This window comes from Phascolarctos cinereus, unplaced genomic scaffold (assembly GCF_003287225.1).
Source record: "Phascolarctos cinereus isolate Bilbo 61053 unplaced genomic scaffold, phaCin_HiC Scaffold_726;HRSCAF=1367, whole genome shotgun sequence".
Taxonomy (NCBI): domain Eukaryota; kingdom Metazoa; phylum Chordata; class Mammalia; order Diprotodontia; family Phascolarctidae; genus Phascolarctos; species Phascolarctos cinereus.
The window spans coordinates 353,773,721-353,985,374 of record NW_027556098.1 but is presented as its reverse complement, the minus strand read 5'-3'; the positions used below and the strand labels follow the sequence as shown (position 1 = coordinate 353,985,374).

Below are 211,654 nucleotides of genomic sequence, written 5' to 3'. Positions count from 1 at the left end.
AGGATATTATATTAATAGGAGAGGAAGAAGCCAAGAACATTGTAGATGCTTTAAAAAAAATTGCTTTTGCTTTTACATCAGTCACTTCTGAATATATCCAACTCCCTAACTTCTCTTCATAGCAAAGGGAAGAAAACTGAGCAAAATCACTAGAGCTTCAAACAGTCTGCCAGCATTTCCATCCTTGTACCCCCTTTCCATCAAAAACAAAAAAGCACATCTCCTCATCTCATTGTTTTCATATAAGAAATAATAGCAATTACTTTCATGTACCACATTTTTTTTTGTTTTTCAGTCATGTCTGAATCTTTGTGACCCTATCTGGTGTTTTCTTGGCAGAGATATTGGAATGGCTTGCCCATTTCCTTCTCTAGCTTGTTTTATAGATGAGGAAACCAAGGCAAACAGGGCACACAGCTGGTAAGTGTCTGAGGCCAGATTTGAACTCAGGAAGAGGTCTTCCTGACTCCAGGCCCAGCACTCTATCTGCTGTGCCAGCTGACTGTCCAGTTAGGGGCAATTAGTCTAGCTTCAGACACTAGCTGTGTGACCCTGCACAAGTCACTTAACCCTGTTTGCCTCAATTTCCTTGTTTGTAAAATGAGCTGGAGAAGGAAATAGCAAACCACTCTAGTATCTCTGCCAAGAAAACTCCAAATGAAGTCACAGAGAGTCAGCTGCAACTCAACAGCAAGTACATGTTTTTAGCTATTACCTGATACGTGGATACAGGCAGCTAGGAGGGGCAGTGGATAGAGTACCAGGCCTGCAGTTAGGAAGACCCTCAGATACTTCCTAACTGTACGACCCTGGGCAAGTCAGTTAACCCTGTTTGCCTCAGTTTTCTCATCCATAAAATGAGCTGGAGAAGGAAATGGCAAAACACTCCAATATCTTTGCCAAGAAGATTCCAGAAAGGGTTTATGAAGAGTCAAACATGACTGAAATGACTAAACAGCTATAATCAGTGGGTATACACTTTGGTGTCAGCATTTTGTTATCACAGTAAGTACTGTTAGGAATGTTGTGGCATGTGCGAATCCTTTCTGTCTTTGACTTCCTTGAGATGTATTTCTTGCAGTGGGACCTGTGGGTCAAAGGTATGAGCAGTTGTGCTATTTTGGGGGCGTACTTCAGCATCGTTTTCTACAATGGCTGAACCTGGTCATAACTGCACTGTCAGTTGTGTGCCTGCCTTGCTGCAGCCTCTCCAGTGTTGACTTTCCATCGTTTGTTCCTCTTGCCAGTTGACTGGGTCTGAGGTAAAACCTCAGGGCAGTGTTAATTTGCATTTCTCTTATTAGTAATGGCTTAGAGCATTCTTTCATGTGGCTGTTAGTAGTCGGCATTCTCTCTCTCTACTCAGTGTAGAAGGAGTGGGTAAAGACATGACTGTGGACTTCCTGTCTCTGCTGATGCGATGTTCAGTTCAGTGGTTTTAAAGGAAGCTGTCAAAGAAAGAACTGCCACTTATAGCTTTGCTGCGACCCTGGGGCATCCTCACGTGGTCATGCCAAGGGCAAGTGTTAGTTAGCACTTATCTATGCCCTCCATGTACTGAAGATCAGTTTCTTGAATAATCGGCTCTGATTTGGGCCTTACTATCAATGGTTCCGTTCATTATCCACAGAGATTATGTTGACCCAGTAAACTAAGAATGCACTTGGAGTTTCTAGTGGTGTGAGGAGTTCATTGAGGGATGTTGGAGGTAGAGGACAAGGGGCAGGGAGAAATGGATGCTGTGAAAGGAATGACAGTGATAGATGTGACCTTGGGGGAGCAGGAGTGATGTAGTTGTGCCAATCACCCTTCTTTTAGTTCATTTTCCTCCTGTTTTCTTTGGTGAGCTCCTTGGCCCTTGCTTGATTGTGGACAGCAACTCGGTGGCTTGTCTCTTAATTCTCATGCCTGCTCTGAGGGATGACTAGAGACAGGGATCCCAGCTTATAGGCTCCCCTAGGGTATAGGGAAGGCATTGCTAGCCTGGAGAAGGCTTCTAACAAATCTGCTACCCATAGCTGTAACCATGGAACATTAGAAAGTACAAAAGGACAAATCATTAACTGAGCCATCTTGCAACAGCAAGGTGTAAAGCAGCTGTGGGATAGGCAATGGAATAAAAACTGGGACTCTTAGCCTACCACGGATTAGCCTTCAGTCAATGAATACCTGCTATATGCCAGGCACTGTGCTAAGTGATGGGAATACAAAAAAAGGCAAAAGATAATCCCTCCCCTTAGGGAATTCACAATCAAATATGTATAAACAAGCTATATGCAGGGTAAATAAGAAATATTAGACAGAGGGAAGGTATTAGAATTAAGAGGGGCTAGGAAAGGCTTTCTGTAGACGATAGGATTTTAGTTGAGACTTAAAGGAAGCCAGGGAAACCATTAGGCAGAAATGATAGCATTCTAGGCATGGGGAGGGGAGGGAAGGAAGGGGGCAGCCAGAGAAAATGCACAAAGCCAAGAGATGGAGTATCTTGTTCATGGAACAAAGAGGCCAGTGTCACTTAACTGAAGAGTACATGTTGAGGGGCAGCTAGGTGTCACAGTGGATAGAGCTCTGGCCTTGGAGTCAGGAGGACGTGAGTTCAAATCTGGCCTCAGACACTTGACACTTACCAGCTGTGTGATGCTGGGCAAGTCACTTAACCTCAGTTGCTTCACCAAAAAAAAAAAAAGAGTACATGTTGAGAAGTAAGGTATAAGAAGACTGGAAAGATAGGATAGGGCTAGATTATGAAGAGCTTTAAACACCAAACAGGATTTTGTATTTGATCCTGGAGACAAAAGGGAGCTACTGAAGTTTGTTGAATAAGGGAGTGACATGGTCATACCTGTGCTTTAGGAAAATCACTTTAGTGGCTAAAAGGGAGGATGGATTGGAGTGGGGAGGCAGGTCCTCCAACAGACTATTGTAATAGTCTTTTATAATAGTCCAAGTGTGAGGTGAGAGCCTTTACCATAGTGGTGGCAATGTCAAGGGACAGAAAGAGGAATATTTGAAAGATGTTGCAAGGTGATTTGACAGGCTTTGAGAATGGCTTGGGTATGGGGGAAGAGGGAGAGTGAAAGGTAGTTGAGGAATTGAGGATGACTCTTAGGTTGTGAGTCTAAGTACTGGGAGGATGATGTTGCCCTCTACAGTGACAGGAAGGTAGGAGAAGGGGAGGACTTAGGGGAAAAGATAATGATTTCCTTTCTCATCATGTTGAGTTTAAGATGTCTAATGGACATCCACTTGGAGGTGTCTGGAAGATGATTGCAGATGCAAGATTAGAAATCAACAGAGTTTAGGGCAGGATAGGTAAATTAAAAATCATTGTAGAGATAGTAATTAAATCCATGGCATTTGAAGACATCATCAAGTGAAGTAGTACAGAGGAAGAAGAGAAGATGATGCAGGTCAGAACCCTGAGGACTATCTGTGGATAGAGGACATGATCTGGAAGAGGTTCCAGTGAAGGAGACAGGAGTGGTCAAATAGGAGAACCAGGAGAGAATGTGTCCCAAAAACCTTGAAGGAAGAGAGTTTTAAGGAGAAGAGAGTGAGCAACAGTGCCAAAGGTTGCAGAGAGGTCAAGAAGAATGAGGATTAAGAAAAGGCCACTGGATTTGGCAATTATGAAATCATTGGGTAACTTTGGAGAACAGTTTTGGTGGAATGATGAGAGGTCTGAAGCCAAAATGTAAGGGACTGAGAACGAGGAGAGCAAGTGGAGACATCTATTTGTAGATACAAGAGGGCCTTTTCAAGGAGTTTAGCTTATGAAAGATAGGACAATACTTATCTGGGATCAAGTGAGGGTTTTTTGAGGATAGGGTAGACATGGTCATATTAGTAGACAGTAAGAAGGAAGAGAGTAATAGAGATTGGGAAAGATTGAAAAATAAATTATAGAGGGGATAATAGAGGGGGCAATTTGTTGGAGGAGACAGGATGGAATAAGATCACTTGAGCAGGTAGAGGAGTGTCATGTGAAAAGGGTGGAAGAAATAGTGGCAGAAAGCATATGAGTGATATGAGATAGGAAAGAGTGGAGAAGAGAGAGCGCCTGGCAGATAACCTCAGTTTATTTCTTGCAAGGTTCTCCACTGAGAGGATGAGGGGGGAGACAGCCATTAGAGGTCTGAGAAGAGATGAAAAGGTTTAGAAGAGGTGGGAGTGAGCTGATAAAAGGAAGTATAGTAGGATTGCCTGACGGCAGTGAGGACCTAGTTGAGGTTGTGTAACAAATTTGAAGCGTACCTAACCAGAATGGTTGGGCGATTTTCTCCACCTTCATTCGGCAGCACAGGTGTGGGGTCAAGGCTGCAGAAGGTGGGAGTCATCCAAGGCCAAGTGTTGGCAGGGCATAATCAGTGAAATGCTAAGGAGGCTGGGGACTCAAAAAGAGGATAGTGTAGAGTTGAACTGATTCACCAAGGGAGTATTGGGTATGACTGGCTGTAACACTGTTCATCATTGAGTGGAAGGTGCCACTCCTCTTCCCAAAGAAGGCTGAGACAAGTGCAGCATGAGAGGGAACGCCCATAATCAGATGGTGAAATGGGAGGCCTCATTTCACTACTTTTCCTTTTATAAGCTGGAAATTAGGCAGGAAACGGTACAGTAGATGAAAAATCAAACCTGCACAGCAAGAGAAAGCAGTCCCACTCCCTATCAACTTTCTTTTTCCTCTTCCTTCAAGGGACAGGCACAGCTGGAAATGGAAGGCCTGAGGTCAAAGGAAGGGTCGTTTCTCTTTCCATCAGAAGTTTCCCACATCGTGGAGATCAGGCTGGCCGCAGGAGGTGGGAATTGCTTCATACTGGCACAGATGGAAGTTGGCATGGCCTGTGCAGGCCAGTGGGCTAGATGGTTTGAAGGCCAGAGCCCTACTGTCTGCAGACTCAATAATGAATGATTCTTCTCTTCCCCTTCCCCCAAAGCTGGTCCTCCAGCTTGGTTTACTTAAGAGTTAGCAGGGACCTCAGAGACCATCTGTTCCAACTTAGACCTGAAAAGCAATCTATAGTCCCAACAAGTGGTCATCCAGCTCTGGTCAAACACCCAGTAATGAAGAATCTGCTACCTGGTTCTGCTTTCCAGGGCCAAGCTGAATAATTCTCATCCCTCTACCATAGGACAGCCCTTCTAATGATAGAAATCTGCTATCATATGCCCCTTAATCCTTTTCTGAGAAGATAAAAACCGTTACTTTAACCAGTTCTCATGTTGTGAGGTCTCAGTCTCAGTCCTCTGAATTACAGCTTAACCATTTCATTCCTAAAATATGGCATGCAGAACTGAACACAAATATTAATCTTTTTTGGTTTCCATGTCACACTATTAACCCATGTTGATTATGTGGTCCACTAAAATCCCTAGATCTTTTCCCCAAAACTGGTCTATCCAAACCTCCTCTATTCTGTACTGGTACAGTTGGTTGTTTTATTTTAAATTTGTGTAGCATTATATTTGTAATAATAAATAATAATAAATTGCATCTTTTAGAGAAAATTGGAGTACAATATTAATGAAGAATCGTAAGAAGTAGCATGACGATAGGACCTTAACATAAATTTAAATGACCTTGCTTTGAGTCTTGGTCCAGACACCAATTGTGTGGCGTTGGGCAGACTACTTAACCTAGATTTCTTCAATTGTAAGTGGAGGCTATGATTTTTGTACTGCCTACCTCAAGGTTGTTGGGAAATAGTTTGGTAAACTATTACTAAATGCTATATAAGTATAAGCTGCTTTTAAAAAATTAATTTTACTTTTTTTGTTATATTTTAAATTCTGAGTTGTCCCCTCTTTCCCCACCATGCGTTAGAGGCCATGATTGACAGATATGTGTCACACATATGTCACACATATGTCACAGACCACACTATGTGTACTTCTATTTCTCAGTTCTTTCTCTGGAGGTGCTGCGGAGCACCTTCCTTCATAGGTCCTTTACAGTTAATTTGAGTATTTATAGTACTCAGAATAACTTGGTTGTTCACATTTATTCTTTGAACAATATTGGTTACTGTATACAGTGTTCTTTTGGTTCTGCTCACTTCATACTTCATTATTTCACGCAAGTCTTTTCCATGTTTTTCTAAAATCAGCTTGTTCATAATTTCTTACAGCACCGTAGTGTTCCATCACAATCATATGCCACAACTTGTTTAGCCATCCCCCAATTAATGGACATCTCCTCAATTTCCAGTTCTTTACTACCACAAAATATGCTGCTATAAATAATTTAGAGCATATAGGCTCTTTTCCTTTTTCCCTATAGTAGCATTGCTGAGTCAAAGGATATACACAGTTTTTATAATTCTTTGGGTATAATTCCAGATTGCTCTCTAAAATGGTTGGATCAGTTCACAGTTCCACCAACAATGTATTAGTGTCCCATTTTTCCAAATCCCCTCCAACATTTGTCATTTTCCCCTTCTATCATTTTAGTCAGTCTGATAAGTGTGAGAGTATATCCCAAAGTTGTTTTAGTTTGCATTTCTCTAATCAATATTGATTGAGAGCATTTTTTCACATGACTATATATAGTTTTGATTTCTTTATCGAAAAACTACCCGTTCATATCCTTTGACCATTTATCAATTGGGGAATGACTCATATTCTTATAAATTTGACCAAGTTCTCTATATATTTGAGATATGAGACCTTTATCTGAGCAACTGTCTATAAGATTTTCCCCCTCATTTTCTGCTTTCTTCTAATCTTGGCTACATTGGTTTCATTTGTACAAAAACTTTTAAGTTTAATATAATCAGAATTATCCATTTTGCATCTCAGTGTTCTCTATCTCGTTTATTCATAATTTTTTCTTCTACCCATAAGGCTGATAGGTAATGTGTTCCATGTTCTTCTAATTTAGTTGATATCTCCTTTCTAGCAAGATCATGAATCCGTTTTCACCTTATCTTGGTAAATGGTATAAGATATTGATCTATACCCAATTTCTGTTAGACTGCTTTCCAGTTTTCCCAACAATTTTTTTTTTTTACCAAATAGTGAATTCTTATCCCACAAGCTTAAATATTTACACAAGGTAACTATAATCATTTACTACTGTGTATTGTATGTCTACTCTGTTCATTGATCCACTTTTCTATTTCTTAGCCAGTACCAGATAGTTTTGATAATTACTATCTTACAATACAGTTTAAGATCTGGTACTACTAAAATCTCCTTCCTTTACTTTTTTTTTTTCATTAATTCCTGTGATATTCTTGACCTTTTGTTCTGCCAAATGAATTTTCTCATTTTTTCTAGCTCAGTAAAATAATTTTTTGGTAATTTAATTGGAATGGCATTGAATAAGTAGCTTAGTTTAAGTAGAATTGTCATTTTTATTATATTGGCTCTTCCCACCACAAACAATTAATATTTCTCTACTTAAATCTGACTTTATTTGTATAAAAAGTGTTTTATAATTATATTCATGTAGTTTCAGGATTTGACAGGTGTACTCTCAGATATTTACTGTCTAGAGTCATTTTAAATGGGATGTCTCTTTTTTTTCTTGCTATCTCTTCTTGCAGGGTTTTGTTGGTGATATGTAGAAATGCTGATAATTCATCTGGGTTTATTTTATATCCTGCTACCTTGCCATAATTATTGTTTCAACTAGCTTTTTAGTTGAATCGCTAGGATTTTCCACATATCATATCTGCAAAAAGAAAGTTTTATTACCTCATTGCCCATTCTGATTTCTTCAATTTCTTTTTCTTCCCTTACTGCTATTGCTAACATTTCTAGTACATATTGAATAATACTGGTGATAACAGGCATCCTTGTTTCATTCCTTATCTTTTTGGGAAGACTTCTGACTTATCCCTGTTAGAAATAATGCTTGCTGATGGTTTTAGGTAGATGCTTCTTATCATTTTAAGGAAAAAGCTGTTTACACCTATGCTTTCAAATATTTTTAATAGGAATGTGTTTTTGTCAAAAAGCTTTTTTGACATCTGTTGATATAATCATATGATTGTTACTTTTGTTATTGATATAATTTTGTTAATTTTCCTTAAACTGTCCCTGTATTCATGGTATAAATCCCACTTGGTTACAATACATAAGCTTTGTGATCTATTGTTGTAGCCTCCTAGCTAGTATTTTAATTGGGATTTTCGCATCCATATTCATTAATGAAATTGATCTATGATTTTCTCTGTTTTTGTTTTTCCTGGTTTAGGTATCAGCACCATATTTGTTTCATAAAAGGAGTTTGATAGGACTCCTTCTTTACCTATTATTCCAGATTATTTAATATTGGAATTAGTTGATCTTTAAATGTTTGGTAGAATTCTCTTGTAAATCAGTCTGGTCCTGATGCTTTTCCCTTACAAAGCTTGTTTATGGTTGGTTCGGTTTCTTTTTCTAAATAGGTTTATTCAGATATTTTAGCTCCTCTTCTGTTAATATTGAGAGTTTATATTTTTGTAAGTGTTCTTCGTTTTCACTTAAATTGTTAAATTTGTTGGCATATAATTGGCAAAATAACTTCTAATTGCTTTGATTTTACCTTCATTAGTGGCATATTCACAGTTTCCTTTTTGATACTAGTGATTTGTTTTGGTTTTTTCTTAAAAAAATCATCAACCAGTAGTTTATTGGGTTTTTTTTTTCATGAAACCAACTTCTAGTTTTATTAATGGTTTTCTTAGATTCAGTTTTATTAACATCACCTTCAATTTCTAGGATTTCCAATTTGGTGTTTAACTGTGGGTTTTTAATTTATTCTTTTCCTAGTGTTTTTAATTGTTTATATAATTCATTGGTCTGCTCATTCTCTATGGTGTAAACAATCAGGCCTTTACTCATTTCCCAAGTTTTCAGTGCCAGTCCTCACTGAAATAACTTTGTATTTATTTTGTAAATTTTTTATTTACTTCTCTGTGAATATGCTATACCATCCCAGTAAAACATAAGTTCCTTGAGGACAGAGACCGTTTCATTTTTGTCTTTGTCTTTCCTAGCACCAGGCTTCTCAGTGCCTGGTTCATAGTAGGCAATAAATACTTGTTTCATTAGTATCCAGAGCTATATGTGATCTTGTGCTTAATAATTCTACCATCCAAGTTCTCCAGTAGGTATATGTGCCCCCACCCCCGTCCCTTCCAGTGTGAACAGATGCATAACCTATGATGGGCAAGTAAATGTGGTGTAATCAAACTATTTGGCACGTAGTAAATACTTAATGCTTTTCATCCATTCAAAATGGTCGGTTTTGGGTTTGAATCCCAACTTTGCCACGTGCTTCTTGTGGCCTTGGAGACATCCCTTAACTGGGCCTCAGTTTTATAAACAAAAGCTGTTGTACCAAGTGACATATAAAGTCCCTTCCACATCTGATATGCTGTGTTTTTGAAGCCTACTTACTTCAGGAACATGGAACTGCCTCACTCTCCTCGGCCCCACTTCTCCTCAGGAAAGAACCCTGGACTGGACTCCTAGGTTACTCAAGTCCAAAGTAATGAGCTTCCGTCCAGATAGAGGTTGCAGCAACAATGATCAAAAGGGGCCAGATGTAGGAAAGCTATCATCTCTCAAGATGTCATTCATAAATACGAGTATTTAATCAGAATCAAGAAGCATGCCTTTTTCTGTTGAAATCCTGTGTGCATGTACATCTGTGCATTTCTCAGCTTATATAGAAACCCCTTCTAAGGAGAGGGACCTTGTAGCCAGCTAGTCTACCTTTGAATATTGCAGCAATGCTAAGACCACAGTAGGTGTTCCATAAATCAAAGGACTTTACTTTTTATATTTAAAGGTATAGTTATTGGATTCTTGAGATGCTCGAATTCTATAATCCACACCAGAGAAGTTATCTGAATGATTTGATGCACAGATCCTATCACATACCATCATTTCAAGAAAAGATAATGTATGAAAAAAGTGCTTTGTTGAAAGAGAAGTTGGTTATCAGATTGTGATTTTCTCATATTTTTTTGTGGGAGGGGCCAGTACAGCTATGAACTAGAAAAGTAAGAAATCCTCTAAAGTATACCTGGGACTTTTCCATTTTTAGAGCATGGGTTATACTTGGTTTGTAGTGTATATATAGGCAAAGCTTAAAACTGTATTAGGACTTTTGGGACATTCTGTACTTAGAAGTAAAGGTCCTTTAGTACAGTGCCCTAATTTTACAGATAAAGAATCTGAGGTCCAGGGGCAGCTAGGTGGCACAGTGGATAGAGGACCGACCCTGGATTCAGGAGGACCCGAGTTCAAATGTGACTTCAGACACATAACACTAGCTGTGTGACCCTGGGTAAGTCACTTAACCCCATTGCCTAACCCCCCCCCTAAAAAAAAAGAATCTGAGGTCCAGAGAGGGGTATGGACTTAACAAAGGTCACAGAGCTAGACACACCCTGACTTCTGACTTCACGACCTGACTTCAAATCCAGCACTTATTTTATATGCATTATTCTGTGTCTCATAGGTACACTACAGAGAATATAATGATAGGGACCACATGATGGGGGAATGGGGCAGGAGGTGGTGATGGCTAGATTGCTAAGGCTAATGCCCACTGATAGTCATCATAGATTGGCTATGATATGGTATTTATTGTAGCTTGACCAAAAGACTAAGTCAGATGAATTGAAAAGTAGATAAAGTCTTACTAGACTGTAGACCAGAAGGAAGGCCCATGGGATGATTTTCTGTGTTATGAACTATACTCTTCCCTTGTAAATATAAGGATAGGGACTAGACCTATGATTTCATTAGTATGGGAAATTCCCAAGTGGGAAATAACCCTCTACCAATTCAGGTTAGCAGCTTCTTTGCAACTTATAGTTAGAAGAGAGTTGCTTAGGGCACTGAGGGGTTAGATGACTTATCCAAAGTTATACAGCCAGTGTGTGTCACCTTTGAGGCCTGCTCACTACCTATTATTCGATGCTCTAAGTAAATATGTTCTTCTTGAACTCTAGAGAGCTCCAACTTGATGAAAGGCATTCTAGGAAGAGAGGTGGTGTCAGACCTAGAAGCATACAGTGTAGCAGAAAGTGAAGGACTGAGTAGGATGATCCTTTAGATCCTGCCCCACTATAGTAATGGCAGTGGGTGCTATTGGCCTGGTGTCAATCCCTCACTGTACACCTCACTATTCTTTTATTCCCTCCCCCAGGCTCGCCAAACTCCAGACTTAAAAGACCAAATAGCTGTTACCAGATGAGGGAAAGGGGTTGAATTAATTCCACCTTCTCTCTTTTCCCTCTGTCTCAAAGGCTGCCTGAACATGCATGAGTAGAAAAGCCAACAAGGGAGTATGTGTGTGGTGCACGCACGCGCGCGCACACACACACACACACACACACACACGTGCCTTTTGCCAGCCTCTTTTATTCTGGATATTGGCTCAGATCAGAGGTGGACTACACACATATACCCTGCGTTGAACACAAGTGGCAGGAGACACTTTGGTAGGCAGTGGCAGGTGTAACACAAGGTGGGCACGGTCCAGTCGTGGGGAGCCCAGGACTCCCCCCAAGTAGACAGGACAGAGATAGAGAGGCAGAGAAGAGGGGGGCAATGGTAGATCTTGGTTGATGAAGTGGGGAGTGACACTGACAGGGGGCAGAGGGCTGGGCTTGCCTGAGTGCCCATCTTGCAAGGCTCTGTCCTCGGGATCCCATTCAGCATGATAGAGGACCAGTCCTGTTATTAGAAGGCCACCCTCAGGAGCTAAGGGGTTTGGTCCACATTCCACCTGGGGGCACAATCATCATTGTCAGGACTGAGACATCAAGGAAAGGCATGAAATGAATCAGGGTTAATGCTTATAGCCAGAAGGAGAGGGGACAGGGATAGAGTACCTACCTGAAACTGAAGGTGAATTGCTTCAATCCCTTGTTGAGCTACACCAATGTTGAGATTAGAGACTAAGCCAAAACTAGGGTTAGGGTTACGGCCCATGTTGAACCTGGGGCTGGTGCCAGTGCTAAAGCCATGACTAAGGCCAAGTCGGCTATAGAAGCCAGGACTGAGACCAAGGCTGGATTGAGGGCCATCTTGGGGGCTAGGGCCAGGCCTGGGCTGCGGACCACCGCTATATTGGGGACCATCACTGGGGCTGTGGCGGGCAGGGTCAAGCTTGGGGGTTGGGTTACGAGATGGGGAGATAAAATCGGGGCGAAGCTGGAAGTGAGGGTGTGCACCAGGGACGGAGGCAGGGCAGGTCAGAGGTGGATGGCCAGGGCTAGCTGTCACACTTGATGTTAAATTTGAAGTGGTGTAGCGGTAAACCCAGTTCTGGCTGGCCTCCCAGCGAATAGCCAGCAATAACCCTCTGGGATGACGGAAGGCAGACAGGTGAAATGAGCGATTCTGTTGGTCAGACCCTCCCATATCGAGCTGTCCACATAGACTTAAGTATTTGGTTAGCAACTGGCCCTGGTGCCACAGCTGGTGCAGCCACAGCCAGGGTGGCTGGGGCCCCGCAGACATGTGATGCCGCCAGGGAAGAGGGGGACGGCCAGCCCAAAGGGCAGTGGCTACTTCTTCACATCGTGGAGAGGAGCAGGGAAGGCCCCCTGCCAGCTGGCTCTCCAGGCAGCACAGGTCACTATGAAGTTCTGGCAATAGCATACCTAATGCTGTGCCTTCCTCCTCCAGGAAGCCTTCCAGGGTCTGCAGCCCTTTAGAGGAGTTGCAGCCAAGGGTCTGGCTATGAGAGCTCAAGGCCAGCATGGCCTGCAATGCTTTGAGCCTCTGGATAGCCTGGGACACTCGATGCTTTAGTCGATACTTCACCTGATGAAGGGCCTGGCTTCGGGCACTAGGCAGGCCTGAGGGTCCCCAGGGATCTTGGGCCTTGTGTAGAGAAGCCAAAAGGGCCCGACTCTTTTTCCTTAATAGCCAAGCCTGGGGCCCTTCAGTTACTCCACAGCTGCGAGGCTCAGACAATGCAGAGATCAGGTGTGCTTGGGCCTCTACCTCTAATGATGCCTCTAACTCTGGCTTATCTAGTGGGTTGAGAAGGTGAAGATGGAAAATTAAGAGGAACAAGATACTGCAGGAGAGAGATGTCACCCTCTACACCTACCCAGGCTCTTCCACACAAAAGGGAAGGTTCTCCATACACAGACAAAGATGCATGCAGAGGAAAATTGTATACACACAGATATCCAAACTTGACCTTTTCTACATTCAGGGATGTCCCCACACATATATACACAGAAAGACACTCCCCCCTCACACACACACAGAGGGCCCTCCCTGCCCCTGCCCCTCTCTCCTCTCTCTCTCTCTCTCTGTGTCTCTCTCTGTCTCTCTGTCTCTGTCTCTGTCTCTCTCTCTCTCTCTCACACACACACACACACACACACACAATCTCAAGAGTTGAATGACAACACAGAATAACCACTCCAGGTCAAGGTACTCTGTGAATCTTTATCCATTTAAAATTATGGCTCACAAGCCTCCACTTGTGTGTTTTTCTCTAGTCAGTAAATGCAACTAGTTCAAAGCAAAGACATTTAGTAAGTTACATTTCCTCCACAAATCTGAAGCCTTTACCATAAATAGGTAGAATAGGCACAATAATGATTGTGTATGAGGAACACACTTGGAGGGAACGCACATGGCCAGGGAACATATGTGAAGGGGGTAATCCATGCCTCTGATACTGTAGGACTCCTAAAATCTTCTGGCGATGTCATCAAGCTCTCAAGTGGCTTGCTACCTTCTGGGAGTGGAATCTTTCCTGAGTGCAAAGCTTCATTGGGTCTTATGGTAAATGCTGGGCATGTAGACTTTTCTGCGTATTGTTCCCTCTCCCTGCTTCTAGGTTGCATCTCTTCAAGAGTCCCCTGCTATCCATCTCAGTTCTACTTGGCTAGGGCATAGTGGCTACAGTCTCTCTCTGAGGACAGGCAGGATTCCTTATGATAACAGCTAAGATTTACAGCTCTTTTTGTGGTGTCAAAGAATTGGAAATTGAAGGGATGCCCATCAGTTGGGGAATGGCTGAATAAGTTGTAGTGTATGGCTGGAATGTAATACTATTGTGTTATAAGAAATGACAAGCAGGCAGATCTCAGAAAGACATGGAAAGACTTACAAGAACTGATGCAAAGTGAAGTAAGCAAAACCAGGTGAACATTGTACACAGCAACAGCAACATTATGCAGTGATCAACTATGAGTGACTTAGCTTTCTCAGCAAAACAATGATCCAAGACAATTCCAAAATGATTCATGATGAAAAATGCTATCCATATCCAGAGAAAGAACTGATAGAGTTTGAATGCAAATTGAAGCATACTATTTTCACTTTTTTTGTGTGTTTTTTTTCCTTTGGCTCTGGTTCTTCTTTCACAACATGACTAATATGGAAATATGTTTTACATGATTGCACATATATAACCTATATCAAATTTCTTACCATCTCAGGGAGGGGGGAGGTGAGGGAGGGAGAAAAAAATATTTGGAACTTAAATTTTTTTTTAAATGTTAAAAACAACAGAGTACTGACCCTGGAGTCAGGAGGACCTGAGTTCAAATCCCGCCTCAGACACATAACACTTACTAGTTGTGTGACCCTGAGCAAGTCACTTAACCCCACTGCCTAGCAAAAAACAACAACAAAAATGTTAAAAACTTTCTTTACATGTAATTGGAAAAAATACTATTTTAAAGTAAAAATAACTAAGATTTAAATGGCACTTTAAAGGTTGCAAATACTTTATATATTTTTCTAATTTAACCCTAACAACAACCTTATAAGGTAGATCTGAAGGTCTCCAATCCTGTCTTGGTCCTAGTCCTAATAGAGGCTCCATATATATAGTCACAGCCTCTATCACTGACTTGACTCCAGCATGGGCATTGGCCTTAGTTATGGTTTTAGCATTGCCAACAGCCCCAGGCTCAGCTTGGGCCTTCGCCCTAGCTCCATTTTGGCCTTGGCCGCATCTTGATCCTGGGGTAGTGATTCTATGGGTCCTACATGTGAGCAGGGAACCCAGGTGCTGTGCAGGAATCCTCTCTACATCACTGAGAATCTTCTGCTTAAAGACCTCCAGAGAAAAGGTAGCCCACTGCAATTTGGGACACTGCCAATTGTTAGGAAGGTTTTCTTTACTTCATAACTAATTACATAAGGAACCTCTTCAGAGAGTGGTGCTTCAGGATAAGGGAGATATACTTCTTGGAAGGCTGAGAATAACTGTAAGTGCCAGGATACTTTGAGACCAGAGGATTCAAAACATGGCAGAATCCCAAAGGCTGAAGGAAGCTCAATAGCCATAGGGTCCAACCCATATCTGAAAAGGAATCACTATTATAATATATCCAGTAAGTAGTCATCAAACCTCTGCTTGAAATTTCCAGTGAAGGGAAACCCCCTATCGCCATCACACTTTTGGATAGCTCTAATTTTAAGGAAGTTTTCCCTGACACCAAGCCTAAATTTGGTTCTTTGCAATTTCCACCCATTGTTCCCAATTTTTCCCTTTGAGACTAAAAGGCCAATCTGACTACTTTTCCATGTGACAGCCTTTCCATATGCTTCTCTAATAACTAAGGAGCTTACATACAACTATCATATCCTCCCTAAGTCTTATCTTTTTCAGGCTAAATATCACCAGTTACTTCAACTTATCCTCATATGGCATGAACTCAAGTCCCTTCCCCATTCTGGGTGTCCTTGCCTGGATGTTCTCCAGTTTATCAATATTCTTCTTAAACTGTGTGGCAAACAGTCTGGAACACAATACACTAGATGTGACCTGGCCAGGGCAGAGGACAGCAAAGACTTACTACTTAAAGCTCAGCCTCTCTTAACATAGTCTAAGATCCCATCAGCTCTTTCAGCTGCTGTATCATGCTATTGACCCCTATTAAGTTCTCAGCCCACAAAACTCCCCCAGGCAATATTCAGTCCAGAGAAAGAACTCTTCACCATGTTTTCCCTGTCTTGTACTGGTATAGTTGAAATTTTTTGTTGAGGTAGTCCCTCTTGAGAGTAAAGAAGCACTATAACTGTAATGAACACTGGAAAAGGGAAGGAAGGGAAGGGGAGATGAGAGAGAGACAGAGAAAGATCCTGGGTGGGCCACATGGGAAGCAGAGTTCCCATGTAGTTTCTGAGGCTTCCTGATCCTGTGGCCAGGCCACAGGGCCGAGATAGAATGAACTCATAACTTTTCATCCCCAGAGGGTTGGGAAGAAAAAATGACGTTCACAACTCTACCAACAATGCATTAGTGTCCCAATTTTCCCACATCTTCTCCAACATTTATCATTTTCCTGTTTTGTCATCTTGGCCAATCTGATAGGTGTGATGTGGTACCTCAGAGTTGTTTGGCTTTGCATTTCTCTAACCAATAGTGATTTAGAGCATTTTTTCATATGACTACAGATGGCTTTAATTTCTTCATCTGAGAACTGCCTGTTCATATCCTTTGACCATTTATCAATTGGGGAATGACTTGTAATCTTATAAATTTGACTTAATTCTCTATATATTTTAGAAATGAGGCTCTTATCAGAGACACTGGTTGTAAAAATTCTTTCCCAATTTTCTACTTTCCTTCTAATCTTGGTTGGGTTGGCTTTGTTTGTGCAAAAACTTTTCAATTTAATGTAATCAAAAATTTCCATTTTGTATTTTGTAATGTTCTCTATCTCCTGTTTGGTCATGAATTCTTCTGCTCCATAAATCTGATAGGTAAACTATTCCTTGGCTCTCCCAGTTTGCTTATAGTATTAGCCTTTATATGTAAATCATGAACCCATTTTGACTTTATTTTGGTATATGGTGTGAGATTTTGGTCGATACCTAATTTCTGCCATACTCTTTTCCAGTTTTTCCAGCAGTTTTTGTCAGATAGTGAGTTGTGGAGTTGTGAAATGATCCAACCATTTTGGAGAGCAATTTGGAACTATGTCCAAAGGGGCTATAAAAATGTGTATACCCTTTGACCCAGCAATAGCACTTCTAGGGCTGTATCCCAAAGACATCATAAAAATGGGAAAAGGACCCACATGTACAAATGTATTTATAGCAACTCTTTTTTGTGGTGGCAAAGAATTGGAAATTGAGGGAATGCCCATCAACTGGGGAATGGCTGAACAAGTTGTGGTATATGAATGTAATGGAATACTATTGTGCTATAAGAAATGATGAGCAGGAGGACTTCAGAAAAACCTGGAAAGACTTGTATGGACTGGTGCTGAATGAAGTGAGCAGAACAAGGAGAACGTTGTACACAGTAACAGCCACCTTGTGCAATGACTAACTTTGATACACTTAGCCCTTCTCAGCAGTGCAAGGATCTAAGACATCTGCAAAGGTCTCATGATGGAAAATGCTATCCAAATCCAAAGAACTATGGGGTTTGAATGCAGATTGAAGCATACTATTTGCTATTTTTTTCTTCTGTTTTGTTTTGTTTTCTCTTTCTTGTGGTTCCTCCAACAGAAGTCAGTGGGGAGTCATATTGCGAGAGCTTTAAATGCTAGGGTGAAGGGTTTGTATTTTATCTTAGAGGTAATAAGGAGCCACACAGGAGAGTTTTCTAGTAAAGGAGTGGAGAATGAATTAGAGAGGGAAGAGATGGGGAGAAGGGAGACTAATCAGGAGGATATTGCATTAATCCAGGCAAGAACTGATGAGGACTTAACCTGGGATTGGGATATGAGTAGAGAGAGAGTGATGGGTACAAGAGATGTAGAAGCAGAAGTGACGATTTGACAACTAATTGGATATGGGATATGAAAGAGAGGAAAAGAATCAGGAATGACTCCAACATTTCAAGCCTGAGTAACTAGAATTCTGGTCCTTTGATGGAAATAAGCAGTTTGAAAAGGAGTGGGTTTTAGAGAAAATATTAGTTCCATTTTACACATGTTATAGTGACTTTGTAATTTCTACAGGATATCTTATTAAAGATTGGACTTCTGGAGAGACATTAGGGTTGGGAGATTAGATTTGGGAGTCCTTTGCATGGAGAGCATAATTTAACCCATGAGAGCTGATGTTCACTAAGGGAGTATAGAAGGAAAAAAAAAAAAGAGGGCCCATGACAGAGTCTTGGGGAATACCCGGGTAATAGATAGAAGAAGGGTTGTGATCTTAGGTTGTAATACCCCATGGGAAATTACCAAGGAGTTGGTGTTGACACTGGAGATAGTTGCTTGATGGAGAAGATAAAAATCCACAATGTGCCTTTACTCACTGACTGAGTGAATCAAGACAGTGTCTCAAACACTGATCTCTCCTGAGGACAGCAGGAGAGCAGAAGATTCTAAGAGGTAGCCCTCTGGCTTTCCCCAGGCCTCAAATGCATTCCTTCCTTGTCTTTGTCTTTTAGAATCCCTTCAAAACTGAACTCAAATAGCATCTTCTATAAGAAGTCTCTATTTCTCCAGTGGCTAATGCCTTCCCCCTCTAAATTGTCTTATATTTATGTATCCACTCATACATATTTCCTATGACAGAATATAAGGTCCTTGAGGGCAGACTTTCATTTTTGTCTTTCTCTGGCATATAGTAGGTTATAAGGAATGGCTACTGGGGGTTGGGTGACGGAAGAAGATGGATATATTCTGAAGTGAAGGTCATGTAAAAATATATCAGTAACATTTTTTTAAGAGAAATATGGGTTGGAGGATGGGCAAAGTAAGATTGGTTCGGAGATGAAAGATGAGTAGAGAACCTTGCTGCTCCCTTAACAGCAGATGGCAAATAGACTGCGTAAAACTCCTGTGAATGGCTGACACAAGTGGGCTGGGCAGCCACCTCCCCCAAAAGTCATCCTGGATTCCTCTCCTTCACATCATGTACCTGACTGCTGGCATGCACCTGACAACTAGGCTGGTCAAAAACAGAAGCAGAATATGTTGCCACAAATGTGTGGTCAGTTTGACAGCCAAGTCCATCTGGACCATCTTAAGTAGGTAGAGCCAAGCCTTCTAAAAACTGATGTTCTCAAGCAGAAATATTTCATATGAGGTCTGATTTAGGGTCCATAGGAAACTAGCATATTCTATTATCATCTGTTGCTGGTGGAATCAATCTGATTAATCACCTTGACTTTAAGAAAGGCACTCGTTCCTGAAATAAGGATCAAAGATCCTTTGGACTCCAGGGGAAACAGTTTAGGAGAAAATCCAGAAGATGCTGTCTACTAATTGTCAAAGGTCTAATATGTGAAAGAGATTGCTTTCTTTGTCTACAAAAAGCAGAACTGGGAGCAATGGGGCAGAGGAAAAGAGTTAACGTTTTGCAGCATTCAACATCTCAAATATTCTCTAAAGTGTGACAATTTTTGTAGAAGTCTGAGACAGCAGATGTTACCACTGTATGGCCTTTGGAGCTCACTCCACTTCCAACTGGCGGGGTAGCAGTGTTAAAGCCAGCCTCTTTTGTAAGTTACTGCAGTACTGTTGAACTTAGTCTATGATGGAATGGGCATAAGCAGTAAATAATGTAAATTCCTACATATGAGGAAAGGTAATCCTTCTTGATGGCAAAAGAAGTGAGGCTTCTTCCAGGCAGACGAAAACCAAAGGTTGGGTTGAATTTCTTATCAGAATGACTCTGGTGATACTCATAGGTGAACCAGTATTGGTCAGAGATAAAAGCTGAGAGATTCTGATGAAGTTTAAAGAGCTAAAAATTCAGGAAGACACATGGACTTGATGCTTTCTCTAAATTTAATTGCTCTGAGAAAATAAGTCTTTTATTCCAGAAACTTATGCGGCCTCCTTGGCAATGAGGCTTTGCATAGTTCTTGAAAGGTCCCATTGCCTCCTGCTGCCTCAACCATCACTGCCAAACTGTGGGCTTGGACAAGGGGTTTAACTCAATTACTCTCTGGCCCATCCCCAAAAGGCTGTGCCCATTTATCTAGGTGACACTAGTTTTGACTGTGGACATAGTATTGGTAGAGAAAGGAGAAACTGACCCAAAGCTATGTGTGAGGCTATAGTTATCTGCATAACCCAACCTCAGCTTAAATGTTTCACATCTAAGCAGCTCATAATTAATGTCTGGAAAAATCACTTTTTAATAGAGGAGTATAGGCCTTTGACAATTTGAAGACAGAGTCATTACTTCCATACCTCAAAGTGATTTGACTCTTGAGGTTTCAAAGGAGGCAACAGGGAGAGTATCAAGGAAGGGGCTCAGAATAGCTATAGTATGTGTTTCCAGTGGACATATTTCCAGAGCTAGATAGATGTAGAACTTTTGACTGGCAGAGCCATCAGAAGTTCTGAACCCCATGACTGGATGGGAACTCAAGCTGGTTACAAAACAGAAACATATCACTGTGGTTTGGGAAGATAAGTCAGTCTAATTTTTCCACCAAAATTCCCCAATATAAGCTGAAAGAAATCCTGGCTGCTAACACAGAGCCAGAGGAAGAGATTTTGGGGAGAAATACAGAGAATACATGTGAATCACATCTTGATCCAAAGAATCAAGATAAAACACACACACACACACACACACACACACACACACACACACACACACCCACCACCACCAGCAACAACAACCCTTTGCTAAGGATAACCAGTAGAGAGAAAGGACAACCTGATGCTCTGAGCTATGATGGACACAAAATGTGAATCCAAAGAGCCTCCAGAACTACAAGATGAGGCCAATGATACCCCTCCTCCCCTTTCCCTGTGGAGTACCTTCTCACACACAAATCTTCTATCTACCCTAACTTGAATCTCTCTCCCATCCTATTCCCTGCACTGGTCCCCTGTCCCTGTCCAGCCTCACACACATGACATACATTGTGACATAATATAATCCCTTTCATATACACATACAGAGAGAGAGAGAGAGAGAGAGAGAGAAAGCATTCCCTCCCCTATATCTTGAGCATACGCATGGATTTGGCTTCCCACATATAGGGACACCATAACTACCAAGCACACACACATACAAGGACAGAGCCTTGATCTATACACACACACACACCACACACACACACACACACACACACCAGAACATATATATATACACACACATACCCCCCCCACACACACCCCAGAACATACAAACAGACAGGGTCTCACATACACAAGACCGGAATATCCCCACAGTAAGACGTGCATCAGGGATAGGACCTCTTCTCACCTATGCTGATTCAGGCTCATACATACACATATAGAAATAGGACACCTTACATACACACACATAGAGACACAGAATCACACATATACACCAAGTCCTACTCACTTCATCCCCAAATACAGATAACCAATGCCTCTATCCACAGATGGGAGCCCACCCCTCATCTATGAGTTTCGATCCTTCACACACATATCTCCCCAATAGGGTTGGGGATCATACTTGGCCATCTCTCACTCTGCCCAGAGCCCTACCTGGGTATGGTATAAGGCTAGCCAGCAGATTCTGTGGCGTAAAACTGTAGGGTCTCAGTTCATTGTTGGGTTTCAGACAGGCCTGGACAAGACCGAGTATGGCAGCCTGGTCTTCGGGATCAGCCACATGTCCTCCATAAAAAATTGTTCCTAGAGGACAAGAACCACAGGCACTTTCAAATCCTTGTACTCCAACCACATCTACCCCCTGCCTGGCCTTTGGACTCTGCACCAGGAAGAAGATACTCAGGTTGCAGGTCCCTTTCCTGAGAATGGATGAGGGATGTAGAAATCAAGAATGCGGAAAACAAAGAAAACTAAAAGATGGGTGGGATGGGAGCCAGAAAAAGAAGAGAGGAAAAAGGGAAACAGAAATGGAGGGGACTCAGAGGAAGCCAAAGATTGGGGAGAGATAGAAGAAAGATAGGAGAAAACAAAGCTAGCCAAAGGGCAAGGAAGGGAAGACAAATGATTAGTGGAATGATGACAGGAACCTCATGAGAGGCTATATATGAAGCTGCAAGGAAGGGGCAGGGGCAGGGTCTTGCCAGTCAGCTCTTGCAGGGCCACCCAGTGATTGCTGAACTTCTTCCATATCCATTCCTGTGTTTTTAGAGTCTGTTCCAGGATAATCTGATTCCTGTTGGGATGGGGGTGGAGAGGAAATAGAGGGTCAAGAGGATGGTGGCAGGAGGTATGAGATCCAATGGGAACTGACTGATGGGACTAAGATAAGGCTTAAAAAAAGCAAGAGAAAGCCTTTTCCAGATGGGGTCTCCCTAGTCAGGCGATGGGCAGAAGGAAAGCTTGGCTTGGCTTGGGGGCATGTCAAACCATCAATGGCCCTAGGCCTGGGGAAAAGGGCCTTCAGGTATGGGTGACTTACCATTGGCCACACTTGGCCTGAAGCCAGGGCCCATAGAGCTGGCGGTGCAGCAGAAGGCTGTGCAGGAACATCACTGGCACAGACAGGGTTAGGGACACTGAGGGTTTAGGATTTTCCAGGGAATTCTGTCTTTCATGTAGGCTGCATATCAAGATGTGGCCCAGTTCTAGTGAATGCTCCCAGAATATAGGAACTGAGTGCTGTACCACTGCCACTAGTAAGAAAGAAAGAAAGGGGAGAGGGCATGACTCAGAGCATAACTCTGGCCAATCAACTTTCAAAGGGAAATCTTCATGCTTACTCTGGAAAGAAGCCTGGACAGCAGCCTATGATCCTCTACTGCCACCAAATGATATCCCTTAGACAGCAGTCCTTTCTTCTGCTCAGTGCAGTGCCTTAGACAGTCCCCACCATCTATCCTCCATTGAGGCTAGCACCTGGGCAACACCCTACTCTTCTCTTCCTCCCCCCATTCAATTAGGATTCTGGTTAAGGGGCTTTCATCCTCACCTGGAAGGGAGCCAATTGCATTAACTGAGGAAATAAGCCATAGCCGGAACTTCTCATTTATAATTAGGTTTTGTCTAGACATGGATTGGTGCAAGACCTGTGGCAAAACTTCTGATGTCACTGTGGAGACATGGAATACAGGAACATGTGGAATGGCCAAAGCATGGGGAACACACAGACCCAGGAAGGGGGCTATAGATTTTTATATCAGACATGAAGGAGACATAGACATGGTTAGTCACAGTTATGGGGGAACATACACATAAGTGGGGAACACTGGCATGAGGCTAATATATACGTGAAAGGGAAACAAAGTCATGAGTACATAGCACAAATACACAGAATTCTGCACACAAACATAAGGGCATAGATATGAAGGCGGATGTTTGCATAGCGGGAGCTCAGACACTAGGGGGCCACAGGAATGAGGGCAGGGGCACAGACATGAGTGAGACACAGACACAAAGGGGAGGGACAAAGACATGAGGTGGACAGAAAAGTGGGGACACTGATAGAAGATCAAAGATACATATGGAAGGAAAACAGCTTTGAGGGGTGCACCAACATGAGAGACACAGACATGAGGGAGACACAAACACAAGGGAAGGGAAACAGTGAAGGACATAAAAGGGGCATGTATTCACAGGGACAGGCACAGTAGGAGAAACAAAAACATGAAGGGGATAGAAGCATGAGGGGACACAGACACAAAGGGAGGGACACAAGCATGAAGCAAGAGAAAAAGAAATGAAGGGATCCTGACTCTGGAGCCCTGGACTTTAGAAGCCACCTAGTCCAACACTCACATTGGACATGGAGGCTAAGTGACTCGCCAGAGGTCACACAATCGATAAATGCCTACAAGGGGATTGCCACTTAGACTGTCTCGCTGATTTCTGCCCCTTTTTGTATCCCCAGTTCTCACTTGCACAGGGCCTGGCCCACAGGGCTACTGCAGATATGGGCTGGCTGGAGCCTCTGGAGGCAAGAGTTCTTCCTTCTCTCTGCTTTTGCCACTTTGCCAACACAAAGAAAAGGGCCACAGACGCTGAAGGGAGAGACAGACCTTGAGGAGGAGAAGGCATAGGCATGAGGAGGCCCAGATATGTAGGGGCCACATGTAAGGCAGAAATACAGATAAGACAAAGACTCAGACAAAGCAGAGAGAATAATGAAATGAAGAGAGGCAGAAGCGGGAAACACATTCTGGGGACACAGATAAGGGAGAGAAAGCTATAGGAAGGGAGGGGCCTCGATGTGAGAGAGAAAAATATAAATGAAGACACAGAAACAAGGGGAGGGCTACAGACATAAGGAGGGAACAAAGATATAAGAGGACAAAGACATGAGGAAATGGAAATACACTTGTGGGAAACACAGTCAGGAGATTGGCTAGATATGGAAAACACTACTAGGAGGGAGACACACAGAAATGTGGAGAACACAATCAAGAAAAAAAAAGATATAAAGGGAGGGACCTAGACATTACATGCGAGAGAAGGGGGAGATCATGGCACAAAGCAAGCCATGAACATGACATTAGGGACTGAGGCATTGTGAAGCAATGAGATGGAGACAAACATGAGGGCTAACACAGACACACACAAGGAGCCACAGAGATGCAGAAAAGGGGAGGCATGGACATAAGGAAGGAACAAAGATACAATGGAGGCAGACATAAGAACAGAAGCACATGAGGGTGGGTGGCTAACATAAATGAAGGGAGGTACTCAAACATGAAAAGGGGAACAAACATGACAGGAATACAGAACACTAGGGAGGCACAAACAGAAGGAATAGACAGAAGGGCAACAAGATAGAGGAGACACATTCCTGAAGAGGCAAAAGACACAAAGTGGGACACAGACAGAGATTATATTCATGAGCTAAATGTAGTCAGAAGGAAGGCACAGCCAAGGACAAACACACAGACGAGAAGGGCGTACAGATGCCAGGGGAGCACAGACACAAGGTGGGGTACAGATACGGGGCAGCAGGCTCACCTACCCTGAGCCCCATCTAACATTCCCAACAAGGATTCCAGGAGCTCAGATGGCCAACAAGACATCAGATGGCAGTTGTCCAACACTATCCAGTGGCCCTTCCGCATGGCTTCAGTCAGGGCTGTGGTCACAGCCTGAGCAGAGTCCCATAGAGAGGAACCCAGTCCAATGACCTGCAGATGCTTTTGCCCCAAGAGAGATAGGCATGCTTTGAGTAGCTTCTAGGGGTCCCGTAACTCCAGGTAACCACAAGGTGGCCCCCACTACCTTTACTGAGGAAACAAATTACAATCCCTCCCTTGCTACTTTGAAGGTTATGTAAAAGAAACGATTCTCTCCTACCCAGCCTTTGCCTTTCAGAGAGCAATGAGAGAGAACCAGGGTCTGGTGGATAATGTCACCTGATCACCATCTGTCTGCAAAGGCTCAGAGCCAGGTATGGACTTCTCTGGACTCAACCCCCACCCCCATTTGCTACTGAAAGGGTTCTGTGGTGCCTTTAACCCTGGAACTTCACAGGGTCATACCACAGTCCTTGGCTCGGCCGCCTCTGAAAGAGCCCTACAGCCACATGATGGATGTCTATAGGAGTGTCAGTGGAGAGAGTGAGCTGACTGTAGCTCTCTGCAAGGGTTGACACCTGAGCTGGTGAGCAAGATGGGTAAGAGAAGCTCTTTGGTTGGGAGAATGAGTGTGTGGGAGAGGTGGTCAGAAGTCATGCTCAGCCAGTGCCTGCTTGGGGCTGGACTTCTCTGGAGTGTGCTGTGCACAGATTTAGAGTGATAAGGAGCCTTCATTTAATTGGCTAGAAGAAATACAGAGTCAGTGAAGGTGCAAGAGGGCAAATGGAGAAAAGGCTGCTACAGGAGTGAACTACCTCAATTTAGGGTGAAATGTACAGGGGAAATGGGGAGAGTTGGGCCCTTACTGGTTGTGAAGGAGCTTTTCAAGCTGATACAGTGGGGAGAAGGGGGATGACTGAAACCCATGCTGCCATAGAAACAGGCAGGGAGCACTCGTTTCTCACAGCTTGGAAAAGGGAAGAATGGCATGACTCAGTCCCTCACTCACTCCTGAGTGTCAGTCAATCCGAGTCTCACGTTGCTGGACCAGTTGATGTTAGTAAGGCTCTTAGCTCAGACTGTGCCCTGCTTGGAGTCTGGGAAATTGGGGAAAGAACCTCTGGCTGGGAGTTAAGAGATCTAGGTTCTACTTCCTTCCCATCTGCTTTATCTTGGTCAAGTCACACTCTCTGGGCCTCAGTGTACTTCTCTGTAAAATGTGGACACTGACTAGGTGAGATGTTACAGCTCTACCATAAAACATTCTAACTAACTTGGTGGTAGCAACCATGAGTTGTCTAGGAGTCACCTAAGATGAAAAGGAGTCAGGAAGGAGGGGCACCCAGTCCTGGGTTGTACATCTAGTGCTAAAAGGGTAGTTTCAGGTATCCCTACCCAGATCTCCAGCCTCACCTCCTGCTTCTGGTGGTGTGCCAGCTTCCAGATGAAGGGTAAAGGGTACGAGGTGGCAGTGGGGCGGCCCGGTGGGGGCACCAACAGGATCAGGGGCCGGTTTGGGCAGCTCAGCTTGTAGGGGTTCATAGCTGGATCCTTATCCTCAGTCAGCGGCCGTCCCAGGAGGCAGGTGGTAAAGTCAGCCAGGGCACCAACCAGCCGCTCTGGTCGTAGCACCCGCCATAGCACCAGTTTCTGAAGTAAGCTCAGGGGCATGGCACCAATGCCCGGTGTTCGGCCCAGCACCGTGGAGGGTGATCTCAGGTACTCCTGCCAAGCACGTGAGTGGGCAGCCAGGGAAGCCCGCAGGCCTATGAAAGGGGGCAGCAGCTCCAGCAATCCACACTCCTGCCAGGTCTTGGGCCGTAGCCAGGCAGGGCAGGTGACATTTGAGCTCAGCACATTCTTGTTCACCACTGGGGGAGGCTGTGAGTCCCGGGCAGAGTGCCAGCCTCTCCAAGGCAGATGCCTGTCCAGCTAGCTGTAGCAGGGCTAGAGCACCAAAGACCCCTACTAGGGGTGCATGATGGGGCTGCAAGGAGGTCAGGGTATTACTTAGCAGCCGGCGTGTTAGCCGATTTCCTAGCCCTTGAAGGTGGCAGTCCGGGTCTTCACCATGCTGCGGAGGTAGCTGGGGGTCAGTGCTGGCCAGAGTACGGTATGTCACAGTCAGACAGTTGTCTAAGGCCGTGGGGTAGAGGGGGTGTAAATTCTGCAGAGGGGATGTGGCCTGGGAGAGGGTGGTGCCGAGATGAGCCACATGCCAGTAATTTATACGAGACTCTAACTCTTGGGCCTCCATCTCCTTCAACTCTTCCAGGTAAGCATTCTGCTGGTAGAGCTTTGCCTGGTAGCACACCACTTCCCGCAGGAAACAGGTTTGGCCTAGTTGGTCCACTTCTGTGTTTAACACGAGCCCCAGGAGCTTTTCCTGTATGAGGTCCTCCTGGTCAAAGCCTGGTCTGCTGCCTCTGTTACCCACCCCCTTCATTCCCCCCAAACATGCTTTTTCCCATCCCCTGTAGATCACAGTTCTCATATTTCCCCTTGTCCTTTCCAAGACCCTTGACCCTGTTTTTCCCTGGACAGCTATCTCATCTCAAATGCAGTGGTTCTTAACCTGGTGTCTGTGAATTTGTTTTTCAAAAAACATTTGGATGATTTTATTTCCATATAATTGGCTTCCTCTATGATTCTATATGTCATTTATTTTTTGCATTTAAAAACATTATTCTAAGAAGAAGTCCACAGGCCTCACCGGACTGACAAAGGGGATCATAATCCCAAAAAAGGTTAAGAACCTCTGCCTTACTAGGTCCCTGTCTCTTCTCTCCTAGTGCTCTTTCCTCATTTCTATTCTTCCTACTCTTCTTCCCCTGATTCCTCCCTATTTGCTGTTTCCCAGGCCCAGGCCCAAACTCACCTTAGTAGCCTGAACCTGATCATAAGCATCCAGTATGTTAAGCTCCAGGCTATGCCATCTTGTTTCCAACTCTGGCCTCTCAGCTTTTATGATCTCCTGTAAAAGCTGTTCCTCTACCACCTCCTGAATCATATGCATATCTATTATATTCATACCCTTCAGTGTCTCTGAGTTCAGACCTGGAGATAGGCCCCATTCAGCTTTACCCACAAACATGCTCTCCGTACCCAAGCCCCAAAACCATCCCTCCCCTGCCTCTGCCAAACCCCTTCCCTATCATCCACCTCTATCGGCCTTTATTTTCCCTCCTCCTCTGCCTTTGGCTTCAACCCCTGACTTATCCCTGTCTACCCTCACCCCACACTCCCATTTCTCTGTAGCCACTGTTCCCAGCCCCTAGCTCAGCCACTGCTCCCTATGTCTCTGTTCATCTTCTAACTTCCATCTAGCCTGTGAATCTCATGCTTCATATTATAACACTTTGGGGCATATATGCAACCTTGTTGTGGAGTGGGTTGAACCTTGTAGCAAGGGGCTGGGGAAGATGGAGCAGAAGAGTCCTTGAGTGGTGGCAGCAAATAATCCTGGAAAAATGGGGAAGGTCACCCCACACCAACCTCCATGTCTAGGCCTCACCTGTTAGCAAAGCATCAAGGCGCAGCTTGGTGCTCAGGTAGAGGCAGAAGTTGGGATGCACTGCAGGAAGGCATAGATGCTCCCTCTGAAGGAGCCACTGCAACTCAGGACACCACAGACCCAGCTCCACATTGCTCAGCAGCACTGGCAGACCTGCCAAGAAATGCCCAGAGCCTCATCTCAGCCTCTAACAAACCCAGACACAGACCTCAGGGAATGCTCCCACCTGGACATTCTCCCAGGTTATAGATCATAGGAAGGGACTTCAAAGGTCATCTAGTCCAACCCTCTCACTTCGCAGATGAAAAAACTGAAGCCAAGAGATGGAGATGACCTCTTCATGTTACGAATGTCGTTCAGTAGCAGAGTCTAGGCCTTCAGATCACAAATCCAGTGCTCACACCTGCCATGGCCACACCTACTCTCATCAGACTCCCAGCTCCAGCTCCACTAGCTCTGTCCACCTTAGGGCCTAGCTATGTTGCATTCCAGCCCCAGGTCACCTAGGGAAATCTTTCTTCTACACCCCTGCTATGACCTCTCATTCAGTTGACAAAAAGGACTGTTAAGAAGTTAGTTTCTGGAAAGGTGGAAGCGTCTGGGGACTGATACTGGGATATGTGACTGTGGGAAAAGGGTGAAAGGAGGCTGAAAAAATAGTGGGCAAGGGGGTCATAGAGACAGCCCCAAGGGGGCAGTGGTCAAGAGGTCAGTTCTCACCACTGGCAGCTGCTTCTAGCAGTTCCGTTCCAAGATTCGGGTCACTGGCTGAAAGCATTCTGAAGACAGTTGCAGAACTGGTCATGCTTGGAGTGGATATGTTGTCATCATCTTCCTCCTCCTCACATGCCTTGTCCTCCTTTATCTCTTCCTTTTTACCTTTTCTGTCCTTCTCAGTGGTGTTCCCTAAGAGATAGGGCCAGAGGTGCTTTCTCATTAAGAACCTCAACTCTGGCCTTCAGGGCAACCAAGAGGTCCAGTCTCATAAGGATGTCTCTGAAAGGGAGACATTTTTGAGAGAGAGGTGCCCATGAAGGAAAGGATAGGATGTTTCTGGAAGGGAGATACAAGATCAATGAGAACAACTGTGGAAGAGGTGGAACAAGGTGAAAAAATTGTTTTGGTTTCCTTGTGGACTGAGGCTGCAGAACTTGGAGAAATGGTTAGAATTTGCAAAGAAGTAGATACAGGCTTGATCTAAGAAAACCTTTTCCCTTACATCAGGTTTGTGGAAGGGACAGAGTTTAGGGATGGGGAGGGATGGGAGTAGATGGCCTTCCTGACAAATCTGAAATTCTCTGATTGTTCTTCATCCTCTTGAGAAAGGAGATGAGAATGAAAAAGAGAAGAAAAAGGAGGTAACTGAAGAAGAGTAAAGAGGTCATATACTGGGAGCATGAGGAGCCATAGGCACACGTTACATTCTAATGTATACTAGAGGATTGGCTGGCTGGTTAGCACCTGGGGGAAATTCATATTCAAATTTGATTTAACAAGCATTTTTTAGGTGACAACTGTTTGCAAAGCACTGTGCTAGGTTCTAAAAACAGTTCCTACCTCAAGAAGCCTTCTTTCTTGAAGCCCACCTACTAGTCTACAAATATAATTTGAACAGGAAGAGAGCACTGACAATTAAGGGAACAAGAAAAGGTCTTTTTTAGGATATGGTACCCGAGTTCAGCCTTGAAGAAAGCTAAGGATTCTAAAAGGTATAATGAGTTTGAGGGGCCACAAAAACCTCTGCAGTTTGTCAACTCTGTCTAGTGATTGGACAGACCAGGAATCAGCCAGCTAGCAAACTGATAATAATTGCCCTTTGCTTGTATGTGAGCAGTTTGGCAGGGGCAGGAGGTGAAGTGAATGTACAGACTGGCTCAGCAGTGATACCCAAGAAACTCCCACATGAAAACAAGTAGGTGATGACTAGGTATAGCAAAGAGATAGGAAGTGAGGAAAGATTTTTGGATATTCTGGTTTATGGGTCTTGCTTATTATGTCTAATGATTCTTTATTTCTCATTTTTAAAAATTTCTCTCTCTCTCTCTCTCTCTCTCTCTCTCTCTCTCTCTCTCTCTCTCTCTCTCTCTCTCTCTTCTTTTTTTTTTGTGAGGCAGTTGGGGTTAAGTGACTTGCCCAGAGTCACACAGCTAAGAGTGTTATGTGTCTGAGACTGGATTTGAACTCAGGGCCCGTGCTTTATCCACTGCGCCACTAGCTGCCCCGATATCTAATGATTCTTAAAAGAGACTGCTATAACACTTAAATGAGCAAACTGATGCTGATTACCAATTACTGAGACCTCACTGATTTAGAGAAAGGATAAGACTTATTAAAAGTAGCATCCCATGAGACATCATGCAACCCAGAGTGCAGATGCAAGGTGAAAACTTCCAAGTTTCCTACCAAGAAAACAAAACCAAACAAAACCAAACACCAGGTTGAAGTCTTTGATACATAAATAAGTTCAAGGAAAAACATCAAGTGGTTCCTGGAGAATTCACTTAAGGAGAATACATTTGATAAGCAAATCATATTAATAAAATGTAAAGTCTATGAGAGCAGGGATTATTTTCCTTTTTTGTTTTTGAATCCCAACACCTAGCAAAATGCTTGACACATAGAAAGCACTTAATAAATGTCTATTGCAGGGGCAACTAGGTGGCGAAGTGGACAGAGCACTGGCCTTGGAGTCAGGAGGACCTGAGTTCAAGTCTGACCTCAGACACATAACATTCACTAGCTGTGTGACTCTGGACAAGTCACTTAACCCCAATTGCCTCACAAAAAAAAAATGTTGGGGGCTGCTAGGTGGTAGATAGAGCACCGGCCTTGAAGTCAGGAGGACCTGAGTTCAAATCCGGTCTCAGACCAAACACTTTACACTTATTAGCTGTGTGACTCTGGGCAAGTCAATTAACCCCAATTGCCTTAAATAAACAAACAAATAAATAAATAAATGTCTATTGCAACTTGAAGTCAGAAGTCATTTAGTACAATTCGTACCTGAATAAGAGTCCTCATACAACCTGCCCAACAAATGATTGCTTGAAGACTTTCAATGACAGGGAAGTCCAATGCTTTCCCCTGAAATCCGTTTTCATTTTTAGATATGTCTGATTTTTAGGTCTTCTTTCCTGATATCAAATCTAAATCTAATTCTAGAAAATTGGAACATTAATGCATTGTTGGTGGAGTTGTGAACTGATCCAACCATTCTGGAGAGCAATTTGGAACTATGCCCAAAAGATTACAAAATTGTATATGCCCTCTGATCCAGCAATACTACTCCTAGGTCTGTATCCCAAAGAGATCATAAAAAAGGGAAAAGGACCCACATGTACAAAAATATTTACAGCAGCTCTTTTTGTGGTGGCAAAAAATTAGAGATTGAGGAGATGCCCATCAATTGGGGAATGGCTGAACAAGTTGTGGTATATCAATGTGTAATGGAATATTATTGTGCCATAAGAAAGGATGAGCAGGCAGATTTCAGAAAAACTTGGAAAGACTTACATGAACTGATGCTGAGTAAAGTGAACAAAACCAGGAGAACATTATTCACAATAAGAGCAACATTGTACGATGATCAACTGTGATAGATTTAGCTCTTCTCAGCAATACAATGATCCAAGACAATTCCAAAAGACTCAGGATGGAAAATACTATCCAAGAGCCAAGATGGTGGAATAAAAACAGGGACTTGCTTGAGCTCTCTTCCCAAACCCCTCCAAATACCTGTAAAAATGACTCAAAACAAATTCTAGAGCAGCAGAACCCACAAAATGAGAGAGTGAAACAAATTTCCAGCCCAAGACAACCTGGAAGATCAACAGGAAAGTTCTGTTACACCAGTCTGAGAGAGGATCGTAGTCTAGTGCAAAACATGCCAGCACAGGTTGGGCCCCAGCAAACTCAGAGCAGGCCCTAGAAGATGGAATCACTGGCAGCTGTGGCAGTTTCCAGACTTCTCAACCCACAAATGCCGAAGACAACCTAGAAGGTCAGTAGGAAAGGTCTGTCAGACCTGGATGAGAGAGGAGCATTGTCTGGCCCCTGCACTGGGGTGGTGGCTGTGGCAGTGACTACTTCCAGAGCTCCTGGCCCACAGATGGTGGGGAGATCGAGTGGCTGATCAGAGGGGGATTGCAGGAATCTCTTTCCTGGCACTGAGGCAGGATTCTCTTGCTTTGCGCATGCTTGAATCTGAGTCTCAGTCCTGGATGGCAGTCCTGGGCAAGGAGGAGTGCTGGTGTGGCAGAGCTTATGAGAGCAGGGAGAGAATCCTCCTTACAGTTCCAAGGCAGAAAAGAGTGCTTGTGGTCATTCATAGACCAGAGCACAGACCAGGAGAAGAGTAAACACCTCTAACACTAAACACCTTGGAAGAACTGAAATTTTACAGATCCCTAGAATTATCTCTGAAAACAGCAGCACAAAACCCTTGAAGCTTGAGACAATACACCCTCCATTCTGGAAACAGAGCCCTACCTTAACAAAGAGTTTAAAAGTCAAGTAATTGGCTGTGAAAATGAGCAAACAGCAGAAAAATACTCAGACTATAGACAAAGAAAATCAAAACATACAACCAGAAGAAGACAACAAAATCAAAGCTCCTACATCCAAAGCCTCCAAGAAAAATATGAATTGGTCTCAGACCACAGAAGAGCTCAAAAAGGATTTTGAGAAGCAAGCAAGAAAAGTAAAGGAAAAATTGGGAAGAAAAATGAGAGTGATGCAAGAAAATCATGAAAAATAAGTCAACAGCTTGCTAAAGGAGACCCCAAAAATACTGAAGAAGATAACACCTTAAAAATAGACTAAAATGGCAAAAGAGGTGCAAAAAGCCAATGAGGAAAAGAATACCTTAAAAAGCAGAACTGGCCAAATGGAAAAGGAGGTCCAAAAACTCACTGAAGAAAATAATTCCTTAAAAATTAGAATGCAGCAAATGGAAGCTAATGATTTTATGAGAAATCAAGAAACAATAAAACAAAACCAAAAGAATGAAAAGATAGAAGACAACGTGAAGTATCTCACTGGAAAAACAACTGACCTGGAAAATAGATCCAAGAGAGAGAATTTAAAAATTACTGGAATACCTGAAAGATATGATCAAAAAAAGAGCCTAGACATCATCTTTCAAGAAATTATCCAGGGGGTGGAGCCAAGATGGCCGAGTGAAAGCAGTGACTTGCTTGAGCTCTCCTCCAAACCCCTCCAAATACTCACAAAAAATGGCTCTAAACAAATTCTGAAGCAGCAGAACCCACAAAAAGACAGAGTGAAACAAATTTCCAGCCCAAGACAACCTGGATGATTGATCAGAAAAGTGTATCGCGCCCAGCTGGGAGCGCAGCGTGGGCGCCCGGGCCGCAGCGAACCTGGAGCAGGCCTCAGAGGACTGAATCTTGGGCAGCTGTGAAGGCTTTCCAGACTCCTCAATCCAGGAATGCCAAAGACAACTTAGAAGGTCAGTGGGAAAAGTCTGTTTCTGTCGGTGCTGAGACAGGAAGGTGGGGTTTCAGCTCCATTCCCCAAGAGCGTGGCCCTGGCAGGGGGCAGCTGCTTCCCGAGTTCCGGCCCACAGACTGAGAGGGAATCCAGTGGCTGATCAGAGAGGGATCGCAGGGATCTCTTTGCCAGTGCTGAGGCAGGAATCTCTTGCTTGGCCCGTGTTTGGATCGGGGTCACAGTTCTGGGCGGCAGTGCTGGGGTGAGGAGGAACGCTGGTGTGGTGGAGCTTGGAGCGGCTGTGGAGAGGAACCTTTCCTCACAGTTACAGGACAGAAAGGAGTACTTGTGGTCACAGGCCAGGAAAGGAGTAAACACCTCGCCCCTTATCATACCACCTTGGAAGAACTGAAAATTTACAGGTCCCTACAAGTATCTCTGAAAACAGCTGTACAAACCCCTGAAGCTTGGGACAGTACATTCTCCACATTGGAAGCAGACTCTTACCTTAACAAAGAGTTTAAAACTCAAGTAATTGGCTGGGATCATGAGCAAGCAGTGCAAAAAGAGTCAGACTATATTATCTTACTTTGGTGAAAAAGAAGATCAAAATATACAACCAGAAGAAGACAACAAAGTCAAAGCTCCTACATCCAAAGCCTCCAAGAAAAATATGAATCAGTCCCAGGCCTTGGAAGAGCTCAAAAGGGATTTTGAGAAGCAAGTAAGGGAAGTAGAGGAAAAACTGAGAGTGATGCAAGAAAATCATGAAAAACAAGTCAACAGCTTGCTAAAGGAGACCCAAAAAATACTGAAGAAAATAACACCTTAAAAAATAGCCTAACCCAAATGGCAAAAGAGGTCCAAAAAGCCAATGAGGAGAAAATGCCCTAAAAAGAAAAATTGGCCAAATGGAAAAGGAAGTCCAAAAGATTACTGAAGAAAATACTTCCTTAAAAATTAGAATAGAGCAATTGGAAGATAGTGACTTTATGAGAAATCAGACACAGTAAACAAATCCAAAAGAATGAAAAATTAGAAAACAATGTGAAATATCTCATTGGAAAAACAACTGACCTGGAAAATAGATCCAGGAGAGAGAATTTAAAAATTATTGGACTATCTGAAAGCCATGATCAAAAAAAGAGCCTAGACATCATCTTTCAAGAAATTATCAAGGAAAACTGCCCTGATATATTAGAACCAGAGGGCAAAATAGAAATTGAAAGAATCCACAGATCTCCTCCTGAAAGAGATCCCCAAAGGAAAACTCCTAGGAATATTATAGCCAAATTCCAGAGTTCCCAGGTCAAGGAGAAAATATTACAAGCTGCCAGAAGGAAACAATTCAAGTACTGTGGAAACACAATCAGGATAACATAAGATTTAGCAGCTTCTACATTAAAGGACCACAGGGCATGGAATATAATATTCAGGGCAAAGGAGATAGGATTACAACCAAGAATCACCTACCCAGCAAAACTGAGTATAATCCTTCAGGGGAAAAAATGGTCATTCAGTGAAATAGAGGACTTTCAAGCATTCCTGATGAAAAGACCAGAGCTGAATAGAAAATTTGACTTTCAAATACAGGACTCAAGTGGAACATGAAGAGGTAAACAGGAAAGAGAAATCATAAGAGACTTATTAAGATTGAACTGTTTACATTCCTGCATGGAAAGATGATATTTATAACTCATGAGACCTTTGTCAGTATTAGGGTAGTTGGAGGAAAAAAATTATATGTATATATAGTATAGATAGATAGAGGGCACAGGGTGAGTTGAAGATTAAGGGGTCATATCTGGAGAATAAAATTAAGGGATGAGAGAGGATTATACTCGAGAGAAGAAAAGGGAGAGGTAGAATGGGGTAAATTATCTCACAAAAAAAAACAGAAAAGAAAAGTCTCTTACAGTGGAGGGGAAAGGGGAAGGTGAGGGAATGAGTGAATCTTATTCTCATAGGATTTGGCTTAAGGAGGAATAACATACACATTCAATTGGGTATGGAAATCTGTCTTACCCTACAGGAAAATAGGGGGAGAAGGGGACAAGAGAGCAGGGGATGATAGAGAGGAGGCAGATTGGGAAAGGGTAATCAGAAGAAATACTTCTGAGGAGGGACAGGGTCAAAAGAAAGAATAGAATAAATGGGAGGGCAGGATAGGATTAAGGGAAATAGAGTTAGTTTTTCACAACATGTCTACTAGGAAGTGTTTTGCATAACTGCACATGTACAACCTATATTGAGTTGCTTGCCTTTTCAGTAAGGGTGGGTGGGAAGGGAGGAAGAGAGAAAATTTCAAACCTAAAGTTTTAAGAACATATGTTTAAAAAAAATGTTTTCACATGCTACTGGGAAATAAGAAATACAGGAAATGGGGTACGGAAGTCTATCCTGCCCTACAGGAAAATAGAAGGGGAAGGGAATAAGAGAAGAGGAGAGAGATAGAAGAGAGGACAGACTAGAGGAAGGGATATTCAGAATGCATGCCATCTTGGGGTGTGGGGAGGGGGGAGATGGGGTGAAAATTTGGAATTCAAAAACTTGTGGGAGTGAATGTTGAAAACTAAAAATAAATAAATTTATATATATAAAAAAAGAAATTATCAAGGAAAACTGCCCTGATATTCTAGAACCAGAGGGTAAAATAGAAATTGAAAGAATCCATCAATCACCTCCTGAAAGAGATCCCCAAAGGAAAACTCCTAGGAATATTATAGCCAAATTCCAGAGTTCCCAGGTCAAGGAGAAAAATATTTCAAGCAGCCAGAAAGAAACAATTTGAGTATTGTGGAAATACAATCAAGATAACACATGATTTAGCAGCTACTACATTAAGGGATTGGAGGGCTTAGAATATAATATTCTGGAGGTCAAAGGAGCTAGGATTAAAACCAAGAATCACCTACCCAGCAAAATTTTTTCAGGAGAAAAAATAGATACTCAATGAAATAGAGGACTTTCAAGCATTCTTGATGAAAAGACCAGAGCTCAATAAAAAATTTGACTTTCAAATACAAGCCTCAAGAGAAACATGAAAAGGCAAACAGGAAAGTGAACGCATAAGGGACTTATTAAAGTTGAGCTGTTTACATTCCTACATGGAAAGATGACATTTATATTTACATGTATATATAATGATATATATATGAAGGGATGATATCTAAAAAATAAAATTAAGGGATGAAAGAGGAATGTACTGGGAGAAGGAAAAAGGGAAAAGTAGAATGGAGTAAATTATGTCACATAAAAGAAGCAAGAAAAAGCTTTTACAGTGGAGGGGAAGAGGGGGAAGATGAGAGGGCATGAGTGAACCTTACTCTCATTGGATTTGGCTTAAGGAGTCAATAACATACACACTCAATTGGGTATGGAAATCTGTCTGGCCCTAAAGGAAAGTAGGGTGGGGAAAGGGGATAAGAGAGGTGGGGATGATAGAAGGGAGGGCAGATTGGAAGAACGGGCAATCAGAAGCAAACACTTTTCAGGAGGGACGGGGTAAAAGGAGAGAATAGAATAAATGGGGGCAGGATATGACGGAGGGAAATATAGTCTTACACAAGATGACTATTATGAAAGTGTTTTGCATGACTACATATGTATAACCTGTATTGAATTGCTTGCCTTCTCAATAAGGGTGGGTGGGGAGAGAGGCAGGTAGAGCATTTGGAACTCAAAAGTTTTAAAAACAAATATTAAAAATTGTTTTTACATGCAACTGGGTAATAACATATACAGGCAATGGGGTATAGAAATCTATATTGCCCTACAGGAAAATAGAAGAGAAAGAGGATAAAACAAGGGGGAGGTGTGATAGAAGGGAGGCCAGATTGGGGGAAGGGGTTATCAGAATATACGCTGTCTTGGGTTCAGGGAAGGGGAGAGATGGGGAGAAAATTTGGAACTCAAAATCTTGTGGAAGTCAATGTTGAAAACTAAAAATAAATTAATTATTTAATTTAAAAAAATACCATCCAGATCCAGAGAAAGAACTATGGAGTCTAAATGCAGATCTAGGCATACTATTTTCACTTTTCTTTTGTATTTTTTTTCTTTCTTGTGGTTTTTCCCTTCTGTTCTAATTCTTCTTTCACAATATGACTAATGTGGAAATATGATTAATATGACTGTACATGTATAACCTGTATCAGATTGCTTGCTGTCTTGGGGGGAGGGGAGGGAGGGAAGGAGGAAGAAAGGGAGGGAGAAATATCTGCAACTCAAGTGATCAAGTGAAAGTTTTTCTCAAGGACAGGAAAACCCAAGTCAGTTTATAGAAAGGAGAAAAGGAACCAGTGGATAAGGAGAAATTACAGACTGGAGAGGGAGGTGGCAGGAATGGTAGAAGGGGACAAGCTCCAGGAAGAAATGAGAAGCAATGGGGTCAAGTAGAGGGGTTGTCCTTGGTAAGGAGAATGGATGTTTTATTAAGAGCCTAGAACAATAGAGAATAAAATGAGGAACAAGCATATCAAGGGGTTTCAAGACATTGAACAGTAGAGAAGTGAGAGCTCAAGATGAATGAATACAATTTTCTCAGTAAAGTTGGAGGCAAGGTTTTCTTCTGAGGAGGGCATAGGGTGATATAAGAGGCTTAAGAGAGAGGGTGTGTATATATATATATATATATATATATATATATATACATATATATGTATATATATGTATATATGTGTATATATATATGTATACATATATATACACACATATACACATACATACACACACACACAGAGAACAGCAGGTGCGGTGTGAAAGAGAATCAATTAAAGAAGAAGAAAGGGAATGCTCTGCAGCTGTGAAGACCCAGTAGCTATTAGATAAAATAAATGTGCAGAGGATCCAGTCAACCTTTAGGATATGTTTAGCCCCAAAGCAGCAACATGGTCAGACACAAGCTTTAGAAATATCAACTTGGCAGCTGTGTGGAGGATGGACTGGAAAAATGAAAGACTCGATTCAGAGGTACCAATGATTGTAGAAGGTTATTGCAACAACCCAAGTGACAAGTGGTGAGGTCCTAAACTGGGGTGGCTGTAGTATGAGTAGAGATAAGGTGATAGATGTGAGAAATGTTGAGTTGATGTAATCAACAAGGCTTAGCAACTGATTATAGGGAGTATGTGGAATGATGGAAAGTAAAGAATCAAAGGTAACTCCTTAATTGCAAAGTTCAGAAGGGGAAAGATGATGGTGATTTAAACAGAAATAGTTAAAGAGAAGTTGCTTAGGGCAAGGTTCTTAACCAGGGGTCCACAGATCCCTAACAGGTTCATGTATAAATTTCAGGGGGTCAATGAACTTGGAAGAGAAAAAAATCCTTATTTACACTAACTTCTAATTTAAATTTAACATTTTCTTCAGTTATTAAAAAAAAAACACAGCACATTATTCTGAGGTGTCCACAGGCTTCACCAGACTGCCAAAGGGATCTGTGACACACAAAAAGAGCAGACTGCTTGCTTAGTAGAAAGATAATGAGTTCAATTTTGGAGATGCTGAGTTTGAGATACTTTTGGAACATCCAGATGGAACTGTCCAGCAGGTAAATGGAGAAGTGGGCCTGGAGTTCAGGAGAGAGAAGAAGGCTGTATACTTAGATTTGGGAGTCACCTGCAAAGAGATAGTAGTTCATGTGACCAGATGAGAATACTACAACTAATAATAATAGCTAGCATTTACACAGTGTTTTAAGATTCATAAAATACTTTTAAAATATTATCTCATTTTGTCTTCATGACAACCCTGGAAGTAGGTACTATTATTTTTCCCCATTTTGCAGATGAGGAAACCAAGGTAAACAGAGGTTACGTGACTGCCCAAGGTCACACAGCTAGCAAATATCTGAGGCCATATTCAAACTTGACTCCAGATCAAGCACTCTATCCACTGCACTAACTAGCAGTCTAGTCCACCAAGAGAGTGAGTAGTAGAGAGTAAGGACATAGGATATACCTATTGACAGGAAGTAAAACATGATAAATGTGCAATGGAAACTATGAAGGAACAGTCAGACAGGTAGGAAAAGAAGCAGAACAAAGAAGGGTCACAAAAACTCAGAGAGGAGACAGTATTTAGAAGAAGAGTTTGATCAGCAGTGTCAAATGTTCAATTTGGTTTGGTTCAGTTGTTTTCAGCCGTGTCTGACTCTTTATGACTCCATTTGGGATTTTCTTGGCAATGGTTTGTCATTTCCTTCTCGAGCTCATTTTACATATGAGGAAACTGAGGGAAACAGGTTAAGTGAGTTGCTTAGGGTTACACAGCTAGTAAGTGTCTGAGGCCAGATTTGAATTCAGTTCTTCCTGACTCTAGGCCTGGCACTCTATCCAATGTGTCACCTAGCTGTGTAGCTGAGGTCAAAAAGGCTAGAAACTGAGGGGGGAAAGTCACTGGATTTGGCAATTAATAGATGATTGAAAAAGCTGGCATTCAAACTCATGTGTTCAGATTCCAAGTCTAGTCATCTGATAGTCAGAGCAGAGGCACACATGATTTAACTTGAGAGAAGACCCCCCCTGCTCTCCTCCTTCATTCCACCTCAGCTACACACAGGGATGGTCACATTCTTGATCTTGCCATCCCCAACAAATGTTCCACTTCCATAGCAATGGAAGATCAAGAGCTATGAAATTCTTTTATCTGAACATATCATTCCTATCATTCCATGACAGGAACAGTGCCTGGAATATAACAGGTGCTTAATAAATGCTTGCTGATTTGATTTGACCAATCCTTCTTAGTCTCCTTTGATGGATCTTCATTCATATCATTTCTACTAACTGTGGGTGTTTCCCAAGGCTCTATATTTGGACTTCTCTCTCTACATTCTCTCTCTTGGTGACCTCAATCAGGTCCCATGGACAGAATCTCTATGTAGATAACTCTGTCCTGTGCTAATCACTCTCCTGAGCTCATCTCACATTACCACCTGCCTATTGAACATTTCAAACTGGATGACCCAGAGGCATCCCAAATTCAACATGTCCAAAACAGAATTATCTTTCCTCCCAAACCCATCCCTCTTCCAATCCTCTTCTATCCCTTTCTGTTATTGTCAAAGATACTACTATCCTTCTAGTCACCCAAGCTTGAAACCCTGGTGCTATGCTCGACTCCTCACTCTCCTTCACTCCACATATCCCAGCACTTGCCAGATCTTATAATTTCTATCGACACATTATATATGTATGTATATATATATACACATACATATACAAACACACACACACACACACACACACACACACACACACACACACACACACAACTCTCACACATACATATACAGATTCATATTGTGTGTGTGTTTAGTCATTTTCAGTTGTGCCCAATTCTTTGTAACCCCATTTGGGGTTTTCCTGGCAAAGACACTGGAGCAGTTTGCCATTTCCTTCTCTGGCTCATTTCACAGATGAAGAAATTGAGGCAAACAGGGTTAAATAGACTTGCCCAGGGTCACATAGCCAGCAAGTGTCTGAGGTTGAATTTGAACTCAGATCTTCCTGACTCCAGGGTTGGCACTCTTATCTACTGTGCCACCTAGCTGCCATACGTTTCTACTCATCCAAGCCCCTATCTCCTTTGGCCTGAATTTTTGTAATGCCCTTCTAATTGGTCCTGCTTTATGTCTCTCTCCACTCTAAAGTGCTTTTCCCAAAGCATAAGTCTGCTTATGTCACCCTCAACCTATTAAATAAAGCTTAAGTTTCCCTAATGTTTCTAGGATAAACTCTTTTGCTTGACATCATAAACTCTTCATGACCTGGCCCCAATATACCTTTCCACCATTTTTACACATAAGTCCTGTCCACGTGCTCTGTGGTCCAGCCACATTAGCTTAACTGTAGTTACTCACACGTAACATTCTATGTCACCTCTCTGTGCCTTTGTAGCTGTATCCCATGCTTGGAATGTTCTTCCTTCTCACCTTCCCCTCTTGGAATCCCTGGTTTCCTGCAAGGGTCAGCTCAATTACCTCTTTCCACACAATGCCTTTCCTGATTCCCTGGCTTCATTTAGTGCCCTCCTCCAAATACACTTTGTATCTGCTCTATGTATGATTGTAGTTACCCATACAAGTGTTCTGTATGCACCTCTATATGCACATATTGTCTCCCCAGTTAGAATGTAAATTTCTTGAAGGCAGGGACTGTTCCCCTTTGTCTTTGTATCCCTGTTGCCTAGCACAGTCCCTGACACAACAGTAGGTGTGTAATAAATGCTTGCTTGATAAGCAATAACTTTTCCCGAAAAGAGAGAGTGCCTAAAGAATTCCAGGCTATTGGAACCTCCCTGCTCACTTGCCTCAGACCAAAAGCTAACTCATCATCATGCCAACAGGCACAGCTACTGGGCCTAGTTTCAAGGCTAAAGAGATCAAACGGTAGAAGTGATCGTGTGCAAATTGAGTAGCGCCCTGGGTCAAGGTAGCCAACTACACTGTACCTTCTTTTAGCACCCTATCTCTGCTACCCCAATTCTAAAATTCTGTGATTCCTGGGAGAAGCAACCCTAGAAATCCTTTCTAGGAAACCAGATACCTTTCTCATGTCTATCAAGATACTGGGATATTTCTAGGATATCTTCATTATCCTGCTGGCTCAGAGGCAGCAGCCAGAGAGAGGCCTGGCCTTCAGGGTCGATAATCAGGGGCCAACGTCGCGTAGATCTGTGAGTGGGGCTGCGAAGGAGGAGGGCAGCCAGGCGTATAGGCACTGCACGAGGCTTCATGTCCCGGTCCCACTGGTGCTGCTCAGTCTCAGAGCTCAGCACTGACAAGAGGCTGAAGGGTGTTAGGGTGGGTATCTGGAAGTCTTCCAAGTCTCTTGGTAGGCCCTGTTCTCGGTCCAGTTCCAAGGCCACATCATCTGGGTCCAGATGGTCCTGGCGACCTGAACACAGTGCCAACCACTTGTCAAGGATCTCCTGGCGCCTTCTGGATGGGAAAGGGCCCAGGTAGTTAATGGCAGCTGCAGAGAGCAGGGCATCTCCAGGTATTGTCTGACAGTTCCCTTTCAGCTTCTGAAAGGGAAGAGATGGAAGAAATGGGAAGTGAGAAAAGCAGACTCATGTTGGGAGAGAGGGAGAAAGGAGGGAAGAAAAAAATAGGGACAAAGGGGAAAAGGAAATGGGGCTAAAGGAAGAAAGTGATTAGGAAAAAAGTTTCTTGGGCAAAGAGAGACAAGAGTGGACAGTTTACCTAGCCTTTTGGGGCATATTATTCTTGTTGTTTACTACTACTACTATGACTACTACTACTTCTACTACAACTACCAATCCCAGCTGATATTTCTATAGCTTCACAACAACCCTATGAGATGGGTATTACAAATCTCATGATTCTCTGGAGGCTAAGGTTTGGAGAAGTTAGGTGGCTGGTTCATGACAGTACATATCTGAGCTGACACTTGAATTCAGATATTCCTCGCAGGGTGGGAGTCTTTCTAAGTCCTTGGGCCTGGTGGAGACAAAGGGTAGACAGTTCCCAGGACTGAGGTTGGGAGAGGGGCAGGAAATTCCTAGATCTCGGCAGGGGCAAAAGTAGTAACAACTCCCTGGGCTGAGCAGAGTGAGGAACAGGGCAGGTGGTTCCCCTGGGCATACTACATACTACACACATACATACTTCATAGGTGAGGGTGCATGACTCATCGAATGGTACAGGGACAGAGGAAGGTGGAAGATTACCTGAATAAGGACAGTCCAATCATTCATGGGGGTGACTATGGCAAAATGCATCTGTCCCTTTGATTCCCGGCCCTGTACCTCCCTAGAGAGCTGTTCGGCCAATAGATTGTGGGCCTGCCGAGCCTGTTCAACCTGGCGAGCCAGAATGTGGTTTTGCTGTAGCAGCTTCTTTGCCTGCATTTGGCAGTGGCCCATGCGCATCTGTTCATGCAGCAGTGTATTCTCCACCTGTTTCAGCAGGGCCAATGTGGGTACCCCTTTGCGCTGTGCCAATCTGAAGCACAACACAGCCCGCAGCCAGGAAGCTAGCCCTGCTGCAGCCCGACTCCCATGCTGCAGGACCTTGTCATTCATCCTGGGGTCTTCCAATATCTTACTCAGGCTCAGCAGCTCTGCCTCTCCTACTGTCTCTTTGTCAAAGAATACGAGGTCCTGTCCCCAAAGGAGAAGGGAGTGAAACACTAGTTCAGGGTCACAACTGCATCCCCTTAGCCCCTACCTATGTTTACTTGGCCCCTTCCCCTATATCCCTCAGCCCCTGTCAGTTCTTCCCACCTCAGTCCCTCCACATTACCTCTCCCCTCCTCCTATCTCTTTCAGCTCCTGTTGCCTCTCCTCTTCTTCTCTCTCTCCCTCCCGGCCCAATCACTGCTCCTTCCTTCAATATGGCTCCTGCCCCATCATGCTTTGTGATGCTCCTCTATTCTAGACCAACTCCCCATCATCCTGTTCCCCTAACCCTCTCTCCTTACAATTCCCATAATCTCAATCATAATCCTACCCTGGTTTTCCCAATAGCCACCTCTGTCACTTTCATTTTGCCCTGTCACCTCATCCTGTCCAATGCTTTATCACTTGAGTTAAGCCGCCTACCTCAAAAAAGCCCTCTTTGCCAAGCAGTTGCTTGGCACTCTCCCATCCTGGGGGGTGGTGGAACAGGGCACAGAGTGCATCAGTCACCATCACCACAGGAGCAGGCGGAGCCCGGTAACTGCGCAGCTCTTCCATATCAGCCATCTTAAGCTGGGCTAGGGGCATGAGAAAAGCCTGGTCCATCTGAGAAAAGGGACCACAAGGGAATAAGAGTAGAAAGGGCTCTAAACAGAACTTCTTGGAGGGCTATTAGTCCCCAGTTATGAATCCCTGACCCCAGATATCTGTTATGAGTAACCCTCTTCCCCTTTTCTGGCACTTTGTCACCAGCATCTCTGTGGCCAAGCATTACAGCAAGATGCTCCTTTCCTTGCCATTTACTGGTGGAACTTATATGTGGCTATTACTTTACAAAGGGGCATTTGTAGTCATGTTGTGAGGGCCTTTGGGTAAAATGCTTCCCTATTTGAGTTATGGAAGCCAGAATTCATCAAATTAAATCTGCTGAGCAAGGCAGAGCCAGAAGTGGAGCTGGGATGCATGTGACACATTTCACTGAATACTGTCAGTGTAAGTCTAACTCAGCCTTGCAAATGGGAAGGAATAATGACTCCAGAAAGAGCTGAGCTGGGGAGATGATGGGAAGAGCTAAAAGGGCATTAATTTCTATGTGGGATAGGAGATCTTGCTAAGAGGGCCACAGGCAAATCTTCTCCAGAGGCAGCCTAGTGGTTACATAGTGGGGCCAGGGCCAGATAGAAGGCAGGAAGAATGGGACTAATGAGCCAGGAAAGCTGGGTTAATCTTCATGATGTAACCAGGGCCATCTTTGGACAAGAATATCAGTTATTTTCAAGTATTTGAAGGGCTTTCATGTGAAATAGGGACTAGATGTTCTGCTTGGCCATGCTGCACATGTCATAACTAGGAGCAATGACTGAAACTTGCAAACAGGCATATCTGACAATGTCAGGAAAAAAAACAATTAGAGCCATCCAAAAGTGGAAGTGGGCTGCCTCTGGAGATAGTGGGTTCCCCCTCACTTGAGGTCTTCCAAAGAAAACTGAAGAACTACTTGTTGGAAATGTGGAGGGAATTCTAGGTTAGATGTGGGTTGGCCTACCTGGTTTCAGAGCTTTCTTCTAATGCTAAGATTTTGTGATATCCTGAGCTAATAAGCAACTAAACAATTCTATATTCTCAGTTTGTTCTATTTTATCTTCTATCTAACAGGCATTAATATCAGTTCCCATTTTGACAGTATATTAAAGGTTACAAAGTGTTTTCCTGATGTAGCACCCCTTGCTACTCCCTTTTATTGTGCTTTTTGGGATAGTCAGTCAGCTAACATACAGCCCAAGACATGGGACAGGCAAGTAGTATTTTTTTCCCTTTTTTTTTTTTTAAACAGATAGGAATCTAAAGTTTAGGGAAGATGTTACTTTCCCAAAGTTTTCTGCAAGGAAATTGTTACTTTCTCCCATCTCATGTCAGCCTCCTGGCTCCCCTGGCTTCCATTAAGTTTCAACTAAAGTCCCACCTTCTGTAAGAAGCCATTCTCAACCCTGCTTAATCGCAATGCCTTCTCTCTGATGCTATTTCCAATTTTTCCTGCATGTATCTTGGTCATCCATAGTTATCTGCATGTTGTTTACCTCATTAGACTGGAAGCTCCTGGAGAACAGGGACTGTTTTTTTGCTTTTCTTTGTATCCTCAGCGTTTAACATAGTACCTGGCACATAGTAAGTACTTAATAGATGTGTGTTGAAAAACTTTCCCAAAGGCACACAGCTAATAAGTATCAGCCAGGACTAGAACTCAGTCCTTTTGACCATAAATCTGGGGTTCTTTCCATCCCATATGCTACTCACTATTTAAATCTTTTAGTAAAACCCATCTTGGCTGAACTGAGAGAGAGGAAAGGGGTAAACTTAAGTAAGATCCAGAATCCCTAAAGGCCAAGTAGAGACTGTTAGCAATGGTAGAGATAAAGCTATCACTAACCCCTAGCAAATCTGGAATAAGTGAGGATAGAGAGAGCCCAGGCAGCCCAAGACTGAGCTAGGATTTTTTTTAAAAGAGTCACCTCCTCTAGGGCTTAGTGAGGGGTCCTGTGACCACCCTGGTATTACCTTGGTTTGATAGGTGGGAGAAGATGAATGGGGGGTGGAAAGAGGGAAGGAGCAGGGGATAACCTCTTCAGTCAGTGACTCCTCCTGACCCTGCAATGCATCTCTCTGCTTGGTAAGACTGCTGATGAGTATTTCCTGTTGCTGACAATCTGACAGGTACTGAAGGTACTGGATCCGGTCTACCTCCAGCTGCTTCTGGCAGGTCACGAGCTCCTGTAGACAGAGAAACCAGGCCTTCCCCAATTCTACCTCCCAGCAGTCCCAGCCCCATAGGTAGAGGAAGGTCAGAAGGAGAAGGTACATCCTAGCCAATTACTCAGGCAACAGTGTGGGGATAGAATACCATACTCCCAGAATACTAAGATTTTAGTTGTCATGGCCCTTAAAGATCACATTTCCTGAAGCATAAATCTCATGGGCTAGGAGAGTAACAACTACCTCGTTGTGACCTTCCTTCCCCTATCACCACTAAACTCAGGCTCAGTTTCCTATGCAGCTCCACACCCCACACCTGGGAATATTCCTACTACCATTACTTCTCATGTCTGACACTCCCTATATCCAACACTCCACTCCACAGGGTAATACGTGGGGGGGGGGGGGCGGGGAACCTGCAGCCTCGAGGCCACATATGGCCTTCTAGGTCCTTGGGTGCAACCTTCCGACTGAGTCTTGAGTTTTACAGAACAAATCCTTTTATTAAGGGATTTGTTCTGTGAAGGACCTAGAAGGCCACATGTGGCCTCGAGGCTGCAGGTTCCCCATACCTGGCCTCTAATCCCTGAGGTGTCCTAATTAGATTGGAAGTTTCTGGAAAGCAGGGACAGTTTTTTGCTTTTCTTTGTATCCTCAGCGTTTGACACAGTGCCTGGCACATAGTAAGTGCTCTTCCCTGAGAACTATCCCATCAAACAGGGCATTTAATGCTTGTTAACTGAAAAGAAAGTTAAAATTAAAAGGTTACCAGTCCTTAAACTCCAACCGGGACCTTCACGGTGAAGTGGCATTCGAAGGTATTAAGGTCCAGTGGGAGAGATACATTTTAGCCAACAAGTTAAGGCTGAAATCATTGTTCTATATATTAAGGTAAGGTGAAGGATTATTGTTGTTGTTTTTTAACAAGGGGTTCTTTGTAAAGTTTATATTTTAAAAGTTAAATTTGGTTGTTAACTTGTTTTGTTTTGTTGTCTAGGCAATGGGGTTAAGTGACTTGCCTAGGGTCACATAGCTAGTAAGTGTCAAGTGTCTGAGGCCAGATTTGAACTCAGGTCTTCCTGACTCCAGGGAAAGTGCTCTATCCACTGAGCCACCTAGCTGCCTCACTGTTAATTTTTTTTTAATTAAGTTTAGTTAATATCCTCAAAATACTGATGTCTTTTCCTTTTCCCTAGGCAATGTGAATAGAGATAGGAGAGAAGGAAGCAGTTTCAGAGGGGCTGGAATAGTTATGGGAATAAGACTAGAAGACACAGGCCAACACAGATCTTCTATCTGCTGGCCTGGCCCACCAACAATCTGTGTTAATTAGTCAAAACCTCAAGGCTGATTGATGCACATGCAATTATCAACTATTCTTCTTTCTACCAAGAGTGAAGAAAATGCTTCAAAATAAACTCTCAGGGAAGGCCACCCAGGAAACCTGGACTCCACTATTCTCCAGGTAGCTTCCCAAAGTGATACTCTTGCACAGGATAATTTTTATTTCTTTCCTGAAATCCACAGACTAAAACAGATAAGTGGTTCACTCTCTCACCATGCTGTAATTTCCTAGGATGCAGATAGGACTAAAATTTTATGATTGATTCCAATAGGAGAGAACTACAACAAACTCACCTTTTTCCTATCCCATCTGGATGCCCCAAGTGTGAGGGCAAAGAGGACCATCCTCTTGACAATGCCAGAGGCATCATGCATCAGTGCTGCTAAGAATGGCTCTCCCAACAGATCTATTGACCAATCTTTCTAATAATCAAAAGCATCAGTGGGCTCTGGACACAGATCTTTCTCCCCACCAGTAATTATCTCAGGGGATAATTATCAGCAATGACTTAAATTTCCTGACATACATTTACCTGCACCCAATTACTAGCTACTTTGATTCTCAGCTCTCTAGTGAGAAGGCAGTTCTTTTTTCTTATGATTACCAATACTTCCATCACCTCAGCAGTTCTCCTATTCCAACCTAGTATCATCTTCTGATGCTGCTCACACCTTTGACAAAACTGCCTTACATCCTGCTTCACCACATTTGATATGGATTGGATCATCCCCTCACCATTCACACCTCATGGGCACATTGCAGTTGGTGCTTCAGGCTGTCCACCAAGCGGTTGTGGGCATTGTTCTCGTCTATCACCGTGGTCAGTTTCCCTACGGCTGTCTGAATCCTGAGAAAAGATGCCAGGGGTTGCAGGAAAGGGTGTTTGGAAAATGGGCAAGAGCAGGAAGGGGGCCTATGTATTCCCTCAGTGGGGCAGGGCAAGGCATGGGCTTAGGGATGATGTGAGAGGAGTGGGTGACAGGGAATAGGGAAATCTGGAGGAAGTATGAAGAGGGGCACGGAATCCCACCGCTTGATCTTGTTCTGGGTGCGATTTGATAGGTGGAAGTACAGCAGCAAGAAGGTATCCAAGAAGTCCAGGAAAGTCTTGGGAGTGGCTAAGGGCAACAGCGGACAGAGGAGCTGATAGTATTTGGTGGCTGACAGGTGGATCAGAGCCATAACTTTGGCCACGTTGGCAACAGAGGCATGCAGAGCTGGGAGCCAGGGATAGTCTGCAAGAAATCCAGCCTTTGAATGTGGGAAAGTAGAGAAGAAAAGGGGGACAGGGAAAGGAACTGAGCATCAAAAAGGGGGAATGAAGGGAAGAGACAGAGACAAAAGGGAGGAGGTGCTTCACTAGGGCTTGGTGAGGAGGGGAAGGGAAGTCTCATCAGGAGAGGGAAGAAAGGAGGTGCTTTATCAGGACTTGGGCAAAGAGGAGAAGCTTCATGAAGGCTGGGGTGGGGAGGGGAGATGAGGAAAGGTGAGGTGAGGCAGGCTTACCAAGTTCTAGGCTTCTGTTAAAGACACTGTCTAGGTAATGCTGGGCCAGGCTGATCAGGGTAGTCTGGTTCCAGGGCTCATAGTAGTCGATGCTGGTGCAAGTAAGATCGAGGAGAGCCAGGAAGGTGGTGGGGCGGATCTGGGGAGGTCTGGAACTATCAGACATCAGGATGAATAGATGGAGGTTTTGGCACACCAGTTGGTAGAACCTATAGGCAGGAGATTGATGGGTGGCCACTTAATCCCCTGAGCAACGCAATCTTAACTCTCTGCAGCCCCCTACAGCCCTCTCTCTCCCTACCCTCCAACAAAAAGGAGAGGCTTCCGAATTCAGAGAACATACCCTTCCTCCATGGCCAAGCTTCTACTATGTGTCAGTAGAGCTATGTGACTTTTTCTCCTCCTCCCCCATTCCCAGGGCCAGCCCCAACAGTCCCCCTCTGTGGTAACCTGCATCATCACACCTCTGCAGCACCCCCTCCTTCTTGGAACTAATCTTGACAGTTGTATTCTCCATGGGCAGCTGCTCGATAATGGTTTTCAGCTCCTCATCTAAGAACAGGCCAGGCAAGTACCCTTCTTGTACAAGGCCTAAGAGGAGGTTCAAAATGGAGGAACCTGCACCGTCTGGTACCATCAAGGCTGCTGGCTTCCCAAGGAACCCTGCATGCCAGCTGGCTTTCTTGAGGCACTGCAGCACAGCCTCCTCAGGCTCCAGGGGTAGCTCAAAGAGGACAGCCTGGCTAAGTCGGGCAGCTAGGTGCAGGGCAGTTCGTCGCCCTGTCCCTCTGGTATGTGATAGCAGAATTCCATGTTGATGTGGACCAGCCAACACCCGGGCCAAGCGGACCACATGCTGGGCAAAGGGGTGACACAAGGAAAGGCGGGGCCCTGGGCCCAATTTGGCAGCACTTCTGCCAGCTTTTTCTCCAAGATCTCCCAGGTTTGCTTCAGGTAGCGTCTAGGTTCCTTGGCAATGGGCACGAGTGACAGCTCCTGTGTGAAGAGCAGCTCAGAGGCCTGTTCCTGGGGCAGCAGTAGCAGAGCAGGCAGCAACAGCGGGGCCCAGAAGTTCAGGCGAGAAGCTTTCTGACCATGGGTGCTAGGCTCTTTCTCTAGGGTTAGAGAGGAGATATTATCATGGGGCAGACTCCTAGAGATGTCTGAAGGAAAGGCCCTGTCATGTTGTAGTGCTGGATAAGATGTCAAGCCCAGGAGTTGGGGCCCAGGGCCCGGTGGAGGCCAAGTCACAGTCAAGGCCAGCAGGTCTCTAGTTGCTGGTTCACCCTCATCTTCACTTCCGCTGCTGCTGTGGTCTTCCCACTGGGCCAACTCCTCCTCGGATTCTACCTCAGGCACCACTTCCTTTTCCTCCTCCTCTTTCACCTCCCCAAGTTCCAAAATGCTCTTGTAACTGGCACTTGTACTAAAAGCACTGGTTGCCACAGCCAGCAGCATCTCGACACAGCGTTCCTGTTCTGTGGTCGTAATAAGGCGGTCAGCGAAGGTGCGTTGGGCCTCATGCAGCCAGAGGTGGGCTATGGTTCTGAGAGCCACCAAAGTGGCCAAGCGGGCACCCCGGAGGCCTGACATGCGACACAGCTGCTCTAGCTGACTCTGTGGCTCAGAAAAGAACACTAGAGGTTGAGGGTGCAACAGCTGCAGGCTGTTGAGCAGATGTGCTATAGTGTGTGAGGAGAAGCGGTAGTGAGGCTGGCATGGGGATGGGGGGAAGTGGGTCCGCATTTCCTCCCAGGCATCCACTGTGGCAGTGACCAGTGCCCTTGCCATGACCTCCTCTCTCTCCAGGGAGGGGAAGCGCTCAAGCCAAGCCTGGACCCCTGCACAATGCCTAGATAAAATGGTCCCCCGGCTTACATTGCCTAGCAACAGCACTGTGAAGAGCCAGGTGAAGCGTGAGCACAAAGGCAGCTCAGAGCAGCAGGCGGTTGTGGCTGTGGCTAGCCAGTTGAAAGTGCTGGGCACTGCTTGCAGCTCCAGTGTGTTATTGGCATACAATGTGTTCTGGCTCAGGACCTGACGCAGTGTCTCCAGCACAGGCTGGTATTTCCTTGTGGGGTCTGTAGGCATCAGGGGAGAAAAGAGACAGACCTTTTGTAGGACAAACTCTCTGGCAACCCCAGGTACCCACAATTCACCAAGGAAAGCGGTAGGAATAGGGTATAAAGTCTGGGAAGAAGGATTTGAGCAGTGGTGTGTGATATAGGAAAGATGAGGGTCCATCAGGTATATGGGTTAAGGATGTGTATTTCTCATACACAGTAGCATCTTTCCTTTGCATGCCTCTGGTTCATACCTGGACCTGTGCCCTGGAGGTAATGAGAATCTCATTTATTGTGCCGAATGGACTTTTAAAAACAGCTGACTGCCCTGGGACTCCAAATCATGCAGTATCATATGATAAAATGACCAATATTGAAGCAGTTGGGGGATTGGAAAAAGGAGTCTGCAAGGACAGCAGATGTAATCTCTTTCCTTTACTTCCTTCTCTCTGGTTTCAACATCCTATCACAGACTACATGTCAGAGCACAAGCAAAGAAAATGGTAGAGATGGCCCAGCAGGGTATTAAGCACAGATTTGAGGGGAAGAATGGTAATGACCAACTTTGGGAGAAGATCAAGATAGCTGTTGATCCTGAATCCTCTAGTAAACTGCTTCAGGATCCACTCAGAGGTGAAAAGCAATATTCCACTACTTATGATTGTGATATTGGGGGTAAGGGAGATTTAACAATAGAGTTCCCCTGCTAAAGGCTTTTACGAACTTTGTTCTCTTGAGAATGATATATGCGTCAATGCTATTAACAGTAACAGTGTAGCAGTAGATGATGGTCACTGAGATAGCTGACTCTACTTGAATGGTATGGTATCACATAGGGTTTTATAACTGTACCTTTTTCATTATAACTGTTTTCAGGATGAACGAATGGAAAAGTATTTAAGTGTTTACTATGGGCCAAACACTGCATGAAACACAGAGAATACAAATACAAAAGCAAAGAACTCACTTTCTAATAGAGGGAGACAATATACATAAAGTAGTGGTGGCCAGTGAAAGCAGAGTGTTTTTGTCTGGGAGATCACTTGAAATAGGGAGCAGAAAATCAGGGCAGTCAACCATTACTCCCTTTCCCTTGATGTGAGGTGGAAAGAGTTGTTGAGGGAAGGGGTATTTGCCTGGGAGTAGAGCAGAAAATGGTTCAGGAATGGTCCTATAGAGTTTAGAGCTGAGTGAATATTCTAAATTAGAATGTGAACATGTGTACTTTTTGGTCACTTTAAGAGTGGAAAGAGGGGCAGCTAGGTGGCACAGTGAATAGAGCTCTGGCCTTGGAGTCAGGAGGACCTGAGTTCAAATCTAGCCTCAGACACTTAACACTTACTAGCTGTGTGACCCTGGGCAAGTCACTTAACCCCAACTGCCTCACCAAAAAGCAAAAAAAAAAAAAAAAGACTGGAAAGAGATAATAATCTTACTGGGAAATGAAGTATGACACATATTTTTGGAGATATTCCAAGAGCTCTAGCTGGGGATAAAATAATGTCTCTAATTTGTGATAGTTTTATAAATATTGTATGTGAATGACTATTTACATTTTAAACCCTAGATTGAGTGGAGAGGAACCTGGGTAGTGGGGAGGTGGGGAGTCAGTTACCTGGCAATTCACACAATTTCATAAATTACCTTTGGCAATAGCATCAGTCCTTTCTCCATGGTGAGCACTGAACCAAACCCCCCCGAGTCCCTGATTTTCCAGATGTGGGATAGTCCACCCTATTATCTTTTACGCCTGGGATCTCAGTCCTCATTTCAGAAGTATATGGGGAGAGGACATAGATTAGGGAAAGGGGAAGTGTGACATGGAATGATGGCTAGAGAATGAAAAATCTAGGAGATGTTGAGTGTCTGATATGGAATTTAGGGAGTGTGTTGGGGAAGAGCTGCAGGTTAAATACATGGTGTCAGTAGGAGATAACAATAGGGAAACAGTTCCTGTGTGCTCCAGAGGCCTGGAAGGTATGTTAGATTAGGTATACTCTGATGTCCCTTCCAATTCAGAGAAGGTTCTATAGTTATAAGATCTAGTGGAGCTGCTTCAGACAGAACAGGAACCTGGGAAGGCTAGACTTGGAGTCAGGATGACCTGAGTTCAAATCCAGTCTCAGACACTTACTTAGCTGTGTGTTCCTGGGCAAGTTACTTAACTTCTGCCTGTCTCAATTTCCTCATCTGTAAAGTGGAGATATAATAGCACTCCTCCCAGTGTCATTGTGAATATAAAATGAGATATTTGTAAAATGCTTCGCAAACCTTAAAGCACTATATACATTCTAGTTTATCATTGTTGTTGTTAGAACCAGCAGGGGATAGCGGTCTCTTCCTATTTGGGCCACTTTGAACAACTCCCTAGTGAACACTCTTCAGAACAGAGAAGAATGGGTCAAGTGTGAAGACAGTAGCAGAACCAGAGGCAGTGAAACCTCTAAGGACGATAAGGAAGTAGACTATAAGGTCAATACCAGACAGCCTGAAATGCAGGTGAAAAGTCTGGTAGCCAAGTAGGAAACTATCTTCCTTATCCAGAGTGCCAGGGATCAGGAAAAATCCACATGGGCCAGGAAGCTGCAAAGTCAGAGCGCAGCCCAATCTGAGAGTCAGGGGAAACTTGAAAATGGTCCATAAAATCACTGTTAGAAATGCAATCAGAAAAACACCAGTTGCTCATGGGTAGGCCGAGCTATGACCTAAGATAATTTATTTATTCAGTGCTATACCAATCAAACTACCAAAAAATTATTTTATAGAGCTAGAAAAAATAATAACAAGATTCATTTCGAACGACAAAATGTCCAGAATATCAAGAGAACTAATGAAAAGAAATGCAGGGGAAGGTGGCCTGGCCGTTCCAGCTCTCAAACTGTATTATAAAGCAGCAAACATCAAAGCTACTTGGTACTGGCTAAGAAACAGAGTGGTAGATCAGTGGAATAGGTTAGGTATGCAAGACGCAGTAGTCAAAGACTATAGTAATCTACTATTTGATAAACCCAAAGACACCAGCTTTTGGGATAAGAACTTACTATTTGACAAAAACTGCTGGGAAAACTGGAAAAGAGTATGGCAGAAACTAGGCATAGATCAAAATCTCATGCCATATGCCAAAATAAAGTCAAAATGGATTCATGATTTAGATATAAAGGCTGATACTATAAGCAAACTGGGAGATCAAGGAATAGTTCACCTGTCAGATTTATGGAGAACAGAAGGATTTATGACCAAACAGGAGATAGAGAACATTATAAAATGCAAAATGGATAATTCTGATTATATTAAATTGAAAAGTTTTTGTACAAACAAAGCCAATGGAACCAAGATTAGGAGGGAAGCAAAAAACTGGGAAAGAATTTTTACAGCCAGTATCTCTAATAAGGGCCTCATTTCTAAAATATATAGACAACTAAGTCAAATTTATAAGAATATAAATCATTCCCCAATTGACAAATGGTCAAAGGATATGAACAGGCAGTTCTCAGATGAGGAAATTGAAGTCATTTGTAGTCATATGAAAAAATGCTCTAAATCACTACTGATTAGAGAAATGCAAATCTAAACAGCTCTGAGGTACCACACCACATTTATTAGATTGGCCAACATGACAAAACAGGAAAATGATAAATGCTGGAGATGTGGGGAAATTGGAACACTAATGCATCGTTATGGAGTTGTGAAATGATCCAACCATTTTGGAGAGCAATTTGGAACTATGCCCAAAGGGCTATAAAAATGTGCAAACCCTTTGACCCAGCAATAGCACTTCTAGGGCTGTATCCCAAAGACATCATACAAATGGGAAAAAGACCCACATGTACAAAAATATTTATAGCAGCTCTTTCTATGATGGCAAAGAATTGGAAATTGAGGGAATGCCCATCAACTGGGAAATGGCTGAACAAGTTGTGGTATATGAATGTAATGGAATAGAAATGATGAACAGGCTGACTTCAGAAAAACCTGGAAAGACCTGTATGGTCTGATGCTGAGTGAAGTGAGCAGAACCAAGAGAATGTTGTACACAATAACAGCCACATTGTGTGATGACTAATATTGATAAACTTAACCCTTCCCAGCAATACAAGTCTCCAAAGGCCTCGTGACGGAAAATGCTATCCACATCCAAAGAAAGAACTATGGAGTCTGAATGCAGATTGAAGCATACTATTTGCTATTTTTTTTTCTTATGTTGAGTTTTGTTTCCTCTTTCTGGTGGTTCCTCCTATTGGTTCTAATTCTTACTTACAACCTCACTAATGTGAAAATATATTTAATAGGAATGTATAGGTATAACCTATATCAGATTGTGCGCCATCTTGGGGAGGGTGATGGGGAGGAAGGGGGAGAAAAATTTCAAACTCAAAAGCATATGGAAGTGATTGTTGATAAATCAAAATAAATTAATTTAAAAAAAAGAAATGATGAGCAGGCAGACTTCAGAAAAACTTGGAAAGACGTGTATGGACTGATGCTGAGTGAAGTGAGCAGAACCAGGAGAACATTGTACACAGTAACAGCCACATTGTGTGATGATTGACTTTGACAGACTTAGCCCTTCTCGGCAATGCAAGGATCTAAGACATCTCCAAAAGTCTCATGATGGAAAATGCTATCCACATCCAGAGAAAGAGCTATGGAGTTTGAATGCAGATTGAAGCATACTATTTGCTCCTTTTTTTTCTTCTGTTTTGTTTTGTTTCCTGTTTCTGGTGGTTCCTCCTATTGGCTCTAATTCTTACTTACATGACTAAGGTGAAAATATGTTTAATAGGAATGTATATGTAGAGCCTATATCAGATTGCATGCTGTTTTGGGAGGGAGGGGGAGAAAACTTAAAACTCAAAAGCTTCTGGAAGTGATTGTTGAAAACTAAAAATAAATTAATGAAAAAAAGAAAGAAACAGGAGCCAGGAAAAAAAAATAAAGAAATGCAATCAAAGAGAACTGAGGAACCAATGGGCCAATGGACAACCTAGCCAGAGGGACCCCAGGAAAAGGAACTGTAAATTGTGAGACATCAAGAATTTGATTGCCTAGTAATGGATCTAATAGTTGTACATGAGGCTAGTTGGAATTTCAGCTCGTTTAATGGTTATGCAGAAATGGAGGAGGGAAGGGGCAGGACCCACCAATTTCCTAGGAGGGTATGATGTGCTAATAACTCACTGTGAAAGCTATATAAAGCAAACAGAGGTGGAGGGCAGGTCAGACCCAGGAAGTCCCAAGGTAATAGTGACAAAAGGAAAAAGCATCCTACTCCCCAAGGTAGTGGTTTTTATCTCAGGAGCTCTTTGTTTTTGGAACCTGTGACATCTGTTCCATCCCATCCCCTAGTTCTGGACCCTCACCAGCTGCTGCCATGTGCAGGTCCTCCAGCAGGAAAAGTAAAGAGCCCTTAGAGTGGATGATTTTCCCTGGCCAAACCTGGCTCTGCTTCTGGATCTCTTGACTCAGAAGGTTTCGTAGATGGGCTGTGGTGAGAGCTAAGTGGATCGGGATGTGCAAGCATGGGTGGTTGGGCTCCACTAGGACTTCTACAAAGGCAGACTTTCCAGAGCCAGCCTCTCCAGTCAGCAACACAGGGTACCCCGCAGCCAAGAGTAGATCCATCACATACAGTATTCGCTCTGCCTGTGAGCAGGAAGTGGAATATCAGCTCTGGCCATTCACATGGCAAAGAAAGCCAATTCCAGACTGCTCACTTCCCACATCACTTTCTTCCCTCTCCACCTATCATCCATACCTGGGGTGAGAGGCTGAAGGTGCCCAAAGGAGCAAGTCCCTTGATCCTGTTGCTCAAGTAAAGGCCTGTGAAGGGGACCAAGGATCCATCCTTAGGGCAAAGATGTAAGTCAAACACAGAGGCTGAAGTGGGCAGCTCAATACGTTTAGGGTGATGCTTCAAAACTCCCCTAACAAAGTTGTCAAAGGCAGACCAAAGCCTGTATAATAAAAGAAGTGAGACATATTCCAACAGAATTCTCATCTGGACTCCGGAGTCTCTGTGCTGAATGCACATAGTCACTACTAGTTACATATACACAAAGTCTCTCACACAGAAATTGTCACACTCACAGTCTTTCAGACACAGAAATAACTATTTGCCGAGTCTGGCATTGCCCTGCTTCCCTAAAGACCAGAAGATGGTCCCCAGAGTATTCATTGTAGAGTTTCCCTGTAGGTACCTGGATGGGAGGTGGGATCCAAAGCCCCAAATAAAGGCCAAGAGGAAGCTACTGATAGCCAGCGAATGGTTTCGATGTTTTCTGTCCCCTTCCACGTCTTGCTGGAGTCCCTCAGCAGAGATGCTGCCCTGACTACGCTCAGAGTCTTGGACCATTGAACTTGAATGGCTCGTGTTCTCTGGAAGTGCTGAAGAGAGGGGGAGCCAGATGGGAGGAGAGAAGGGAGGAAAAGAGAAGAACAAAAGGAAGCTTCTTACCCCAAGAGCTCCCTCTTGTCAGGCCCTGTCATCAACCCCCTCTGTCCTGAGTTCTAGGACATCTTCCTATCCCCAACCCTATGCTATTTACCTCCAATTAGCACCCTAACCTTCTTCCCTTATCCCTCTTCTCCAATTGTATTTGTTCCATTTCTCTTCCTCCCTTTTTTTTTTATCATACCCTGGGCTCTTTCCTTCCCCCCTTCTGCCTCCTTTTCCCTCATGCCAAGTCCATCCTGCTACCTCCCCTTTCCTTTCTCCTTGTCCACCCCTCCTCACCAATGATGCGATATTGCTCCTCTTCTGTGTAGTGCAGGTAGGGGTTAAGTAGCCCTCGAAGGAGGTGGGTCATGCTATTGATCTCTGCCACACCTGGGCTGGATGTTGGCTGTCCATGGACATGGAGCACAGAGTTGGCACCCTGGCGGTTTAGGAAGCGAAGCACTGTGGGCACTAGGCTATCTGCTAGACGTTGCAACTCAACCATGGTTTGGGGGAGCAGATGGTACTCTCGGGGCAGTTCTGTCATTAGAGTTGCAAGCATAGCCTGCCATGTCTGATGCCCTCCACACCATACCAGGGCACAGCTTCCTACTACAAAAGGAGATATACCAGCTGTGTTTACCACCTCTACCAAGAGCCGGGTGTCTGGTGGCCGAGGTATTTGTTGGCCGTTGGGTAGACTAAGCTTAGCAGCATCACTCAGCAAGGAGGCAATGGGATCCAGCCAGGCAGCACTAGGCACTCCATCACAGACCAGCCAGTGCTGAGCTCCCTCTGGGTCTCTCTCACGTTGGCTTACACCAGCCGACAGCTGCTGGGAAAAGACCCCATGGTTCCAACAGTGTCCCTCAAACCAGCCTAGGAACTCCTCTGGGCTGAGGCTGCAGGGGTATAGGGAGGTGACATACACAGGCCTAATATCGCTACAGGCTTTGCGCCTGGATGCCAGCTGGTTCCAGACCTTAGCCAGGCTCTGCCAGCATGTGCTCTTGCCACTGCCGGGTGGACCCATGAGCAGGATCCCAAACACTTGCCTCAAGGCCTCGCTCAACTGCTCCAGAGAGGCCAGGAAATCGGAACCAACGTATAAGCCAATCTGCCATAATTCATCTGCCAGTTTGGGTGGTGTCATGGTCCATGGTGTGGCCAGCACATTGCCTGCCCCTGAGAAAATGCCAGAGAGTAGCTGGCGCAGCATATGGAGACGGGGCCGCTCAGGACCACTGAACAGGGGTGAGTGGAGTAGGGCATAAAGCAGAGCAGCCTCTTCTGCAGCCCCTAGAGTTCGAGGAAGTACAGGGCCCTCTTTACCCTTGGGAGTTTCCAAGAATTGTAGGGTAGTTTCAAGCACCTGTATAAGTAGTGGGAGGCGGCAGGGCTGCATCCCAGGTTCTAGATCCTGCTCCAAGGAGAAGAATGTGGCCAGACAAGATGCCAGGCGCACAGCATCCCGGAGACCAGCACCCACCAGGGTTATTTCAGTCAAGTGCTGTAGATCTGGCAAGGCCATGGCCATAGGGCGAAGCAGGAAGCGCAAGTTGGTGGGTAACGTGGAGCTCAGGTAGGTGAGTGTTAAGAAGCATCCATAGCCAATGCGCACATGAACTCGATGATTTTCAAAGAAGCTGTTGCCTAGGACCTGGGGCAGCATGGGATCTACCTCAGAAATGTCTTGAGCTCCCTGTAGCAGTGGCATATAGAGATGGCGCAGATCACCCAGGCGCTGGCCCAGAGCAGAGAGCAGGCCAGTTGGCAGAGAGCCCGCAGCTTTTAGCAGAAGCCAGGCACCACTCTGCAGGGCTCCAGTCAGGTAGGAACTCAGGCAGCGGGCCTCTATATGCATTACACAGTGTAGTGTCACCAGCTGGCGGCCTAGGGCAGAGGCTAGCCTGGCCACTAAGGCACTCTTGCCCACACCAATAGGGCCTAGTAGGGTCCCACAGGCTACCTCCTTCAGAGCCAACAGCAGCCCCAGAGCAGGCCGTTCAAGCAGTAGGTTGGCTACTCGTCTCTGGCCAGGGCCCACATACTCATAGTTATATAGGAAGGGCTGTCCCAGTACTTCCAGCCAACATGTGGGCTTGCGTTTGTGGGATGAGCAAACTTGCAGTGACTTGTTGGAAAAATCTGGGCTTTGGCTGTTGTTTCGAGGGCCCAAGTAGTACTTCAACTGGCGGGCCCAGTGGAAATCTTCAAACTCACTGACCTGTTGCTGCTGCAGAAGTAATGCCGTGTCCCGGTGGGCTACAGCCCCTGTAAGCAACAGGCTCAACAGGAGGGACAGTCGAGGAGAGGCAGGGGGGTGCCCAACGTGGGTGCTCCGTTGCTCACGGGCAAAGTGGGCTAGGGCCTCCAGCCTTTGGAGTTGCATGAGGCCAAGAAGATGGGTCCTTTGATCCAGCAGTATCTCCTCCACCTGAGTCCGCCAGGCTACCTCCTCAGCTACTAGCACACACTGGACTGGGAAGGCCTGAGCTAACTCTAGCCAATGACGGCCATGAAGATACAGGGGAGGCTGCCCAGGATCTGGGGTTTGTTCAAAGACATTGTCCAAGGAATGACGTAGGGCCAGGCGAGCAGCCACACATTCTGGCAGCCCATGTACCAAGGCTGAACGTATCCATTGTTCAAGGCAGGTTAGCCACTTGGGGACATCATGTTGTAGGAGCAGTGGGGAACGTAAGGTCAATACCTCCCCATATGTGCCTAGGATTGACTGTGCCTCTTGTTTGATCTCCACAGCACTGGGTCCTGAGGTGCAACATGGCCCAAATACCACACCTTGAACATGGGGGAAACAGCGTTGTGCCCACAGCTGGGCCTCAGCTGCGTCCTGAGGGGCTGACATCAGGGCTACCAGTTCCCTGTCACTGAGGAAAAAGAGGCGAGGGAAGCGAGAGCGGACCCCATAGAGCACTGTTTCTAGGGCTATGATGACATGCTCCAGTTCTAGACTGCCTGCCTCTAAAAGCTTTTGCAGCTGTTGGCCTTGGAAATTGGAATTTCGTGAACAGCTAGGCACCATAAGGGATAGCACCAGAGGGTCCTTCATAGAGATCTGCATGAGTTCTCGGTATTGAGAGTCTACCACTTTGAACCTTTTACTCTGTGGAAGGAAAAGGTAGGAAGACTGAAAAAGGTTGTAAGGAAATGAGGCAGAGGAAGCAGAGAACACACCAGTTAAGTAACCTCTACCCAATGTTCCTTTCCTCATTTGTTCTACAACATACCCACCCCACATTCTCACCAGTTCTGGGCTAGGGAAGCTGATCTTCATCTCATGGATAACTTTATTCAGAAAAATCCACTTCTGTTGGAAAACTACCCAAACCTCCATCAAGGCATCTGGAAAGATAAAAAGAAAGCAGATCTGGGCTAGGGTCATTGGAGTACTAAGGGTTAGTAAGGGATAGAGCAGACCCAGGCCTACTGTTCTTATTGAAGACCAATCTCAAGAATAAAAATGTACAGGGTAACCAAGAATGAAGGTGACAACATGGCTATAGAAACACAATGGACCCATTATATCATTAATGTGGGTACTACTCCTACCACTGCAAATTGTAGCCCTTCCACACCTTTTCATCCTGTGTTATTTTTATGCATTTTTTTTCCATAAATCCTACATAGAGGATCCATCCAATAGTCTTCAATATTTCACAACAACAGAATCTCAGAATTGAAAGATCCCTCATTGGTCACGTAATTCCACTCCTAACCATAGCATGAAGCCTAATAAGTAGCCTGCCTCTGAATAAAAGACCATAGAATGATGAATTCACTACGTCCTGATACAAATATCCCTATCTCACTTTTAGAAAGCCCTTTAGGGGCAGCTAGGTGGTACAGTGGATAGAGCACTGGCCCTGGATTCAGGAGGACCTGAGTTCAAATCCAGCCTCAGACACATAACACTTACTAGCTGTGAGACCCTGGGCAAGTCACTTAACCCCATTGTCTAGCCAAATTAAAAAAAAAAAAAAGAAAGCCCTTTTTAACTGGAATCAGGAAGGAACATTTTGCCCATCTTTTCAACCCTGTTATAGCAATAATTAAAATATTTATTTTGGGAGGCCTAAATCTGCCTTTCTGCCGCTTTCCCAAGTTGCTCCAACTTATGCCCTCTGGGACCAGAAGGGCTAATTCTGTTCTCCATATGATGGTATTTCAAGTATTTGAAGGCAATTGTGCTCCCCTTAAGTCTTCTCTTCAACATGCTTAACATGTTATGCTTAACAACATACTCAGTTCCTTCAAATGAACCTGATGTGGCAGAAATGACCTCCTTCATCAACTAGATGCCTCTTTCTAGATGTATAATAATAATAGTAAGCATTTATATAGTGTTTTATATACATTAACTTATTTGAGCCTCACAACAACCCTATGAGGTAGGTGCTTTTATTATCCTCATTTTAAAGATGAGAAAACCGAGGCAGAGAGAGGTTAAGCAACTTGTGCAGGGTCACACAGCTAGAAATTGTCTAAGGCAAGATTTGAACTCAACTTATAGTTAAAACTTTAGAGCTGCTTTAATTTGCATTCCTCTAATTCTTAGTAATTTGGACTATCTTTTTCATATGGTTAACAGTTTGGATTTCTTCCTTTAAAAACTCCCTGTCTTTATGTAGTACCTAGCAATACCACTGCTGGTTTTATACCCCAAAAAGATTAAAGAGGAAAAAGAACTAATACACAAAATATAGCAGCTCTTTTTGTGGTAGCAAAGCACTGAAAACTGACAGGGTGTTCCATCAACTGGGGAATAGCTGAACAGGTTATAGCATATGAATGAGATGGAATGCTGTTGTGATTTAAGAAATGATGAAGGTGTTGGTTTTGGAGAAACCTAGAAAGACACGTATGAACTGATACAAAGTGAAATGAGCAAAACCGGGAGAATAATGTATTCAATAACAACAAAATTGTAAAGACAAACAACCTGGAAAGACTTAGGAATTCTGATCAATGCAACAACCAACTACATTTCCTGGAGCCTTAGGATGAAACATGTTATTCACTTCCGGATGAAGATGTGGTGGACTCAGAGTTCAGATTGAGACTTTTTTTTTTAACATGGCCACTGAGCATATTTGTTTTCCTTGTTTGTAAAGGGTTTTGTTTTTCTTGCTTTCTTGGTGGAGAGGAAAAGGGCAAGTGGGAGGGAAAGAACACAGACCTAAAAATAAAATTGAATTTAAAAAAATCAGGGGGAACCTCACCTGTTTTTATTTCGACCCATTTATTTACTGGGGGATGGCATTTGTTCTTACAAATTTGAATTTGTTATTTCTATATCTATATCCAGACATTTATTACAGAAATTTGCTGCAAAGATTCTTTAAAAAATAATTTCCTGTTTCCTGATTTTAACTGAATTGGTTTTGTTTATGCAAAAACTTTTAAGTTACATGTAATCAAAACTGTTAATTTCATTTTCTAGGATCCTCTCTATCCCTTGCTTGCCCATGAACTCTTCCCACATCCATAGTTGAGAAAAAAGCTATCTTCTTCCTTGCTGCTGTAATTTATTATGTGACCTTTTATATCTATATCATCTACTCATTTGGAGCTTATTGTGGTAACAATAATAATAATGGTGACAGTGACGATGAGAAATTATAACAATTAATAATAATAATATCATTTTATGTAGCATTTTAAGGTTTACAGAGTACTTCACAAATATAATCTCATTTTATCTTCACAACAACAGTGGGAAGTAGGTGTGATCTTATCCCCATTTTACATATGAGGAAACTCAGACAGGCAAAGTTTAAGTTACTTGCCTCAGGTCACATAACTAGTAATATCTGATTGCTTTCCAGTTTTCCAGGAGTTTTCGTCAAAAAGCAAATCCTGACCCAGTAGGTAGGGGTCTTTCGGTTTATTAATAATACTATCATTTGTTTATTTTTATCTTATATTTAAGATAATTATATCTTATCTTTATCCTTAATCTGTTTCAATGATCAACTTTTCTGTTTTTTAACCGGCCAAAATGTTTGATGATTACTCCTATGTAGTATAGTCTGAGTTCTAATATTGCTAAATCCCTTTCCTTCATACTTTAAAAAATTATTTCTCTTCGGGTTCTTGACCTTTTTTCCTTCCAGATGAATTAAAAAATTTTTTTCTAAGTAATATTAATTTGTAAATTAATTCAAGGTAAGGATTTGGTTGGTATGATACCAAATAAGTACATTCATTTAGGTTGCATGATCACTTTTCATTATATTGGTATGACCTAATCATAAAGAGTTAATTTTTCACCAATTATTTAGGTCTGTAATTCAGTAGAGTCTTTTATAGCTTCATTGAAGTAGTTCCTGTGTGTGTCTTGGTACACAGACTCCTCAATATTTTATATATTCTATAATTATTTTGAATTAAATTTCTATTTGAAGGGCTTTGTTTGTATTCAGAAATGCTAAAGATTTATGTTATTTGTTTTAGACTCTATGTTTAAAAAATTGTGTCAATTAATTTCAATTGAATAAGATTCTTTAAACCATCAGAACATCTTTAAAAGGTGATTATTTTGTTTCTCTCTTTGAATATGCTTATTCTCTTGATTTCTTTTCTTGGCTTATTCCTATACATAGCATTTCTAGGATTATATCAAATAATAGTGATGGTAGCGATCATTCTTAACCTTTGATCTTTCTTGAAAGGCCTCCAGTGTTTCTTCACTATATATAATGCTGGCTGTAGGTTTTAGATATACAATTTACTAAGGAACTCAATAACCCAGCGTTCAATAAACCAGAAAACATAAATTACTTAGGAAAGAACTTCCTATTTTATAAAAACTTCCTGGAGGGGCAGCTAGGTGGTATAGAGGATAGAGCACCAGCCCTGGAGTCAGGAGGACCTAAGTTCAAATCCATCCTCAGACACATAACATTCACTAGCTGTGTGACTCTGGGAAAGTGACTTAACCCCAAGTGCCTTGCAAAACAAAACAAACCAAAAAAAAACTGCCTGGAAAACTGGAAAGCAGATATTAAGGTTAGACATTGTACCATATTCCACAATAGGCTGTAAATTAATAAGTTACCTTAATATTAAAGATCATACTATTAAAAAATTAGAAGAGAAGCAGATCATAAACTTCTCACAACCACAGTTATAAGATGTATTCTTTTTCTAAATTTTTATTTTATTTTTAATTTATGAACATGGTAGAATAAAAAAAAGATGAGTACACATAAAACCACAAATCTATTATGTACAACTTGCTATTTCTTTTAAACATATAATGAAGTTACTATATAAATTTTTCTTTTTTCCTTTTTTCTTCTCCCCCCCCAGGTGGCTACCATTAGACACAAATATGTGTGTAATATGTTTCCCATTTATATAAATATATATACTATATATAAATTATTCTATATATACTTCTATTTATCAATTCTTTCTCTGGATGCAGATAGCATCTTCCTTTACAGGTCCTTTATAGTTAATTTGGGCATTTATAATAGTCAAAATGATTTAGTCGCTCAAAGTTGTTTTTTTTTTTAATTTCATTTTTAATTTTATTTTGGTTAGGCAATGGAGTTAAGTAACTTGCAAGTGTTATGTGTCTGAGTCTGGATTTGAACTCAGGTCCTCCTGAATCTAGGGCCGGTGCTCTATCCACTGCGCCACCTAGCTGCCCCTCAAAGTTGTTCTTAAAACAATATTGCTGTTACTGTATGCAAATGTTCTCTTGGTTTTGCTCATTTTGTTCTTCATTATTTCATGTAAGCCTATCCATAATTTTCTAAAATCAATGAACTCATCGTTTCTTACAGCATAGTAGTATTCCATTACAATCACATACCACAAGTCGTTCAGCCGTTCCTCAATTGACAGGCATCCCCACAACTTCCAGTTCTTTGCCACCATAAAGAGAACTGCTATAAATATTTTAGAACATATAGGTTCTTTTCCTTTTTCCTTTATCATCTTTGGAAATAGACCTTGTAGTGGTATTGATAGTTACAGGTAGTTTACCAATAAAGAAATCAAAACAATTTATAGTAACATGAAAATATGCTCAGTCTAAATCATGACTGATTAGAAAAATGCAAATTAAAACAACCTTGAGATATAATTTTACATCTATCAGACTGCCTAAAATTATTGAAGGGGGAAGGCGACAAATGTTGGAGGAGATGTGGAAAAACTGGAACACTAATTCACTGTTGGTGGAATTGTGAACTGATCCAATCATTTTGGAGAACAACATGGAATTATGTCCCAAAAATTACTAAACTGCCTATAAGATATATTCTTAACCAAATAAGGGATAGAGGCAATTAGAAAAGATAAAATAGACAACTGATTACATGAAAATGAAAAGCTTCTGAACAAACAAAATTGATGTACCTATGATAAGAAGGGAAGTAATTGAATGGGAAAAAAAAATCTTTGTATCAAATTTCTTTAGGGTTTGTATCTAAGATAAACAAACTACATACACACACACAAACATATATATACACATAGTATACATATGTACATACATATATAGATATAGATATATAGACTAATAGCCATTCCCCAGTAGACCAGTGAACAGATCTTTAGGGATTTGTAATTCTCAGTATGAGAAGAGAAAAAATTCACTTGAGATCAGCCCACCCTCAGAGGGCAGGAAGGGAAAGATTTTCACAATGAGTGGGAGCCTTAAGGAGAATGAGAAAAAGAAGAGGTTGCTGTTGTCAACTAGGTACAGTGTGACAGAGGCAGCAGGTGGTGTCCACCAAATTTTTTACAGTTCCTTATTTTAATAGGAAGGTAATGAGCTAAGTGCCAAGCACTTTACAAATATTCTCTCATTTTATCTTCACAACCACACTGGAAGGTAGGTACTATTATTATTCTCTTTTTACAGTTGAAGAAACTGAGGTTAACAGAGGTTAAGCGACTTGCCCAAGGTCACACTGTTAAGTGTCAGAGGTCAGATTTGAACTCAGAATTTGTTAACTCCAGACCCAGCACTGTATGTACTACTCTACCAGCTGCCTTCTGTAAGACCATGAGAGATGGGTGTGACCGTGTGTATTTTGTCACAGGTACACATTTGAGAGAAATAAGCCAGTCAAGAGGAAGTGGCAGGCCCTATATTGCCCCAGTCTTACTTCCATTTGTGTTTTTCTTAAATTTATTCTATTATAGAATACATTTACTAGATTTAATGTTATTTCTCACAAACACCTGTAGTCAACTCCATCCTTATGTTGCTGGGTGTCCCTTTATTTGCAGCATAAGGGCACAATGAAAGCCACTTAGGAGGGATTTTCCCCTAGTGCTGAGTTGTTAGAAAGTTGTGCACCGTAACTGGGAGTATAAGCACAAGCCCTTTCATGACTATCCTTTTAAGTGCAGAATTCAAGCACACCTTGTTTTATTGAGCTTTGTTTTATCACACTTTCCAGATATTACAGGGTTTGTTGTTGTTGTTGTTGTTGTTGCTGCTGCTGCTGTTTCTTTTACAAATTGAACATTTATAGCAACTCTTGTGGAGCAAGTCTATTGGAACCATTTTTCCAACCACATGTGCTCATACTGCATTTCTGTCACATTTTGGTAATTTTCACAATATTTCAAACTTGTTCATTATTAGCTTATCTGTTATGGTAATTTGTGATCAGTGATCTTTGATATTACTATTATAATTGTTTTGGGGCACCATGAACCATGCCCACATATAAAATAGCAAATTTAATAAATATTTGTGTTCTGACTGCTCCACTGAGCAGCCATTCCCTTGTCTTTCTCGCTGTCCTTGGGCCTCCCTATTCCCTGAGTCACAACAAGAATTGAAGAATATTACATAAATTTAGTTGATAAAGCAGCCTCAGAGTTTGAGAAGACTGACTCCAATTTTGAAAGAAGTTCTATTATGGGTAAAATGCTATCAAAAAGCATCATACGCTACAGGGAAACCTTGCATGAAAGGAAGAGTCAATCGTTTGCCTCAAATTTCATTGTTGTCTTATTTTAAGAAATTGCCACAACCACCTCAGTTTTCAGCAACCACTACTCTGATCAGTCAGCAGCCATCAACACTGAGGCAAGACCCTCCACCAGCAAAAAGATTACAACTTGCTGAAGGCTCAGATGATGGTTAGCATTTTTTAGCAATAAAATGTTTTTAAATTAAGTATCTACATTGTTTTATTAGACATAATACTATTGCACACTTAATTGGCTACAGTATAATGTAAACATAACTTTTATATGCACTAGGAAACCAAAAAATTTGTGACTCACTTTATTGCAATAGTTTCTTTATTGCAGTGGTCTAGAACTGAACTTGCAATATCTCCAGTACTATGCATGTGGTCCTTATTTTAGAAATCTGCTTTCGACCAGAGTTTAGGTTACATTGTCATCAGAATTATATCATCAATGGCTTCTTCTTCTTCTTCTTCCTCTTCTTCTTCTTCTTCTTCTTCTTCTTCTTCTTTTTGCTTTTTGGTGAGGCATTCAAGGTTAAGTGACTTGCCCAGGGTCACACATCTAATAAGTGTTATGTGTCTGAGACCAGATTTGAACTCAGGTCTTCCTGACTCCAAGGCCCAAGCTCTATCCACTGCGCCACCTAGCTGTCCCTGGCCTATTCTTCTTGATTTGATTTTACCTGTAGAATACTGTGTTGTGACATAACTATCTTTTTAATTAACTTGGTAAAATCTCTCCAAGATCTAGAGTTCATTTCAGACTGACTGGAATTTCCCATCACAAACATAGATTGCATAGTCACTTCCCTCTGAAGTTCTTATTCTTTCTGTTTCACCAACCAATTTGTCACTTTTCAGAATCAGGCAGTGAATAATATCTCTTCTTGTTATCTATTCTACCTCTGAAAGAAGAAATCGCCAAGTCAAAACTTTATCAGACAATTCCCCCAACACTAAACTATATCTGGTCTCTGTGCCAACTTCATGGTTTACGTTAGGGACCCTTCATGCATTCAGACAGACATACCTACTTTGGCCTTGGTAACAGAATCCTCACCAAAATATTATCTGTTTCTTCCATCCTTTGACTATCACCCAAATGTTCTCATTTATGTTTTTTTCACTCTGGTTTGTAGATTTCCTTACCAGTAAATAGTTTTATGACATGAAATGCCACCCCTATCCGACCCTATCTTGATCCAATCCTGCTAAACAAAGGTATATTTTTCCACTGTTATTCTCGTCATGATAAGCATCCCACCAAATTTCAGGGTATTAACTAAAGGGGCACATTTACTACCAAGGTATTAATCTTATGTCAAGAGCTCTAACTCATCCTGCTTATTACTCATACTCTCTTCATTTTTATATAGATTTTTATATAGCTGAGTCCATGGATACCATTTCTGCCCCTATTCCCCATCATTGCTTTCTGTGAATATTTTTGCTTCTGGTTTTTCTTTTCATGTCCTCTACCTGGTGCAGTGGATAGAGTCAAGAAGACCTGAGTTCAAATCTAACCTCAGACACTTACTAACTGCAGGGCCCTGGGCAAGTCACTTAACCTCTAATTGCCTCAATTTTCTCAACTATAAAATGGGGGTAATACTAGCACCTGGGTTATTATGAGGATCATATGAGATAATATTTGTAAAGTGTTTAGCACCGTGTTGGGCACATAGTAAGTTACATATACTATCTATGTACTATATAGGTATATATGTGTATGTATATATATTAGTTATTATTATGTCACAACTGCTGCTCTTTGTGGAATCTAGTTTATCTGCTACATCTGAGTATTTTCCTCCCATCTCCCTTCCATTTTTAAAGCTTAAAGCCCTCTTGATTAGGCAGATAGTTTCTAGACAAATACATTCTTTCTGGTCCTCCTCTAATGTACTTAAGCTCTGGCCAAGAGCCCATTATTCTGTCTTTTACATTGACTCAGAAAGCAAAATCCCCTTCTCTGAAACCAACTTCTTATCCAGGTTTTTCCTTACCATATACCCTTCTTTCCTTTCATTTGGCAGTAGTGATGAAAATAAGACATACCCTTCTCTTTAATGGTTGATGGAACCAAAAACTGAAGCTGATAGATCAGTCCCTGGGGTCTGTAACATGGGAGCTGTGTCCACAGAACCTCATCTCTCACAGCCTCAGATATCTTTCTAGGCCTCTTACTCCCTTACATCCTCCTCCTTCCCTCAAGGGCTCTTACTCTCTCATCTTACCCCCAATCCCCTTACACGAGCACGCACACACACACACATACACACACACACACATACCCCTTTTCATTCCCTTAGACCTCTTAATGCCCCTCCCTCCTTGTGGACCCCTCAGTACTCACGTAGGCCCCGAAAGATGGCCACCCATTCCTGGGCTTGATTCTGGATATTCGCAGCATAATGGGAGTTCAAGATTTTGAGTAGTATCTGCAAGTTTTCTTGAATTCCATCTTGCAGGCTACTGATATCTAGAAATAAAATAAGGTACAGAAGTTTGGGCAAAGGACAGTTAAGGTCCCCATTCTCCTCAGAGCCACCCCTTCCTCTAACTTGTCCTCTGGAGGAATATGGGAGACGTTGGGCTACTGGAAAGTGGGGATGAAGAATGGGTTTGGAAAGGAAACCCAGATCTCAAGTGCATAGAAAATTCACCCTCACCCAGGAGCAGTATCAATTATACCATCTGTGGCTAGGTTTTTGATGAAGTGGATGGAAGGATGGGAAACTGAGAACCTTTGGGGCCTCATATTCCATAAAATCTACTCTCTATTATTTTTACATTTTTTTTAAATTTGTATTCCCTAAGTTTCTTCAGTCTTTTTCAAGTTTCAATGATGTGTGTGACTGACGGAAAAAAAAGAGTTTCAAGTGCTGGGCTATAACTGATGGAATTGAGGGGATTAGGACAGCAAGTGATTAATTGTGGGAATGAGTTAACCACATTAACTCCATCTTGTGACTCAGTCCTGGAGGGGAGATGGCTCAGTTCCTTTTCTGTTCAATTATGAGTCTAGTCCGAATTCTATCTTATGAGAAAACTATTCAATTGTGAGAACTGCACAGCTTGTACTGTTTGAACCTAGGCCTTTGTGCGTGGGAAACTGGATCACCTCTACCTACTGCTTAGAGATCCTTAAGTAAGGACTTAGGTTATGCTGACCAGAACTTAGTCATACCCAAAGACTGATGCAGAGTTTTCTTACAATTGTACATCTCAAGCAACCCATATATCTTATCTGAAAACTGGCCCTGTACTGATCCATCAGTTATTGTTTCCATGTCCCTTTGATTGTTTACAGACATTTAGGGAGAATCCCAAAGGGACACCTCCTTTTCTGATTTCAGATAATTGCACCTGTTCATTTTCCCCCTCCCAATTTGGACAGTCCCTAATCTTTCATTTGAAATCAGATTACCTAATGTTGCATTGTTTCCTTTTAATTAATTGGTCTCATCTGATAGTTTTTAACGTATAAAAAAGTCTATCTCCCCCTGTATTTGGGGTCTAAGCCTAAGCTGCGGCAATGCCATGCATTGCTTAATAAATCAATATGCACAGAAGATCGAACCTTTATTTCCTCAGTCATTTCATCTTTCACTTGCTTTCTCTCACTCATAGAAACAATCTGAGACATAAATGGTTAATGATACTTTCATGAGCCAAAAGGTGAAAAAAGACAAACCAAACACGAGGGATAGCCTGTGCAAGAGAATGGAAACAGGAGATGGAAATGATATGTGTGAAGAACAGCAAATCAGTTGGTTGAACTGTAGAGTACATGCATGAAGGGGAGAAATATAAGTCTGAAAAGAGAGGCTTAAACTAGATTGTGAAGGGCTTTAAATGTCAACTATGGAGGTTGAATATTCTATCCTAGAAGCAGAAGAGGTTCTGGAGCTTATTGAATTAGAAAGTGACATGGTTTGACTTGTGCTTTAGGAACATTACTTATGGTAGAAGGATGGAAACTTGCCAGGACCTAAAGGGGCCTAGACCCCCTACCAACATCCCAGTAAAGCTTTACAATGTACTAGCTTTAAAAGAAATAGGGAGAAATCACTTGTAGGCTCTTCTACACAAGCCAGGGGTACACAGAAGGACCACTGGAATCCTGCAGACTCACTGGGGTGGGTAGAAAGCATGGCACAGAGAAACCTGGAGCCCAAGGATTACAATGAGGGAAGGGATAGCTCTTGAGCACATTAGCAGAACAATGTCCCTAGACAAAAGTTAGCCCTGGAAACCCTTTGGCGGGAGCCCAGCGTAGGTACAACCCCAGAACTCAGCGGTAGTAAGGATGAGCCTCAGCAGAGCCCAAAACAGGGCAGCCCAGAACCCTGAGGCAAGAAGAAAGCCCTGGGAAGAACCTAGCACATGATTAGCCGCTTTTGCCCAACACCAAGAAGGGAGGGCAACAGTGAAATATAAGGTGGTAGGTGGCCAGGGAGCCCTGTGGCAAGAAGTAGGCCCAGTCCTGAGGTAACTTCTAGTCCAGTGGCATGGGGGAAAGGGCCCTGGGAAGAGCCTAACATAAAGGACAATCCCAAGAACTCCTTATGGAGGGAAAGCCTTATGCACAGCCCAGCACTGCAGCACAGTTGGAACACCTTAAAGAGTGGCCTAGTCTTGGCCACCACACTCAAGATTAGTCAGGGCCTGCACACAACATTCACGAGTACAAAGTGGAGCTTGATCCAAGCAAAGGCGCATGAATCCAGATAATGGAATTTATTGTTCCTGACATCCTTATAGAAATGTGTAACGGTTTGGTATTCATTCTCAGTTGACTGCCCTTAAGTCTATCTTATATAAATGGGTTGACACAGGAGAGATCTACATAATTAAGAAGTTTCTTTAATTCTCCCTTTTCTTCTCATTATCATAAATTCCATCTGTGTTACCAGAATTGCATTGATGACAGCGTTCTATCCTTCTGAACTCATTTCCCTTACAGAATCTTATGCCATGGGATCCAACCCAACTTTTCTCTAAACTATCCTAGAGTGTAGTGTACACATCAGACTATAACTGTTGTTTCTCTTCTCATCTGTCAGGAACCATGAGATAGCTTGGTCACTTTCAAGGTGGTATCTATTTTAGCAACAAGTTCCTACTTTTTAAAATATTTTTCTTAGTTATATTCCTTTAGTTTCTTAGTTCTTTTTCAGATTCCAATACTATGTGTGGCTGAGGAAAAAGCAGTTGAAGGAAAGTACTTTGACAAAATCAGATCTAGAATAGCAGTTTCCTTACTCTACTTTATGAAGGATAAATTATCAGCAAGGTAAATCAATAATTTCTTTTTAAAATTAATTTGTTTTGATTTATCAACAATCACTTCCATATGCTTTTGAGTTTAAAATTTTTCTCCCCCTTCCTCCTCACCACCCTCCCCAAAATAGCACACAATCTGATATAGGCTATACATATACATTCCTATTAAACATATTTTCATATTAGTGATGTTGTAAGTAAGAATTAGAGCCAATAGGAGGAACCACCAGAAACAGGAAACAAAACAAAACAGAAGAAAAAACAATAGCAAATAGTATGTTTCGATCTGTATTCAAACTCCATAGTTCTTTCTTTGGATGTGGATAGCATTTTCCATCATGAGGCCTTTGGAGATGTCTTAGATCCTTGTATTGGTGGGAAGCGTTAAATTTATCAATATTAGTCATCACACAATGTGGCTGTTATTGTGTACAACATTCTCTTGGTTCTGCTCACTTCACTCTGCATCAGACCACACATGTCTTTCCAGGTTTTTCTGAAGTCAGCCTGTTCATCATTTCTTATAGCACAATAGTATTCCATTACATTCATGTGCCACAACTTACTCAGCCATTCCCCAATTGATGGGCATCCTCTCAATTTCCAATTCTTAGCCACCACAAAAAGAGTTGCTATGAATATTTTTGTATATGTGGGTCCTTTCCCCATTTGTATGATCTCTTTGGGATACAGCCCTAGAAGTGCTATTGCTGGGTCAAAGGGTATGTACATTTTTATAGTCCTTTGGGCATAGTTCCAAATTGCTCTCCAAAATGGTTGGATCATTTCACAACTCCACCAACAATGCATTAGTGTTCCAATTTTCCCACATCTTCTCCAACATTTCTCATTTTCTTGTTTTGTCATCTTGGCCAATCCGATAGGTGTGATGTAGTACCTCAGAGTTATTTTGATTTGCATTTCTCTAATCAATAATGATTTAGAGCATTTTTTCATATGACTATAGATGGCTTTAATTTCTTCATCTGAGAACTGCCTGTTCATATCCTTTGACCATTTATCAATTGGGGAATGACTTATATTCTTATAAATTTGATTTAATTCTCTATATACATTAGAAATGAGACCCTTATCAGAGAGACTGTTGTAAAAATTATTTCCCAATTTTCTACCTTCCTTCTAATCTTAGTTGCATTGGCTTTGTGCAAAAACTTTTCAATTTAATGTAATCAAAGTTATCCATTTTGCTTTTTGTAATATTCTCTATCTCCTGTTTGGTCATGAATTCTTCTGTTCTTCATAAATCTGACAGGTGAATTATTCCTTGCTCTTCCAGTCTGCTTATAGTATCAGCCTTTTTATCTAAATCATGAACCCATTTTGACTTTATTTTGGTATATGGTGTGAGATTTTGATCAATGCCTAGTTTCTGCCATACTCTTTTCCAGTTTTCCCAGCAGTTTTTTTTGAAAGAGTGGGTTCTTATCCCAGAAGCTGGGGTCTTTGGGTTTATCAAATAATAGATTACTATAGTCATTGGCTACTGTGTCTTGCATATTTAACCTATTCCACTGATCCACCACTCTGTTTCTTTGCCAGTACCAAGCAGTTTTGATGATTGCTGCTTTATAATACAATTTGAGATGTGGAATGGCTAAAATCAGTACTTTCTTGCCTGATTTATTTTTAGCAGATAAAATTCCAGGATAAACACAGTGTCCTATCACTACCATATTCTGCTTCCATGTCAGCTTGGGACGTGTTTTTGAAACTTATCATCCATTTATTTGTTTTACTTTCTACAGGCCAGAAGGCCTGTATCATAATTTCACCAGAATATCACTTCCGTATCCCTCTCCTTTGATCCACATATAAATCCTTTTCACTATTATTCCATGGTCTAGTTCATGGATTTCTACATAGTTTATTATGCTGATAAACAATTTTACTTCACCATGTCTTTTATTTACTCTACTCCTTTTGAATGAAGCATAGCCTTCCATTGCCATATTCTAGGGATGACTAAATATCCCATTTTAATGATACCTAAGACTTTCTTGATCACAATTATCTTGTGTTAAGATCTCAAACTCACTTTATTAGCCATATCCTGCACATTTCTGCACATAATCTTTGTAGAAACATCTAAGACAATGATAATTATTACCACTCCTCTTTCTAGATACTGTTTCTTCCATTCTACTGGACACTTCCACTGCTATTCTTCCTGCTCTCATACTTTATCATACTTGTTGCTGTTCACAGTATGTGGTTTAGGTATTTGGGTAGTTTCTCTTCTGCTTTCAGTTTAAAGCCATCTTTATTTATTTTGATTCTGCAAGTCTTCAGACAACTATATTATCTCAGCCCTCATACACTCCTTCCCTTATTCAAGAGTTCATCTTAAGCCATCATTTAGAAATCCAAATTCTATTCTTGAGCATAATCTTCTTAGCAAGCTGTTCATTTTCCATATCTTCCTTTTTCTTCATATACTCAAATGATGGCAATATAAAAACACCATCTATTATTTTAGGTTCCTGTGTAGAAATTTATAATCCCTGGAGACATTTTTTAGATCCTATCTGGCAATATGATAGTATAATTAAAGGAGTACTAAATTTGGAATCATAAGACCCAGATCTGAATCCTAACCCTGTCACTGTCTAGATGGCCTTGGGAAAGTCATCTAACCTCTCTGAACCTCAATTCCCTCTTCTTTAAAACGAGGAGTTTGATTAGATAACTTCTAAGGTCTGAATTCTAAATATGTTTATTAGATGACCTCTAAGGTAATTTTTAACTCTAAATCAAAGATCCATTCATGAATCACCAGAAGAGGGTGGTAATCATCAGATGTTAAGTCTCAGGAGGCTAGCCATTCCAGATAATAGGTTCTAAGAAAACAGGATACCTCTCAAATTAGTCATACTTATGATTGTTTTTATATCCCTTCTCCAGTAGGAAGTAACTCACTGCCAGAACCTGTCATCTTCTTCTGTCTAGTATTAAATGTCTTTTCACCTGGAAGCCTTTATAATTCCTCCTCATGATTCTATAGTGCATAGCAGCTGCTTCTGCTTCCAAAAGTCAATTTTTGGCTACTGTGGGGAGAACCTTTAACATGTCACATAGCTTCAACTGTGCACTGGGTTTTCTTTTCTTTGTTCACTCTATATTGAATGAAACTTCGCCAGAAGTTCTGAATTGATTTTTAATCAATTAAGTCACAACCTTTTTTGGGTACCGTAGAGAAACATATCCCACTCTTACTAAAAGTACTCACAAAATTTTAATTCCATTTATAACTTATCTCTATGAATCAAGATTCTCAGTTTTTTTCTCAATCAAATACAAAGCCACAGTCAGGATAACACAGGATTTGGCAGCTTCCACATTAAAGAACTAGAAGGCTTGGAATATGATATTCTGGAAGGCAAAGGAGTTAGAATTATAACCAAGAATCACCTACCCAGCAAAACTGAGTATAATCCTTCAAGGGAAAAAATGAATATTTAATGAAAGAGACGACTTTCAAGCACTCCTAATTAAAAGACCAGAGCTGAATAAAAAATCTGATCTTCAAATAAAAGACTCAAGGAAAACCTAAAGAGGTTAAAAAAAAAAAGAAACATGAAAGAGAAAATATAAGAGATGCAGTAAGGTTAAACTGTTTATATTCCTTTTTGGCAAGATAATATTTATAACTCTTAAGGAGTATACATTTTCAGAGGGTGTGGATATAAGGTGACTTTGATGGGATGATACCAAAAAAATGGGTGAGAAAGAAGATTACACTGGGGGAACAAGAGTGGGGAAACAGAATGGGGTAAATTATCTCACATAAAAGAGGCATGAAAGAGCTATTATAATGGAAGGGAAAAGGTGGGGGGAGGTTGGCAAAGTTTGAACCTTACTCTCGTAAGAGTTGATTCAAAGAGGGAATAACATACATAGTCAGTTGGATGCAGAAATCTATATGGCAAAAACCCTATAAAAGAAGTAAAAAGAGGGGAAAGAGAAAAGAGGAGGGGATGATAGAAGGGAAGGCAGATTAGAGGAGGTGGTGGTCAGAAATAAAACACTTGTGAGGAGGGACGGGGTAAAGGTAAGAAAGAGAAAAGGATAAACACGGGAAAAATAGGATAGAAGAAAATACAGTTAGTTATAACATAAATGTGAATTGGATAAACTCACCCATAAAACAGAACTGGAAAGCAGAATGGACTAAAAACCAGAATCCTACAATATGCTGTTCATAAAAACACATCTGAAGCACAGAGATGCACACAGAGTAAAAGTAAATAGTAAAAGCTGCAGCAGAATCTATTATGCTTCAACTGAAGCAAAAAAAAAGCAGGGATGGCAATCATGATTCAGACAAAGCAAAAGCAAAAATGGATCTAATTAAAAAAGATAAAGAAGGAAACTATATCTTACTGAAAGGTACCAGAAACAATGAAATATTATAAATACTAAATATGTATGCATGAAATGGCATAGCATCTAAATTTTTTAAGAAGTTATAGGAGGAAATAATAAAACTATACTAGTGGGAGATCTCAATTTTTCCTTCTTAGAACTAGATTAAAACTAACCAAAAAATAAACAAGAAAGAAGTTAAGGAGGTAAATAGAATTCTGGAAAATTTAGATATGATAGATCTCTGGAAAAAAACTGAATGAGAATAGAAAGGAATATACCTTTTTCTCAGAAGTACATGGCACCTATACAAAAACTGACCATGTATTAGGGCATAAAAACCTCACAACCAAATCCAGAAAAGCAGAAATAGTAAATTTATCCTTTTCAAATCATAATGCAATAAAAATTACATTCAATAATGATCAATATAAAGATTAAAATTAAGTAAAAACTAAATAATCTAATTTTAAAAAATAAGTGGGTCAAAGAACAAATCATAGAAACAATGGATAATTTCATTAAAGAGAATGGCAATGAGACAACATACCAAGATGTATGGGATGCAGCCAAGGAGGTACTTAGGTGAAAATTTCTATCTCTAATATCAATAAAACAGAGAAAAAGCAGAACAATGAATTGGACACGGAACTTAAAAAACTAGAAAAATAACTAACAAAAAATCCCCAATTAAACGACAAATTGTAAATCCTGAAAATCAAAGGAGAGATTAATAAAGTTGAAAGTTGAGAAAATCACTAAACTAATAAATAAAACTAAAAGCTGGTTTTTTTGGGGAAAAAACAATAAAATAGACAAACCATTGGTTAATCTGATTTTTAAAAGGAAAGAAGAAAACCAAATCACCAGTACCAAAAATGAAAAGAGTGAATTCACCATCAATAAAGAGGAAATTTTTTAAAAAATTATTAGGAGTTATTTTTCCCAATTATATGTCAATAAATTTGACAATCTAAATGAAATGGATAAATATATACAAAAATATAAATTACCTAGATTAACAGAAGAAATAGAATACTTAAATAATCCCATCTTAGAAAAAGAAATTGAACAGGCCATCAAGGAACTTCCTAAGAAAAAATCCCCAGGGCCAGATAGATTCACAAGTGAATTCTACTAAACATTTAAAGGACATTTAAACAACTCAAAGGACTCATGATGAAACACGCTATCTGCCTCCAGAGAAAGAACTGATATTGTCTGAATACAGACTGAAACATACTGTTTTCACTTCCTTCCTTTCTTCTTTCTCTCCACCTCTCTTTCTTTCTTTTTTTGTTCAAGTCTTCTTGTACAAAATGACTAATATCAAAATGTTTTACATGACTGCACAGGTATAACCTATAAAGGATTGCTTACTGTCTCAGGGAGGGGGGGAGGGATAAAATTTGGAACTTGAAATTTTATAAAAAATGTAAAAATTGTTTTAATGTGTAATTGGGGGAATTTTTTTTAAAAGTTAAGGGGCAAAAAGAGACCAAAAAAGTTGGGAACCCCTATCCTATAGAAAATCCCTCTTCCTTTTAGACTGTGATGAATATCTTGCAAGACAGTCATAAGCACTTTTTTTAGTATACATTCTCCTATTTTATGCACTGGTTTTTTTTTTATTAATAATGAGAATTATAGAACAAAAGTGTCTCTGTTGTTACATCTTTCAAGGAATCTTGTATGATTTTGACATGTAGTTAAAGGACTTCAAAGAAGTATTTTATTGAAGCAAATAAAATATTTTTTATAGTCAACAAACAATAATAACAGCAAAATTTTGTAATCTCTATGCTAAACTTTCACAAATGATATTTAGTCACATAGCTGAAAGGTACAAAATTCCTATGTTTTAAAGTCCAACTCAAATGCTACCTTCTATGTTAAGTAGTCCCTGATTACCTCCCCTCCCTCGCTCTTTAAAATAATTAAAATAATCTTGCCCTCTTCAAACCGAACAGAATTTGCACCTCTATTACTCTTCTTATGGATTATTTTGTATTATGGCTACTTGTGCATGTGTATTGTATACTCCTTAATTTTTTCCACTGATCCACCACTATTTCTTAGCCAGTACCAGATGGTTTTGATAATTACCACACTTTATAATACAGTTTGAGGTCTGATATGGCTAGACCACCTTCCTTCACTTTTTTTTTCATTGATTTCCTTGACCTCTATTATACTATGAGCATCCTGAGCTGGAATAATGTCTAACTTAGACATTAGATCTCTCCCTAAAACCTAGTACAGTTGGAAAAATGTGTCAAAATTTGGTTGCCCAGAGAACTGTACATCAATTTCATGACAGCATGCTTCCCTGTGTTCTAGATAATGGATAATGCTCTCGTGCTTTTCCAGTCACCAATGGAGTGAGGCAAGGCTGTGTGCTTGCTCCCACACTTTTTAGCAGGATGTTTTTAGCAATGTTGCTAATGCCTTCAATGAGGACGAAAACAGGATTAAGGTCAGCTGCCACACTGATGGTAAATTATTTAACTTGAAAGGGCTACAAGCCAAAAATAAAGTAGAGGGAGTGTTGGTGCACAATTTTTTGTTTGCAGATGACTGTGCACTTATGCAGCCCCTGAAGCTGAGATGCAACAAAGTACAGATTGATTATCTGCTGCTTGTGCTAATTTTGGCTAACAATTAACGCCAAGAAAACTGAGGTTCTCCACCAGCTAGCAGCACAACATTCATATGTAGAACCATAAGTTATAGCAAATGGAGAAGTTTTGAATACTGTGGATAAGTTCACTGACCTTGGCAGTACACTTTACAGGGATGTACATATTGATAAAGAAGCTGAAGCATGCATTGCCTGGGCTAGCTCAGCGTTTGGGAGGCTCTGAAGGAAAGTGTGGGAGAGAAGAGGTATTAGACTGCCTACTAAAGTGAAGATCTACAGAGCCGTTGTGCTGACTTCATTATTGTATGCCTGTGAAACCTGGACAGTATACCAGCACCATGGCAGGAAACTGAATTGTTTCCATTGGATTGTCTTAGGAAGATTCTGAAGACCACCAGGCAAGAGAAGGAAACACATACTGAGTTTCTTTTTTGAGATAAACTGCCAAGCATTCAAACTCTACTGCAGAGAGTGCAACTGCAATGGGTTGGCCACACCATTCAAATGCCAAACATATGTATTCCAAGACGACTATTTATGGAGACCTCAGGCAAGGAAGGCACTCATGTGGTGGTCAGAAGAAATAATGTAACGATACTCTCAAGGTCTCTCTGAAGAAATTTGGAATTGATGGCATGACATGGGAGATGCTGGCAAAGGATCACCCAGTATGGCGTGCCCACATCAAAGAAGATATGTGCTCTATGAGCAAAGCAGAATTGCAGTAGCTCAAAAGAAACACAAGATGTGCAAATTTAGAAACATCTCCACCCCAAATGTTCATATGGACTATTTGTGCCCAACCTGTGGTAGAGCATTCCAAGGTCGTATTGGTCTAATCAGCCCCAGTCAGATACACTGTACCTTAACACCAACATAGTGATGTCATTTTGGTCCTCTTAGAGAGCAAAGAACAACAACCAATCAACACAGTTACCGGCACAAAGTAAGCATTTAATAAATGCTTATTTGAATCAATGAATGAGGCAAATTTGATATCATCTATATCACTGAAACTTGGTGTGATGGAGCCTATGATTGGAATCTGTTTCTTGATGGGTATATATTATTCAATAGGAACAGGACAGGCAAAGGAAATTGGAACAGGAGAGATTTTTTTACACATGCACACACATACATACACACACACACACACACACACGCACATGCACACACACACAGAGGTCCATATGAGGAAATCAAAAACTCAAGGGGCAACAAACTGTGGAGAGTATTTACATGAATACTGTTAAAAAGAAACTGGGAAGCCTTTCTGGGCAAAGAAACTAACCTTTATTAAAAGAAACAAAGGTGGGATCTACAGTCTGCCCAGTACAATCTGAGACCCCAAGATACAAAATTCACAGTTATTTATAGGTCTCTTGATTCATCTATGGTGCAACAGATTCATGCAAGATTGCATTTTGTAGGTCACTATGTCCTAACTTTGTTATTTCCATGATGTCTCAATTAGCTCTGTGAAGAGGATTTCTTCCTTTGTCATTTTAATATAAAGATTAATATACAGGCATGATTATTATGGTCACATGCTTAAGATACACACTTTGTAATGATTTAGTTACACTTCTAATTATTATTATTAATTATCCTAGTGATTATAGCTGATAAAAGATTAGCAAGGCAATATAAAGCAAAGCACTCAAGGCATTGGTTATTGATCTTTTCCCTTTCAATACCAAATGGAAGCAGAAATAGAAGCAACATTGTTATTAGAATATACTAGAGACTGCCTAGACAAAAGAGAAAGAGGTGAGGAGTTAGGAAAAGAGCTCACAAAACTGGAACAGTGGCATGATTACAGTAGTGATGGGCAACTTCAGTTGCCCAGATATCTGCAAAAGATCTCTGTGCCAAAAGCAGAAGTTAATATATATAAACTAATGCATGATAATGAAGTTATCCTTAATGATAATTTTATCCTTCCAGTGTTGGGAGAACCAATGAAGGAATCTCTCATTCTGGGCCTGATTCCAACTAAAAAGGAAGAGTTTTGGCTAAAGTAGAGATGAAAGGAGTATCAGTGAGAAGTAGATGGAAATTACCATTTCATACTAGAATTCATATTCTAGAGGGAAAGGAAAACTGAGTATAGTCTGAAAGGCAGGCTAGATTTTGGGGCAGAAGATTTCAAAGAGTTCAGAGAAAGGATAGATAGGATCCCATAATCTAAAATTCTACTGGGAAAGTCCACCCAAAAGGCATGAGAAGTTCAGAAAGATGAAATTCTGAAGACTCAAATAAAAATGGAGGTGGCGGGGGGAGGGGGGCGAAGAAAAGGTGGAATTGTCCAGCAAGATTGATGTTCATGCACAAGGAAATAATTAGCAAACGTATTTTTAAAAGACACGTCTAGAAGGTGGAAATTAATGTAGAAAATGGAGAATAAAAATGCGTGGCATGGTCCTGTAACAGAACTTCCTAGAATCTTGGAGAAAAGACCCATGCATTGCCACAGCAGGAATGACAGAGAACGAGCAAGAAGGAAATATGTTCTGTTTTTCCTGGAGGGAAAAAAACTAGAAGCAACAGATAGATATGTATCTATCTGTTGCAAATTTCAGTCTTCTTAGGAAGAATTTCCTAACAATTACGGCTGTCTATCCATGGAATGGACTGCTTTATAAGGTAATGAGCTCCCTGTTAAAGGATGTGACAAAGTTGAGACTATGTCCTGGTCAGGACAACTGCAGGGTTAGGGAATGCTAAGCATTACCAGACAAGATATAGGTACCGCTGTCCTTGGCCACCATCTCCAACTGCTGAACTTGGGCCCGGCTGTGCTGTTGCTTGGCGTGCTCTAAGGAAGGAGGCTCATAGGGCACACAAAGGATAAAGTTGAGAAGACGGAGTTTTCGCCTCTCCCAAGTCTGTTGCAGCTTCCGTAGACTCTCCTGAGTTTGGTAGTACTCATTCTCACTCAGGCAGATCTGGAATCATAGGATCTCAGTATTGAAAACGGTCTTAAATCCATCTAGCCCAATCTCATTCCCAATGAAGGACTCTTCTGTACAATACTGACTGTTGTTATTTGAGGCTTTGCTTAGATATATCTGGTAACAGGAAGCTCATTACTTTATAAAACAGCCCTTTCCAACGACAGCCTTGACTATCAGGGAAATTCTTCCTAAAGAAGCTGAAATTTGAATCACTATAACTTCCACCTGTTGCTCTTAGGTCTGTCGTCCTGGACATGCAGAACAAATTTGTCCTGTATTCCCCATTACATCTTTCACAAATTTGAAAAGACCTGGTTTGTCATCTCTAAATATTCTCTTCTTCAAGCCAAACATCTCTAGTTCTTTCAACAGAACTTCCTGTATGTCCCTTCAACTTCCTAGTTGCTCTCATTTGGACATGCTTCAATTTGCCAATGTGCCTCCTAAAAGGTTATACCAAGAAATGAATACAGTATTCCAAATGTGGTCTAATTAGGACAAAATTACCAAAGGATTCCCTTAGGACACTATATGTCTATTAACATAGTCTAAGATTGTATTACACTTTTTGGTAAGCTATATCTATATACAGATCTATATATGTATATCTATCTCTAGCCCTAGTCTGTTTCCTGAGCTTTTGTCCAATATCTCCTACTAGATGTCCCATATTCATCTGAAATTCAACATATTCAAAGCAAATATCATTACTTTTCATATGAAAATGACCTCCATCTTTTACTTCTACAATTTTTTGAATCTACACATATAACTTTATGTTTATCCCTGCTAAAATTTGCCTAGATATTTTTAGATTAGTATTCCAATGGTGGACAGGACACCAGAAGTCAGAAGACCTTGAATAAGTCACCTGTTTGAAGATCTGTCTCCTATTTTACAAAATGTAGATAATAATCCTTGCCCTGACAACATGGGCTACTGTGAGGATAAAATGAGATAATGAGTGGGAAAGTCTTTTAAAAACATTGAGGTGCAATACAAAGCTAACATTTTTATCACCATTATTATTCTGTCATCCAAATCCTCTCAGCTTTATGTCATCTTTAAATTTTTATAAGTAAGCCTTCTTTATCTGGATCTAAGTACTGATAATATGGAGCAGAACAGGGCCAAGGACAGGTCTCCTGTAGACTCACTGAAGATCTCATTTGTGTTGATACTGCACTATTAATCAACATTCCTTGAACGCAATTGTTTAACCAGCTTACATCTCACTATCTGACTATGTTGTCTTCAACCTCTTATTCTGCTATCTTATCCCAGAAGGATAACCAGAAGGCCTTGTAATTAATTTTTTTTCCAAATGAATTAATAGCAAGTGACAATTTATAAATGCTTTGCTGAAATTAACAAACACTGGGACTATGGCATTCCTCTGTTCTACCAAATTAATAACCTTATCAGAAAAGGACATGAGATTAGTGTTCTTATTCTTATTCTTAATAAGCCCATCTTGCTCGGCTCCTAATATACTGCTTTTTTTCCTACCCACATCTTCAAAGGAAAGCCCCAGCAGCCTGCCCTGCACTCATATTTATAGAGCTTTCTATGAACTTAATCATTTGGAGACTTCACATGCTAGCTTTGACTTTCTCCAGCCTAAGCACTGTCCACCTCCACCCCCATCTCTATTCCAAACCTAAACTCAGTACTACCTGAGAGATTCGGTTTCGGTACTCTAGCAGGGGGTAGGAGAGCAGCTGGCCCAAGGTCACAAGTTCAATGTTTTCAGGACAGCCTGCCCCCATGGCTACAGACAGAAAGGAGAAGAGCAGGTCAGAGCTACCACCCAGGCCCTAGCCTGCTCAGCTCTCTCCTACAGGGAGGAAACATGAGGAAAGCTGATCTTTGAGGGATGCCCCATCTACCAGGCAGAGGGGATGTGGGTAGAGATATAAACTTGAAGAAGGAGGGGGAATACCTTAGGATATAATAGGGGAAAGAAAGGGCACTATATCCAGTGGGCAATGAGAAAAGTAAACCAGAGGAGAAGGAAAGGGCTCAAACCCTAGAATTGAAAGAAAACTGAGCAGGCGACCAGGACATCACTGTGCCTCCATCCCCTGACCCTCTGTCGCACCTCGAAAAATGGCCTGCCAGCCACTGCCTTGCAATTGGGGGTTGTCCAACATAGACAGCACTGGCAAATAGCTCCGAAATTCCTCCAGCAGGTGCATACAGGCTTGTATTATAGGATTAGCCACCATGAATAACCTGCTTAGCTTGGCTGCCTCTGTCAACCAGTGATCTGTCTTTTCCCAGGCGAAAGAGGTGCTGAACTAAGGAGGATGATGTGTCGTGTCAGCAGGTCCCACCAGACCTTGACTACTAATAAATCAATCAATCACCCATTGTCTGGGCTGAAACAGGAGTTGGGCCAGGGCAGGGGCAGGGACAGGGGCAGGGCAATGGTGAGAATTGTACTATGAGTGGATGGGGTTGGTTGAGGACATGGATGGAGACTGAATCAGGGGAGGGGTGGAAAACAGAACATTCAAGAATGAAAACTACCCATACCTTACTAAAAGCCAGACACTTCCATTCACCAATTTGCTCACTGACCAGACAAAAGAGACGCCAGACACGCTGTTGAAGTAAAATAGGTTGGAGCCCTCTCTGAGGCACTGGCACTGGCTTCTCATCCCCTGCAGTGGAAGAAAGTACTTCTGGGCTCCTGACTCTCCCCAGGGAAGGGGTGTGTGTGTGTGTGTGTGTGTGTGTGTGTGTGTGTGACAGACAGACAGGCAGGCAGACAGACAGACAAAGACAGAGAGAGAGAGAGAGAGAGAGAGAGAGAGAGAGGAATTACAGTAAAAGGAATGGACTCTGTACCACTTAGGATGACATAGGCATGGTGCAGCTCGGCAAGGCGGGCAGAAATAGAGACATATGTACGCTCCATGTTGAGAAGCTGGCGCTCAGTACTGCGCTGCTCCTGAGTGGGGTCCATGAAGGGGCCTGAGACAGCCTGTATGCTCAGGTCTTCCATTTCTTCCAGGGTAGCTGCTATCATCTCCTTAAGCTGGGGCACCAAGGTGCTCTGCTTGCTGAGTAGGAACTCAGAGGCCTGAATCCGCTCAAAGAGGAAGGTGTCCCACACATCTAGCAGCTACAAGCCCAGAACAGGAGGAAGTGAGGCACAGGGAGCCCTGACGGGAGACAAGGTAGGGAAGGGGAAAGGAAAAAATGGGGAGGGGGGGGAGATGGATGAGGGGGAAGAGAGGACACTGAGGAACCCATATTCTATCCCATGTTTCTCTAAGGAATGGAGGGGACAAGCTCTGGGAAGAGTCCTTGCCCAGCATGTTTCTCACCGCAATCTCCAGTGCCTCATCCTCATAGGTTAATTTGCCAAAGTAGGATCGGACAAGGTTATTGAGAGCACGCACATATTCTACTCGTTCTTCTAGGTCTTCACTTTTGTCTTTGGCCTCTGTCAGCTGCAGGCAACTCAGTATCAGGACCTATGCCCTCTCCAACCAGCTCCAACACCCCACCCTCCCCTCCTCTGTTCCTCTTCTTCAGTAGGAACTCCCTACCTGTTTTCCTAACTGCTACAGAGTAGTACCTTCTAGACCCCAACCCAGGGAACAGTCTCATAGGAGGGTGAGGAACAGGATCTATATCTCCACCACCAAATGAAGAGCTCGCCTTATTCAAGGACACCACTATCGAAGCAAGGTTCCATTTAGCCAGGGACAGAGCCTTTCTCACTAACCTGGAAGGTCCTTGGGTTATGAATCATATCCCCATATGCCCACCTTCTGAGAACACTTGGAAATGGTTTGGATGTCAGCACTGATGTTTTGGAGGACTTGTATAAACTCTGAGAGTTCTTTTATGAGTTCTTGACTTTGACTGTATCTCACACTCTTCAAATGAGCCAGGATGTCCTTCTTGACATCAGCCAACTGTGTCACTGGAGAAAAAAAATCAGGCTGGAAAGCGGCAGGTCTCAGAGAAATGAGTTATTTAGGGAAAGAATGGTGGGGTGGATGGGAGAAGTAGAGAAGTTGAGGAAAAGTGGAGGAGAGGATAGATGGAAGGGAAAGGTGGGAAAAGGAGCAGAAAAATATTGAGGGGAACTTAGGACTTTGGAGGTGAATTAGCTATGAATAGCCTGGACTTAAGCAGATGAGGAGAGGAATGTAGAACCAAATGGTCGTTGGTAAAGCCAGACACAGAGAGCTAGATTTTGCATGCTGGCTCCTCCACTCAGTGGTTTTCAACTTGGATAATGTTAGTGCCTAAGTACTCCTCACACCAAAAGAGGACATTTGTTAGCCTCTGAACCCTGGTCTATAACTGTGTAACTATCAGCACCTTGCTAAATGAGAAACACTTATGTTCCTGAGGCTATAGCCAAGTAAAGGAGACTGAAGCCTCCAGGTCTTAGTAAGGACATTGACACACCTTCCTATGGGGTAGCAGCAGTAGGACCCAACCACTGAGCTGCCAACTGAATCCCAGAATCTACGGGAAGTTGTAAAAGATGCCAAGGATCTAGCTCTGGGTCTCAGGTTTCACTGACCCTCTGTCGGCTTCCCAGGACATGAGGTCTTTTTAGTGTGAGTTCAGAGGGCATTTCATCTTGCACTCTTTATTAAAATGCCCTTAAACCACAAGTTGAAGGATAGACCTTCCTGACCTCATTACTAACCTGGAGCTGGCTCTTTGGGTTCAGAGATCACTGAAAATTTAGCCCCAGAAAGCAGTCCTCTTTTTACTGTTGCCATTCCTGTCTCCAGATTCTTTTTCCTAACACATTCCTTTTCCTCTTCTAGCCCATTTCTCTACACAATTCTATCTATAAGAGTATATTATCTAAAGTTTAGAAGGGCAAGGAGAAAAGAGAAATTCAATCAAAACACATCATGGAAAGGTCATTAGAAGTGTCCATGATCACGATAACTTACATTTATAGAGAATCATAAGATTTGCAAAATGCTTTCCTCACAACAACCCCAGGAGGCAGGGAGTATGGAAACCTATGTTGCTATGATCATGGAGATGAAAGATGCTTCCACAGAATCTACAAGCCATGGCTTCTGGGACATTTTCTAAAGATCTCTGGGGAAAATAGTAGAAAAGGGAAGAAACTAGCTCAACAGGTGGAGTTAACTTGGCACTATGTGGACTTTCCAGAGTTGAACACTCAGCTGGTTTTTCGGATTTATGCTTCTCTACTTTTCACTATAGTCTGAAAGGTATTGCTGCTTCTGCTACTGTTTCAATTAACCATACAGATAATGTTGTACCAAAAGACACTGATCAACTGATACCACACTGATCAGACAGGGGGATGGAGAACCTAAACCACAAGGTAGCAGTATGACTCTGGAAAGGGCTGTTTATCACCCCTGTGGGAGAGAGGAACTTCAGCACCTGGAAAAGCAGGGTCCTACTCTACTAGAAACCCTAAGTTTGGCTCCTATTAGAAATAGAGCAGAGTTGATGAACTAGTCGAGTGCTCTATGTAAGCTCTTTATCTGTCCATTGGCTCCTCTGTGATCCTTCATGTGTTTGGTATTTTTTTTAGTTTTAAGTTATAATATTTTATTAAAATAGCATATTCAACTACTGTCAACCAATAATATAACTTTTTTATTTTTCCCAGAGTATGCAGCATGACACAGTAGTGATTTAAAATATCCTTACCCATGATAATCAATGAAAATATCTCCAATTCAAGTGAACAGCTAAAACTAAAACCTTAAAAATTTTCTGATCCAAAGAAACATAAAGGTTTCAAACAGAATTCTCATATATATTCCTGTAGACTCAAACCCAGCATTTTACTTGCCCTACAATACTGTTAAACTTCTTTTCTTATGCACAGTATAACTATGGGACCTATATTTTATAAATAAAATTGGCATTTTCCATTCAATTTATATTCCTTTTCAGCTTCACAAAGAAACCAGTAAATAAAACTGTCAGTGACAGTCAACAACAAAGGATCTCACAGCAAGATAAAAAACTTGAAAATACTCAAAGAAGTTTCTATTGTATTTGTATATAAAAAGACAGATTTTTTAAAGTGCAAGGCAAGATTTACAGTTTTGTGTGTGTGTGTGTGTGTGTGTGTGTGTGTGTGTGTGTGTGTGTGTGTGTGTGTGTGTGTTAGGGAAGGGTTTAGGTACATCCATTTCCTTAAAGCAAGCTTCAAAATGAAATTCCAGTTTGTTCTTCATGACACCTGTTTAAGTCTTTCTTTAAAAAAAAAAGAAAAGAAAAAAATTACATCCTATCAAATGTAAAAGAGGGAATTCTACTGTCCAGAGAAGCAAATCCTTCCTTCAATTATGTTGTGTTTGTCCTTTTTTATCCTTACAGGTTTCGATTTGGGGATGTATTAATTATTTGCTTGGTACTCAAGTTCTTTATGGAAGTAGTGAATTGCCTTATTTAAGCCTTCTTCCAAAGGGACCACAGGCTCCCACCCCAGCATTAGCTTGGCCTTTTGGATATCCGGCTTTCTTCTCTGTGGGTTATCTTGGGCTTTAACTAACTTGGGTTTCCCAAGTTGACAGGGCTACTAACCTTGCTATTCATTAAGGCCACAAGTCCATTTACTGGATAACTGACATACTGGAATGCTTGAGTCTGAGACTCAGAACCATATAACTGTGAGAGGCTCCCCTTGGACAGCTTGCAAAATGAAGTTACTGACAACTTGGCTGTCATTCATATGGCCCAAAAGTATTGAATATTCTAGCAACTTGCACTTCAACCCCTTCCTGCTTCATGTAGGCATAACACATAGTCTCCGTCACATGCTTTCCTTCATCATAACAGACTCTAGGTCCTACTGGATTTACACGGTCCCAGTAATCTTCACTCTGGGGATGGACTTCTGGATCTCTATATACTTCCAAGGTGGAAGCCAGGAGAAGACACGCTCCAACACGTTTTGCCAACTCCAACATATTTTGGGTCCTGATTGTGTTGGTCTTCACTGTCTTGACAGGATTGTTCATGTAGTTTGAAAGAGAAGCAGGTGATGCTAGATGATAAATCTGGTCCACTTCAATGTAGAGGGGCTCTACAACATCATGGTTAATTAGCTCAAAGTTTTCATGGCCAATTCAATGTTCCACATTTCTTTTCCACAATTCTTTTTTGATCCTTTTCTGATAAAAATTTCACTGGTGGGTACTTCTGGGTAAAGCTTTTTTCCAAGTCTCTGATTTTCTCTCTCAATGGTGCAACAGCCTCTTCTATCTTATTTTCAATTTTCTGTTCTCCATTTTCCTTATAGACCTTATGTTAACAAAGTTGCTCCAGACAGCTCTATTTATCAGTTCTTTCTCTGGAGGTGAATAGCATCTTCTTTCATAGGTCCTTAGTAGTTGATCTGAGCGTTTATAATACTCAGAATAGCTTAGTCATTTAGGCTACGTAGGCAACAAAAGTGATGACCATTAGCAGCTTCATCCTCCTCCAGTTGATGGCAGTCAGCAGGCCTAGCAGCGACCCCTTGCTCACCATCCCTGAGAGCAGCATGAGCCCAGGACCTACAGGGACCGCCTGCTGCACAATGCACATGGCAGGGTGGTGGCGGCCTGAGTAAATTCCTCCCTCTGCCACCCAGCCTTGGAGTCTCTGCTCCTCAGCGCTGTTTGGTATTTTCTACATTGAAAAATAAAGGCTACTACATACCCAACATATATATTATACTTTTAATGCTTGTCCAAGAGCTGGGGGTGCTTTTCCCCACATTTGGGAAAACTCTACTCAATATAAAGGAAATTGTTCGGAAGTTTTTCCTGATAAAAATTCTAAATTTGCCTATTTGTAACTTCTACCCGTTGTTGCTAGTTCTCCCCCCTGGGATAGCACTAACAAATCTGTTTCCTCTTCCATAGGACAATACTTCAAATATATGAAGACAACTATCATACCTCCCTCTGAACCTTTGAGTCTTTTCTAGTCTAAATATCCTCAGTTTCTTCAAATGGCCTTCAGATGGCATAATACTTGAGACTCCTCACCATTCTCGCTGCCCTCCTCTGAGCATACAGCTCTCCAGATTATCAATGCTCCTCAAACTCTGATACCTAGAACCGAATACAACACTCCAGATGTGGTACGACCAAGGCAAAGTAGAAAGGGACTATCCTCTCTTTATTCTGGGAAGCTATGCCTCCCCTCAAGCAGCTTAAGGTCTCAAGAGCTTTTTTGGCTGCCACATCACACTACTGACTCATGTTGAGCTTGTGATCCACCAAAACCTCTAGACCTTTTTCAGACAAATTGCTGCTAGCCATGCCTCCTCTAATCTGTATGTGTGAAGCATATTTTTAAAATCCATGTGTAAGCCCATACATTTATCCCTATTAAATTTTATCTATTAAGACTCAGCCCATCATTCCAGTCTGTCAAGATCTCTTTGGATGTTGGCTGTGTCATCCAATATGCCAGATATTCTCTTGCAACCTGATGTCACCTGCTACTTGACAAGCATGGCATCTATTGATATTGAGCTACTGATAAAATGATCCCCAAATCTAAGTAATAGGCCTTCTTTTTTCTTTGGACCTTTGTCTTGCATCACTTATTGCCTACTAGAGAACTCCACCTGAAGTTCTGCAGGAATATCAAATCTGATGCGCCCAAAATTGAACTCATTATTTTCCCCCTGAAAGTTACTCTTCTTCCTAGCTTCCCTACTTCTGATGAAGATACTACCATCCCACAAATCACCTAGGTTCAAACCTTACAAGTCTCTCCTGACTCTTTGCTCTCCCTCACCTCCCATATCTAATCAGGTGCCAAGTCTTATTGACTAGACTTCCACAACATCTCTCGCTGTCATGGCCCTCTTCATTCACACAGCTACCACTCTAGTTCAGATCTTCCTCACTGGGAATGTTGTAATAATCTTTTAACTGACCTCCTTAAATACAATCTCTCCCCTCTCCAATCTGTCCTCCACACAGCTGCCAAACTGATGCACCTAAAGCCTAAATCTAGGTCACTCCCCTAATCACAGAACTTCAGTAGTTCCCTGATGTCTCTACAATAAAACAGGCATTTTTCTGTGGCATTTAAAATCTTCACAATCTGATTCCAATCTATCTTTCCAAGTAGATTTCACTTTGCTCCTCCTCATACACTAGACTTTGGAGCCTGAACTGGGATATTTTCTGTTTCCCATGCAGAACCTTCTGTCCCCCTAAGGCATCTGGTGGTACTCACTTCAAGAATACATAATCCTGGGGCATAAGCTGTCCCCCATACCTAGAATGCTCTTGTTACCTAACCACCTCTCTCCTGAAATCCTTAGCTCCTTTCAAGCCTCAGCTTACGTACTACCTCCTACATAGGGCGTTTCCTAATCTTCCTAATTATTAGGACTACTTTCCCCCTTCCCCTCAAAAAAAATACTTGGTATTTGTGTTTACTCATGTAACCCAATTCCCTCAGAGACCACAAGGTAGTGTTATTTTGGATCTGGAACTTATGGGAAGATCTTTGTGAAGATTTCTAGGAAGAAGATGATGGAAAGAGTTGAGTTGAGATTTGATATTCAGGTATCATCTTCATTTTGGTAGCCATCTGGACATTCTAAGGTAAAGCACTAAGCTGGATCTGAAGGTTTGGGTTTCTTTGCTCTTCCCTACAAAGACTCTAACAGGCCCCTGCCACTGCTCCTGCTACTACTTTTGTGACTACTGATGTTTGCTCTTGCACAGAGACACTGCCTTACTGAAAGGGATGATTGATAAGGTTTCACCTTCATCCCCCCCCCCACCCCAATGCTCATTGTTCTTTCATTGCTATTACATACTATCCTTTAGAAAGAGGTAGCTAGGTGGTACAGTAGACAGACTGCTGAGATTTGGAGTCAGGAAGACCTGGGTTCAAATCCAGACTCACACACTTCCTAGCTATGTAATCCTGGGCAAGTCACTTTACCTCTATCTGCCATCTGTAGAATGGGGATATAATAGTACCTACCTCCCAGGGTTGTTGTGAGGATCAAATGAAATATTTGTAGTGCTTTGCAAACCTTTAAGCTCTATATAAATGCTAGTTGTTATTATTATTATTATTACTATTAAAGAAAACTGGTAGCCATTTAGTATTATTGCTGATAATCCTTGTTGCATGGTTAATGTTAATAATGCAGATGGAAGTCAGGAGATTTGGGGTAGAACATGAGTTTGGATAGAAAGTGAGAGATTCATTCAGCTTCAGTGAGATAGGAGGTGGTGTAAATAATGATTTCCCTTGAGGGGATAACAAATAATTAGGAGATATTTTATGAAGGTATATCTTCAAGTCACCTCAACTGGGTTTATGGGATTACAAACAGAAAGGGATTAATATTATAAGATGAATCAAAAGCCCATAGTCATATCAAAGATAAGTCCCATCAAGCCAGATGCAAGCCAGATTGGCTAATGTGGGTGTGCTGCACTACCACTACAAGTCCCTTTTCTGGATTCTTTGCTAATGCTTACAAGAGAGTCTTCCTCCCCACCATCCCCACCAAATACTTTAAAATTTACCTGGAGTGAGAATTTACAAGAAAGAGATCTACTTCTGATCCACTACCATCACCAATGATTATTACTTTTCTCTATGTACATGATATTTCCCACCAATAAAATATAAGTTTCTTGAGGTTATAGGCCTGTTAGTCTGCTCTATATTCCCCATATCTAACATGATGCCTCACAAATAGTAGGAGCTTTTAAAATGGTTGCTGAATTGAATTGGATTTGTGGTGTACAGTATGTAGTGGGGACAAAGAAAGGAAAAAGAGACAGAATGCTACTGATCGGCCAAGTAGGTTAGGTGGCAATAGGGAGGAGATCGGGGAGAAGGGAAGAGAAAGAGGAGAAGGAACAGTAGAAGAGATCAAGAATGAAAAGAGGAAGGGAGGGAGACATAAGTGAAAAAGGTAGGGAGGAGAAGGAGGCTAGAAGGGAAAAGGAAAAGAGGAAAAGACTGGAGAAGAATGAGGTACAGCAAAGAGGCCAGGGAAGGGAAGAGGTAAAAATAGAAGAGATGAAGGAATAATACAGTAGAGAAACAAGGGGAGAAGAAAACTCACCAATGTCTGTCTGAACACAGTTACAATTGATATGCAGTAGCATATTTTCAGTGATCAACATGGTGGGCACCTCACTCACTCGGCTCTGCCAGGATTCCAGCTCAGTGATGAGCTTCATATATCTTGCAGCAGGCCAGTTCTGCATGAGCTTCAACTTCTGGGGTCCCCACTTCTTCAGAAACTGATGGATGCTCCTGAGCCATCTGTGATCCTGACAGAACTTGTTCACTTCCAGCAACATATCCTGGACACAATGTAAGCAATGAGAGGTTGTGGGACACAGTCACTTCTATGCCCAATGCACTACCACCGCAGAAATGGGAATAGGAGTAATGGGACCATGTGGATGAAGGAGGTCAGGAGGCAGTATGGGTGGGGCCAAGTGGAAATAGTCTAGGACAGGTAAAGGATAGTGCCAGTGAAGAAGAGGAAGAGGTCATTAAGTGTTACGAAGAAGGTCTGCACCAGTGATATTCAGAAGGGAGAAAAGATAGTCAGATCATAGGGTATGGCACTCAGGAGGACAAGAAAGAGAAGTAAAGGGGAGCTGGGTAAAACAGAATAAGAATGGAGAAGGGGAGGTTAGGGAAGGAGCAGGAATGAAGAGGGGAGATCTCTTACCCCTTACCTCTACTAATGCTTGCTGGATAGCCAAAGCCTTTTGGATTTCATCATTAGTGTCCAAATCATTCTGCAGCTGGATTCGGCTAGGTGGGGCATACTGGGCTCTTATTCTATGCCCAAGCACTGCAAGAGGCCCAGCATTGGGGGCAGCCTGCCTTGAATGCACCATCTCTGTCTCAGGACCACAAAAGATTCTGACAGCTTCACGGGGTTGGGCCCGGAATGCCAAGGAAATAAAAACAGGAGCTAATTCCTCTTCATCCTCTTCCTCTATTGGCACAGTTGTACTGTTTGCTGTGCTTCCTCGTACCTGAGGGTCATCTGGTGCACACAAAACACACCCTGATGTAAACATGAGCCTCTTCCATGTATGCCCATCACACTTACACATCCATTCAAGTCAGCTCCAGCATACACACAAATACAAATTTACACGAGTCACACAAGCCAACCTTGGGAAGCTTCACATCTTGTAGATGAGTGACTCCAAACTGCTGGAGAGCATGCTAAGTGTAATGTAATATGTAAAGGGAGAAGTTGGTGTGAAAACTTTGAAGAGACACTCTTTTTCCTTCTTTGAGAAGATATGCTTCATTCTAGACTCTCTTCAGGGAGAGACATATGGAGAGAAAGACTGGAAATGACAGCCATCTTCTTAAAATTTCCCTGATTACCAACTTACCTCCTCAGACACTTCAGGAATTTTCCCTTTGGCTGAGATCAGGACCTCTCTCTTGGTTGAGCTGAGATCTCATCTCACTAAAGAGCTCATTCACTCTACATATTTTCTACTATATAATTTATATAACTTCTCAGAACACTGTTTGCTATATGTTTCAATAAATAGGTTTAGTCACTATTCAGTATTTGTGATGGTTTTTGTGTAACTAGGATTTAGTAGGAAGGAGTTAAGTCTGTGGGTATAAGTTTGGGGTAATCCTCCCCACTTAAAAGCTATCAAGAAAGTAGCTTTTTGTTTTTAACCCAAAATCACACCCTTAGATAAGCAACATTTAAGGAGGGCAGAAAGACATAGTTTGAGTCTGGTACTCCTCTCTTGGAGAGTGGAGTACAAAGCAGTCAGCCTCAAGTCCCTTCTCTTGCTCCCCTCAAGGGAGAATTTCAGTCTGCAGTCTCCCTTGAAGAGGAGTTGGAAAGAATCCAACGATATCTATATCTGTCTACCCACAAGCTTCACAAAGGTAACCTGTGTGGACATATATGTCTTCCATGGGCAGCATGATTACCTTATACATACATGTATGCATACACCCATAGGTGTTACTTTCAAACAACTCCACAGCCATTTCACTCTGGTTGGCACATACACAGGTATACACTCACAGATGTCCACTCAAACCTACTATATATATATATATATATATATATATATATATATATATATATATATATATTAAGAATTCTCAGGCTCACACAAAAATGTTTACCAGACTCTTCTAGTACACATACAGGCACCATTCTGCTCTCACTGAAATAATGACCTTGCTGGTTTCATATTTGACAGAATGTGTACTGTACTAGGCCACCTCAAGAGAAGTAGTTTCCATAGAATCATCAAATCACTTAGTTTAACCATTAACTGAACAGGATCTTCTCAATAACAATCCCTTATCTAGCCTCGAACTGAATATCTCTAACAAAGGGGAACCCACAACCTCCCCTTCCTGCCCATTCCATTTTCACACAGCTCTTTTCTATTTAAATAGCACTTTCAGGTTCACATAGCACTTTCCTTGTAAGTCTGTGAGGTAGGCAATATGAGCATTAGCTCCATTTTACAGATGAAGACACAACCCACTCTATGTCCAGCTTATTACTACAGCTTCAGTGATTACAAACACAAACATCTACTCAAATCAGATGTCATGTTCATAAAAACAGAGGCATAAACACACTGTTCTCTCAATGATTACCATTGACCTTTTAACTGTTAAATCCAATTATCTTTTTTCACTGTTATCTATCTTAATTACCTACCTTAACTGCACAGTAGCTTTCTACACAGCTGACTAACCCCTCCTACTAGATAAGATAATAAATACAAAAAATAATAATAATAATAATAATTCATCAAACAACCACAGTTTGCAGAGCATTTTGCTAACGGTTGGAAAAGGAGGGGAGTGAAGGAAGGAATTCATAGTTTAGATAACATATGGACCTTTATGTCTTGGAGCTCACAATTCCTGTCTTCCTACCACCATGATCCAAGCCCTCATCACCTCTTGCTTGAATTTTTGCTATAACTTCCTAATTGGTCTCCCTATATCCTTTATCTCCTTTTTCCAAATCATTTTCCAACAGCTGCCCAATTAATATTCCTAGAGTACAGGTCTGACTATATCACTTCCTCTACTTAAGATGCTCCCCTTGCCTTTTGGTTATGATACAAAGTCTTCTAGCATTTCAAACTCATCACAATCTGGCACCAGCCTATCTGTCCAGGCTGATTACATACTACTACTCCCTCCCTTTCATGCATGTTCCAGCTAAACTAGCCAGCTTGTGTTTCTCCCAAAACAATATTCTATCTATTGCCTCCTTGCCTTTGAAAGATTATTTTGCCAAAAATAACCAATATAGATTAGAAGAGAGAAAATAGTCAAGATAATCTGTTAGAAAGCTACTTTAATAGTCCAAGTAGATCTGCTTGTACTAGGACTGTGGCAGTACAAATTCAATTCAATCTGATTCAATGAGAGACAACCTGGTGTAGTGAAGAGGTAACCTTGGAGTTAGGAAGACCTGGATTCAAGTCCTACCTCTGACAAACATGGCTGGGCGACTGCTGGCAAGGTATTTTACCTCTCAGTGCCTCAGGTAACTAAGACTATAAATTGAAGAGATGGTACTATCTGCAGTGGCAGGAAAATTTCTTCACTGAGAGGTCCCTATTTAGATGACATCACAAATCCAGCCCACCCACCCCTAAAATAAACATTAATTAAGCAATTAATTAAACAGAGACTATATTTACACAGCATTGTGCTAGGTTTAAGGTACTTGGAAGCAAAAATATATAATCCCTCAATTAACTTATAAAAAGAACATACACCATGTACAGGGTTAAGAACAAAACAAGTTTTAAAGTACTTTACAAAGTAGCACTAATAACTGGGGTGATCAGGAAAGGCTTCTAATGGTGGGGTGACACCTAAGCTAAACCCTGAAGGGAAGGAGTGACTTTAAGGGGAAAAGCTTCCCAGTGTTTATAACAGGCCAGGCAAACGCATAGAAATGTAAAGGGAGCAAAAAATAGGCAAGTCTGATTAGAATGCTGATTGGGGGGGGGCGGTAATTTAAATGCTTTGAAAGGGGGCCTGAAGCCAGAAGACAAATGGCTTCAAATGCTAAACAGAGTTCCTATCTAGATTCACTATATACCATCTTCAGCAGAGCAGGGACAGTCAGATGATTCTTTAAGAAGATTTTTCTGGAAGTTGTGTCAAGGATGGATTGAAGAAAAAGACTGGAAGCAAAGGTAACAATCAGAGGAGTTTAATGAAATATTCCAAGTTAGAGGTCTTGAGGGCCTGAGCTAGGTAGATAGCCATGTGTGTGAACAGGAGTGGACAAAAGTTAGAGATTCCACAGAGGCAGCATTGACAAGAGTTGTCCACTGACTAGGCATGGAAGTAAGGGCTAAGGAAAAACCTAAGATGACTCAGGTTACAAGCCTGGATGACTAGAATAGAAGTCAGGAGACATGCTTTAGTTTCCTCAACTGTAAAATGAGGATGCTGGACTAGATGTCCTCTAAGATCCCTTCCAGTTCTATATCAATGATACTATGTCCTAGAGAGACTGTAGAAAGTCACACATACAAATACACTATTGATGGCATAACCATTCTGAAAGGCAATTTGGAATTATGCTACAAAAGTGACTAAAATGTCAACCCTACACAAGACCATTCTTGATCCCTCTAGTTGTTAGTTTTCCCTTACCCCAAAATTATTTTGTAATTATCTTGTATATATTTCATATTTAGTGATGTATTTAAATGTTGCTTTCCTAAGTAGAATGTAACCCTTTTGAGGGCAGTATTGTTTCATTTTAGTCTTTATATCTCAACTGCCTAGCATGTAATAGGTGCTTAATAACCACTTATTGATTGAACTGAATTGACAATTCCCTGGATTACCTCTGTCCAAATTGGCATCAACCCTTTAATGACTATTCTTGGAGTCTATTCATTCAATCAGTTCTAAATTCCCATAAATGCACTATCATCTAGCCTACATCTCTCTATCTTATAAACAAGATTCAAGAATAGCAAAGGTACTTTCACTCAGGGCTGTGGGGTTCACTATACAAGTGAACAAATACAGGTTTCAATCCAGCAGGATAGGGTTTCTCATAGTGCTCAAGAATAAGGTTTTCTTCAAGGAGTATCAAGTGAAATTCAAGAGGAAGAATTAAAAACAGAATATGATGCATATAAACCCTTGGTAGTCTACAATATAAATAAGAATATGCAAAAATCCAGGATGATATCTCTATTACTAGAATGCTAAAGTGCACATTCCTGCATAGAACAGGGCGATTGTTCACATATGTTGTGCTCATGAACTGCCAAAGTATAATGCGAAAGATAATCTAGCAAATGATATTGTAATTTATTGCATTGGCTTGCTTAATAAGTTTGATGTGAACAAAGATCCAACAGTTTTGTGACTGGAACTAAGTAACAATGAGGAAAGCATGAACAATCTTATGCCTATATGTGCCACCAGAATATAGGTCTTGCCAGAAAAAAAGTCTCTGGGGCTCTAAAGGGGGTTATGGATTAATTATCCCCTGGTTGTGATTCAGAAAGCACGTAATTTAACCCTGGAGTAATTACATCATAAACCAGAAGGCTGTGAATTGTATTTGTTGTTTAATGGATAATAAAGGTGTTCATAAAAGACAATTTGTCACAGTACATAAAGAACAATCTAAATCCTGAAGTAACAGAGGAAATGTACAAGAAAACTCATGCTATTAATTGTATAGGTGAACTCCGTTTATAAGAAGAATTACAAGAAAGAAATTAAAAAGGTGAAATCATTCCAAAGTATCCTTTGCCCAGAAGGCAAGTTTCTTCAGAGCGAAGTTCTCACAATCTATAACTTTCTATGAAGATTTTCAGACTAAGACAATAAAAATATGGGATCAGCCTTCCTCTCTAAAAGGACTGCATGGAATTTGTCATTTGACTTTGCTAAAATCTAGATATCCTGGGTCTACAATATTCCCCTAATCTACCAAGTCTAGCTGCCCTATCAAAAAAAGGAAATGTGGTTAGTATAATATTACCTTTTCTTAATAATACCATGATGGTTTTCAGTCAGTGATCATCCCTTTGCTTTCTAAACAATGTTTTTAACACTGAGTTCTGGAAATTTCCCAGGGGTTGAAATCAAGCATATATGGCATACATATAGTCAAGCATTGGCATATATTTCAGTTCATAGGCTCACTCTCTTCTCTTCTCTCTCTCTCTCTCTCTCTCTCTCTCTCTCTCTCTCTCTTTGGTGAGGCAATTGGGGTTAAGTGACTTACCCAGGGTCACATGACTAGTAAGTGTCAACTGTCTGAGGCCAGATTTAAACTCAGGTCCTCTTGACTCCAAAGCCGGATCCCTGTCCACTGTACCACCTAGCTGCCCCAACTATCTTCTCTTTAAAAAAAAATGGGCTCCTAACCTTTCTCTAGTACTGTGTCACCTCTCCCACTCTCCACAATCTTTCTAAGACCATGAAGAAAGCAATAATAGATAGATCATCTTTGTCTGATGAGTTGAACTTATCAAGAGAAGCTAGGTTATCTCCTCAGTTAACTTAAGTTTTAACCCCCTGTTAACAAATGTTGTTAACCAATCCAAAGATAATCCTCCTTGGAAGAGAAAACAGAAGCAAAATAAGAGTTGAAGTAGTTCAGCCTTCTCATTGTTGACAGAGGCAACATAGTGTAGATAAAAATGAACTGGCTTTGGAGCCAAAAAGACTTGAATTCAAGTTTCACCTCAGACATGTCCTACCCTGTAATTCTGAGCAAGAAAGCCACTTATGGGGGCAGCTAGGTGGTGCAGTGGATAGAGCACCGGCCCTGAAGTCAGGACCTGAGTTCAAATCTGGCCTCAGACCAAAAGCTTGACACTTACTAGCTGTGTGACCCTGGGCAAATCACTTCACCCCAATTGCCTAAAAAAAAAAAACCACTTACCTTCTCAGTGCTCTAGGAAATTCTCTAGGACTATATATTACAAAGAAGGTGCTGCCCTGAATTTATGGAGTAAGTTTCCTCAACCTGGAGTTCCTTTTATCAGTGAAATTATAGGTCCTTTCCCTATACTATGCATCATGAGCAGAGTCCTACCCCTTTTTCAGTTCTTCTTTTGCCTTGAACATAACTAAATGTAAAGTTTTATATTTGGGCTCAAAAAAGCCAATTCACAAGTATAAGCAGCAGGGAGGCATGGCTAGAGAGGTTCATCTGAAAAAAAAGAGCTTCAGGTTTTAGCAGACTGCAACTTCATCAGGAGTCAATAGCATGATATAGCAACTGTGTGAAGGATAAACTGGAATAAGGAGAGACTGAAGCAGGGAGACCAAAAGACATTTCAATGTCTCAGGCATAGAATAAGGTTAGTGTAAGTAGAGAGAGGGACAGATGTGAGAGATATTATAGAGGTATGAACATTAAGACTTAGAAATTGATTATTTGGAGTGAGGGAGAATAAGAAGTCAAGGACAGTGCTTAGTGTACAAACCTGGGAGACTGGAAGAATGGTAGTACCCTTGACAGAAATTGGGAAGTAATGAAAAGAAGTTGCAAATATGCATATTTAGACTTGGTATAAGGGAAAAACTTGGTAACAGTACTATCCAAAGGTGGCATTGTTGTTGTTTGTCCTTCGTTCTTGAAGGCCATGACATCAGGAAGGTGATGTTGTGATTTGCAAGTGAACTGGATTTTAGTGAGGCAGGCTGTGCAAAGTCACCAGCCTCTCTCTCTCCTCCAGAGCCATCTGGGTCCAGTGGTAAGATAAAGTGGAAATGGCCCCAGATGCAGTGGGAGACCTTGGTCTTTTTAAGCTAAGGTCTTTCCCATGTCTTGGTTTGTGTAAAGCAGTGCCCATTTAGTGATTAAGGCTAGGTAAGAAATATGGAAGAGAATGGCCTCTTTCACCTTATCTAAAAAAAAACAATCTGGGAGGGGAAGATCCTCAGAGTTTCTGGCCAAAACAGAAAACAATTGCTATTTACACTCACTCTGAGCCATCAGAGCCCAAACAATGACCAATGGAGGCTTGGGCTGGGACTTACTGTTGGCCAATCAATGAGAGCCAGAGTGATTTGGACTTAAGGCATGGTCCTTAAAAAAGAAATCTAGCCCATAAAGCCCAATATATCTTGTGAGGTTTCAGTGATCAAAATTTATATTCCTTTGGGCAGGACAGGGAGGGAGGGAAGGAAGGAAGAAAGGAAAGGAGGGAGAAATGAAGGAGCTGTGTTGCCCAAGTGGAACTGGCAAGTTGGGTCCCCAGTGAGGCAGCTACTACTACTCAGATTGTTGATTGTTGTTTGCCCTTCCTTCTCAATAAGACTATCTCAATAGGCGATATCATGATTTGCAAATTAATTGGATTTAAGTGAGGCAGGGGTGTGCAAAGTCACCAGCCTCACTCTTTCCTCCAGAGCCATCTGGGTCCAGTGGCAAGGTACAGATCAGGAAAACTGGAGATGGCTCCCAAAGGTGGCATAAGGGAGGGGCTAAATGGGCAAATCAATCAATTCATCCCATTCCATCTTATTTAAAGTAACCAACAGCTTAACAAGGTGAGAAGTGAAACAAATTAACCAAAATGGCATTTCAACAAAGTGTGAAAAGGCCTTGATCAATTTAGATGTCTCTGATGGGCTATATTGGATGAAATAGAAATGACACTGTCCAGGAAGAGTGTTTGGAATGGCTGAGGAAATATGGTCATATGCTAGAGTTTGTCTAGCAAATAAAATATCAAGCTAGTTTAGGCCCAAAGGGGTTTGGAGTCAAGTGAGCATATGGTAGCAGATCAGAGATTTGTTTCTGAGGAGGAATGACATAGGAAGTAGGGAAGAGATTAGTTTGCCTTCAGCCTTGGCCTAGGTCTCCTTCCTCTGCCCAAACTTAGCCAGAAGGGGACCTTTCAAGCTTTGAAGGATCCAGGGGATTTTGGTAATCTAGCATCATCCCCAGAACAGCAACAGTGTCTGCAGTGCCTGCACTGGGAACATAGAAGAGACTAAATCCACAAGGAGCCTTGCAAAGAAGCTACACTATGCCTAGGGGGAACTTACTGAACATTTCATGAAGGGAAGAAAAGGGCTTCTAGTAACTAGGAACTGTAAGTTACCACCTTGCCACATGTTCTCTCTAAACTTGAGCTTACTTCTCCCTGGACTCAGGATATACTTGTGGGAGAGTGTGTCACAGATTTATGAGGGGATGTTTTGCACCAAATGTTCTTACTATATACCACCAGAGCAAATACCACTTAGTAAAAAGCTAATTAAATCTGGCTAATTAATAATCAACTGACAATCATGGTGGGAAATATACTGGTAGGGGCTCATGAACTACAGAGCACAGACAAATATCCTCAAATCCTGAGGGGCTACCTCTAAATCCCTGAGAGGATATGGATGGATTGAGTTCTGGGGACTCAAACTGATAGCGGAAATAGGGGTTGAGATAGTCATCCCAGAACACATGTTATAAAAGTATAAGCTGCTTCTGGAAATAAAAGTTTCCTCCTCCTTAAAGATCCTTGAACAAAGCCTAGATTACAAATTATTAGGTTATAAAAATTACAACAATCATGTTGTTGTTATTCAGTTGTTTCAATTATGTCCGACTATGCAAGACCCCATTTCAGATGTCATCTTAACAAAGACATGGAGTGGTTTGCCATTTCCTTCTCCAGTTCATTTCTGATGAGGAACGAGGGTAAAAAGGATTAAGTGACTGGCCCAGGGTCATACAACTAGGCCAAATTTGAACTCTGGAAGATTCCAGGCCCACCACTCTATCCACTGCGCCACCTAGCAGCTCTTCCAATAGTCACAACAGACATTTATAGAACATTTTACATATTGCCGTGTTTGATATATTTTATCTTATTTGATCCTATCAATAACTTCATGAAGTAAGCGCTATAATTATCTTAATTTTATAAATAAGGAAGCCAAGGCTCAGAGAGATTAAGGATTTTGTCCAAACTACTAGTATCAAAGACGACTGAATCCATTTTCTCCTGACTCCACATTCAGTGTTCTTTCAACTATATCACATTTCCTGTGATAAATGAAATTCTTGTTCAATTGCTGATTAGAGTGGCTCTGAGGTCCTTTTCAACTCTCGAAGTTCTTGATTTTGTTTAAAAGTCCTTTTTTCATCCTTAACATTCATTGACAATTTGAGCACATTTTGAGGTTTAGTATTCTTTTTTTTTTTTTTTTGGTTAGGCAATGGGGTTAAGCGACTTGCCCAGGGTCACACAGCTAGTAAGTGTTATGTGTCTGAGGCTGGATTTGAACTCAGGTCCTTCTGAATCCAGGGTACATGTTGTATCCACTGCACCACCTAGCTGCCCCAGAGGGGTAGTATTCTTGACACCATTCTTATAGGACTATGCTGCTCTTCTGTATTCAATTCTGGTATCTGCCTTTGTATTTCCATTTTCTAGACATGTCTTTTTAAAATCTGTCCATCAGTATGTTCCCTGGGCAGCCATGGGTCTCTTGAGATAGCTACCCCTTTTCTTCTCTCTTTGAATTGATTCTGCTTAATTTTGTTTCCATTCTCTCTTGGTTGAACTTTCCCTGCAAAACATATATATGAATTCAAAGCTTCAGAAAAATACCCCTCCTAAAATCCAGGGTAGATCAGACACTCCCTAGTTTTCTTTTGCTCCTCTATCATGAATTCTATGGTGGAGCAGTTCCTTGCATCTAAAGATTCCCATCAGTCCAATTCCAACAACTAGTTCCTATTTATTAGTTAGAATAAGGCCTAGAATAGGAATCAAGCCTTTGCTATTTCTTCCATCTTTTTGAGGACAAAACTATCCTCAAATTATTATCAAGACAAATCATAAATTCATTAGTTGCTCTAATTTTGGTAGAGATCTAGCAAATGTGTGGATAAATGTCTCTCAAGTAGGTTTGTGATCTACTTCCCAAATTCTGCATTTAATTCTTTCTTCTCTCCAGGTGTCTGTGATACAGCAGTATCACATGTTTGTCACTCCACTGATGCTCATCTAAATTTTCCACACCATGTCTTTTTTTCTTTCTTTTAAAATTGTACTATTTTATTCTGAATTTAACATCAAATAAGATAAGCATTTCTATATTCATCATAGAAAAGGAGGATTGCACATAAAACTGGGGAGTGTCTATATTGCAGAGCTTGCTTTTAAGCATATGATAAATTAAACATGTAACTTATAAATATGTCCTGCCTGTCTGTCTGTGATTCTTTCTGATCACTTCTCATTGGGTGGGAATGAGAGGAGAGGCATAACTCTATCCTTAGCAACCTTTTTCTCTCGTCTCCCAACCATTCAGGGGAAAAAATACCACATAACAAATATGAATAGATAGGCAAAACAAATGGCTACTTTAAGCATGTCCAAAAATGCATATCTCATTCCGCATCTTGACTGATCACTTCTCTGTCAGGAGGCAAGTAGCAACTTTATCATGGTTTCCTGAAATCACAGTGGGTCACTGCATTAATCAAAGTTGTTAGGTCTTTCAGGGCTGTTTTGTCTTTACAATGTTGCTACTGTATATACCGTTCTACTCACTTCAGTCTGCATCAATTCACACAAGTCTTCCCAGGTTTTTCTGAAACCATCCATTTTATTATTTCTTATGGTACAATATTATTTCATTACATTCAGATACCATAACTTATATAGCCATTGTCCAAATAATGAGAAGCCTCTAGTTTCTAGTTCTTTGCCACTACAAAAAAGAGTTGCTGTAAATATGTTTGTACATTTGGGTCCTTTTCCTTTCTCTTTGATCTCTTTAGGTTATAGGCCAAGTAATGGTATCACTGGGTCAAAAGATTTTACAACTTAGTGACTTTTGGGGCATAATTACAAATTACTTTCCAGAATGGTTAGATCAATTCACAGCTCCACCAATAGTTCATTAATATGTCCATTTTCTGGAAGTCCCTCCAACATGTTATTTTCCCTTTTTGCCATCTTTGACAATCTGACTGATATGACATAGAAGTTTTAATTTGTGTCTAATTTTTAGTGATTTGGAGTATTTTTTTCATATGGCTTTTGGATTTCTTCTTTTAAAAACTAATGTGTTCATAATTCTTTGACCATTTATCTATTGGGATATTACTCTTCTTATAAATTGAATCCAGTTTCTTATAAATCTTGGAAATGAGAACTTTTTAAGAGACCTGCTACAAAATTTTTTTCTATTAATTTTCCTTCAAATTTTAGCCACATTAGTTTAATTGTAATAAAAACATTATATGTTCAAAATTTTTCATTCCATCTTCTGTGATTCTTGTTTGGACTAGAACTTTCCCCCTATTTACAGTTAAGGATAATTTCTTCCTTGCTTCTCTGATTTGCTTATGTTATAACTTTTTATCACTAAGTCACATATTCATGCAGCGATTATTTGGACATGGAGCGTGAGATGTTGGTCTATACCAAATTTATTTCTGCCAACCTTCTTTCTAGATTTCCCAGCAGTTTTTACTAAATAGTGAGTCCTTACTGCAGTAGCAAGGGTGTCTGCATTTATCAAACATGTCACTAGGTTCATTTGTTTCTATATGTAACAAATCATTTTTGTGATTACTGCTGTATAATATAGTTTGAGTTGTGGGACTGTTAGATCCTCTTCCTTCATACTTTTTTCATTATTTCCCTTGAGATCACTGATCTTTTGTTTCTCCAGATGAATTTATTATTTTTTAAAGCTCTATAAAGTAATCCTTTGGTAGCTTGACTGGTACAGCATTGACCAAGTAATTTAATTTAGGTAGTGGTCATTTTTATTATATTGGTTGGCCTACCTATGAAGAACATTCGTTCAGTTATTTAGGTTTGTCTTTATTTCTATTAAGAATATTTTGTAGTTGTATTTATACAGGTTCTGCATCTTGGAAGAAAGGAAGGAAGAAAGGAAACTTTTCAAGTTAAAGTCTTTAAAAGGTCTCATATTTGACTGAGGCGGTGCCCATTCAGAGATTAAGGCTTAATTTTTAAAATGAGGCAAAGAAAGGCCTCTTTAAAAAAAAAAAAAAGATCTGGGAGGGGAAGACCCTCAAGGTATCTGGCCAAAACAGAAACAATTGTTATTTACACTCATTCCAAGCCAATCAGAGCCCAAACAGGGACCAAGTAGGGCTTGGCCTGGATTTAGTGGTTTGGGATTAAGGCTGGTTTTTAAGAGAAAAAAACAAAACAAAAAAAGTTTCAGAGATTAAAAATCTACATTCCCTTTGGGCAGGTGGATTTATGTGAATATATTTTTATCATCTGCTACATAAATTACGATTTAAATTAATTTTTAGTTGACGCTAAGGTTCTCTAAATCATATCATCTGAAAAACGCTATGATTTTGATTTCTTTTTAACCACCTCATTCTAACTTATTTTTGCTTTATTGCTATGGCTAATCTTTCTAGTACAATATCAAATATTAATGGTAATAATGGACACCCTTTCTTTATCCCTAATCTAACTGGAAAGGTCTCTAGTTTAGCCCCATTATATATAACGCTAACTCTGAGTTGTGGATAAATATCATTTATCACATTAAGCAAATCTTTGTTTATTCCTATGTTTTCTATTTTTTTAATAGGAATGGTAAAATCTTGGCAAAAGCTTTCTCTGTATCAATTGCTAACATACAATTATTGCTATTATTATTAATAATAAGGTCAATCATGTTGCTAGTTTTCTTAATACTGAACCAAACCTGTATTCCTGATATAAATCTACTTGGGTCACAGTATATCATTTTTGATATACTTCTGTAATACCCTTTTTATTTTAAGGTTTTTTTCCATCAATATTCATTAGGGATATTTGCAGTTTTCCTTCTCTGTTCTGACATTTTCTGACTTAGTTATCAAGACCATATTTCCATCACAGACCCATTCTGTCCTACTTTTTCAAATAGATAATACAACATTGGAATTGTTCTTAGACTGTCTAATATAATTCATTAAAATCCATCTGGTCTTGGGTCCATTTATGGCTTGTTCAATTTCTTTTTCTAAGTTTCATTGGTATACACATAAGAAAAATTGTTTCTAATAATTTCCTATATATTTTATTCATTTGTTGTGAAGTCTTTTTCATTTTTTGAGACTAGTAGTTTGGTTTTTGCCTTAAAAAAATAAGTTATAGGGGGCAGCTAGGTGGTGCAGTGGATAGAGCTCCAGCCTTGGAGTCAGGAGGATCTGAATTCAAATCCAGCCTCAGACACATAACACTTACTAGATGTGTGACCCTGGGCAAGTCACTTCACCCCATTGCCTAACCAAGGGAAAAAAAATTACCTAATGATTTGTCTTTTTTTTCTTTTTACAACAGTTCCTAATTTTATTCATTAATTAAATAAGTGCTATTGCCTTAAATTTTGTTACTCTGATTTTCAAAATTAATTATTTTGTTTTTAATTACCTTTTACATTTTTTTGGTTTTCTAGGCTTTTTAATTATATGTGAAATTTATTACCCTTGTTCTTTCATTTGTTGATGAAAATGTTTAAAGACACATTTTCTTCTAAGTACTGATTTAGCTGCATTCCACATATCTGGGTTGTCTAGTAATTTTCTTTGATTGAATTATCTATTGCTATTTGACATATAAATTCTTTACAATTATTTAATCTACAATTAATTTTAATTTTTAATCCTCTCTTCAGAGACTGTTTCTGAATATAGTTATATCGGGTTGTAGTCAGTAAAAAAATGTATCTAATATTGATGTATTTTTTGTGAGGTTTTTATACTATAATACTTGGTCAATATTTGTAAAAGTGCTATGCACAGTTAAGAAATATATATTATCCTATCTGTTCACATTAGGAGATTTATAATTCACTTTTCTAAAATTCTGTTCCAGTTTTTAACTTCTAAAAGTTAGATTTTTCTATGTCTGAAAGAGGTATACTGGTAACCTCAATTATTATGATTTTACTGTCTATTTCTCCTTGTAATGTGTTTAACTTAGAGTATTTAGAAGCTATGGCATTTAATGCATATAAGCTAAGTGTTGTTAATTCATTATCTATAGTGATTTTCAACATAATATAGTTTTCCTGTTTATCTTTTTTAATTAAGCCCATTCTTGTTCTTTTCTTATCTGAGACCATGATTGCCACCCCCTGCTTTTTTAAGTTCAACTGAAGAATAAGCTAAAGTTGGATTTTGCTCCAGACCCTAATTTTAACTTGGTGTGAATCTATGATTCTAGTGTGTTTCTTATAAACAATGTATGGTTGGAATCTGCTTTCTAAACCATTCTGCTATCCTCTTCTGTTTTATGGGTGAATTCATCCCATTCATATTCTCAGATGTGATCACTAAGTATTTCCCTTTATCCTTATTCTTCTTCCTCTCTTTCTTCTCTGTTTCCCCCCTTTACCAAGAAAAAAAGGGTAGTGACAGAGGTATGTGCTCAGCAAAACTAATCTATGCTTGATAAATCTGCCTACACTTGCCCCTTTTATTTTCCAAAACCACTCTCAGGTCCTCTGTGTGATTTAACTCCCTCTTTATAATCCTTGGTAATATTAGGGTCCTGAGAGGACACATTTCTTCTTGTTCCATTAGAATGTAAACACTTTAGGGGCAGCTAGGTGGTGTAGTGGATAGAGCACCAGCCCTGGATTCAGGAGGACCTGAGTTCAAATGTGACCTCAGACACATAACACTTACTAGCTGTGTGACCCTAGGCAAGTCACTTAATCCCACTGCCTAGCAAAAACAAACAAACAAACAAACAAAAAAAGAATGTAAACACTTTAGGGGCAGCTAGGTGGCTCAGTGGATAGAGCACTGGCCCTGGAGTCAGAAGGACCCGAGCTGAAATCCGGTCTCAGACCAGACACCTGACACTTACTAGCTGTGTGACCCTGGGCAACTCACTTACCCCCAATTGCCTCGCAAAAAAAAATGTAAACACTCCATCCTTGGATAGTCCTTTCCCATTGTTCACATATTGTTAGTGTTTTCTATTTCTCTTCAATCTTGTGCTTGCATTTCAAAGTTTTTTCTCAGCTCTGGTCTTTTGCATACAACTCTTTCATTTATTAGAGGTTCATTCCCCCCATGTAGGATTATACTTAGTTTTGCTGAGTAAATTATTCTCTGTGGTAAGCCTATATCTAGTTTTTTTTTCAATTACCAAATTCTAAGCTTTCCTCTTTTTTATAGTAATAGCTCTGAATCTTATGTGACCCTGAATGTGGCTCCTGGTTGCTTGAACTCATTCTCTCTAGCTGCTTAAAATATTTTTTCTTTGATTTATCAGCTCTGGATTTTTATTATGATGTTTCTGGGAATTTTTGTTTGGGGGCTTCTTTCAGGAGGTAACTGGTAGATTCTTTTTATTTTCCCTTTGTCCTTGGATTTCAAAACATCTGGGAAGTTTTCTTTTATATTCTCTTGAAGTATGATGTCTTGGCTCTGGTTTTTGCATGGCTTTTCATGATGTTTTCCAAGTCAGTTATTTTTTCTATGAGATACTATACATTTTCTTCTATTTTTTTTTTCAGTTTTGTGACTTTAATATTTCTTGTTGTCTCATCTAATCATTGTCTTCTATTTGAGCCATTCAATTTTCAGGGAGTCTATTGCTTGTTTTGTACTTCTTGTGCCAAGCTGTTAATTCTTCTTCCTAGTCTTTCCACTAGAGCTTTCCTTTCTTTTCTAATCCTTTCCTCTAGAAAGGAGGAAATTATAATTAATCATATAATTAATTTATAAATGTAATTTTTTAATTTTTAATTTCCTTTCTTCCTGAATTTGTAGTTGACCTAGTGGCCAACCTATGTTTATCTTTGAGACTCTGTAGAACTTGAGGAGTTATTTTCTTCTGGGTTTGTGTTTTAAGTGTCCCATGCTTCATAAAAATTAACATTGGTTTCATTTTTGTTTCCTCATTCTTCTAGACTTACATGCTGAATTGAAACTTTGTGTTTGGGCCAAGATCTGTTACGAGAATTCTGGAATGTTGGGGCCTTATTTGGCATATATTTCTATTATCTCAGGTTCTGCTGCTGCTTTTCCTGCATATTAAGTACTATGCATTTTCTGGATCTTAGGGCAGCTAAGTGGTGCAGTGTATAGAGCTCCAGACCTGAGTTCAAATCCAGTCTCAAGACTAAACTGAATCTAAGACACTAGGATTCAGGGTTAGGTCAACACAGCCAACAGTTCACTTATTTTCCTACTCCCTGCCCTATTTACCGGTACAGGTCCCAGTCTAGTCCCCATGCTGAAAGGCTTTTCTTGGGCCTCCTTAGTTGTACCCCCTTTCTCATCACCTACAAGCCTTCAGGGCTTTAAAATTGAACCACTGTGAGTTTCTCCTTGGATTTCCTAACCATCACTCAGTCTGGTGCTCTTCCTCAATCTTTGTTGGCAGAGAGAGAAAGAGCTAGGATATATTGTTTCCTCTTACTCTACTCTGGGCCTGTTTCTCTTCTCCTTCTACAAAGGTGATCTTATCAGATCTCATGGACTTAACTACCATATCTATGATGATGATTCTCAAATCTATCTATCCTACCCTAACCTCTCTGCTGACCTCACATCTCCAACTGCCTGGTAGACATCTCAAACTGGATATCTATCTATCCTACCCTAACCTCTCTGCTGACCTCACATCTCCAACTGCCTGGTAGACATCTCAAACTGGATATCCTGTAGGCATCTTAAACTCAACATGTCCAAAAGTGAACTCATTATCTTTCTGCCCAATTTCTCCTTTCTTTTAATTTCCCTGTTACTGTTAAGGGCACCACAATAGTCCCAGTTACCCAGGTTCACAAATGTCACTATCACTCACATCCCATGTTCAATCTTTTGTCAAGGCCTCTTGATTTCACCTTCGCAACAGCTCTCAAATGCACCTCCTTCCCTCTTCTGATACTGCCACCACCCTGGTCCTCATCTCACACCTGGACTACTGAAATAGCCTGTTGATTGGTCTTCTTGCCACAAGTCTCTCCCCACTCCAATACATCCCCTTGATTTACCTAAAGATCTGACCACATCACCATCCTAGTCAACAAACTCCAGTGTTTTCCTAACACCTCCCAGATCAAATACAGAATTCTCTGTTTGAAATCCAAAGCCCTTCATTACCTAGCCCTCAACTACCTGTCCAATTTTCTTATCTACTCCCACATCACCATGTACACTTCAAACCAGCTACACTGGCCTCCTTTCTCTTCCTTGAATAAGACACTCCATGTCTCAGCTCCAAGTGTGTTCTCTACCTGTCCCTCCTGACTGGAAAGCTCTTCCTTTTTATCTCTACTTCCTGGCTTCTCTGACTTCCTTCAAGTCCCAGCTAAAATCCCACCTTGCTTAGGAAGCTTTTCCTAATCCCTCTTAATTCTAGTGCCTTCCCTCTGCTGATTAAAATAGCAATTGTTCCTGTTCTGGCCAGAAACTCTCAGGGTCTTCCCCTCCCAGACTGATTCTTTTATGAAGGCAAACTAGGCCATCTTTTGCCTCAATTCTTACCTAGATTTTAATTACTGAATGTGTGCTGCCTCAGACAAACTGAGATTTGGGAAAGACCTTATCTCAAAAAGGCCAAGGTCTCCCACTGCATCCAGGGTCATCGCCAGTCATCCTGACTGATGTCTTGCCATTGAACTACGATGACTCTGGAGAAGAGAGTGAGACTGATGACTTTACACAATTTTGCCTCACTTAAATCCAATTCACTTGAAAGTTGAGAGATCATCCTCCTGATGTCATTGGTCCTCTTCGAGAACCAAGGACCAACAACAAGAAGTTCTATTTATCCTTTATATAGCTTGTCTGTATATAGTTTTTGCATGTTATCTCCTTCTAATGAAATAATGATTATGAGCTCTTTAAGGGCAGGGGATGTCTTTTGCCTTTCTTTATATCCCCAGCACTTAGCACAGTTTCTGGCATACAGTAGGCACTTAAATGCCTACTGCCTGACTTATTTCATGTTACACGCTAAGGGGTTTGTACTGATTTGCTGTTTTTCTCTATAAAGGCTGAATGATTAGGACACGTTTTTGTGGTATGCCTTTAACTTTGGTATGAGAATTCAAGAGATATGTTTGGTTGGGCAACACACAAGGTACACAAGTTTAAAGTACCAACTTCCAGACTGGGGCTGAGGGGAACAAACTGTATGTTCTTTGGGGGCTTACCAAGCTATTGTTTAGTTTTGTAAATGATTCTAAAACCTTCTCAACAAATAGAATCTTAAGCTTCTTCATCATTTTTCCCTAGAAGAATAATCTGGTTTTAATCACCAGTCATGAGGGCAGGTTGGAAAGTAAGAGTGAATAATTATTTTGGTTTCACTCCCCAATCTGACTTCCTGATCATTACTATAGAGCTGCACAGTGACATCTAGTGATGACACTTACATACTCTATCAATAATCACCACCTTCATTGTTGTTGTTGTTTGCCCTTCGTTCTCGAAGAGGACCATGGCATCAGGGAGGTGATGCCATGACATGCAAGTGAACTGCATTTAAGTAAGAGAGGACTGTGCAAGGTCACCAGCCTCGCCTTCTCCTCCAGAGCCATCTGGGTCCAGCGACCAGATACAGATCAGGACAACTGGAGATGGCCCAGGATGCAATTCTCAAGAGTCTAATTTTAATAATCTAACCTCAAACAGACCAAAATCCCAGGCCTGGGAATTTGAAATCAGGCATCCCATTCTTGACTCTTCCATGAACACCACTGTAATAGTCTTAAGGGGACATATCATAACTCCATTAGACTGCAAATTCCTTGAAGGCAGGGACTATGACTCCTTCGTCTAGCTCTCTCTATATTATCTAGCCACAAGACTTTGCATACAGGGAAGAAGTGGTATTGACTAGGTGAAAGAGGAGCTGGCTTTAATCATTACCTTCATCAGAGCCAGTGGAACCATGCACTGACTGACTCTTTGTGAAGTAGGTCATAAAAGGAATTTCAGAGTCCTCATATGAACCTTTCTAACTTGCTAAGCAGTAGGTTATTTGCCATAAGATAAAATGTGGCCCACAGAACAGCCTACCCACTCAAATAGGAAACCTGGAAGGCTAACTTGGGTAATCAGTGAAGAATTCCCAGTAGTGACTATCCAATAACAATTTTAGCTGAGCAGTGACTGCTGAGAGATCAGGAACTTGGCTAGCAAATTTCTCTAAGACACTTATCAAGCTCCCAGTTTCCCCAGCAGAGGGGGGCCTCTACCTGGCCTGGCAACCAGATATGTTCCTGTACTTCTCTATTAAGACAGCAACCCTAATCTAGAAGCACATTTTCAATCACTATCTGACCCAGCTTATGCTTAAAGTACAGTATTCCAACTTCAAAATTCTGAAAGCTACTGCTAGAGAGTACACAGCATAGTGATTGGACCCCTGGAACTTAGAGTGGGGAATTTTCATGGAGTTTATGAGACTATGCAATCCTGCCCCCCACTCAGGGATGGTATTAATTGTAGGACAGGGTTTGGACCTTAACAGTCCTTCAGAGGTGGGCTACAGTGCTAGTGAACTAGCCTGGTCAGAAAAATTCCTAGTGGTGATTAAAGTCAGTTCATAAAGTTAGACAGAGAGGAAAAGATTTGTTGAAGGCACAGATTAGAGAAATCTCCAGGAAAGAGACAGCAGAAATAAGCACAAGTTTAATGCAAGCAATCTGAAGCCAGAAAGGAAAATGTATTTCTCCTTCAGGAGCCAAGTAACCAAGGTAGGTCCCAGAGAATAAAAGGTCCAGTTCAACATTAGTCCAGAAGAAACCCTTAAGTTAAAGTTAGGACTGGACTGAAGATATTAACTGAACTGGAACAGATCTATCTAGAGCTAAAAATCTAAAAGCCATAGTTTTTAAAAATCTGTCAAATAAGGGTGTTGAACTTGATGATTTCTAAAGTTTACCCAACTCTGAGAATAAAACATAGTGATCTGGCTTTAGGGCAGGTGATGGGGAAGAAAACAAGGTCCATTGGGAAAGAGTGGGTAGTGACAAGAAAAAGACAATACATGAAGCCCAAGAGCCAAATTGAGGATCATAGTAACTGGCTCCAGATAAGACCAGATTACTAACATCTACTTTTAAGATCTGTTCTCAAAAACATGCCTTCCCCTGCCCTCTCCCCCCACCAATACTTGCTCAATATTTACTATTAGGGCTTTGGATCAGCTCTATCAACACCAAGCACAAATTCCATAAAACTCTTCCCTAGAGTCACAAAGAAGATGCTAAGCTTCTGTGACCTAGGATCAGGGGTCCCCTTCCTATTCTAGGCCATGCCACTTTCCCCCTACCCCTCCAATGCCCTGGTCCCCACCTCCCCTGCTCACTATTTCAAGGCTTGTCAGACCTCAGCCAGGGCCAAAATGATAGTGTTTGCTTTGCCACATACCTGAGGACTGGGAAGGGTTTACAGGAGTCTGGAGATCTGTAGACTTCATCACCTTTCACACCAGGATGTTAGAGAAAATGCAGAAAACAAGAGAAGAGGGGGGAATGAGCATTAGACTGAGGGCAGTGAACACTTTGAAGGGATGGGGAGGCAGTAAATAAGGAGAGGACAGGAGGGAGGAGGGAATCAAGGTGGTCCTTAGGAATATAGTTTAGGTATATAGATGCTAAGGGGGATTGCAGGAGCTAGAGCTGGGACCAGAGTTTGTACCACACAGAATTTGGGTAGGGTATAAAGTCTGGCCACGCTGATGTCTACAACTTCACTGAGGTCTATCCCAACTACTGTGTGTCCCAAAATTATATTCCCTTCTTAGACCCTACTCTTGGTTCAGTTACCATTAGAGCTGAGGTCACCACAGCATTCAACCACCCAGATAAGGTCTGGGCCATCTGCTCTGCACTTGGCACCACGAGCAGCTTTCCATCTTCACCAAAGGCCAACTTTCCTGTTAGCAAGGCAACCCGCCTTGGAGCCTGGAGAAGACAGCCAAGAAAAATCATTGAGAATAGTCTTCTCCAGCCTTTCCTGAACTTTGCACTTACCCCCTACTACTCTGCCTTGCCCTCACCTGTAGGACACAAGTAACAAATGTGACCAGCTCACTCTCCAAAATAGAGACAAGTTTCTGGCAGGTCATATAGTCAACAAGGCGAGCTAGGCGTCCCAAAAGTTGCCACCACAGCTCAGCTCGGTTCAGCTTCTGCATTAGCTGCTGCCGATGAAACCACTTTCGGTACATGGAGCCCTTTGCTGAACTGTACTCAGAGAAGCTCTCTACTCGCTCCTGCAGGCCCTGCCGCATCTGATATGTGTCTTCATGCACCTAGTACAGAAGATGGAAAGACAGTACAGCACAGCCACGCACCCAACACCGACAGCCCAACCCAGTTCTAAGTCCAACATAACCCCAAACCCAGACCATTTATACACAAAGTAGAAAGTACGTGTGTGGTAGAATGAAACTTTAACAGGAGTAGGGGAAAAAAAAGCACTCTGGAAGGATTCCAAACTGTCTACCCCAGGTAGAACCCCTCTACTTATGTCTAGCAATAGAGAAGTAGGAGAACAAACTTTCACTTCAGTCTACCATCCTTCCAAACTTTCAGTCTAAATTTTCCTTCCTTTCCTCAAACTCCTAAAAACAATAAAAAAAAAACCACCTACACTCATTGCCTCTACTTCCTTTCCTTTTACCTACTCCGTAACCCCTTGCAATCTAGTTCCCAATTTCATCATTCAGCTGAAACTTTCTCCTTAAAGGATAGCAATGATCTCTTAATTGCCAAATCTAGTGGCCTTTTCTCATTCCCCCTCATTCATGACTCCTCTCCCCCAACTACTGGGTAGGTGGGGGATTTGAGGGGAGGGTTGTATAAAAGACAGCACTTCAGTTAATTGTTAAAGGAAACTAGAGATTCCAAGAGGCAGAGGTGAAGAAAATATGGGGTGCAGCCTGTATAAAGACATGAAGATGGAAGAAGGAATGCAGTACATGAAGAACAAGGCCAGTTTGACTGAAACATAAAATAGGCAAAGAGAGGCAATACAGATTATGGCTGGAAAGGCAGATAAGAATTCATTGTAAAGGGCTTTAAGTGACAAACATAACAATTAGTATTTAATCCTAGAGGTAATAACTGGAGTTTATGTCAAGGAGCAGGAGGCCGGGAAGGGTGCCATGGTGAGACTTGTTCTTCAGGAATATCATGTTTGCAGCTATGTGGAGCGTGTACTGGAGAGAGATTACACATGCGGTAGGAAAACCAATGAGGAAACTTTACAGCTGATTGTATATCTAGGGTGAGTAATAATGAGGCAATGAAAATGAACCTGAGGTTGCAAACCTGAGTGAACGAAAGGATGATAGTGCCCACAAAAGACAGACAGAAATTCACATGAGTAGGGAGTTGGAGAAGGAGGGGGAATAATGAGTTGTCTTTGACATGCTTAAAAGATATCAACTGGATATGTTCAGTAGGTAGCTGATGATGCAAGAATTGAACTCAGGAAGGAGAAAAGAGCTAGATATTTAGACCTCAGACTTCTGGCCAAGATGGCTTCCCAAGGCAGCTCAGCTCCCCCATATCTACTTAAGCAAAAACCTAAAAAAAAAAAAATCACATCAGACCAAATAATGATTAGGAAATTGATCAAGAAACTATAACAAGTGACTTCTTATACTCTATAGCTACAAAACAGAAGTCATCCAGGCAATAGGAAAGAAGGCTGCCAGCAAAGCCAGTGCCAACATAAGAAAACAATCCAGCAGTCTCTCAACATATCAAGAGATGGGCCAGAGACACAGACTGACAACATGATTCTGTCTCCCCGAGGCAAAGACAATGCAGGACTCCCTTGAGAAATCTCCTGGGTGGCTAGAGACCCACAGAGGGTACCTTGGATGCTACCAGGGCATGGCACTAACCAGTCTAGAAGTATAGCAGCACTCAGCCAGGAACACTCCACACTTAGGTTCTCAGAACTCAGTACTAAGACCATAGAGGACCCTGAAGATGCAACATTCTAAACGTCAAAAATCCAAGGAGGCTTAACCTGGGGAGGTAGAAATTAGAACAGGGAACTCATATTATCCAAACTGAGAACAAAAAGAGTTGGCTGCTTACTCAAAAGTACCACAGAAGGCAGAGTCTGGCCCTGGCACAAAGCCCCAATCAGGAACTAAAAGAGATGAGTAAGTAGAAGGTATAGGCTGCTATAAAGAATTATAATATATCCAAAGATACACAAAAATGCAATCTAAAAGGAGAAAATAACTCTGTAACAACTGAAAGCATAGACTCAAAGAAAAAAGTAGATTTTCCACAAGCACTACATGAATACCTGGAAGAAATTAAGTAAGTGATAAAAAATTAAATAAAAGCTCTGAAGGAAAAAAAAAGTGAATGGAGTATAAATTGCTTAGAAGAGAAATTGCTGGAAAGGATTCTGGGAAGATGGCTGAGTAGCTAGAAAATTTCAAGATTTTCCTCCACAAAAGAGATAAAATAGCACCTCTGGGCAAACATAGAGCCGTGAAAACAAATAAGAGTAGGGGCAGAACAGGGTTCCTTCTGGGACAATTGGAGAAGATCTGAAGAAAAATCCTGGATGAGATTTCTTCCCTGTGAAGAGTAAACACCTCCAAGCGAGGGTCCACTTTAATAATAAGTGGCAAGCCCTAAGGTTAGCTGGGTTGGGAGACTGCCTCAGCCCCTGCCACAATAATTTTTACCCCCAGGACAATGAGGGGAGTTGGGCATCTGACCTGGGGAAGATCGAGGGAACTTCTGCTGACAAGGAATGTCAGACCCGTTGGGGCTACAGAGACAATGTGGTGAGGGCGAGAAAGAACCAGCACACGCCTGTTGAGTACAGAAGCAGTGGAGTAGGGATGCCTTTGCTGTGGGTACTTACAGGAGGCTGGAGGTATTGATTTGAGTTCAGGGTCAGAAGGGAGAACTGAAGAGGATTAAAGGCACCATCCCCCACACCTCAGGACTAGAGGTGATTATAAAAACTAAATTATTAGCCCTCCCCCCAAAAAAAATACACAGGCAAAGGAGAAAGAATCCAACCATACAGAGCTACTATGGGAATAGAGAAGATAAGGGTTTGTCTTCAGAGAAGGATACTCAAGCAAAGAAAGCCTCTTCTACCCCAAAGAATAATGTCAAATGGTCACCTGCCCAAAAAGAATTCATAGAAAAACTTAAAAAAGACTTTAAAAATCAAATGAGAGAGATTGAGGAAAAACTAAAAAGAAAAATAAGAAAAATTCAAGAAAAACAAGATTATGAAAAGAAAGTCAACCAATTAGAAAAGGAGATCCAGAATTTTAAGGAAGAAAATGACTCCTTGAAAATCAGAATTGGGCAAGAGGAAGCCAGCAAAGTTTAAGAGATGAAGAAATAAAAAAAAACATTAAGAATGAAAAAATAGAAGAGAAAGAAAAACAATGGATCTAGAAAACAGATCAAAAAGAGAAAACATAAGAATAATTGGACTACCTAAAAGTTCTAATCAAAAAAAAAGAATCTCGATACAATAATACAAGAAATAATTAAAGAAAATTGTCCTGAAGCATTAGAACAAGAGGGGAAAATAAAAATAGAAAAAATCCACCAATCACCACCTGAAAGAGATCCTATGAGGAAAACTCACAGGAATATTATAGTCAAATTACAAAACCCCCAGATCAAGGACAAAATATTACGAGCAACAAGAAAACAATTTATATATATATACACACATACACACACACACACACACACACACACACACACACACACACACACACACATATATATACCACGATTAGAATCACACAAGACCTAGCAGGGGCAACGCTAAAAGACTGCAGATCTTGGAACACTATATATCGAAAAGCAAAAGAACTGGGTTTCCAGCCAAAAATATCATACCCAGCAAAGCTAAGCATAGTTCTGAATGGAAAAAAAATGGAAATTTGATCAATTGTCAAACTTTCAAGTTTTTGTTTAAAAAAAAAACCCTGAACTTAATAGATTTAATATACAAGAGCCAAGACAAACATAAGGTATATACCAATGACCAATTACAAGGGACTAAATAAAGATAGAATGTTTACCTTTTACGCATGAAAAATGTAAAACCTATGTCTAAGACTGTCACTAGTAATTAGGTAACTTATAAGGAAGATTGGGGTAGGCCTGGGTATGATATGACTTCAAAAAGTAAAACCATTCAACTACAGCTAAAAGAGTAATTAATTACCTTTTACAAATGAGGTGCAAGAGGAAGAACCAATACAGAGGAATTAGATGGGGGAGGGGGCTGTTAGTTATGGAAACCTACTCTCATCAAGAATTGGTTTAAGAGAGGGAAATACATATACATTTAAAACAGTATAAAGGTCTTAAATTTAGAAATAAAACTCTAAGGGGGGAGTGGATAAAGGAGGAATCTTTAGGTGGGAAGGTCTGGGAATAGTTCAAAAGGGGGATATAGAAGAGGATTTAGATTTAGGGGAATGGGAGGATAAGGGAGGGATTGCTGGAGTTTTTTTTTCCTTATTGTATATTCAAGTTTATAATGTTTCTTTTTCTTTTCTTATTATGTATTTAAGTTTTTGCATTTGTCTAAAATTTAAAAAAATTCAAAGAAAAAAAAGAGAGAAATTGGTATAATCAGGCTTCCAAGCATGGTGATACGCTAAACATGTAGAAATACAGATATGAATGGATAAAAAGAACAGAATGGTATAGAGGGGGAATAATTAATAGGCTAATATGGATTTTTATACAGAAATACATTTTTAAGTTTAAGTCAATGCATATGTATAGTTGACCGCTTTTGCTTCTGCTTAAAGTTAAGTGAATAATAAATTGCTTTTTATTTTTTTTTCAGATTTTATTATTTATTTTTAGTTTTCAACATTCACTTACACAAGATTTTGAGTTCCAAATTTTCTCCCCACTTCATCCCTCCCCCTACCCCAAGATGGAATGTATTCTGAATACCCCTTTCCTTAATCTGCCCTCCCTTCTATCTCCCCCACCCCACCTTCTCTTATCCCCTTCCCCTTCTATTTCCTATAGGGCAGGATAGATTTCTATACCCCAATACCTGTATATCTTATTTCCCAGTTGCACGTGAAAACAATTTTAACATTTGTTTTTAAAACTTTGGGTTCCAAATTTTCTCCCTTCCTCCCTCCCCACCCACCCTCATTGAGAAGGCAAGTAATTTGATACAGGTTATACATGTGTAGTCATGCACAACACTTCCATAGTAGTCATGTTGTGAAAAACTAACTATATTTCCCTTCATCTTATCCCGCCCCCTGTTTATTCTATTCTCTCTTTTGACCCTGTCCCTCCTTAGAAGTGTTTGCTTCTGATTACCCCCTCCCTTAATCTGCCCTCCCCTCTATCATCCCCCTGCTCTTATCCCCTTCCTGTAGGGTAAGATAGCTTTCCATACCCAATTGAGTGTATAAATTACTTTTTAAAACAACATCTGCATAATTGAAGAGTAGATGAGAATTTAGAATGATCCAGGGGAAGGGAAGGGGAGATAGAAGGCAGGGGAAGGATATGTGTGTAAACTGGTAAGTGAAGGGATGGAAGGGTAGTGGAAAAGGGGGGAGGGCAATCAGATGTTTTTGGTAGCTCCCTTTTTTCCCCCTAACACTGATGGGGTGCTTGGGTGCTGGTACTGGAACCTCAATTCCATGACTATGTTTCTCCCTAGCCTCAGAAATACTATCCCTGGAAGTTTCTCTCCAGCCCAAGGACACTGTGCCTAGCAATTACTCATGAGTGGGCCCCAGTGATCTCCCTGGTGCAGTTACAAACAGCACCTGAAAGAATTATTAGTTTGAACTGGCTTTGTACTGGGTCATAAAGATATTCTTACCCACTGGACTATCTATACTACCTCCCTACTTCATTATCTACATCCTGGACTCCTCATTATCTGTATTCTAGACCTAAGACATATGTATACTCACTACATCTATCTTGTCAAATGAGACATTGACTGTTGGCAGACTGGACAACTTTCAGTTACCCCTGACCTCTAGTTAACTTAGTGATGTAGCAGGCCTAAAACCACACCTCCCTGTGGCCCCTTTTGTGGGCTTTTCCTAATGAACTCTGGGTAAAATGCCTGCACAGTAGATACAAAAAGTGCATGTTCCTTTAAGAACTGACCACCCTTTAACCACTCCCTAATCCCGCCCTGAATCACCTAATTAGCATATTTGACAGATGTTTTATTATACTTTCTCCTATATAAATTTTAACTGCACCCCTCTAAGGTCACAGGTTCCTTAAGAATCCTTGCCCTCTATATAGCATAACAATAAATCTTTGCCAACTTGACTCAAAGAATGCTTGAGTCTGTGAATTCATTCTAGACGACCTTTCCTGTACTCCAGTCTTTGAGGGGTCTCAACCTCTCAGACTGCAACAACACCAAGTCAAAGCTCTGTCCATGATACGCCCTACATCAAAGTTTCTCCCCAGAAATTTGCCCATGTGTCTGCTCAGCAGGCTGCCTGTTTGCTCACCCATTAAGCCACTTGTATGCCTATTTCACTAGCTGTGCTGATGCTCAGAGCCACCCCAGAGACTAAGCAATAGCAGTGCTGGGGGGAAGGGGCAATATGCTAGGCTTGAACAAGGCTCAGTTTCCTCATCTGTAAAATGGGAATAATAATGGCATTTACCTCCCTGGATTATTATGAAGCTAAAATGAGATATTTGTAAAGCACTTTGCAAACCTTAAATCAGTATATAACTGCTATTGTTATTATTAGTAGTATCTTCAGCCCTGGAGGGCAGAAGACAAATGGTTTTGAGGTATCTGTCTGGGTTTAGAAAGCCTACCAGCTGAAGGACAGCTGCAGAGAGACGAAGACAACGTCTCAATACCCGCAAGGCTCCTCTATTCATCTTCGCCAGGGCCCGCTGCAGCTCAGGAAGTGTGTAGCATCGATTCTCCTCCTGGGGCAGCCAGGAAACAGAGTGTAGCTCTTGCAGGAACCTGGGAAGAAGGGACTACAGAATGTTAGAATCAAAGTTTCTTATGGCCAGACACACAAAGGGACAGGGACCATATGTAGCCTTCCTACATCCCTTCTCTGAATATCTCTATGAAATTGTACCAGTAGGATTTCTGTACCTCTTCCTAAGACTTATTATCTCTTAGGTTTTTGGCCACCTCTGAGAAATCAGGACCACAACTTACAAAATCTTTCTTCTCTTGCTTGATCTGGGTAACTGAACCATCTCCCAAGTAATGTGGTTTATACCGTGAATCTCTCCTATGTGAGTTGTTTGTTTTGTTTTATTTTGTTTTTTGCGGGGAGGAACACAAAAATCACTTTCAAACTTCAAAGGTAGTTTGGTCCTAAAGCCAAGGTTTTGTTAAGTACATTTGTGTTCCATCTCTTCATCCCCTTCCCAATTCTTAGACTTCAGAACTGTTGCCTCAGACAAGGTAAGGTGTCCTTCCAGGTGCTCTTTTCATCTTGTTAGATCTTCCTTGAGCTGCAATGCCAACCCCTATATAGTTTTCAAGATTTGGATGAACCAAGATTCATATGGGGATAGAATAATTCCTGTTTAACTTTCAAGCCCTCTTTCTTTCTTTCTGATGGTACCTGGACTTTTACTGGCCTTCCTAGGCATAACAAAACATTGAAGTCTATCTCTTCAGCAAAAAGTCTATAGTACTTGGGGAAAGGAGATCAGTAAAGATCAAGAAGTGAGGGATGGAGAACAGGGGCTGAGGAAAAGAGGTGCCAGTACCTAGAGCTAAAAAAAACTTTATCTAGGCTAGCATGAGACACTACCATCCTTGGTCTGGGCTAGTCGTACAGGTATAGTAAACTCCCTGAAGTCAACGACCACATATTCTCCTCTCCCTCATAGCTGAACTTAGCACAGGGGTGGCCACATAAGTATCCACTAGAGATTTGCTGATTGGTTAGTTTAGAAGGAACCCCCTTGTGGCATAGAGTACCAACACATAACATTCACTAGCTGTGTGTCTCTGGGCAAGTCACTTAACCCCAAGTGCCTCATAAAAAAAAAAGGAACCCCCCCTCACTCTCTGGCCCCAGAGAAAGAATCTTGGGGGTTGAGATGTACCCTAACTCCTTCCCCTGAAAACCTGAGGGCTGAGACCAGGCTTCCACTCTTAAGACCAGTTGCTTATTAGTGACAAAAATGCTATAAGCCCACTAGACTGGGCCAGACCCTTTTTGACTACTCTATTTTCCTTCAAAGAAAATGTAAGAGGACTGAGAAAAGGAGCCAGAGATCTGCTATTATCGTAGCAGCCCAGCTGGGGAAAAAGAGATAAAAGCAAGGGACGGGAAGATTAGGATGTGAGATGATTTGTGGTAAAAACTCAAGGAGGAAGGAGAATAAAGGCAATAGGAAATCTAGGACAGAAAATCAGAAGAACATGGGTTGGGAAATCAGGGAGAAAGGAAAGAGGAAAAAATTTCCCACTCTGTATATACCCTTCCAGGAAGTCACTATTTGTTTATTTCATGTTAAGTAGCTGTGTGGTGCATGGGAAGGGATGACATGTACTGGGTAAGCCATGAGCCAAGAGAGAAGAACCAAACCAGCTATGAAGGACGGGTAATTGGGTTCCCGAGTAGAGAGAAAATAACAGACTAAAAGATAAGAGATCTGAGTTATAAGAGCCTGCCAGGAAATCTATCACTCATGGTCTCCTCAAGATCTACTAGCCAATCTTTAAGGACCCAGTAGTGAGGCCTGGCCTAGAAAGGCTGAACCACGGTTGGCCATAAAATTAGAGAAAACCCTAAAAAAAAGATAGAAACACAAGGAAAGGAGGAGCTAAAGTGAGAAAGGACTGGTATGAGGGATCTAAGAGTGAAATATGCCTCCTGTCCCTCAGGACATAGCTAGACTTGTCTTCCCTGTTCCTCACACCTTGCCCAGGACATCTGAGTCCTGCTTACAACCAGGAGAAAAGCTGTAGAGAATGTGGCACATTGTCACTTGGGTAGTGAGGGTATAGGGCTGAAGAGAAGGAGAGAGAAAAAGGTTTCAGGGAACAAGAGTCAAAAATCCCACCTGTTAATGTGGAGCAGACAAACCCCAAAGTGGGGTATAGAAAAGAGCAGGTAGTTCCTCAGGAAATCCCGGCGTTTCTTCAGCACCTGCAACTTAACATTCTTCCTCCAGCTGTGGACCAAAGGTCAGTCAGAATTCTCTTTGAACTTCCTCCCCACCCTCTCCCTTCTTTGACTCTTACTCTAACCCCACAACTCCCCTAACACCACTGAAGTCTCCCTTAGCCTGCAGCAATGCTCACAATCTCATCTCCTTATAACCTGCCCCCTCACCCATCTTTTCCATTCCTTCTCCCACCTCCCCCCATCTCTGTACTGCTGCTTCACTCATCCACTCCAAACTCCAAACTCTTACCAAGTCAAGGCCTTCCTCACAAGATAATGCTTAAAGAAAGGGATGCTTTGGAGTTGTTGCCACAGCATGGCATGCCGGTGCCAGACACCCAGTGTTATTAACTCACTGCCTTCCACAGGATGCACATGCAGGACTCCAAAAGGAGAAATGATGTAGTGCTCTGGATTTGCCAGGCTCTGTGGCACCACCGTCAGGCTATATGGTCTAGGAAGAGAGTATTATAACCAATGAACACACAAACATACCCTCAACCCCAATAATTAGGTTGTATTGCCTAGGAAAAGAGGACAGAGAAGGAAGAGGTGGGAGGGTAAAGAGGTAGAAGAAAGTAGGCAAAAAAGAAGATGAGAGGAAGAAAGTAAGAGAAATAGGAGAAAGATATTATAATCTTCAAACAGGAAAGAATAAACAGTTAAAATCAAAATGTAGCCCAAGAGAGATAAGATCATAGTAAGGATCACTTTAAATGAATCTTAGTCTCCAGGCCCATACAAATAATATATAAGGATATGATACTGGAACCATACTGGTAACTGCTGAGAAGTCATGAAGAAAGAAATGTGCCAAAATAACTGGAAAAAGCCAAAGGTTCCCCCTTTATTGGAAACTACAAGCTACTGATGTCGGTAAATTCTTAAAGTGATTTATTAATTAGTAGATCTGTGTGTACTTAGAAGTAGTAATCACAGTCAAGTGGCAAGGATTCACTAAGAACAACTTATGCAAACTAACCTCATCGTGTTACTTGACTAGCAGATTAATCAGGGAAATTAAAAAAAATTAATTTTAGCAAGGCACTTGATAAGGTGTCTCATGACATTCTTGTAAGCAAGAGGTAGTGCTGAAGATGGGAAGATAGTGGATTTGTAGCTTTGTGTAGATTTGTAGAACAACTATATACAAAGAATGGTGATGGATGTCACCATGGAAGAAGGTATCTAGTGGCATGACACATACCTTTGGTCCTATTCCATGCAATATGTTTATTAATTATTTCAATACTTAGAATGCATGTTTGTTAAATTGAGAATGTTGCACTGATGGAAGCAAAAAGTAAATACAGTTGGATGATAGAATCAAAATTGGAATAGATTTCTAGAGCCTAGAATGATTAGCTATATCTAACCAAAGAGCAAGGAAACAGGTGAAGAGAATAAACAATTAAGTGTCTGCTATGTGTCAAGCACTGTGCTAAGTGCCCGTCCTAAGTGTGATCCTCACATCAACTCTAGGAGTTAGATGCTATTACTATCCTCATTTTATGGTAAGGAAAATTTAAGAAGTTAAGTGACTTGCCCAAAATCACATAACTAGTAAATGTCTGGGGCCAGATTTGAACTCAGCTCTCCCTGATTCCAGGCCCAGTTTGCTACCTATTGCACCACCTAGCTGCCTTAATGGGGTTATATAGAAAGGCCTACACTTAACTTAAAAAAAAAACTCCATCAGTAACCGATGTCAGAGGCAAGGCTACAAAATGGTCCTGGGGTTTTACTGAATTATGAGCTTAACAAGTCAACAAGATGATGTGGCAAACAAAAAAAAAATCTAATGATGAATTAATATTATATCTAGAACCAAACAAGAAATGTTACAGTTCTACTTGACTTCACATTGCTCAACACAAATCTGAGTATTACAATCAGCTCTAAGTTTTGTATTTTAGGAAGGGCATTGACAAAGTAAGTAAGTCCAGAGGAAGATGGTGATATGTTGCTTCTCCAGGTCCTATTTTAGAGATATATGAACTAGGTATCTTCCATGGCAAAGACTAAAAGTTTCCTAACTGAGGAATGAGGAAAGACAGGAAGATTCATGTTTGGGAGAGTTCCAAAAAAGCATGAGAAAGGATATACAAAAAGCAAAAATTTGTCTGAAAGTATCGGGTGATGAATGGAAGAGCCACAGGATAGAACTAGGCCCAATAAATGGAAAATTGCAGACAGCAAGTTTTTAGTTCAATGCAAGAAAGAATGTATTAACAATTAAGAGATGTTCAAAAATGGAAGAAGCTGCCTTGGGAAATAAGTTAATGGAATTGTTCAAACAAGCAGAATAAACATTAGCAAAGAGGACTCCTGTACTAGAAAGGAGACTGGACTAAATTACCTCTAGAATAATTTCTAATTCTAGGATTCCAGGCCAAGGAAAGGAAGTCAGATAAGGACAGGATGAAAGATTTGTAGGAAAAGGATAAAGAATGAGAATGAGGAAGGCAGGATTTAGGGCAGGAGCAAAAAGGAAGAGATCAAAGGAAGAGGGTTCCTAGAGGATATGGGCCTGAACTTAGGAGTGCCTGGGAGCTAGATCCTTACCTGAAATGCCTAGTAGCAGCCAAATTGAGGTAGATGAAGTGGATCTGACTTAAGTATTTGTTCTTCCGAAGAATAGAAATGATTTGGTTCTTTAGCAGGATAATCTGAGTTGAGTAGTTAGTGCTTGACCTTTGATAGCTCTTTTCTTCAGTAGCAGTTAATGATGATAACTGACATGTATATCTGTATAATATAATATAGAAAACAGTGCTGAGAAAGAAGAGGAAAAGGAAGGGCAAAAGAAGGGGAGGGAAGAAAGGTAACAGGATCCTTTTGTCTAGCGATACTAAGGAAAGAAAGCCGGTTCAGGCCCGGGATACGTTGACTATTTTCCATTAAGGCAGAGGGAAGCTATATGCTCATCCACTATATACAGATCAACAAGAAGAAGGAACTGATGGAAAAGTCTTCTGAGAGATTTAGTACAAGGTTAATTTGGGTATACATACAGAGATACTGACATTCACATATAACATAAAAATACATACTTTACATGAGGTTATATACACAAGACAACTATCCACCCTTGCCCCAAATATGTAGAATAATAGAGTCTTAGATCTGGAAGGGACCTCAGAAGTCCAACTACTAACCAAAATATGAATCCTATATGAAACATTCTTGACTTCACCTAGGCTTCACATAAATATCTCCAAGTGACACGTAACTCACAGTCCTTTTGAGGTAGCCCATTCTATGTTTGGCCAGTTGCAATAGTTAAGAAGTTTCCCCTTAGGTGAGTCTAAATCTGCCTTCCTCTAATTGTCAGCCATACATGGCATATGATTTAGATGTAAAGAGTGATATCATAAGCAAATTAGGGGAGCATGGAAAATTTTACCAGTCAGATCTATGGATAAGAGAAGAGTTTATGACCAAACAAGAGGTAAAATGGATAATCTTGATTATGTAACATTTAAAAGTTTTTGTGCAAACAAAACCAATGCAGCCAATATTAGAAGGAAACTGAGGGGAGAAATCTATAGCAAGTTTCTCTGATAAAGACCTCATTTCTCGAATACATAGGGAAGTGAGCCAAATTTATAAAACCAAGAGCCATTTCCCAATTGATAAACGGTCAAAACAGGCAGTTTTCCAATGAAGAAATCAAATCTATCAATAGTCACATAAAAAAAAATACTTAAATCACTATTGATTAGAGAAATGCAAATTAAAATAAATCTGACTTACCATCTCACACCTATCAGATTGGCTAACATGGCAGAAAAGCAAAATGCCTAACGTTGGAGGGGATGTGGAAAAATAGATACACTAATGTATTGTTGGTAGAGTCGTGAACTGGTCTAACCATTCTGGAAAACAATTTAGAACTATGCCCAAAGGACTATAAAACTCTGCATGCCCTTTGACCCAGCAATACCACTTCAAAAGATATCAAAGAAAAGGGGAAAAGATATTTATAGCAGCTCTTTTTGCAGTGGCAAAGAATTGGAAATGGAGGGGATGTCCATCAGTTGAGGAATGGCTGAACAAGGTGTGGTACATAATTGTGATAGAATACTATTGTGCTATGAGAAATGATCAGAAGAATGGTTTCAGAAAAACCTGGGTAGACTTATATGAACTGATACAAAGTAAAGTGAGCAGAACCAGGAGAACATTGTACACAGTAAGAGCAATACTGTAATGATGATCCACAATGAAGGACTTATCTACTTTGATCAAAACAATGATCCAAGACAATTCCAAAGAATTGAAAAATGCTATCCAACTCTAGACAGATATCTGATGAACTCTGAGTGTAGATGGAAGCATACTTTTTCCACCTTCATGTTTTTTGCTTTTTATTGTTTGTCTTTTTTTTACAACATGGCTAACATGGAAAAGTTTGACATGACTTCACATGTGTAATTGATTTATTATTTGCCTTCTCAATAGGCAGGAAAGGGGCAGAAAAAAGAATTTAGAACTCAAAAAAATTTAAATGAATGTCAAAAATAAATAGATAAAAGAATAAAACACCCTAGTTTTGCCCACTGAGGCAAAGCAGAATAAATCGAATCCTTCCATACAATAATCCTTCAAATATTTGATGACAGCTGGCATGAATATGTCCTGAAAATGTTACCAAAAACAAAAAGAGCTATTTGTTAAATTATTTTCATAGCAGCTTGATGTGTAATTGCAAAAAACTGGAAGCAATATCCAACAATAAGCTAATAATTAAATTAACTATAGTTCATTAAATTCAATAGGGATAAAAGTAAAGTCTTGCACCTGGGTGCAAAAAAATCAATTCCACAAGTATAAGATTGGGAAAACATTAATAGATAACAGTTGTTCTGAAACAGATCTGGGAATTCTTAGTGGACTGCAAACTCAATATAGATAAGTATTGTGTTATGGTAGCTAAAAAAGCTAACATGATTTTGGGTTGCATTAAGAGGGGTAAAGCTTCCAGAAATTAGGAGGTGATAGTTTCACTGTATTCTGCCCTTGCCAAACCTCATCTAGAATATTGTGTCAAGTTCAAAGGATGTTGATAATCTAGAGAGTGTACAGAGGTAAGCAATCAGGATGGTCAAGGGCCTCAAATTCATGACATACGAGGATTGGATGAAGGAATTTTCATATTCATCCTGGAGAACAGAAAACTCAGGAGGGACGTGATGGATGACAAGCGTTTGAAGGGTTATCATGTAAAAGAGGGGTTTGATTTGTTCTGTTCGACCCTAGAAGGTTAAACCAGTAGCAATTTGTGGAACTTGTAAAGAGATAAATTTAGGCTTGATGTTGGAAAAACTTTCAAACAACTAAAGCTATCCAAAAATGGAATAAGCTGCTTCAAGAAGTAAAAGATTTATCCTCTGTGGAGAGCTTCGGTCAGAGGCTGGATGACCCTTGTTGGGTAAGTTATAGTGGGAATTCTATTCATATACAGATTGGACTAGATGGCCTCAGAAGTCTCTTCCAAATCTGAAATTCTGATGCATTGTCTTTCCCCAACTAAGCATGTCCGTATTCCCTAATTTCTAATTTCTATTAATGATACCACCATCTTCTCAATAACCTAGACTCAAAATCTCCTATTTGGATTTGGGTTAGAGGAAAAAGGAAAAATCAATCAGTTGTCAAGTCTAGGAAATTCTACATTCACAACCTGTCTCATATCTGTCCCCTTTCCTCTATTCACACTGCCAATATCCTAATTCAAGCCCTTATCACCTCTCCTTTGTCCTTATGGGCAAGAGAAATATGATAGAATAGTTTGCTAAATCTGGAATAGGGTAAAATTATGGAAACCAAAGAATAGGCATTAACAGGTCACAAACAGGGAGAACTCTAGTGAGAGTACCCCAGTAATACACCTTCACTATTCATTATTCAACATTTTTATCAATGACTTGGATGAAGTCCTTAGAGGCAGCTAAGTGGCACAGTGAATAAATAGATTGTTCGATCTGGAGTCAAGAAGATCCAAATTCAAATCCTTAGACATTAGCTGTGTGACTCTGGGAAAGTCACTACTATTTGCCTCAGTTTCCTCACCAAATTAGGATAATAACACTACCTACCTCCCATGGTTATTGTGAGAATAAAATGAGATGTCTATAAAGCACTTTGCAAATATTAAAGCACTATATAAATGCTATTATGTAGATATGTGGTAGAAGCTTCATCTTAACTCCCCTCTCCCTTTCCTTATGCAAGTCAGCTCCCCTGAACCAACTCAACTCTTGAGGAAAGTCTTAATAGTTTTTAAGGAAAAACAGCCTAACTAGCCTGGCTCAGGATAAGCATCCCTACTTGGCATACTACCAGATTTGCAAATGACACAAGCTGGGAAATATAGCTAGTATGGTGAATGACTTGTAACAAGTCTAATATTAACTGTAGACATATAAATGTGAAGTTCTATACCTGGGTTCCAAAAAACAACTGCACAAGTACAAAATGGGAGAAGCATAGCTAGAAAACAGTTACTATAGGACAAAAAAACCCAAACAAACCAAAAAACAACCCCAGAAGTTCAAGTGGACTCCAAGCTAGATATGTCAATAGTGAGACACAGAAGACAAAAAAAGCTAATGAATTCATGAATGAATGGGGGAAAAAACACATTCATTAAGTTCCTCTTAAGTACTAACTGCTAAATAATGGGGATTCAAATAAAAGGCAAAAAGTGTCCCTTATCTCAAAGAGCTTATATTCGGATAAGGGAGATAATACTTATACAGGAGAGTATTTTGATTCAGAAAATTACAGTAATAAAACAGTAGACTGACACTCTTTTTAGTAGCAATATTGATATTCATTTGATTAAAGTTCCAGAACTGGAAAGCAGGAGCAGAGATGGGGGAGGACTAGAGAAATATGTTAAGATGGCAACGTGGCTAATAAGAAGATGGGTAAGGAGTAAAGTGAAACAAGGCTGAAGCCAGCCTAGACACTGTGGGCCATGTGAAGCATTCACTAATTAGGATAGTGTGGAAACCTAATGAGGAGTTCCAAAACTGAAAGGATTATAACCGCTAAGGTAAGGTCTCTTGTCTAGGTGTCAAGGTGGTCTGGTATCAGGCAACATGAGACATATTGTCAAAAATCAAGTGATGGTCTGATTCTGCTCTTCCTTGGTCAAGTCACATGTGAAATGCTGTGTTCAGTTTTGAGCATATTTTAGAAAGAACACTGACAAACTGGAGCATGTCTACAGGAGGGTGACTAAGATGGTGAGGAAATCAAGACCTAAAATCATAAAAGGATTGTGAGAAATAATTAATAACCAATAATTTGGACAGAGATTCAGAGCTCTCTCCTTCTTCTAAAGTCCTAAGTTCAGTTCTTAAGGACATTGCTGATGATGAGATTGGACTTACTTTCTTGTTTAAGGCCCCATCCTGGTGGAAGCTATTATGTTCTGCTCTGGCTTGGATGGGTTATATGGTTTTTTTTTAACTGACAGCCTAAACCTGGTATAGAGATACTTTCCTTATCCAAGAGATATTCAGCCCTTCATTTTAGATAGCCCACTTCTAATCACGTTAAGCAATTAGATTTGATTGCTATTTGATGAACCATGCACTGTTTTGAAGGGTATGTAAACTGTGAGTCTTAGACCATGGCTGTCTTTGGTCTAAGAGAGACAGTCAAATGACCATCCTTTCATTAATAACCTGTTAGTCTTATTAATAAAATGATTAAATTACCCAGAAACTATGTCTTAAACCTTTTTGATTATCACAGGATCATAAAATTTATGGTATACAAAAGTGATAGAATACTATTGTGCTGTAAGAAATGAAAAAGGGGATGGTTTCAGAAATATCTGAATAGATGTATGTGAACTGATGCAGAATGAAGGGAGCAGATCCAGGAAAACAATGTACACAGTAACAGCAATATCATGAAGATGAATCAACTGTGAAAGACTTAACAACCGTGATCAAGGCAATCATCCACAATTCCAAAGGACTCATGATAAAAACTGGTATCCACCTCCAGATACAGAATGGATGGACTCAAGAGCGCAGATTGAAGCCTATCTTTTTCTCTTTATTTTTGGTTTTTTTTTTAATATGGCTAATGTGGAAACATGTTTTGCATGACTTCATAAGTATAACCTTGCCTTCTCAATAGGCAAGGATGGGAGTCATGGGAGGGAAGGAATTTTGAACTGAAAATAAAAAATTAAAACAAACAGAAGATCATAAAATTATAAGATGAAGGAATCAAGAACATTTAAATTGGAAAAAAAACTTGGTAGATATGGAAGATGATAACAAGGGCTCACTACCACTATGAACACTACCACTACCACTCCCAATTCACCCTTATACACTTCCTACTTCCATTAATCAGGTTTGTATATAGATCCTGGGTCCTTTGGCTTCTTCCTGAGTACTCTCTTTTCCAACTGGGAGAGCAACAGGCGTTCAGGAAGTGCCACATATACTCATTTGCTAGAACTTTGTTATCACAGCTCCAAAAATATTGGTATCACTCCATGGGGATCAGCACTAGGTCCCCCAATGTCTAGTAACTAGGAACAGTGGTAGAGACTGCAAAGCAGCAGAGTTAGATTTAATATAAGTAAATAATTCCTAATGATTAGAGTTCTCCAAGGGTAGAATGGGTTGTCTTGGGAGGTAGATGGCTACCCCAATTCCAGAGTGCTTCAAGTAAAAGACCACTTGTTGGAGATATTGTAGAGGGAAGTCCTCTTCATGTTCAGGTTGTACTAGATGGCTTTTGAGGTCCCTTCTAGATCTGAAATTCTGGAACCTGTAAATTATAGGGAACTTTTTATAGGGAACTTCCAGCCTGGAAACTCCCTCTGCCAACGTAAACTGGCAATTTCTCTACAACTAATCACCTTAGACATTTGCTGGGGGGGCATTGAAAGATTAAGTCACTAGCACAGCAACACTTAGCTAGCTATTTATCTACAAAGCTAACATTTATTATAGCACTTTAATGTTTACAAAGACCTTTATGTTATATGTCATATATTATCTCATTCAATCTTCACAACAACCCTGAGAGGTTAAGTGCTATTATTATACCCTCTTTATGAATGAGAACATAGAAGCTGAGAAAGGTTAAGTGACTTGCCTAGGGTCACAGAGCTGGTAAGTATCTAAGGCAGTTTTTTAAATCAAGTCTTCCTGACACCAGGGCCAACACTCTATCTACAGGGCTACATGGATTTTTATTACTGGCTCCTTTCTTGGATTTTGTCTCAAATCTTCTGAGCATCATAACTGCTATTATTCTTCCCTGGTGTTAACTACTATTTAAGTAGTTATGTAGGTATGTAGTTTGATGGTTTTACATAGGTAGTTTTCTGCCTCCTCCTTTCTTTACAGTTTAAAGCCCCTTTCAGTAGATTTGTAAACTATCAGGCAAATATGTGCTTACCAATCTTTGTGAGGTAAATTCTATCCCTATGTGAGTCTCTCAATCCTATATTTTACGCTATTTAACCTAATACATTCCTGTGTTTTGTTTTAGAAATTTAAATCCCATACTCATCTACCACCATCTTAACTTCCATTTATCAAATTTCCTTTTCTCTTCTACATCATTTGTCTTCAGTGGGAAGGATTAATGAAAACACTACTTGTACTCTTATAGTTTTCTGTTTCTTGCCCAAGATTTTGTAATTTAGGTTCCTTCTGACAGTATCATTTCTGCCCAAATGAATCACCACAAGTGGGTAGTAGCCATCTGTCTTGACAAATCTTAACAGGTTCTCTGTTACATCTTGGATACATGATTTAGAAAAACAGGAAACCTCTATATTTTGATCAAGTTACTAAATGGCTGTCTCAATAATCCTCACATCAGAGACTCACTGATTTCCATTACTCTTCTCTTCTTCCAAAGACCCTTACTAGATGAACTTTCACCGAACAAACTTAGTTCGTCATTTGGTACAATCTCTAGATGCTTCAGCCCTAACCTAATTTGTCACCCTTTTTGCTTTTTGGCCCTGGGAACAAGGCTATCTCACTTATTTTTTGTCCACTATTACTAGACACTCCTGGCACGTTTTTTTCTCCTTGAGTCACTTGGGCTGAGACTACCAGAGCCACAGGGCTATTCATAGCAAATAGATCCCCTGCTTTCCCCACCTGAAATATTCACACAACCATGGGTACCTGGTTTCATGGAGGACAAGCAATTGCTTTCTCTCAAACCACTAAGTTCCCTTCTCTCTTCAGGAAGAGCCTCAAATTTGCCTCTTAGCTCCAAGTATTCTTTTCAGTGTCTTCCTTCCACGAACTCTACATGACATTCTTCCCGCCACCAACCTTGTAACGCCAGTCACAATTTCCCTCTACCTCTTCATATTCTCTTTTTCACCTCTTTCTTTTTTACAATGAAGTCTATCTTCTAATATTTTAAGACTCACTTCATTGTCTCTAATGGCCTGGAAGAAGAAGCAGCATTCCCTCAAGGCCCCTTCACCTATTTTTCCTTGAAAGAGACCAGCCTGCACCATGCAGACAAGTTTCATTAATACCTATGAAGTAAAATTTTATCTCCTTGCATAAAGTTCTGTAGGTCATCTTGTTTGCTATGTTTAGTTTGTAAATTTCTGCAAAAATAACTAAGACCACTGGTTTTATTTCTGGCTCTGGTCTTAGACTTTGTATCCTATGAATTATGAAGTGTCTCTACTGATTTTCTTCTTCCTCTATAGCTTCTCTTTTCAATTTAAAGTCCTTTTGATTAGATTTTTAAGAGTTCAGACAATTATATAGTTATAATCTCTCATCAGATGCACTCCATCTATAGTATAGAGCTTATCATACCAATAATTTATGCTGTAATCTAAGTTTCATCTTCAGATGGTTCTCTGGTTGATTGTTGTCCTTCATTCTCAAAGAGGACCAAAAAGACATCACTGTGTTGGGGTCAATATGCTAGTGTGTCTGACTGTGGTTGAGCAGACCAGTATGAGCTCAGAAGGCGCTACCATGGGTCAGGCAAAAATAGTTCATATGAACATTTGGCGTAGAGACGTCTCTAAATTTGTGTATCTCATGTTTCTTTTGAACTAAAATCATTTTCAGATACCATCTTTTTAACTAGTTATTCACTTTCTTCTGATAACCTGGAGAATGGAAAGGCATTCCAGAGGTTCTAAAACTTATTTGGCCTACCCCCCCCAAAAAAATTATTCAGTGCTCCCTCACCCCGGAAATCTACTTTCTTTAATCCTTTAACAGTTTGGGTTTTTTTGATTTGTGTCACCCAAGGCTACTACCACCTACCCCTGGACCATTCCAGGGGGTTATCACCCACTTTGGGAACTTATGCTTCTAAGCTCTGTATCTTCCCTTTTAGAAGCAAAACTAGCTTATATTTTGAACAAGCAGGACAGTTATTTGGCCATGCCGGAAAAACAAACATCTCACAGTCTATGCAGGGCACTGAAAACTCCCTGCTCTCCATACCTGCTAGAAAAGAAACCTCAATCTTCCTTGTTGATAGCTCTTGTGGCCAATTGCCACAATGAACTGATGAGGCAAACTGGCTAAATGCCAAGTCTATTTACCTTGACAGGATTTATTTATTTATAGCAGTTTCCTGACTTTTCTCAAGAGGTGAGACTAATTTGCTCAATAATCTTAAATGGACAGTAGCTTCCCACCAAAGGCCCAATGTAATATTTTTCTAGGGGAGGAACAGGGCCACATAGGGGTGTTAATGGTGACATCATACCTCCACAAAAAGGGCCAGGACTTTTTCAGGCAGAACCTGTTATAAACAAATTCTAGCTAAAAGAAGAAGAGTACTCAAATTCCAAATCCACTGAGTCTTTCCTTGATCTTCTGAAGTCCCTTGGAACTATCCTCTTTGTTTCTCCACTTTTGAACCTGCATCTGCTTCATTCCAAGACTGAGCAATAAACATCTCAAGAGATATCTATGGCTGCCTGAATATTTCAGGTGGGGAAAGCAGGGGATCCATTTTCTATGAATACCCCTGTGGGTCTGGTAGTCTCAGCCTAAGTGAGTTGAGGAAGAAAAACCGTGCCAGGAGTATCTAACAATAGTGGACAAAAAATAAGTGAGATAGCCTTGTTCCCAGGGCCTAAAAGCACAAAGGGTGACAAATTAAGTTGGTATAGGGCTGAAGCATCTAGAGATTGTACCAATAAGAAAGCCTGGAACCAGAGCTTCTCCCACCTTTACACAAAGGGCCCATTAAGCCAGAGTGTCTACAATTATGTTGGATAGGGACTGGAAAGGAGAGAGAAGGGAGGAAAAAAGGGGAGAATAAGGAAGAGAACCACAGTTTAGGGTCCTGACTCCTCTTTCTTTCCCCAGGTTCTTGTGTTTGCTCACCTAGCACTGCCACAATACTCCTCCTCCTCTTTATTGCTGATGTACTTCACGGGGATATCTGTGGCCAAGGCCAAAGGCAGAAGACCAAGGCCATTCATCCAGAAAGCTTCATCTTGGACCACATCCACTCCCACAATGCCCAGAGCATATTGTAGCTCAGGGAGGGTCACAGGGTACACCCAGTTTTCATCCTTATCCTCATCTTCCTGTCTCTGCCCTTGTTCAGCCTGGACAAAAGGGCATGGTGGGCTTAAGGCAGGTTGACAGGACAGTGTTTTCAGTTTCTTCTGGTGTCTGCAAAAAATATGGGTGGATGGGGCCATCATAGAGGTGTCTGGTGGAAAGGCCTGTCTCAGCACCTCCAGAAAATCCAGACCAAGCTGGATCTGGATTTGGGGGGCCCAGAGATATAACTGCTCCAAGAAAGGTAGTAGGTCAAGGTGGCCACAAAGCAGGGTCTGGTAAGGTGAGAGAGAGGCCAGCACATTATACAGGTAGTACCAAGCTGCAGAACTGCCATCCTTGAGCACAGCAGTCAGAAGGACCTGAAGTTCAGCTAGAAGGAGCTCCACTGCTGGGGACTGGTCCAGTTCCAGGGGATGCTGCTGCAGCTGGGTATTGAGCTGCTGACGAATAGCTTGAGCCCATAGCTCTGGTTTCGATTGCCAATCCCAGGCTAGGGGAGAGCAGGAAGCGAAAAAGAGATAAGTAAGAGAAGAGCTCCAAAATGGGGATAAGGAAGAAAAGCATCCATAGCCTCCCTGCTTTTCACTCTGTACCTCAACCCAGTTAGATATTAGAGGAATACACCAGGTGAAGGATTGCCTAGTCCTGAGTAACTGGAAGGCATGTGGAATGGATGGGAGCCATCTACCAACCTCTCCACAAAACAAGGTGATTTAGGAAAAGACTTCAAACTGTGAAGAGACAAGGCAACACTTATGGGGAGAGGGGGAACAGGGAAAAGGGAATCAGTGCTGAGGTGGGACAGGGCCTCCCCATGGTTTGCAATAGGTAGAAGATATCACGTCCCCTTACCCCCTGAGTTTCCAAAGTACCATATTACCTCTCTCCAGCCATTCATCCTACAAGACCTGATAAGGAACTGGTTCAATGAGGCTGAAATTATAATGGTGGTACCTTCAGGTTCCAACCTCCCTGCCAATCCCTTCCCCTCTACCTGGTCTAATCTCCTGATTAAAGGGAACAGGGGTGGTTGGAGGGGGTGAAGGTAAACCATGCTTCTTAGGTGAAGATGTCCTAGGGTAGCTCATGGCCTCTGTCACAACGCAGAGTCTGAGCCTATATCCAAGCAACAGCAACCCCCAATCACAGATCTTCCTTTATCACAGCCCCAAGAAACACCACTCCCACACAATGCATCTAAATCACATCTCCACACAGCAAGCAAGTCATACACATTCAGTAGTCTCACAGAAGCTTCTCTGATCAAATCTACTCACATATAGTACCCTACTACACACACTCCTGCCCCAGTCACATACAGAACACATATACAGCCCCCCATCATATTTAGCATACAGCAGGAAGGCAGGAAAGCAGGTAAGCGGTTAGTATGAGCATGTGTGCATGCCATGCACACACACGCACACACACACACACACACACACACACATACACATATATCCCTAGTCTAGTCATACACATTACCTTAGGGAACATGAAGTAGTCTTCTGCTAATTCTGGCCATGGCCTAAGAAAGAAATGAGATAGCTCATTAGTGTAAGGCTAGAGGAGAGAAATTCGTCTCTAATTCTTTTACCTTTCTAATAGGCTTAGGAAGGAACAATGTGTGTATGAGTAGAGGGGGAATAGGGGGAAAAACAGCAAAGTTCTCATAGAATGGAGAGAAGAGATTCAAAGAGGACCTATATTAAGGAGCAAAGAGCTCATACAAGTAGTAGGTGATATGAGAGGGGGAGGGAGGACAGCGTAGTGAGGGAAGGAAGAGAGGTTATCAAGAAATGATACAAGACAACTTTTTCATTTGGTTCTCTATATTCTGTACCTCATCTAGTTTTCCACCTTTAACTCACTCTCACATTACTCTTCTCCATTTACTCTATACTCCATTGAAACCAAAATAAAATTTTTGGTTCTTTTCTATCTCAACTCATTCATCTGCCTAGAATGCTTTCCCCACCAATGCCACTTATTATAATCCTAATACTCTTCAGAGTCTACCTCAAGTGCCATTTCCTTCAGAAAATGCTTCCTGATTTCCCCCAACAAGAAGTAATCTCACTCCCTCCTCTGAATTCCTGCAACACTTGTTCTTTATAGTTCTTATGGCCTTGTATGAAAAGTACTCTCATATAATAGGGATAATCAGGAGAATCCACTTTCCCTACAGTTGAATGTGTATGCCAGTCCCTTCTAGTGGGCAAGTTCTTTAATACTACAGCCAGAGGTTTCTAATTGGTCTCATTCCCCTTCCCACTCTATGAAAGAGTTACTTTGTCAAAAGGCTTCAGTAACTGACCAGCTATAGCTGCCTTCTTAGAAGACTTTAAAGCAGGGTTTCTTAATCTTTTTTTGTGTCATTAACCCCTTTTGGCAGTCTGGTGGAGCCCATGAAAGGACTGCTTCTCAGAATAAATGAAAAACATAGGATTACAAAGGAAACCAATTATACTGAAATGCAGTTATCAAAATAAGAAGAAAAAATTCATTGACCCCAGGTGAAGAATTCCTGCTTTAAAGGGATATGTTACTTGGGACTCTGAAAGGTCTCCCTTGGAATTCTCATGAAAGTGGAAAGCATATCTTCTTCCCTTCTTCGGTAGCAATGGAAACCATTATCTCCCCTCATACCCTGATGGAATCAGCCCAGGACTCTGAACTAAGAGACTTGGGAATGACAAAGCTTCTACCCCAGTGCCCACAGCCATCTTCCTGGGAAGCAATCGCTGTGGAAATTCAACCTGGCAACTACTCTTGCAAGTGCTACAACCTCATCTATTGAAGATGCAGAAAAGAAAGTTCTTATCACCAAAGTCTTTGGCACTGTCAAATGGCTCAATATCAGAAAGCAACAAAATTTTATCAGTGGAAATTAAATTAAAGAAGAGGTATTCCCATGTACTTTGCTGCTGCACCCTAAGAACCATGGGGCTTTTTCATCTGATTTGCGCTAAAATCTTCCATATTATATTGTCTTCTCCCATTAAAAAGTGAGCTCCTTGATACTAGAGACTGTTTTACTTTTCTATTTGTACACCCAGTACTTAGCACAATGCTTTGCACATAGTAAGCACTTAAATAAATGCTTCATCCTTCCTTCCTTCCATTCATTCATCCATTCATGGGGCTATGCTATTAAATATTGTATCAGTCATTTTGTTTATTGGTTTTATTACAAAAAAGGTGAGAATATATCAAGAAATAACTAACAAAAAAATTAGCTGAAAAGTCATCATCCTCTGTCCAAACTGGTTATCAGACTCTCCAAATTTATCTGTATTAGTTCTTAAAGAAGAGGTACAGTACATTACCAGATCTGAAACCAGTCTTTCCAGCTTCAAAAGACCTATCAGAGCTGACAGCAACCTGGAATAGTCTCTAAAATCCAAGATTACCTCTGCAACACAATAAGACATCAGAGTAGGAATTCAGTAGAAGAATGAGAATAGAACATCAAATTTATAATATAATAATAGTCAAATTAATAAAAAAAAAGTTAACAGTATTATAAGAAACAATGGATAAAAAAATCTTGTAATACTGAGAAATTTCAATATTTCATAATGAGAAAAAAGAAAATCAGATAAAGACATAAATAATAAAAGTAAAGCTATAAGTTTATTGAACAAACTTTAATTCACAGTACAATAGATTCAGAGTTGAAAGGAACCTTAGTTAAACCTCCACATTCTACCAGTGATGAAACTGAGGCCCAGGTAGATTATGAAATTTGTTCAAGGCCCCTTTTAATAAGGAGCAGACCTAGGATTTCAACCTAGGTACACTGACTCTAAATCCAGAAATCTTTTCACCATACCAAATATTACAATTGCCTAATGTCACAAGTGTCAGAATTATGATATGACATCAAATCCAGAACTCTTCCCACTACACCATGCTGTGTTTGATTAAATAACTAACCCACCCACTCTCTGTATGTATATGTATATTTACATATATGTATAATTTTAAATGTATATCTAATATACATTATACAACATATGTATATACATACACACAAGACACATTACATACAACCACAAAGAGTAACGAGAGCAAAGGAAGCTAGAACTCTTAGATGAAAGGACTTCAAAAGTAATTGGGGGGGCAGCAAGGTGGCGCAGTGGATAGAGCACCGACCCTGGATTCAGGAGGACCTGAGTTCAAATCCGGCCTCAGACACATAACACTTACTATGTGTGTGACCCTGGGCAAGTCACTTAACCCCACTGCCTAACCAAAAAAAAAAAACAAACAAGAAAAAAAAAAGTAACTGAAGAGTATTCTAGGAAAGTAGTAGAGTAGGTCAGAAAATTCCAGATTCTCCAAATTTCCTCCACAAACAAGACAGAATATCGCCTCAAAATGAACACAGATAACCAAACAGGAGATAAAGAACATTATGAAATGCAAAATGGATAATTTTGATTACATTAAATTGAAAAGGTTTTGCATAAACAAAGCCAATGCAGCCAACATTGGGAGGGAAGCAAAAAACTGGGAAAGAATTTTTACAACCAGTGCCTCATTTCTAAAATATATAGAGAACTGAGTCAATTTTATAAGAATACAAGTCATTCATGAAATGATAAATGGTCAAAGGATATGAGCAGGTAGTTTTCAGATGAAGAAATTAAAGCCATCTACAGTTATATGAAAAATGCTCTAAATCACTATTGATTAGAGAAATGCAAATCAAAACAACTCAGAGGTACCACATCACACCTATCAGATTGGCCAACATGACAAAACAGGAAAATTATAAATGTTGGAGAAGATGTGGGAAAATTGGAACACTAATGGGTTTTTAGTGGAGTTATGAACTCATCCAACCATTTTGGAAAGTAATTTGGAACTGTGCACACACTTTGACCCAGCAATAGCACTTACAGGGCTGTATCCCAAAGAGATAAAAACAGGAAAAGGACCCACATGTACAAAAATATTTATAGCAGTTCTTTCTGTGGTGGCAAAGAATTGGAAATTTAGGGGATGCCCATCAATTGGGAAATGACTAAACAAGCTGTGGTACATGAATGTAATGGAATGCTATTGTGCTATAAAAAATGATGAGCAGGAGGACTTTAGAAAAACCTGGAAACACCTATATGGACTGATGCTGAGTGAAGTGAGCAGAGCCAGAAGAACATTATACACAGTAACAGCCATGTTGTATGATGACTAACTTTGATAGACTTAGCCCTTCTCAGCAATGCAAGGATTTAAGACATCTCCAAAAGTCTCATAATGGAAAATGCTATCCACATCCAGAGAAAGAACTATGGAGTTTGAATGCAAATCAAAGCATACTATTTGCTCTTTTTTTTTCTTCTGTTTATTTTGTTTCCTCTTTCCTGTGGTTCTTCCTATTGGTTCTAATTCTTCCTTACAACATGACTAATGTGAAAAAAAAATGTAGAAGAATTAGGATTGTATTTCCCTTATATAAGAGTTGTTTACTCCTGTCTAAAAAGCAGTATACAATTTGAATCGTGGACACACTCCTACTGCTAATTGCTTTGGTGTACTGTATAATTCCTTTTTAACTTTCAAAAAAATGCCCATCAATTGGGAAATGACTAAACAAGTTGTGGTACATGAATGTAATAGAATACTATTGTACTATAAAAAATGATGAGCAGGAGGACTTTAGAAAAACCTGGAAAGACTTGTATGGACTGATGCTAAGTGAAGTGATTCTTAAAAAAACAAAATTGGGTAGGAAAAGGTAAAAAGGATTAATTATCTCATACAAATGAGGTGTGGAAGGAAGAAATGATACAGAAGAAGCAGGTAGGGATGGAGGGTGTGGTGCTGGAACCTTACTCTCAGCAGATCTGGGTTAAAAAGAGAACAACATATGTATCTAGAAGGGTATAAAAGTTTTCTAAATTTACAAAGAAATAAGAGGGCAAGGGGACAAGATAAGAGAGGGACTGTTAGAAGTGTGTGAAGATTAAGATTTAGGAAGATGAGGGAAGAGGATAAGGGAGGGACTGTTAGAGGGGGTGGGTAGAATATGGATTTGGAGGGTAAGGAGAGAGCATAAGGAAGGGATTTTTTAAAAGGGTGTGGTTTAGGGAGGTAGTGATTAGAAGTAAACTAGGCAGCATGAAAAGGGATAGGGTAAAAACAGGCTGAGGACAACAGTGAGGAAAAATAGGATGGAGGGAAATACACAAATGGTAATTATAACTTTGAATATGAATGGAATGAACTCACCCATAAAACAGAAACAGACAGCAGAATGGATTAAAGCCAACAATATGTTGTTTATGAGAAACACATTTAAAAATGAGAGATACACACAGTTAAAATAAAGAGCTAGAGTAGAATTTATTATGCTTTAGTTGATGTAAAAAAAAAGCAGTGGTAGCAATCACAATCTCAGACAAAATTAAAGCTAAAATAGATTTAATTAAAAAAGATAAACAGGGAAACTATGTTATGATGAAAGGTACCATAGACATTGAATCAACATCAGTACTAGGCTTATATCCACCAAATACCATAGCATCTAAATTTTTCAAAGAAAAATTAAATGAATTACAGGCAGAAATAGACAGTAATACTATAACAGTGGGGGACTTTAATCTTCTCTCAGAACTAGATAAATCTAGCCAAAAAATAAATAAGAAAGAAGTCAAGGAAGTGAATAGAATTTTAGATAAGCTAAATATGATAGATAAATAGAGAGAACTGAATGGGAATAGAAAGGAATATAGAGGTACATGGTACCTTTACAAAGACTGATCATACATTAGGGATAAAAATCTTATAGTTAAAAGCAGAAAAGCAGAACTACTAAATGCATCCTTTTCAGATCACAATACAATAAAAATTATATTTAATAAGGGATCATGGAAACATAGAATAAAAACTAATTGGAGACTAAGAAACCTAATCTGAAAGAATGAGTGGGTTAAAGAACAAATCATAGAAACAATAATGAGTATAATAAGACAATGTATCAGAGCTATGGGATATAGCAAAAGCCATAATCAGAAGAAAATTTATATCTCTAAATGCTTACAACAATAAAACAGAGAAACAGCGGACCAATGAACTCGGTGTGTAATTAAGAAAACTAGAAAAAAACCAAACTAAAAATCCCCAATTAAACATTAAGTTGGAAATCCTAAAAATTAAAGGTGAGATTAATAAAACTGAGTGTTAAGAAAACCATTGAATTAATAAATAAAACTAAAAGTTGGTTTTGTGAAAAAAAATAGAATAAAATTGATAAACCACTGGCTAATGTGATTTTTAAAAAGAGAGAAGAAAACCAAATTGCTAGTATTAAAAATGAAAGAAGTGAATATACCACTAATGAAGATGAAATCAAAACAATTATAAGGAGTTATTTTGCCCAATTATATGCTGATCAATTTAAAAATTTAAGTGAAATGGAAGAACACTTACAAAAATATAAACTGCTTAGATTAGCAGAAGAGGAAACTGAATAACTAAATAGACATTTCAGAATAAGAAATTGAACAGGCCATAAATGAGTTTCCTAAGAAAAAAGAAATAGAAGGAATAAGTTAATAAAACTATCTCTTTTTGCAGATGATAGGATGATATTCTTGGAAAATTCTAAAGACTCAACTAAGAAGCTAGTTGAAATAATAATTTTAGCAAAGTAGCAGATAGAAAGTAAATCCATATAAAAATCATCAGCATTCCTATATATCACCAACAAAACCCTTCAAGAAGAGATAATAAGAATACCCCATTTAAAATAACTCTAGACAGTATATAATATCTGGGATATTATATATAATAATATATAATAATATATATTATATATAATAATATGTAATATAATAAAAGGGACAATTTTACCTAAATTAATCTATACATTCAATGCTATCCCAATTAAATTACCAAGAAATTATTTTACTGAGATAGAAAAAAATAATAAAATTCATTTGGAAGAATAAAAGGTCAAGAATAGCAAAGGAACTAATGGTGAAAAAAAAAAGTAAAGGAAGGAGGTTCAGCAGTACCAGATCTTAAAGGATATTATAAGGCACTAATTATCAAAACCATGTGGTACTGGCTAAGAAATAGAAAGGTTAGAAAGCAATAGAATAGATTAGATTAGATAAACAGAGTAGACATATTAATTTATAGCAGCAAATGACTATAGTAACCTTGTATATGACAAATGTAAAGACTTAAGTTTTGGTGATAAGAATTCATTATTTGGGGGCAGCTAGGTGGTGCAGTGGATAGAGTACCAGTCCTGAAGTCAAGAGGACTTCAGTTCACATCTGGCCTCAGACCAAACACTTGACACTTACTAGCTGTGTGACGCTGGGAAAAGTCACTTAATCCCAATTGCCAAAAAAAAAAAAAGCAATTCATTATTTGGTAAAAAATTGTGGGAAGGCTGGAAAGCACTCTGGCAGAAACTGGACACAGTCCAATATCTTACACCATTTACCAAGATGAGGTCTAAATGGATACATGACCTGGATATGAAGAGTATTTGTATTTGTTATCTCCAGCAACCAAGTGGTGATTTAGGAAGTTTCAGCAAGGTCAGAAAAGCCACCAGAAGTCCAGTGGCCAAGCCTGAAAAAAGAGCCAGGCCTGATGAGACATCTACTTGAACCAGACCATCAGGAAATCTACCTGGCTGCCAAGATACCTGTAGGCAAGGAAGCAATATGTCTAGAAGTTATGCCCCACCACGAAGTAAACTTGGTGCAGTGAGAGTTTAGCAGCAACCACTTCAACCACTTTAAGTTTGAGCTCACTCTCCTCAAGAATGGAGGTGGTAGAGAAAAGAGTATGTGTTAAACAGATATGTTTGTATTTCCATCCTTGCTCTATCATCTCAGCAAATATCTTCTTACAGAATTGCCTAATGTCACACATTAATAAATGTCAGAGTTATGATATGACATTAAGTCCAGAGCTCTTCCCACTATACACTAGCAAACACCCTCTTGCAAAAGCTAACTGATGTTAATTGCTCATCAATGATATCAAGGAAATGATACTGGGAATATATAACTGGCACTAGCAAAGAATAATGGAGCACTCATCACTAGTTATATTGGGAACAACATCCCAGAATTGAGGCTCAAGCCAAAAGTATTAGAAGAACCCAATGTTCTTTCACTATACCCCTAGGCCCAGACCATGAGGGAGAGAGATTGTAACCAGCCACATTCTGGGGACCTGACCTCCTAGTGCAAGTATGGATTGGGAGATTAAGTCTAGATTCTCACTATGGGACTAAAAAAAAATATCCTTGAACTTGGTTCTGCACGTTCAACAGCATAATGCTCAGGTTTGAAAACTAGTGAATCTTTACTTCTACCAGTTTTGACGTTCTGGTTGCAGGTAAGGAAGTGTGGTGAATTCCTCAGAGATACTGTTCTCAATTGTTGTCTTACTAGCTCCAGTACCCTGCCCTTCATTACTGTGCTGACAATTAGAGAGAAAAGGGGGAGTAAACTTGTAACCAAAGGAAAACACATGGGTACACATACACATGTGAATTGAGAGTAGCTGTGAAAGATAGCAAGTATCATATCTGCATGATGAAAAAATAAACAAGTATCAGTATTTAGGAATGTTAAACCGTAGTAGATCCTTGCAATATTGAGGAACAGTGCCAGAAAAGACAGTGTTAACAGAAAGAATTGTCTTCTGTGAGCTTTGGAGACAGAAAGGGGGTCAGGTTAATTCTTTTTTATGAAAGAATGTCTATATAAGACAAAACTATATTCTCTTTTACGAGAGCATTTTTTTCTCCCTCTTCAAAATTGAAGAAGTAGTTACACTGTGAATATGGGTGGATCACTAAGAGCCAACTAGAAATTCACTGACAGTGAACACACACACACACACACACATATACCTGTATACACATACATACATATATACATACACATACATATATATGTGTGTGTACATACATGTATACACACATGTATATATAAATATATGTATAAATAATAATTAAATCCACAAAAGCTATATATAATAATTACATCCACAAAAGCTGATGAGGATACCAATGAATGAATGGAAAAATAAATGAAAATGCATTAAGGACTACAAACCAACTTCTGTACTAAGTACTGGAGATACAAACAAAAAAGTGTAATAGTTCCTGCTCATATTCTAACAAATATAGGAAGGCTGAGCTCCAGGGTGGATGGAAAGACCATAGGATCATCTCTTTGCCAACTAGGAAGTAGACATCGAGGGTGGACATATAGAGGAAAAAGAGCCTAGGACTGAGCCTTAGGATTATAAACTGGATGATAAACCAGCAAAGGAGACAAAGGAGCGGTCAAAGAACTTGATTCAATGAACATTTGTGGGTGTATCCCAAATAGGCAAATGGTGTTCTGGGAGGAGTAACCACTCTTTTTAGGGAGTCACAAAGGAACTAAATGCTGTGGTATGGATTCCCAGCTAGGAGATTCATAAACCAAGCTTGGTCTAAGGACCTTTAGTTAAAGTTTAATTAGTTAAAGCCCAACTAAGTAGAAAGCTTATATGCATGTCTCCTAACCTTGCCCCTGGAATATTATTTCTGAATTAATATTATCTTTTCCCTTTAATATGAATACTCCTGCTTAAAACCAAGATGGTCCAAATACGATAAGAGGAAAAGGAAATGGGTACCATAATAAAACACTAAGTGGCAGGAAAAGAAGATGAGGGACAGGTAATTAGAACTAGTGTTGTCATAATTCTATATCCAGTTTGCCAACCAAGGACCACAAAAATCATCAGCTCAGTGTATCAAGAGATTGTATTGTATTAGAAATACAAGAGAATAATTGTATTAGAGATATAATAGGATAATTTGAAAAATAGTTAAGGAAAAAGTTTTGGATCAGGGGAAAGATCCCAAGCATCAGTCAGAAAAAGGATCCAGAAACTTCAAAATGTTAATAGTGGCTAGCAAAGCCTATGGGTACAAGGCTGAATCCTTCACATAGTGTACAAAAAAAAAAAAGGTACATCTCAGAAAGAGAAACTCAATTCAAGAAAGATTCCATATTGACCTGAAGTTGAACATGTTGCATTCTACTACATCAACTTGGGGATCAGTTATGCAAATCTAACTATTTATGGCAACAACAACAATGAATTATAACATTTAATTGGTGTAGGGAATTCCTAGATGAGGACATACTCCCTCTACCAATGCTGGTGAGCAACTGCTCTGAAATTCTGGAACCAGATTTAAGAGGATTTATCTGGTGTTAAGCAAAATATTACAAACCTATGTCTGCAATAACAAAAAGCCTGACACTGAAATTAGGTTTAATTGCGCAATGATCAACTATGATTCACTTAGCTCTTCTCAACAATACAATGATCTAAGACAATTCCAAAAGATTCATGATAGGAAATGCTATCTATATCCAGAGAAAAAACTATGGAGTCTAATGTAGATTGAAGTACACTATTTTTACTTTTTTGTGGCTTTTCCTTTTTGTTCTGTTTCTTCTTTCACAACACGAATAATGTAGAAATACTTCTACATGATTGAACATGTATAATCTATATCAGCGTGCTTGTTGTCTTGAGGAGTAAAGATGGGAAGGAAGGAGAAAAAATTTTGAAACTCAAAATCTCATAAAAAATAAATGTTGAAAACTGTACATATAATTGGAAAAATACTATTTACAAAAAAAAGAAATTAAGTTTATACATGATTGCCATATTATGTCAAATATCTTCCAAATTGTAACTTATTTCACTAAAATGTTATTTGGAGGAAGCTAGGTGGTGCAATGGATAGAGTACCAGCCCTAGAATCAGGAGGACCTGAGTTCAAATGTGACCTCAGATACTTACTAGCTGTTTAACCCTGGGTAAGTCACTTAACCCCAACTGCTTCACCAAAAAATAAAATAAAATGTCATTTATAGTCAACAACACTTGTAAATAAATCTAATATGAAGTCTTGCAGGTAACGGTAAGCATATACTGTCTTCATGGATTTTTTAATTCTTATAGAATGTCCCAAATAACATATTCACAATTATTTCATAATTTCATATTTAGAGATGCCATAATTATAGGTAAAATAATTTTTCATTTTATAATTATAAAATGTAAGTTTTAATGTAGAGCATTTGAGGGCAAAAATCGTAATTGTAATTATTATAAGCACTTAATGAATAAATCTAAAAGAACATTAAAAGTAGTATATTAAGTTACCCTGGGGTTCGTAACACATTTTTTGTTGTTGTTGAAAGAGGGTTCACATATTTTTTAAAAATTGGGAACTACAGGCCTATAGCACTGAGAGGTTAAATGACTTGCCAAGGGTCACACAACTAATACCAGTTTTAGAGGTGAGACTTAAACTTAGAACTTAAACCAGGGTGTTCTTCCAATATATCACATAACTTCACTAAATTCCTCAGCTATTTATATTCTGGTTCCTACCCCATCCCTCTCCTTACCTCTCCCCTGAAAACGCTCTCCCCAGTATCTCAAATTACCCCCAATCACCAAATCCAAAAACCTTTTTTTCTCTGTTCTCCTTGATCTCTCTGCAGTATCTTGATATTCTCCTCTCTCATGTGACCTTATACTTGGTTCTCCTCCTAACTCTCTTACCACTCACTTTTATCTAATTATAGGGCCATAGATCTAAAGCAGGCTTAAAAGTTAACCATAGAAGTTAACCTTAGAAAATATCCAGCCTAACCCCCTCATTTTATAAATAAAGAAACTGAGGACTAGGAAGGTTAAGGCAATAAACAGAATAACTGGGATTCAAACTTGAGTCCTGTGTCCTCAAAATTCAGTATTTTTTCCATTGCACTCAGATGCCCATCCTTTTTCATCCTTTCTCCTATGTTCTTTAGACAGGCATCTCCTAAAGAATTCCATCTTGTCATAGAACAGCAGAGTTGGAAGGGACCTCAAAGGCCATTTATAGTCCAAACCATAACTGAATAAGAATACCCCTAGAATATGTTAGACAAGTGGCCAATTTCTCTGCACTTAAAGACCTCCAATCATGAGGAATCCCCTACCTCCAAAGGTAGCCCATTTTGTTTTTGGATAGCTCTAAATTTGAGCCAGTTTTTCCTTACAGGCAAAAATTTACCTCTAACTACTTTTACTTGTTGCTCCTAGCTCTAGAGTCAAGCAAAAGAAAAAGGCCCTGTTTCATACAACCTCCACTTACACATATGATAGAATCAAACTGGACTACTTGCCATTTCCTAAACATCTATCTATCCTGGGCTCTCCAGCCTCTGTGCTTCAGACAATGCCTTCCTCCTGCCCCAATCTATGCTTGTGGAAATCCTGCTGAAGCTAAGAAAGACAAAGGAACTAGGGAAGTGGAGCAGAGGGGGAGTGGAAGGAGGGAAGAAGAACCATGGGTTCTCTGATTTAGAGTTGGAAGGGCACTCAGGGGCCCTCTTGTGCAACCCTGAAATGGAGGCCCAGAGAGGTAAAATGACTTGCCAAAAGTCCCCTGCTTTTCTAGAGGGTCATGGATGGAGAGAGAGAAAGGGAGGGAGGGAGGTGGAAGGGAGTAGGAGGAGGAAGAGATGGAAGAGAAGGAGGTGGAAGGGAGTAGGAGGGGGAAGAGATGGAAGAGAAGGAGGTGGAAGGGAGTAGGAGGGGGAAGAGATGGAAGAGAAGGAGGTGGAAGGGAGTAGGAGGAGGAAGAGATGGAAGAGAAGGAGGTGGAAGGGAGTAGGAGGGGGAAGAGATGGAAGAGAAGGAGGTGGAAGGGAGTAGGAGGGGGAGAGATGGAAGAGAAGGAGGTGGAAGGGAGTAGGAGGGGGAAGAGATGGAAGAGAGGGAGGTGGAAGGGAGTAGGAGGGGGAAGAGATGGAAGAGAGGGAGGTGGAAGGGAGTAGGAGGGGGAAGAGATGGAAGAGAGGGAGGTGGAAGGGAGTAGGAGGGGGAAGAGATGGAAGAGAGGGAGGTGGAAGGGAGTAGGAGGGGGAAGAGATGGAAGAGAGGGAGGTGGAAGGGAGTAGGAGGGGGAAGAGATGGAAAAAGGGGCGTTGAGAGGGAAACGGAAGAAAGAAAGGAAGGGGGGAGAAGTGGAGAAAGGGAACGAGGAGGGGGAAAAAGGGAGGTGAGAGAAGGAGGAAGAAGGGAGGAAAGGAAAAGGGAAGTTAGAAGGGAGGGAGCAAGAGGAAGGGGGGGAGGGAAATGGAAAAGGGGAGGGAGGAGGAAGGATTAAAAAGAGGAAGTGCCAGGAAGAGGGAGGTTGAGGAAAGGAGGGAAGACAGATTAGGAGAAGACTGGAGCTTGGTCCCCCAGCCACGGCCCCCCTTCCCACTTTTGGGCCTCCCTCCCCCACTCACACTCCACACCTCAGCTCGTCTCCCCTCCAGCCGTTGGAGGAGTTAAGGAGTAGCCTCCAGAGCTAGGCTGGGGGCGGGGCCAGAGCCTCGGGTGGGCGGGGAGAAGGCGGGCACGTGACTGGGGCGGGGCCTATGTGAAGAAAGTAGAGCTGACCAGAGAGAGCATCTGGGGCTGCGCCAGTCTAAGGAAGCTGTTTGGGTCTTGCCTGAGGTTCCTGGGGGCGGAGCCACCCTGTTCCTCTGCTACCCAGGTAGACCTGATTCTTCTAGGCCTTCACCTAGGCATATTTCGGAGCACGACTGGCTCCAAGGTAGCCGAGAGAGGGCGCTCTGGTGCAAGGGACGCAGGCTGACCAGATGGGTGGGCGGTGATATAAGGCATTTAGAGGAGCTAGTGAAGGTTGTTTTGGGCCAGAAGGAGTGGGAAGAGAATAACACTCTACTGAATAACACTTTACCATTGTCTTCCTCCTCCCGCTCCACCTAGTGTGTGTAAGTCAGCTAGCATTTATTAAGAGCCACGTACCATATGTGCCAGGCACCAGTGCTAACCGCTGGGGATACAAAGAATAACAAAAGGCAGGTTCCTGTACTCTGAAGCAGGTTCCAGTCTAGGCTTTGGACTGGGCCAGGGCTTCAATTATCACTTTTACATAGATGACTTCTAAATCTATATCTCTTGCAGAATTCTTTACCCCAAGTTACAGACACATCCAAAATTAAAGTTGTCACTCCCTCCCCCCAAACCACCCAAACCTGCCCCTCTGCCCCTCATCCTAATTTCCCTGATTCTTTTTATGGCACCAGTATCTCCCAGTTATCCAAGTTGTAAACCACTGAGGCATCTTTAAGTCTTTCCCTTTCCCCATATCCATTTATTTAAGAAGTTGATTTTTCCTTTCACATATCTTTTTTTTAGGTAAGTAGAGGGGTCTAGTGAGTAAAGAGCTAGCCTAGCATCCAGAAAGTCCTGGCTTCAATTTACCTCTGACTAGCTGTGACTCTGGACTGGAAAAATCATGTCATCTCTCAGTCCTCTAACACCTAGGCAAACTCCAAGACTATAAAATACAGAGAAGACACTATTGAAATTTGTGCTGAGTCAGTCCAAGTGACCCTATTGTTTCCAGTCTTGTCTTCTGTAGGAGTCAAACGATCTGTTGGGAGAAGTGGGATAGCTTTAAGGCCATCCCCTTGTACTTTGTATTACCTGCTAATTAGCACTTATCCACCTGCACTTTCCTCCCATTCCCTTTATCTCTAATTTCATTTTCCTATGATGCTGCAATGAGAAAGGAACTGAGAAGCAATGGTGCATCCCCTTTTGGAAATGTGTGCCTATCAGGATTGTCTTGCTCTTATTCCAAAAAGTTGTCTATAAAAGCAGTGGGCAGATGAACTTTTACTTTGGGTGCTACAATTGTTGTACCGAGAAATCAGCGAGTGAGACCCAGATGTAATTTAAAATGTGGATTTATTAGCGGGCGGCTGCAAGGGATATGCACGCCCAAATCAAGCAGCACCAATCAGGGGTCGAGCTAGGGCTTATATGGAAAAGAGCATGGGAAAGAAATGCCAGAAACACTGATGAGGTAATCCAAAGGTGCAGGTGTCTTTGGGGGGCTATGGGTGGGAAAGTACAGGGAGCATACCGGACACGGAGGGGGATGGATCTTTGGAGTCTGGCAGGAGGAAGAGTCCTTGGGCTGGCCAAGGACACCCCTCTCCCTCTGTCTTGATGAGAGAATGTTCTGCAACAAGGGAAAGCTTTCTCACAACACAGGCACTTACTAAGGAATTGGGAGGCTTCCAGAGACATGATCTGAGGGCTGGGGCCTGAGCAGCCCAGCTCTGTGTAGCTATATCTGGGAGAGAGATAAAGGTCATGCTGGGGCCCATGCATGAATAACTGCTTGGCACAGTGTCCTTGGGCTGGGGAATGGTTGTCAGAGACAGTGTTTCTGAGACTAGGGAGAAATTGGGGCACAAGTACAAGCACAAGCACCCAAGCACCCCATCATTACAGGTCAGAGATCACCACAAACCAGACCAGGTGTCCTGGTCTCTGGTATAAACATAATTATCTAAAGCAATTATATTGCAAGCTTTCTTATCCATTTGCGTTGGAGGTATGGGCTGTACTGAGCTATGCAAGAGTACATTTCACTATTGTTTAGATTTAGGAGGAAAGAGGTCTGGGGCAAGATTAAGCAGTAATTTCTGCTTTCCATGGCTTAAAGGGCCCTACTACCTAAATGGTAAAATAATGTTCTGCATTACACGATAAACTTTAAATTTTCTCTTCCTGGGTTCACTTCATTATTTAGGGCAAGGCATGAACAAAGATTTTCTTTGAACAATTTTTGGTGAGCCAGCCAGGAGAATCACATTGCTGAGGGCTCTCACTGGAGAATTTTACTACAACTGGCAGCCAGAACTGGGGTTTTTGAACCTATCTTGAACCTGAGTGGACTTCCTCAGCAGTCAGTCAGATATTAAATGACTGGAGAATTTAACTCAAGCTCAGGAATGTAAAGGAGAAATAGGTTCCAAAATCAAAGTCTTTTTTTTTTCTTATTTGTGCACAAAAGGTGGAATGAGTAAGATGCTTGTAAGGTGGGCATGCAAGGGTCCCTTTATTTGCAAGGGAATACTAGTATTCAAATTTATATCGGAATTAGGAGGGGTAGCCTCCTCCCAACTCCTGGGTAGATAAATTGCTAAAGCTGGGGCAGGGAGGGGGACAGGGGCAGAGGAAACCCTGTCAGGTTTTGTCTACTGAGCTTCAGTGCTTGGTAAGGACTGGGAAAGTTATGGAATAAAAAGAAAAAAGAAAATTCAGCCAGATAAAGGATGGGACCTTGGGGGTTATAGTCAGTCAAATTGCATTCTACACAAGACTTAAAGATAATAGCCTAGGCAAAATGGGATTTTAATGCAGTTGAGAGGGACTTTAAAAACTGAGGGGAAAAGACTTGAGAAGGGATTGTGTGCTACAGTTACCCAAAAATAACACTCAGAGATTTTCTAGGTATAAAGTGAAAGATTTATTATGTACTTGTGAGAAGCGGGTGTCTGCTTCTTCCAGCAGTCTGAGAGAAGTGAGGCAAGGCACAAAGGTCAGAACAAAGGTTATATAGTCCTAACGCAGAGACACCCACCCACCACTGGCTGTAAATTCCCATTGGACAGGAATTTCAGCCTTACAATCTAAAACGCAAAAATCTACCCCAGAAACAAGGAATCTCATTATAATACTACCAATCCTAGTTATTTTATCCTTATTTAGCATTAGCCATTACCTAATACTAATGTAACAATACAGATCATGTGTTTTCTCGGAACTTGAAACTTGGGCCTATCCAGGCTACATAACCAACCTTGAATTTGTAACAGTCTACAAAACTGTTACACTCAGTACATCTGAGAGATCTCACACTGTTTACATTGTCTCACTCAGGATTAAGGGATTAAGGAGTGAAGTTAGTTTCTCCTATAAATGAGAGGGGTCTTTTAAGGGATTTTACAGAAAAACCTAGCAGGAGGAGGCCTCTAGCTGGGAGTGACATCTGACAGGTGAAGAAGTAGTGATCACATGACATCCTTTCTCCCAAAATGGGCTTCAACACCTAGCTTTCTGTAGTGTTAAACAGAGATTTATTCTAATTTTTTTTTATCAGACTTTCAATGGGAAATAAGGAGGAAAACTGTGAGATTCCTACTTTCTGCTTTCACAACCCTGGTCAGGTTGGAGACTAGAGAGATAAAAACTGATAAGAAAAGGAAGGAATTTTTTTCCCCTTTCCCTTTCTTTTTTCCCTGGTTTGTGGAAACCAGTTTCAAAAGATTCAGCAGAATTTAATTATTTAGATTAATTAATAGGCTTTAATCTTAATCCATTAGAGGGTAATAAAAAGGAAGGGAAAGAGAAAGTTTAAGGAAGTATGGATGGGAGGAAATAGAAAGCTAAAGAAAGTTGAAGTCTGTACTGTACTGGCTACATGAATGGAGGTTTGAGGGTAAAAGGTTTGGAGTTTGGAAAGACATTAGGGATAAGAATGATTTGAGAAAACTTTTAAAGAAATGACTTAGCAATTTTGAACAGTCAGTATCCTATCAAGTTATAACATTTACTAACTGAAAGCCATGGGTTCTAAAATTTGAGGTGCAGGCAGCTTGTGGTCCTTGGAGAAAAAATTGAAGTTCTAAATATTACCATTTGAGTTTGTAAACCCAGATTTGATTTGGTTAAAGTCTTTGTCCTGAAACTAAATAATGTAGTCTCATTTACAGTGAGATGTGTTCTCCTAGTAGGATAATTGTGGTAAATTACAACTTAGCGAACACAAAATAGATTTGATATTTGGCAGTAAGGAAACATGCTCAGAAACTACATGGATCAGAAAACTTCAGTTAAAATTTGGTCTCAGAAATATATTAGCTTTTTTTATGTGCATTATCTTCACCAAGTCACTTCATCTGTTTGCCTCAGTTTCCTCATGTGTACAATGGGATAATAATTGTCCCTATTTTCCAGGGTTGTTGTGAAGACCAAATGCCTGGCTAAGCACTATATAAATGATAACTATTATTATTTTTTTAATAGAATGTAATTCAGTCCATACTGGATTACTCTATACTGGGTTTTAGATGTGAATCATTCAGGATGTCAAATTAATAGATGGTAAAATTCTGTATTAGTGAATTTGGAAGTGAATTCAAATGAATTAAAACTATTTTACTAAAAAAGGTTTACTATGCTTTTAAAATCCATATCCAAAATATTATTTCTGTTACTGTTAGGCTTCTAATTTCTTATATTGTGAATTTGGGGAAACTACTATATAAGAAATGTTAGCTTGGAAATTGATACACAGAAAGAGTTTCACTTGTATCACTGGAAAAGTAACTTCCCTTTTAATCTAGATGCTGTTAGATTGTTAATTGAACTATTGAAGATTGTGGTCATAGTGTTTGAAAACTGGTTATTATTTAATGAAATACATATGTGTGTGTATATATATGTATATATACATATATACATATATATGTGTGTGTGTGTATGTATGTATATATATATATGTATGTATATATATATATATATGTATGTGTATATATATATATATATATATATATATATATATATATATATATATAATGGGTAAAGTTTGAGACTTTAGCTGGACAGGGTCATAAGGTCTTATTTGTGCTAATGTCAACATGCTGTAAATTTCTGAAGTTCTTAATTTTGAGAAACCAAGACCATTCTCTGCCAAAGTGGGAGAACTAAAAGTTTGCTTGTAGTAAAAAGTGAGTTTCATCTGATCTATTGCTTGGCTATCACTTTTAAAAATTATGAAATTATACCTGTTAATAGGTAGTATGTATTGAAATTATACCTTTGAGCCAACTTAGTAACAATAGACCTTAGGTTCAGAGACTTTATTTTGCCTTAGGAGTTAACAGACAATGCAAACATCCAATTTTGTATAATGGAAATGTACAACATTTTTCTGGGGTTTGAAGTCAACTATCACCATGTATGTGAAACTCCAGAATGTAGTTATTCTTATAAGTGAAGGTTAAATGATATCCTTATATGTACTCATTGTTAACTATTCTTGCAACATGAGAAAATGATAATGCCATTGCGCTAAGCTGTGATTAGTGTCAATTTGCTATTTGAGGCAAACTATCATGGGACTATAGTTTGATATTATTCTGAGTTTGAGTTGAAATGTGATTGTCTGAATTGCTATTAAGCCAGTAATCCACCATTCAGGGGGAATGTCATGTGCTTCCCAAAAGGGAATGCCGTCTGAGAACTATTACAGGTAGATGTCAATGTCTAGGAAGGTTGAGCAGACAACATTGAAGAGGCAAAAGTAGGATCCTCTTGACTCAGTTTCCTATTGTACTATTTCCTCTCTGAACAGGAAAATTTCCCACGCGGTTAATTCTGAGCCTGGCTTTTGATACCCTGTGAATAAATGTGGAACTTTGCTCCATGATTGGCTGTTGAATATGACTCATGCCTGGAATCAAACAGAGCTAAGGGAGTTTTTCTCCTTTTATGGCTTATGTCAGATCAGTCTGTGCCCTTGAAGGGATGGTGTTGATATCATTGGAACCATTTCCCTCCCTTTTTTTTTTTTTGTAACAAATTTCTATAATCAGGGCAGGTGAAGAGAGGAGGTTTTGTTGTTGCAATACTACACCTATTAATAGATTACTACTAAAACATTTTAGTTACTATAATAGGATGCAAGTATGAAAGATCTTACTATTTTTAATCTGTGTTTGTGGTTAACTCCATATCCTATGCAACTAAGTAAGTGAGTTTTAAAGCTTGCCATGCCATTGCTAATAGTTATATATTCACGTATCAGATTAAGCCTTTGAAGTATCTCAATCTTTCAGGATGAGATGAGGACATACATATATGCATACATACATATATACATACATATATCCTAAAAAAATAGGGATAAGATAAATGTAAAAGTATTTTTAAAATTTAATGGAGTAGTAAGTTGTAACATTACTCTCTTTCCCTTCTGTGACTAAGAAGTGTTCATTGTTTGAGTCCACCTGCAAGATAGTGGCCCAGACTTCTTTGGATAGCAAACCAGACATCCTTAAAGGATAGGTTGGTGATGTAAAGATATTAGGCCCAGTTCTATTATAGCAAGCTGCATCTCCAACAGTTAGCAGAATTTCTTGAAGCAAGTATGAAAGAGTGATTAACAAGAGATTGGGATGTTCCATTTGAGGATAGAAGACCAATATAAAATAACTATGGTGCTGTACCATGAGTATGGTTAGTAACACAGGAGGGAATTATTGAAATTTGTGTTGAATGACCCCATTGTTTACAGTCTTGCTTGTCTGCTGGTATGTGTCATCTAGTCTGTCATCTAGTCTGGGGGAGGAGGCATTTGATCCTTTGATCCCATCCCCTTGTCCTTTGCATTACCTCTAGTCAGCAGTAGCCACCTGAGCTTTCCTTCTATCCCCTTTAATCTCATTTCCCTGTGATGAGTAATGTGAGAAGAGTGGAGACACAATGGCCTATCCCACTGTTGGAAATGCATACCTACCAGGGTTGTCTTGCTCTCATTACAAAAAGGTGTCCATGAGGGCAGTTTGAAATCATTGCCTGGCTGTATTCAATGCTTTTGCTATGGGTGCTATAATAAACTCCTTTAAATTTTCTGTTCTTGGGTTTGCTTCATTATTGAGGGCAAAGACCAAACAAAGATGTTCCTTTAACAGTACCATTCTGCATTGGCAGTTTCCTCATCTGAAGTTCCCTCTATCAGTGACCAAGGTGCAGTTCCTATTACTATGTCTATTATTACTTCATCTCCCTCTCACCATCTCAAAGCTGGAATTTTACAGTAACCAACTGAATTTGTTTACCTCTGATTTTTCCCCTCTTCTTCTTTCACTTCTTACTCAAAGCTGCACAAGCTACCACCAGATTAATGTTCCTCAAGAGCAACTCTGATTACATTACTCCAAAATTCAACTTTTCCTTATCCTTGGAGGCACCTACTCCTGGATCTCTCCCATAGGTACCTTTTCTCCTCTGATGCTGCCACTACCTTAGTGCAGGCCCTTATCACTTCACTCCTGGAAAACAGACTTTTAGTTAGTCTTCCTGCCTCAAGTCTCTCCCCACTCTAGCCCATCCTCCATTCAGCTACCAAATTAATCTTCCTAAAGCAAGTCTGACCATGTCACCTTCCCCCCACTCACCCCATTCAATAAATTCCGGTGGTTCCCTATCACCTGGAGGATCAAATAAAAAATCTTCTGTGTTCAAAATCCTTTATAATAGCCCCCCTCCCCCTGTCTAGTCTTCTTACATTTTACCCTCAACCAAATATTCTGCAATCTACTTGCACTCAAACTCCTAACTCTGGACTGTTCACTAGCTGTCCCCCATACCTGAAATATTATCCCTCTGAGCCTCTGAGGATGAGTTACAACAACGTATGGATTGACTCTCAGATGCTTGCGTTAATTTTGTCCTAACAATTAATACCAAGAAAACTGAAGTTCTCCACCAGCCAGCACCCCATCATCCATACATGGAACCACTGATTACAGCAAATGGAGAAATTTTGAATGTTGTGGATAAGTTCACTCACTTACCTCGGCAGTATACTTTTCAAGGATGTACACATTGATAACGAAGTTGACACATGCATTGCCAGAGCTAGCTCAGTGTTTGGGAGGCTCTGAAAGAATGTGTGGGAGAGACGAAGTAGTAGGCTGCCTACCGAACTGAAGCCATTGTGCTGACTTCATTGTTGTATGCCTGTGAAACCTGAAGAGTCTACCAGCACCATGCCAGGAAACTGAATCACTTCCATTTGAATTGTCTCAGGACAATCTGAAGATCACCTGGCAAGATAAGGTACTGGACACTGAGGTCCTTTTTCAAGCTGAACTGCCAAGCATTCAAACTCTCCTGCAGACAGTGCAACTCCAATGGGCTGGCCATTGTTGTTCAAATGGCAAAGATATATTTACCTAAAAGACTATTTTATGGAGAACTCACACAAGGTAAGCATTTTCACATGGTGTTCAGAGAAGCAGTACAAGGATGCTCCTAAGGTCTGTCTGATGAATTTTGGTATTGATTGTGAGACATGGGAGACACTGGCACAGGATTGTCCCACATGGTGTGCCTGCATCAAAGTTGTGCTCTATGAGCAAAGCAGAATTGCAGTAACTCAAAAGAAACATGAGATGCAAAGATTTAGAGACATCTCCCTCCCAAATGGTCATAGAGACTATTTGTGCCTGACCTGCTGTAGAGCCTTCTGAGCTCCTGTTGGTATGTTCAGCCACAGCAGGACACACTGTACACTGATCCTGAATGTGATTTTGGTCTTCTTTGAGCATGAAGGACAAACGATAAGAAGTGCTTAGTAAATGCTTGTTGACTTTTTACAAATAGATTTTTGTTGATAGCTTTTCCTTTTACATTGCCTAAATTTATCTCCAAATCACTCTCGATCCCTGCTCCTAGAAAATTATCCATTATAAATTTTTTTTTTTTGGTGAAGCAATTGGGGTTAAGTGACTTCCCAGAGTCATACAGCTAGTAAGTGTTATGTGTCTGAGGCCGTATTTGAACTCAGGTCCTCCTGACTCAAGTGCCAGTGCTCTATCCACTGCACCAGCTGCCCCATTATAACAATTTTTAAAAGAAAAAATAAGAGAGAAAAAAGTCAGCAAAATTAGTCAACACATTGAAAAAAATCTGATGATAGATGCAGTATTCCACACACTCATGGACCCTGACTTCTGCAAATAAACAGGAAGAAGTGATTTCTAACTCCTCTTTAAGACCAAGCTTGTTTATAATTTAGAAGCATTGTTTTCATTGTTTTGTGGTTGTGCTTTCTGCTTACATTGCTGTCTCATTATGTATGTTATTTTCCTGGCTCTGCTTACTTCAATTTGAACCATTTCCTGAAAGTCTTTTCATGTTTCTCTGTATTCATCATGCTTGCCATTTCTTAAAACAAAGTAATATCCCCTTATATTCACATAGTTTGTTTAGCCATTCCCAATCAATGATCGATGAGCATTTACTTTGTTCCTTATGACCACAAAAAATGCTATAAATATTTTTATGTATATGGAGCTTTTCTGTCAATGACTTCGTTTCCTCCTACATTTTCTAACTCTTCCTTCTATGGCTTCCCATCCTTTCCCTGATCCCTCAATGCACATATTCTCCAAGAATCAGCCCTGTGACCTATGTTCTGCTATTTTTACAGTCTCTTGAAAATTTCATTTATTCTCATGGCTTTAGCTATCACATCATAGCTTACTGCTTCTCCATGTTGACTCTTCTTTTAAACATTGTTTTAGTCTGTGTATTACTCTTTTCAAAAAATTGTTGATGGGTTCCTTATGTGTGCCCCTCCTTTTCTTTCTCATGAGTTATATTTTCAGAATTTCATTTAGGAGTTATACATCCCTTTGAGGCTGACTTTCCAACATACAGTGTTTTAGGTCAGAGGATCCTACCTCTCCTTTGAGCCCTTCCAATCCACTCACCTAAAACCTATGCATCAGTTTATGCCCATTTTTCTTATCTTCTATTAAATTCTAAATTAGAATGGTTACTTCTCCCAAAAGTTCCCAACATTTCTGCTTGAGGAACAAGTTCCTTCTTCCTGGTCATAATCAAGTCCAAAATAAGAGTTTCCATTGTTGCTTACTGCCATTGGAAGAATGAAATTATCATTACAGCAAGCCAAGAACTTAGCAGATGTTCAGCTAATAAGATAGTCAGATAATTGAAATCCTCCATTATTACTAGGCCATTCCTTCATGCCATGTAAAGAATGGCTCCAGAAGCTGGCACACTGCCTTGCAGGTAATAGGCACTTATTATTTGTTGAAATGTTATTTCCCAAATTGTCCATCTTCTGGCCAGATTCCTAAAAATGCCTTTCCACTCTCCCCCAACCTGATTTTCTAGGTGCCCCATAATCTGCCTCTTTTCTAGGTTTCAATGTACTTCTTAACATATTCCCTCTAGCTCTGACAAGAAACTCTACTGGCCACTTCCTAGAACCATCTCTCAGTGATTCCGCTAAACCACGGCTTGGCAAACTATGACCCATGGACCAAATGCAGCCCCCTGCCTGTTTCTGTGTAGCCCATGACATAGTTTTATTGTTTCTTAAAACATAAAAACCATTCTTAGCTTGCCAGTTATTCAAAAATAGGTAGCAGACTGGATTTGGCCCTTGTGCCAATTTGCCAACTCCCATTTTAAACCATAGCCATGAGTGCCCTTCCACTTTGTCCACCCATCCATGCTTGTCATTCTTTCCACACCCTACTCAAATTCCTCTATACGGGGGAGTCTTCCCTAATGACCCCCTCCCTTCTCCCAGACTTGTGATATACTTAGGGATGATCGGGTGGTTGTAAATGATTCAAAGAGTCTTTATTGAGCTCTTAATACAAGTTTGATTTCATGCCTAGTTACAGAATAAGAAATACATAAACAATACATTCAACAATGGTTTAAACACCCAATATGTGCTTTGCAAGGCACTGTGCTAGGCAATCATGAGATAAGAATGAAAACAGGGTCCTTGAATTCAGAGAGCTCAACAGTAGAAAAGACATGTATGCACACAAGGGTGATAGTACATGCCCTGTTTTAAATTATAAACTTCAATATTTTCTAATGAAGAAGCAACCCAAATATGGAGATTTCCAAATAAAACTCTACTGTTTTAAAGTATCTGCATTTCAATTAAAAAGAACGATAATATATTTTGTTCTGAATGTACTTCTAAAGCTTCATTGCCTTTTAGTCAATGTTCTTATTCTGTCTTCTCTTTGCATATTTCTTATCCACAATTTCTCATATTCTTATTTGACAGGTGGTATGGCCTAGTGGAATCAACTTCTGAGTCTGAAGACCTGTGTTTAAGATTTGCCTCTGATATATACTGCCAGTGTGATCCTGGGCAAGCATGTCACTTAATCTTAGTGGCACTAAAACTGTAAGTTATAGAGAAGGTACTCGTGCACTGGTAGAGGAAATTTTTGCATCCAGGAATTCCCCTCACCAATGAAATCCCAGGTCCATTACCTATCCTATTACAGTGTTGATGGTACCATAATACACCACTGATTGCTCATCAACAAGAGATACGGAGATATTGACTAAAATTGTGATTTCACTGGTAGATGGCATTCCTGGATGAAGAAACTCCTTCCATCAAGACTGGGACCTTCTCTGCAACTTAATGTCATAGACAACTGCTCAAGCACTGAGAGGTTTGGCAACTTGCCCAGGAGTCCCCAGTCAATACATTTTAGAGGCAGAGGCTAGCTCTCTATTATGCCATGCTACTTTTCATCTTTAAATCTTAATTTATGCAGATATTCCCAAATGAGTTGTTCCTATTCTTCAAACAGCACATATCTGTAACTTTCATCATAACCTTGTGAGGTAGTATAGTGCAAGTATTATCTAGTTTTAAAGAGAATAGTTCAGAAAGGTTCAGTGAGACTTAACAATTGGCCACACAGCTAGTTAAGGACGGGAAGTCCAAACCCAAGTCTGGTGGTACAATGTAAAAGTACCAAGAAAGGGACAAAGGGCTGTATTTAAGACATCAACTAAAAGAAACAAGGAGTTTCTTGGTCATATTTATATTGGTTCTTGAGGAGTGGGTAAGGACATTCCTAGTAGAGGGGATGGCATGTGCAGTCTTAGAGCCAAGAAAACCTAAGGCATACCGCCCCTGCACATGGCTATGGTATGGGTTTAAGTGAAGAGAAGCAATGAAGACAAGGCTAGGAAGACAGGTTGGGGACAAGTCACGGAGGGTTTTGAATACCAGGTTGGTTGGACTTTAATCAGCAAATAATGGGGAGCCATGAAATATTTTTCATGCAGGGCCAGTTTGACATTAGCAGCCTTAATTATCATTTAGTAAGATTATTTTGACAGTTATGTGGATGGATTAACAAGGTAAGAAGGTATAGAAAGATCATTTAGGAGGCTGATATCACAGATTAGGAGAAAGGTGATGAGTGCCTTAACTAGAGTGCTAGTATCAGAACTAGAAATGGGGTGGTTGCAAGAGATATTGCATAAAGACAGACAAGCCTTGCAAACTGATTGGTTTGGTCTCAGAAAGGGAAAAACCAGTAAAAAAGGACTCAAGAGGCAAACCTCAATATCTAAAGGACAATAGTTGCAACTATAGAAACAGGAAAATTTTAAGTTAGGTTTGGGGAAAACATTAAGTTTAGTTTTGGCAATGTTCACTTTTAGGTGAAAGAGTATAAATGGGGGTGGGGGAAGGAGAAGTTATCTAATACTTCAAAGGTCAAAGAGGAAGAAAGAGAAGGGACTAATTAGATTTGGCTATAAGACAGTCATTTGTGACCACAAGAAAAATGTTTCAGTATAGTGCTGGGGTTACAAGCCAGATTTCAGGGCATCAAAGAATGTGCTGAGAAAGTGGAATGTTCAGAAAGTTTAGCATAGACCTAGGGGTTTGGCAGTGAAGACAGAGAACAACAATTGAAGACAGTAGCAGGGTCCAGGGAAAGATTTTGTTTTTTAGGATAAGAAGATTAAGGGTCAGAGAAGCAAGGGAGAAAATGTTTGTATGGGAAAGAATACAAAGAAGAGGGATGATAGGTGAATCAAGGTCTTAGAGGAGAGGTCAGGGAACAGAATTTAAGATATAAGTAGAGGGATTTAGCAAGGAAATTAGCCACTAAGAAACAAACAAAAGATGCCTAAGGAAGCTTCTCCGACAGTCTGAGGCATCCTAGATCCAATATCCAATACTTTGAGACAGTATATTTCTCTCTATCCTAGACCCCTGTCCAGGAGAGGGATAAGAAGTCTCAACCAATCCCTACCCTGCTCCCCCTAAAGCAAGCACACACAATCCATGGAAACTTATAAGGACTTTACTGCTGACAGGCAGGGTCAGATAAGGGGAAAGGTATAGTTAGGGATGTTTCCAGACTCATAGAAATGCCATCCCTGGGTTTCAGTGGCAGGGGTAGGATTAGTTGCCATGAACTAATAATTTCCTCTCTTGCCTTCTAACCCTTCTGAGGATCCAGGCAGTCCCCTTTTTCTGCTCAGTCATCTTTGGTTCTAGCCCCTTGTACTATTTCCTTTGGAATCTGAAGGGTATCCCTGGCCCACTCTTCCTCTGCCTGGACACCCCTTGCGGGAGATAATGGGCCCCTGGTATGATGACATAAGGGCATTTGGTATGCAACAGCAGAGATAGGACTGACACAGAATAGCTCCAGAAAGCCCCTTAGGTAGCCTAAATCATACTATACACTTTCCAGATATCAGAAAGCCCTATATTTGAGCTTTCCATCCCAAGGTGGTAGGTGAACAGGAATCCCCTAGCTTCCTGGGCTTGGAGCCCCATGCTGGCCAGTCGTGGGACTTGATGGAGATCCAGCTGTCTCTGCCAGTGCTGCAGTGGCCTCATAGTCTGCAATGCGCCGCTGTACCAGGGCAGGCATCAGCTGTACATAGGCAGCCATTAGGCGGTGATTGGAGTGGACTAGCTTTCCCGCACAGCTGTCCAGGCAAGCCTCCTAGAAGGGAGAAAAAAGGATGGTGTCAGTCTCTCTCCTCCCCAAGAGTAAACAACCTTCCCTTCCACAGTTACAGTTTTTCCTCTTCAGTCCAGAGGTGCACTCTCCACCTCCCTGCAGAGAACATCTTACACACCTCTTCTGCATCCAGGGCTCGATGGTGCAAGCTGGGCACACAGCGTTGGAAGCAGAGTTCTGTCATCCGGTTGTACACCAACAAGAAGTCCCGAAGCTGGGGGCAAAGAGAAGAGCTCAGATTAAGAGTGATGAGGTCCATGGGGAGAGAGACTCTCTACAGAAGAGGCTTAGATAATCAGAACTGGAAGTGACATTAAATATTACATCGTTAACTCCCAGCCTTTTGTAGAACAGGCTCAGGAAGACGAGTGACCTGCTTGGGGTTAAAAAGCGAATCAATCAGAGAACCAAAACAAGAGCCCAAGTCTTTCGCCACCAGAATAAGAGCCCAAGTCTTTTAACTCCAAACCCAGAGCTCCTTCCAAAGCATCGATAAGGATAAGGCTGAGGAAGGGACCTGAGGCTGCAGAGCAATGTGCAGATACACGAGCGTGACAGCAAGCAGTAATCAGGAGGTGGGGCTGGGCACCTCCTTTCCCATCCAGCTTCCGAGAGGGAGAAGTCCAGAGCATTCAGGGTCCCTGCCCTTTAAGCATTCTCCTGAGGGAGTCCCCTTGTCCGTCCTGGGCCATCCAAACCTCTCCATTTCAACTTCAGACCGTGCCTCCGGATCCCGGGACTAGGATGCACCGGGACTAAGGGCGCATGCTCCGAAGTCAGCCCCACAGCCTGACCTCTCCTAACACACCGGGTCTCTCTCCTCCCTTTCTCCCAGACCGTGCGTGGCTCCTGAGGCTCCGGCGGCCCGCGGGGCAGGAGCTAGGGATCCGCCAGGCCGAAGAGAACCGTTCGCCGCCAGACTCACGTTTCTCAGCTGCTGCTGTTGCTGCTGCACCTGCTGCTGCTGCTGCTGCTGCTGCTGCTGCTGACTCCATGGCCCCACAGGGCGCAGGCCCCTCACGTCACTTCCAAAACCGCACGCCGCCTTCCTCAGCCTACGGCGCTGCGCGGCGTGTCCCGGTTCGTGACGTCACTTCCGCCCTAGCGGCAGGCAACGCGGCTGGCTTCATTTGCCAGGCGGGAAACGTCATTTCCGCCGTGTCCCTGACCTGCTGCGAGGAGCGCGAAGGGAACCGGAGCCCGAGGTCCCAGGACGGCCCCGGGCCCGGCGCCCCGAGGGCAGGGCAGGGACAGGCGAGGCTGCCGGGAGAGAGGAAAGGAAGCAAAGGGAGCGTGGCCCAGCCAGAGGTGAGGGAGCTGGGCGACACACACCTGAGCCCTGGGGGGAAGGGGGAGGGAGGAGGAAAGCATACACCTGAGTCAATGGGGGGAAGGAGGGTTCAGCTGCGTCCCCCTGAGCTCGGTGAAGAAGGGGACTCAGCTGAGCCCTGGGGAGAGGGAGGAGAGGGGACCCAGCTGAGCTTAGGGCTTAAGAGGGGAGGAGGGGCACCCAGCTAAACCCAGGGTTTAAGGGGGGAGGAGGGGCACCCACTGGAGACAGATGGGGGAGGAGGGACATCGAGTTCGGCCAAGGGGAGAGAAGGGACACCTACCCAAATCCAGGGCAGAATGCTCCTGAAGGATGAATGCACCTGAGTCCTGTGAGGAACTCCTGTGTCAGTGGGAAACACAATATGTTTTCTAAGAACAAATGTCCTTACCCCAACTTTTGCTTTCCCCAGCCATGACTGACGGGATCCTGGGGAAAGCGGCCACCATGGAGATCCCCATCCACGGCAATGGCGAGGCTGGACGGCTTCCTGAAGATGATGGGCTTGAGCAGGTGGGTGTCTGTTTGCTTCAAGCATCCCACTGGTCTCATATCCCTGGTGCAGCTAACCATGCTCTGACCTCCTTATCCAAGAGCCCTTAAACTTTTTCCTGTTCTCTGACTTACTTACTCTATGTTCCATTAATATCCTCACTACTCTTGAATTTCCTGGTGCCCCCATACCATCCCTTGATCTCCCTAAACCTCACATTCATGGTCATACCATCTCTGGATTCCCCATTATGCTCTGATAACTCCTTTGAATACCCAGACTCCCAACCCATCGTCTACTCTTTCTTGTCCCCGAACCTCTAACTATACCCTAGCCTTACCGAGTCTTTGACCTCCCAGTCCCCCTTTCTGCCACCCTAAAGTTACTCCAAACTAGATTCACTTTCTATTCTCTGAATTCTCCAGGCTTCCCCTGTGGGTCCTCCATTCCTCATCTCTGTGTCTCTTCCTCATTATTTCCCTTCTCCACTCTCACTTGGCCCATCATAGGACCTGCAGCAGGTGATGGTGTCTGGACCAAATCTCAATGAAACGAGCATTGTGTCAGGAGGCTATGGGGGCTCAGCTGATGGTCTTATCCCCACAGGTATGAGGCAGAGGGCCTGAGGAATTATTGGGAGTGAATATCTGAGGAATTATTGGGTGGAGGGACAAAGGAGGGGGTAGAGACAGAAATGGTTATCATGCGGATCACAGAATTTTATCCTTTAGGGCCTGGCCGTCAGCAGCCCCACAGTGCAACCCCTGCCGGCCCTGGTGACGAGGTGGCCCGGGGCATTGCTGGGGAGAAGTTTGACATTGTCAAGAAGTGGGGCATCAACACCTACAAGGTGGGGCTTGTGTCCCCTCAGCCCTCTGTCCCATGGGTTCTCCCATATCCTACACCTTGTTAATGCCCTCCCTCTTCTCATGGTCCCTGAATCCCATCCCATCCCTTCCTTCCCTGCCTTTGCTCATCCAGGGGCTCATAGTCACTGAAACTTGGGGGGGGGCAGGTATTTCCATTTTCTGGGGGGCTCTTGTCTATGGGAGAGCCCTCTGACTGCCTGGGACCTGGGGCTTGCTCAGTGTACGAAGCAGCTGCTGTCCGAGCGATTTGGCCGGGGATCACGCACCGTGGACCTAGAGTTGGAGCTGCAGATCGAGCTGCTACGGGACACAAAGCGCAAGTATGAGAGTATTCTTCAGTTGGGCCGGGCACTCACTGCTCACCTCTATAGCCTGCTGCAGACTCAGCATGCCCTGGGTGATGCCTTCGCTGACCTCAGCCAGAAGTCCCCCCGAGCTCCAGGTGTGTGCATCTATCTCCCTTCCACTTTGAGGGCAACAGGGGGCCAGGGACAAGCCATGACCTTTGGGCCCCTGTGTTCATCCAACCCACAGGAGGAATTTGGTTATAATGCAGAGACACAGAAGTTGCTGTGTAAGAATGGGGAGACTCTGTTGGGGGCTGTCAACTTCTTTGTGTCCAGCATCAACACCCTGGTCACCAAAACCATGGAGGACACTCTTATGACTGTCAAGCAATATGAGGCTGCCAGGTAGGACTGAATGAGCCAGAAAGCTGTAGTGCGGAGTGAGTAAGGGGCTCAAGGTTAGGAGGCCTTAGGCCTTACTTCCCATGTTTTATTCATACACGACTCTCTCCATTCCCCCAGATTGGAGTATGATGCATACCGCACAGACTTAGAGGAACTGAGCTTGGGTCCACGGGATGCTGGGACCCTGGGCCGACTTGAAAGCGCCCAGGCCACGTTCCAGACACATCGTGAGAAGTATGAGAAACTTCGTGGGGACGTGGCTATCAAGCTCAAATTTCTGGAGGAGAACAAGGTGCTAAACCATCCCCCTCACCCCTACCCCCTAACTCCTCTCAATGTTTTTCTCTTCCCACCTCCTCCCAACTGACCCCCATCCATGCCCCCAGATCAAGGTGATGCACAAGCAGCTGCTGCTTTTCCACAATGCCGTGTCCGCTTACTTCGCTGGGAACCAGCAGCAACTTGAGCAGACCCTGCAGCAGTTCAACATCAAGCTTCGGCCCCCAGGCTCTGAGAAACCCTCCTGGCTAGAGGAGCAGTGAGATGGCCTGGCCCTCCGCTCCCAAGAAGCGCTCCTGGCTACAGGAGCAGTGAGGCCTGCCCCCTTGGATTGGCTCCTGTCCCCTAGAAGCCCTCCTAGCTGGAGGATCAGTGAACCTCCTCCCTAGGAAGGGCTGCGGGGAGCAGGAATAAGTGCCCTCCTCTCCACCAAGCCCACTAGGGGAGCAGAGAGAAGCAGTTTTTGGTAGGGAAGAGACTGGGACAGGGAAAGCAAGAATGTGCACTTCCCCTTTCCCCTCGTCCTTCCTTGCCCAGGATCTCCCTCCTAGGACCTTAGCTTCTTGTGGGTGGTAAAGGGAGGCACACCCCAGGAGAGGGGACCAGGTAGGGCAACTACTGGGCCCGGTGCAGCAGTACTTAGTTCTGATGTCTACGGCCCTGCTCCTCTGTCAGCTAGTTTGGCCTCACTTTCCAGATCTTTTCCCACTACCCCTCAGACAATGGTGGTTTTCCCTAAGGGCCCTCTTCCCAACCAATGGCATTATTCCCAGGGTTCTCCCGTAAGCCAATGATATCACTCCTGGGTCTTTTCCTTGGCCGATAACAGGTCTCCTGGGACCCTACCCTGAGCTGGCATTGCTCGGGGATCCTTTAGCCAATGACATTGCCCTCAGTGTCCTCCCTCCACTCCCTCCATTACTGTTGGTGGAAGGGGGAGAGGGGAGGGTCTTAGGACCAAAGGGTAGCAGACTGGGGAGGTATGGAGCAAGGACTAGGGGTGCCGTGCTGTCTGTCCCAGCATCTGCCTGTCTCTTTCTATGCCCTGGAGCCAGGGTGGTGTTTCTCCTAATTTAATTGTGGGTGGGACTCTGGGGTGCCTGTCCAGTCTGTAGAAACTGTCACACCAGCCCTAGGGTGGCCTGGGAGCCTGGGACCAGAAATAAACCTTTCATAAAACCTGGCCCGGGCCTGTTTGTTGGGGGTAAGGGGTCTGGGAGGATGACACATAGAGCACAGGCTTTCTGATACAAATCTTCATAAATGTAGATTGCTCTAGGTTTGGGTCTGAGCTTATTGCACTTACACTCTAGAGGACTCCATCCTTCCACTGATGCAATCCCTAGGCATTGTGGACCCAAACTTCCTTTGGTTATACTCAGATCCAGGAATGCCCCGTCTCTTCACATTCTGACTGCCACCGCCACCACTTGTTTCTCCTTGGAAATTGTTATCTTCAGCCCAGCCGTGCTTCTGGCTTCTCTCCATTCTCTGTTGCCTGTGAGACCAGCACAAGAAAAGGCCCTTTGGGGCTTCCAAAGGGAAGGTTGTTAGTGACTCCAGGGAAACAGACAGATGGGAAAAGCTCGCATTGCAAACTGAATCAAAGTAATGCAGATCCATTGTGGATCAGAGTTCTAAACCTAACTTCCTGCTTCTTGGTGCTTTCCTTTTGGTGTTCTGTGCTCCTCCATCTAAGCCTTATATTAACTATCTAAATGACACCTGCTGCTTTCCCCTTCTGTTCAGAACTAAAAGGAATTGGTTTGCTAGGTGTCACAAACAAGTCACATAGACCAGGGGGCAGCAATGTCATTGGCATCACACACCAGACAGCTTGTTTTCTCCAGTTACCCTGGTTTCTTAGACTTTGGCAGGTCATTATCTCTTCCAATTTAAAGCAAACAACAATGTTTATTTTTTAATATTCCCTTCCCCTTGAGTCAGTAAAATGCCTTGAGCAGTTCCTGGATTGTACTGCAATTGATAGATCTGTGAATACCTTGTATAAGTATTTTGAATTGCAGTTTCTACACCAACTTTTATAATTAAGAGTTTGAATTCTTTAAGGTAATAAACATAATTAGAACAGTGTTTCCTAATGAATTATATTTTAAAGAATCAAGAACTCCTAAACACTTACAGGAGCCCTAGGTATCTAATCTACTTTATTGGCCTAAAGATTAGTCATGAAAGGTCATTGTGCTGCGCTAGGGTTTAAAGCAAACAACCAGCCAGTTTCAGAAGTAAGTATACCTGCTTCAATCCCTGGGATTTCCTCCCTTCCCTTCCCTCCCATTAGCAGTGGTCAGATTTATTACAAAGGGAGGCTTATGTTCTCCAGTTTGTAGTGTCAGCCTAACCACACTACTGCAGGTATTACAGTGACACTGAGTTTCACAGGCTGACTTTTTGAACTGCTTATACACTTATCCCAGCTGTATCCCCAGAGTTAGATGTGCCCTTAAACAATGTGAGTCTTAGGCATGAAGGCAGAAATTCATAGAGTAGTATTTTAAATTTGGAAGAGACAAGATGTGAACTACTCCAGTTTCTTCTTCATGCAGATATCTTAGGACGTCTCATCCGGTCCCATCATCTAAATTATAAAAGACTACCAAGATTGAGTTGTGTGAGACATCCTCCAAAAATGACTTTCTAGCTTCCACTTATAACCAATGACAAAGAACCCACCAACTCCAAAAGCAACTTGTTTCTTTGGGTCATTCCAGGAGATCTTATGTTGAGCCCAAATCTGCCTTCCGGTAGTTTCCATCTGTTGGTCCTAATTCTGTGTCTAGCATTATACTTAGTAAATAATCCTCTCCCATATGACAATCTTTCAAATAATTGTGGACAGCAACACAACTTCTGTTGTAGTTAAGTCCCTTTGCTACTCTGCCTTGATGGATGTGTTCATGCTTGGCAATGTCTTTTATACAATATAGTAGTACCAAGAGCTGCACAACTCCAGTTATGTTCTGGCTAGGACAGAAGGGATTGGTATCGTCACCATCTTCACTCCTGACACTGTAATCACCTAATACAACTTCAGTTTTTTGACAGCAACGTACTGCTGACACGTAGAGCTTTACGTTTGTTAGAACCCCTGTTTTTATAAGTAAAATATTTCTAGCCACATCCTTCCCAACCTGTACTTGTGCAACTAAAATTTTCAACTCAAATTATAGACTTTACATTGATCCCATTTAAATTTCGTATTGTCAGCATGAGATCTTTTAAAATCCTATCATTTGAACTCTTGAGTGCAGATTGAAGCATGTTTCCTCCCTACTTTATTTTTCTTGCTTTTTTCCCCACAACATGGCTAATTTAGAAATGTTTTGCATGACTTCATATGTATAATGGGTAGCATTTCTTGCCTTCTCAAGGGGTGGAGGGAGAGGGAAAATTTGAAACTGAAAAAAAATTAAAATTCTATCATCCGTATTCCTATTCTCAAGTTTCTGTCCTCTTCAAATTTGGTAAGCATGCCATAGTGCAGTTGAAAGAGTGCTGATCAGGCAGGCCTGGGTGCAAATTCTGCCTCTGACATTTCAGTGACTTTTTGACACTGGGCAAATGACTGTCCCTCTGAGCTTCAGTCTTCTCATCTATGAGACAGAAATGATAGCACCTACCTCAGAGAGTTATCATGCAATCATCTGAAATAATATATGTTAAACATTTATAAAGGCAAGCTATTATTTTTAATACTCAGATAAAATTGAACAGAATTAAGCCCCAACAATCTTTTGGCATTCCATTAGAGACTCCTACACATTTTCAAAGGCAGCAGTTCAGCAATCACATTCAGTATCCTTTGGAGTAGTTCATCCCAGGCCAGGGCCTCAAACTTATTGAAGGCAACTAAATTCTTTCTTCATGTGCTTCAACCTTTTCATTCCGTTGTTTGTGATGTTAATACTTTCCTCATTGATAGAGAATGCAAGCAAAGTAGGATTGAATAGTTTTGCCTTATCTCCATCATTTATCATCTTTTCATCCATGCCAAGTAATGGTTCTAATCAGGAGTTTTTAATCTAGAGTTCGTGAACTGTGAGGTGGGGGTGGAAATCTAGGGATAAATTTCATTTAAAAAAATAATATTTTAGAGGGGCAGCTAGGTGGCGCAATGGATAGAGCTCCAGTCTTGGAGTCAGGGGACCTAAGTTCAAATGTGGCCTCAGACACTTGACACTTCCAAGGAGTGTGACCCTGGGCAAGTCACTTCATATATATGTATGTATGTGTATGTGTGTGTGTATATTTAATTTTGAGTTCCAGATTTTCTCCTTTCCTCACCTTGCCCCTCTCTTAGATGGTAAGCAGTTTGATATAGGTTATACATATGCAGTCATGCAAAACACTTCCATATTAGTCATGTGGTTAAAAAAAAAAGGAAAAAAAATTAAGTGAAAAATAGTATGCTTCGATTTGCATTCAGACTCCAGTTCTTTCTCTGCATGTGGATAGCATTTTCCATCATGAATCCTTTGGAATTGCCTTGGATCATTATTTTTCTGAAAATAAATAAGTCATTCACAGTTGATCATCATATAGTATTGCTGTTCATGTGTACAGTGTTCTAGTTCTGCTCACTTTACTTTGCATCAGTTTGCCTAAATCTTTCCAGGTTTTTCTGAAATCATCCTGCTTATCATTTCTTGTAGCACAATAGTATTACATTACAATTATATACCACAACTTATTTAGCCATTCCCTAATTGATGGGCATCCTCTCAATTTCCAATTCTTTGCCACCACAAATAGAGCTGTTATAAATATTTTTGTACAAATAGGTTCTTTTTCCTTTAAAAAAAATCTCCTTGGGATATAGACCTAGTAGTGGTATTGTTGGATCAGAGCGTATGCATTGTCCTATAGCCTTTTGGGTACAGTTCCAAATTGCTTTCCAGAATGGTTTATCAGTTCACAACTCTACCAACAATGCATGGGTATCCCAATTTTCTCACATGGGAGTTGAATTTCAGGAGTCCGTAAACTTGAATGTGGGAAAAAATACATCTTTATTTTCACTAGCATCTAAATGAAATTTAGCATTTCCTTAAAACTATGAATTTAAAAAAAATTACACTTCACATCCTGCAAATTGAGAGGGGGTGGAGGGAAATAACAAAAGTCAATGTTGGAGGGATTGTGGAAAGATAGGCATACTAATACATTGTTGAAGCTTTGAAGCAATTTGGAATCATGCAAATAAAGTGACTAAAATGGCCACACTTTTTGAACCAGAAACTGTTACTGGGCTTATATTTCAAGGAAGAAAAAAAATCCCTATAAATTAGAACATATTTATGGCAGCACTTTTTATGATAGTTGAGAATTAGAAACAAAGTAGATGCCCATTAATTGGGAAATAGCTAAACAAATTGTGGTACATGAATGTAATGGAATAGTACTATGCTATATATAATAGAAGTGATGTGTATTAATACAGAAAAGCATGGAAAGATCTGTATGAACTGATGCAGAGTAAAATAGAGTCAAGAAAACAATATACACAGTAACTACAACAATGTAAATAGGAATAATTAGATGCCAAAAAAAGTATATAACATATATATATACATATGTATGTATATATATATATATATGTATATATATACATATATGTATATATATATGTATATATATGTATATATACATATATGTATATATATGTATATATATACATATATGTATATATATGTGTATATATATACATATATGTATATATATAAGTATATATATGTATATATATATACATATATGTATATGTATATATATGTATATATATGTATATATATATACATGTATATATATATATACATATATATACATATATGTATATATATATACATATATATGTATATATGTATATATATGTATATATATACATATATGTATATATATATGTGTATATATATATATATATACATATATATATATATATATATATATATGAATTGTTACAATCAGGATTTGAATGAAGAGATATGAGAAGATATCCCCAGACACTTTTGTGGAGGTGGTAGATCCACAGATGTTACACATTGCACATCTTTTTGGACTTTTTTCAATGTATTAATCATCAGTGTGCTTAATTTTTTTCCCCTCTCTTTAAAATAGTATTTGTCATATGGGATGGCTCTCTGGGAGGAGGAGGGGGAGGAATACATGGGACACTATGGTGATATAAGAAACAGAATAAATCAATAAAAATTTGTAAAAAAACCCCATTATTTTGAGAAGTCATCCATAGGTTTCACCACATGGCCAAAGGGGTCCATGATCTTTCCCCTGATCTAAAAGAGCTAAAGAAAACCTATACCTTTAAAAAAAAAAAGCAAACAGACATTAATTTTAGCATCCATTGCAAATCTCATTTCATGTTGAGCTTCAGCCCTTCCAAGACTATTCTTTTAAGACCTTATCGTTCTTTTTTATTCATTGTGTTTCCTACCCTTAATTCCACTTCTGCTATTTGCACTCTATCCGGGCATTGTACTCTTTAGGTCCTTCCTCTTTTTTCTCATTGAAATTAATTTGAGCTTCATCATCAAGATTTTGTTCATAGGATTATAGATTTAAAGTGGGTAAGGACCTCAGAAGTAATTTAATCCAACTCCTTAATTTCAGTGAGGAGGACACAGTCCCAGAGAGGTAAAGGGACTTGCTCAAAGTCACATCCACCAGTCTTTCCACTGTGCTACATTGCCCTCTTGAGAACCTCCAATCCCTCTTGAGCTTACTACCCCTTTAGAATCTTGGGCTATGTGAACCTACTTAGCTTATTTTTTAATTCTTTGAAATCTCTTCTCCCAAAGCCTAGGCTACACGTCAGAGTGCCTGGCATTCCCTTCCTCATCCACCATACATTCTAAGATGGTAATATCCACTGCTTCTCAAACTTGCCTCCATTTCCACTTCAGTCAGGAGTCATTGTTTGGTCACACATCCTTACCTCTCCCAACTTGAGTCTTTGAGACCCCTGGGCTAAAAGTTCTTGCCTGATTGCCTTTGAAAAGGAAAATAGTGATGCCTCTTGACTCTCTTTGTGGTCTTCTCTGCACATGACCACCCATTTCCTTTTGGAGTTATAAGTCTAATATTCTGATCAGGGAATCTTCTTGATTCAGCAGAGTCTTAAGCAGTTCCAGGGGTGCTGGATTGAGCTCCCCAGATAGGTTTATGCCTGAATTGTTTTTGTATTGCCTAAATTTCCCCCATATCTCTCCGTTCTTCTCTCCCAGAGAGCCATTCCATATAACAATTTTTTAAAAAAAGATAAACAGAACAAAAATGATCAATAAGTCAAAAAAAAATCTGACATATTCAATGTTCCATCCCTGTGGACATGCACACAGTTCTATGTGTTTCATTTTAATTTTGGGGGAGCAGTCAGGGTCACACAGCTAGTAAGTGTCTGAGGCTGGATTTGAACTCTGTTCCTCCTGACTCCAGGTCTGATGCTCTATCCACTGTACCACCTAGCTGCTCCCATAGTTCTGTTTATATCTCTTTAGGGCCAAGCATTTTCTTTGTAAATTTACAACATTCATTTTTTATTGTTTTGTAGTTGTTCTTTCCATTAGCATTGTTGTATTCGTGTATATAGTTTTCTTGGTTCTACTTACTTCACTCTGCATCAATTCTAAGTCTTTCATGCTTCTCTGTATTTATCATTTTTTTGGTCATTTCTTACAGAGCAATATTCCATTAAATTCATGTACCAAAATTTGTTCAACTATTCCCCAATCATAAGGCATCTACTTTGTTTCCAATTCTTTGCTACTACAAAAAAGTCCCAGGGAGATCTCTAAAGCTCAGACTTGGGCCTCCAGTATCTGGTCTCTCTGAGAGCTTATAGAAAGTTGCTCTCTGTAATTTCTAGCCAAGCCTGAAAGGCACCTATGAATTCTACCTTTCCCCCTTCCCAGGCTAGCCAGATCTAAGGGCTTTCAGTCACAATCCTTGCCATTTCTTTCAAGGAGGTTGTTCTGAGGTCACCACCACCTTCTATTGCAAATAAAACATCTCCTAAGGCTATTGGTCTCATCACAAGCAAAAGATGAGGGAGATATGACTAGATGGTGATTTATCTGAAGATTTAAGATTTTTAGTAGACTGCAAGTCCCATACGAGTCAACAGGAAGCAAATATAGAAGCCAAGGATACGAATGTGATTTGGGGTTGCACTAAGAAAAACATAAGTTCCAGAAATAAGGAAGTGATATTGTCCCACTGTTTTGTTCCCTGGCCAAACCACATCTGGAGTAATATGATTTGTACCACATTTTAAGGACATTGAAAATTTGGGAAAGTAAAGGAAGGTAGCTAGGATGGAGAAATGTCTTGATTTTATGCTGCATGAAGATCAGTGGAACAAGGGATGTTTAGACTGGAGATAAGGGAGATATGATGGCTATTTACAAGGAATAGAAAGATTGTGGGAAGGATTACACTTGTTCCTTTTGGTCCCAGAAGGAAGAACCAGAAGGAAGCAATGGATAGAACTTGCAAAAAGACAAATTTAAGCTTGATATAAAGAAAAATTTCCTAATATTTTCAGTTATTCCAAAGTGTAATGACCCACCTCAAGAGAGAGCAGGTTGCTTATCACTAGAGATCTTCAAGCAGAATCAGGATGATCGTTTGTCATGTGCCTTGTAAAGGAGAATTCTTTTTTTGATATGTATTAGACTAGATGGCCAATGAGTTTTTTTCCAACTCCAAACATGCTGTGATCTTTCTCTCTGTTTCTTACTAATCATTCAATTATTAGCTATTTAGACTCCTAAAAGATTTACCTACTGGTTTCTGATTCCTTCATTCCTTTCCTGGAAGATAAGATCCCATATGGCTTTACTTTGTCTCCTGAATCACCAAACTTTATTCTTATACTCCACTTCTGAGGGAAAGATAGACTGTTTACAATCACCTGCTCCCTAAAACTGTCACCTTCTGGGTACAGACTGGGAATTCTTAACATTAAGAAGAAAACTCCTTTGCCACTGTGACCATTCTAGTCAATCTAGAATGAGGCTGAGGGGTCTAAATTAGCCTGATCAGTTGTGAGCAGAAAAATTTCAAACTTAAAATGCCCCAGATTCTTATAATGATTCTATATTAGCATCTTTGGATTTCAATTTATTTCACTTCCTGTCTTTACTCCTAGGGCTCCTGGTTCCTTCTCTAAGAAATCTGTCATCTTCCTAGCTGCTTTAGCCTATTCCTCCTCCTGTTGGAAGACAGGTTCCCCATGGCATACCTCCTACTGTATTAGAATGTCTGATCTTGCAGAATGATATAGCAGTCCTGGTCAGTTAAAGGGTCTCTGTGAAGAGAGAAGAGTCCAGAACTACTAAGTATCTAATTTTGACAAGACCTACGAATAGGCAACCTATTAGAAATGGAATGGAACTCTCCATTAAGAAATCTATATGTTTGCCTTATGTTTCCACAAAAACAGGAATACATGAATTCCACACTTTCTGCCTATCTGGAAAATATTTTGAGATGATTTACCTCCATTTTTGTTGGACTTGATTAAAATCTAAGCACATGTTGTTTCTATAGGTCCCCTTGTCTTGCTGCCCTCTTATTCTCTCCTTAGTGTCTTCTAAATTTGCTACTATTGCCTTCAGAGAGCCAGATTTTCCCAGAAAAGGGACTATCTCACCTCATCCCTCTCACCTGCTCAACAACCCAAGGCTGCTCCTCTGAACTTTCCCTTTGAAATGATCCCTTGGACCTCACTCTTCTTATCTCCCTATCTCTTGCTTAAGACTCTAGGGATCCTCTCCCAGAATGCATCTGGGATCATTCCTGGGTCCTTACATGGCTTTCCATCACCCACTTTATTTATTTCATTTTGGTTAGGAGGCTTTCCCCCTGTAGTCCCAGGGAAGTCACCATTAGCTTCCCTATTCTGCTGCTACCTGCTCTTCCACCTGAGATACTCTCCTGGAGCTACTGTGAAAAAGGATACAATCTCCCAACTCTTCTCCTCTTGTCCCTGAGCAAACAGACCCTTTGGAGGATTCAAGGTTACCCAAGTTTAAGAAGTCTTAAAATGTCTCATGACCAGCATTCTCCCTGGTCTTCCTTAGCACATGGATGGAGTTGATTTTAGCAGCCTTCACCAACTCCTCATGTCTCTGGTATCTTCTTGTGGAGTTAGCCGCATTTAGTAACTCTCCTCCATACACTTCCTACCTCCTTCCTCTTAATTTTCCTTCTCCATTCATTGAAAAGGCTTCATCCTTAATCTTCCATCTCACTCCCTCCCATCAGGGTGTGATTCTGTAGGGAGCAGGTAGGACATGCTGATGGTGAGTGACTCAGGCAGGACTTATGTATTTACTTCTCAGGAGGAGCTCCAGATGATAGATGTAGCTTCATGTAAGAAAGTTATCTGAGACCAATCTTCCTACAGTCTACTCCCTACTCCCCACACAATTATCACTCCCTGCCCCCCCAAACCCTCACTCCTCTCCTTAATCCCTCCTCCTCAACAACCCAGCAGGATGAGGCAGCATCTCTAGCACCTCCAACTTCCAGCTTTCCTACTCAAGACTCCTCTCTCTCTGCCTCAGCCTCCCCTCCCTTTCACCCCATCTGGCCTAACAAAATTATTGTTGGCATCGCAGCAGGTCTCTGGAGGTAGGGCTTGTGCTGTGAAATTAAGAGTGTTGAGGGCATGACGTTGCTGATGCTAGTAACAATAATAACAACAGCAATAACAATACCGCCTCATCTTTCTGTACTGTTACAGTTTACAAAGCACTTCCCCAGCCATTGTTTAATTTGATCCTCACTCTGTGAGGTAGGTATGAAGGAATTATTATTCCCATTTTACAGATGAAGAAACAGTCTTTGAAATACTTCCTTAAAGGCCTAAATCAGACAACTTGTAAATGACTGTGCTGAGATCAGAATCCAGGTCCCCTGACTCCAGAGCCCTTTCTGCTATACCATGTGATGGATGGAGCTGGGACAATGGTAAAGTTTTTAATTACTTTGAATTTATGGGACCTGGAGTGTCCTTTTCTGAAGCAATTAAGGGCTGGCTACAAACATGCCAGACCAGACCAGTATGCAGCCCCACCCCTGCTCCTGTTCCTCACCTCACCCTGCTTAGGCTAGAAGCCAGAATAAACTTTCAGGTTCCTGACAGGGTGGTTGGGATCAGCCCTGCTGCCAGGTGCAGCCAGATCCTCAGTGCCTCTTGGAACTTGCCTCCCAGGTAGTTGCATTATTCACTGTCCTTTCACTCTGCAGCCACACTGGGCCTTTCTAATCCTGTAGTGCTGCCCTGTCCTCAGAGATTTTCCCAGGTTCTGCCCCAACCTCTATCAGGACCTGCCTTGGCCTTCTCAGATCTGTCCTAGTCTCCTTAGATTCTACCACCAACCTAGCCAAATCAGGTCTTGTCCTGGCCCTTTTAGATCTTGCCCCAGTCCTGGTCCCCTAATGCTACTGTAGCTCTGGTCCCTCCAATTTTAGCCCAGCCCAAGTCCCTCATATTCTTCCCTAGCCCTGGCCTCAGAGTGGACCCCTCCGGTTCTAACCTAGTCCTGGGCCTGTCAGGTTCTGCTGCAGTCATGGCCACCTCAGATTATGGTGCCTCATATCCTAACAGGCCCAACTCCTCAGGTTCTGCCCCAATTTGGGCCCTCTCAGGTTCTACCCTGGACCTGGCCCCTTCCAGTATTGCTTCCAACTCTCAGCTACTCAGATCTTGCCTTGACCTTGCCCTTTCAGGCTGTAATCTGACACAGCCTTATGAATTTTCTTGTAGTCTCCAGGGCTCAGTAGTAGGGTTGCTTAGCCCCTGCTCTGTCCTTCTTGGCCTGGTTATCCCAGGCTCTGGCTACTCAGACTATATCTTTTAGTCACTAGCAATTTGTTAGAGCCCAACCCACCTTAGGGGAAACTCAACAATGCAAGATTAAGTAGCCTAAGTGAATTGGAAAGATGGTGCTTCAAGTCAGCCCTCTGGCTGCTCTTTTCCAAACCACAAGTCCTGGTCCTAGCTCTGACTCCACTGGAAGAGTGAGGTGGGGCCACACATGCAGAGGAGTCACTCACAGGAATCACACATATGACTTGCACTCTCAGGAATGGCTCTCAGGTATTGGCCACACCTAGAGTTGCATGCACAGGAATCTCACAGATGTGGGGATGTGCATGAACACTGCCATACCCGGGATGCAAATGAAACACTTTGAGTCCCACATGACAAGTTTTGCTTGCATTAGACAGGTGTGTCCTGGAACAGTTGCTTCAGGGCGCTATATCTGGGCAGGCCACCAGGTGGTACTCAAGGCTTGAGTTCACTATCTCACTTCAAACTGAGCATGTGCAAAAACCACACCATTGTCTTGAGCTTTTCCCTTTATAACCCCTAGTACTCTAAATTCTGCATTCCATTTAAGGATTTGGTTTAATTCCCCCCAAAATAAATCAAAGCTCTCTTGGCTTTGTGTCCCTATGTCCCCTTGGATCCATAATCTTGTCCCATTATTAGAACAGACCCAAAAGAATTCACTCTTTTAGCAGAGGCTAAATGCACTTAATTCAGTTAAAAATAAAAATAAAATAGAATACTGTGAAACTCTAAATAGGCTGAATGTAGTCATACCTAGTAAAATTTGAATTTCCAACTGTGTCTTCTGTAACCTATATCTGGCATGGGTGGCCCCAAAGACCATTTTTTGAGGAATGCTTTCAAGCATTCTTAGTCTCAAACATCATAGGAGGAATAGAAGTCTAGTTTCACCACGATGGCCTCACACCATCTCACTACTCCCATAAAGGTTATTGCTCCTGGCTGGCAGCCAGGTAAAACCTGCTATACAATAGTTCAGTAGGCTGGCCCTGGGGAAATAATCCCGCCAGGCTGCCCATGTAGCCAATTTCCTTCTCTAAATCTCCTCCCATTGTGTAATAGATACACCTAGAATCCCAAGTGAGTCAACCACCAGCACTGCTAACAGCCAATAACATGTCCTTCCAAAGCTTAACCAGTACATAGTTCCTGGCAGCTTTAATAGCAACCCTGACACTCTTCCCATTGTATTTTCTCCTGTTTTAGGTGCCTAAGATAATATGGGGGGAAGGGAGGGAGAAAGTTTTAAGCTATCAAGCAGAAATGCACCTCAGAAAAGGGTTACATACTTGCCCATACGGTTCTCACACAGAATCCACATGCACTGAAGTTGCACACAGGAATAGCATATAAAGAGATCACATGCAGGGGTTGCTCACACCAAGATTATGCACAGGATTGCACACGTGAATTATAAACAAATACACAGGGATCACACCACAATGACTTTTGCCACCAATAGAAAGAGGGGATTGGATCTCCTTTACAGGCCAGGGTCTAGGGCATGGGGACACAGTTGGAGAGTAGAGTAATGACTTGGAATAGGCCCCTTTAAGCAGTATTTGAAACTTTGACCTCAGATGTTTCATGGAAGTTGTTGGGACATCAGTAGTTGGTAGGGAGGGTACTATGGAGGAGTGGCCTTTTTATTGGCTATGGGCTCTGGCCTCTGGCTTATCCACCCTATCTCTCTTGCTGGTTGCTTTCACCTTTTTCTTGCTTATTCTGATGTCTTTCTTCATCTTCTACTATTTTCTATTTTCTGCCTAGAAAGGGAATGCCATGGACCCACCCAGGGCCTTCACAAGGGGCATTCCCCAATGGGCAGGCAGCAGGCAAGTGGACCAGCAGACACTACAGGAGCAGGCAGACTTTCCAGGGGATATATGGGTCAAATTAACTAAGGATGATAGACTGATCAGAAACAGGCAGATCAGTTTTATCAGGAATAAGGAGACTGGATTTATCATTGATAGATATATCAATTAAATCATGAGCAGACAGATCTACTATGGACTAGATGGTTCAAACCAAGCAAACCGGGATAGACAGGTTGACTGCCTACATGACAGATGAACCAAACTAAGTAGGTAGTAAGACTGAACAGGATACATGTGAACAAGATTTACCAGAGGATACATGGACACATTCAGTCAAAGACAGACTGACTAAAGACAGACATATTGGCCAGGGCCAAGAAGACCATATCAACTGAGGAGAGATAGTTTAACCATAGGACAAATGGGACCAAACTGACTAGAGAAAAACAGTCTGACTAGAGGACAGATGAATCAAATCAACCAGATTGATATGGACTGACAAAGAGAAAAATGGTCCAAACAAATGAGGACAGAGAGATTGACCAGGAGACAATGAAGACCTAACCATTGTGTCGACACAGATTGATGAGACAGATATACAAAGCCAAACAGCAACAATGAATTGTCTACAGATAAAAGCACCAAACCAGCTAGTGATGGTCTGTCCAGGTATCAGATGGTCCAAACTGACTAGAGATAACAGATTAACTGGTAGTATGTGGACCAAACCATCTAGGGTCAGACTGACCAGGGGACAAATGTACCAAACTGATCAGAGACAAATGGACCAAATTAAACACACACACACACACACACACACACACACACACACATACACACACACACACACACAGATATTGACTAGAGGACAGAATAAACAGAAGACGAAAAGTTCCACAAAGGAGAGACTTTATGACCAAAACACAGAAACACTAACTATAAGCCAATGAGAAGACGGATCAAACTGAAGAAGGAAATAAAACTACTAGGGACAGATAGATAGGCTAGGGATAAAGAGGATTGACCAAAGAACAAAACTTTCAGAAGGGGTGACAGACTTGATGATAGACAGAAGTAGGGCCTGTGAGGACACATTGATTAATGAATTGAAGTCACATCACTTGGCTGTGTAGTGAGCAAGGGCCAACTTTAGCTGGACCTGCCTCAAGCCCTGCCCAAGACCTAGCAGTTCACCCATTGGTCTACCCATGTCCCTGCCAAAGAAGCTGTAAATGTGGTAGCAACATCCTGGAATCTTAAGATAGGGAAAATGGGCTGGACACAAGGCAAGAGGCTTTGAGGTTTCTGTAAGAGGAGCATTGAGGAATCTGGGGTGGCATTTATGTGTGGAGGGGGAACAATAAGGATCTATAGGGAGCATGGGGGAATGGGTCTGTGTGAAGAACAGTAGAGCTATGTGAGGAGAACAATAAGTTTATAGGAGTTCTTTTGGAGAGCAGAAGGAATCTATACCTTTAGGACAATGGAGGACAGTGGATACAGTGAGATGTTTGTATGGTGGGGACAGAATGAGGACTGAGAAGTAATGGGAGGATAGACAAAATCATAGAATGTTAGTACTGGAAGGAGCCTTAAAGATCATCTAATCTCTCCTGCATTTTATAGATGAGGAAACTGTGGCTCTCTTTAGGAGTAATGCTGAGATAGCTTATGAGAGATAGCCTGAGAGGTTGTATGTAGGGACAGATAGTATTATGGGTCAGTGGAGTATTTTGTATAAGGAAATAGGACTCTGTGGGGGAGTCAGTAAGTTGGGGAGAATTGGGTATCTGCAGAGAAGGGAGCTGGTAGATGAAAAGACAGTGGAGGATTTGTTGTAGGGAGCTGGTATAGGAAGGACAGTAGATCTGGAGGGGCATGGTCTTATGAGTTTATCAGGGACAGTGGAAGAGGTCTCTGTGGAAGGGTGGTTGGTGGTCATTGTCCTTCATGCTCAAAGAGGATCAAAATGACATCACTATGTCAGGGTGTCTGACTGTGGCTGATCAGACCAGTACAAGCTCAGAAGGCCCTACCACAGGTTGGGCACAAATACTCCATATAAACATTTGAGTGGAGATGTCTCTAAATTTGTGCATCTCATTTCTTTTGAGCTATTGCAATTCTGCTTTGCTTATAGAGCACAGTACCTTCTTTGATGCGGGCACACCATGCTGGGTGGTCCTATGCCAGTGTCTCCCATGTCTCACAATCAGTTCTTCAGAGAGATGTTGAGTGTCCTTATATTACTTCTTCCAATTTCCATGTGAGCGCTTGCCTTGTGTGAATTCTCCATAAAACAGTCTTTTAGCAAATGTACATTTGCCATTTGAACAACATGGCCAACTCAATAGAATTGCACTCTCTGCAGTGGAGTTTGAATACTTGGTAGTTCAGCTCCAGAAAGAATCTCATTGTCCAGTATTTTATCTTGCCAGGTTTATCTTGCCTGAGACAATTCACATGGAAACGATTAAGTCTCCTGGCATGGTGCTGGTAGACTGTTCAGGTTTCACAGACATACAACAATGAGGTCAGCCCAATAGCTCTGTAGACCTCCAGTTTGGTAGTAATTCTAATACCTCTTCTCTCCCACACCTTCCTTCAGAGCCTCCTAAACACTGAGCTTGCTCTGGCAATGAGTGTATCAGTTTCATTGTCAGCATGTACACCCCTGGAAAGTATACTGCCAAGGTAAGTGAACTTATCCACAGCATTCAAAACTTCTCCATTTGCTGTAACCAATGGTTCCATGGATGAATGATGGGATGCTGGCTGGTGGAGAACCTCTGTTTTCTTCGTGTTAATTGTCAGGCCAAAATTGTGGAAGGGCATAGTGATAGCTGAGGAAAAGGTGGAAGGATGTTTCTGAGTTATGGAGATCTCCAGAAGATTACAGAAAAGAAAATATTGGGGGAGAGAGGTCTGCGGAGAATTATTATAACTTAAACTTCATTGATCTCTAACTTCTGACTCGAGGAACTGAGCCTATGACCTTCCTGGTTACCTGAATGGTCTTGGCTGTAGGATCTGAGATCTGTTATATTTTATCCCACATTGCTTGTCCTCCTGCTCTTGCCACTACCTCCATATCTGAGGCCCCAGAACAAGTATCCACTTTCTGTTTTCCCCCACTGCTACCCACTCCCAACCACAAGAATTCATTGTCCAGAGTTTATTCAATGCTTCATCATTTCAATGGATCTCTGATCTCTTCAATGTGGGTACACCCTGTGAAGCTGCAAATGAAAAACTGTCCATGCCTTCTTGTCATCCTATGTAATCTTTGTCTGTGCTCTTTCTTAAATTCTCTATAGACCATCTGTGAAATACCCTGGCGGTCTTCCTCTAATAATCAATGGGTATGAGTGCATAACTCTGGTCATTTTTCAGTTACCTCTCTGGCTCATTATATGACTAACATCTCTCTCTCTCTCTCTCTCTCTCTCTCTCTCTCTCTCTCTTTATCACCTGATTCCTGTATAATATATTTTATTTTGTACTGCTTCTTGAGCACAAGTCATTGTGAACATATCCCATTTATTCCCAACCTGCATTTTTCCATTGTCCTTTGGGTCACTAGCAATTTTGACCCTTCAGAGATTGTGACATTTTATAATTATCAAACAAATAGCATCAGCAGAAAGATTATTTGCAAAGGAATAATAATATTAATAATAATAATGATAATGATAACAGTTCTCATTTCTGAAGTGCTTTAAAGTTTACAAAGACATTTCTTCACAAAAACCATATAAGGAAAAGCTGAGGGGGGTTAAGTGATTTTTTTCAAGGTCACAGAGCTAGTATCATAGGCATGATTTGGACCCAAGTTCATAGATTTATGGATCAGAGGTACTTTTAAAGATCATCTAGTTCTATCCCCTAATTTTTACAGATGTTTCCTAGGGCCCAGAGTTTCTGCAAAAGGGATCCAGTTCTAGCCTCAAGAGTAGGAGTATCTGAGTCATTGATAGACAAGTTGCACAGAAAAGAAGCAAATCCCTACAGCATTCCACTAAAAACTTCATTCAAGCTTGTTATTACTACATTAATCAGTATTTTTAAAGGTTCAATTAATCAGCTCTGGAATCTAACCAGTTATATTATCACCCAGCTCACATCTCACTGTCTTGTACACAAAGATATTGTAAAAGACTTTGTCAAATGCCTTGTTGAAATCCAGATATAATATCTCTATACCAGTCTACCAGTCTAATCATTCCATCAAAGAAGGAAATGAGGCTGGTTTAGCATAATCTGTTCTTGATGAACCCATTTTTGGCTGTTAATGACCAGTACCCATTCTAAGTACTCACAAGGAGTCCCTTTAATAATAAGAAAGTTCTAGAAATTTACTAGGACTTGAAGTAAAATTCATTGGTCTATAGCTTCAAGAATCCAGCTTTCGGAAAATCAGAACATTAGCAAATTTTTAATCCTGGGGGCATCTCTCTCATCCAGATGTATCAGTCTCTTTTAGCCACTTCCTTCTTTTCTTCCTCTGTAGAATAAATTGCAACTTCACCCCCACCCCACATATACACACAAAGATCCTAATACTCCAAACTTCCTCCAACTCCCCAACAAAGATTTCCACTGTCGTCGTTCTTACTTTCTGATGAAGAAGATGGTATCAGATAAAAGTATTTGGCTTTGTGGACCAATGTATAAAATATAGGAGTAATAGACTACTAGGGAGGGCATACATTTTAGAAGGTGTTTGCTTAGAGATTAGACTTGATTTGATAAAGAAAGATTTAAACTGAATTCAGAGGTAGGGGGAGAAAAGTGCTACTACAGGGTAGCTAAATGAGATTCCGTAGGAAGCAGTAGATATGAGATAAGACAAAAAGTGAAAAGGTCCAGTAAAATCACAGGAAGAAGATCAGGCTTAATACTCATGAGCTCAAAGATATATTCATTGATTCTAGGAGCAGGGCTGCTAAATAAAGAAAGGTAGAGCTTGGAATTCAAGAAGGGTAAATAGGACTTCAAAGGTATCACTTAGACTTGCTGGAATGCAACTCATGAATGGAATGCAACAATGGAAGGGTTGACTTTGTACCAAAGGCACAGATTAGATTAGTAAGGGAAGTGGTTTAGCAATTTAGATCAAGATGTGAGTGGAAATGGAGGGAATCTGGAAAAGCTTTCTGAGAGATCCAGATAGGGTAGATCAGCTAGGGGATAGTGCTAATTTTTATACAGAGTAAAGAGGGGGAATCTGTATTTGAGGCCAGTGTAAGAGTCTGTGAGAAGCAATGGAGATTTTGTATGTGTGTAACTGTGTGCATATGTGGTGATGAAGGGAAGGGACTATGCCAGACCTTTATAGGGTGGGTGGGGACAGTGAGACACTGGGTTTCAATGGGCAAGGGTTAATGGTGATCTATGTATATGGGTACAGTGCTGGGAGTCTGTGTGGGGAGAAGGTTGGGGAGGTCTGGAAAGTGGCAATGGGGATCTGATTTTGATGGACAATGTGAGTATCTTATGAGGGGTATTGTGTACTGTGTGTAGTGTGTTAAGGATCTGTAGGGGGCAGCAATAGGTCTGTGTGGGGTCAACAGTGGGGGGTGAAGTAGGGAGTTGGTGGGAGAAAAGTTGGAGGGGCTTGCATGGGGTGGGGGATGGGGCAGCAGAGAGGTTGATATAGAGGAAACTAGAGGAAGTAGATAATTCAGATATATTTATTAATTACCTACTCTAGGGTCAGAGTGGGGAGATATGTATAGAAGTAGTGGGGAGAGATCTTGGTAGTGAAGACCATAGGAAGTGGACAGTAGAGGTTTTGCATGGAGTAGAGGGAATGGTTGGGGTTATTTTGAATTGATTGTGTGGTTGTCTATGTATGTGTGAGAAAGTAAGAAATGTTGGAGAGCACTGATGGGGGTTATGTGTATGTGTGTGACAGAGGTGGGTCTGTGTGGGGAAAGGTCTATAGGGATCAGAGGTGGGGGTAGGGACTTTAGGGGGCAGTGGGGCTATGTTTTGACTGAACAGTGTGAGGTATGAAGCATCCTATGGCGGGAACCTTGAAGGTGTACAGGAGGAAGTTATGGGTCTATATGGGAGAACTTTATATAGGAGCAGTAGGGAGATCTGTATAGAGGAAACCATAGGGGATGTGCATAATATTTGGCATGAATGAAATAAATGGCAAAACATTTATTAAGTGCTAACTCTGTACAAAGCACTGTGCTAAATGCTGGGGATACAAACATAAAATCTAGACAGCTCCTGCTTCAAGATGCTAATATTCTAACAGGAGAGACAATATACACAGAGATGTAAGTCAGATGGAAAAGCCCAGTGACCTTCACAGTGCAATAGCAAAACAGTTAGTAATAGTTCTGATTTAATGGCATTTCCATTGATAAAACCACTTCTGATCCATTTTTGATACTGAGCCTTTGGCAGTGCTAAGAACTTGGTGTAGAGAATTTCTTTATTGGTCCTTCAGTATCTGTGGTGCCGAGGAAGCAGAAGTCAATTGCCAGTCAAATCTGATCCCCACAAGGGCTGCTTGCTTGGGTGATGACTATGACCATGGAGCTGGAGGTAGTGGTAGACTGAGAGGTTCTTGGGTTTTTTGGCTCGTCAGAGCAATTGGCCAAATATCATGGCAACTGGTCAGCTTTTGGTGTTGGTTGTGGCAAGAATGGTGGGACTCATCACGAGGCTTTCCCCCCTGGATGAGGGGGCCAGGCTAGAAGCTGGGTCTAAGGTTAGGAGGAAGGGAGAAATTCTATTCCTGGGTCTCAAGCTCAGAGTTCTGAGGTGCCAGCAGCAGAGTCTGAGGGAGTTGATGGTTCAAGAGTTGATGTATCTGACACATCCCATCCTTTGTCTCTTCTCAGGTTACTTTGGTGCTTCATTTAGGATGGCTTGCTGCCTGGATGGTGGTGTTAGTGTGGTAGGGATGGCAGGTCCCTTCTTACTGGGTCTTGACAGCTGTGGTAGCTATCCTGGTGGTCTAGGAAGAGGTTATCATTCCTAGGGCATGCACATGTACTTTAAGGTTTGAAAACACTTTATATATATTATTTCATTTAAACCCCAAAACAATCCTATGAAGTAAATATCATAAGTAGTAATACCGCCATTTTATAGAACTAGAAACTGAAGCTTATAGAGGTTAAATATTTGACTTAAGAGTGCATCATAGATTTAGAACTGGAAGGGATATTCTAATGTTTTCTAGTTCAACTGCTTTAATTTTGCAGAAGAGGAAACTATCCCAGAGAGGCTAAATGGCCAAGGTCACATAGGTAGTAAAAGCATTTGAACCCTGTGTGCTCTGACTTCTCCATGGTTATACAACTAGTAAGTATCAGAGGCAAGATTGGAACCCAGAAGTCTTCTGATTCCAGGTCTAATGCTGTTTCTGAAACACCACTGCTGCCTCTAAAACGGTACAGTGAATTGAATTCCATAAAAATTTATTAAGCACCTATTATGAGGTGGGAGGGATTCTGTGTGGAAGTAGTAGAAGGGAGAATTGTGGAAAGTACAATGGTGGTGGTGGTGGTGGTGGTGGTGGTGGTGTGGTAGTGGTGGTAATCTCTGCAGGAGAGAAAATGTAGAGTTGAATTGTGGGGGTTCTGTATTAGAGAATAGTGAGTTGTTTGGAGTGGATAGTGTCAGTATGAATGGGGTGGTCTGCGTGGGAGACAATGGAAAGTTGTGTAGGGAAGACATGGTTCATGAAGACTGTTGAGAGCACATTGCAGGTGTATGGAGGGGCCCAGAGATGGGTCTGTAGAGGGCAGAAGAAAGTTGGTAGGGGAACAGTGTAGATCAGTATGTAGTATCTTCTGTTTGGCTTTTAAAGTCCTTTATAACCTGGTTCCTTCCTATGTTTCCTACTTTACCCACATAAACATACTTTATGACCCAGGGACATTGGTCTCATTATTCCCTAGGCTTAAAATAAGCTAAGTATCGTTATAGATTAAATGAAATTTCAAGAAAAGAGTACAAAGGTGGGGGACATTGTCAAGAAAGACCTCATTTAGGAGGTGGCACATGAATTGTGAATTTGAGGAGGATGTGCCTACAGTTTATGTAGTGGCATTCATAAAGGTAGGAATTTCTTATAAGAGAAATAGCTAGCAGGTCATTATGAGTCAAACAGAGAATGGGTGAGGATAGTAAAAGAAAATAACTGGAAATTTGAATAGGAGTTACATTGCAGAAAATGTCAGGCTGAAGAGTTTCTATTTTGTTCTAGAGGCAATAGGGAGTCATTGATGATTTGGGGGTAGGGATGTGCCATGGCCAGATGCTTTAGGCATATCACTTTGGTAGCTGTGTGGAGGAAGTAGTGGAAAAGGGAAAGACTGGAAGTAGGAGACCAATTAGGAATTATTGCCATAGTCCAGGTGAGAGGAGAGAAATTCTTGCTTAAACCAGGATGATGGCTGAGCGAATGGAGAAAATGGACAAGTATGGTCTAAGTTGTGGAGGAAGAATCCACAAACCTCCACAACTAACTGGATACTGTAGTTGAAGCAGGGAGAAATCTACTGGGGTTGAGGACTATGTGTGTAGTGGGGTAAGGATAGTAGACAGGGAGTTCTGTGGGAATGGCAGTTGTTGGGTCTGTAGAGGGTCTGAGACCATAAAGGGTGAACAGTTGCAGATTCTCTGTATGGGAAAAGTGGGAATTGTTTGAGAAAGGGTAGAGAGGGGATGTCAGCTTTGGGGACAAAGGACTTGGTTGATTCAAGTCTCTGCTCTGGCACTTACAAGCAAGTCACCATGTGCCTTCAGTTTCATTTCAAAATAATGAATATGGACTAGATGACCTTGGAGGTCCCTTCTAGCTCTTAAATTTATGAAATAAGAGTGTCTAAGGTGGGGGGGAGGTCAGTGGTAATGTTTATGTGTGGGAAGACAGAGATGAGTTTATATTTGGGATGCATATAGAAAGCTCCTTATGGAGGAATGTATGAAGTCCATTTTAGAGGAGAAGGTGGGAAGGTCTGGGTGTGGGAATGGTATAAGGGAAATTGGAGGGGGTCTGTATGTAGGGAGTCATTGGTTTATGGGGGGGACAAAAAGGATATACAATTTCAGAGGATCTTTGTAGGGGTAGATGATAATGGAGAAAGAATTCCATGGGGACACCATTAGCAGTCTCTGGGCAAGGCATTTATGTAGTCTTGTTTTGGACTGGACTGATAATGTTATTGGTTTGGGGCACTCCTGGTGAAGGAAATCTCTTGTACCAATGCAGATCTTCCCAGGTTCTGTACCTTATAATTTAAGAGGAGGGTAGGCAGAACTCAGGTTAATAACTCTGAGGCCGGACTTGAACCCAGGTCTTCTTGACTCTGAGGCTAGTTCTCTATTAGACTGTCTCTACATAAGCATCTGTCTACCGTGTATGGGGGGTGGGGAGGTGAGAGGGAACAATAAAGAGCTGCAGAGAGTGACCCCGGGGTGGCTGTGAAAGGGTGGGGCTGTGGGAGGAGGTATGAATGTGGACAATAGAGAAGGATTTAACTGGGGAGGGTTATATGTGGGGGAGAGGAGACTGAGAGTTGCCTCCAGAATACTCCCCTATGTGTGGGAAGGTGATCTACGTGGGGTGGTTTGAAAGGGGGGAAATCTGTGTGTGAAAATAATAAAAGATTCATCGGGGAGTATTTGTATTGTGGGGACAATAGATGATTCAGTGGGAGCTCCGTGTATTTGAGAAGGGACAATAGAGTTTTATGGGGAGTATTAGAGATTTCAGCGGGGGGAGGGGATAACTAGATCGGGAGGTGGAGACAATAGATGAGTCACTGATGGATCTAGGGATCTGTCCTGCGGCGGAGGGATTGGGGGGGGAGGGAGAGCAGGCCATGGCTGGTTGGATTAGCTATGCCACGTCTGTACAGGGTGGTTGGTTTAGACAATGGGCAGGTAGGTCTAAGCGGGAGAGTTAGAAAAAGGGTAGCATTGGTTGTGGGGTGGGTCGAGTGCTGGGATTTAGAAAGGCCGTGGGACTAGGTGGTACCTAGAATGAGGGTGGGGGAAAGAGCTTACTCAGTAGGAGGGGTAAGTGAGCCAGAGACAGAGAGCAGCACAGGGTAATAGGCCTTAGGTGGGGCGGAGCCCTAGCTAAATGGGGGTAGGCTTGGAGGAAGGATAGAGGGTGTGCCTCGGTTCTTGGGAGGAGGGACCTTGGGCCAGAGTGGGCTGAGCCAATTTGGGAACAGACGGAGATGGGAGCTGGGAGGAGAGGGATACCATAGGAGGGGGTTTATGAGCTCGGGAAGGAGCTGAAGTGTAAGATTGAGAGGCAGGACTTGGAATAAGCCAAGCAGTAGGTTGGTGCGCCCTGGCAGAGTGTGTATGTATGGGTCCGGGGACCCGGCTTGGTGTGGTGGGACTGGGCTTTGGGGAGCCGTGGGCGGAGCTTGATTCCCCTCCCCCTTTGGTGAGGGGCGGGGTTGGGGGGGGCCTTGGTGCTGTTGGGGTGGAGAGTGGGTGGAGCCAGAGAACCAACGGGCAGCCCCACCCCTTCTTTCCCTCCCTTCCCTCCTTCCCTCCGTGGTCTGGAGTGGGTAGAACGTGGGTGGAGCCGGACCCGAAGCCCTGGGCGGGCCAGGGTGGAGTGGGGTAGGGTAGGGTGGTGGGGAACGGGGAGGGCCTTGGGGGGCGGGGCTGGGAGACGAAGAGCCCATCAGCAGCCCCTCCCTCTCTTTCCCTTTCTCCCCGCCCCTCTCTCCCGCCTTCCCGGCCGTGTGCAGCCCGGGCCCGGCGGGCGGGCGCTGGGACTGGGACGTGGGTGCGGCGCGGCGCCGTTGGGTCAGCCTGGTGCAGTGACGGCCCGGGGACAGCGGGGACAGCGCTGCTGGCACCACGTGAGCCTGAGCCCGGCCGGGCCTGACAGAAAGCAAGGCGGGGAGCCTGGCTCCCGGCCCCTCCCAGCTTTCCCCAGCCTGGGGTGAGTGCTGCGGGTGAGGGTGGGCGGCAGGGCTGACTTGCAGGGTGTGTTTGTATGTGTGCGAGTTTAATTGTGTGGCTGACTCTGTGATAGTCTGCATGCCCGTTTGCGGTTGTAGGTATGTACGCATGTATGTTTGGGCTCCTGCGTCTCGGACTCTGGAGTGTGGGGTGGGGTGGCGTTGATGCTGAAGGGCCTCCCTGTCCCTAGGGCACAGCTGGTATGGATCGCTTCGGGGCACAGTGCCACTGCCTGGCACGCCCATCCCCTCTGGCCTCCCTCCTGTGCTGCTAGCCTAGCCCTTGCTGACATTTGCCCAGCGGGACCTCCTTTCTCCCCTCCTTCCCACCCCCCTCACCACGGCAAAGAAGAAAACTGAATGCATCTCCTAGTTCCTTAGTCCAAAGGACTGGACGCCAGGAGGGGGTAGCAGGTGGGACGGAAGCTAGGTCTTCTGCAGATTTGTCTCCCGAAGGTCGGAAATCTGGGCCCACCTCTGGGCCCATGCCTGAGGTGGCTCTGAGGGAAGCCTGTTGGGAGGCAGGGACTTGACCAGATGGCTCTCTGTATTCTTTAGGGGGCTGTCCCCTCCCCCCTCTCCCTGAAGATTCCTTTTAGGCAGAAGGGAAGAGGTTCCAGGGCCCATGCGTCTTAGACGGAATCTGTTTTTTCAGTAGAACCCCATGTCTGGCCCCTCCCTGTTTGTGGACTTTTGTAGCTTCCCTTCCTCCTGGCCTTGGCTTCCTGCCTGTTTCCCTCCCTTGGCCCACCCAATCTGGCAAGTCCTTACCAGGCCTGGCTAAACTCTCGTAGAGGGGGCTGTAGCATTGGTGTCTGTAACATTGATGTTGGTTTTGCCTTCTGGTGTTCACTGGTGCTCCTTAGATATGAGGGTCCTCCCATTTCTCCCCCGAGTCACTGTGATTGTGGCTTGTACATGTGATGTAGACTGTTATTGTTGTAGGTCAGGGAAGGAAGTGATCATCCTAATTTGGCTTCTTACCATCCGATCCATCCTGCATATACACTGCTAGAATACAGCTCTGATCATCTGTACACAAATCAGATCACAGAATTCCTTCTGAGCCACCCCAGGCATGGTTGACTCTCTAGCTTTGTCACTCCCTAGTTCAAAATCTATCAATGGTCCTGCGGTAGTTGGACCTCTGAGGTCATTAGTAGAGAAATACCTGCAATTCTGCTTCAACACTTTCAGTAATGGGAAACTCATTATCTCCCAAAGCTTCCCATTTTATTTTTGAACAGGCATATTGTTAGTTCTTATATTTAAGCAAAATCAGTAACTCTACAACTGGTACTCACTGGTCTTAGTTTTGTCCTCTGGGGTAAACAGAATAAGTCAGTTCCTATTCTATGACAGCCCTTCAAATAGTCATTAATTCCACAAATATTAAGTGAAGCTTATGTTCATGGCCCCTTAATAATAATAGCATTTGCAGAGTTCTTTAAGGTTTGCAATTTCATCCTCACAGCTACCCTGGGAGGTAGGTACTATTGTTATTCCCATTTTATAGATGAGGAAACTGAGGCAAACTTCGCCAAGGTCACACACATAGTAACTGCCTGGATTTGAATTCAGCCCTTCCTAACTCCAGGTCCAGTGCTTTATCCACTGTGCCTCCTAATTATTATTAACTGTCTCCTAGTAATAGGCAATAAAAAGATCAGTGGTATGTGTGTTTGTGTGTGTGTGTGTATGTGTGTGTGTGTTTTTCCCCCCTCTGTCCTTAGCTGAAGAAAAGACATAGGCACAAGGTAGAATGTGAAAATGCTGTAAGAGAGGCACAAAGAAAGTGTTACGGGTGTTCAGAGGAGGAAGAAATCACTTCACAAATGAACTGACATTTCAGCTGGATCTTGAAAGGCCATCCTCTCCTCAACCCTTCTCTTTTTCATGCTAACAATCCTTAATTTCATTACCTGGGTCTTGGATGTCATGATTTTGAGTTCCTTCACTAACCTGGTTGTACTCCTGTGATGTGTGCCACTTGTCCTGAAAATGTGCCCTCCCCACAACTGAACACAAAACTCTAGATGTTGTTTGATTGGAGCCAAAGATAATAAGATTATCACCTCCCTTGTTTCTGGATGCTGTACTTCTATTTATGCAGTCCATGATCTTGTTAACTACATCAGAATATTGACTCAAAAAGAGCAGTTCGCTAACACCCACCCCCCAGAATTTTAAAGTGAAGTGCTGGCTTTATCCTCCCTCCCATTCTTTTTTATGTAATTGATTTTTGAACTCAAGAGCAGGACCTTACGTTTGTCACTATTAAGGCTTATAATTAGATTTTGCTCATCAGTCTATGCTGTTTGTGAGGTTTTTTGTTTCTTAACCTTAATCTTGACAACCAACATATTGGCAGTCTAAAGTTTTTTTTAACCTTTATCTTGTCATCCAACAAATTAGCAACCTCTCTTTACTTCTCCCATAAATCTGAGAATTCAGCTGTTTATATCTTCATTTAGGCCTGTGATAAAAAACCTTGGAAAAGAACGAGATCTAGGACAGATCCCTGTGGCACTCTCCTGGACACTTTCCTCCATCCAGATTGATATTGCTGCATTATTCCATGTTCTTTGGCTCTGGTCGTTGAAACACCTATATATCTGCCTTAACTGTACTATTGTTCAGCTTAGATTTTTTCCCCCCGTTTTGTTAAGGATATTATGAAAGACTGTCAAATGTTTAGCTTAACTCAAGGTAAAACGTACAATATGTAATCCTTAATCTTACCAACATAGTAACTGTATAAGAAAAGAAAATGCTGTTGTGTTATGGCTTGTATTTAGGATACCTAAATTGCCTCCTATTGAACACCACTTTCTAATATTTCAGAAGCTCTGTGATTTCACTGGGGGTAAAATTCCTTAGTAGTGGGTCTTCATGAGTTTTGTGTGGAAGGGAAGAAAATCTAATTCCTGGCAACCAGAGTCTGCTGATGAATCTCTCTGAACTTAAGTAGGCTGGTCCTCAGATGACATATACATTCTGTCACCAGGTTTGGACGAGAAGCCTTTCCAGCTTGGTGTGGGACTTGCCAGAGCTTGTAGTTTACTGTCATAGATTTTTAAGAGCCCAGGGTCACCTCCGTGCATGGTGAGAACAGGATTTTAATGGAGGAGCAAATACCACATTCTTTTCTAAATGGTGACCAATACTCATTTAATAATCTGTAGCCAGGGAGCTGTGTTAAATTTACCATCCCATGTTTCTGTAATGCATCTTTTCCTTCTTTTAGAAAACCTGGGCATTTGCCCTCTTTTAGTCATCTGGAACCTTTCCCGTTTTCAGTAATTTCTCAAAGATTATATCAACATTGATTCTGAAATCATATCTGATGTCCCTTTAGCACCTAGGAATGTATCTGAGTCTGGATAATAGAACCTGAGAGTTGGTAGGTATCTTATCTAGCCCAATAGCCTCATTTTACAGAAATGAGACCCAAAAAAGGCAATGACTTGTTTAAATTCTCAAAGCTTGTTTGTGGCAGATTTCCAGTTCAGTGCTGTCTCTATTGTAACAGGTTGCCTTTCTCAAAATTAATATGAAGATAAAACCCACATCCCTCTGAATCATTTTAAAAATTATTTTAATCACTTGCTTATGGCTTAAGGCTCTAAACAAGCCATTAGTTGAACATTTAAAAATATATTTTGTTGATATTTTTTGTTTGATGTCACAAGTCATTTCTGGGGGAAGAAAACAGCCCCCAGAGTGGACCTTCCCATGTGACAAAGAAAAATAATAAAAAATATCCACTCCCATGATTTTACCTTGAAATATAGCAAACATCCTGCTCTGCCGGCCCACTTTTTGATGATTTGAAGAGGGAGGTATAAGTCATTAACTGTTCTGGGAACTTCACAGATTTTTATCATCCAGTTTGACTTCCTTTTAATATCTTTTCATTCACATCTTCATAATCATTGTGTGTGACATTCTTTTGGCTCTGCATATTTTGCTTTTCATCAGTTCGTGCAAATCATCTCATATTTCTCCAAATTCCTTATACTTGTCATTTCCTAATGCATAATAATATTCCTTACATTCAGATTTCATAATTTTTTTCAGCTATTCTCCAATCACTGGGCATCCATTTTGTTTCCAGGTCTTTGTCATCACAGAGTACTGCTAGGAACATTTTAACATATATTTGACTTTTGTTTCAGTCTTACTTGCTTGGGGTCTATGCCCAATAGTGTAATCCCTGGGTAAAAGGGTAATAACCATTTAAACACTAGTTTAAGTTATTTCAGAAATATCACAGTCCTCAGGAAGAAACAATAATGTTTGCTGGTATTTACTTGTTTTATTTTTTAAACACCACTTTCACTTTTTAAAATTTCATCCAAGTATCTATTTTCAAATGTGTTAGCTCACTGACTCCAGATAAGCGCATTTCAGCATTGCTGCTTAAGGCATGGTTAAGGCGTGGAACAATTGACTCTGTTCTCCATGACTGGTTATTTGGGAAGCCGTTTCCTTCAGTGGTTCTAACACTTTGGTGTCAAACAGACCAAATCCTTTCACATATTGGGGCTTGTATTAGTGGTGCACAAGCACTATTCAACTTTTTATTAAGTGCCTACTGTGTGCTAGGTCCTGTGCTTGAGAGCTCAGCTCTATCTAGCAATAGATAAGAGTTCTGGGCCTGGAGTCAGGAAGACCTGAGTTCAAATCCAGCTTCAGACACTTACTAACTCTATGACCCTGGGCAAGCTGCTTAACCTCTATATGTATGCCTCAGTTTCCTTAATTGCAAAATAAAGATAATAATAGCACTTACCTCAAAGATTGCTGTGAGGAACAAATGAGATAATATTTGTAAAGTGGTTAGCACACATCTAACAAATACTTCTTTCCTCCTTTTCCCTTCAGCTGTACTTACCAATGGGGAGATGAAAAACAAAATAATCTCTGCCCCCAGGGAGCTTACATTCTAAAAGGGGAGATGAGCACATAAATAGCTGCTAAACAAGATAGAGAATGATTGTGAAAACATGTGAGGCGAGAGGTCAGTTCATGTTTGTCTCAGGGCAGGTTTCAAGGGAAGACGTGAGAGCTGGGTCATGAAGGAAAAGAGTTTCAGTAGGTGGAGGGGTGTGTGTGTATGTGTGTGTGTGTGTGTGTTTAGAAGGGGTCCCTTCAAGATGTGGAGAGTGGATTGAATGCATGGATATAGAAGAAGGCAGAACAAAAGCTGGGAATGATGAATAGTATTTGGTTGAACTATGCAGTACATGAAGAGGAATAATTAATAATAATTAGCATTTATATGCTGCCTTAAGGTTTGCAAAGCACCATCTCATTTGATCCTCACAAAAACTCTGAGGTAGATGCTATTATCTCCATTTTATGGATGAGACTGAGAGAGGCCAAACAACTTGCCCAGGGTCACATAGCTAGTAAGTATCTAAGACTGGATTTAAACTCAGGCTTTCCTCATTCCAAGTCCAGTACTCAATCCCCTGCATCTCTGTGAGAGAAACCATGAAAGATAGGATGGAGTAGATTGTCAAAGGCCTTGAATGCCAGTCTGAGTTTCTGTTCTGTCTTATAAGAAGAGGCTGGTCACTGAAGGGTTTTGAGCAGGAGAGTGACATGTTCAGACCATTAAAGAGAGCTTGGAAGGAGAGAGCTTGTTAAGGAGAATGTGAACTGTAGTAGGAAGAGGCAATGAAAGCCTAATTGAGGCTAGTGGCAGTTAAAAGTGGAGAGGAAAAGGAACTATTTTAGAGTCATTGGTGGAATCAGTTGGAAGGAACCTCAGAGGTCAATCAGTCCAACCTGCACCTGAACATAAATCCCCTCTAACTTTCCTGAGAAGTGGTCACCTGTCCTTTACTTAAAGACCTTCATAGATAAGGAACCCATTGGCCCATACCGCTCATTCTCCTTTTGGACAGCTCCAATTGCTGAGATGTTTTTCCTTCCATCAATTTAATTTAACAAACATTAATTACCTATTATTTCCAAGAAATAAGGCAGGCAGTTGGGATACAAAAACTGACATGAAACAGTTTCTACCTTTGAAATTTTTATATTCTGTGGGGGGAATTTACATACTAGATCTAGCCAAAAACTGCCTTTCTGCAACTTTTCTTCATTACTCCTAGTTTTACCCTGCAGAAAGCAAATCTAATCCCCTTTCTACATGACAACCCTTCAGGTAGTTAATGTCCCTTCCAAACCTTTTTCTTTTTGAGGCTAAATACTCCCAGGTCCTCTAACTGATCTGTGGTCTGGTCTCTCTTTCACTATCCAAGTTGCCCTCCTCTGCTTAAGTTTGTCCATGTCCTTCCTAAAAATCGGTATGTAGGACTCTTCACAGAATTGCATATGTAGTCTGACCAGAGCAGACTAAAACAAGACTATCACCCTCTTCCTTTCAAATATTCTTCTGTTAATGTAGCCCAAGAATGCGTTAACATTTCTTGGCTACTGGCACAATGTTGACTTATTGGGCTGGCAGTCCACTAAAATTTTTTTTCTTAAATATGTTTAATAAGCACTTTATAGGATCACAGAATCCTAAAGTCAAAAGGGACCATAAAGTCCATCTAAGTCCAACACATAGGGGAAGGAAAAGAAAGAAGTATTTATATAGCACCTACTATATGCGAGGCACTATACTAAGCACTTTACAAATATTACCTCATTTTATCTTTATAACCTGGGAGGTAGGTGTTATTATTATCCCAATTTTACAGTTGAGGAAACTGAAGCAGACTGAGGTTAAGTGACTTGCTCAAGGTCACATAGCCAGTCGGTGTCTCAGGCTGGATTTGAACTCAGGTCTTCCTTATTCTAGGCCTAGGACACTATCTGCTGCACCTAGCTGTGCTTCATACCTGACTGAGAATCATGCCTACAGTATCCTCCCAAAGTGATCAGCCAGCCTTATTTTAAGCTCTCTAATGAGAGAAAATCCTCTATATCCCAAGGTACTATTCTCTAGCTATATTTCCCTATTCTGGGAGGCATAGTGGATAGAGCACTGGACCTGGGGTCAGAAAGACGTGTTCAAATCTGAGTTTAGACACTTACTTTATGTGTGACCCTGGGAAAGCCTGCCTCAGTTTTTTCATATATAAAATGGGAAGGTAATAGTAGTGCCTACCTTCCAAGAAGCTGTTATAAGGATAAAATGAGGTAATATTGGTAGAGCACTTTGCAAACTCTAAATGGTAGTTAGTTTAATTTTGTTCTTGTACAATTGATAAGTGTGGAACTTTTCACTTAACTGTATTAACTTTCATCTTTTCACATTGGGTCATTGTTATAATAAGACAGGACTTATTAGCTAATTGAATAGGGGGTGTGTGTTCTATTTCTTCAGCTAAGCTGTAGGCTCTCTGATTGCCTGGACTGTGTCTTCTTCTCTCTTATTATGCCCTTAAAGGGCCTAACAGAACTGGGAATATTTGTGCGTGTTCAGTAAAGTGCCTGTTAAATGAATGGGCTGAAGAGTTGGGGAAAAGCTTCTTGGAGGACCTAGGAATAGAACTTAGTCTTGAAGAAAGATGATTAGGAGAAAGAAGATGGTGATGGTGAAACTAATAGCTGAAATTTATATTGCTCTTAAGCTTTTCAAAAATTACATGTGTATACATATAAACAATATCTACGTGTATATGTGTATGTATATATACACATACATACACATGTATACTATATATGTCCCAGGTAGTATAGATCATGTGTACACACATATATGTACACACACATATACACACATACACACACACACACACACATATATAATGCACATACGCGCACCCCTCCACCCCTTGCTCTCATTCCTCCATGCTTAAAACCACGCTTAGACTTTTGGAAGCCCCTGTATAATCTCACTTGTTTTTTACCGCAGTGCCTTGAGGTAGATGGTGTTATGTTCCTCTGAGATTCTCCATCAGACAAAGAAACAGAAGTTCAGAGGGGTTAAATGATTTGCTCGTAGTGTTGTTACTTGTCAGGGAAAGGTTAAATTTGAACACAGGTCTTTTGACTCCGATTGCAGCTTTTTCCACAGCACCTTGACATGGAGGATCATAGATTCAGAACTGAAAGGGACCTTAGGAACCCCTCTAGTCCAGCCTTCTCATTTTATAGTTGAGGATATGTGTGCTCTAAGGTTTACCAAGCCCTTTGCATACGTTATCTCATTGGATCAGGATCAGTGGAGAAGAAATAGGGGGGTTTGGGGGTGAATGAGGGGAGAGGAACACAGTTCTTGAAGAGAGAAGATCATCTGCTGAGAATAGGGTAGATGGCAGCCTGGAGGAAGGAGGAGGGGTCTGCTGGTGGGGGAAGTGAGGATAGGGTAGTAAGGCAGCGAGAGGACCGAAGCGGCTTTCAAGCACCAAGGAGGGGGCAGTGAACATCGAACCCCATGTCTTTGTTTTGGCTCTGGTGGGCACAATTCTGCACTTTCCTTTGGCAGTGCTCTGTGCCTCAGGAGTATGCACTGATACCTGAGTGATCTTGGGCAAGTCACTTCTCTGGACCTCAAGTTTGCATATTTGTCAAGTGAGGGGGTTGGACTGCATGCCCTCTAAGGTCCCTTCCAGCTTTAAGTCTGTGACTTGGGTCCAAAGACTGAATCATATGAATCTTAAAAGTTGAAAGAAACCCTAGAATAGCATTCTAGTTAAGTGATCATCCAGTCTTTGTTTCCCAGTGGTGGACTACGTCCTAAAGCAACCTATTTCAATTTTTGACAGCTCTAAATTATATTAAGTCAAAATCAGCTTCTCTGTAACTTCTACCTTTTGCTTCTGGTTCTGCTTTATGGGTACAAAGAATAAGTTTAATCTCTCTTCTGTGACAGCCTCTAAATAATTATACCAAATCAAATGTCATGCTGTTGCACCCTGCCCCCCTTCTCCCCCTATTCTTTTCTTCTCTGGGCCAAGTATTCACTCCTAGTTCCTTCAACTAAGCTTCAAGTGGAATATTTTCCGGTACCCTCACCATTTGTGATTTGTGCACAAATAGCAGTAAAACAAGGAAGAATGTGGCATGTGTCATGGAATTATAGGAGCTTATTGGAGGGAGATCAGGGCAGCCTTAATGGATATGGTGGCAAATAGCTGGGTCTTGAAGACTGGGTAGGATTTTGACAGGTACAGACACGAGTGTGGTGGTGGGGAAAGGCATATTAAAGTGGATTGAACAGTGTGAGCCAAAGAGGCAGGGGCATGACTATGTAAGGCATGTTCCAGAACAGCTAGGAGCTCTATTTCATGTGTGGATGTGTAGAAGAAAGCAAAATGTGGTGTAAGGGGTGGCAGGAAAGAAGAGAATCAGAAGTATGGTTTGAGAAAGGAACAAGGGAGAGCCTTTGAGGAGGCACTCGGGCTAAGCTGAGGGTGACTGATAGGGAGGGCGGTCACTGCCCAAAGGGTGCCCCATATCTGGGATAAGCTGAAGCACAGGTGGACAGAAGCTCATGTCATTGCCAGTGATTCCACTTTTACTCCTCCAAATCCTTGTCATGTAGGTCTGCCTCCAGATCTAAGCTTTCTTGTTCTAACCCCAGGCTCCTATGCTTTCCAATCAGCCTTTCTTGATCCCCCTTCTGCTGCTGAAGATCCCAGTTTGCATGTCTTGCAACACCGTCACTGCCCCGTCTCCTGGATCTGTGCCCATCTTCCTTCACTGCCCTTCCGAATAATTAAGATTCCTTATGCTAAGATATTAGACCCCCATCCCCACCCATCTCAGGATTCGGGCTACTCAAGAACACGCCCTTTCCCCATCCCCCAGTTCCCAAGCTAAGCCCAAGGAGAGGCATCCTCCCTCCGTCTGCCCCCCTTTCCCATCTGATGACTGGCATACAGAAGTGGATCTCATTCTCTGGAGGGATGGAGGGTCCCAAGGATTTCAAGGCGAGCCTTTGAACCTAGCAGGGGTGAGGCGGGGGTACCAGCAAGGGGAAGCATGGAATGCTTTTCTGCAGCAGGAAGGGGAAAGGGAAAAAGGAAGAGGAAGAGGAGGAGCTGTGGCTGAGCTGGGACTGGCTTGCCGTCCTCTCCTTCCAGCCCCAGGCAGCACTGGCCTTTGGTACTGGCTGCTTCTCACTCTCCCCCACACTGCGGCCAATGTGCTGCCCTAGAGCAATACCCCATGCCCCCTCTTGGGTTTGGGTGGTGAATGGGGCTCGGGGCTTGGGCTGCTTGAACTGAGTACTGGGCTGTCAGCTGCTCTACCTAGTGGCCTCTTGACCCTCTGTGAGCTGCCCCCTCCCATAGCTTCTTGACCGCTTTTCAGTCCAAGGAAGCGCTGTCCCCATTTTCCTGAGACTACCTCCCCTCAGTCCCTCTGTGTACGTAGAATCCTCCTGGGTCAGCACCCTCATCACTGTCTCCTCATCCAAGCCTTGTTCCCTGTGTCAGCCCCAGGAGCCCCCTTACTCAGCCTCGAGTCCCCCAGTTCTTGAGTCTGGGCTGCTCCTTTGCCCCCTGTGTCCTTTTCCTTGCTCCAATCCACTAAAGTCCTGACCCTCTAAGCCTGCCTTCCTTACTCAGCTCATGTTTCTCCTTCAGGCAGTCTGTGTTCTCTCACCTCCTCTTGAGCTTGCTCTCTCTTCAACCCCATCATAGAATCTTCAAATTTAGATACGAAAAGAACCTTAGGGACTAGCTCAGCCATCTAGTTTAACCCCTTCATTTTACAGATGAGGGACTGTGGTCCAGAGAGGCTTAATGGTTTGCCCAAGGTCATACAGCTACTTAGTGATAAAGAGTTGGGATTTTCACCCAGGTCCTCTGACTCCCAATCCAGCAGCCTTTCCCCATACCATGCTGCCTTCCTTATGCCAGTATTTTGGGGCCCTTTACAAGGTCCCTTAAACACCTGCTTCCTTGTGGGTGCCTTGACTAAAACTCCTGATCCCCTCAACTCCTAAAAAGTTCTCCAGTCATTTGAATGTCTCCTCCATCACTCAGTCTTCAGTCACATACCTCTAGTTCCTGTACCCTTTCTGCAGTCCCCTCACTTTGCTTTATGTGCCATTGAACTCTTTCCGATACTCAGGTCCCAGGGTATCCTTTCTCTCCTCCCCTCCCCAGCTTTACTCAGTTCCTTGAGTCAAAAAACACATCTGTGTTCAAATCCTGCCTCAGATACTTTCTAGCCATGTGACCTGGGACAAGTCACTAATTCTCTCTGGTAGTTTCCTCATGTAAAATGAAGAGGTTATATTTGGTGGCTCTAAATCCTTGATCCTAGCTTTTTTATCCCACCCTCTTGACTTAGCTCCCATAGAATCTCAGTTCTGCAAGCCCTGAACTCCTCACTTCAACTCTTGGGCCATGATCTGAAACCCTAGAGCCAAAACTCCATCCTTAGCCCCTCTACAGCCTTCCTAGCCTACTGACTTCAGCATCTTTGCCCTCCTTTTCTCAGTCTCCTGACCTCAGGTAAGTGGTTAGAGCTGAGGGGCAAGATGACCCTAAACACTTCTTTCTATTCTGTCCTTTTTTCAAATATTTGAAGGACTGTCATGCAGAAGAGTGATTGACTTTGTTCTGCTTGGCCCCGGGGAACAGAACGAAAAGCAGTGGGTGCAAAATGAAGAGAAGCAGACTTTAATTTTAAAGTCTTCCTAAGGATCATAATCCTTATCCCAAAATGGAATAGGTTGCTTCTGGAGGTAGTAGTTCTCCCTCTCTTTAGGCCTTCAGATAAAGGGTAGATTTGCCAGCTATGCTGCAGAGGGAATCCTTTTTCACTTATGATTTAGACTGACTGGTTTCTAAGATTCCTTCCAGCTCTGACATTCTGTGCTTTTTCTCCTGCTGTAAATAAGGCCCAGACTTCCTCCAGCTTTTCTCACAGAATTCTGTTTTTTCCACTACCTGGTCCGCTTCCTCATCTCATACTTACCACAGGACTCTATCCTGCCTTCATCCCTCCATTAGTTTTTCTAACACTGTTTAGGGAGGCTCTGTCCTATATTCGTTCTTGCCTGAGGTTGGTTTGAGGGGTCCCAGGTGAGGATGGTTCTTCCTAATCTGGCCCAAAATACTGGGTTTCAGGTCACTCTGCCTTGACCTTGCCAAAGCATCTTGGGCTACTTTATCGTATCTGTGACTTTGGGCCTTTCTGACCCCCATCCTGTTTGCCTAGAGCATGCTCACAAGCCTTATGTTAGGGCTCGCACAAGCAAATGTGTTCTCCACTTATTCTTAGGCTTCATTTCAATTCCTCATCAGGACTGACCCCTTGCATACTTTTACTTAGATGTTTTTTTCTTCCTTCAAGACTCCTGTTCCAGCTGGAGTACTCCCATGTTATGTTTTTTGTTTAATGCTGTAGCTAAGATAATGTGTACAACCTGAACCAAATGGCTAGTCACATTCTTTTTTATCCCAGGTTACCAGCTCTTCATCCATTTCTCTAGCCAATCTAATTACTCATCATCCCTCAGATGCCCCTAGGATTTCTGGCCAGGGAAGTGGTCTCTCAGAATCCCATTTTTACAATTTTTGTTTTTGTTCAGTTGTTTCAGTTGTGTCTGACTCTTTGTGACCCCATTTGGGGTTTTCTTGGCAAAGATTCTGGAGTGGTTTGCTATTTCCTTCTCCAGCTCATTTTACAGATGAAGAAACTGAGACAAACAGGATTAAGCGATTTGCCCAGGCTCACACAGCTAGTGGGTGTCTGAGGCCAGATTTAAAATCAGGTTGTCCTGACTCTAGGTATAGTGCTCTATCTACTGTGCCACCTAAGGTGCCCTTTTACAATTTTAAATGTCACAAATACCAGTGATGTGTGGATGAGGCTGCATCCCAGCCTGCCCATCTTCTTTTGCACTGGCTGTTCCAAATTTCCCCACTCCATCTTTGGTTTCCTGCATACACTGAGAACCCATTTTAGCAAACATCCATGTTATCAGAAGGAAAGATTTCAAGAAAGAGGCAGTCTGTGTGACTGTCTACTGAGTTCGAATGAGGAGGAGATACTATACCAAGATATTATTACTAAGACTATTTGCTGAATGGATCTAAAGGAACATGCCCATGAAAACCATTTCAGGGAGAAGGATAAAGGGTGGAGAAGTCAGGTGAGACACTCTCTGCCCTGCCCTGCTGTGGCACCTCTTATAGAAGAAGAAGGGGATTGACTGAAATGTGTTTCTTTCTCCCTAAAGACTGGCCTGAGGGGGAGGAACTAATTGTCTGCACCATGGCGAAGCGGGAGGGCAGTACCAGCCCAGTGGTTCGGCAGATTGACAAGCAGTTCCTGGTCTGCAGCATCTGCCTCGATCGATACCATTGCCCTAAGGTTCTACCCTGCCTGCACACCTTCTGTGAGAGGTAAGCAGCATAGGTGTGTGTAGACGTGGTGGGGGAACCATGGTGTTCCTTCCACCTGACTTTGACCCTGGATCCTCCTGCCCATATTATGATGCTGCTGACATCTTTCCTTCCTCCTTGCAGGTGCTTGCAGAGCTATATCCCTGCACAGAGTCTGACGTTGTCATGTCCTGTATGCCGCCAGACTTCCATCCTCCCCGAGCAGGGTGTTTCTGCTTTGCAGAATAACTTCTTTATCAGCAACCTGATAGAAGTAATGCAGAGGACCCCTGATGGAGGCCGTGATCCCACTGCCCCTCACCCACTCTGTGCTGTGGCTGGGCGTCCTCTCTCCTGTCCCAACCATGAAGGCAAGGTGGGCCCAAGAGAGGGCCAGTGAGGCCAGGGCTGTGCCTGTCTGGACAATACAAAGATAGGGATGGGAAAAGGGTGGGGATGAAGAAAAAACAGGAGTAGGCTGAGGAGTAGTCGAGACAGTTATGGATAGAAAAGACTGGGGCCTCTGACTGGTTCGAGAGACCAGTGGGGAAGACTGGGTAGGGGTTGGCTAAGAGATTACTGGGGTGGCTAGCTATTGTAGCTTGAGGGGCTGAGCTCTAGCCCATCAGTTTCTGCTTGTTTGCTCCCAGACAATGGAGTTCTACTGTGAGTCATGTGAGACAGCCATGTGTGGGGAATGTCGAGCTGGGGAACATGGGGAGCACCGCACTGTACTGCTCCGGGATGTGGTGGAACAACACAAGGCAGCCCTGCAGAGACAGCTGGACACCGTGCGCAGCCGGTAGGAGTGGTCAGGATATGCGGGGACTGTGGGGAGAAGAGGGGCTGCTCACTCTCAGACTTGGTAGAATGTAGCAATGGATTCAAATCCTGCATCTCAGAAAATTACTAGCTTTGTGACCGTGGGCAAGTCATGCAAGTCATATGTGCCTCTGGTTCCTCAGTTATAAAATGAAGGAATCGGACTTTGATGGTTTCTCAGTTTCCTTCTGACTCTAAATCTATGCTCTTTCAGCGATAGCCTTCCTTGCCTATTCCCTTTCTAGGTTGCCGCAACTGACAGCTGCCATTGCCCTGGTGGGAGAGATCAGTCAGCAGCTGGTGGATCGGAAGGCTGAGGCCCTGGCCCAAATCAGTGGGGCCTTTGAGGAACTGGAGCAGGCCCTGCAGCAGCGCAAGGGGGCACTGGTCAGGGACCTGGAGGCCATCTGTGGGGCCAAGCAGAAGGTGGGCTCCCAGCCCCCTTTCCCAACTTCCACTCCTAATTTGCCCCTCCTCTCCCCATTCCCCCATCCTGTTCCTTTTTTCGTTCTCCCCATCCCATTCCCTTATCCTCTTCCTCATTTGGGTACTTCTTTTTCTCTGGGTCTGTCCTCAGCACTATCCCCACTGTAATCCATAGTCCTTTCTGTGCCCTAATGGTATTTATTCCTGCTGAACCCCATAGGAGTGCCCCTTCTGTGCCCTGTGGTGCTCTCCCTGCACCCCATAGTGCCCTCTGCATGGTGCTCTCCATGTGCCATCACGGTACCCCCCGTCCCATATCCCTATGCTCCGTGTCCCTGCTGTGCCCCAAGGTGCACTCACTATATCCCCCTGGTGTCCTCTGCATGTTACCCTCCCAGTGCCCCTATGGTACCCTATCTATGCCCCCACGGTGCCCGCCCCATGCCCTCAGGTGCTGCAGGCCCAGCTGGAGACACTGCGTCAGGGCCAGGAGCATATTGGGAGCAGCTGCAGCTTTGCGGAGCAGGCCCTGCGGCTAGGCTCAGAGACGGAGGTGCTGCTCGTGCGCAAGCAGATGGGGGAGCGACTGGCGGCGTTGGCCAGCCAAGCCTTCCCTGAGCGGCCTCATGAGAACGGGCAGCTGGAGCTTCTTCTAGAGACGGATGGCCTGCGCCGCTCTATTCTCAACTTGGGTGCACTCCTTACCACTAGTGCCACAGCCCATGAGACGGTTGCTACAGGTGAGGGCCTTCGCCAGGCTCTGGTGGGGCAGCCAGCCTCACTGACTATAACCACCAAAGACAAGGACGGGCAGCTTGTGCGCACAGGTAGTGCAGAACTTCGGGCCGAGCTGACGGGCCCTGATGGGGCTCGCCTCGAAGCCCATGTGCTAGACCACAAGAATGGCACTTACGAGCTGGTCTACACAGCCCGGGCAGAGGGTGAACTTCTCCTCTCTGTATTACTGTATGGGCAGCCTGTTCGGGGCAGCCCCTTCCGAGTGCGTGCCCTGCGCCCTGGTGACTTGCCCCCGTCTCCTGATGACGTCAAGCGCCGGGTCAAGTCCCCTGGTGGTCCCGGTGGCCACGTGCGACAGAAGGCTGTGCGCCGGCCCAGTTCTATGTATAGCACAGGAGGCAAGAGAAAGGACAACCCTATTGAGGATGAGCTGGTCTTCCGAGTTGGTGAGTGGCCTCCCTAGCCTGCTGCCCACAGTGGCATTTGAGGCTCATGCAGGGTCTCAGGTGTGGATGTGGGAGTGGGGAGAAGGAGGAGCAAGGACAGGGGAGGAGAATTTGGCTCCAGGGCCTGTTTTCATGCCGCCTCAGAGCAGTGCTCTTCCTACAGGCAGCCGTGGGCGAGAGAAGGGCGAATTCACCAACTTACAGGGCATCTCTGCCGCCAGCAGTGGCCGCATTGTGGTGGCCGACAGTAACAACCAGTGCATCCAGGTAATGATCAGCCCTCAACCCAACCACCAGGTTATGGAGGTGACGTTTCTTCTACCATCATCCACCCACTTGTGTGTGTATCCAGGTAACAACCTCCTCTAAAAGACTAGTGTAGTCAGGTAATGCTAGCCTCACCTCAACCCACTAACCAGGGTATTGAAGCAATTCAGGCTTTCACAGGATGTACTACTACTACTACCCAGCCCTTAGCTTGCTGGGCACTCTGGGAAGTGCAAAAAAAAAAAAAGCTAGAACTGGGCACTCAAGGTGCATTTTTTGGCCAGGGAAAACTTGAATATGTATGTGGGCAGAGAGGAAGGAATGAGTTGAGAGAGAGGTTGAAAATATGGGAGAGAATATGGATGCTTTTGAAAGTAAGACCATGGAAGAGTAGATCTGGATTCAAGGGGAGGGCTCAGTCTAATAGAATGAGGACATCTCTTCTACCTTTGCCCTCCTCTTCCCTAACAACCAGTGAGTAAAGCTGATGGACTGTTTAGAAGGGTCTGGGGAAGTCTCTCCATTCAGTCCCTGCTTTCATCTCAGTCAACCATGTCCCCTTCTTCTTAGACCTCTTTTTAGTCTGTCTCCACAAGAGTTTGATCTCTCACTATTCTTCCTAGGTGTTCTCTAATGAGGGCCAATTCAAACTTCGTTTTGGTGTACGAGGCCGCTCTCCTGGGCAGCTACAGCGTCCCACAGGCGTAGCAGTGGACACCAATGGTGACATTATTGTGGCTGATTATGACAACCGTTGGGTCAGTGTCTTCTCACCT

General features: G+C 41.7%; 4 protein-coding genes and 1 pseudogene across 7 annotated transcripts in view; 2 read left to right on the top strand and 3 right to left on the bottom strand.

The window, feature by feature from the left end:
* Window positions 1-11,346: 11,346 nt before the first annotated feature.
* DNHD1 (dynein heavy chain domain 1) lies at window positions 11,347-162,234 on the bottom strand. Its single transcript, XM_078146212.1, is given in 46 exon segments — window positions 11,347-11,731; window positions 11,842-12,986; window positions 21,369-21,518; window positions 21,917-22,008; window positions 22,255-22,468; window positions 22,765-22,884; window positions 24,772-24,949; window positions 26,243-26,698; window positions 26,700-27,215; window positions 27,708-27,886; window positions 28,344-28,496; window positions 29,064-29,249; window positions 42,344-42,824; window positions 43,491-43,922; window positions 44,364-44,546; window positions 46,560-46,709; window positions 48,781-48,883; window positions 49,067-49,271; window positions 49,543-49,751; window positions 50,007-50,445; window positions 50,448-51,623; window positions 56,966-57,248; window positions 57,361-57,559; window positions 57,803-57,980; window positions 58,339-61,168; window positions 61,310-61,407; window positions 70,369-70,494; window positions 83,060-83,273; window positions 84,959-85,053; window positions 85,384-85,582; window positions 85,821-85,948; window positions 86,136-86,412; window positions 86,618-86,743; window positions 87,065-87,222; window positions 94,369-94,612; window positions 94,997-95,313; window positions 115,690-115,741; window positions 116,088-116,225; window positions 116,321-116,575; window positions 123,123-123,279; window positions 125,352-125,462; window positions 125,706-125,909; window positions 128,021-128,203; window positions 137,839-138,529; window positions 139,022-139,140; window positions 162,224-162,234. Coding segments are annotated over 46 exon segments (14,511 nt in total). The 3' UTR covers window positions 11,347-11,380.
* On the bottom strand, window positions 89,575-90,794 carry LOC110200478 (UDP-glucuronic acid decarboxylase 1-like; annotated as a pseudogene).
* A 1,097-nt stretch (window positions 162,235-163,331) lies between the features above and the next one.
* Window positions 163,332-167,541, bottom strand: TIMM10B (translocase of inner mitochondrial membrane 10B). Its single transcript, XM_020975904.2, has 3 exons — window positions 167,452-167,541; window positions 166,645-166,740; window positions 163,332-166,508 (listed from the first exon to the last, which is right to left on the bottom strand). The coding sequence occupies exons 2-3, from the start codon at window positions 166,708-166,710 to the stop codon at window positions 166,311-166,313; spliced, it is 264 nt and encodes an 87-aa protein (XP_020831563.2). The 5' UTR covers window positions 166,711-166,740; window positions 167,452-167,541; the 3' UTR covers window positions 163,332-166,310.
* A 134-nt stretch (window positions 167,542-167,675) lies between these two features.
* On the top strand, window positions 167,676-171,372 carry ARFIP2 (ARF interacting protein 2). Its single transcript, XM_078157007.1, has 8 exons — window positions 167,676-167,834; window positions 168,269-168,369; window positions 168,859-168,955; window positions 169,081-169,199; window positions 169,438-169,662; window positions 169,753-169,910; window positions 170,028-170,202; window positions 170,297-171,372. The coding sequence occupies exons 2-8, from the start codon at window positions 168,271-168,273 to the stop codon at window positions 170,450-170,452; spliced, it is 1,029 nt and encodes a 342-aa protein (XP_078013133.1). The 5' UTR covers window positions 167,676-167,834; window positions 168,269-168,270; the 3' UTR covers window positions 170,453-171,372.
* A 22,752-nt stretch (window positions 171,373-194,124) lies between these two features.
* Window positions 194,125-211,654, top strand: part of TRIM3 (tripartite motif containing 3) — a 24,414-nt gene continuing 6,884 nt past the window's right edge. Inside the window, exons 1-9 of one of the 4 annotated variants that reach the window (XM_020975879.1) lie at window positions 194,125-194,230; window positions 194,654-194,850; window positions 208,035-208,200; window positions 208,324-208,555; window positions 208,830-208,981; window positions 209,247-209,427; window positions 209,879-210,611; window positions 210,775-210,878; window positions 211,502-211,654. The exon at window positions 211,502-211,654 is cut by the window's right edge and continues 15 nt beyond it. In XM_020975879.1, the coding sequence (XP_020831538.1) occupies window positions 208,070-208,200; window positions 208,324-208,555; window positions 208,830-208,981; window positions 209,247-209,427; window positions 209,879-210,611; window positions 210,775-210,878; window positions 211,502-211,654 (1,686 nt within the window). In that variant the 5' untranslated portion in view covers window positions 194,125-194,230; window positions 194,654-194,850; window positions 208,035-208,069. Of the gene's footprint in view, window positions 194,254-194,609; window positions 194,851-208,034; window positions 208,201-208,323; window positions 208,556-208,829; window positions 208,982-209,246; window positions 209,428-209,878; window positions 210,612-210,774; window positions 210,879-211,501 lie in introns of those variants that run through there. The other 3 variants (XM_020975878.2, XM_020975877.2, XM_020975880.2) reach the window with 3 other exon arrangements.

What these genes read in the sequence shown, in the direction of transcription:
- TIMM10B (XM_020975904.2), bottom strand. Translation starts at nt 166,710, where the DNA reads ATGACAGAACTCTGCTTCCAACGCTGTGTGCCCAGCTTGCACCATCGA. An exon ending in GAGCCCTGGATGCAGAAGAG is followed by an intron (nt 166,509 to 166,644) that starts GTGTGTAAGATG and finishes TCTCCCTTCTAG; the next exon opens with GAGGCTTGCCTGGACAGCTG.
- ARFIP2 (XM_078157007.1), top strand. Translation starts at nt 168,271, where the DNA reads ATGACTGACGGGATCCTGGGGAAAGCGGCCACCATGGAGATCCCCATC. An exon ending in GGGGCATCAACACCTACAAG is followed by an intron (nt 169,200 to 169,437) that starts GTGGGGCTTGTG and finishes GGGCTTGCTCAG; the next exon opens with TGTACGAAGCAGCTGCTGTC. An exon ending in AATTTCTGGAGGAGAACAAG is followed by an intron (nt 170,203 to 170,296) that starts GTGCTAAACCAT and finishes CCATGCCCCCAG; the next exon opens with ATCAAGGTGATGCACAAGCA.